Raw genomic sequence first — 257,893 nt, 5'->3', positions numbered from 1 at the left:
CGCCGGCAGCCACAGCCACTCGGTCTTGGAAGGGTTGAGTCGAAGCCTGTTTCTCCCCATCCAGACCCGCACGGCCTCCAGGCACTGGGACATCACTTCCAAGGCATCATTGGGATGGTCTGGGGTGGAAATGTACAGCTGAGTGTCATCAGCGTACTGATGGAACTCCACCCCAAAACCACGGATGATCTCACCCAGCGGCTTCACATAAATGTTGAACAGGAGGGGCGAGAGGACCGACCCTTGCGGCACCCCACAAACAAGGCGCCTTGGGGTCGACCGCTGCCCCCCTGTCAACACAGATTGCGACCGGTCGGAGAGATAGGAGGAGAACCACCGCAAAACAGTGCCCCCCACTCCCAGTCCCTCCAGCCGGCGCAACATGATACCATGGTCGATGGTATCAAAAGCCGCTGAGAGGTCTAATAGGACCAGGATAGAGGAATAACCCCTATCCCGGGCCCTCCAGAGATCATCCACCAACGCGACCAATGCCGTTTCCGTGCTGTACCCAGGTCTGAAGCCGGACTGGAGCGGATCCAGATAGACAGCTTCATCCAGGTACTGGGGAAGCTGTCGCGCCACCACACTCTCAACAACCTTCGCAATAAAGCGAAGGTTGGAGACTGGACGATAGTTAGCCAAAATAGCCGGATCCAGGGATGGCTTCTTGAGGAGAGGCCTCACCACCGCCTCTTTCAAGGCGGCCGGCAGGACACCCTCGCTCAAAGAAGCGTTAATAATCCCCTGGAGCCAGCCTCGTGTAACCTCCCGGGAAGCCAGCACCAACCAGGAGGGACACGGGTCCAATAAACATGTGGTTGCGTTCAGCCGTCCCAAGATCCTGTCCATGTCCTCGGGAGCCACAGGATCGAACTCCTCCCAGATAACATTCTCAAGGCCTGCCTCAGTCATCTCGTCTGAACTAACCCAGTCGGCGGCCAAGTCTTCCCGAATCTGAGTTATTTTATCATCCAGATACTGTACAAAATCCTCAGCTCGGCCCTGCAAGGGGTCCTCCCGCGCTCCCAGATGGAGGAGGGAGCGGGTCACCCTAAACAGGGTGGCTGGGCGGTTATCTGATGACGCGATAAGAGCGGCAAAATAGCTAGATTTCGCCGCTTTTATCGCCACTAGGTAGGTCTTAATATGAGACCTTGCCAGTGTCAAGTCAGACTCGGAACGACTGGCCCTCCAACTGCTCTCTAGGCGTCTTTTCCGGCGCTTCATCTCCCTCAGCTCCTCGGAAAACCAAGGAGCTAGGTGAGTTCGGTGCCGGGTCAGAGGCCGCAAAGGCACGACCCGGTCCAAAGCCCCGGCAGCCGCCCTATCCCAGGCGGCCACCAGGTCATCAGCCGAGTCATGAGCTAGAGTCTCAGGAAATGGCCCAAGCTCCATCTGGAACCTATCAGGGTCCATCAGGCGCCTGGGGCGGAACCACCTGGTCGGTTCCGCCTCCCTGCGACGGGGTACGGCGGTCAGAAAGTCAAGTCGAAGGAGCGAGTGGTCAGACCATGACAAGGGTTCGATATCTACATCCCCTATATCGAGGCCACTCAACCACTGACCAGAGATAAAAACTAGGTCCAGAGTGTGTCCCCCCATATGAGTAGGGCCGTGAATTACTTGGGTCAGGTCCATGGCCGTCATGGAAGCCATGAACTCCCGAGCTACCTCAGATGTTTCACCGATGGATGGCAGGTTGAAATCCCCCATGACCACAAGTCTGGGGGTATCAGCCGCCACCTCGGCTATAACATTGAGGAGCTCGGGCAGGGTCGTTGCCACGTGGCAGGGAGCCAGGTACGTGATCAACAGACCCATCTGCACCCCGCGACCCCACTTCACAAAAAGGGACTCACATCCGGCTATCTGAGGTACAGTGGTCTCCCTCGGATCAAGACCTTCTTTTAGAATGACCGCCACCCCCCCGCCCCTGCCCTGAGCTCTCGGCTGATGAAATGCCCGGAAGCCTGGTGGGCACATCTCCACGAGGGGAACTCCCCCCTCATGGCCCAACCAGGTCTCCGTGATACCTGCCAGGTCCGCTCCCCCCTCCTGAATAAGATCACAAATGAGGGGGGCTTTATTTACCACGGAGCCTGCAATACTGCATTCTAATCACTGCACCACCATGGCTCATGTCATGTTCTAGTCCAACAATCTGCCCAACCAATTTTCTTGGAGCTCACTCTTGCTGTTGATCTCCAGTTAGCTTCCAGTATTCATTCACAGAGTTTTATTTCTTCATGATTATGTTATTAATGCCATTTCAGGGTTCAATGTAGTATTTGGTTAATACCTAATTTATGGCAATGAATCCCAAAGAAAATTCCATGGCATGTAGTGATCAAGTGTATGATGATAAAAAAGAACGTCGACACAACTTCCATGGAAGCATAGAGGACCCAGACACTGAACTTCAGAACAGGAAGACCAAATTTAAACCTTATGATTTGCTACATAAATATAATAATACTAACACTAATAATACCAATACTACTACTAATACGACTTACCTATATCCAAAAAGTAATGGGAACATAAAGTAGAAAAAGTTGTCAAAAATGAGAAGGTGAAGATCTTGTGGGATTTTCAAATACAAATGGATCGTCATTTGTAACACAACATGCCAGATATCACAGTTGTCGAAAACTGAAGCATACAATTTATTGATATTGCTGTACCATGAGATGCCAGAGTTGAAGAAAAAGAACTGGAAAAAATCATGAAATATCGTAACCTGACCATCAAAACTGTGTGATTATGGATGAAACATGTAACAGTGATACCCATTGTCATCAGGTCAGTTGGTACTATGTTCAGGAATTTTACAAAATACATCAAGAAATTGCAGCTTCCTGCTCTAACACCAGTGGAACTGCAAAAAACCCCGCTACTCGGAACATCATACATTTTAAGAAGATACTTGGTTGATACCTAGGACGCTGGCAGCAACCCGTATCAACTATTAGCACCAGTCAATGGCATTTGTGACACATTTTTAAATGATCAGTTGGCTGAGATTCATGTTTAATGAATAAAAGAGATAATAATAATGGATATGAATAAAAGTTGGTAATAGATATTATTTTTGCAGTGCCTCCCTCTACCCAACTGCTGAAAATTGATGGCATGGTTCCCACCATTTAGAAGCAGGAAACACATGAATACTACACATTAAGCCCTAAAGTAAACTTAAACTAATTGCAATAAGAATGAGAGAAATTCTTAAAAACCCAGGATTGAATAGAAATGTTTGGTTTATGGTATCGTTGCCCTGCGCACAGTGGGTCTTTTCAGTGTAGCCCTGATACAAAAGGTTTTCCAGTCATTTTTTTATAGAATAATAAAAAGATTACACTAAATGATGCAAAACTCTTCAAATTCAAGGGACTTTGTAATGTGACAGATCTCCTAAACCCAGTAGATTTTTATCAGATGATAGAAATTATGGCCTTGCAATATGTGATGTTCTACAGGTAGTTTACTTCTGATTTAAACTACTCATTCCAGCACTGACCTCCTCTTCCAACCTCTCCTTTTTTTGGGGGGGATGAATTAATAGTAACCAAGAAGGGATGCGGTGGCTCAATGGCTAAGACGCTGAGCTTGTCGATCGAAAGGTCGGTAGTGCAGCGGTTCGAATCGCTGGTGCTGTGTAACAGGATGAGCTCCCGTTACTTGTCCCAGCTTCTGCCAACCTAGCAGTTCGAAAGCGTGTAAAAAATGCAAGTAGAAAAATAGGGACCACCTTTGGTGGGAAAGTAACAGTGTTCCATGCGCCTTTGGCATTTAGTCATGCCAGCCATATGACCACGGAAATGTCTTCGGACAGCGCTGGCTCTTTGGCTTTGAAACGAAGATGAGCACCGCTCCCTAGAGTCGAGAACGACTAGCACATATGTGCAAGGGGAACCTTTACCTTTTAATACTAACCAAGTGATATGATTCCATCAAATCAAATGTTCTTACATGGCTTTTTTTTTGTTTTGTTTTCCTCCTGGTATTTTTAAAATTTGCATATGCACTCTTTTCTTATTCTTGAAGGCAGAGGGAAATCCATGCCATTGTCCTCCTGTTAAGAGGGGACAGATTTCCAGAATTCCCTGCTGTTTGTCCCAGACATCTGGAAGGTATCAGCCTGGTAGAGATTGTCTTGCAGTCTCTCTTAATGATAATCAATAATTCTGTAAACCTTAATGACTATTAAAGCTCTAATTGCTACTGCTTAATTATATGTTCAGAACTAATTCAATTCTTGAGCATGTTCTTGGATATAATAAAGCTAAGTGTAGGGAAAGATTTATGGCTTGGTTTTTGGAGTTATGAAAATTAGAAAGAAGTCCAATGAATGGGATATGATGAAGAGCTAAACCTTTTCCCCCAGAGTATATTGACATAGTTGTGGGGTACAATTGTTTTATATTGATTTCTGCTGCATGGTAAAATATGACAGTGTTTACAGCAATTAGTCCTAAATTGGCTTTAGTAAACTTGCAACCCTTCCCTGATAAAATGACTTAGAGAAGAAGGATGAGTTTTGATATTGCAACATGATAAATACTGCTTCTTTTCTTAATACAAAAGGAGTCCAGTGCTTTGTACCCATATAAAACTACGGTATATAATGCCGAACATTCAGCAGCAGGCTTAGAGGAATAAAATGTAAATATATAATGTGAAGTGGTGGATCAGGAGAACATAGGAGCCATGAACTTGCCATGAACATAGGAGCCATAAGTGGTGGATCAGGAGAACATAGGAGCCATGAACTTGCCATGAACATAGGAGCCATGACAATTTGATTTTTTTTTGGTAAGAATGTAAAAGGTCATGACATCACACTTGAAACCCTAACATCAAAAGCAGATGTGTCTTCCCAAACTAGACAGAAATTTGGACAAGAGAACCTGAAGATTGGAGTGGCAAAAAAAGAAGGAGTAGCAAGAAGAGGGAAGATAAGGTAAAAATAAGTGTTCCATCTTATGGCTCTTTGCATTTTGCTTCTATTTTTCTTTCTGAAAGCAAAGTTGTTGTTTTTTCTACTCTCTCTCTCTCTTTCTACCTCTCTCTCACAAACAGAATTACAGCTCAGTCAAAATAATGAACAAAATAGATATGTGTGCCAAAATCAGAGGTGGGTTTCACAGTTTCTGACCAGTTCTGGAGAACCGGTAGCGGAAATTTTGAGTAGTTCTGAGAACCGGTAAATATCACCTCTGACTGGCCCCGCCCCCATCTATTCTCTGCCTCCTGAGTCCTAGCTGATCGGGAAGAAATGGGGACTTTGTAGTATCCTTACCCTGGTGCGAGGAAGGAATGGAGATTTTACAGTATCCTTCCCCTGCCACGCCCACCAAGCCACACCCACCAAGCCATGCCACGCCCAACAAGTCAACCTACAGAACCGGTAGTAAAAAATTTTGAAACCCACCACTGGCCAAAATGGTAGCTGAATACTGATCCTTCAGTACTACAATATTGGATAACGTTTAATCATTCTATGAAAATGAATTTTGGAATAATATAACCTCTTGCAAAATTAACTCAAATATAATATCAATTTTCAAATCTTTATTGGAGAAGAAACTTACAAATATCTAAAAAACACTTTGCAAAACAGGCAGAACTTTAATTAAAAGTAAATGGTATTAATTAATGAGGATTATATTAAATGGTGGGTTGCCCCCAGTTCGGACCGGTTCGCAAGAACTGGTAGTAAAACTGGTGGGAGGCTCCGCCCACTGACCCAGATGTCATCAGAAGTGATCTGTGCATGCACATGCGCGGGCACGATGCAAACCGGTAGTAAAGATAAGTAGAACCCACTCCTAATTATATTTCAAGGTGAGGTTTTTTTGCATTTAAGCATAACACCACAATCTATGTAAAATGTAAAAATACCTTGCGTTTAACAAACATGGAGCAAGGATTCACTTTCCTGAGATAATTATTAAATTAAATCTGTTTCCATACACGACTCTACATGAAAAACAACAACACATTTGCTTACCAGAGCTGATGAGTGCTTGAAAACTTTCAGATATTATTTATTATATATAGGTGATAGACAGATAGAAGACAGACAGATAGATAATAGCACTAGTTTGGTCATCTCTAACTTGAGCCTTGTTTGTTTTATACTTTACAAAAAGCTAGATTTCTTTGCAATTTTATTCAGCAAATATGAATTTTTTTCAAGTATGACTCATAGTCAAGAAGCTTGAAAATAATACCATTAAAGGATGGGTTTAGCCTTTTACTGGCTTATCTTCCACAACACCCAACCTTCCCTGTTTCAATCCCAACTTCAAATATCCCTCCGACAATGCACTTCCTATCTCTTTCCTCACCATCTGTTTCCTGCATGGTTTAAAACAAAGTTTGGTCATTATGGGAATTTTCAAACTCTCCCAAGGGTGGGCGGGATTAACAAGGGCAAATAATGAGGGTTGTTGGAAATCGTAGTTCAACAGCAAGTGAAAGGACACAAGTTTCTCAACTTTAATTTAGGTTCTGAGTACTTCAGCCTTTTAAGTTGTGTATTTATGAGGCAGTAGATCAGTGGTGGGTTTCAAATTTTTTTACTACCGGTTCTGTGGGCGTGGCTTGGTGGGCGTGGCATGGCTTGGTGGGTGTGGCTTGGTGGGCATGACAGAGGAAGGATACTGTAAAATCTCCATTCCCACCTCACTCCAGGGGAAGGATATTGTAAAATCTCCATTCCCTCCCCAATCCAGGGAAGGATACTGCAAAATCCCCATTTCCTCCCAATCAGCTGGGACTTGGGAGGCAGAGAATAGATGGGGGTGGGGCCACTCAGAATTTTTACTACCGGTTCTCCAAAATACTCAAAATTTCCACTACTGGTTCTCCAGAACTGGTCAGAACCTGCTGAAACCCACCTCTGCAGCAGATGTTCTGTCAGGCAACTTCAGAAAGCATATCCTGTAAGATCAGCCAAGATCTTTGCCTCCCTGAGGAATCTAAGTCAAGGTACACAGTAACTACAGTCAAGTTATTTGTCTTTCGTGATCTGTCCTTCTGGTCTTTCAATAGGACAACTCTACCCTCAATATATTTAATAGAAACACAGTATTTACATGGAGAAACTGTAGAAATTTACTGGTATCTCCACCAGTATCTATTTGTTTCTTAGAAAATAGAAATGTAATTTGTCAGTTAATTAGACACTGATTTCTTCATTATCATGCGATTGATTGGAATGGATTAAAAACTACTTAGCTCTAATTAAGCCCTTATGGCTTCCATTAGAACAAACAATACTTAAGGAAGAATCACCTTGATCCTATATGACCTTTGAAGACTTACATATTTCAGAAAAAAATTAACCAGAACCAATGTTCACACATTTTTCAATTGATATTAATAATAAAATAAGATGCTTCTATTGATTAAATCATTTGAAACAAGGACCAAAATACTTAAACTGATGATGTGCATGGGACCAGACTATAGATTCACCACTCCCACCATCAATTAAGAGTATCCCTGATGGCTGAAATTGGAAATTCTGCAGAGCAACATTTGACATAATTTAAATCCCACCAAAAAAAACCCCCAAAACAACCAAGCAGATCTGAAATGTTGGAAAAGTATTGTACAAAGATAGCTTTGATCCATATGTGGTTCTACTGTCTATTGATCAACCATTATAACTCTGTAGTTTTTCAAGGTATCTCACAGATGTTAAGGGAAAAATAGATCTATGAATTGAAATCTATGAAAATCTCTGAAAAATAAATCTAATTGCAACAGGGGCACCTTGTAGAGTTTCAGCTATTTCTGATGATTCCTTACCAAGAATATTTTTGTCAGATGTTGAAAACTCATTTTGCAAAGACTAGGGAATCCATCTTTATCAGTATTATCCGAGCTAGCTGATTACAACTATGTAGAGTTCAGAAAATTAATGTTGACCCCTTAATTCAAAGCTTTAAACTTATAAGGCCTGAATTACATTCCTCTTTGCAAGTGGATTTCAAATGTGCACTAGAGTAACAATCCAAGCTACTTGCTTTCTAGCTGCGATTTTTACTTTGATTGAATTATTATTAGGTGTCTGGGAGGCAGTTTCAAAAATTTTAGCAAGGGGTTCTCTGCCTGGTTGCTGGGTGGGTGTGGCCATGATGGGCGTGGCCTAGTCAGCCTCCTGCACCATGGCTGGGGCGGGGGGCATTTTTGCCCTCCCCGCACTCCGGAGGCTTTTCTTCCGGTAGACCCATTTTTCTCCCTCCCCTAGCCTCTGTGCATGCCATGCACTTACCTGCATCCAAAACAGGCCGTGTGGGGACTCCTGGAGGAGCGGGCAGGGCCAGTCAGGAGTGGGATTTGGGGGTTCTTCTTAGCTAGAGGTTCTCCCGAACCCCTGCAAACCCCCAGCAGCTCACCCCGGAGGCAAACCTGATTTTCCTTGATGAAGTGCTTCTCTCTGACTGCCTCTTCCAACAAGGCTAGTAGCAAGGGGTCCAAGCAGTCCTTTTTGATCTCAGAATTTGAAAACTATGCTTGGCTTTTGAGTAACATATTACAGACTATACTCCCATGAATAATTAAGTCTAGGCTTGGAAAAATAAGTCAGTCCAAGCTTTAAAGTATATTAAATTGAATTAAATTAATTACCTACAATAATTATGATTACCGCCCTCCCCATTTAAATGTAACTTTCTCTTTACCTCACATTAAAAATGGCAGTTTTAGTGATAACTTCAAAATAAGCTCTTGGGGCTTCTTCTGGAACTTCAGACGTATAATTCATCCCTCTGTCACCCCAAATTTATTCAGTTTATCAGGAATGAAAACATTGGCTGAAAGTTAAGAATAAAACAAAAAAGTAACCTGAGATTTTGTGAATATAAAAATAGGCCACCAGAGGGGACTAAATTTCCAGGCAGGAAAAAGAAAAATGGCAGAAATAGACCGATAAAGCTATGAGGTGTAAGACATTCCAAAGGATTTTTGAAGCATTGGGAAAGAAATGTATAACTAATTTGCCAGCAGTAATATCTGAACTTGTAAATATTTTTTTTGGAACAAGGTTATAAGGAAAAAAATGAAAGATGTGACCGGTAACATTATGGAAGAATTTATGGACAGGGTGAAGAGGGGATACACATTGTAGCTGATGGAGAAATAAAGTGAGGGTTATAACACAGAGATGACAGTCAGAGTGAAAATATAAATGACAAAACAAGTAATGAAAAAGGACTTGTGCAAGGACTTACTTTTTGATTTACAAAAGAGGCGTACCAGATTCTTGAGTATAGACTTGAATAAATTCTCTATGCTGCAACCTAACCTTGATTTTTGGTGCCTGACATTAATCTGATCAACTAAAGTTCAATACTAAAGTGGTGCCATATAAGGGTCAATGAAATTTAGGAGAGGTTGGACATGGAGAGCTTGTGGGAATGCGACTCTAAACTAATAACATATTTAAGTCTGCCTCCCCCATTATGCCTGCTCTTTTACAAGAAGCTTTCTAAACTTCAAAGAAATCATTGAGATGTGAGAAAGAATGTTTGAATTTCATGAATTAAATATTAAGGTTCTCAGAAGCAAAAGAAAGGAATATAAAGTTAACTTGTTTAGTGAGGGCTAAAATAAGAAATATGACAATAAAATTATGGATACTTTTTTGGATGTTTTTGCTGATATTAAGGCAGAAATGACAATGATTCGTGAATGGCTGGCTGGAGTGGGGGCTATGGGAAAAGTGAACCATTATATAATTTCATAGGAGGTGGAGAGATTGGGAGTCCTCTTCTCTTCTCTTCTCTTCTCTTCTCTTCTCTTCTCTTCTCTTCTCTTCTCTTCTCTTCTCTTCTCTTCTCTTCTCTTCTCCTTTCCTCTCCTCTCCTCCCCTCCCCTCCCCTCCCCTCCCTCCCCTCCCCTCCCCTCCCCTCCCTCCCCTCCCCTCCCCTCTTCTTTTCTTTCTATTCTTTTCTTTTTTCCTGTTTCTATTTGTATTTTTCCAGTTTGTATTATCTTTTAGTATTTAAAGCTCTTTAATAAAATAATTTTAAAAAAGAAATATAATAGATGGCACCAGATATAATCAGATAAAGGATAGCAAATCAGGTGGCATCACCATCTCACCATCTTGGATCAGTAGTTGATTACAAGCCAAACATAAGTCAGCGTATAAAAACTGTTCTGGAAATCTGCATCTTCTCTTAGCTTTCTCCTTCTCTTTTTTAATAAAGTGGATGTGCATAAGCAGTCTTTCTTCTCTTCCTGCTATTACTTCACACAAAATTTTCATCCCTTAATTGCCGCTTCTGGCAAAAAAGCAAGGTAATAAAATATATACATCTCAATGTTTACTTCGTGTTTCTTAGGGTTTCTTTTTTAATTTACAGCAATCATCACCATGGGGGTGATTACTATGCTCAGCAGTCTAAATTACATTTATCCTAAATCGTAAGACAAACCTGAAGATATTCCACTTCTCATAAATTGCTCATGAACTGTTGAGAGATAGTTGAAATCTCTTTTGTACTTCCACACAACCTAATTCTTTTAGATGGATGCCTGTGATAAATTAGATAACCCCTAACCTTTACTGGCTCCAGACACAGAGGGCAAAGTTAATGTTCAAGGCTCAAACACATTTACTGGGACAGCTGCTTCTGAAAAAGGCCGTAATTACAAAGTACCATCATTCCCCTAATGTCATGGTAATTATTGTAATTACTTTTATTTGCATACATTCAAATGCTAAGATAAACATTGTAATTAATCTGAGGGCCACCTTGTGGTTTGTGATGAATGAAAAGAGACGTGATTCATTGAGGGTTCACACTTCTACAACAACTCCCCATTTTTAAAGGCTGGCAAAACAGCTAGCTTGAGGCTAAATACCCTGCAAAACAACACCAGGAATTCATTTAAAGAAAGAAGGAATAGTTCTAGGGCAAGGTTTTTCAACATCTTAAGCCAACATCTTAAAACACTAGTCTAGGAGTTTCTCATTTGTGGAAGAGGAATGTACCCAATCTTGTGTTATGTTTATAGCATTTTTTTAAAATATTCCCTGGAATTGTCCATATTTTTCTTAGAAGAGCCATTCAACTATTCTAGGCGTAGTTTGTCAGAAATGAATCTTCCATAATACAAAGCATTGCATGGTAGTTTGGATGTTGTCTGGTCTTAAAACAAGAGTTTTAGCCAATGAATAGGTACACAGTGGCTAAAACTGGGTCAGTTTCAGTTATCATCTCTAAACCTAACCTACCTTAAAGAATTATTGTTTGCTGTAAGAGAAAACTGGAAGAGACAATACAATATAAAAACTATCTGATGTAAATTGGTTTTCATTTCCATTGTCCATGATCCACTTAACCAATCCTAGGCTTCAGTTGAGAAGCTTCCAAATGCAGTATTCCCACATCCAAATCAGTGGTGGGTTGCCCCCGGTTCGCACCGGTTCTATAGAACCGGTAGTAAAATTGGTTTTCATTTCCATTGTCCATGATCCACTTATCCAATCCTAGGCTTCAGTTGAGAAGCTTCCAAATGCAGTATTCCCACGTCCAAACCAGTGGTGGGTTGCCCCCGGTTCGCACCGGTTCTATAGAACCAGTAGTAAAACCAGTGGGAGGCTCTGCCCACCGACCCCGACGTCATCAGAATGCTTCTGCACATGTGCAGAAGAGCGCACACGTGGCCCCATTGCAAACCGGTAGTAAAGGTAAGTAGAACCCACCCCTGGTCCAAACCCATCTGTAGCACCGATCTAAATTTTTATTGAAACACGCTATAGGAGACAGGCTGTATTAGAACTTGGCTTCTCTTTTGCCAAGAGATCTCCATCTCCTTCTCTGTAAGAGAAAGTCCGAACTGATTCCTCAATGGTTGTGTTCGAAGTGTTTACACAGAGACACTTTCAATAAGTAATTTTGTATATGCATTATTAAGATTTAAAGTACTTGAAGGCTTTCACCAAATCATTCTTGCACAGTTTCAGGTTGTCATGCCAAACTATTTATAATGCAGCAAAAATTTATGATTGGATCTCAAAACATTCAGTCCAAGTTGAGTGTGTGCCATGGACTTGAGGTTTTGGATCTATTGCTGCTCCATTTTACATCTTCTAAATCTAGAACTGTTAGTAGCACCATAAATGGGAGAAAAGATACAGGTAACTTTTACAAGAAAACAAGAAAAAAAATGCATTTATTATTCTCAGCTAAAAAGCCAACAAGTGTAGTAATACTTTCCTCCTAATTACACAATTAATTTTATGTCTTGAATAAAAAATAGTTGACATTCAAAAACATCTATGACTGGATTTACTTTATCATTTTGACTGGCTCTGACATTTGTTTAAACCAGTGTTTCATTAAAACCTCAAGCAATTTGATGCATGCAGATCATTAAGGAAACGGGATAATTAGCAAAGGCTTTACTGCTATGACTTATTTAAGCATTCATCCTGCAAAACTTGTATTTTCAGTAGCTTACTACATGTTCTCAAGAGTAAAGTAGGGCTCAGCTCTTAATATTCCAAGTTCAAAGATGCACTGTGCAGTACATGGTGAATTCAGAAGAAGTTAGTGCAAATTAACAATTCACTGATAAAGTCATTCCCTACAGGTCCAGTGCAAGAAATAGTGATCTTAGTTTGAGATATGCTTCTATATGCGATAAAGAAATATCATACTCATTAGAACCAAGTATTTCTCCTAAGTAATAACATTGTGTCCTGTAAGCCTTGTATTCACATCACTATTCTATTGAAAAACATGACTTATTTTTAAGGATACTATCTTAATGTCCAATTTTATTTGACATAGGTATTTTTAATGGTTTGCACCAGTGGTGAAATCCACTATTGGATTTTACTACTGGTTCTGTGGGTGTGGCTTGGTGGGCATGGCAGGAGAAGGATACTGCAAAATCTCCATTCCCTCCCCACTCCTGGGGGAAGGCTATTGCAAAGTCTCCATTCCCATCCTACTCTGGGGCCAGCCAGAGGTAGTATTTGCCAGTTCTCCGAACTATTCAAAATTTCTGCTACCGATTCTCCGAACTACTCAAAATTTCCGCTATCGGTTCTCCGGAACCTGTCAGAACCTACTGGATTTCACCTCTAGTTTGCACCATTAAGTACACATTAAGTGGGTGCGTAGCTGATTGCATTTATTTTTTTTCCTTAAGTTTTCTTGGCTTTGGCAACTGGCCACCAATAGGTAAAGATAAAAAACCAGTCTCTCTCTCTCTCAACCCATCTAATCCCAAATGGTGGTTGTGGAGAAAAGAGGAAAAGGAAGGAATATTAGATACGTTTGCTGCCTTGAGTTACTTATTAAATATATATATATAAATGTGGGTTAACAATATTCTAAAAAGCAATTGGTTGAAGTGTAATGCTTCCTCAACAACAAAAGAATTTGGAAAAATTTTGTGGACAAGAGCTACCCTTTTAATTAAGGCATTAGGTTGACAGTGGTGACATCTTCAAAGTGAAGAAGTGCATGGATCTTCTGAAGTCCATTTCAGTTTATAAGTTCCATGTGAAGCTCAAGATCATGACTGGCAAAGGTTGGGAAATCGTCCAAATTCCAAGCTACCTGAAACTAGAGAGTATTTTATAAACTTTCTGTAGAAGAGTTAGAAATAGGTTATTGCTGTAGCTGAGTGGAGATCAGTGTTAGAATTAGATTACAATTAGAAAACCAATTATAATTAGACTAAGTCAATACAGCTTTGATTTTTACTGTCCTTTCTTGCCTGATCTTTTTAAAACCATTACACCTTGTTTGAGATTTATTCTTCATTTATATTTCCTGTTTTTATCTGGACAGCAGATCAAATCTAGAGGAAATCATTTTGGCTAAGAAAGTGCACTGTAACTTTCAGTCTTTATATTTTTTGGATCAGGAACCATATGGATCTCCAACCATAAATTACTAACAATTTCAAAACTTGGAAGACCAGCAAAGATATGAGACCCAATTTCCAAGCATACCAACCAATAATATAGTTTAGACTCTTCTGTGTGACCAGAATCTGTAAACAGTTGAGAAACTAACAATTTAGAAACCTATTCCATGAAAGATAGGAAATACAATGAATTTTTCACATATCCCGGTGGCCTCGTTGGCAGTAAACAAACAGAAACCATGAGTTGAGTTTCTGTTGTTAAATATAGTCTGTAATGTATAGATTTACAAAGTTACCAACCCCCTCATTGCAATAATAAAACCACTTTGCTGAAAAATAATTTTCAGGATAAATGACTGATGGTTTTTTCACAATTAAGCACACACTAAACATTCAGCATCCACCAAGACAATTATTCAAACTTTATACTACACATAAAAAGAAAAACCTAAGTTAATGGGCCATAACTATCCACAGACACCCCATTACTCAACTTTATTTCTTTTTTTATTTAATTTTCAAGTAAAATGGAACTATACAAAGTTAAACCACCAAAAGGATTCAGGAACTGAACAAAACCATGCTTGAGCCAAAAGCATCTTCACTTTCAATTTTCTCTCATTTACCTCAGCAGGTAATAAGGATAGTCTAGGAGGGAGAAATAATTATTAATGACCATATTAAGGGAAGGCCAGATTTTTACTGAATGGCAGTATTGTTAGCCTTTGAAGGCAGATCAGACTAGGAACCCAAAGTCATTTAGATCAATGCTACTTTTGTTATAAAGATATAGTAACCGAATAATGGAAGTCTGAATAATGAATAATGAAAATCTTCATACTTTACATAAATGACCTTTGCGATCATATTAAAAGCAACTGTGTTCTCTTCGCTGATGATGTTAAACTATTCAACACCACCGACAATGCAACTACCCTTCAAAAAGACTGTGTCGGATTGGTTTAACAAGTACCAACTTCAAATCTCAACCAACAAATGCTCTGTCTTGCACATTGGCAAAAAAAATCAAAACATAAAATACAAATTAGATGAACATGACTTCTAGATGACCCTCACTCTGTCAAGGACCTTGGAGTACTCATTTCTAAAGATCTAAGTGCCTGAGCCCACTGTAACAACATTGCCAAAAAGACATTAAGAGTTGTTAACTTAATCTTGCGTAGCTTCTTCTCTGGTAATGTTGTACTACTAACTAGAGCATACAAAACATTTGCTAGACCAATTCTTGAATACAGCTCATCTGTCTGGAACCCGCACTGCATATCGGACATAAATATAATCGAGAGAGTCCAGAGATATTTTACGAGAAGGATATTTTCCTCTAACTGCAATAAAATATCTTATGCCACCAGACTCCAAATTTTGGGCTTAGACAACTTAGAACTACACCGACTTCAGTCCGACCTAAGTATAGTACATAAAATTATCTGCCACAATATCCTTCCTGTCAACGACTACTTCAGCTTCAACCACAACAATACACGAGCAAATAATAGATACAAACTCAAGGTAAACTGCTCCAAACTCGATTGCAGAAAATATGACTTCAGTAACAGAGTGGTCAATGCCTGGAATGCACTACCTGACTCTGTAGTTTCTTTCCCAAACCCCCAAAACTTTAACCTTAAACTGTCTACTGTTGACCTCACCCCATTCCTAAGAGGTCTGTAAGGGGCGTGCATAAGTGCACCAGCATCCCTACTGTCTGTGTCCTAATATTTCTTTTTACTTACTCTTTTCATGTATTTAAATTATGTTTATACTTTTACCTGTTATCTTATATATGCTTGACAAATGATTATGATTATGATTATATGCTTCCTTCCTCCTTTCCTTTATCTTGCGATAATCAGGGAACACCTTGTCAGAGCTGTTTCTCAGGTTACATTTCTGCCCTTAACTCAGACTCTTTTATCCGACTGTTGTATTGGTAGTGGTTGTTCTTCCTGTCCCTCAAGGCCATTCTTACTATCCTTTACAACTATGAAGGACTAAGAGGCTCTTGCAATTGCCATTATATAAGTCTGGATATTTTTGCAAAGTCAGATTTTCTGAGCAATCAGGCAACCATGATTCAGTACTAAGTATAAATCTAGTTTTTCATCTGATAATCATGTTTATCTACCTCAAATAAATGGTTGTAAGAGTTGAGAAAACTATATATGAAGACCCTTTGGATAGATAATTTCCAATAAATGCCATTTTTCTAATATATCAGGTTTTTATGATGTCACAGAACACATTTGAGCAGATTAACATTACTTCTTTATTGGGAAGTACAGGTTTGTGATAGGTTCAGAGGTGGGCTGCTGCTGATTTGATCGGTTCGGGCGAACTGGTAGTTGTGACCAGCTGGTGGGCCTGCCCATCCACGCCGGCACTATCCTGTCCTATATTACCATGTTTTTGAAGCTGTGCACATGCACAGAGGGCCGCACACATGTGTGGAAGGCTTGCACACTCACATTTTTGGTGTTGGGCAAACCGGTTGTTAGAACTGGCAGAAGCCCACCACTAGATAGGTTGTTTGAATATATATGGAGAGATGCTTATAAATAATAAAGAGATTAGCTAGGCATGCATGATATAGAGAACAAGATTATTCCTTCTTCCCTCTTGTAAAAAATAAGTTTTTCATAAATACATATAAATAGGCCCAGGATTTGGCTTTACTAGTTGATTTACTAGTTTTCCAATTCCATTTTTACTAGTTCATACTCATCCGGTGTTATATTGAACAAATATTGAAAATTCTCCACACAGTACATCTTTTTCAGTGTTATAGGAGTCTTGTATGGACAGGGCCATGATTTAGAATTGGTTTAATGTCAAGGCTCCGACTAACGAACCCAAGCAAATCAGAACTCTGAGACTTGGTTCCTTCTCAGAGGTCCTCTTTATTGAGTACATCATATCGGCACAGCTTCAGTGGAAAACCAATTCTAAATCTTTCCCACGGTTTCAGCATAATTAAACCCGGAAAAGCCCCAAGATTGTTGCACCAAGTGGCTGAACTGTCACAACCCTGGGAGGAAATAACAATGGACTTTATTGTGGAACTCCCAGAAAGCGCTGGGGGGATTGCCTTTTGTCCCCAAGCATCCTGCAAGGAGTCTACCCATTCACTCAGGCTTACTGAGGAAGGGGGCTTCTGAGAGAACTCAGACATGGGACAAGCTAGAACACAGCTAGAAGGGACCTTGGAGGTCTTCTAGTCCAACCCCCTGCTTAGGCAGGACACCCTACATCACTTCAGTCATATGGTTATCCAACATCTTCTTAAAAACTTCCAGTGTTGGAGCATTCACAACTTCTGGAGGCAAGTTGTTCCAATGATTAATAGTTCTAACTGTCAGGAAATTTCTCCTTAGTTGTAAGTTGCTTCTCTCCTTGATTAGTTTCAACCCATTGCTTCTTGTCCTGCCCTCAGGTGCTTTGGAGAATAGTTCGACTCCCTCTTCTTTGTGGCAGCCCCTGAGATATTGGAACACTGCTATCATGTCTCCCCTAGTCCTTCTCTTCATTAAACTAGACATATCCAATTCCAGCAACTGTTCTTTATTTGTTTTAGCCTGCAGTCCCCTAATCATCTTTGTTGCTCCACCCTCTGGCCACCTTGAAAGGCGTGAAGCCTGTGCTGCTGATTTAGGAATCTTCCATTCATCTTGTTGCTGGCCAGGGATTGTCACTGGCTATGGCCGAGTGAAAAGAAGATGAGACACAATCATCTGAAAGTTACCTGCAAACCTCTACTATATTCAGTAGCATTTACTCACTTGTAACTATGTTTAGGTTGACAGCTTAAACTGAACTGTTGCAAACTGATTCAGGAAAGACTTGTTAAAGACATTAATGGCTAAAGTCACTTGCAGAACTAAATTGTTCAGTGTTGAGGTTCTTCACTCAATAGATATTAGTGTTTAAATTGAATAGTATTCCAAATTGTAAAATCAAAACTGAAAAATTAGGAGAAGAATTCATTATATCTGGAGGCAAATTGTTCCACGGTTTTTTTAGTCTTTTCAGTTTTGATTTTAAAATCCTTCATTGCAATCTCTCTGTAAAGCACAGTTTTGAAGTTTGCTGGGGTAAATGACAATATATCTTCAATATGCATTCAAGGGAAGAACAATCTAACCAGATTATGGTTGCTCTCACTTTTGTTATTGATGCTGTTTAGAGGATTGTCAATAGCAGATAATCACCTTGATTTTGTTTCTGTCATAGCACAAAACCTCTTCTTGACCATTTTCAAAAGTACTTACAGTATCTCTCAAGGTGTATAAGTCAATAATAAAATAGATGCAATGACTAGGACATAATTACTAGATTTATGTTGGCTGAACCATCAGCATTGCTTTAATACAGGCAAAATTTGGTTAGTTTCCAGATTAGATGGAAGAAAAACCTCTAGAATGCTCATCCGAAGAGCATCAAGTTAAAGAAAGCTGATTTAAGCCAATTTTATTCAATATCAAACTTTTTAAGAGCTATACAGCAGAAATGGCCAAGTGGAGACTGAAACAATTTCATTTTACAACACCAACTATGATTCACTGAACAACAGCCCATTAAATTTGAAGCATTGGCTGAGCAAAAATGACAAGTTTAATTTATCTTAATGCTTCCTTCTCAATAATATAAAGCTAGACTGTAATTGAAAATAGCTACATTTTTTTATCAGATTGGTGACTGTTTGTGTGAAGCACACAAATGATTACTTTGCTGATCTTACAGATACTTCCCCAAAAAGAAAAATACAATGACTGTGTTACAGATGAAAATACCTAACCTGATATCTGTAAATATGTGTGCTTGTTTATATGTCATTGTGTGATGTCATTGTGTCACTTACCATTGGTTAGTACTTACCATTAGCCCCGCCTTCTCTGTATATAAGTTCTTGCTCCTCCCAGATTAGTGCCTGTCTAATTGTGTTCCTGAGGAAGAAAAGAAATAAATATTACTATTACAAGAAAGCCTACAGTCTCTTATATATGGGCCTAACCAGGATAACCAAACTAGCAACAAATTGGTAGCAAGAGGATGGTTTGGTAGGCCCAACCGAACATAAAGATGCAAGACTCACATAACGACAAAAGAAGACCTGCCACCAGATACATAACGAAAAGAATGGCAGCTCAACTAACTCCTGACAAATATACACCACTTGAAAATATTAAGAAACAAACGCAATTACAAGAAAATGAACTGCTAACACCAAACAAAGAAGATGAGGTAAAAAGAAAAATACTAGAATTAATAGAAACAACTACAGCTGAATCAAATCTGCTTGTGAAAATCCGCAGCATAATAAACGACCACGGAACAGCAGCAGATAACGAAAATAACAAACAAGAAAACTGCAAGGTAAGAAATTCAACCCCTGACTTCAAAAATGACACCAAAGATGGCGACAGCTTCCCGCCTTTTTCATGGCAGCCATCTTACCCACCTAATACCTCTAAAATGCCTGACCAATTACTAAAAGAATTCCAAACCTCAAACTACGAAATAAAAAACAAAACCTACCAAGAAGATGATTACCCGAGTCCAAAAACAAATAAAAAACAATTATTTAAACAAAACAAAGCTCAACCTACTGAAGTAGAAATAGACAATGCTATACAGGTGCTAACTGCAGCACTCGGGACTAAACTAACAATACCAAACAAACAACCAGAAAATGAAATAGAAAATTCTAAACTACCATCTACCAAAGGCCAAAAAGAAATAGACTGTCTAAAGAAAGGCCTAGCCACCCGAAGAAAGACAAGCTGGCAATCATACTTACCTACTGAAGAGCAGCTCCCTGAACAACCCGGCTCCATTGGCAATGGCGGCCCGCCTCAAGCTCCACTTACTGACGACCTCAGAGAAGACTCCCCGATGAGCAGAGCAGCACCCCAGGCATTCTTCAGTCACCAGAGGCCCTCCGGAAACAAAGCAGAGCAACAGAAGGCCGTCTGGGACTTCACCCCAGGAGCTGCAGACACAGGAACCTCCCTCATCGACTGCTGGAGAAAAATGAGGACTGAGCATGCCCAGAACGAGCCTGCAAAGAAAGAAGAAGGAAACATAAATACAAGTCAGCGCAACATAGAGATAAGTAAATACAGACATACATCTACCATACCCAGGCCTTATTGTGAGTATGCTAAGGTCTTAAATCATGGACAGCTACTAAACATGAATAACACCTCACTACACTCAGGGACAATACCTCCAGACTTTATAAAATTGAAATTAGATGGAAGCAACTTAATGGAATGGGATCAGTGTTTACAGATTGTATATATGAAAGAAAATGTTTTATTTTTTATTGATAACCCACCAAATAAGCCTTGGACCTATGAAATAGACTGCCTCCACCACAAAGCATACTATATGTTAATTGTTTCTATTTCCCCAAGTATACTCCCCAGTATAGAGCATAATTTAACTGTATTTGAAGTATATCAAAAATTATTCAGACTGTTCTATAGCAAAAATGTAGCCACTACCACAAAAATCTCTAGGGAATTCTATTCTGCCAAACTAAAACATGATACATCCATGAGTGAGCATATCTTGAATTTAAACGCTGTAAGAGCAGACCTTATTCAAAGGGGAGAAACCATTTCTGACACCACCATGAAAAGCATTATAATTAACTCACTAGATCACAGCTGGAATAACTACATTACACTAATAGATAACCTAAGTATAGAGCAAATTACTTTAGAAAACCTTACCAATAAGCTTATTACTGAAGATAGACTTAGAAGAGAGCGATATACACAACAAAGAGAAGGTAGAAATCAAAGAAGGACTGATTTCAGGGCCAGAGACAGATACCCACATGAATGTCTCACATGTGGATCTGAAAGACATCAGAGTAGAGACTGTCCCAAGAATATAGGATACAGTGACTCATATAAACACAAGGATAGAAGAATACACTTTTTAGACAGAACCTCCCCAGATTACAGGTATAAGAGAAGAGAATCACCACACTCTAGAGAAAGACAAACATACAGAAATAACCCTAGAGAAAATAAGAAAGGATCACTATATGGAATAAGAAATAATAACACTTTGATATCTGATTCACTCAACACCTGGCTCATAGATTCAGGAGCCACATGCCATACAACTCATAATAGAGAAATATTAAGTAACTTCACTGAAAAGAAATATTATATTAAAGTAGCAAACCAAAATAGAGTCCTAGTGAGAGGAATAGGAGACACGCATATAAAAGGTATAGGAAAAATAGAGGGGGTACTATTTGTGCCCGAAATTCCAAATAACATATTGGCAACCCTAAAGTTAAGCTTAGACAATGCAATAGAAACCACTTTCAGAGGTGGAAAGGTATTCATGACTAAGAACAACAGAAACATAGGTAAACTATTTACAAATGATGGACTAACATACCTACTGCCACAAGATAACGAACTAGTCTATGCAAACTATCAATTAAGAAACAAAAAACCAAATTCAGATAGCCATGATGAAAATAATGATAAGAATGCATCAAACACTGATACTAATATGTCTGAAAATTTAAACAATGGAAAACCTATTCACGATAATTGTAGTCACTTACTCCACAGAAAGCTAGGACACGCGAGCTTTCCAGTCATACGAAAAATGTTAGAGTGTTCCGAAGATTTAAAAATAAAGAACTGTAAAAATTACTTAGAATGCTCTGTATGCAATTCTTCCAAAATTAAAAACAAGCCAAAACCCAAAAAAGCCACCCGCACCACACAATCAACCTTTCAACTAATTCATATGGATGTAGTAGGCCCATTAAAACCCTCAATTAAATACAAAAAAAGATACTTCCTGACCATAGTCGATGACTATAGTAGATTTGGTTTTGTATACACCCTTAACCACAAAAGTGAGGTTTTCAAAAAATTTAAGGAGTTCTTTAAAATGGTAGAAACACAATACAATACCAAAATCAAACAAATAATGACTGACAGGGGGTCGGAATTCCTATCCAACGAATTTTCAATTTGGCTAAAATCACAAGGAATATTGCACTTTAAATCTTGTCCATTTTCCCCATTCCAAAATGGAGTCTCTGAAAGGAAGAATGGTTTGCTACAAACCATGGTTAAATGTGTGTTAGATGATGCTGGTTTAAACCAGTCATTCTGGGCTGAAGCCCTTAATTATTCCAATTACACTATAAATCGCTTATGGTCCAGTACAATCAATAAGACCCCATACGAACTCATGTATGGAAGGAAACCAAAAATTGGGCATTTACACGTATTTGGTGTATCTGCTGATGTATATGTGCCCTCACAGTTAAGACGCAAAGGAGAGAAAGTATCCAAAAGACTGATATTTATGGGGTACGAATCAGGAACCAAGGGATATCGCTTCATTGATAAAAATAATCACTTCATTGTATCCAGATCTGCCGTGTTTCATGAACACATGAACTGGTCAAAATTACATCTCAATGAAATTTACCCAGAATCAAAAAATATTACACACACGCACGCAAAACATCACACATCAGATACGAACCCCAAATCCACATCTACTAACAGAATCAAATGCCCAGTAATAGTTAATGATGAATGGAAAAAAGGACACCCCACTTTGAAAGTAGATCAATTAACCGAAAAAGAAGCTAAGTATATGCATAGCGATGAACATCCCCAGAATAGGCCCATTAGATCCAATAGGGGCATAATTCCTAAAAGATTAGATGATTACGTACTGTCTATCCAAGCTAAACACCTGACTCCTAACACATATGATGACATACTTAAGCTACCCCTAGAAGAAAAAAGTAAGTGGGAGGAAGCAATGAAAAAAGAGATGGACAGTTTGAGAGAACTAAATGTATATACACCAACAGACCTGCCCACTGAGAAATCCCCTATTGGCACTAGGTGGATCTATAAAATCAAGGAGCTAGAGGATGGTAAATTCCTATACAAAGCCAGGTTGGTGGCTCAAGGCTTTGCCCAAAGATTTCCGGATGACTATGAAGACACTTATTCCCCAACCGTTAGATCAGAAAGCGTGAAAACAGCACTAGTGTTAGCTTCTATCTTAAATCTGGAAGTATATCAATTTGACGTGCAGACAGCCTATCTGCACGCTGATCTAGATAAAGAAATTTATGTGAAAGCACCCCCAGGAAAGGATACAAAAAAGGGAGAAATTTGGCTATTAAACAAGAGCCTTTATGGACTAAAACAGTCCGGTAAGCGGTGGTATGAGTGCTTATCAAAGATACTTAAAAATATGGGTTTTGTAGCTACTTCATCTGATTTTTGTTTTTTCACAAAAAAAAATAATGATTCTATTGAATATGTTTTGATTTATGTTGATGATATATTGTATTTTGGACACGACAAAATTAAATGTGATAATTTCGCTGAACAACTAGGCAAAAATTTCAACTTAAAAATATTAGGAAAGGTAAATAAGTATCTAGGAGTCCAAATTGACAAAACAGATAAGGGGTTCAAATTATCTCAGAAAGACAAGATTATGGAACTCATACAAAAATGTAATTTAATTAATTCAAAAATTTGTGATACTCCTATGTCAACTGATTTTTATAGGAATGTGTATAATGAGTACGAACCATTCAAGGATAACACGTTATATCGATCAATTATTGGGTCCTTATTATACATATCTAATTGGACCAGGCCTGATATCACCCTTGCTGTAAATTTGTTGTCAAGACATGTAAGCAATCCTAACTCATACCACTGGGAAGGAATTAAGAGGATTCTAAAATATCTAAAGTCTAGCATTGATATGTGCTTATTCTTAGAACCATTCATTTCTGAAAAACCAACTTTGACCTGCTACGCTGATGCTGATTGGGCTACTGATTCAAAAACCAGAAAAAGTACTTCTGGATATGTTTTTCTTATAAATGGCTGTGCGGTGCACTGGTACACAGGCAAACAGAATTTAATTGCCACTTCCACAGCGGAAGCCGAATATGTTTGTTTATCCAAAGCGGTCAACAATCTAACTTGGTTCGATGACTTGTTAACCAATGTGTGGGATGAACCTGTTTATCCAATTATTATCAATGAGGACAATAAGGCAGCAATTGATATATCAGCTTCCGAAGCAATAGGTCAACGATCTCGACATATCGATATAAAATATAAACATGTAAGACAACTGTCAAGTATAGGATTTATTAAAGCTATCCATTGCAATACTAGTGAACAAATTGCTGATATCCTCACTAAGCCATTGCCAACCAAACAACATATGTATTTGACTTCCAAACTTGATGTGCATATATAATCTTAATAACCCACCATTAGTTAGGTATTTTAGAGGGGGATTTGTTACAGATGAAAATACCTAACCTGATATCTGTAAATATGTGTGCTTGTTTATATGTCATTGTGTGATGTCATTGTGTCACTTACCATTGGTTAGTACTTACCATTAGCCCCGCCTTCTCTGTATATAAGTTCTTGCTCCTCCCAGATTAGTGCCTGTCTAATTGTGTTCCTGAGGAAGAAAAGAAATAAATATTACTATTACAAGAAAGCCTACAGTCTCTTATATATGGGCCTAACCAGGATAACCAAACTAGCAACAGACTGTAATATACAGAACTCTAATTAACTGAAGATAGTGGCTAAGTTACAGAAACTCATTAAATGATGGAGGTATTGCACCTGTAATTATGCAAGAGGGTTTAGTACTTGGCTAATGTGAACAGGTGATGTCTCTTCTAATGCAGTGCCCACCGTGGCAGTTTTAATGCTTACATTAAGGTAATTAATTTTCTTTAAAAATTGCACAATTAAATACAGGTCTATATTTTTGCTAATGAAGGTTTATTTTTTTTAAAACAGAGATCAAATCAAAGTCTATGTCCTTGATTTATAAATGTAAGAGATTCTTTCCATTTTACGTACACCACATTTCCATAAATAATAATAAATAATGATATTGAAAGTCAATGATCCACGTGGAAACTGAGGGGTAATAAATTTACATTGCTGGAACCTGGTATTTATTGATCATGTGTTCCACATGGCAGTTGTTGGTATTTGTCATCCAGTTAACAGATGCAAAACTATTCTGGCATTTAGGTAAGCAAAAATACAAATTCAGAATATTGAACCATTGACTGAATAGTTAAATGAGTTCTCTTTATAAAGAGCATGTTTACAATCAAGAGGTTTTCTTGTGTTAATGAAAAGCAATGGTTCAATTAAAACACAGTTTTGGGAGAAAAGTTAGGGAGTTCTTTTAAGCCAGTGTTTCTCAACCTTGGGAACTTTAAGATGTGTGGACTTCAACTCCCAGCATGGCTGGCTGGTGAATTCTGGGAGTTGAAGTCCACACATCTTAAAGTTCCCAAAGTTGAGAAACACTGGCTTAAGCCTTTTCTCAAAAAAGAGAATCTGCCTGCCCTACCCTCCAAATCAATGAACAATTTCCCAATGTATTCATTTTTGCAGTTGCAAAAGTTGCTTTTAAGCAACTTATAATTAGACTGAATTTTACTAAGTTATTTGTTTCTGTACATTTGAAATATACTTTCATGGAATCTTTAGCTAACTTAAAAGCTTGCAGAAGGATGTTTTAATATTAGAATAGGCATGTCCAACCCACGGCCTATGGGTCACGTATAATCCTGGAGACCTAATAATGTGGCCCCACAGATTGTTTTTTTTACAAAAGAAGTTTGTTGTTGATATACAGTACATTAACTAGGTTATATGTTTTATTTGCAGGCCAAGACAATTCCTCTTCACTCATTGCAGCCCAAACAAGCCGAAAGGTTGGACACCCATGTATCAGAGGTGGTATTCAGCAGGTTCTGACCAGTTCTGGAGAACTGGTAATGGAAATTTTGAGTAGTTCGAAGAACCCGTAAATACCACCTCTGACTGGCCCTGTCCCCATCTATTCTATGCCTCCCGAGTCCCAGCTGATCAGGAGGAAATGGGGATTTTGCAGTAACCTTCCCCTGGGATGGGAATGGAGATTTTACAATATCCTTCCCCTGCCACACCCACCAAGCCATGCCCACGAAGCCATGCCATTCCACGCCCACCAAGCCATGCCCACAGAACCAGTAGAATTTTTTTTTGAATCCCATCACAGCCATGTATTACAACATTAGGAACCAGTCAATGGTGACTGTGGGACAATGGAGTTTGGATTTTTTTTATTACCACTAACTTCTCTTTTGGGCATTTAAATGTTTTTTTTAGCACTCTTGTCAAGCTAGGTTTGAAACTGACTTCTCAAATGCCTTGGACCAATACCAAGACAGACACATTATGAAAAATTTAAATGTGAATTCCCATGACCCTGATGTTAGGTTGTTGTTATCTATTGTTGTGACAGTGACTAAATTAAATATATCAGGATTTATTAAAAGGTCCTTCATGAAGGCTCATCTAATTCTGAGCTGGCCTGCTTTACGTAATCACAAGATTTGTTGTTCTTGGTGATGCCATATGTCAATTTAGATCCCATTGAAGTCAGTAGAATTTATTCTGTTTTTGAATTTTTATGTTATTTGGAAAATTAAAGTAAAATACTAACTCAAATAAAATAAATTAAAATGAAATAAAATAAAATAAAATAAAATAATAACTAAACTAAACTAAATTAAACTAAACTAAAATAATAAATAAATAAACAACCTACAAAATATTTCTTCTTGAGATAGCTGGTGCTATCTTTGCTTTACTGGAACAAATAGCTCTTTAGCCATTTGCTATATATGGGAAAAATTGCAGATATTGCAGAAAAGACATTTTTTAGCTCAGTGTGTTCCATATTGGAAACAGACATCGATAGGTCTTGGAAAGGTTTAACTTTAGACTATGGATTGATTCTCCTTTAACAGGGATTGATTGGGTTTCCAAGGCTTCTGGGCAGTGGTGGAATTCAATTTTTTTTACTACCGGTTCTGTGGGCGTGGCTTGGTGGGCGTGGTGTAGCTTGGTGGGTGTGATTTGGTGGGCATGGCAGGGGAAGGATACTGCAAAATCCCCATGCCCTCCCCATTTCTGGGGAAAGGATATTGCAAAATCTCCATTCCCTCCCCACTCCTGGGGCCAGAGGTGGTATTTTCCGGTTCTCCGAACTACTCAAAATTTCCGCTACCGGTTCTCCAGAACCTGTCAGAACCTGATGAATAGCACCCCTGCTTCTGGGTAATATATACAAGATTTAAATGTTAATCCAGATACAGTACATCTTGTCTGGATTATGCTAATTGTCCCAAAGACCTGATTTGTGACCCAGGCTGCAGTTCTCTGTGTTAGAGATTGAATTTGGAATAAAAATGTATCAAAATGTGCCTTGCTTGCAGAATTTATCACCCTGTTAATTGTTTTTCCTGGATTCATGTTAAACAAATACCCAGATCTGAATGCTGTGTATAAACATTGTATTTTGTAATCATGCTAATAGGTGCTGATAATTAGTTCTGATTTGCATGCAAATATTCCACACAAACATAAAGTTGAATCCTTGGAAAAGGAGGTAGTATTGCTAAAATTAGGATATAATCATTCTTCTTGGTGAAAGGGAGACATTCCTATAACATGTCGTAAATTATAACTTTGAACAAACAAGAGAAAGCCTGCAATGTAAAATAATACAGTGTAGAGGAGTGGGAAGAAGGCTTTTACAGCTCCCTTTTTTAAGGCAAAGATTCTCGCCAGAGAGAGAGAAAAAAACCTCTCTGTACTTGTGGGATTAAAATTACAATTCAGTAAGACTTCTATTATAGGGATGCGGTGGCTCAGTGGCTAAGACCCTGAGCTTGTCGATTGAAAGGTCGGCAGTTCAGCGGTTCAAATCTCTAGTGCTGTGTAATGGGGTGAGCTCCCCTTACTTGTTCCAGCTTCTCCAACCTAGCAGTTTGAAAGCACATAAAAAATGCAAGTAGAAAAATAGGGACCACCTTTGGTGGGAAGGTAACAGCGTTGTGTTCGCCTTTGGCGTTTAGTCATGCCAGCCACATCACCACGGAGACGTCTTCAGACAGCGCTGGCTCTTTGGCTTTGAACAGAGATGAGCATTGCCCCCTAGAGTTGGGAACGACTAGCACATATGTGCGAGGGGAACCTTTACCTTTAACTTAAGACTTCTATTCACTTTAATGTGAACTTTCCTGTGTGCTGTTGATATGGGGATTTTTTAAACCTATACCGTGCTTGTTTTTTTTAAACTTCATATTATAGGGCTAAAAACAGTTTACAACTTATTTAATTACTGATATTTCTATGCAACTTTTCTCCAGATGATTCCATCCATCAGAAAGGAAAATGATAGGATGGAAGATGATGAGGTTGGAAGCCTTTGGCAGAAAAAACAAACAAACTGAGAAATCAGCTTTCAGAGACAAACCGTATGACAAAGATAAGAAAATTCTGATCTCAGGACTCCATGTAACCTTTGGGATCATTGCTGTTAATAATCAGTCCAGTTCCTCCATTCTTTCATTTGGATACAGGAAACAGATGAAAACTCTGCTGTAAACACTAAAGGAGGAGTCCTATCAGTTGGAAAAATGGTTGGAAAAACCAGTAGAAAATGCCTTCTGGAATTTGGAATGGCTTTGGGTTCAGAGCTCCTTGGTTTTAATTAATTAATTAATTTTATTTATTTAGTTTGTCTAACATGTACATGATAACAGGTATAAGTATAAACATAAATATGAACATAGTAAATGGGTACAAATAAATGCAGACAGTAGGACAGGGACCGTAGGCACGCTTGTGCGCTTATGCACACCCCTTACTGACCTCTTAGGAAAGGGGTGAGGTCAACAGTAGACACTTAAGGTTAAAGTTATGGGGAGTTGGGAATATAACAACAGAGTCCAGTAGTGCATTCCAGACATTGACCACTCTGTTACTAAAGTCGTATTTTCTGCAATCGAGTTTGGAGCAGTTTACCTATTGTGTGCTCGTGTATTATTGCAGTTGAAGCTGAAGTAATCATTTACAGGTAGTATGTTGTAGCGGATAATTTTGTGTACTATGTTTAGATCGGGCCGTAGGCGGCATAGTTTTAGGTTGCCCAAGCCCAAAATTTCAAGCCTGGTGGCATAAGGTATTTTATTGCGGGCAGAGGAGTGGAGTACTCTTCTCGTGAAATACCTCTGGACTTGCTCAATTATGATAATGTCTGATATACAGTGCGGATTCCAGGCAGATGAGCTGTATTCAAGAATTGGTCTAGCAAAGGTTTTGTATGCCCTAGTTTGCAGTACAATATTACCGGAGAAGAAGCTTCGCAAGATTAGGTTAACAACCCTTAATGCCTTTTTGGCAATGCTGTTATAGTGAGCTCTGGCGCTTAGATCATTTGTGATGAGTACTCCAAGGTCCTTGACAGAGTGAGGGTCATCTACAAGGTCATATCCACCCAGCCTGTATTTGGTGTTCTGACTTTTTTTTGCCAATGTGAAAGACAGAGCATTTGTTGGTTGAGATTTGGAGTTGCCAATTGTTTGACCATTCTGACACATAGTCAAGGTTGCTAGAGAATTATCATCTTTGGCCATGGATGGGGTTCACTTCCTCAGACAGACCTGGTGTGTAACCTGCGAGAATGCTTTTTATTATTTTTATTACTGGGATGTGGAGGGCTGCTGCTACTGCTGCCATTTTGCTGCTGCTACACTATTTAAATTAACCATGGGTTGCCTCAATTGCTGTTGCCATCACTTTTAGGACAGTGACTTCTTTGCAGAGCTTATCAGTAATTCTCTTCCATTTCCTTCCTCAGTTTTCCACCCAGTTTGTTACCCAGCAGATAGGTCTCTTGTATACTAGAGGAAAATGGGATGAAGAGGGAGAAGAATCCTGTGATGCATTGGGAAAACTGGGCATTTTAGAATGCTGTTCCTAGGTTTTGGAACTCTCCTCTTCAGAGATCCAGTTTTCCCTTTTCTTTCTGGTTATTAGATAGCAGAGGTCCATGCATTCCAGGAAGATGCTATGTTATGAATATGGTGATAAATGGGCAGACTCATGACTTAGTAATATTTTTCTTTGTCCTTTACAATGCTATTGGGATTTTTAAAATAATATTCCTGATTGTTAGATATTCAGAACTTTTGGGAACGAGTGGCATACAAATTAATTAAGCAAGTGAATGAACAAACACAGCCCCTCCACTTCAGTCCACAACCTTCTGCTACAGTTTTTAAATATAGGCTTAGTGTTTTTCAGAAAAGCATTAAACTTGTGTTCAGAAATAGCCCGACAGGGATATATGACAAAAAAAATTACAATATTTAATTATGCATATTACAACAGCGGCAAGCATAATATATGCACAAAATTGGAAAAATAACAATACCAACGGAAGAAAATTGGATTAGAAAAGTTTTGGAGTGTGCAGAGATGGACAAGCTCACAAAAGAAATACAAGAAAAGGAGGAAACAGAATAATACACGGTATAGGAGAAATGGTATGAATGGTTAGAGGAGAGGTATAAAGGGCAAGGAAAGAGTAAATGAGGAAGATATAAGAGTTGAAATGTAGTAACAAACAAGTGGAAATGGAACGGACACAGAAAGTATGAAATTGAGTACATTGTTATCTTTATTTATATAAATCAATATTAGAATCATATGTAAAAATGGCAAATTGAAGTAAGGGAGAAAAGTGGATATGTAAGAAATGTTTACTGATGTGAAAATGTTGAAAAGAAGAAAATTGTAAAAATTTCTTTTTTTGTTTTAAAAAGAACCTGTTTAATAAAAAAAATTTTTTTAAAAAGAAAGAAATAGCCCGACAGATTACCGGTATGGATATAAAGGAGGAGGTGGAGGAGGAGGAGGAGGAGGAGGAGGAAGAGGAAATGACTAGGCTAAGCATGGACAAAGTGACAGAAGAGAAGGGAAAACAAACAAGTAAAAGCCTAATGGAAAGAAAGATTTCTCTGCTCAGCAAGGACAGGATTAAAAAAAAGTACGGTTTCAGTAGCTCTGGAATGAGTTTCCATAATTATATCATCGTAGATGTTATTTTGAAAACAGATGACATATCAACCTAGTAATAAAGTCAAATATTGGTGTTCTGGTTAATGATGCAGAATTGAAACGGGTGCTTTGCAGTTCTGTTTTGCAAATAGCTCTGTTTTGCAGCAAAGGTTTCTTCATTTAATAAACATATGACTGATGGCACACTATGATACCCTTCATTTTCTTTCTCTTTGAAAAAAATAAGTTCTTAGGAACTTTTGCACCAATGCGCTGAAAAGCTTCCTGCTTATATCCTAAGGCTGATGAACTATGTCCTTGTGCGATTTCAGTCTGAGATCTCTAGAACAATGGCAGCCACAAGGAAGTTTAAATGCACCTTGGAACCATAACCATTACAAAAACTGGACCTCTGCAACTGTAAGGGACAGTTTGGGACTGGTTGGAAAAAAATGGTCTCCGATTGCAATTGTACCCTAAAGCTCCTGAGCAATTTTCCAAGTAAAATATGTATGAAAGGAACATTATTCCTCTTGCTCCTGTATGTAAAATGTTCTGGAAAAAAAAGGAGGAAAGGAGGAACTGATGAAAAGAAAGTCTTGTTTGATTGGGATGTTTGTTTATTAGACTTCACGGTTCAATGAGGTCCAGCTGAGTTGACAGAACCTGGGAGGCTTCCATCATGGATATACTGTTACTGTATGGTTGGGTAAGCAGGAAAGATTTAGAACCAGTGCCAAAAGTGACCCTACAGGGAACAATGAAAGAGATGTTTCAAAAAATGTATTTTAACCAGATCAGTAAATAGAGATTTTTTTTTTAAAAAAAATATTTACAGTACATAGCATATTCAGCATGGTTTATATTAGGGATGGCCAACAATTTGTGATGTGTGTGTTTGAATGGCTGCACTTGGCTTTTGAGTGACAGACTACTGTATGCCGTATTTTTAAAAAATGGACCAGGTTTGATTTGATTTTAATTATACTGAATTAAATTGAACAATGGCTAATGTGATTATTCTCAGTCTTACGTACTTCCATGGTTACATTTCAGTGACAACTTTTACAAGTGTGCAGGATTTCCAAGACTTTTGGGAGTCATTTGCAATGGGCCTGAGTTGCAAATAATGTAGCTTGATTTTAACTGAATAATTTAGTTTAGCAACTTCTCTCCAATGGTCAGCTTGCTAACACTTTGGTGCTGGCTCCCAACTTAGACTTCACATTCCAGTAATTTCCAATCTTTTCTCTCTCTCTCTCTCTCTCTCTCTCTCTCTCTCTCTCTCTCCCTCCCTCCCTCCCTCCCTCCCTCCCCCTCCCTCTCCCCCCTCTCCCTTCCTCTCATATCTATCTATCTATCTATCTATCTATCTATCTATCTATCTATCTATCTATCTATCATCTATCTATCTATCTATCTATCTATCTATCTATCATCTATCTATCTATCTATCTATCTATCTATCTATCTATCTATCTATCTATCATCTATCTCTATCTGACTTACGAATCACCCATCTCCCTCATAGAGGAGCTCTGGTGTACAATTTAATAAATACAATGAAGCATTAAAACTGAATAATTTAACATTAAGATTTTTAAAAAGTAAAACATTATATAATTGCAAGAGATGGAGAGATCCAAGATGGGCAGACTAAGTGTTGTTAATACAAGCGATGTGTAGGGGTTTCTCATGGGGTCACGGCCTCATGGCTGTGTAAGTCAGTGGTGGGTTGCTCCCGGTTCAGTCCAGTTCTATAGAACCGGTAGTAAAACTGGTGGGAGGCTCCACCTATCCACCACGATGTCATCATGGGTGATCTGTGCATGCGCAGAAGCTTCTGTGCGCGCGCTCCCATTGCGAACCGGTAGTAAAGGTAAGTGGAACCCACCCCTGGTGTAAGCCCTTGTGTCCCCCACGCAAAGCTGCACAGTGAGATTTGCAGAAGACTAGAATATTTGGGGCAACTTTTCCTCACCTCTGGGGCAAGATGTTCCACAAAGCAGGGCCTGTGGCAGAAAAGTCCCTCTTGCTAAACAAAACAAACAAAGAGAGAAACAACTCTGGCTTCTTTTAGACTTTGTCTTCTTAGCAATGGTAGAGACAGTCAATGTGGAAAGCATGGTGGCCCTTAAAAGATTTTGAGAGCAGCATAACAGAAGTCACCAACTAGAGATCTCAATTGTATTCAGGACAAATAACAAACCAATTTTACCCTATGGAATATTTTTTTACTCAAATATTCCTCTAATACAGGGGTGTCAAACTCGATTTCATTGAGGGCCGCATCAGAGTTGTGTTTGACCTTAGGGAGCCAGGAAAGGTGTGGCCAGCTCAGCGTCACTTGTGCTGGGGTACCTGTGGCGGCCTGAGCATTCTGCCAGTGAAAATGGGCACCCAAGCACCCTATGAGTGCTATATGAATTCACCCCAATATAATTTTAATTACTTACCTAAATATTGAAGGGATGAAAACCTTGTCCCGTGTGTTTCATATTAACATGTGAGTAAAAGTCATGCACCAAGTCACTTTGATGAATCATACCTCTGACACCTTCTACTTCAGGCAAAGCTATTAGTGATTAAATTGCTTATGCTCACTTTTAAGTGACATTTGGTGAATGCTGTTAATCAGTTTATGAATTAATTCCTCTCTTTCCCAACAAAGATACTTCAAACTTTGAAATTCTGAAGAATATCAGTTAAATTGTTTTGGGGCTCATGGAACAGCTTCTTAGGATCCATACAATGTTATTGTAACATTCTATGGCCCTGCAGCTTCACAATCAGAATTAGTTCTCATAATAATTAAACAATATTTTTTTCAAACAGATTTAACTCTATCCCGAAAGTTTTTGATGAAGGCAAAAAGAAACTGGATCCAGGAAGACACGCATTTGTTTTAATTAAAATAAATTACACTTTATTGCTACAAGTCACCATTAGGCTCAGCACATTTGCAAAATTCATTTAATGCTACTTAGATTTCTCTAATATTGTTAAAGAATCAGCTACCAACACTAAATTTAAAAAAAGTAATGGAGTTAAGTATCTAATAGGTTACCATATATATGGATATATGGTCTTAATATTGTGTATTCTGATATGGCCTTATGCCTAAACAAATTTAATTTTTATTACTACTACTAAAAGATACTGTGTTATTTGCTGCATCCTATTACTACATCCCTTAACAGGGTGTAAATATCAATCCTTTATGAAGTCCATCATTTTCAGTGCAGTGATAATGTTGCCTAGTTGGGTAATGAAACTTCTGCAAAGAAACAACTATGCTCAGAGAACACCAAGAACTCCTCAATTCAGTGCTGAGATACAGATATTATCTTAATAACATTTCAGAAGGTTTGATCACTTACACGGACACCTTAATGAGTAATGAGTTTTATGGATACTTGAATAAGTTTTATTGTTACGTTTTAGGTTTTGGCTTTGACTCTGTTTTTAATGCAGTGGCAAGAAGTTTCAGTAATGGTGGTTTATTAGTATGCTTTCATGGTATGCTTTTGTGAGTTTTATTGATATTATATTATGATATTTCCCAGCTATGACATTTATTGCTATAATGTGCCTAAGAGGGTTTAGAAATATTTAAATCACAAAAGCTATACAAATTTGAAAGCCCATTTTCCTTATGCTTCAAAGTAAAATCTATATTTAGAGCTATGCATTTTTGGCAGATGCTTCTGTCCATGTTTGGAAACATTGGAGAAGTAGGTTACCTAGAGAAAATGCTACCTTAATGCAGAATTCTTTTCTATTTACATTTTAAAACTTTATAGCCAACAAATATTTTGCAGGCTGAAAGTCACATCCATTCACAGGTAAGTTTTTTTTGGGGGGGGGAATTAGCTCTAAACAGGAGGAGGCACTCTGTAGACCCAAGGGCCCTCAGCAAGTTTAGGAGCTGACTCTGACCATGGATACTGAAAACCGATGGCACCATTTCTTGCCTTTTTAAGATGAGAAATATATGAAAGCTTTAGTGCAGGAGTATCAAACTGAATTTCATTGAGGGCTGCATCAGGGCTGTGGTTGACCTCATGGGCCCGGCCGGGCATGGCCGACTAGGTGGGTGTGGTCAACTGGGTGGGTGTGGCCATCTTGACACCACTCCCCAAACTGCTGGCATGTTTCTTCTTCACATTGGGTAGATTGGGCTGAAGCAACAGGGGCTAGCCCCTTACATTTTTCAGGATGGCCCCATGAGTCGGAGTCGACCACATCATGGCCCGGACGCGACCCTTGAGTTTGACACCCCTGCTTTAGTGGAAGTCTTAAGTGCACCACAGTGAAAACACAAAGCTCCTTCTAATTGCCCTCAAACCAAGATGATTTACGTTCTTTGTGACCTTTAACAACCCCCCTCCCCCCAAGTGCTTAATGCATCTTCTGTTGACAAAAGAGTGGCTTCTTTTAAATCTCAAATAATTTATTTCTAAACATATTGGAATAAATATTGCGCAAAGGCAACTCTAAAATTGTGTCAGCTACTTTTTCTAAGGCAGGGACAGCTATACGAGCTTTTCATGGAGAAACTCCACAGTAGGAGACATATATTTTTGTTTGAAATATTACCTTTTAAAAAAAAAAAAAATATTGGCCTAGGTTCAAAAATTAGCATTTCTAGTGTTTCATATGTAAAAACACACAAACTACAATTGTTTGGAAATATTGATACATACCTTATTTTCAAATAGTTTGATGCATATGGTATCTTTAGCACCTAAATTGTCTTGTTCTCTTCTTATATAATAAATGTTTTGTGTCAAAACTTCTTTGACAGCTTTGTTTTGAGAACTTTGTTTAATTCTGACAGTTCTGTCAGGAAAGAGCCATGGAATAAATAATCTTAGAACAGTTTATTTACCAGAAAAATAAAAATAATATATTTGTTGACTCCTGGTAACTGCCGGGAATAGTCCCTGCAGATTTTGAAATGGTGTCAAGAAAATGGAATACTTTGCCACTGTTTCATTCTTATATCTAAGAGGGAGTGACTGGCTCAAGATCACCTAAAGCAGGGGTGTCAAACTCAAGGCCCGCGGGCCACAGGGCCGCCTTGGAAACAGTGGAGGACCGGTCCGCATGCGCCCCCCCCCCAGTCTCCATTTTCACTGACAGAGGGCTAGCAAAACAAACTAAAAGCAAAGCAAAACAAAAGGAGAAATGTTTCCCCTTTTGCATTTGAGCATCCAAGAAGGGACAGAAAGGAGAAAGGGTAAAGAGAAAAGACAAAGAAAAAAAAAAAGGAAGGATGGGAAGAGAGCAAGGAATGTAAAATAAGGAAAGAGGGGAAGGAAGAAGAAAAGAGAATGAAGAGGGAAGGAAAAAGAAGAAAAGGAAGGAAGGAAGGAAGAGATTAAAGTGAGAGGGAGGGAGGGTCTGAGGGAAGTCCTGCCTTAGCATTTGGCCACTACAAGTGCTCCCGACACAAATGATGTCAAACTGGCCATGCCCCCCCTGGCCCCCCCAAGATCAAACATAACCCTGATGCAGTCCTCAATGAAATCGAGTTTGACACCCCTGACCTAAGGCAAGTTTTGTGCTTAAGGCAAGACTGGAACTCATGATCTCCCAGTTTCTACTCTCATGCCTTAACCTCTACACCAAACTGGTTCTCAGTATAATGCAGCCTCCAAAAATCTTTATTCTGAAGAAATGGACATATTCTGAAAAAGGTATTTTGCAAATTACCCTCCTTGTTTGAAGTTATCCCAAAGCTCTGTGTCTTTATTGGTGGCATCTTTCTGTTAAATTTCCAATAGTGGATATTTTCTCTCCATTTTTAAAGAAACACACATCAATTAGATACTACAGGCAGTGTTTTCATGAGATCAGCACCATTTTGCTTTTAACAATAGCCTCTGGAAGAGTTCTATGAAGCAATGCCTGCCATTCCAACACAGATGCTTTTGTTAGAGAAATTCTCATTTGTAATAAGATAAAACACATTTAAAAAAAAACCCAGGAAAAATAAAAGCTAGTGTTGTTAATTTTGGATAAGCCCCCTTCTCCCAATCCTGACAATTTCTAAGAATTTGCAGCATTCCAGAATTCACCAATTGCTTTATATGGGGAAGTGGCTCTTGAAACCATCCAAATTTAGTATCTATTTTGCCTTTCTAATCAAGTGTTCTGCATAGCCCTAAAGTAAAATAGGATCAAACTACAGGTAGTTCTTGATTCATGACTATTTATTTAAAAACCATTCAAAGTTACAACAGTACTGAAAAAAGTGACTTATACATGCACATTTGGGATAACCGTGACCTGGATGATTGAGAAGCTCCATAGACATTTGACTTGTAAATGGTTCTTGCACGTACAACTATCACAGTGTCTCTTTGGTCACACGATTATGATTCAGGGGCTTGGCAACCAGCTTGGGGAAGTTGGGTCCTAGTTGTGTTTGTAAGTGAAGGACTACCTGTAATATGACTTATCATCTTAATTGTGAATAAAAGTGATTCTGTTGGTCAGGAATGAAAAAAAAAATCCAACTGGTATGTGTGTGTGTGTGTGTGTGTGTGTGTGTGTGTGTGTGTTTCTGTATGTATGCATATGTATATACACTACCTTGTTGCTTTCAGATACCAATGCTGCTACAACATACAATGTTCAGTAACACTCAAAATTTATCAAATTACAACTTGCACTATAAATTAGATTTAATGAGTATTTAGTTTGCCACATACAATGTTCTAAAACTTGCTGGTCTTCCACATACTAACCTTTTATGCTCTTAGATTCTTTATGATTTTTAATGACTGTAACTCACCCTCCTTATGCTGATCTATTATTGCAATAATGATTTCATTTGATTTGATTTGAGTGATCTTTTCTGGTTTGGTAATCTGAGTGTATCTTTGGTAATTTGGACAGAAAGTGTTAGTATAAAAACATTTGCGTTTTATTATGCATAACAGAAACATTTTATAAGAGGCATATAGTTATAAGACATGCAGTTTTGCCACCAATTTTACCCTATGGAATATTTTTTTACTCAAATATTCCTCTAATACAGGGGTGTCAAACTCGATTTCATTGACGGCCGCATCAGAGTTGTGTTTGACCTCAGGGAGCCAGGAAAGGTGTGGCCAGCTCAGCGTCACTTGTGCTGGGGTACCTGTGGCGGCCTGAGCATTCTGCCAGTGAAAATGGGCACCCAAGCTCCGTTTTCGGCTGCGACAACCTCCTGCAACCCTCTGCCAGTGAAAAAGGACCTTGGGAGGACCTCACACAGCCCTCCTGGGCTCCGTTTTCACTGACAGAGGCACTGCGGGCCAGGCCTTTGCTGTTTCCAGGGCAGCCCTGTGGGCCAGATCTAAGCATCCTGCAGGCTGGATCTAGCCATGGGCATTGAGTTTGACATCCCTGCTCTAATATAAATATTTTGGGATTTTTTTTTCCTAACAGATACCTTTCCTTGTTCATTTGGATTTTGGTTCAGGATTACATTCCAATGTGCCAATAAGATACAAAAGGAATCAGCAGCCACTACTTTGTACTAACACTGTAGCCTCTTGGCTAATTGTAACATCACCATACGCTAAATAAATAATACAAAAGGAATCAGTTGCATAACTATGAAAAAGAATCAAGTCCAAAGAATTTCTCCTCCCTGTTTATTGGGGAATAGCCCCTATAGAGGTCTGCCAGGAAATTTTCTAGGTTCCTGCAACAGCTGTCAGAATGAATACTTGTCAGAATAAACCAAAGACTATCCAGATAAATTCTTATCAATAAATCAAGACATCAGTGCCAACAAAGTTCAGATATTTCCTTAACAACTTTCCCACAATTGATTGGAGGACTTGATTCACAGTTTGATGATCCTTGCTGTAAAGGAATTTACAGTCCAGTTTCTTCATCTGTTTTGAGCTGCTCCTTGAAATAATCCATCACCTAGAACGATAATAAGCAGGCAAAATTTGGCAGTTGCCTACAACATTCTAGAAAAATCTAGAGAAGTCTTTCCATGGACTTTACTAATTTAGCTCAAGCCACTTTCATAACACAGTTTCAATACTTGTAATTTGCCATACATCTTTTCCACCTCTGGTATTTTCTGAGAATAATCTCTGAGTTGGTGTATTTTTTTTTATGAGAAACAACACAGAGACAAGAGCAACAAAAAAATCATTAAGAGCAGTTGATTATTCAAAACAATCAAGATTAAAAGGAAACCCTTTTAAAAAGATTTTTGCTTCATTCAGTTCACTATTTGCTACCAAATGAATTGTGGAAAAATTACCCAAGGAAAAAAAAAAAGAAACCTTATCATTACCACTCTCCACCTCCCAAGGGCAAAAATAATTATTTTAAAGAGATCAGTCTTGATATTTTCTCTTTTAATCAATTCTGGTAGACTACAATTTACTTCATAATTCCCAGAAAGCAACCTAGATGGCAAAAATATTTCTTCCTTATTTTCCCAACCTTATTTATATATATGGAATATACTCATCAAAAAAAATTAAGAACTTTGGATGATTTGATTGGATTTAAATTCCTTTCAAGGGATTGGGGAAAGAAATATTGGCAAGGTACTAGTACCATAAGGTAATATAAATGTAGTACTTCAAATTAATATGGAGCAGACAGGACGTCTTGCATTTTTTTTTTATCACAGCTCATTCAATTGTTGGCAGATACTTTTTAAAGAAGCTCTTTCAAAAGAAAATAGAGTAGTTTTATTGCACTTATTTAGCGACAATATGGTTAAGGCATATTTCTGAATGCCAATCTTCCATTGTTTGGACAGCTGTCCAGTAGTTTATAATCTTTCTGTCTACCCATCTATCTATATAAAAATGGCTGTGTGTGTGTGTGTGTGTGTGTGTATGTTCCAGCATAACTCTGGAACGCCTTGAGCAATTTCAACCAAACTTGGTACACAGATGACTTACTCTCTAGAAAAAAATACTGTGGGGATAAGACACCCCTAACACCCCTCAGGGTGAATATAGTGGCTGTGCCACTCAGATGATTGATCCCGGCGGCCTTCTGCAGGGGCCACGCACCACCCACTGGGCCATTCCAGACGGTGAGGAGGACTGTTGCTGCCAGATGGGTGTCAGCCCAAGCAGTTACTATGGCGGCTGGCCACGCACAGCCCCAACACTGCTGGGTGCCGGATGGTGGTTACCGGTGGGAGGGGGTAGCCGGATGGACAGGGAGTGGGGCCCAAAGACTTATAGTGATTTTGTGTATGATTTTACTTTATAATGTGTATACTATACACATACTTTTAAAAGCCTGTAAGGATTGGGATACATAAATACCCGGGCAACGCTGGGTTATCAGCTAGTATATCAATACAATTCAAAGGGAAGATAACAAAAGCAAACTTCTTCCACTGGGGCTACTGCTCAGATGAAAGTCCTCTCCTTATGATTTATTTACATTTTCTTTCACCCCATTTTCCTGCCTGCAAATATGGTGAACACTGCTGTGGCCAAAAAACTTTTTGCTGAGCTCTCTCTGAGTATTTGAACAACTCAGTATAACATTTAATCGCAAAAATTATTCCAGAAGGAGGATTTTACATTTGACACTCATGGAATACAAATCCCATGTATTGGCAGTGGTCCAAATGTTATCCTCAAATGTTCAGAATAAATATTGGCAAGATCTATGGATAATTTACCTGCTGAGTGGTTTCCGTTTTACTTGTATGAATTTGCCAGAGCTTGAGTTTCTGCATATCATCCATGGAACTGTTTCCCTTTTTCAGTTGCTGTTGGAATAAGATGTGTTCTTCCTGCCTTGGTGGGATATTGGGCTTGACAGTGGTGTATGTGATCTTGTCTTCATAACTTCTATCTGTAGAAAGTGAGTGGAAATGATGAGGGAAAGTCATCATAAACATTCTTGGATTTCTTGGTAAGGAAGCGAGATAAATCTCAACACAGCATTGCTATTTCTGAACACATGGGATGGGCCACATTTAGGTGTCTACAAGCCCCATATAATACACGGAGAGCAAAAGATGAGAACTTTTGTGAATGGGCCAAACAGAAAGAACAAAACAAAACAAACAAACGAACAGAATAACAGAGTTGGAAGGGACCTTAGAGGTCTTCTAGTCCAACCTCCTGCTTAGGCAGGAAACCTTATTTTTGTCCCTGGGTTTTTGTTTTTGTTTTTGTTTTTTTTTTGCTTGTGTCTATATGTGTGTAATGCGTGTGTGTGTTTCCTAATCCCTTTCACAATGCTTTAAGGGCCACACTACAATTTTCTATGTTTTCTAACTAACATGTTGGGAAATTGTGCTACTCATTCTTAGCCATTTCACTAAGGACTATGAAAACAGATGTTTGGAGTCTCCAGATGGCTCTGAGATCTACTGGATATTTCCAGTAAGTCATAGTTCTCAGAGGCAAATTATTTTATTCTTCTTCAAAGTTACTTTTCAACAAAACATTTAGTCATATGCCTCATTATTCACTGATCAGCAGCAAACTACCTTCGCTCTGTACATACACAAATTTGTCCCAATGCTCAACATTTATTTTTATTTATTTATTTATTTCCAATTTATATACCGCCCTTCTCCCTGAGGACTCAGGGCGGTGTACAGCCAGAATTAAGAACATGAAATACAAATATTAAAAAACAATTAATATATATTTAAATTTGGCCCAAAAATTAAAAATCACAAACCAATTAAAACATTTAAAAATTTCTTCTTAAGCCAGCCCGGCTTGCTGGAAAAAGTGGGTTTTAAGGGCACGGCGGAAGGCACTGAGGTCTTGGATTCTCCTTATCTCTGGGGGCAACTGATTCCAGAGGATAGGTGCCCCCACAGAGAAGGCCCTCCCGCTGGGGGTCACCAGCCTACATTGTTTGGCTGATGGCACCCTGAGGAGGCCCTCTCTGTGGGAGCGCACGGGTCGATGGGAGGTTGTCGGTAGCAGCAGGCAGTCTCGAAGATAGCTAGGCCCTATGCCATGGAGCGCTTTAAAGGTGATGAACAACACCTTGAAGCGCACCCGGAAGACCACCGGAAGCCAGTGCAGCTCGCGCAGGAGCGGTGTTACATGGGAGCGCCATGCTGCTCCCGTCACTACCCGCGCTGCTGCGTTCTGGACCAGTTGGAGCCTCCGGGTGCTCTTCAAGGGGAGCCCCATGTAGAGAGCGTTGCAGAAGTCAAGTCAACATCTAGTTGAGATATTAGAATATATATTAAAATTCTATATTTAATTATGTTGATAAATGAACTTATTCATACTGCATTGAATTGTGAAAAAGTAATATCTAGTTGGTCCGTGTGTGTGTATGTGTGTGTGTGTGGGAGGGAGGGAGGGAGGGAGAGGAGGAGAGTGTGAGAGAGAGAGAGAATGAGAGAGAGAATGAGAGAGAAAGAGAATTCCGATTCATGGCCATTTCCTTGATTAATTCACTCTCATTAAATTTAGTACTCATTGGAGTTCCTGTTAAGAGATAGCACAATGCCATTAGCTAATTATGAAACACAAGTCAGGAAGTTCTGACACATTACATTAAGGGTAGGCAGCTTGGTTCAGAAAATAAAGGCAGAAAATGCAGCACTATCAAGATAATGTCCTGCAGCAATCAAATAATAAGTCTGTCACACATTTCCAAAGATAATCCTGTGTTCTTTTTCTTTTCTAAGCAAATTATATTCCACCTTATAGAGAAGATAAAATATTGTCTGTAAGTCTGCATGTTGCAAAAATGAGTCACAGCCAATAGTATAGGGCAGGGGTCAGCAACCCGCGGCTCTGGAGCCACATGTGGCTCTTTCATTTCTCTGCTGCAGCTCCCTGTTGCTGCCACAATTTTGAGAGGAGCTTCCAGTTGGGGGGAAAAGCTCGGTGCACCAAGAGGAGACTCTATGGCAAGGGGTGGGTTTTCTGGTCAGCTCCACAATTGATAGGGCTTTTGGTTAGGACAGGTAGAGGAAAAAGGACACCGTGCTAGGAGGAGACTCTATGGTGTGGGAACCGGACTTCCAGTTGGTTCCAGAATTGAACAAGGGGAGGGGGTCTTCCAGTTAGGATCTTTGTGGCTCTTTGAGTGTTTAAGGTTGCCGACCTGGTTCCCGACCTGGTTTATTCCCCTGGTTAGGGGAATAAACCAATATGCTGTCAGAGCTTTGGATGGTTTCAGTTCAGAGCAACTAAAGAGCAGTTGCTTCCTATACAAGCCTGCCTGCTTTTAAAGACCCAATTTGGAGGTTCTTCTGTGGTTGAGGTAGGAGTGGTTAGATACTTGTGAGGACATTAAAGGGGACAGGACTGATTTTATTGATACCATTACATGCCTACTCTGATCAACCTCTTCTAGTCAAGACATGTCCTTGTAACCATTTTTTAATATTATGCCTTCATCCACAGGCCATTGGTTTAAGTATTTTATTAATTTATCAAAATCTGAAATACAGAAATATAAAGAAAAATGAAAATAAAGGGACAACAGGAAAGGAAAAGGGGAACAGGAAAAATTATATGATAATGGGGAAAAGAAAAAGAAAAGCATTGACTTCTGACTCCTTTTCATGCAGTAGAATAAGGTAATAATATACAATCTCAGCTTTTTATTTTTACATAATAATATATACTAGCCATTTCTATAACAACAAACCTATCTAGTCAGCAAAAATCATTTTTTTCCCACCTTAAGCACCAAACCCAAAAGCGGTTTTCAAGTAGAAACAAAATTAATTGCATTCTTTTCTTTAATCAAAGCAGTCAGTTTAGTAATCTCTATGAACTCCATCAACTTTTGCAGGCATTCGTCCATTGTGGGAATCAAAATATCCTTCCATTTTTGCGCATAAAATATACTTGCTGCATCCATAGGCCATTGCTGAGACAGCGTAAAATTGTCTTTAGCTGTAATTTGAAAGAAGTGTTTTCCTCTTCTTCTGACACAATTTTGGCTATGGACATGATCTAGTACATTTTACTGATGATGTGGTTAAGACTTGCCAGGTATTGCATTGGCTTCTTATATACACTCGGCTAGGACTCTTTTGAATAAATTCTAGGCCACGCCTGTACTTTAACTGGAGGACTTGTGTATTCTTCAGAAAATTCTGGGTCAATAGAATAGGTTAATAGTTGGAAAGGACCTTGGAGGTCTCCTAGTCCAACCTCCTGCTTAGGCAGGAAACCCTACACCACTTCAGATAAATGGTTATCCAACATCTTCTTAAAAACTTCCATTGTTGGAGCATTCACAACTTCTGGCAAGTCATTCCACTGATTAATTGTTCTAACTGTCAGGAAATTTCTCCTTAGTTCTAAGGTGCTTCTCTCCTTGATTAGTTTCCACCCATTGCTTCTTGTCCTACCATCAGATGCTTTGGAGAAGTTTGACACCCTCTTCTTTGTGGCAACTCCTGAGATATCGGAACACTGCTATCATGTCTCCCCTAGTCCTTCTTTTCATTAAACTAGACATACCCAGTTCCTGCAACCGTTCTTCATATGTTTTAGCCTCCAGTCCCCTAATCATCTTTGTTGCTCTTCTCTGCACTCTTTTTAGAGTCTCAACATCTTTTTTTATATCATGGTGACCAAAACTGAATGCAGTATTCCAAGTGTGGCCTTACTAAGGCATTATAAAGTGGTATTAACACTTCGCGTGATTTTGATTCTATCCCTCTGTTTATGCAGCCTAGAACTGTGTTGGCTTTTTTGACAGCTGCTGCACATTGCTGGCTCATGTTTAAGTGGTTGTCCACTACGACTCCAAGATCCCTCTCACAGTTACTGCTATTGAGCAAGGTACGACATATACGGTACCTGTGCATTTTGTTTTTCTTGCCTACGTGTAGAACCTTACTTTTTTCACCATTGAATTTCATTTTGTTAGATAGCGTCCAATGTTCAAGTCTGCCAAGATCTTTCTGTATCTTGAGCCTATCTTCTGGAGTGTTGGTGCCCAAAGCACCAACTTAAACCGGAAAAGAGGGCTGCATTTTGCCTTGTGTGCATCAGTGGTGGGTTTCAAATTTTTTTACCACTGGTTCTGTGGGTGTGGCTTGGTGGGCATGGCAGGGGAAGGTTACTGCAAAATCCCCATTTCCTCCCAATCAGCTGGGACTTGGGAGGCCGAGAATAGATGGGGGTGGGGCCAGTCAGAATTTTTACTACCGGTTCTCTGAACTAGTCAAAATTTCCGCTACCGGTTCTCCAGAACTGGTCAGAACCTGCTGAAACCCACCTCTGGTGTGCATTATTGGTTCCCTCACTGAAGAGTATGCTATACATTTTCATTGCTTTAACTAATGAAAAGTTGTGCTGGCTTTTATGGCTTTTATTATAATTATGAAGACTGGAAGTGCCATTTTGTAGACTTTTACACAATTTTGCATACTATATGGGCTACCTCTGAATGCTAAAGCACACTGCCCTGCCATTGTGAGAGTGATCAGGGATAAGGCTGGCTCTTTATGGATGGCTTCCTCCCATTTCATGCCTTTCTTGTATGCTGACAACTGGGCTATTTTTGGACATTGGTTTAATGCTCTTTCAGAAGAATATTAGACCCATCATAGTCAGATGCTACACTTTCAGTGTAGGGAAAGTGGACATTTACCCTACTTGCTGATGGACAGGAGAAGGAATACTAACTACCAGGAGGCAATAATGACCAGTTTTATCGTTATTGGGACTCCTCAAAATGTCTATTACCATGTCTCATTCCATGAGCTTCTCATGGACCATTGTGCTTTACATGACTAGATACAGGGCATGAGGTTTAAGGGATATCCAGGCCCTGATGTTCAGTGGTACTGAAGGAAGAGATGCATAGAATCTATCATAATGATATATACAATCTATCTTCCCTGAAGCACATAAAGATGCTATATTATGTTATGCATCTGTATATGATACTTTACAGTACATGATATCAAACCTGACCCTTGGAGGGAGGAAAAAAATGTCTTTTAAGGATAGATACTAAAGCTAGTTCCCAGGGTATAGCTATCTAAAGGGCAATGGTCCATGAATTAAACATCTCTGTATGAAAATAATTTATATAGCCCCCTTTTTCAAGAGATATCAAGCCATACAGACTCTTCTTTTACAGATAAAGGCCTGTGAACCATCTGCACTTAGTTTTTTAAGATCTAACTGCAATATCACTCAGTTGGTAGAAGACTCAGAGGTACCCTGTTTCTCCTAAAACAAGACATCCCCTGATAATAAGCCCAATTGGGCTTTTGAGTGCATGTGCTAAAATAAGCCCCCCCTCCCGAAAATAAGCCCTCCCCAAAAATATTTAAACTCATGCGCAGCTGGTCCCCACCATTTCCTCTGGTTATGGTTAGGGAGACAGAGCTGGAAATCAGGTAAGACAGCAAGAGGAGCCCTATCTTGCTCCATGCACCCCAAAATAATAAGACATCCCTGAAAATAAGGCCATGCACTTATTTCGGGGTTCAAAAAATATAAGACAAGGTCTTATTTTCGGGGAAACACAGTATCTTCTGTTGCTTAACAAACCAACCAATGCCATTAGTCTAATAATCACTGATGAAATTACTCTGTGCTACAATCCAATGGTAAAATCCAGTTCAAAACATGAAGTTATTAGCAGTAAAAGGACAAGTAAGAGATAAACTTCCCATAGGTCAAATCAAGCGGACACTATAGTGCTTAAGTTGTAAACACAAAGTGTATTCTTGATTCTACAATTATGAAGAAGACCTCACATATCAAATCACAATTAAGTGGTGCTATTTCAGATAGTTTATCCATCATGGTTTCAAATATAACATGTTGGAATGCTCAAACTGTTGATAAGAATTTCTTAAACTTATTAAAATCGCATGGCATATTGTGTCTGCAAGAAACTAGGGTCCCAGAAAGCCAGATGGATGTAATTTATTTAGCAGAAATTAGATTAAGGGTTATTACAACATGGGAACCACGTTCTATGGAATATTCTTTTAGGCTATTTTGTTAACAGAAAGTGGAATCTGGAGGCATCTAAAAAAATGGACTACTCTCTCCTCTGCAGATAATGAGATTCATGATAATAAATGAGCTTACCCTAATAACTCTAAATGTCTATAAGCCTTCCAGAAGTGCCAAGTGTCTGTATGTCTCCTAGAAGTGCCAAATTTCAAAATTATTACTGGTGGGTTACCCAGGGAAATACAATAGATATATTAGAAGATAAATTTATAAATTTAGCAGATACTTTTTAGCCAATACTATTATATTAATATTTAATATAATGTATAAAAGAGCAAAATGGTTAAAATTATCTTCCTTTTTAACCAGAAGGATTCTATAGTAAACCAGCAGAATATAAATTCTTGAATTTACTTTATATATGGAACTATCTGTTACATGTATAAATAGCAAGTGAAGCCAGGGATGTAGGCTTCACTCAGGTCCGGGTTTAGCTGGACATTTGCATGCCCACCACTGATTGGTGGATTCAAACGGGGCCCGCCACTGATTGGTGGATTCAAACGGAGAGAAATGTAAAGCATTGTCAGTGGCTGAATCAGTGGGACTGCTCCCTTTAAAAGGGAGTGCTGCCGGCTAAGCCTTTGCAGAAATCACTCACTTAAATAAAGAGCTGAAGTTACTGTCTGTCCTCCTGCCTCTTTGCCTCCCACGATCTAACACTATCAAATCCTGACTGGTTCCCATTTCAGGGATTTCCCCAAGCAATTATACCTACTTATAAAATAGTAAAGAAGTATAATCAATTATGTATGTATCCCCTCTGCCAGGACAGGAAAATTTTAGGAGGTGGAGGTGATTTTAAGGATTTGGAGTAATCTACAAGCTATCTTTTTCCAATATTAGGCTAGGAGTCAGTAAGAAGTTGAAAGTTTACAGTGAGAAAATCACTGCAATTTTACTTTCAAGTCATCTGCACATATTCTAAATGGCTCTTGTTGCTTTCATCTGGCAATCACTTTGATTGGTATCAATGGTGGGATTCAACCGGATCGCACCACTTCGGCCGAACTGGTTGTTAAATTACTGGCTGGCCCCTCCCCTCCCTGCCTCTTCTAGAAGTCCCCATGTGTCCTGTTTTGGCTCCCAGGTAAGTGCAGAGAGGCCTACTAGGCCCAAAACGGGGCATGGGGGTATGTGGCGTGGCCCCCCATGACCTGTTTTTGCTCCCAGGGGGATGCAGGGAGGCCTACTAGGCCCAAAACAGGGTATGGGGGTGGGTGCAGCGTGGCCCCCCCATTTTTGCTCCCAGGAGGCTGCAGGGAGGCCTACTAGGCCGAGTGCTGGCTGTCACACTCCCCTGGCCATGCCCACAATGGCCACGCCCACCAAGCAGCTCATTTGGTCAGAGAACTGGTTGTTAAATTATTTGAATCCCACCACTGGTTGGTATGCATTGAAATTGTTGTCCACTAGATGATGATGATGATGATGATGATGATGATGATGCTAACAGTTTACATCCTGTGATAATACCATTAATATTATTAAACAACATCCGCCTATCACAGATCCTTGGTAGGTAAATAAAAATGCCAAATCCAGTCTAAACATCTGGTTGACTGTGTTACCAACCATAATGATAATTTATATGCTACCTGATTCCCAGCATATAAACTTTTTTTTGCCTTCAGTCTGCTTTTCCCGTCTAAGCAAATGCAGCAGCTGGTTACTAACTTTGATTTTTAGACAGAAGGACTTCTGTGTCTGCAAACCTCAAGGTGGCTATCCTGCCTGCCTTGTCTATATTTATATCCCAGGACTGTGCAATAATTTGCCTTGGTGAAACCAATCAATAACGAATCATTGTGTGGATAGTTGTGCTTTTAACTGTTGCATGCTATATTCCCACCTTATCCAACCTGGTTCTCTCCAGATGTGACGGGACTGCAAATTCCCAGAGTTCTCTTCCAGCATGTACATTAATCATATTGGCTTTGAATTCTGGCAGGTTCTAATATGGCTGAACATACCAGGCGGATTATACATAATAAGAGAAATGAATCCTGTATTGCCATTAAACTATATTTATATTACTTTAAAAAATAGCAAAATCGACAAAAGGATTTAATTCTGTACCTGGTTTCCTGACAGCATTCAACAGCTTCTCATTACCAGCATGAGTCCTAGTCACCTTTTGCTGAAAGACTGTAACAAAAAAAGCAAATTAAGAAGTTACTAGTAGCAGCAGGAAAACAAGAAAGCTGATTACCCATCACAATTCTAGCATCTTGATAGAACACCTAAGACTTAAAAACAGAGTATAAAAAGAAAGCCCACGGTGCAAATTGGTTTTATTTTTTAGAACTTTCTACAACTTTGTCCAGTTGAATTCCCTTTACACAATAGGGCTTTGGTTTCTACCCTTCCATGTAGACATTGGCCACAATGGGGGACACAGGTCAACCCATGGTGCTGCTGTGTTTTTGTCTGTAGAAACAGCTTCACTGTATTTAAAATAAGTAGTGGTCAGGCAGAGGTCCAGCATGGCACATATGTGGTCTGGGATTAGGTTGGTTTTGTCACCTAAGGTGCTGTCTTGTAGCAGTCATTTAGAATAGAATAACAGAGTTGGAAGGGTCCTTGGAGATCATCTAGTCCAACCCCCTGCTTAGGCAGGAAACCCTACACCACTTCAGACAAATGGTTATCCAACATCTTCTTAAAAACTTCCAGTGTTGGAGCATTCACAACTTCTGGAGGCAAGTTGTTCCACTGATTAATTGTTCTAACTGCCAGGAAATTTCTCCTTAGTTCTAAGTTGCTTCTCTCCTTGATTAGTTTCAACCCATTGCGTCTTGTCCTGCCCTCAGGTGCTTTGGAGAATAGCTTGACTCCCTCTTCTTTGTGGCAGCCCCTGAGATATTGGAACACTGCTATCATGTCTCCCCTAGGCCTTCTTTTCATTAAACAAGACATACCCAATTCCTGCAACCGTTTTTCATATGTTTTAGCCCCCAGTCCCCTAATCATCTTCGTTGCTCTTCTCTGCACTCTTTCTAGAGTCTCCACATCATTTGTTCACTACTGTGACAGCTTCAGTTATTGGAATGCAGGTCAAGAGGGAAGTCACATCAAAGGAAACCATGGTGTCATCTGCGTCAGTTTAGTTTCCAAACCTTGTTGGTGAAGTCCTGTGAATTGTTGATGTGATGGGTGGTGTTGCCAACTAGAGGAGCTAATAAATTGATTTAAGTACAAATGACCAGCTGTCTGCAAGGAGTATAAATCTTTCCATTCTCCACCATCCAGTCAGAGCTGAAAAAGCTTCTTGGATGAGAAGCGAAACATCTTCAAAGAAAAACAAGAAAGTCCAGTTGCTTCTTGAAAAAAGCATATTTGGGGCATCCAGTGTTTAGTTATTCAAATATTATTTTTAAATGGCTATACTTATTTCTTACTGTGTAGTTATTATAATTTTATTTTTGTTTTATAAATATATTTCCCTGATTAAACCTGGAATTGCACACACATGGAAGCAAGGTTCTGTAACGTGCATCCTTTGCTATATGATGTAGCTTCAAATGAAAATAGGAGGGTCTCTTGACTTAATTGCCATTATTGTATTAAGCTCATGAAATCAGGAAAAGAAAGAAAATACTCCCACTGTCACAAAGGTGCTTTTTTCAAGAGGCAATTGGACTTTCTTTTTTCTTTGAAGACGTTTCACTTCTCATCCAAGAAGCTTCTTCAGCTCTGACTCGATGGTGGAGAAATGGAAGGATTTATGTTCCTTGCAGACAGCTGGTCATTTGCATTCTTTTAGACACTTGTTGAGGCCACTTAGATTTTTCTGTGTATACCGGAGTATACACAGATGCACCTGAGTAGTGCAAATGGGTGTGGAACTTTCTCAGAACTGCTGGAAGGACCATATTGTAGACTGGAGATGTTGTAGATAATGTTGTATCCCCCCCGCACTCTTGAGAAAGGGCTGTTCAATTTTGACATAGATGGCCTCTTTGACCCCTCTTTAAAACCAACAGTCCTCTCTGTCCAAAATGTGGACTTTGCGGTCTTCCAAAAAGTGGCTACTGCACCACTTCCACTGCTAAAAGAGATTTGAGGAGTGACTGTTTTGAGGGAATGTAATAACTATAGGAATAACTATTTTTAAGTGGACAACTTAATATTTTTAAGTTTGTTATTTGTTCTTCTGCATTGCCTCAATATTTCTCAAATACAAGATTGACTTATGACTACCAAAAGAGAAAGAACAACATGAATAAGTTCAATTATCCACATCATTTCAATATTCCACAAATTCCTAGAGTTATGTGATATCACTATAAGCAGTGGTGAAATTCAGTTCTATCCAGATCGCATGATCCGATAGTGGTGGCGGCTACCCACTTGGATGTCATCATGACCCTCTGCACATGCGCAGAGGTTCTGCACATGCGTGGAGGAGATGTGCAGGCTCACATTTGCAAACTGGTAGCTAAGATAAGTGAATTCCACCCCTGACTATAAGGCAAGATAAGAACTTTCCCAAAATATATTGGGGAAACCATTTGGATCTACCAAATATCAAGGAAGAATAACTTTACTTAGTAGTGCTCAATGCTTTGAGATTTGTCTCTCCAGTTTCTGGCTAATTGGAGTGTAGTCTGTTCATGATTTTAAAAAATCCTATATAATTCCTCTAATTTAGATTGAAATATTAAATTCAACGGAATGAAATATTAAATTCAACGGAAGAATAACCTGCTGCATATGTAGACCTAAAAATTGGTCACCATAGCAGACATGAACAGTTGACCTACAAGTACCGTGACTTTAAGACTAAATCTTTTTGAAGTATTAATACCATTTTATGATGCTTTGATAAGGCCACACTTGGAATATTGCATTCAGTTATATTTGCCACAATATAAAATAGATGTTGAGACTCTAGAAAGAGTGCAGAGAAAAGCAACAAAGATGATTAGGGGACTGGAGGCTAAATCATATGAGGAACGGTTGCAGGAATTGGGTATGTCTAGTTTAATGAAAAGATAGACTAGGACAGCAGTGGTGAGCCTATGGTACGAGTGCCAGACGTGGCATGCAAAGCTCTCTCTGTGGGCATGCACCCTGTCTCCCCAGCTCTGTTTTGGGTCTCTGCGGTGCATGCGCGCTGGTCTCCCACCGGTCAGCTGGTCTTCGGGTCTGTGCTGCGCATGTGCGGGCTCGTGCATGCACGGGCTGGGCGCCCATGCGCCCACGCCTTGCAGTTTGGGCGCACACGCACACTTTGGGCCCTCGGTGCCTAAAGGTTCGCCATCACTGGACTAGGAGTGACATGATGGCAGTGTTCCAATATCTAAGGAGTTGCCATAAAGAGGGAGTCAACCTATTCTCCAAAGCACCTGAAGGCAGGACAAGCAGCAATGGATTGAAACTAATCAAGGAGACATCCCACCTAGAATTAAGGATAAATTTTTCAATTAGAAGAGTTAATCAGTGGAATGATCTGCCTCTACAAATTGTGAGTGCTTCAAAACTGGAGGTTTTAAAGAAGAGATTGGACAACTGTTTGTCTGAAAGGTTACAGGATTTCCTGCCTGAGCAGGGGGTTGGACTAGAGGATCTCTAATGTCCCTTCTAACTCTATTGTTCTGTTATTCTGTACAATAACTTGGTCATAAGCTCAGTGACCACATCAAGTCCATTTCTGAGGAAGTGAGTATGTATGTGACTTTGAATTGTAGATCACATGCCTATTGGAAAATGGGCTGGAACAGACATATAATTATAAGCATGAACTTCAGATGGCAGATTTTTCACACTATCAGCTATATCCAGGATGCCAATGAGTCACCCAAAACAGACACTGAAGCATCTCCCTCAGGCCTGAAACAGCTCTGAAAAGTCATAGCTAAGCTGTAAGCAAAATTGCACCTGTTTGTAGTTAAATGATACTAACTTTAGCTTCTAAGGATGATATGCCTGAGCCAATACGCAGCAACCTTTTGCAATGCATAAGGAAACAATATGCTTTCCCAAATATTTCCCTGACACCATAAAATTGGACTCAATATTGTAATGGTTTAATGCAGGGGCCTCCAACCTTGGCAACTTTAAGCCTGGAGGACTTCAACTCCCAGAATTGAAGCAAAGCTGGCTGGGGAATTCTGGGAACTAATGAATAATAAAAATTAAAAAAAAAATCCCAAGATCTTAAAAATGGAAAGGCGATAGATTGAACATGCATTGTAGTGGATGTAGAGCTGATTGGACCTTGATAAGATATTGCTATATCATACAATATAGGTCATCCTTGACTTACAACCATTCACTTAGTGACCATTCAAAGTTACAATGGCATTGAAAAAAGTGACTTATGACCGTTTTCCACACTTACGACCATTGCAGCATCCCCATGATCACATGATCAAAATTCATAAGCTTGGCAACTGGCTTATATTTATGACGGTTGCAGTGTCCTATGATCCTCCTTTTTGTGACCTTCTGAACAAGCAAAATCATTGGGAGAGCCAGATTTATTTAACAACTGGGTTACTAATTTAACAACTGCAATGTTTCACTTAACATCTGTGGCAAGAAAGGTCGTAAAATGGGGCAAAACTCACTTAATAAATGTGTCACTTAAATAACATAAATTTTGGGCTCAATAATTGTGTCGTAAGTCAAGGACTAATTGTATTTATCCTATAAAGATTATAGATAATAGCAAAAAGGGTAATGATATAGAGTCTATAGAAGGAACAGTTGTGGACTGTTCAATCTGGTGGACTGAAATAAAATAGGAATAAACCCTCTCTCTCCAAAATGGGTGTTTGTGCAGGTGTTAGTTGCATTTTTTCCCTTTCCTGAACTGGTCTTTAAATCTCCATGTGTTCTGCAAGTTAAATATGAGAAATAAGTCAGAGGATTGTCATCTTTCCTTCTTTCAACCCACAGATGAACAGTAGTTTCCTTACTAAAAAAAGAGAAAATGGTGGAATCACAGATTATCTCTAGGTGTTTATGCTCCAAGCAATTTTTTTTTCTTTTTCTCTAAAGAATTTTAGATTTTTAAGCAAGGTGGGAGTCCTCAACATTTTTTTCTCGGAAGCTCGTATTAGGCCCATGGGAAATCATGATAGATAAATGGGCATAATTATCCTCAAACATACATATAGCAATAGCACTTAGACTTATATACCACTTCACAGTGCTTTTACAGCTCTCTTGAAGCGGTTTACAGAGTCAGCATATTGACCCCAACATTCTGGGTCCTTATATAAATAAAGCTAACAGTATAACAGTCAAATCAAGGAATTATCAAACCAATATGCTGTCAGAGCTCTGGATGGCTTAAGTTTAGAGCAACTAAAGAGCAGTTGCTTCCTATACAAGCCTGCCTGCTTTTAAAGACCCAGTTTGGAGGTTCTTCTATGGCTAGTATATAAAATGAGAGCAAACCCCATTCCCTATTTGTATTGATGATGTTATCTAGTTTGGTAATGAAACATCTGCAAAAACCAAGGTCAGAAAGCACAAAGTACTCCACTTACTGTATAAATTAGCCTGATTCAATTTGCTTGTTTGCTCTCTGTGTTAATTGTTTTTCCATTCTAACTGGTTCAAGGGTTGGATTGCTAGTAAAGTTTATATACTTTGCATTTGTTCTAATATGTTTGATTCTCACTGTTGGCAACTTCCTTTAGCACAGGATTTAGAAAAACCTCATGGTCACTTGACTTAATGATCCAAAGATTGCTTCTACTATTTCTTACTATAAGCTTCACAATGTAGAGAGCTGGGATTCCCCTCTTCCATTTAAAGTAGGGAGGGAGAAGGTGATACAATCCAGATGTTTTGAATTACAATTCCTAGTTTTCCTTGCCATTGGTTACTTTAATGAGCCACGGTGGCGCAGTGGTTAGAGTACAGTACTGCAGGCTACTTCTGCTGACTGCCGGCTGTCTGCAATTTGGCAGTTCAATTCTCACCAAGCTCAAGGTTGACTCAGCCTTCTATCCTTCCGAGATGGGTAAAATGAGGACCCAGATTGTTGGGGGCAATATGCTGACTCTGTAAACCACTTAGAGAGGTAAGTGGTTTACAGTGCTGTAAAGTATTGTAAAGCGGTATATAAGTCTAAGTGCTATTGCTATTAGCATGAATTACTAAGAACTGAAGTTCAAAACATCTGGAGGGCACTGATTTGCCTACTTGTGGTGTAAATTTTGCTAGGTGTGGAAACCTTCTCTATACCTGTGAAACTGGATTTGATTTCTGTGCTTGGTAATAGGCAGGTTTTCTGCATACCTATATGACTTCCATTTTGTCTGCAAGAACATCTGGCTGTCTTGCGTCTGTGAGGTGCTCCTAGAAGCAAATTGCTGAATGTGGGCTGAAGTGTTTGGAAAGTCAAGATTTATTACTCTGCTTGAAATGAAGTCTGACAGATGGTCAGAAATAAACAAGTGGAAGTTTATTTCCAGCAAAAGTTCATCAAAACGTTTGAACACCGAATGCCAATGAGCGTTACCTTGAGCTATGTAAGAAGTGCCCTCCTCTTTCACAGCAGCAGACAAAGGACGTGGGGCAGGGGCAGGTGGCCGATTCATAATAAAGGATCTACCGTCTTTCCTTTGCTCTTGAAGCTTGTTCTCCATAATGGCATCATATACACCATCATTTACTTCAGCAGAAGTGTATGGATCTTCCTCATCTATTTCATCACAACAATCATTTATCTTAGGCTCCTCCTCTGTCCCCTTATTTTCCACTTGGCCTTCCACTTTTTTCAAGGCTGAAACCAACAGAATGACACTAACGTTATTAAACACATTGTCTGAATGAAAGTTCTGACATAAATCCACTCATGTGGATCTTTGTAATGACATGTAATCCTCATTTATTGACTACGTTGTTTAGTGAACAGTTTGCAGTTACAACAAACAATGAAAAAATAACTTTTTGACCAATCCTCACGTTTACAACCTTCACAGGTCTATAAAGCAAAGGAAAGGTGACATAAAATCATTTAACAACCACTTTGCCTAACAAATGGGTTGCTAATCCCAACTGCTAAATAAGAATGATTGGTATGCATGCAGTTCATGTCTATGTATTATCTATCTATCTATCTATCTATCTATCTATCTATCTATCTATCTATCTATTATCTATCTATCTGTCTGTCTGTCTGTCTGTCTGTCTGTCTATCATCTATCCATCCATCATCCATCCATCCATCATCTCTCTCTCTCCATCCATCTTCCCCATCATCTATCTATCTATCTATCTATCTATCTATCTATCTATCTATCTATCATCTATCCATCTATCCATCCATCCATCATCTCTCTCTCTCTCCATCCATCTTCCATTCATCATCTATCTATCTATTTATCTATCTATCTATCCATCCATCCATCCATCCATCCATCCATCCATCCATCATCCATCCATCCATCCATCATCTCTCTCTCTCTCCATCCATCATCTATCATCTATCTATCTATCTATCTATCTATCTATCTATCTATCTATCATCTATCTATCTATCTATCTATCTATCTATCTATCTATCTATCTCTTCTATGTCATAGAAAGATCCATAGCTAGCTTTGTAAATTCCTCATGTCAGAAATCATTTTCTTTAAGCTGCAACATCTGAGTTTCTACTGGAGTCCAAATGGGAATTATAAACTATGTTCTGAACATTTAAGGAATAATATAGAAAGCTCATTATTCTTCATCATTTTAATGGAAGTTTCAAAAGATCTACCCAGGAAGTAAAAGTCATAAAAAGAGTCAGTGGATGAGCAAGAGGTAGAGATTCTGCTGGCATGATATTAGATCCTCAAGAATAAAATGAAAGCAGGCATATTGTTCTGTTTGATTACTCCCTTTGGCCAACAGTCCCTGTTTGTTAACTACCTTTGGAGCTCCCTGAGGCTCATAGCTAGGCATGTTAGAGGTGGCAGAAGAAAAGGCTGAAATTCCTTTGTTATTCATGCTCTAAAGGTAAAGGTAAAGGTTCCCCTCGCACATATGTGCTAGTCATTCCTGACTCTAGGTGGCAGTGCTCATCTCTGTTTCAAAGCCGAAGAGCCAGTGTTGTCCGAAGAAGTGTCAGTGGTCATGTGACCAGAATGACTAAACGCCAAAGGCGCATGGAACACTGTTACCTTCCTACCAAAGGTGGTCCCTATTTTTCTACTTGCATTTTTTACGTGTTTTTGAACTGCTAGGTTGGCAGAAGCTGGGACAAGTAAGGGAAGCTCACCCCGTTACGCGGCACTAGGGATTCAAACCATTAAACTGCCGACCTTTTGATCGACAAGCTCAGTGTCTTAGCCACTGAGCCACCGCATCCCTCTTCATGCTCTACTAACACTGATAACTTGATCTCCGAACTCTTCTAGTGGGACTCACACCACTATTTCCTTCCCCTCCCCCCCGAAAGAGCAAGGGATTAATCCAGTTGATATTTCAGCTATTTTACAGAGCCTATTTGCAAACTGGTCTCCCCAAAAAGAAAGATGACTAATTACTTTCCCAAAGATGAAAGTTTCTAAAATGTTAAGTTTTACCAACTACCTTGATGTTTCATGGAAACTCTGCATAATTAGACTATTTTATTCAGAAGGAATTCAGAGGGATTTGCTTTCATCTTCGGGATGTAACTGCTTCAAGTTGTTTCATGACACCACAAATTTGTTGAAGCACAATGCAGCCATGTGCAAATCTGATATTATAGCAAACCATGGCAGTTTCTTTCCAATAGACTTTTAATTCCATCTTCCATCAGTGCAGACAAATTTATAGAAATAGTCAGGATTCTTTTAAGACTCTGAGAGAGGATTTGCTCTAGAGAGACCAAAGGGAGTCAGTTTGGTCTAGTAGTTAAGGCACCAGGCTTGAAAACAGGAGACCATGAGTTCAAAACCTGCCTTAGCCCTGAAAGCTGATTGGGTGACTTTATGCCAGTCACTCTCTTTTAGCCCAATCCACCTCACAGGGTTGTGAAAAATGTTTGCTTAATGATGGTGGCCTTCCTATGACTGCTGCAAAAAATGAGTAACAAAATTGGGCATAGTTACAGGGTGACCCGTTTAATGTCTATCATGTCATGCTTTTCCTCGATGCTTCGGTTCCCAGCATCACTATACATTGTGCATCAGTGCAATTCTTGTGAATATTTGAATGAATTCCTATAAATACAACAGCTAGCTATTTCCTATTCCAATGCAAGAGCATTCCCTTCAGCATCCTATAGGACATGGATGTCAAACTCGATTTCATTGAGGGCCGCATCAGGGTTGTGTTTGACCTCGGGGGTGGTGGTGAGTGGGCATAGCCAGGGTGGGCATGGCCAGCTCAACATCACTTGTGTCAGGGGCCTTTGTGGTGGCTTGAGAGCTTGTGGCCCTCCCAAGCTCAGTTTTCGCTGGTAGAGGGTTGCAGGAGGCCGTCACAGCCGAAAACAGAGCTCGGGAGGGCTGCATGCGGTGCTCCCGAGCTCCATTTTTGCTGGCAGAGGCACAGTGGGCTGGTCCTTTGCTGTTTCCAGGGCAACCCCTGGCCAGACCTAAGCACCCTGTAGGCCGGATCCAACCCCCGGACCTTCAGTTTGACACCCCTGCTATAGGACCTATCAATAAGTGTAATGGAGATAGGACAATGAATGGTACCGAATCAAACTCCAGAACACAAACACAGAATTGTTTAGGAATAATTAGGAAGCTGCATGGAATATGGTCTTCTTCCCGGCCTGCTAATTAATTTATTAGTTTGCTGGATCAGACTCTATGCAGCAGAGAATGAGGGAATACATATGGTTTTGATCTGATGTAGCCAGGATCTTGAATATTTTTCAAATTTTGCTATAAATCTTTTGTGTTATTCCGTGAGTCTATACCTGAATACAAGTAGAAAAATTCATTTTGTTTACTGGCAAGAAATTGATTTCGGGGTGGCAAGGGTGGTCCCTCAGAGAAACTGATGTTTTCACTCTTTACTTCTGGGACATCTCGAAGTATATTACTATACAAGCTATTTCTCAAGTGACATGCATTTTCTTCTAATTTATTTCCTTCTTCTTTTTCTACCATTCCTTCCTCATTATATTCTTCCAGTTCTGCATCAGCATTCATCCCTTTCTTCTTCTGGATTTCCAAACAGGCTCCAGGTGGTTCTTCTATGCTTGGGCTGCCTGTTAATGTTGGGAGAATACATTATTCTTTCATTTAAAATAACCATCTGGAAGCATTTTACATTTTCTTACAGATTTCTACAGAGAAACAGCCACAATGCTAATTAAACTTTCATGAATGAGTATAGTATAGTGGAAAGCTGTCACATCTATAACTTCAGTGAAGAAACATCTAAAATATTTATCAACGAATAGAAAAGGCTCTCATTAGTTTGTAATATTTCTAAACAACATAGACAAACATGTGACATTAAAGGACTCTGGAAATGCAACATTCTACCTCCTCCCTAACTTGTTCAATTTTGGATGCACAGTAGGACAAATGCAAGAGTATGGTAAGCTATAAGTTATGCAGCTGTGTCTGTTTATTTTTAACAGACTAGGTTGCCAACCTATCAATTTACTGTCTTTAACAGGGATCAATTTTGCCATTGGGAGAAAAATGTGAATTATTGAGAATTCTGGACTTTATGGACTGCATCACGGATTATTCAAATGCAAGAAGAAAAACATAAACTGAATGAGCTTAGTTAGGTATGGTGTCTTCCACAATCTTGAAGTCACTTAGGCTTTTCCTGAAATTTAAAACATTTGGAATGTCTATTAATACTGTGGAAAAATGGCTACCATATATACTCAACTTGACTCTATCTCTGGGAAAGTAATATATATATAAATTGTATTGATGTATACATTCAACAATATTATAGAAGAATTAAACTTTAAAAAATATAATAATAAATGAATAGCGGAATGCTCCATTTTAGAAACTTACCAAGTCCATTAGAATGAGAATCTGAGCTCATCATAAACACATAAATGTCATCCTCAGCATTTATTTCCTTCTCACCACTTGTGTTTTTGTCTTCACTTATCTGGATGGGGGATAGAAAAAGTCAAACAGCACTTGATGGTATCAGATAACAGTAACAGCTGGAGGTCATATAGCAGAAGACAATGCTGGAAGCTATCTCCAACTATTTATCCTTTTCTTCCAGCACCTAATATGATCATAGATGGATTTAATCCACACAATCCCTTCTTTAGAGTAGAGAGGTAGAAGAATTTTAGCAGCTGTTTAGCGATGCTCCTGGCCATGTTTTAAGAACACCTGTTCTGAATACAATTACATGGGATTTAACATGAGCTCACTGGATTTTTGAACAATATTGGTAGTTATTACCAATTAGGAGATGAGAAAATCTATGTGGTTTCTTAGATTACTTTTCTTCTTTATTTTTAAACTGATAAATGGCAGTTTGTTATCAGCCTGCAATTTTTCAATTAGGGTATGTTTGCTGAAGAATACCTGGTATTTATTTATTCAGTGTCTTTGAGTCAGTGTTTTGAACTGTCATAAAAATTATCTTATGTTTTTCTGCTGGTTTTATTTGATCTCTTGCTGCTGTAGTTATTCTTCTATTGCTGCTGGATTGAATTTTTCTAGCTGCCCTGGTCATTTATTTCAAATAGAAAAGCAGCATGAGCATTAAAATAAAATTCTAAACCTTTCTTTGCTGTCACCTGTCTATCTCCATAGGCTGAAATTCACAACCTATTGGGTATAGGTTGGGCTAGATCTAGGCTCAATATGCTAAGTTTAGATCCCACTAATTTCCTGGAGAAATACATTCAGGTTATCTAGTCTGTCTCTACCTTTATTTCCCATTATTTTATTCCAAATGCATGATTGGTAACAAAAACCAAATAATGGCAAAACATTGTTTAATGCAGGATTTTCTTTGATGAATCACGAAGCTCAAATAATAATTTTGTTTTTTTTATAAAAGTTTTTTATTTTTATTTCTCATAAACATACTTAAATGTACAATCTCTTATCCATTTTTATCATACATATGATCTTTTGACTTTCATATTAATTCATTCTTCATCCTAAAAAAATTAGGGTATATTCGGGGTTGCTCTTCTACCATTCCCACTCTCTTATTTTACAACAACCTTTTCTCTACTTCTTCCTTTCTTCTTCTATCCCTTTCTACTTTCTTCTTTCCTTGTCTCCTTCCCCTTCCCTTTCCCCACTCCTCCCCTCTTCCTCCCTTTCTAGCCTTCTCTCCTACTTTAATTTCCCCTCCCTTTCTTCCTCTCCTTGAAGCTCAGATAGCAATCTAAAGAGGATGGCATCAGGGCATTTCCCAAAATTTGTTTTTGCAGTCAGAGAAAATTAATTCTAGGAATGGTTGATAGTTTCCTCTCTCATTTGAGATGCTCAAAACATTTTTCAATGTTTCTAAAACCCATGTTCTTCCCCGTTTCTACAGCAGCTTCCTTCCTTCGACCTTACCAAGGAAAAATAGGCCTTTTTTTCCTCACAGCGTGGGGGGAGTTAGACTCATCGTATTTAGGTCTCAGAGTTGAATCACACAAAATTGTTGATAAAAGTTTGGGGGTTGTTTTTATATATATATATATTTCTTTTGAAGAGCTATTGCAAACCCAGTTTAGCTCCTTGGCAATTTTTAATGTCAATGCATGGATCCAATCTATGCTCCCATTGCCAAATGCTTGAAATGAGATATAGGTTTTCATCATATGTGGCCATCTGTTTTACTGCACAGGATTTCAAATAACTGCAGATGCTTTTGCACAATTGCTTTCAGAAATAATAAAAGGAAATATAACTTGATATTGGCAAAATGAATTTAAAGCTATATACCAAAATGCTTATATTGGGAGGAAATTTAAAATTAAATTAGAGAAAGGACAACAAATGTATTTAATGAGAATTTTTTTTTAAAAAAAGATTCATTTAGTATTTTTGTGGTATTTTTTTATTACAATTCTATACTTTTAACACACTTGAATTTTTTTTTAAATAAAAGTATTATATAGAAGGCTATATAATCATTGCAAAATTTTCAATATTTGATTGATAACAGCAGCAAGTTATTTTTCAGTTCAGATGGTGTAAGTCAAACTAAGGTCTGTGGGCCGGATCCAGCCTGCAGGGTGCTTAAATCTGGCCCTCAGGGCCGGCCTGGAAATAGCAAAGGATCAGACCGCAGTCCTTCTGGCAGCCAAAACAGGGTACCAGTGCGGGGCATACATGCCCCCCACCTCCCTTTTTGTCTGGCAAAGTGCTGGAGGAGGCTGTCCAGGCCAAAAACAGGGTGCCATGCCCCATTTTGGCAGGCAGGGTGCTTCAAGAGGTATCTGTCCCGTCTCCCCCACCCTGGCCAGACCACGGCGGAGAACTACAATGATGACCTGGCCCTTGAAGAAATCCAGTTTGACACCCTTGGTGTAAAATGTTCATATGTGACTTCTCATATAATGTTTTGTTTGGCAGAAGCGTAGCTATAACTTCAGTTTTTTTATCTTTTGAAAGGTCTGTTCTAAGTAAATTTATTTAAGCAAGATCATCAGTGCTAGGGAGCAAAAGTGAAAGAAGGTAGTCACTATTTTGTTAATGTTTAGGAATGTAAAGTAATCACATTATAGGACAGAATGCTGGTCCAGATAGGTCACTGATCTGTTCTTAGATTTGCATATTTTTGCTACTGGGGCCTCTTTGATATAATTGGCTCGTTCATATAGAAAATTGTCTTGATTCATCTAACAGCCTTTTGCATCATCCACCCAGGAATGTAACTCCCAGAATTCCCAAACAATGTAAACACTGGGAACTGTAACTAGGAAATCTGAGAATTTCAGTAACAATACATGTAGAAGGCAACATTTAGTGCAATACAGATCTAGTCCCTTAGTTTATTTCCCACAATGATTAATCAAGTATCTTCAGCAATGGCCTTTTCCCATTGTTGATTATTATTCTGCTTTGAAGTCAGACATTCTATATAGATCAATATTAGTAACTATTGATAGAACTATTGTCTATGAATGTGCTTAATTCTCTTCTTTGGTCATTCAAATTAGCTTACAATGTGGACTTGAAACCAGAGACGTTTTTACTGGGGATATTGAACAGAACCTACAGTAAAGAAATTAGATATTTGATTTTGCATATAATTACAGCGGCAAGGATAGTCTACGCACAGTCCTGGAAAAATTAAAAGGTACCAACAGAGGAAGAAACAAATAAGAAAATCCTGGACTGTGCGGAGATGGATAAATTAACGAAAGAAATAAAAGAAAAGGAAGATACAGAATATTATCAAGTATGGACTAAGTGGTACGATTGGCTAGATATTAGGGAAAGTAAAAGTGAATAAATGATGTGACAAATGTGTAAAATACTGTAAATGAATAAAACTGGAAATAAAGGGACGATAAAAATAAAGATAATAAAAGATGAGAAAAATGGCAAATGTAGAAAGTAGAAAGTAAGAGGAACAAAACTGATACGTAAAAAGAAACACATATTGTGTGTTTGTGTTTTGTATGTTGTGTTGTGTTGTTGTAAAATTAATAATTTTTTTAAAAAAATTAGCTTACAATTAGCATGCATTAGCATAAATTGCTATACAGGACTATGTAACTGCTGTACTATATATTATCTATATCTTGTTTGATGGTAAGGGAAAAAAGTAAATTAAAAATACTATTGACTACATTCTTTGATACACTTACAAGGGCCCAATGTAACACAAAAGGTACATTGTTTAATACAGTAAAATGATTATAAGAGCTCAGTTATGCATGGTCAGAAAATGACACATATTTGTAAAAATGTAAAAAGTCTTCCCAATGCTGTTTACTCAGACTCAGGATGCAGATTAAGTTGCATCCTCCTTTAATGCTGTTGAGTCATTTATCTGATTGTGTAGCTCCAATAACTTTAATTTTCTGGAGCTCAAAATACATTCAATCATAGCTGAAAACACCCCAGGATTGGCTCAAGGTATTTTGCTTTTTGAAATGGCTGTATACTACAATTAATAGCAATAGCACTTAGACTTATATACTATATTCATAGTGCTGTACAGTCCTCTCTAAACGGTTTACAGAGTCAGCATATTGCCTCCGACAATCTGGGTCCTCATTTTACTGACCTCGAAAGGATGGAAGGCTGAGTCAACTTTGAGCCTGGTGAGATTCGATCTGCCAAACTGCTGGCAGCCAGTGATCAGCAGAAGTAGCCTGCAGTACTGCATTCTAACCACGGGGCCACCACGGCTCATTAATTAAACAGTTATTATTCTCAATATCTTTCAGTGCAATTCTACTTCAGAGGATTGCTCCCCTCCCTTATTTCTATTGCATCGAGACCATTTTTTTCTGAAGGTCACATTTTCTTTCTGAAAACTATTTTGGTCCAAAGGGTTGAAAGATGTACGTTTTTTGAACCTTCTAAAGATGTTCTCTTCCACACTGAGAAGATGGGGATTGAAGGAATTGAACAAAAAGTCTTCTATCCTGTTATACTGTATTAAGACCCAACACTGATTGTGCACAACCATTCTTTACTGCCCCAACTCTCCAATCCTAGACAAGATTCAGATGCCAAGATATGGTTTTTGTCATACAAGAACAGTGATATCACTGGATCAAGAGCCAAATAGCAGAGACAAAAAAAATGGTCCTAGATCAGTGGTGAAATCCAATTTTTCTTCCTACCAGTTCTGTGGGCATGGCTTGGTGGGCGTGGTGTGGCTTGTTGGGCGTGGCAGGGGAAGGATATTGCAAAATCTGCATTCCCTCCCCACTCCAGGGGAAGGATACTGCAAAATCCCCATTCTGTCCCCACTCCTGGGGGAAGGATATTGCAAAATCTCCATTCCCACCCCACTCTGGGGCCAGCCAGTATTTGCCAGTTCTCTGGACTACTCAAAATTTCCGCTACCGGTTCTCTGAACTGCTCAAAATTTCTGCTTCCAGTTCTCCAGAACCTGCTGGATTTCACTCCTGTCCTAGACTCTATGAAAGAATGCCTCAGAAGTAGTAATCTACTACTTCATCTATAATGATGGATTTGCTCAATTTCTAAAAAATACATTTTAATTAGCACTAGTTCTTTACAGGTAAGAGACAGGAGATTTCAACATAAATATCTTTACTTGACATCAGTTAAATGTTAGAACATTTCTTTAGTCTGACTTGAAACCTTATTTCTTGAAAACTTTGATCTTTGCCAGAAATACAAACTTCAGGACCTTAAATGTCAATATTATCTCATTTCCTTGGAATATTGACAATGCTTTTGCTTAATGACTTTGCTGTAAGTACTTTCTGCTGCTTTTGATCCTGATCACTGACTGTTTCTCTTGCACTTGACATCTGAAACAGTGGACTAAATAGCCTTTCTGTACTCTAGTGTAGTCCTTTCAGTCAAAACTTCAGCTGTTGAGGGAGTGAGGCTGTGCTTATTTATTACCATCACAACGACTTGCTAATCACACTCGCTGAGTTTTCATACAACTACATACTCAGAAATATCGTGTGATATGAAGCCCCCAGGTGGATGAGTAATTGGGCATGTGCAAATACAATAAAGCTGCAAAACAAAGTATTGTATACCACATTAGGGGAACAATGATGGTCTGAAAAGCAGTGTAAGGAAACCCTGTATGAAATATTTAATTTAATTAATTATGAGTGTATGTACGGTGCTTCAAAAGACATTTTAACTTCCATCACTTTTATAGTGTAAAAACGTAATGAAAACTGAAAACCAAACCAATAAACAAAGAACCATGTAGAAAGAGGCATTTAAATCCAGTTAATTGTTTTAATAAAAGTTAGAGAATCTCCTTTAGGAAGTAGATCAGGGGTGTCAAACTCACGGCCTGGGGGCCGGATGCATCACGTACTGGCCCCGCCCCCACCTGGTTTAGCAAAGAGGAAAAAAGTCCCGATATGTCACATGATGACACCGTGATGATGCGAGTTAGACACCCTGAAGTAGATGATTTTACTCCATAGCAATTCATGGGACTAAACTCAAGAATTCTAGAATAGGCTTGGCAATCTCTTAAAAGAACCAAGAGGGGTGTGGCATGTAGTTTTCGAACCATCTACTTGAATAATTGTTTAATTAGATATCTATGCTGCTTATTCATCTAGAAGATTAAGGGAACTTTCATTGCATTCCTTCATCCATTTATTCCAACAACAAATTTTCAGACGTACTAAATAGCAATAGGAATTGATTTCAAATGCATTCCATGTTGCTGGCAATTCTATGCCTTCCCAGCTTTTTCACAATACTATAATGCCCAGTGTGGATGTTTTCAAACAGGGAAATATTACAAAGCATGATAAAGCAAAATGGCATTGATAGAGACCAAATCTCATTGTCTCGCATGACCCTGACTCACCTTTATATTAGGGGAACACTTGCTCGTCCCTAATGAAATATTCTAAATGGCATGCTAAGTGTACTTCAACAGCAGATATTTCAGCAAGTACTATATGTCAGAATGCCATTTGTAGTTACTAGGCTTTGAAGATAATTGAAGTGTGTAAAGGGCAGGAAGGATGTTACAGGCTAAATTATTTGGCATAGACTTATTAGTCCTGATAAGGTCTAGGGTTCTTATGTTGAACAGCCTATTTTTTTAAGCATAAAGCTCTGTAATAAGAAGAATGTAGAAATTGTTTGCAATGTAACCAGTTACAATGTTGTTTGCAAACATTCATATGTTTGCATGGCCATTTTTAAATCTGAGATTCCGCTTTTCTAGGAAAGGTACGATATTGCTACCAACCTGCCTTCCATTGAGGACCTGTATACTGCACGAGTCAAAAAGAGGGCTGTGAAAATATCTACAGACCCCTCACATCCTGGACATAAATTGTTTCAACTTCTACCCTCAAAATGATGCTATAGGGCAGTGCACACCAGAACAACTAGTCACAAGAACAGTTTTTTCCCAAATGCCATCACTCTGCTTAACAACTAATTCACACAACACTGTCAAATAATTTACTAAGACTGTATTACTATTATTCTTCTCTTCCTTACTAGTATCTATCTCTTCCCACTTATTACTATAACTATGTTGCTTGTATCTTTCAATTTGTATTGTTTTTACTTGTTTCCTAGTACGCTTTGATAGCTTATTAGTAACCTTGACTATCACTAAGTGTTGTATCTTTTTATTCTTCATGAATGTATTTTATTCTCCTTATGTACATTGAGAGCATATGCACCAAAGACAAATTTCTTGTGTGTCCAATCACACTTGGCCAATAAAGTATTCTATTCTATTCTATTCTATTCTATTCTATTCTATTCTATTCTATTCTATTCTATTCTATTCTATTCTATTCTATTCTATTCTATATTGTGTTGTATATTCTAAGTTAAAAAAACAAGGAGTTTGAGTTTACAGTACACAAAACATCTTTATGTTATTAGGAGCTTCATTGAACTTGTAGGAAGATGAAATATCTACTTTTGTTACTTGAGGTGCTCCCCATTCCTCTAAACTGTATTCCCAAGGTGGCCAAAGATTTGCACAATATAGTACTACCTCCAAATATGAGGTAGTACTATACTATTTAAGAAGTGAAGAACCTTATTGGCAGGAAACAATTCCCTTTTTAGCCAGAGACTGATACTATTATGCAGATGAAATTGGGTAGACATGACTAATTGGTAAATGCACCCCAAATGAAGGAAAAATGGACTATCTTCAATTTCCTGTCAAAGACACCCTGGGCACAACGATTCTGATAGTTACAAATGATATTAGAATACAAGGATGACCTTTCCAAACTAATATTGCAATGACATCTCCCCTTCTCAATAATTCCCACTTACATTGCCGATTATTGACTCTTGTAACACAGCAGCAGATATAGCAAAGGTGTATCTACTTACAGCAATTTGTCAGAGTCACAAATTCTTCTGGGATGGTCATTCTTTCAATCAGAAAATGAACATAATCTTGTCAATAACTCATCTCTTCTTCCTCAAACTGTCTTTGTTAACAAAAGGAATATGAAAATAATTCCTTCCTTCCTTCCTTCCTTCCTTCCTTCCTTCCTTCCTTCCTTCCTTCCTTCCTTCCTTCCTTCCTCCCTCCCTCCCTCCCTCCTTCTCTCCCTCCCTTCTTTTCTCCCCTCCCCTCCCCTCCCTTCCCTTCCCCTCCCCTCCCCCAATTTGTTCCCCAGATTAGTAATATTTCCATCACATGAGAGAAACTTCTTATAACATAAGAAGGAAAATCTCATCATGGCTTTTAATGCTTTACTGCTTGGAGCAGGAAAAGCTGATGCCTTCTGGCCAAATTTCAAATGTAAATGTAGAAGACTCAGAATTTTTGGGGGGGAAGGTTTTACTCTGTACAGTACAATCAGGAAGATCAACAATACAATTGAATGGAAGTTATGTTTATCAAGGAGGTAAAACTTAATCTTTTATATTTTTGGATTGAAACATGGTATTTATTTCCTTTTAGAACTCTTGTGCCAACATATCATGACATTTTTTTTCTCTGCACTTCTAAATTACTGTAACGTTGTTGCGCATATTTTGAGCATTGCTATTTAGCAGCCTTGCAAACATTTCTGCTGTTTTTTATTAACAAGATTCATAATTCATTCTTTATCCATAATTAATGTATATAAAATGCTATGATGGAGAGAATTTGAATCTGGCCTTGTCAGAAATGGGGAGTGCACAAGCCATACAAACCACAATAATGTTTCTAGGACTTCAAATCCCATTCATCACTAGCTTCTGATACGAGCTTCCAGAAAATCCTCAGCCAAATTAGAAATCAAAGCACTGTTGATTGTAATTATTATGCTACTCTATTACTGAGGCTGCCCACACTACTGCAGAATAAGATTTATAGCTAAAAACAGTCAATATGGGACACATATCGTCTTGCTTTGGTTAGATAATTAGACTTGCACCTCCTCCTTAGTGTTTCCAATCCCCTTCAATTATGAAATAGGATTGAAAAGTATGAAATAAGATTTGATTCCAAACAAAAGTTTTCTTTCCTAATTTATTTTGTTTTGCTGTGCTTTTTTGTGGTCTGAGTGCTTTGTGTGGTCAAAATGGACAAATGGAATGCAGTCATAATCGGGACCAAAGATTTTAGATAAATCAGGTTAAAAACCATAAGGTGGAGCTCTTGTATTTTACTTTTAGCTTTACTTTCTTGATGTGACCTTCAAAAAAGATGGTCTCGATACAATAGTTCATGGACTTGATCATCTTTTTGAAAGAAGCTGAAGGATCTTATGATCCATGCAGATATTTGTGCAATGCTTGGCCATATAAACAACCAAAGCTCATGATAATTAACAACTTGTGCATTGCAGCATTTTTTTATCTATATTATTATTATATACTGTATTTTTCGGAGTATAAGATGCACCTCCCCCCCCCAAAAAAGGGTGAAAATCTGGGTGCATCTTATACTCCGAATGTATCCCTGCCCAGCTTCTCAAACAGAGGTTTCAGAGGCTGAAAAAAGCATCAGAAATGAAGCTTCAGAAAAAAAGCCTCCAAACAGAGCTTCAGAGGCTTTTTTTCTGAAGCTCTGTTTCAGAGGCTTTCAGAGGCAGGAAAAACTTTTTTCTGAAACAGAGTTTCAGAGGCAGGGGAAAAAAAAAAGCAAGACACAGAGCTCACAACCAAGGAACCTGTTGCTAAAATTCACCTCTGGGAACAGCTGGATTGGGTGTATTCCGGAGGCCAATCCACCTGCCAATCATCTTTTTTCTTATTTTCCTCCCCAAAAACTAAGGTGCTTCTTATACTCTGGTGTGTCTTATTCTCAAAAAAATATGGTAAATAAACTGTGTACTGTTGGTAATGTTTTGATAACTAACAGCTTGAGTCCCAAATCTGAAACTGCATTTTCTATAGGGACTGTAAGATCTTCTGATAACAAGTTTAAAGTTGTGTTATGACCCAGGTGGTCAAGGCAAGGCAGGCTTCTACAGAGTCCTTTATTTATCTCAACAAATGGTCCAGCAAATGACCCTCCAACAACTGGTAAGCCTCTACCCCTGCACTACCCTGAAGGCAGCCACCTTCAATTCCCCAAACAACAGCCCCTATACTACAAATAAAGCCCACAGAGTAGGAGCTGCCTCACAGGGTAAGGTCCACGGTTCCAAGTCCAGTCCACAAGGCAGAGTCCAGGCACAGGACAATGGCAGTCCTCAGGGCAAAGAAAAGATCTAAGGCAAGAAATAGTTCCAAAGGCACAGTGAAGCAAAGGCCAAAAGCAGTCCACAAGACAAGGGCAAGACAAAAGGTGAAAAGCAATCTTTGAAGCAAGGCAACAGCAACAGGCATGAATCAAAGCCAAGAGAGTGTAAAGCAGGGGTGAAATCCAGCAGGTTCTGACAGGTTCTGGAGAACTGGTAGCAGAAATTTTGAGTGGTTCGGAGAACCGGCAAATACCACCTCTGGCTGGCCCCAGAGGGGGGTGGGGAATGGAGATTTGGCAATATTCTTCCCCCTGGAGTGGGGTGGGAATGGAGATTTTGCAGTATCCTTCCCCAGCCACGCCCACCAAGCCACACCATGCCCACCAAGCCACACCCACAGAACCAGTAGTAAAAAAATTTGGATTTTATCACTGGTGTAAAGCCAAAGCAAACAATTGTTCCTGGCAAAGACTAACTCCTCATGACTTAAGTTACTCCACTCCAGGTGTTCCTTGTGAGGAAGGGTGGGGTGACCTCTTCCTGAGTAGCCTTACAGCCCTTCTCTGGACTTGGCTATGCTCCACTCTCCTTGCCCTTGGATCGAGTAGAGGATGCAGTTATTCCTCATCAGAGGAAATGTTGCCTATTGGCACCGCTGCCTGTCAGCAGCTGATTCTCCTTTGTGTCTGTGCAGGCAGGCACCTCTCTATCTGGTCGGCCACCTGCCCCAATGCCTGAGGGGCCCAGGACGACATTGTCCTCAGCCCCTGGCCTCTCCAAACATGCCAAGGGAGACGTGCTCTCCTTGTCAGATGGTCCCAGTTCCAACTCCTCCTTCTCCTCCCAAATGGGCTCCGATGGGGCCATGACAAGTTGGTCGAGTGGAGCAAGATTTTTACTGGCTTGAAGTGCACTTTAACATTTTAGAATATGTGCCTGTTTTATGTGAAAAGATATGTCATCTATGTCTTTTTTTTATATAAACTGTCAAAGATGGTGCCACCCAGCTCTTCAAATTTGGAAACCTGGAGGCCAAAGGTAGGGAAATGTGTGTCCACATTATTGGCTTTTATTTTGCATTCCTATTGGCTTTTCCAATCAATTTCTGCATGCAGGTTCTTGATTATAAGGAACAGCCTATGTGTATGCTATTGCATGCAGGAATAGCCTTCAGATCTTCAGCATATTGAGTTGGTAGCATATAATGGATAATTTAACTCTCATATTGTTAACAAACATATAATTGGCATTTGATGATTTGGTTCCTGCTTAATATGAACACTGGCGAATTCTTCCTTATGCATAATGATTTGATTATAATATGTATTTCTACAATACCAGCGAGAGTACCTCTTCTGGCTACTAAACATCCAAACACTGCCATCTTGAATATTCTCAGAGTCCCTCATAATGAATTAGCTCAATTTTGGAAACCAGAAGATAATATCCACATATTATAATTTGTTTTTATTTTAAAAATAGCATAATAAATTCTGTTCAAATTACTTGGGTGTTTCAATTCTGAATAAACAATTTTGATTATTTCTTTTCTTCATTCATAAAGGACATACATGACTAAACAACCAAAATCTTACAACACCATCCTCAACCATGTGACTTTCTATTAAAAGTGTAAATACCAAAAACTAATACCCTCTGATTTGGAAACGGGCTGCAGAAGGGACTTCTCTGCATACCCCCTACAATTAAAGAACATGCCTATAATTGCTATGTCAGGTTTCGATGTCGTCTCAAATAAAATAAATTGCATTTCCAAACAAATAGTCGTTGAAGAAATCTTTCATTTTATTAAGCACGACAACCTGTCCCCGATTGTGGCGTAGCCAATACTGACTTCCTGATCCCAAAACCTTCCCTTTCCATTCCCCAATTCTCTGCGTCTCATTGGCCCTCTTCCCAAATCACTCTCCCCATATCTACTACTTCAGCTCCCAGGAATGTCCCCCCTCCCATCTCATCTCCTAGGGGATATTATCTTCAGGGAAAATAAGTAGGTGAGAAGTCAAGCGTCCTCTTGCCAGTTGCCCCCTCTTCTCCTTCTTATGTCAGCACTAGAGTAAATGCAGATTGAAGTGCTGACATGCTAGCTATTAGAATTATTTCATGACCCAAAACAACAGCAAGATTATTGTCAATATCCAATGACCAAAAACGAGTTATTTGACTGAGCAGATAAATAAATTGCAATCTCAAGCAAAGATTTAACAGAAGCAAAGAAGCGTCCATTTCTGTACAGTATCATCGGGCTATTACAAAATTGATACATGAATGTTATACAAACCGAACATTTCCCAAATGGCACATCAAAGGTTTTTGAACACTTGAAAAACCCAATTATTGTTATTAGCACAACTTAATTTTCTTAGTTTGAGAGTCTCCTTTTAAGATTTATATAAGCAAGAATTTTTCCTCATTGGGATTTGGTGCTCTCAACTAGGGTCTTATGTTAGCAACTGGATGGACCAATATGCTTCTAATTCTACAGCTCCAAATCCTGACAGCAAAACTTCTTATGAAGTTCTTTAGTGACAAACTAGTTTCCCATTGATATCAATGCCTGGCAATCCTGACTACTTTCAGCCCTTTCCTTCTCCGCAGCTGTCAAACTGCATAGTGTCTTCATACCTGCTTTGAGAACGGGAATCAAAGATAACTTGCTGTGACCAATTTGCAACGGCCAACTCACTGCAGGATAATTCAGCTCTGTATTAACTGTTTAATTCAGTTATTTTTATTGGTGGCTATGTTTTCATCAAAATTATTGTAACTCTTGTATTTCTGGATTGACTGTCTTTATTTTATTACTATTTGCCCTGGTTTGCTTGAAATTAATTTAACTATTATATTTGTTGATTTGTCCTGTGGCAAGTTGGCTGCGGTGAATTGTTTCATTCCATTGAGGAGTGGGTGTGTTCCCAGAGCCTTTAGTTAAAGTATGTCATCTTGTGAGATCCAGGAACCATGCCTACTCTGTGGCAATTCCTGTTCTCAGGAATGATCTCCCCCACCCATGAGATTCATTATTCTCCAGGTTTTGGGAGCAACATAATTCTGAAGATTGCTTTTGTCCTCCTAACTATTTTGAAGGATGGGTGACATAGTGAAATTGAATCTGATATTTTGGGGATTGACTGGGAAGTGGAAAACCTAAAATTGACCCTCATTCTGTCAAGGACCTTGGAATACTCATATCTAATGATCTAAGTGCCAGAGCCTACTGTAAACAACATTGCCAAAAAGCCTGTAAGAGTTGTTAACCTAATCTTGCGTAGCTTCTTCTCTGGTAATATTGTACTGCTAACTAGAGCATACAAAACATTTGCTAGACCAATTCTCGAATATAGCTTATCTGTCTGGAACCCACATTGCAAATCAGACATTAATACAATTGAGCGAGTCCAGAGATATTTCATGAGAAGAGTCCTCCACTCCTCTGCTCGAAACAGAATACCTTATGCCACCAGGCTTGAAATTTGGGGCTTAGACAACTTGGAACTTCGCCGTCTTTGGTCTGACCTAAGTGTAGTACATAAAATTATCTGCTACTATGTCCTACCTGTCAATGACTACTTCAACTTCAACCACAACAATACACAAGCACACAATAGATACAAACTCAAGGTAAACAGCTCCAAACTCGATTGCAGAAAATACAACTTCAGCAACAGAGTGGTCAATGCCTGGAATACACTACCTGACTCTGTGGTTTCTTCCCCAAACCCCCAAACCTTAGACTGTCTACTGTTGACCTCACCCCATTCCTAAGAGTCTGTAAGGGGCATGCATAAGCACACCAACGTGCCTACCGTCCCTGTCCTAATGTTCCCATTTATTCATATCCATTTCATATATTCATAATCATGTTTATACTTATATCTGTAATCTTATATATGCTTGACAAAATAAATAAATAAAATAAAACAAGGTCTGGGAGAGAAGCCCTGCTACGGATTTTGTCTCCAAAAGAACCCCATCTATGTAATAGTTCTTAGTGGTGTCCTCCTCCCGTCTTATGGAATAGCTTGATTTTGAATGTAACAACCACTTCCTTCCTGATGAGTTTCCATCAAGCAGTGAAAGTTGACTCTGGGAGAGAGCATTTGGGAATGTTAGATTTTAATATCTACCCCTGTTGAATAATGTCATTATTATACTGTTTATTAGTATATTGTTTTTAATTCTCCATTTTTTTCTCTGAGCGGAGAAAGTAGTAGAGTGGCATAGAAATGTTATCCATAAATTAATTAAACAGATACAGGCATGCAGCTGAAATAAACCAACAACCTAGCATCTTTCCAAACGAGAAAACTCATGAATGTCTGAATACATTCACTTTGGAAATATCACCAAATCACCACCCAAGGCTATTGTGACTCTCATTCACTGCAAAGTTCACATATTCTTCACAATATATTTTTAGCTCCTTGGCCAACAGAATCTCACACACAGAGGTGAATAATGGAAGGGCTCCCCTGATTTCGTTCAAGGCAAGTGAAAGCAATGTAGGGATAACACAGAAGATTTTCTGCCTTTTTTTCCTACTCAAGCGCTGTAGTCAAGCAATTAACATTTTGAAGCATGCAATCTGATTAGCACTAAATCACTGTCTCATAAACAACAGAAGTGTACAAGCTGTCTGTGGTTATAAAATGATCTCATGTGCGTTTGAAAATGCATCACAGCATTTTGCTTGTTCTGTTTTCCCAGAAAGTAATTTCAGATACCCTGAAGAGAATAACACGGCCCCACAGTCATTATGTGGCACTGAATTCTGGATTTAGAAGCAGGTAGATATCAAATCCCACTTCCCAGATTGGTTGGTTGGCTCTTCCTGGTAAGGAAATCCAGAAGGAAATCCAGAAGGCCAAACACAAAGAGTTTATTTTTGACATTCGTATTAGGGTTGGTAAAAATGCCTCTTCTTTGTCAGATCCTATCTGTGGAACAAAAAGATGTATGTGTGTGTGAGGGGAACCTAAAGCTGATTTTAAAGATCACAAAACTAAATCCACTGCAGTTGTTAAATTTGTAACACGGTTGTTAAGTGAATCTGGCTTTCCCATTGACTTTGCTTGTCAGAAGGTCGCAAAAGATGATCACATGAGCTGCGACACTGCAACCATCATAAATACCAGTTGCCACCATCTGAATTTTGATCACATGACTGTGGGGATGCTGCAAGTCATAAGTGTGAAAAATGGCCATAAGCCACTTTTTTCGGTGGTGTTATAACTTCAAATGGTCAATAAATGATTGGTTATAAGTTAAGCACTACATGTAATATTCTTTTAATAAAACAGTGCCACTCATTCTTCATAGATGAAGACCTAAATCTTAATCTTGTCGGGTGGGAACTAGAAGGGACATCCTTAAAGGACCCCTTCATGTAATGGGAAGATTAGGTACATTCATCTAGATTTGAGGAAACAACTGCATTTTCAATTTATAAAATATGTTTCTGCCTGAAAATCAATAATGAAAATAAAATCATTTAAATGTTAATAATATTATTTGTAATAAATACTACAGTTACTAATTCTAACAGTTCATCTTTTAAGTACTACCCTGTTTTCCCGGAAAATAAGACATCCCCTGATAATAAGCCCAATCGGGCTTTTGAGCGCATGGCAATAAGGCCAAGCACTTATTTCAGGGTTCAAAAAAATATAAGACAGGGTCTTATTTTCGGGGAAACACGGTAGTCACAGCCAACAACTCACTGCTAACTGATAGCTATGGCTCATAACACAAATCCACCCAAAAAAGTTAACGTCACATTTTTCAGTGTATGAAAGTTGGGGATGCAATGGGTGTATTAAACATGTGCAACTCTATCAGCCATGGATTCAATCAGATGCAATTCAATGAAATTCTAGTAGTAGGTATCATTATACGTAGTCCTCCACTAACAACAGTTCATTTAGCGACCATTTGAAGCAGAGCTGGGTTCTGATCAGTTCTGGAGAACCGGTAGCGGAAATTTTGAGTAGTTCGGAGAACCGGTAGTAAAAATTCTGACTGACCCTGCTCCCATTTAGTCTCTGCCTCCCAAGTCCCAGCTGGAAATGTGGATTTTGCAGTAACCTCCCCCTGGATTGGGGAGGGAATGGAGATTTTACAGTATCCTTCCCCTGGAGTGGGGTGGGAATGGAGATTTTACAGTATTCTTCCCCTGCCACGCCATTTCCCTCCCACTCCAGGGGAAGGATACTGCAAAATCCCCATTCCCTCCCCACTCCTGGGGGAAGAATATTGCAAAATCTCCATTCCCACCCTACTCTGGGACCAGCCAGAGGTGGTATTTGCCGGTTCTCTGAACTACTCAAAATTTCCGCTACCAGTTCTCCAGAACCTGTCAGAACCTGTTAGATTTCACCAGTGGTGGGTTTCCCCAGTTTGGACTGGTTCTATAGAACCGGTAGTAAAACCAGAGGGAGGCTCCGCCAACCAACCCTGATGTCATCAGAACATTTCTGCGCATGTGCAGAAGAGCGTGTGAGTGGCCCCGTTGCGAACCGGTAGTAAAGGTAAGTAGAACCTACCCCTGGATTTCACCTCTGGGTCTAGTGCTCCGAATATTAGAATCTACTCTTCAGTTAAATTGCTGCTATGATAACACACAGATCGGTTTGTACATTATGTACCGAATGCATCTGCCCGAGTCTCAGTTTCAAACTTTTAAAGTTTGGCATTTGCATCAGAAGGGCCCCCACTTCTTGTATTTTACAGAAACGTAATTAAAAAAATGAGTAAGCCAGAACTTGTTTGTTTCTAACACCTCAAACAAAACCCAAGAGTAAGATACCTCCTTAGAGTGACAACAGCCCAGTGGGAGGAGTTTCTTCATGAGATTTAATTAAAGCGTAGAAAACCCAAAGAAGCCTGCAGACATAAAAGGCAGCACTTTTAGACAGACAATTCTCCCGAAAGCTAAATAAGGGAAAGATGAACACCTCACTCCACCGAGTAGAATTTCAAAAGCTTATTTTATTTTATCAAACTGAGTAGGAAGTAATCGGTATGTGTAAAACTACAATAATTTTTCTTTCTGGGACTAACCGTTATCATTGGTGTCCTGTACTCTCTTTTCTTTGGTTCTTTATTTTTAATCTGTACCAAAGGATTTTTAATTTCAACCAAAGGATTATCTTCTGTAAATGAGGACACTTCAAGCCCCCATAGGAACAGTATAGCTGCGCATCAGGAAGTATCAAATGGCCTTTCATTACAAAACATTCTCTCGGGAAATGCTTTGGGGAAAGGACACGAAGAATTAAAAACATTGAACTGGTTCAGCCCTTTATTCGCCAGTACTGTAAAACTCTTAGGCCCATGTTCCTTTTTGAGATATTGAAGTAAGCATCTTTTAGTAGAAAGAAAAGCTATTTTTAAAGTTCATTTTTATTCTTCATTCATTCATTTCTAATGTGAGAAACATGCAACACAGGACATATCTAAAAACATGTAGTCTTCAGCTTCACTTAGTGACCATTGGAAGTTACAACGGCACTGAAAAAAATGACTTGTGACTGTTATTCACACCTACGCCCGTTGCAGCATCCCCACAGTCACGTGATCAAAATTCAGATGCTGAATTTTCATAGTTCATAGTTCAGAGTTCAGAGTTATGATCCCCTTCTGACAAGCAAATTCAATGGGGAAGCCAGATTCATTTACTAACCGTGTTACTGACTTAACAACTGCGGTGATTCACTTAACAACTATGGCAAGAAAGGTTGTAAATTGGCACAAAATTCACTTAACAACTGTCTCGTTTAGCAACAGAAATGTTGGGTTCTGTTGTGGTCTTAAGTTGACCTAAATTTATTTCAATTAACTAGTAATTGAAAGATTTATTGATTACTTGGAACCAGGGATGAAATCCAGCAGGTTCTGACAGGTTCTGGAGAACCAGTAGCGAAACTTTTGAGCAGTTTGGAGAACTGGCAGCAGAAATTTTGAGTAGTTCGGAGAACAGGCAAATACCACCTCTGGCTGGCTCCAGAGTGGGGTGGGAATGGAGATTTTGCAGTACCCTTCCCCTGCCATGCCCACCAAGCCACACCATAACATGCCCACCAAATCACGCCCAGAACCGGTAGTAAAAATTTTGGATTTCTCCACCGCTTGGATATACATTGTTTAACATCTGGGACTATAGACTCTGCAATAGTGGTGAATATCTGTAGCTCGGGTATAGGATGAGGGTGAAGATTTGTTCTCCAAGCATGTGGGTTGGTTTCTGAATGTTTCGTTACCAGGCTAGGTAACATCTTCAGTGGAGTTCAGGAGATGTAGTGTCAGTGTTCTTCTGTTTATAAGGGCTTCAGGTGTGGGGCCATCGAGTAATGGTCTTGTGATGAGTCTTGTGATGGGCCTTGTGATAGGGAGGTTACATCAGGTCAGGAGGTGAACAGCTGGTAGAGGGGGGGTTGCATGGGTTGGTTGAGGGTCGGTGCTGTCTCTGGTTGGCTGTGTGGTTGATTTGGATTCTGAGGGGTTCGTAGGCTGTATGTATGTGGCATACATGGTAGCGTGGCCAATGATTTTTGTGTTGCTCCAATTGAACTGGTGCTTTTCGGTGTTGATGTGGGTAGAGATTAAGGATTTGGGATCGTGGCGTTTAACTGCCAGCCGGTGTTCATGGATCCTGGTTTTTAATCGATGTGATGTTTGTCCCACATAGAATTGGTTGCAATGGTTACAGTTGATTTTATAGATTATATTGTTTCTTTCATCCTTCTGTACCTTGTCTTTGGTTCTGGATAATTCCTGGTGGAGTGTGGCTGTGGTTTGTGGGCTATTGCTATTCCTAGGCATTGGAGGATTCTGGCTGTCATTTCTGACACTATAGCCCAGGGGTCTGCAACCTTAAACACTCAAAGAACCATTTGGACCCGTTTCCCACAGAAAAGAAAACACCGGGAGCCACAGAACTCTTCCCGTGCCTGATTATTTCTAGCATATGTAGTTGAAATTAAATGTTCTGTTTTCTTCTGAAACTTTTCTTTTCTTGGATTTATCCATGGTTGGCCTACCAGGGGTTGAAAAGCTCAATAAATTGCGTGCCGGCGGGTGTTGCACATTGGTGGTTGTGATGCATATTTTGAATGACAGGGAGCTGCAGCAGAAGGGTGAAAGAGCCACATGCGGCTCCAGAGCCACAGGCTGACCCCTGCTATAGACTCTCCTTAAGCTTTTGTCCCTTAAAAGTTTCTCCAATTCATTGTTTTAAAAAATAAAGATCTTGGAATTCAAAAAGGATGCTTAAAGAGCCAGTTTTGCCCTTAATACATCATCTCATAATTAAATAATAAACTGGTTGAACATTTCAGCTATACTTTTCTGAAGTGTAAGTGGGTTTCGAGGTTAATATATTTTCTTGCCTTTTTGGATTTCAGGTTAAACTGAAATAATCTTGCAGGTCTTGCTCCTGAACTTGCCTTATGCTGAGTTACCTAATTACAATAATATATTTTGAGCAGGACCCAAACACTTTAGAAATAAGATTAGTCTGATTTCAGATTCTAGTCCATTTATTGTTTGTATAGTTGTGTAACGGGTGGCATAGAGAACATATAAATAAAGAAATCTATAGGGCCGTGATGGCGAACCTATGGCACGCGTGCCACAGGTTCACATGTAGCCATATCGGTGGGCACGCGAGCTCAGCTCTGGTGTGCATGCGTGCACTGGCCAGCTGATTTTTGGGCCTTCTGGGCCCATCGAAAGTAGGGAAACAGGCTGTTTCCTGCCTCTGGAGGATCTCCGGGGGATGGTGGGGAAGGCCCGTTTTTCGCTCTTCCCCAGGCTCCAGAGCCTTTCTAGGAGCTTCGGGAGGGCGAAAACAGCTTATCCCCCCCCCCAGAGGCCCTCCAGAGGCCAGAAGTGGCCTGTTTGCCAACTTCCTGTGGGACTGGCTGTTTTTGCTCCTAGAAAGGCTCTGGAGCCTGGGGAAGAGCGAAAAATGGGCCTACTGGGCCTATTGTGCCATCACGTGCCAGGAGTGGGGGGGGAGCAGGGGGGTCGCACACGCATGCATGGGGGCAGAGCACATAGAATTATGGGTGTGGGCACAGGTGCACGCGACCCCTCTCCCCCCCGGCATGCGATGGCCAAAAGGTTAGCCATCACTGCTATAGGGATACTACCAAATGCTGATTCTTGAGTAGTGATATTTGGAAGAAATATTAACTGAAGCCAGGAAACATGACATTCTTTGCATTCCATATCCCATTTCTAATATCACTACAAACCTTGAGTTCTCTCCCCCCCCGCCCCACCCAAACAGCTACTGGATTCTTGTACATCAAATTCCCAAAAATAATTATCATAGATATGGAATACAATATAAACAAAAGGCTAGTTACATTTTGAAAGACAATTTTCTTGATACTACCAATTTCGATTTTATGAGAACCAGTTCTATCGATCAGCTTGTACAAGCTCTACAAAATATGAAGAGAAACATATGGCTACTTTGTATTACAAGCTTCAATTGATTTTATATTTCTTTGCTCATCAATTTGGAAAAGCCTCTCTTTATTAGAGATATCTATAATTCTTTCTGTACCTTAGTTTCTAGGGATTCTGACAAAACAGAAGAACTTCTGGTAACGTGAGATAATTGTACAAACTAGATGGCAATGGAAGTATAGAAAATTTCCCTGTTAAGCAAGACAGTCGTTAAGTAAGTTGTACCCCATTTTATAACTTTTTTTTTGCCAAAGTTGTTAAGCGAATCATGTAGTTGTTAAGCAAATCTGGCTTCTCTCATTGACTTTGCTTGTTGGAAACCAGCTGGGATCATCCTTCACAAAGGATGATCCCATAACTGCAGCACAGTGCAATTGTCATCAATTCATCCCAGTGCCTGAATTTTGATTATTGTGACCATGGGGATGTTGCAACGGTCGTAAGTGTGAATAATGGTCATAAATCTCTTTTCCCAGTGCCATTGTAACTTTGAACGGTCAACTAAATGAATGGTTGTAAGTTGAGGACTATCTGTACTTCAATTATTTAAAAATATTGCATGGTTGATAATCCAGACATGTTTTATGTAGAATCTCTTTCTTCTGATTCTCTTCCATGTGATCCTGGACATTTGCTTCCAGATCCAATCTTTGTGACATAATTGCAAATTAAATGTTAAATCCATTTAGGTATAAAGAGTACATACGGTATACTCTGAGAATCCATGTAAAAAAATTACAGTAGCATTTCTCAATATGAAGGCGGCATGGTGGCTCAATAGTTAAGACACTGGACTTGTTGACAGTCCAGGTTTGAGACCTGAGCATCACGTGATGGGTGAGCTCCCATCCTCACCCCAGCTGCTGCCAATGAAAGCATGCAAATGCAAGTAGATAAATAGGTACCTTCGGTGGGAAGGTAACAACGCTCTGTATATCATCTGGTTACATGACTGCAGAAATGACTTTGGACAATGCTGGCTCAAAGGCCTTGAAACAGAGATGAGTACAGCTACCTATAGTCAGCTACAACTAGTGGAGTAAAATCCACAGGAACTCCTTTACCTTTACTTATTTCTCAGTATGAATCCTTTAGGCATATTAGATCATTATTCTCATTCCTCCAGCTATTCTGGTCCAAGCCATCCTAATAAGGCTAAAACAGTTCATAACCATTGTGCTGAAGAACAGGAAGTTTTACAAACAATTCTGCTAGAGAGAGTGAAGGAAGAAAAGGTAAGCGAATGAATGAATGCCACATTGTTCAAGAGACGATAGATTTACATTGTACTCAAATGAAAATAAAGATTTAAACTAAAAATGAGCAACAATAATTTCAGTTTTGGGCAAGCTGAATTGAAATAGCTCTGATGGAATATTGAATAGACAAATATTGCCCATATAGGCTGCAAAGTTATATTTTGTCTCCCTCATTTTATTGAAAAAGTCATTGCTTGACAAATCCGATTTTAATTAAGTTTATTGATTCCAAAACAACATTTGGTAAAATCCACAATATGGAGGTCTAAGAAGTTGGAAGACTGAGGACAAATTAATCAATGTGATAAAAAGTGAGAGAAAGAAGAAAAAAATGGATCCTAGAACAAAGGAACAGATTTAATATCCCTGAAGCAAATATCACTTTGTAAGCCAGCCTATTAAGTTTGCAAAAGATGGAATTGCAGCAAAAAGCACCAGATCACATAAAAACGTAGAACAGCTGCCATTTAATTTTGTGGTGATATTGTTCTAATAGATTTATCAAGGGATGGCATTATTACCGTTACGGTAAAGATAAATCACTGAATATAAATGATGATTTAAGACATAAAACCCCCCTGAAATTATAATAGTTGGACAAACATTTGAACTGGATGTGAATATTTTTGGATTTTAAACTATTCTAGTCCAAGAGGATATTTGGAAGCAAAGAGGCTTTTAGTGAGCAAAGGCTAATGAAATTACCCACCAATATGTAGGGGAAGACAGGAAATTGCCTAAAACAAATTGCCTCTAATCTTTGCTTTCTTTGCTGCCTTATGTCTGGATCTTCCATTAGGCTACTGTCGGGGATGGACTACCAAGTCCACATGTGAAGAATTCAATTAATTGATTTGTTGCTCAAGCCTATACACAATTCTCAGACTAACAGTTTGCACTTGGGTGAAACTAGATAAGGTTCAACAGCATTCAAAGAGATTGGACTTCTCCCTCTTGGGCTACATAGAGATTCTAACTGAGTTCCCATTTTAATCCTCCTCTTAGCTCAGCCAGTCTCTCTCCTACAACTAAGTAGTCTATGCATGCTCCATGGAAAGTTAACTCCCTCAGAATCAATAGGGTTCATGCACAACCATAACTGGGCCCAGAATCAGGCGTGCTATTCAGCAGGTTCTGGAGAACTGGTACTATGTTTCCCTGAAAATAGGACGTGTCCCGAAAATAAGGCCAAGCCTGATTTTTGGGATGGGCATAAATATACGCCCTCCTCCGAAAATAACCCCTAGTGAAGGGGTGGGTGTGGCCAGCATAGGAGACAGCCCTTCCCTTTCCCGGTCAGCTAATGGTAGCTGGGCCTCTTAATTGTGATCCATGGATCAGCTAAGCTGATTTGGAGCTGCCTCTCATTCTCTTTCTCCCCAGCGTTCTTGGTACTCGCCCACCTCCCATCCACTCACACATCCATCCCCCTTACCTGCAAACTCCTGCCCCGCTCGCAAGAGAGCAGCCACCTGGCACTTCTTGCCACATGGTGCCCACCCAGAATTGAGGATGGCTTTCCTTGCAGTTTCCAGACCCTGGCTGGAAGCCGCTGGAAATGGAGAAGATGCCGGTCGGGCCAGCTGCCTGCTGTCAAGTCTTCCAGGAGCCGGGGCAGAGAATCCTCTAGCAGTCGGGGCAGAGAGGTGGCGAAGGGCAAAGGGAGCACCATCCAAGCACTGAGGATGGCTTCCTCTGTGGCTTCCAAAACTCGGCTGGAAGCCAAGAAGAGGCCACTTGGGCCAGCCACCTGCTGTCAAGTCTTCCGGGAGCCAGGGCAGCCGCATGGAGTTGGAACCATAAAGTGGGCCGTTTCTAAGGGTCTCAGATGGGGTGAGAAAAGCCACAGAGAGAATTGGGTGGAATGATTGTGAGAATTATGGCATTTGCTAGGATTTTCACCAGATTATATGCCTATTTTTCCAGGGCATCAAGGAATCTGCCTTCCAGGAGAGGAATGGCACATTGGAGATATGAACTTGAATCTGGCAAAAATTTCTCCATCATTCTGGAAGACTCACTAGTGTTTTCTCCAGATTTGAGATTTGTTTCTCCAGGCCATGGGAAGATTCCCCTTCCTGCATGGAAAGGAGGAGAAATCCTTTAGTGCAATGTGGAAATCAATCTTAAATCCACATCTTATCATCTTGCAACTTCTCCTGCCGGCTTCCCCATTGATTTTCTGGGGAAGCCAGCAGAGAAGATTAGAAATGGCAATTACATGATCATAGGGTGCTTAGCAACTGTTTGTAAATGTGAACAGATTGCCAAATACCTGAAATGTGGTCATGTGACCAGGGGAGGGGGAAATGGCACAAAGTTTTATAATAGTTTTAAATTGAGGATTACCTTATTGTAGAGAAGACAAATCGGAAACATTGAAGTAAAATATAATATTATTTCAATTTAAGAAATCTGAGTATTGATCAAAGCTCCCTTCACCTTCGTTTCACTTGACCCTTTTGTTATCTTCTCACCGTTTGTTTTGTCTGGTGTTATCATTTAAACAGAAGAAGAACATTTTGCTTTCTACAAATATTTGACAACTAAACCCATGAGGAAATGATATACTCCTTATTGGAAGTTCTGTAGTTCAGGGCTATGTAGCACATAAACTAAATGCAAAAATTTCATCTCTGACTTTTCCAGTTGGATGGCGAATAGCTTCTTCCTGACCAGGTAGTATAGACAATACTTGGCAACTCTTTAAGTAACCTTCAGGGAACAACCAAGGTTGATATTAGACACCATCTCTCTTAGATCCCTTACAATACTAAAATAGGGGTTTTTCCAATGATGCTGGAATATTAAGCTGTTTTAATTAATTTCCTTGCTAACTTGCAGCTAAAGAGTGGAAGTTGATCACTTAAAGCTTTCCCACATTTGCCTCTAACTGCACACAAACATAACCACAAATATGGATCGGTGGGAACATACATGCTTAAAAGTGTTGAGATTTACATTAGGATATCAAAAGGAATTTTTTACAAAAAATTCCCTTTGTATTATTAGTATATACTGCCAGAGAAATTATTCAGAATATACAAAGGCATTTCAAATATATGTTGGAAATGTGTACAACATGAGGAAATATTTTATCATGCTTTGTGAACCTAAATAAACCTTTAAAAAATCGATTCAGATATATACTTTGTTGCATTGGAATATCTGCAAGAAATACCATTTCCCTGCAAACAAGAACTGGTGGGATCACAAAGTAGAAAATGAATAAACTGAAGTACTCTGGGGATTTACAATTCAAACAAACAAGCACCTGTCACATAATACTACAGATTTAAAAACTGTCAATAAGAAAGACAAAAATATCTGGATAGTGCATATTGCAATACCTGGAGAGCAGAATAGAGTAGAAAATCACAAAATACAGAGACCTGCAAATAGAATGACTGTGGCAAAAGAAATAAAAGATAGTACCAATAGTAATAGCCAGCTTGGGTTGAATTCCTGAACATCTGCACTTGAACACCATCTGCACTGACAAATTCACCATCACTCAGCTGCAAAAAGCAGCTTTACTTGGAACAGTTTACATCCTGAGACAACACCCTTAACACCATCAAAAAAACATCTGTCTATGTCAGATTCAGCAACATGCTGATGGCACAAGTTTCCTGCTTCTCCATTCTTTAGCAATAATCAGATGTTTCTAAAGCTGTAATGATAGGCCAGATACCTTTATTACTCAGTTAGGTGGCTTGTAATTCATTCATTGTGTGTGTGGGGGGATTTACGGTACAAATAAAACATGGATACTATAGGCTTGAATTAGAATCTGTGGAAATATATGTAATAAGATATGTAGGCTGTAGGTTCTGTTTGTATTACAGTTAAATGCTCACTTTACACCTACTTTTTACTCCATCCATTCTTGGCTACTTAAGCAAAGTTGGTGGCTGATCATGTCACCTGAATGAAAAAATGACTGCTATTTGAAGTTTCTGAAAGTGTGACTTACTGTATATCCAAGGTTTGTGAAAACTTAACAGTTCCTGGTTTTCAGAAATCGCAAATGGCTAGATTGAGTTTGGATTACATAGTGAACTATATCTTTTGAGCTTAATGTATCGCGTGAGTATAGCTCTAAAAATTCTGCAAAACTCTTTGGCCTATTTCCTGTAAGGTGATCTCTCTGGAAGGCACCTTATAATGCATTTTCAAGAGCTCTAGTTTTCTCTAGTTTTATTTCTTGTCTCACGTTTCAACTTCTTAATGTGTTGTGATTAATTTTTCTAAATACATTAAAAAGAGTGATAGGCTACCATGAATAGCTGATTTTTGGTAAAAAAACAGTTGTCCTTGCTTATATTATATATGTGTTTGTGTATTTCTCTCTGTGTGTATTGAGGTTAATGATAGCAATAGCAATAGCACTTAGACTTATATACCACTTTACTGCTTTACAGCCCTCTCTAAGCAGTTTACAGAGTCAACATATTGCCCCCAACAATCTGGGTCCTTATTTTACCCACCTTGGAAGGATGGAAGGTTGAGTCAACCTTGAGCCGGTGAGATTTGAACTGCCGAACTTCAGCTAGCAGTCAGCTGAAGTAGCCTGCAGTACTGCACTCTAACTACTGCACCACCTTGGCTCTATAAACCTTCTGATAAAGGGTTTGAATGTACTTCTGTGTATTAGGAAAGAGGGATCATACCAATTTTTTTTTTACGGTCAACTGGATGACCATATTTTGTCACCTATTCTATAGTAATGGACAATGAAGCTACAATAGCACACTTATGAAATGAATATTCTATCTTACTTCGTAAATTTAGAGGACGTGGTTTTATTTGTTCTCAATCATGTAAGGCCTCAGCCAGATCTTGTTGGTAGGGATCACAATGCACAATGGACATTTTTTAAAAAAAGAATGCCAGCATTGGCAATGATTGAGAGTGAACTCTCACAAAAAGATTTGAGATGAACTAGTCAGTACTTTGGTATCCAATATTGCATTCCCTACAAATTTGGATCAACCTTGTTGTTTTATCTATCATTACATTAATAAATGATACAAATCTTGAAACACTAGTTAGATTTGTTGTCACATGGTTTTTTGTTTTTTTTTGGTTTAAGATTGAAGTAATCAGCTAATGGATTTGCTATACAAGATTCTTTGAAGCCAAAACTCGGAACAACCCAATTTAAGGATTGAAAATATCATAATATAATACCTGGTGATCTAAAAACTGTTAAGTTCCTTGGAAAAAAACATATTTCCAATCACTAAATAGACAATAGGAGAAGGACTTAATCAGGAAAGAGATATGGCCATAAATTTATGTTTATCCTATCTCTTTTCAAAACAGAAGCAAAGTAAACTAAACAGAAGTAATGTTTTCTTGTTTCAGTTAATAATGCTATTTTCAAGAATAAGAATAAAGGAATTAAATGGGAAAAAATCCAAGTTTCTTAAATGAAAACCTTTTATGGTGATTGATGCTAATTCATTTTTCTGAGTACCTTATATCAATCTTCTATGTATATTGTTTTTCAAGAGTTCTGAAAAATGGATGATTCAGGCTAGAAGTAGATTGTTTTTTTGCAGTTACCATATAGGCTGCTTTATTGCTTAACTTGATTAATAAAACAAGAAAGGGATCAGCTTACCACTTACTTTCACTACTGGTACCTTTGCTACCGGTTTGGGAACAGGAGCGAGTGCACGCGCACCTCTTCTGCACATGCACAGATGGTAAAAATACGGGACGTAATGACGTCCCAGCGGGTGGGCGGAGCCTCCCACTGCCAGCGCTACTGGTTCGGCGAGCTGGATAGAACTGGGGGGATTTCACCGCTGGATCAGCGGCATAATGAATATGCATTGGGTAAGTTTATAGGAGCAAGAGGAACTTAGAAAACATGGGTCTTCAAAAAAGAAAGAAAAAAGAAAAGAAAAAAATCACGATTAAAGTTATTGGAAAAATAGACTTGATGAAAATACCAATCACAGTTCCTTTTTAAAATTTAGTGAATAAAACATATTGTAAAATATAGTGAATAAAAGATAGCATCCACTAATTCAACGTATTGTATATGTGACCATAAGATTGCTATTTTTCTTTTTGTCTCATGTAATTATTACTTTGGAAATGTCATGCCATTGTTATAGTTTCTACATTATATATTTTTCTCAAAGGTGAAATAGAGAAGAGAGAGAGGTTACTTTAGAGAGATTCCTGTAGATACATTTATCAATATATGTAAACAACACCATGCATCTTAAAGAAGCAAAAGTATCAATTATCAATCAATTTTATTTTGGTCATAGATCAGCATATAATACCAGTTGTCATGGTTCAGTGGTGAATCACCCCTTTTGATAGGAAAGGTCCTTGGTGTTAAGTAAGACATTTTTTCAAAACATAGAGTTTCCATTCCTGCGGGGAAATTATTTATTTAACTTTATTCTTTCCACTGTAGAAGTTTGGTTCTCATTTTATACTGTTCCTCGGATAAACTGGGTACCTGCCAACATATTATGCCAGATTTGCTGCAGGAATTTCAAAATTCCATGACCTTCTGACATAAACTCTTTTTTCCCAATTACATTGAGAAGCTGCAATCATTAGAAGATATTCTATTTAGGTTCCAATTGTAACGACAAGTATATTATTATTATTATTATTATTATTATTATTAATAATAATAATAATAATAATAATAATTTCAATTTCAACTGCTTTGGCAGACTTTTGTCTTAAATGGGTGCAATATTAGTCATTAACTGGATCTTCATCTATATATTTTAAAAATCTAAATGCCTTCCTCACTCCCATTTCACTTTAGCCAATCTAGCAGAACATTTGCATTTTGAGTAGTGAAATCTTGATGCTACTGAAAACTAATTTAAACAAAGTGTGGATGTTGTGATGATCCCTGTTGTCTGAAAACACATGGTGGGGGTAAACTAGTTAATATAATCTCCCTTCTACACATGTCCCACAAAAAGGAGAAATACTGTTTGCACTTATAAAGCTTATGCATAAATGCATTCCAACAGTATTTGCATACTATTAATCCTAAAAATCACATAAAATTTTATATCTATGAAGATTCTCAGTCATCTAGGTCATGGTTGTCCAAAAAGTGCTTTTTCAAAAGGCAATTGGACTTTCTGGTTTTTCTTTGAAGATGTTTTGCTTTTTCAAAGAAAAACCAGAAAGTCCAGTTGCCTCTTGAACGATCACCTTTGGGGAAATATTTTATAGTTGTTTTTTGTTCCATTCAATCGTGTCTAATTTTCAGAGACTTCCTGAACAAGACCCTGTATTTTTCTTGGCAAGGTTTTTCAGGAGTTTGCCATTGCCTCCTAGGGTTGAGGGAAAGTGGCTGGCCCAAAGTTAACCACCTGGCTTTATGACTAAAGCAAGACTACAGCTTGTCTATGGGGATTCTCAGTCATCCATGTCATGGTTGTCCCAAAAGTGCTTTTTCAAAAGGCAACTGGACTTTGTTTTTTCTTCAAGACGCTTTGCTTCTCATCCAAGAAGCAGAACTGAAAAAGCTTCTTGGATGAGAAGTGAAATGTCTTTAAGAAAAAGTTCAATTGCTTTTTGAAGAAGTACCTTTGGGACCAGAACTGTCTCCTGGTTTCTAGCCTGGTGCCTTCTTCACCACTACACTAAATTGCCTCTCTCAGAGTTAAAATAAAAGGTAACAAAGAAAGAAGAAGACTATAACCCTTATCCATTCAAATTCAGAAAGTAAACAAAAATGAAGTCTACTTCTAGAGACTCCATAGGCGTGTTCACATAGTTTTCTTTGTAATAATATAGAAATATCAATGACTTCTTTGGAATTTTTGTTTGACTTTCTAATCTGACCTAAATCCCAGGGACTTCTGGTATCATCACTTCTGGTTTGATACAGGGGTGAAATATACTTACCTTCCCTACCGGTTGGGAAGTGCATGGGCTGCAAGTGCTCTCTCCCTCTGCTCGCGCATGTGCATGCATCAGGTGCACGCACGGACACACTACACATGATCAAACCCTTCTGCGCATGCGCAGAGGGTAAAAAACAGGTTACTTCCTGGTTAAAACCAGGAAGTAACGATGACCGAGTGGGTGGCGGAGCCTTGCGCTGCCGTCGCTACCGGTTCTCCGAACCACCCACCGCCATGGCTACCAGTTTGGTCGAACCGATCCGAACCGGAAGCATTTCACCCCTGGTTTGATAGTGTCGTTATACCCTGTCTGATAGACAAAAATACAGTAGGTTATAGCTCAAGATAATGAATTCTTTGGTCTACCAATTACCAGGCACAATTATGACCAAATGTATGGAGATAAGACAATACCTCTGGGATGGCCAGAGCTTATGTAGTTTAAATCAGAGAGTCAAGGGGAAGCAACCATACTGTAACTTCTACAAGACATGTTCTATCACCAATAGAATGGTCACATTGGAAATTCATGTACGGACACAAATATAATTACATAGGAAAAGTGTATATAATCTAGATCAAGAGGCTTAATATAAATATCAGCTCTATAAAGGAGATGATAAATTGCTTTAATATTGGAGATTTTATATCAGCAGAAATATGTCAGCAGTTTTCGTAATTTTAAGAAAATTAAGATGAATATTTTTACAGGGTTGACCATAAAAGTAAGGGATAACACAAACTCCACAAATACAGGAAGCTTATAGCTGATTCCATGATTTGATCATGAAACCACCTCCATAGAGTTAACACCTTTTCAAACACCTTATCTTACGATAAGACAAACTGTTTGCTTAACAAATACACTGAGTTCACTGCATCAGAACTCAGATCTTTTTCCTGACAAGTTTTGTCAAAAACCTATCAGGCTCATTTACGATATTTTCAAGACCGTTCAAAAATTTTGAACAAAGTAGGATCTAGAGCAGCTCCTTGCCTAATCTATACAGGTAGTCCTCGACGTATGAGCACAATTAACCCCAAAATTTATGTTGCTAAGCGAGACATTTGTTAAGTGAGTTTTGCCTCATTTTATGACCTTTCTTACCACAGTTGTAAAGTGAATCACTGCAGATGTTAAGTTAGTAACATGGTTGTTAAGTGAATCTGGCTTCCCCACTGGCTTTGCTTGTCAGAAGGTCACAAAAGATGATCACATGACCTTGGGACACTGCAACCATCATAAATATGGACAGTTGCCAAAGATTCAAATTTTGATCACATGGCCATGGGGATGTTGCAACGGTCTTAAGTATTAAAAAAATGGTCATAAGTGACTTTTTTCAGTGCTGTTGTAATTTCAAATGGTCACTAAACTAATGAATCTAGGTTGAGAACTAGCTGTACAGCTATGGGGATATCTTCAATCATCTGTTTTGCATTACTTAGTGTTCTGTCCCCGTACCACACACGCACCCCCACAGACGGCCCGGAATTAATAAGCCACACGACAAAACTCTTTGAAGATAAAGCTGGCAGCAACCCAGTGGCTAGCTGCCAATTCAGACTTTACTCACACAAAACAAAGATTAGACTGCAAGCATTCTGATAAAACAGGCAGAGTTTCAACAATACAAGGATTAATCCAAATGTAGTCCGATAAAGCAGGCAAAGTCCAGTAACGCAGAGATCATGGATTATTTCTAGTTTTTGCTCGTCACAAACTGAACCGGCCACCACACCCACATTTATACCCTGTGGGGTGTGGTCCAGTGACTCAGCTAATCTCTGGCACGCCTTCCCCTCTGCTGCGCACGCTTCTCCCTGCGCCTCAGCCGAGGGTCCAGCCAGCACTTATCTTCTTCGTCACTGTCCACCTGTGGCTGCGGGGACGTGCTTGGCTCTGAGCCTATCGTTTGGCCTTTGGTGTCCTCTGGAGGCATTGCCAGAGAGGAGGGTCCTGGAGAGGGAGGCCTTGCCAACTCCTCTCCCTCACTCTCAGAGTCTGCATCTGTCGATAGCCCAGGGTCAGGCAACGGAGCCACAACACTTAGCTGCATCTTCTTAGTTGTTTTTAATGCACTTTTTCCAGTTAAATAACTAGCTATCAACAAATACAAAAAAATCAAGGTAAACTATTTAGAAAATTTTTCAAACCAGTTGAAAAAATTGACATCACTTTCATTACGAAGAGCAATTCCCACAGGGTGGGAAAGTTATCCCAGGCAGGATTGGGAAACTACTGATATATATTTCCCTTTCTCTGGAATTAAGCGTAGTGTGTCAAATTCTATAAAACAAATTGTGATGATCCGACTAATAATACTGTACCACCATATGACAGAGATATAAATGTATGGAAATGCTTTTGCAAGCCCAAATTTTTGTTCCCACAGTGACCATTCTTTGGGAACTGATGATGGAATGGTTACTGCCTAATATATTAGAGATATTATATAACTATTGTTACTGGTAGCTATTGATTTTCACCAGGTATGAGTTTAATTCCTTTAAATATGGCCATCTCTACTTCTTATGATAGTGAGTTGCACAACTTAATTAAAGAAAAGGAGATTCCTGAATTCCTCACTCTTAGTTAATTTCACTAGATGACTCTACGTCTGTGATGGCGAACCTATGGAATGCGTGGCACAGGTGGCACGTGGAGCCATTTCTGCGTGCACGCGAGCTGTCACCCTAGGTCAGGTCCACTGCACATGTGCGCATGTGCCTCTCACCGGCCAGCTGATTTTTGGGTCTCTGCCGTGCATGAGGGAGACACGTGTGCCCCTCCCCTCCCAGGAGTCTCCACGTGACCCGTTTTGGATGCCAGGTAATACAGGACTTGCGCGGAGGCTCTGGGAGGGCAAAAAACGGGCCTACCGGAAGTCTGGAAATGGGCTGTTTCTGGCTTGCAGAGGCTTCAGGGAGGCCTGCTAGGCCCAAAATAGGGCACAGGGTGTCACGTGCGCATGCGTGGGGAGGTGGGGCAATGGAGGGGGGATATTTGCACCTGTGCAGGGGGGGGCAGGACAGTATGGGGGGTCATGTGCACCTGCGCAGGGGGGCAGGCTGTGCGTGGGGGCATGGCATTATGGGTGTGGGCACGTGTGTGCATCCTATTGCGTGAGCATGCATGCTTTTGGCACCCAAGGAAAAAAAGGATAGCCATCTCTGCTCTAGGTTATACTCTAAGGAGACATGTACAAAAACATTTCTCTTTTCAACTTTTTCACACTATATAAACTTTGTCCATTCCTCTTATTTTCATTGTTTACCTTCCCTTCCCAACCTTATTGGTCCCCCAGGGAGTGGATCAAAAAAAGTCAAGCTTGTAGCCAGAATCATGTGATTGAAGCCCACCCCATTTTTGTGTGCACTGCACTCTAAGCCCTTATATGGTTAGTTTTTATCTTAGAAAATTATGTAAACTGAATTATTGTGGCTTGCCAGCCCAAGTTTATTATTGTGCTATAAGAACTGAGCCAGTTTTCACTTAGTCAACAAATCCTGGTCTACTATATAATACTTTAGTGTTATAAGTGAATTTAATAATTGAATTACCACTCTGCAATTTTTCTATATTAATGAAATTTTGTCTATTTGTTTTTTTTAATGGCCAACAGACTTTCTTCATTATAGCAATAGAACTTAGACTTAAGTATATACTGCTTCACAGTGCTTTGCATCACTCTCTAAGCAGTTTACAGAGCCATCATATTGCCCCCAACAATCTGGGTCCTTATTTTACCGACCTTGGAAGGGTAGAAGGCTGAGCCAACCGTGAGCTGGTCAGGATCGAAGGAATCAAACTCCTGGCACTGTGAGCAGAGTTAGCCTGCAATATTACATTCTAACCACTGCACCCTTAGTGGTTATACTTCCGCAAATATGTTTTAGATGAAATACGATGTTGCCATTGCAGTTCCTGAGTCAGAATTAGCAATGCTGGGCTCTGATGAGTTTGTCAGATGCCTGGGAAGGAATATGTGACCACAGTAGCAAAGCTTTTCAACTTTAGATTAATCTGAATCGATGTGGCTTTCATATTTCCACTGCAGTGTCTGAATTAATCAGGGACATCCTGAATAGGAGAAATACAGACAGTGGCCCACTTTCAGAGGAAGGCTAGAGGAATTAATTCTCCTCTGCTGAACGGCTAAAGTTCATTCATAAAATCCTGCATATGATAAAAAGAATGCAATCAAATACTGTATTACTGTGTTGTACCAGGTCAACATCATACATTAATTTATTGCTTCATTACCATAGCTATAAAGCACAGACTATTTTTTTTAAAAAAAATATTTCTATTTGTTTAAGACTCAGAGGAGCCATGCTTTTCTCTTGCATCCCAGAGGGAAATTGCTGGTCAAAATGTACATAACTGTGTTTCCCTGAAAATATGACCTACCCTGAAAGTAAGTCCTAGCTTGATTTTTACATGTGCGCCCAATATAAGCTCTACACCCAAAATAAGCCCTAATTAAGACCCCGCCCGCTCCAGGGTGCACGGGAAAAAAATTAAGCTAGGGTGCGGATGGGAGGTGGGGTGGAACTGCCCTACTATTTACTTTCAGAAAATTGCAGCCAGGCTTTGCACACCCCAACACTTGCCTTGCCGGCCCATTTCTTCTGCAGCCAGCAAGGCCAGCAATGCTTTCCTGAAGGCCTCTGCAGCTGATAACAGAGCTCTGGATTGATCCAGAGATCTGTTATCAGTTGCAGAGGCCTTCAGGAAAGCCTTGCCAGCACCAGCAGAAGTTCCTGAAGGCCTCTGACAGTGAAAAGGAGGCCAAAGGGGACATATGCAAATGAGGTAAGTCAGAGGATGACATACCCCCCAAAATAAGACCTGGTTTCTTTTTTGGTGGCAAAAAATATAAGACAGGATGTTTTTTTCAGGGAAACATGGGTACTACACAGTGGTGAAATCCAAATTTTTTTACTACCGGTTTTGTGGGCGTGGCTTGGTGGGCATGGTGTGACTTGGTGGGTGTGGCAGGGAAAGGATACTGCAAAATCTCCATTCCCACCCCACTCCAGGGGAAGAATACTGCAAAATCTCCATTCCCACCCCACTCCAGGGGAAGGATATTGCAAAATCTCCATTCCCACCCCACTCTGGGGCCAGCCAGAGGTGGTATTTGCCGATTCTCCAAACTACTCAAAATTTCTGCTACCAGTTCTCCAGAAGCTGTCAGAACCTGCTGGATTTCACCCCGGTACTACCAAATAAACATATTCTACTAGAAGTGTAGCCTACTACTTCTTCTTCCCAGTTTGCAGATCTATACAAGCCACACAGAAGAGTTCCTACTGAACCTTTTCTTTTTATTTCTGCAATACTGAAATTGCCCATATTTATTAAACTTTCTCCATATAAAACTATTGTGGATGTGTACATATAGTAATATTGTCCCTCCCTGTTTGCAAATTAATGTTTCCTTCAAGTTGCATGTGACTTCTGGTAACTTCATGATACTCCCTCATAGTTTCCTTGACAACTATATTGTAGTGATTTGCACTGCCTTCTTCTGGGATCTCTATTTCCTACACCTTATAGGCTTACAACATCATATGTTTGTTAAATCATATGGTTTCTATAAAGAATTAACAGAATTAGATAAGATATTAATAGGGATAGAAGAAAGATTGATAAAGAAATTGTACAGCTATTTATTGGGCATAAAACTGGAAGATGAACAAGTGATGGAGACAATGATAGTATGGGCAAAAAATGTTGGTCATACAATAGAATTAAATAAATGGCAGAAATTGTGGGACAGGAACTACAAATTAACGATGTCAACTGCATATAAAGAAAATATGTATAAGATGTTTTATAGATGGCACTTTGCACCAGCGAGGTTGGCAAAGATGGTCAAAGATGAGTCAGCCAAATGTTGGAAGTGCCACCAGATACCTGGGTCCTATTATCATATGTGGTGGACATGTGTAAAAGCAAAAAAATACTGAACAAAAATACATACATGGGTGGAAAAGATGATAAAGCAGTACATTGATTTAAAATCAGAAATATTTTTGTTGGGGATGTTACCTGAAACTTATAGTAAAGAGAATGCATATTTAATTATCCATGTATTAACTGCAGCTAGAATTGTATCTGCACAAAATTGGAAAAGTGAAGAGATCCGTACTGATGAGAATGTGATTAGGAAAATATTAGAATGTGCAGAAATGAGCAGATTAACGCTTGCAATTAAGGAGAAAGAACAAACTGAATATTATAAGATATGGGAATTATTTTATCAATGGTTAGAGAATAAAATGGAAGTTGGAAATAAAAGAAGGCGATTAAAGAAGAGAAGAAAATATGTTAAGATAGAGATGTAAATAATATGATGGTTGTTATTATTATGACAGTATGTAGTATCTAAGAGTTTTGGATTAAAATCCAAAAGGAAGAATGGTAATGCCACAATTTATGAGTCTTCTCAACTTCAGAATTTGAATATTCAGTAAACTAGGCTGGTTGGGGAATTCTGAAGCTGAATTCTGTCTATTTGGTTGGGGAAGTTCTGTCTCATAAGAAAATCCAAATTCAAGGTTTTATTCATACAAACATTTGATGGGTGGCAATTAACATACATTTCTTAATCATGTTGTTGCTAATGCTATCATCATTAATATTATTTTGCCATGTAGATTGAAGATTGCACCTTGACATTCACCAGTCACATGATGATCTGTCCCTGTCTCCACACGCACGCAAACACAGCCAGACGAGGGTTAAGAAAGTACTTGGCATGCACACAGGTCGTTATCTCAAACTTGGCAACAATATAAGCACCGTCTGCCAAGAGCTTTACTTCAACAGATAACATAAAATTACATACGCATTGTAAATAGTCCAGCAAAACAATATCCCTTCGGCAGCTTCAGGCATTGTTCAAGTGACTAGCCAGAGTTAGTTTTTGTTCGTCACAGAGTTTTACCAGCCACCACCCTCTCTTATATAGTCTCTGGGGTGTGGTCCAGTGACTCAGTTATAATCCCTAGCACGCCTCCTTAACTGCTGCAACCGTTTATCATGCCTTCGTTGGCGTGCATCCAGGAACGACGGCTCTCCTTCCTCGCTCTCATCAGAGACACCTGGCTCCTGGCTAATCTCCTCTTCCTCGGCCGGCACCTGAGACAGTGCCAGAGGGGAGGGGCCTGGAGAGGGAGGCCTGGCTGACTCCTCTCCCTCATGTTCGGAGCCTTCTTCCTCCGATGAGATAGGCTCAGAGGGCAGGGCCACAACACATGGATCACTGGTCAGTTTTCCCATGGTGGGAAAAACTTTAATGTCTACTTTGTTGGCTGTCTAGATACTAATATCTGATCGGCAAGGTTCTTGTTATATGTCTTTTGATCCACTGGCATTTTTAGAAGCGGATTATTCTCTAACTGTTCATCAAACAGAGAAAAAGTGAAAATTAAAGTCTCCTTTGATTAAGTCTTGTGTCCTTATAGTTCTTATAGCACCCAGCTGTTGTTCTTATTATTCCTGTGAACTGAGATGATCACAGATACGATTAAATCAGAAGCTTATTCCACTTTCTCTGTGATGCAGCCTAGATTTGCCTTTGGAACTGAGATATGTATATTTGATCTTAATGATTGTTTTTATTCTTTATCTCTCGCAATAGGTGGCAACACCTGCTCCACTTTGCTTAAGCTCAAAAATTAAGTAGGGCCAGCCTTGTATGGAGATTTAGAGCTAGAGACCATTAAGAAATCTATGGCTATTAGCTGGATAGGAAAGTAAAAACAACAACAACAAAAATTCCCTCTGACAAATCACTTCTGTTTTATTGGTGTTCATGGACCTATACACTAGCTGAGCTTGCTCACTCTCTGTCTTCAAATTTATTTATTAATTTAAAACATTTATATTGTTCCCCCGTCTTCTAACCAACTCTGGACAGCTCCAAATCAAGAGCCAAGCGCATGAATCTCATTAACCACCATATGGCATTTGAATGAATGCAAATAAGGCAAATTAACTGCCAGATTTTTTTATGTGTGCAAAAGTCTCTTTTTGTGTTGCTATTTTCAACTTAAATCCATTTCAGTCAATACCATCTTTGGTAGAGAAAGGGCATATTGAGTACAGTGTTTGTTAGTTGGAGATCAAGAAGGATGCAAGGTATTCTTATTGCTAGCTCTCTGTTCCTTGTTCACTGCCTGAAGATAAGTGTACTCTGCCAAGTTCACTGAAAATCAAAAATCTTTTGAGGATGCAGGAAAGTAAATTAAAGGCAAAAAACCTGGCAGTACTTAATCCCAGTGGTATCCCAGTGAAATGTAGCATATTAAATCTGACTCATGCATCATTTTTGAAACATTTCTTCCTTGTTTTATTAATGTTAGTTGCAATATGCTTAAGCACATTAGTCTAATCAGTACAAAGATTCATAAGATTCAAGGGAAATTGGCAGCAAAGTACCATTTCCTAACTGATATCTGGCCTAAGCATTATGATTGCCTATTTTCTATTGAAACAAAAAATGCAGCAAGCAGAAATTCAGTTTACTGTAGATCCCAGATTTAAAAGATTTTATTAATGGGAGGGAGGATTTGGGCATGGTAGATTTCTTAATTGGCTTCAGAACATATTAAGTTAATCCTGGTTTGAATGCTATTGGGAAGTCAATACATTCTTCTACCCAAAAGCAATAAGTTATAAGAACAGAGAGTCAGGATCACATAACATCATAACATCAGTTCTTTTCCCAAAATCAAATCCATCTTTATGGTAGATTCATCAAAATCTGTTTCAAGTAAATTCAGATGAATTTTTGAAATTATACCAGAAATTAAATTAACATAGAATATAATAGACCACAAAAATAATACACAAGGCCCTGCATGGACAGTATTCCATTGTTGTCATTCTGCAGTTGTTTCTGAAATAAATCAGTCATTTGAGAAAGTTTCCAAGGTTTGCAAATGTAGAAAAAATTGTTAGGAAATTCACTCCATTTGTTTGACAGAGTTCTGGAAACTCTGTGGTTCTGTCCTCACTGAAATGTGTACCAATAATAGTTATACAAAAAATGCCTGGAATAAATCTGTACAATCTCTCTACATTTAGCATATTGTTTGTCTGAAATGGTTGTTTGGTTCATTCAATTTATAAAAATCTATTTTGGAGAAAAAAAATTAAAACTTTCCATTGTAACCTATTGTTTTGTTATATTTTCCATAATGAAATAGACTAACAAGTCCTAATTGACTTGTTAATGAAATAAAAACCCTTATAGATTTTTTAAAAAAACAAATTAAATACCTTGCACTCCAGAGCAAGTTGAACAATATTTAGATTTTAAAGTGCCCTGCTTTGTTTGTTTTTGTGGTGTCAAATCCATTCAATATTAGAAAATTACAAAAAGCAATGGAAATGGAAATAGACATCTAATATTGAAAAAAAAATGTTAATTTTCTTTTATGGAGCCCATTGATATAATTTCAAAAAAATCATTTGATCTTTCTTGAAATGGATTTTGATGAATCTATCATAAACATGGATGTGATCTGGGGAATGAATTAAAAAATAATACCAGGCAGCCTGGAGAATGGAGGATTTTTACCAGCAGCTGTACTAGAAGTATGTCTTAAAGCATACAATTCAATGCAATCAATTCCATGAATTGTTGGTGAGGATATAAGACAGGGATGTCAAACTTGCAGCCCGCAGGCCAGATGCGTCAGGTGCTGTGCACGCCCAGTTTAGCGACGGGGAAAAAAAAGTCATGCTATCAAACCATGATGCCATGAGTTTGACACCCCTGCTATAAGATGAAAGAAACGTTGTTTCCTTTCACAATCTTTGGTTGGTTTGTGATAAATTTTCAGATTTGCAGAAGGAAATTTTTTAATGAAGTGTCCTGTATAACAAAACAGAAGATTTGAGTTTTCTCTAGATTAAGGTTCATGACACATATTTAATGATTAGAACCATAACAAAAAGGCAAAAGAACCCCAACCCTCACCATATTGGTACTTGTAGCAGCCAGATTATTGCTCTTGCTAAACAATTGAATTTTTTTTTCTTTTTACGACTCTGTAAAAAAGCTGAGTATTTACTGGCCGATGCCCTTCCTGACACCTGTGCAAAGTTCATAGCAGATATTTTTTCTTATGCCCTGATAAGAAACAACTGTCACTGCTTAGGATTGAACTCTCAACCTTCTGAATGGGAAGCGAGCACCTTCATCAGTGGTGGGTTTCAAATTTTTTTACTACTGGTTCTGTGGGTGTGGCTTGGTGGGCATGGCATGGCTTGGTGGGTGTGGTAGGGGAAGGATACTGTAAAATCTCCATTCCCACACCAATCCAGGGGAAGGTTATTGCAATATCCCCATTTCCTCCCGATCAACTGGGACTTGGGAGACAGAGAATAGATGGGGGTGGGGCCAGTCAGAATTTTTACTACCGGTTCTCCGAACTACTCAAAATTTCCACTACTGGTTCTCCAGAACTGGTCAGAACCTGCTGAAACCCACCTCTGATCTTCACCTGTAGGCCATTGGGCCGTTTTGCTAAACAATTGAAATATCTAGATAATATTTCTATGGATAGATGGAATGGAAAGATCTGGTCTACAGCATTGCTTGAGAAAGTTTCTGAAAAAAAACCTTCCATTGAGTGAAAATATAAATATCAACCACTATTCTATGAAGAATGGTAGAATTTTGTTTACATAAGAGCTAAATTTCTTTGCAATGGTCTGCATTAGAAATTATGGCAAAGTAGAAATGTACCAAGAGCCTGTAAATTTTAAACTTAATTAAAAATAATATTTTTTAAAAAAGAGGGTTCTGCAAATTACTTTCCCAGACACCCTGTATCTTGCTAACCTTTTAATTCCTCATTGAGAGCAGAGAGTGAAAGTAATCTACATAATTTATATTCAGAGGCAGCAGCTTTATTGATCAAATTGTGCTTACTGCATTTTCTACAGGTTTGCACTTTGTAATTTTGCTGACAATGGCTTAATAGCTTTTTTTTTAAAAAAATATTATTAACACCATAATCGGCAACTGGCAGTACTGTTGAAGAATTTCTATGGCATCTTTGCCACGAGTGCAGCCTTAAATCAGATTTCTTTTCACCTGTCTTTTTTAACCACTACAAATGTGTTCACATTTTCTGCCTTATTAAATACTAAATAAGTGGACATTCTAGGAGAAAAAATGTTTCTCCGAGGACATGAACAAGATGGTTTGGCAGCTATAGAGAAATGGGTATATGTGTGACAGAATGCATGTCTGTACACTCCTCAGCTAATTTCAGAATACAATCCTAACATGAACATCCCCATATTAACTCAGCAGAATTGTCAGCTGCTGCCTTCCCTAAAAAGACTTTATTCAGGGCCCATCGACTCTGCTACTCTTGGAATAGGCTAATCAATTTCCCTTCCCATTATTGTCATGGGCAAAATTAGCATATCACAAAAAAACCCGAAACCCTTGGGCTGAAAAGCAGTAAACACTTTCTCCATCTATTTTATGTGGTAGCCGAAGTTGCTAATGAGAACAGCCATCTTTATATCTCTAATTTATATCTCAAGCTTTCTCAAACCGATGGTGTTTTATATACAATCATATATAAAATGAGTCACTCTTTTGTAACCTCATCAATTTTGATTCAGTTTGGAACTTCGGGGACTGCCAGGGTTTCAAACTTCATTCCCCCCTTTCCCCACCAAAACTTCATAGCCAAAGAGAACATTCTGGTCCTCTCTGGCTATGCTTCCAAAACCTGTTTACTCCTATAAAAATCATGCCGGGTTTTCTTGCCATGCCCAACCGTAACTTGGTAACAAGATACAAATTTTCAGAAGTTGTGGGAGCTTCATCACTGGAAGCTTTCAAGAAGAAACTGGACTACCATCTGTCAAAAATGGTGTAGGGCCGTGATGGCAAACCTATGGCACACATGCCACAGGTGGCACTCAGAGCCATATCTGTGGGCACGTGAGCATTGTCCTAGCTCAGCTCCAGCATGCATGTGCATGCTGGCCAGCTAATTTTTGGGCCTTCTGGGCCCACCGGAAGTCAGGAAATGGGCCGTTTCCAGCCTCCAGAGGGCCTCTGGGGCGGGTGAGGAAGGCCATTTTTGCCCTCCCCAGGCTCCAAGAAAGCCTCTGGAGCCTGGGGAGGGTGAAAAATGGGCCTACTGGGCCCATTTAACTTTTTGCCATCGTGTGCCAAAAGCGGGGGAGCGGGGGGTCACACGCGCATGCGCAGGGTGCAGGGGGCATTGAATTTTGGGTGTGGGCATGCACGCATGTGACCCCCCCCGCGACCCCTGCTTTTGGCACAGCAAAAAGGTTAGCCATCACTGGTGTAGGGTCTGCTTGGGCAGAGGGTTGGACTAGGTGACCTACAAGGCCCCTTCCAACTCTGTTAATCAGTATCTGTATCTGTAAATATGAGAAATTCCTAATAATACGGGATTGACAAGAATCTATTATAATGTGCATTTTTCAACCAGCGGATGGATAATAGAAGTGGTTTATTGGGCTGCTTGCTGCATCTGCTCCACAGGTTCTCTCCTTAATTGGGAATCTCTTTCTGTTTTGTTAAGCTATGATTAATGTGCTTTTCCATCTATGAAGGTTTATACAATGATTTAAAGATTAACTTTTCCCCTTCCTATTTTTATAGTGAGCATGCTATGTGATGGGGTCATGCGCGTATGTGCGGGGACGGGGCACATTGAATTATGGGGGTGGGCATGCACGTGCATGAGCCCCCGTGCTCCTCCCGCTTTTGGCACGTGATGGCAAAAAGGTTAGCCATCACTGGCCTAGGATATGGGTTTATGATGATGGGATTAGATTACTGCAGCACACTCTACATGAGGCTGCCCTTGAAAAGCATTTGGAAGCTTCAGCTGGTACAAAATGTGGCTGCACAGGTAGTAAATGGTGTTGGATATTCAACACATATAACCGGCTACTGCGTGAGCTGCATTAGTTGCTTGTGTGATTCCAGGTACAATTCAAGGTGCAGGTTGTCACCTTTAAAAGCCTTAATAGCTTAGGACTGGGTTACCGGTGGCACCGTCTTCTCCCCAGTTGTTTTTACCCATCCAATTTGATCAAGCAGGATGTACATGTTACAGGTCCCATCAACCAAGGAATATCGCCTGGCAGGGATGTGCCTTCTCTGCTGTAACCTTGCCTTCTGGAACATTCTCCCTTCAGAGTTGAGGATAACTCCAATCCTGTTGGCCTTTTGTACTACAAAATGTATGATTATTCACCTCCCAGACTCAGATGTTCAAAATAGAAGAATACAGAAATGAAATAAATAAATAAAAATTATGGTTGCGTAGTCTTAAAATAGGGATCCCAATCAACACATTGATTTTTGAAGGCTGCAATCTCATATTCATTCACCTGACAATAAATCCTCTACAGCTCTGTGGGACTTTATTCACATGTAAAAGAATTACAGCATGAGCTCAGGAATGTTAACATTTTAAGAACCTTCCCTTTCCTTATGTCTTGCAGTTTAATCTATCTTTCTGAAAGCAGTTAAGATCAATACGCAATTAAAACATAATAAATATATGATAATAAATTAAAAAACCACAATAAAACAAACAAATGGATATTGAAAATACGGGATTTCACCCGAGAAGATTGCTCAACACTTTTTGGGACATTGCATTTTAGAACAGCTGTAATTTCTCAGTGGTTTTCAAGGGTACCTGCACATAGAATAAATGGCTGTAGGCCAATTGTGAGGTGACCTGATTGACCAAGAAGAGAGCCTATTAATCCAGGAAGGGGGTGTAATTGTCTCATCAACTGAACTTGAGCTAAGGCCTTCCTGGCCACAACTGAGCAGCAGGTGAGTGTTCTGTTCCTCGGCCTCACTCAGACAAATGCAATATCCAACACATCTGCCAATAATGTATTGTATAAACAGACCAGAATTCCTGGCAGACGAGAGTTCTGGCAGCTACTTGTAAAACGCCTGCCAAATCCAATTAGTACTCCCAAAAAGCAGGAGAGGCCTTATCTGCAGTCCGTTTCCAGAGCGACAAATTATCCACAAGAGTTTAGTCCAAAATATATCTGAGCCGAAGTGCAGGATTCATGATGTGACTCTTTAGAGTTTAAACGTTTGTCCGTCACAAAGCCTGCCGAGCAATCACGCCCCCTTTTATCCCTTGTGGGGTGTGGCTCAGTGACTCAGCTCAATCCATGGTCCTCCCATGCCTCTTCCTTTGCTACGCATGCTTCTCCCTCCGACGCTGCCTGAGATCAAGCCAGGATTCATCAGTATCACTCTCTATCAATGGGTGCTCCGAAATGCCTTCCTCCTGGCACATCCCAGGCTGTTCCTCCTGGCCTTCGGATGGAACCTGAGGCATTGCCAGAGAGGAAGGTCCTGGAGAGAGAGGCCTTGCCAGTTCCTCCCCCTCATCTTCTGAGTCCTCTTCCTCCATGAGGACAGGCTTGGGGGTCAGAGTCACAACAGTAAGAGTCCAGGAAGAGTCCCAAATTATGTACAGATCAGTGGTGGGTTTCAAAAATTTTTTACTACCGGTTCTGTGGGTGTGGCTTGGTAAGTGTGGCTTGGTGGGCGTGGCAGGGGAAGGACACTATAAAATCTCCATTCTGTCTCCAATCCAGGGGAAGGTTACTGCCAAATCCCCATTTCCTCCCGATCAGCTGGGACTCGGGAGGCAGAGAATGGATGGGGGCAGGGCCAGTCAAAGGTGGTATTTACTGATTCTCTGAACTACTTAAAACTTCTGCTACCAGTTCTCCATAACTGATCAGAACCTGCTGAAACCCACTTCTGATACAGATCCTTAGCTGTGTAGTCCAGTCTCATGAAGCATGAAAAGTTCTTAGAACTAGGAAGGCCAAACACCCAAAGCTTGTCAAGTATTTGGCCCACTTGCTAGCATTGAGCTTGAGCCATTGAGATATCAGCAGCCTCCAGGTTGATGGCATCACCATCAACCAGAATTTTATTTCATAAACAAATATCATCAATGCATTTTATTATTATTATTTATTTATTAGATTTCTATACCGCCCTACTCCCGAAGGACTCAGGGCGGTGCACAGCCAAACAATAAAAACACATACAATACAAAATTTAAAAAATAGAATAAAATCAAATTAAATAATTTTGGCCCCGACAAATTTAAAACCCCAAACTTTTAAAACCAATTTAAAATTGAATATATAAATACTAAAAAATATTTAAAATTTTAAAAATCTTTTATAAAAGAGGGGGAAAATTAGGCCAGGCCGGCCTGGTGAAATAGTAAGGTCTTTAAGGCGCGGCGGAAGGTGCGCAGATCTGGGATCCTCCGTATCTCTGGGGGGAGCTCGTTCCAGATAGTAGGTGCCCCCACAGAGAAGGCTCTCCCCCTGGGGGCCGCCAGTCGGCATTGTTTGGCTGACGGCACCCGGAGGAGCCCCTCTCTATGGGAGCGTACCGGCCGGTGGGAGGCTATTGGTGGTAGTAGGCGGTCCCGCAAGTACCCGGGTCCTAAGCCATGATAATTCATGACCCCAAATTGGTGGATGACTGTCCCAACAGTCTAATGTACTTGTTAAAGATGAATGATAGTCCAAATGTATTTGCAAACCTTGGTTCATCCTCTTCCCAAACTATTTACACTATATAATTTGCTTTCCAATACAAAGTATTACTGGTAGCCCTATAAACAAAATTCCTATATAATAAACAAACATAAGGCAATTTTAAAATGGTGATTTCTCTTGCCCTTGCTTATTATGACTAAATTCACAATTTTTTAAACCAGAACTCTCAAGTTTGGCCACCAGGGTGGGGTAAAAGAGAAGCCATGAGATTTCCTACAAATTTGTAATTTCAACAAAATTATCTAGATGATTTAACTAGTTAAGGCAACACACAAAGTTTTAAATGGAACCCAAGTAACAGAGAGAGACAGTGTGAAAAAGGAAGTACACAGATTAAGATTGGGATAATTAGGAGGCAGATGACACACAAAAAAGTATCATATTTGGGTGCCCATGGAGGAGTATGAGAATAATTTGTGGTCTTGTACCAGAAGCATGATAATTAATGGCATCAATGGCTAGGGACAGAATCAAAGCAGATGTTTAATACCGCATCTGTGCAGTCCATGAATTTCAGATTATTCACCTTTAGTGTATATGCTACCAAAGGAGAAAAGGGCAGAGAGCTTCATTCTTAACTAACTCTAGTAGAAGATAAAAATCTTTTTTAGGAATGTAGAAAGTTAGCATCTACCCCTCTCCTAGAAGAATGAAATATTTTAGGAAATATTAAAAAGACAGGATACTATATTTCCCCTAAAAGAGAAATAAAAAATCTTAACGGAGACAGAAACTCATAGCCCCAGTTCCCTGTCCCTCCCTGACAGATATTTTGTGCCCATTAAGAAAGACTGGGCCACCCTATCTACAAAACAAAAGACCTTCAGCTCCAGGGTAAAGGGGTTAAGACATGACCCTTCAGGACATAATAGTATTTACCCACTAAGACACAGAGCTCACTACATTGCACAATCTCCTAAGGACATTGCATCACCCTCCAAACTTCAACCAAACTTAACTCAGACAAACATGACCCCTACAGACTCCCCATGGGAGTCTGACAACAGCCAATAGAATACATTTTCTTGCACAGGAACAGGAAGCTCAAGTTCAAAGCCCAAGAGAAGGTATAAAAACCCCTCACTCTCAACTCCATGTGGTCAGCTACCCAGAATCACATGTGCTTGGTGGTTCTGCTTCATCAATAAATGGACCCTTTTTCCAATCAGCTCCAGCCTCCATTTTGTCTCTAGTGCCTTTCTCCTGGCTTGGAACTAGACCTGGATATTTTTTTCCCAACAGAAGTAGAGAGATGGCTGGGCAACAGACATAGAAATATCCCATTTCATTTGTTCCCTGAATTTCACCATAAAAGAGTTCAGGCACTGCTACTGAGATATATTGATTCCTCTGGTCTTTCTTCAAACAGTCTTTTCTTTTGATTGTTTGGGAACTAGTCAGTGGAATTTGTCATTGGCTAATCTCTTATGAACAAATTCCCATTCAAAGTCTCATTCTTCATTTTCTAAATGGCCATACAGTCATTAATATGTTGATCTGAAGTACAAAATGGGGTATTTTAAATACCTACAATCAATTGTGAATGATGTAATGCGAAACATTCTAAAAATCTATGCCTATATCTTTTGTGTGCAGGAAGGAAAACACAGTTTTATTCCTTTCTCACTTTTATTCACTCTGGGTTTTGCAAATTAAACTAAGAGAATTATGTGTTGCTTTAAAGTGATGCATCACGTTTTCCTGCAAGAGTTATTTATTGCTTAATTAGGCAGATCGTCCTTAAGCTTTGCAACAATAGATCATCCAGAAAGGAAATACATTTTGCAAAGCTACCGAGCCTAATAAGAAACTTAAAAGAATCATCCAGCATTGGAGCTGAAGTCCCAATTCATCTGAAAAAAGGGTATATTTTATGTACATGGATTTTATTTACTCACAGACCATATTTTGCTGGGTAAAACACAACTTGCTAAGCCCAAACATTGCACTAAACTGTGCTCTGTGGTTTACATACCATAGCATGGTTTGCACAATACATTAAATTGTGCAAACATTTTGTGCAAAAATTGCACGATAAATCATATCGTGCAGTGGTGGGATTCAATTTTTTTACTACCGGTTCTGTGGGTGTGGCTTGGTGGGCGTGGCAGGGGAAGGTTACTGTAAAATGCCCATTTCCTCCTGATCAGCTGAGACTCAGGAGGCAGAGAATAGATGGGTGCGGGGCCAGTCAGAGGTGGTATTTACTGGTTTTCCAAACTACTCAAAATTTCCACTACTGGTTCTCCGAACTACTCAAAATTTCTGCTACCGGTTCTCCAGAACTGGTCAGAACCTGCTGAAACCCACCTCTGATATCATGGCTTAGTAACTTGTGTGAATCAGAAAAATGATTTGATTTGTGGCCACTGAAAATATCATCATTATGATGAGAGGGAATACTTTTGGAGCTATAGCATATGCCCTTTTCACCTTGGGAGACATCCGACTCCTTATTAGTTAAAAAATACAATTGGGCAACAAATTAAAACTAATTTCATCTACTCAGAGTTTCCAGCTGTTGAAACTGATAGCGAGGATTGTAATCTCTTAACACTGTCTCAAATTGTAATTGGTCATCTGTGTCTCAAATGAAACAAACAAATACACGAACAAAAATATTGAAACAGTCTTCTTGTCCAATCAACAGAGTTTCATTCATTTGTCTAATGGTAACGAACCAATAGACCTATAGATCTGTTGAACTAAGTAGTAAACATCCCTTGCTAATGATAAAATTGTACTAGTGACTGGCTGCTTCTCTGCCTTAACACCAAAACCTACAAAATTATATTTGTATAATGTCTGCCAATCTTTTGAAAACAGATACTGTATTAACTTTGGCCTTGTTTGGAATAAGGATCTTACTTTCTGGAAAATTACTTTTGAGATTGTGGTTATGTATTCAGGAGTGGTGCGGTGGCCTAGAGGCAGAGCTCTTGCCTCACAATCAGGAGGTTGTGAGTTCAATCCTAGGTAGAGACAGATACTTCTCTCGCTGGGCACAATGAGAATATATCTGCTGAACAAAACTCCTCATTGGCAACAGGAAGGGCATCCGGCCATTAAACACACTGCTAGCTTCATTTTGTTGCCCAGACTCCATCTTGCAAGGGATTATGGGGTTGTTAAAAGATGATGATTATGGTTATGTGTTTAAACTTAAATATGCTACTAGAACAAACTAGAAAGAACTTAATTTCTCTCTCTGCCCCAAGGTGTTTTGGATACTCTTTAGCCATGGAGGCATAGCTAGGTGGACTCAGTCTTTATTTTCACAAATAAGGATTTCTTCCACTCAAGAAATCCTTCCGTCTAATTTCTGGGGAGTTACACAAAACTAATGATTATGGCAACTGGTTCCTTGAAAAATCCCAAGTTAAGGAGAGGACGGAAGATTTCCCATGTGTGCTCCAGATGGCTACTCCTTGCATGGAGGGTGCAGGACAGCAGTTTTCTGTGGGTTTTGAATGCTGAAAGATAACAGGATCAGCCATCTTGCTTGCAATATGAGAAACTAAGCTCACAAACCTCACTTTCTACTCACTTTCAGAAATTGCCTATTTCTTAGCTCTCCTTCTGCTTCCACTTATATACAAGAAAGGATAAATACATTTGCTTTGAATGGGAATGGCTAATTCTGTGATCTTATGTGGAAAAAAATTCTTTACTATTCAAGAGCCTGTTTACTTATCCATTTCTGTGGAGAAAACGTCTCTCTGTGGACCAGGGGTGAAATCTACTTACCTTCCCTACCGGTTTGGAAGTGCACGCATCACATGTGCGTACGGACCCTCTGCACATGCACAAACCCTTCTGCGCATGCACAGAGGGCAAAAAACAGGTTACTTCTTGGTTAAAACCAGGAAGTAACGACGACCGGGTGGGTGGGTGGAGCGCTGCCATTGCTACTGGTTTTCCGAACCACCTGCCGCCATCATTACCGGTTCAGTTGAACCGGTCCGAACCGGTAGCATTTCACCCCTGGTGTGGACTGAGCTGTAATGGCGCAGTGGTTAGAATGCAGTATCGCAGGTTAATTCATTGCTTTGAATTAAGAGCCTTGGTAGTACAGGGGTTTAAGGCACCCTGTTATTAAGCTGGTTATTAAAACCAGCTGCCTGCAATTACTGCAGGGTTCGAATCTCGCCAAGGCTCAAGGTTGACTCAGCCTTCCATCCTTTCTAAGGTAGGTAAATTGAGGACCCAGTTGTGGGGGCAATAAGCTGACTTTGTATAAATATACAAAAGGATGAAGGCTATTGCTGAGCACATTGTAAGCCGCCCTGAGTCTTCGGAGAAGGGCGGCATATAAATCAAATAAAAAAAAAATTGCTCACTCCTAGAGTTTGATTATGAGTGGCTCAAGGTTGATTCAGCTTTTCATCCGAGATTGATAGAATAAGGACCCAGATTGTTGGGGGCAATATGTTGACTCTGTAAACTGCTTAGAGAGGGCTGTAAAGCACTGTGAAGCGGTATATAAGTCTAAGTGCTATTGCTGTTGCTATATTCAGTTATGCTAGATCTGTAGCAGTGAGCCATGTGCAGATCTGTACATTGGGGAAACGAAGCAACCACTTCATAAACGCATGGCACCACATAGGAGAACAAACACATCAGGACCAGATTCAACAGTCCACCTGCATTTAAAAGACACAGGCCACTCTTTTGAAGACAACAAAGTCCATATTTTGGACAGAGATGATCACTGGTTTGAAAGACAGATCAAAGAGGCCATCTATGTCAAAATTGAACAGCCCTCTCTCAACAGAAGGGGAAGGATACAATATTATCTATCTCCAGACTATAACACAGTCCTTTCAACAGTTCCAAGAAGGCTCCACACCAATTTGCACCACTCAGGTGACCCTGAGGACACAGATAAACCTTCAAGTGCTTCAATGACCCGCTAAAAGAATGCAAATGACCAGCTGCCCGCAAGGAGTATAAATCCTTCCATTCCCCACCATCTACTCAGAGCTGGATGAGAAGTGAAACATCTTCAAAGAAAAACCAGAAAGTCCAGTTGCCTTTTGAAAAAAGCACCTTTGGGACAACCATGACCTGGATGACTGAGAATCTCCATAGACATTCAGTTATGATCTATCCTTTGCAACTAGTACAAGTGCTGAGATTCATTCTTGGCATATGTGCATTTAGCACTAGTATAAATAGGGTTCTGCAGCCTTAAGGCAGCTATCCCAAACATGGGGATTTTGGAAAAATGTTAGTCATGCTTTTCTAAACAGTTCATTTAGTCCAAAGTTTAGTTCAAAGTTACAACGGCACTGAAAAAAGTGACTTATGACAGTTCTTCACAGTTATGACCTTTGCAGCATCCCCTTGATCACGTGATCAAAATGCAGATGCTTGGCAAATGGTTCATACTTATGACCATTGCTGTATCCCGATGTCATGCGATCCCCTTTTGTGACCTTCTGACAAGCAAGGTCAATGGGGAAACCAGATTCACTTAACAACCAGATGACTAACATCAACTCACTTAGCAGCTGATTCACTTAGCAGCTGTGGCAAGAAAAGTTAACAACAGAAATTTTGGGCTCAATTGTTATCTTTAGTCAAGGACTACCTGTACCAGTAATTCTGTTACATATCTGCATTGCAGCCAATAAGACATATCATGGTGTGTGGACTGGAGACAGCCACATAGTCTTTTCCATTTGTAAAAACATTATATATAAGGGATCAGCGTCCATTTCCCTAAACTAGTTTGCAATAAACCTCAACATGAGTGCTAAAGTGAGGCCCTCAAAATGTTCTGATAAAAGAAGAAGTTGTTCTGGAATTTGTTCACAATCTGGATTCCCTAGGGCAGGGTATTAAACTCAAGGCCGGGGCCCGGATCCGGCCTGCAGGTTCTGACCCATGGAGCTGCCCTGGAAATAGTGAAGGCCCGGCCCATGGTACCTCTGCCAGCAAAAATGGCCATGGGCATCCCTCCTGTGCTCCGTTTCACTACCAGAGAGTTGCAGGAGGGTGCTGCAGCTGAAAACAGAGCTTGGGACCCGTTTTCGCTGGCAAAGCACTTGGGCACCCCAACATGAGTAATGTCACGCTGGCCACGCCCACCTTGCCCCCTCCCTGGAGGTCAAACACAACCCTGATGCAGCCCTCAATGAAATCAAATTTGACACCCCTGCCCTAGGGGAATGCACGTCTGAGCTTTAATGCAGTCAGTTGAAGAAACAATACTACTGCTACTAAGACAAATGAAGCCAATTAGTGATCCACACAAGGTCTGAGGCCTGTTACATGATTATGCTGTTTGGTGTACTATACTCTTGATGGCTATAAATCACTTAGTTCTTGTGGTAGTCAGCAAGCTTCGTAATTTATTGGTACCACACTAGGGCTTAAGGGACCCTAGATAATTATTACTTCATCTTTTGGAGTTGGATTCCCTTCCCATCAGAGAACTGAATTATGGATTGTTTTGGTTGGGAACCTGTTGGGAAACAGAGATAAAATATGGAAAGACATCAAGAAAATATATCTTGATGGAGACTTTCAAAATGTTTTTAAAATGAGAATTTTAGTCAGGAAATTAGAACATGAGAAAAAAAAACTATTTGCCCATTTATCCTGGTAGTGATTTTCAGCCTGATTTTAAGGTAAAGTAAGGCTGACCCTATTTAATACTATTTGGGTAAGAAGCAAGTTGGGTTGACTAGAAAGTTTTTTTTAAAAGAAAAGATTAGAAGAAGGCTATGGTTGGAAGCAATTTCTATGTAGTTACCAGCAGATCAACCTGTGCCCTAAGCTTTGCTAATCATGTTTGCTGCTCTTTTCTGTTATAGAGAGAGAAAAGGAGGGAGGGAGGGAGAGAGAGAGAAATTTCCTTTAACTGAACTGAAGATTGGAAAGAGGATACAGAATCAGAAATAACCAGCATCAAAACAGACTCAGATTGCTGGTTAGTACCGGAAGTAAAAATCTGGCAAGCTCTGAAATGCATATGTAATATTTATACCCATCCAATATAGACCCTAAAGTGGATCATGACAGACTGATATAACAATTGAATCTAACACTACAGAGCCAGAAATAAAATATTCAACAGCTAATTAAAATCCAATAGTTAAACACATAGCAGATGGCTCAGCATATTTAAAAAGAAGATTAACTGATGCTAAAGAAGGAAGGAAACAAATAAATGTTTGATTCTGTGCCTCGAAAGAGAGGTTTACGTATTGTGTGCCACCAGAGAAAAGGCCCTGTCTCCATTAATTTATCTTTCCATTTTAATTCTGAAATTTGGTTAGGCTGGCAATAGATTTTATCAATACAATTTTTTAGATGGAAGAGGTTCTCTGGTTTCCAAGGATTCCCCCCCCCCTTTATACAGTTACTATTATGCTGGATCAAGTTACCTGGGATGATTTTAGTCCAGCATTTCTATCAATGGCCTCAGACGCTTGAAACAGGATAAAAAGACATACCTTTCTTCCACCATTCTTCCCTAACAACTGATTTTTGGAAATATGTGGCTCCCAACCCAGAAGTAACATTGAGTTTCAAGTCAAATACCACATGCATTTCCCCATCCGTTTTTACCTTACAATCTCAGTATTTATAGATCTAGGGAATTGCTGCTTGGTTATAGTTCTGCCAGGAAGCCCAGTGGTAAATTGTGTAGCAAAAGGTAGAAATAAATTTCTATTGATCCTTAGCTTAAGAATCAGGTTAGGATTGTCCGTTGCTGATATGAGTTGTGGAAGTACGGTACCATCCAATACTTGAAATGACCTGCCAATTAAAATCAGTGTTAAAGTAATATGAGTTGTCCCTTTTCTTTACCAAAGAGTCATTCTCTCTGTCTTTCTTGGACTTTGAACATAAAAAATAGAATAATAGAGTTGGAAGGGACCTCGGATTTAATGTTTTCTTTCTTTTTCTTTATTTGTTTTTTCTTTAATGTTCTCTTTCTTTTTCAATAAGCAATTTTCACTGGCAGCTTTGGAAAACACAGATAGATGTTTATTGCCCACATACCAATCAGGGAACATTTGGGAAAGTCCTGAACTACATTCTAATTACTTTTTTTGTAATTAGAATGGATGTCACCACAACGCTAATGAATCACTATAAGGTCTTGTGGGACTGACACTAAGCTGAGGTGCAAAACTGCCAATAAGAAACAGGATGATTGAACAAAGCAGAGGTTATATAAGACAAATAAGATTCCTTTGAATAAGGGTCCTTTTGAACTCTCCGTATGCAACTAGTTTAGAAATACACACTGTAGAGGTAGTAAAGCATGGGGATGGTATAAAAATCTTGTTCAATTCATGTACAATCACAATAGGCAAGCTACTACTTCTGTCTTCTCTTCTGAAAAATTGGTGCTATTTGTATTATCCGTTGTTGCTAGGCATTGATTCTTCTTTATGCTTTCCTGCCAAGAAGATGCCAGAGTAACAATAGGAAGCATTGTTTCATCTTCTTGCACTCATCTGAATTTCCTCACAGTCTGATAAAATCAGGAGTCTGGTAGCATCTTTCCTGACTTATAATAAAATGTATTAGTCAGAAAAGAAGATACCAGTTCTGAGTTCTGATTTCTTGCCATAACAGAAGAATATAGCTCTCCTCCTATAGTATAATAATGGTTTATAATATGTTATTTAATTATTATCCCTAATGATATTGGGGCAGTGGTGAAATCCTACCGGTTTGCACCGGTTTGGGTGAACTGGTAGTGATAAAATCTACTGGTTCGGCGAACTGGTAGTAAAAAAAAGCTACCGGTTGGTCCCAACCGGTATTTCCGATGATTAGCTGTATTGCATGATTTATATTCTCTAGAAAGCAGGATTTCTAGTGAATCTAAATTGTGCAGCACAGCTGTATCCCTCTTGCTGTTCTACTTACCATCAAATGGCTCCTTTTTCCGCGCAAAGCATATGTTTGGTGTGTACTGCGCAAGCGTGTGCATGCAGCATGCATTGGGTGTGCAGTATGCATGTGCGCACAGCATGTGTTTGGTGCACACTGTGCATGTGTGCACGTACAATATGTGTCTGGGCAGTGAACCAGTGGTGACCAGCAGAGGATTTCACCACTATTTTGGGGGTTTATTTCCTTGAGTGAGGAAGTTAGGGGGACAAAAAAGGAGAGAGGTTTGTTCTGAGCTCAGGACATTAAAATATACTGGGAGAACATTTTGAGCGTTCCATGTTTCAGTGGAACAAAACTCAAAATGTCTTGAATCATCAGCCATGCAATTAAGGATAAGTATTTGCAGCCTTGTTATAATCCCTATTTATCAGGGCAGATATGGAAGTATGTGTGTTTTCTTTTTAAAAGATCAGACGGGGAGTGTGGAAAAAGTGTTTTTGCTCCTGCTTAACTGATACTTCTGTTGTTTACTATGAATGCTATTAAAGACTAATAATTGTTCCCATTGTTTCCTATACTACACCACTCAAAACATAATGGATTTTTAAAATGCTATTCTAAGCCATACAGAAATACCCACAATGGAGGGGTCGACCGTGAAGATGGATATTCTTGCTGAAGTGGCTAAATTGACTTGTCTGATTAATGAAGAGCATCAAAGACATAGAATCATAGGGCTGACTGGACCTTGGAGGACTTCTTGTCCAACAGTATAAGGCAGGAGACCTTATACAATCTTGGCCAAATGGTTGTCCAAGCTTTTTTTTGAAAACCTTCAGCAATCGAGCACCCACAGCACAGGACAAAAGCTGTACCCTTGGTTAATTGTTCTCACTGTCAGGAAATTTCTCTTAGCTCCCTCCCTCCCTCCCCCTTCTTTCTCTTTCTCTTTCTCTTTCTCTCTTCCTCCCTCCCTCCCTCCCTCCCTCTATTCCATCTTAGCCACAGAGTAATTCTGGGCAGCCTACAATATTTAAAAGGGCAAAACTATACAAAACCTATACACAATATGAATAGAATACCTTACAAATATAAATACTCAACCAGACTAGAGGATGGATAGGAAGGGAGTAGGGAGGGAGGTGGGATCTGTTATTCATCTATCAACTCCCCAATGTAAAGTCTTCTCCCATTGGAGCCCCAAGCCAACTGACACAGTCAGGTAAGCCTCTCCAATGAGCTTCTACCCATTGCTTCTTGTCCTCCCCTTGGGAGCATTGGAGAATAAATTGATCCCCTCTTCTCTGTGACAGCTCCTCAAGTACTAGAAGATAGCTATCATGTGACTCCTAATCATTCTCTTTGTTACGCTAGACCTACTTATTTGTTTATTGTAAGATTTGGCCTCCAAAGCCTTATCATCTTCGTTGCTCTTCTCTGCACTCTCTCCGGGGTCTCAAGATCTTTGTTTATATTGTGTTAGCCAGAACTGGACACATTATTCCAAGTGTGGCCTCACTAGTTCACTAGTAAAGCGGTACTATGACTTTTTGTGATCTTGAAACAATCCCTCTGTGGATGCAGCCTAGGACTGCATTGGCTTTCACTAGGACTTCAAGATCCCTCTCACAGTTACTACATTTACTTTGATAAAAATTGAAAACACTTCATGGACATTATGCTGAAAATGGACAAAAATAAATTGGCAATGTTAAGCTTTAATGACTAAAAAGTATTGTTTATGGGAAGAAGTAAGCCAAATATGTAATTTGAGAGGCTGGAAATTGGTCATAATCATGCTAGTAACTGCTGAAAAGAAACTCAAAAGCAGCTTCTTTTCCTTCTCTCTTTTTCTCTCTTTTTCTCTTATCCTTTTATATCTTTTTCTTCTTTCTACTTTTTTCTAAGTTTCTATTGTTTTTTTTCCAGTTCTGCGTAAAATTCTTTTCTAATAATAAACACACACAGAGAGACACACATGAAATGATGTTTTAAGCTGAGAAAGTTTTGAGTTTAGAATATGTTGCACATCTTTGGATGTTGCACATCTTTTATTGCACATCTTTGGAGAAAGTTACTTTTGAAGATCTCAAAGCATTGATCAGCTGGCTAGTCTGCTAGCCATACATTCTGGCATGCCATGTTTTTCAAAAAAAACGTAAAGTTTTTCTTTCCGAGGGAGATCTTCCTTTGAAAGAAAAAAATAATAATAATGCCTTTCTGTCCTCAAGAACAAGTACAATAGTAATGATTTCTGGAAAAAGAAGGAACCAAGAAGCATTGAAGAAGTAAGCAGCAATGTGAACAAAACTGTCACTGGACCATTCAAATAGAAGATGTGATAGAACTAATGAAGATGTTTCTCTTTCTCTCCATGCCTCAACTTCAAGTAAGAAAAGTTCTCAGAAAGATATTTGGCTTATATTCTTCAAGATTCAAGAGCATGTTGACCTACATTGTTATGGTCCAGCATGTATAAAATGCTCCTACAAGTATAATCCTATTACAAAAAACAAAAACAAAAAACCCACACTTCTGACAAAGTGGAATTTGTTGAAGGACCATTCAGTGTTTCATGATTTCATCCTTTGGTATGATATTCTGAAAATTTTCCCTAGTTGATGGATTCTGCTCATTTTCATTTAGAAGGCATTCTAAATCAAGCTACTCTTGATGTCTTTGTATTCAACTGATTGTAAATTAACTAGGACCCAGTTTGTGGGGGCAATAAGCTGACTTTGTATAAATATACAAAAGTATGAAGGCTATTGCTTAACGCATTGTAAGCCCCCCTGAGTCTCCGGAGAAGGGCGGCATATAAATCAAATTTAAAAAAACAAAAACAAAAACTAATGTATTGCTTGAGTGAATATTTAACTAGGCAGTTAAATTGCAAAAAAGTATATATTTTTAATATTTTTTCCTCACTGTTTATGTCTGCATTTACATCAATGTACATTTTGCAAAACTGAATAAAGTATTTTGGGTTTAGAAAACCAGATACTGTTGTTAAAATAAATTTCCCCTGTATACTCAGGTTGATGTGCAATTGGGTAAAACTGCTGTTTTAATTTGAAAATAAATAATATTTGGAGAATAATCTCATGGTCAATAGCCTACTCCAATGAACTGTGTAACAATATCCTTTGAAGATTAGACATTATAGTAGACAGCTGTGTTAGTCTATTGTAGCAAAAACCAGTCTGCTTGCACCTTTTCTGATTAACAATTTTATATTCACATTTGTAAATGTTGCTGATGTTATTATTGTGTGTCTGTTTATGTGTATTTGTCTGGCTAAACACACACACACCTTTCTTTCTCTTGAAACAGCCAAGAACTGTGCACAAAACACTATTAATGCATCTCTGAACTAAAATTAAAAATAATACACAAATTTGGATGTCATTTAGAATGCAATGACATCACTGTAAGGATCACTTCATTTTTAAAGCAATATTTTAAATTACCTTACAAATAGGTTTGTTGATGACAAAGCAACTTTGGGTTTTTGCAGAGTACGCCTGGGAAGGAATTTGAAAATTGGTATGCCACCACTGAAAAAAAATAAAAGCCTTCGATTCAGTGGAACATGACAAACTACTGTTAAAACTAAGTTCTTACGGCATTTCTAGATCCCTGCACAAGTGGATAACTGCGTTCCTGTCAAACAGGCAACAAGTAGCCAAAATAGGGAGCGTCCTATCAAACCTGGCACCAATAAAGAGTTGTGTCCCCCAAGGCAGCGTTCTAAGACCCACACTCTTTCTACTTTACATAAATGACCTTTGCGATCATATTATAAGCAGCTGTGTCCTCTTCGCTGATGACGTAAAACTATTTAACACCACCAGCAATGCTGCGATCCTACAAAGTGACCTTGACTATGTGTCAGAATGGTCGCACAATTGGCAACTCCAAATCTCAATCAACAAATGCTCTGCCTTAGACATTGGCAACAAATATCAGAACACCAAATACAAGCTGGGTGGATACGACCTCGTAGGCGACCCCCACTCTGTCAAGGACCTAGTGTTATCTCGTACATATTTGACAAACTAACTAACTAACTAACTAACTAACTAAATAAATAAATAAATAAATAAATAAATAAATAAAATAAAAAGCCCTGTTTTGAACCCTCACATGTGTGAGAGCTGAAATTGCCATGGCTAAAAGCAAAGAGTTCAAGTACAGATAGGACTCTCAACACTGGTGGAGCAGTGGACTAAAGCGCTGTTAAATAGCACTTAGCTGCCAGCTGCCTGCAATTACTGCAAGTTCAAATCTCACCAGGCTCAAGGTTGACTCAGCCTTCCATCCTTCCGAGGTAGGTAAAATGAGGACCCGGATTGTGGGGGCAATAAGCTGACTTCGTATAAAAAAGAACACCACTTAGGGAGGTCCAAAAGCCCTATTAAGCAGGTATATACAAAAGTATGAAGGCTATTGCTTAACACATTGTAAGCCACCCTGAGTCTCCGGAGAAGGGCGGCATATAAATCGAACCAATAAAAAAATAAAAAAATAAACAGAACATGGCTAGGTTCTCCCTACTTGGCTGAAAAACAAGCAAGAAGTCCATCGCCATGTAAGAGTGGTGAAGGGGATGTAAGATTTAAGCCCTGGAATTGTATAGTGGACTTGATTACTAGGCTTTGCAGTAGCTAATTTTCATTATTAGAGCTTCTTGCATCTACAGTAAAAACAACTTACCATATATATCTGAGTCTTATCCTTGACTAGTTCATGCTAGATCCTGAATGATGGTTTACATTTTCAGCAAGATGTAGTGCTGTGACCCTAATGAAGCTCTGACTTCATGAGTCATAATAACAAATGAAGCCACAAACAGAGTCTCCCCGATGAATCTCAATACCCAGGTCAACTTTAATTGAAGTAAGATTGATAGAGGTGGTTCCCCCCCCCACTGACAGAACAGATTCAAATGAATGGGAATAAGAATGTGATAATATGCACCACCAATCAAAATGAGGAAATACAATCCAACCATTATAGCAGCAAAAAAGTAATTCTGTCTATCTCTGGATCTTCCTCCCAAAAGGAAAGTCTGTATCAATGCAACAGTGGGACAAGATTCCCTGAAGCAAATTCCAGAATAAACTCATAACCACCAAATAGCCTCTACGTATCCTGCCAGATGAATTTTGATGATTACATCTAAATTCCATTGATGTTGCTAAGATAGATCCAGTATCAATCTGACTCTTTTCTACTGATGTATATGTTTTTGGAAGAAATAATGAGAACTCCAGTTATCCAGTTATTTGACTACAGTTTGTATTTTTTTTTTCTTTTGACTAGCTATATTTGTTACAGGCAATGAAAAATTCAAAGTACTACAAAAAGAGAAAAGAATGTGATAATATGTTATTATAGGTGTACATTGTTGTTTGAATTAAAGATAACAGCAAAAATAATCAATTTATTGAAGATATGTAGATACTACTATATATTATTAGCTGAAAAATTAAAATATTTGTAAAGCTTTGAGGAAAATATCAAACTGAAATAATTTTGTTCATATCAGGCAATGCAAAAGTCATCTACAGCAGAGGTCTCCAACCTTGGCAACTTTAAGCCTGGAGGACTTCAACTCCCAGAATTCCTCAGCCAGCAAAGCAAAGCAAAGCTGGCTGGGGAATTCTGGGAGTTGAAGTCTGCCAGCTTTAAAGTTGCCAAGGTTGGAGACCCCTGATCTACAGGATAGTCTGTATTATTTTTTAAAAAACAAACAAGCAAAGCTTTTCAGACTAAGTGTATGTATTTAATACTACTAAATAAACAAATTGTTTTGGTTGCACATCTACTTTTAAAATCTGTTCAGAAAATTTTTCTTTCTGCAGTGCTGCCCCTAATGCAGAGGTGAAATGCTCCCGGTTCGGACCGGATCGCCCGCTCTGGTAGCGATGGCGGTGGGTGGTTCGGAGAACCAGTAGCAAAAATCCCTGCGCCCCCCCTCATGCCCAGCTGAGCCGCACGATCATCAGAGGCTTTTTTTTTTTTACTTTTAAAAGCATTTTTTCTACAACCTCTTCCGATGAAAAAATGCTTTTAAAAGTAAAAAAAAAAAGCATCTGATGATCACGTGGCTCAGCTGGGATCATCAGAGGCTTTTCAAAGCATTTTTTTCTGCAACCTCTTGGCTGAAGAGGTGGTAAAAAAATGCTTTGAAAAGTCTCTGACGATCCCAGCTGAGTTGCCTGATCAGCAGAGAGGTATTTTTTATAAAATTTATCTGACGATCCCAGCTGAGTTGCCTGATCGGCAGAGGCTTTTCAAAGCATTAGAAAAAATGCTTTGAAAAGTTAAAAAAAAAAAAAAGTTGGCCACGCCCACCCAGTCACATTACCCTCCCCCACCAAGCCACACCCACAGAACCGGTAGTAACAAATTTTACATTTCACCCCTGCCCTAATGTGACAATTTGAAGGCAGGGAGAGCCCTCAGAACAGCACCTCAGTGTGGCATACATAATTCATAGTGACTTTCTTTTATCTCATTTTCATAAGAGAGAGACATTCAAAGCTGGAAGAAAGGTAGTTCTCCAATGAGCTTCATGACGGAATAGGAATTTTGTCACTGCGTTTTTGTATTTACCAGCAGAACTCATTATTTCTGGACTGTCAGACTTTCCGTAGCTTGCCAAAATTTCTTATCAGTAAGCTAATTACGTGTATCCGCATTCCTTTCTTTCACTTGCTTCTTCACTTTTCTTTGTTCTCTTGCCAAGAAGTCCGACCACAGAGAGGTGGCCGGTAGGAACTTTATCAAAATGTAACAATTTAATTTTTTTAGACTAGTAAGATGTTTTATTTTCTTCTTTACAATAAATATGAGTTTAATTAGAAGTTGTATTCCGGTCTTATTTTTTCAAAGGTATACACAAGGAAAATGCCATGATCCAAGCAATTACCCCAGGAAGATAACCGGGCTAATTGCCTCTGACAAATTTGAACCCAAGTCTCCTTGTTCTTTGATCAACAGTAACATCTTAATACTGTTCTGCTTCTTTTTGAGGTAGGCTTTCTACCTCTGCCAATTTCTTGCGCGGCTTTGGGGACCCTGAATATTTTGTGTATTCCTGAACTATTTCACAGTACAAAAAGTGAACCCTCATGTTCATTTTATGTAAGATCTATCTGAGGATCAGCTTTGAAATTCTAATGGAAAATTCTTGGAAGCAGATTAAGCTGAGCTGTTTGTTGGGCTCAAGGCCATATGGAAAGAAAAACTACTTCTCCATATCCCTGCCCATTATGTTAGCATAGCAAAAAGAAAGCATTTGGCAATCTTTAATGAACTAAGGAAGATGACAAGGATCAGCTATTTTTCCAGGTGGTGAATTCCAACCTAACGATTCATTTTAATTTCCAGTAGAGAAGGCTCTGCAGATCTAATTTGATCTTATATCCTGGAGTTATATATTTGAGTTTATTTATATATATTGATTTGGATCAGTGGTGAAATCCACTTACCTTTGCTACTGGTTTGGGAACGGGAGCACGTGGGAGTGTGCACGCAATATGCATGTGTATGCCTGTTTTGCGCATGCACAGAGAGTAAACCGCGAACTGCTGGTTCGCGCGAGCCGGATAGATCCAGCCAGATTTCACCGCTGATTTGGATATACTTTGCTCTGGTTATGAAGAACACGGGTAAGTGATCTATTTGTAGGGCAGTAGAAGACTCAGGTGCCACATGACAGATCAAACATTACTTTTTATTAGCATATTGTATATCAGTATCAGAGTTTTCCATTGTTTGGTGTATCTAAAGTAGTTTTCCACTTCTAAACCACTATGCTCAATAGCTATTTTCCATTAACCTATATCACAATCATTCTTGGCCCAACCCTTCTGCTTAAGGGTCTGTTTAAAGATCTGTTATGCTGTGTCTCTTGGCTTTGGAACTAAGAAATAGCCACATATATATTATGTTGTGCAATGATCTCTTCCAATTAATTTCCCATTGTAGAGAGATTGAAATAGAGACTATTTTTCTTTTGGAATAATGAATACAAGCAAAATGGAATTGCTGGGAGGTAATGAGATGGCAGCTGATCCCAGCAGGTACCATCTCCCACACAAGCAATCTCTTATTGCACTATGTCACAATGTATTAACTTTCTCAGATGACTTTTGGTTAAAAAAAATTGTTTACCAGAATTTTCACGTGTCCTGTAATGTAAAATTAGCAGTGATAGAAAAGTAAGAAAGAAAAGGAAGGGGGAACTATTATTTTCTTCTGTGGACCTTTTCCTACTTCCTCTTTTGAGAACATTGGTTCATGCTTCATACAAGAGCTCTCCTTGAAAAGGACTGGGTGAAAATGTCTAATGTAATGGTACAGTATTTAAAGTAAATACCACAAAAATGCTACAACATGATTTTTAAAAACTTCCAGATTTACTGAAAACCATTTGGCAGTTGCACATAATTCCACCTTTTAGTTTAATTATTCTGGCAAAAAGGTCCAAAGTTAAAAAAAAAACCCAAACTACTCCAGTTAGGATGGTGATCTGATTGGACCATGTGATGGACATGTGGGTGCAAGGGAAGGGGCTTTGACTTTCCTTTGGGAGGGGAAAACCTGGGAGACTTCAGAATATGACATATCTAATAAAATGGAACTTTGAGGAAATGCTTGCCTCGGAGTCTTACTTGGTTAGGGGTGTTACTTGGAACCCTGAGAGGAGGTTCAGCTGAAAACCTGCCCTTTACAAAGTTATTTTCAATCTCAGCTTTTAGAATCAGAATTCTCTGTCATTGCTACGCAGACACATCTAAGAAGCTTACCTTATATTCTATGTTGAACCATCTTCAAGATATAGTTTAATATGCACTGTAATATGTCAGCTTCTATTTCTCATTTCCTCCCCCTCCCCCTTCCCTCTCCTTTTTCCCTCCCCTCCCCCTCTTCCCTCCCCTCTTTCTCCTCCCCTCCCCTCCCTTCCCCTCTCGTCCCATCCCATCCCATCCCATCCCATCCCATCCCATCCCATCCCATCCCATCCCATCCCATCCTCCTTCCTCTTTTGAGGTTAATGCTGCAATGGCAGTTAATTTATTTGTATTAATTCCCATCGATATCTTTTCAAGAAAGAAACTACTGTATGTCTGCTTTACATTGCCTGATGCCAACCTTTAGAAATTTAGAAGATAAGCAGTTGCCTTCCTTCAATGATGCTTAGAATAAATTTGGTAATGTGAAACAAGACAACCCCTCTCTGATTATACTACATAATAAGTTAGAATATGCAATTCCTTTTAATAATACTAAATTGGCAAAATCAAACATGCAGTTGATGCAAAAAAAAAATATCTAAATAATAGTTGATCATATAATGTGTTTCATTCTCTATAATTATGCATTTTAGTCTTTTCATTCAAAAAGCAAAAATATCAAATTATTATGAAACAGTATAATGTATGTATCATTAGAATGAATGCCTATAGATTGTGTATGTAATTTTTTCATAAATCTGATTATAATATTCACAAATGTGTCTGTTCACAGATTTCTCTCCATGTTTTATCACAATGAAAATTCTCAACGTGTAACTAGTGTTCCCATTTATTTCATAACATATTATGAATGTAATGTCGATGTGTAGCAGCAGATACTTACTGGTAATTCTTTAAGGACCTTCCAAATTTCTTTCTGGCCATACTTTTTTGCAATGTGAGCTGGGTTTTCTCCATACTTGTTAGTAATGCTACACGCTTGAATGGCTTTGGGATCTTGGAGAAGAAGTCCAGCAAGTTTCTTTAATCCAAATTTAGCTGCACAATGGAAAAGAGTGGGAAGTTCCTCTAACTGTGAATCTGGATTGAAAAACAAAGATGTGCATATATATCACAAAATATCAGTCAATTCCTTTAGAACATGGGGAAATAAATATATACATTAAAGAGTCATATAGCATGGTAGACCTACTATTCAGTTGCTAACTATTGCTGATCCCTGCTCTCTTTATGATGTCTTATTTTTGAACTGAGTTTCCATTTAACAATCCTTCAAACACAAGTTGATTTTCTGTAAAGTTGGACACAGGACCACTTTATTGGACATATAAACAAATTATATATGTCCTTTTACATGCAGCTACCATTCCTTTCAAATTAATAATGATTTTTGAACAGTTATCATTATGCTTTTGGAACTCCACTTACAACTTAATACAACTGAATAATAATTGTAGTGTCTTAACCGAAATAAGGAAATAGTGCAAACACCACAAACAAGTCTAATATATATTTATGATCCATGAGTTTTAATTGCACACTAGTCTTTTTGTTGCTTAGCTGAACAAAATTCTGCAGAGATGTGCTGTGGTAATTGGAAAGATAATAGTTTCTTTCAATGGCATAGAGTAACAAATACAGCTAAAATGTGTTAAGAATATCAGCTTGCTAATCACATAGACCATTTAAAGGCTTCTGTAATAGGCACTATACATGTGAAGATGGGGCTGTTAAACAGTACCATGAAATAGGTCAAGAACTGAGACTGTTCATTTTATTTGTCACTTGAGTCCTTGTGAAAAAAGTAAACCAAAACCAAATGTTCATTACAAGGCACATATTGTTATCAGCTGGAATAACATTACTCAATAAAACACTCTGTTCTTATTCATCATCATTGGGATCATACCTTTTAAAAGACAAGGGATAAATTGCACAATGCAATAACAATAACATGGCAATAGGAAGAAATGAGAACTGTGCTATATTAAACCAAATCCTCTCTAGTATTGCATTCCTGCTCTTTCTCCAGAAGCTAACCAAGCATTCATATATGGTGTAGTGGTGGGTTCTATTCAGTTTTACCACCGGTTCGCATCGCGCATGTGCTTTGCGCGCGATCGCCGCTTTGCACAAGCGCATTGAGTAAAAAAACAGCTGAGGCATGGCAATCAACTCTGCCGCGCTTTACAGCTGACCAAAAAACAAAAGAAATAAAGGTAGGTATAGCGGTGGGGAGGACCCAACTGACATTCAAAGTGAACCGGTTCGCTCTCCTATGAAGATTTCTACTACCGGCTCTCCCGAATCGGGGTGAACCGGTAGCAACCCACCACTGAAATGGTACATCATGACAGCGGCACTTTCTTGCTCATGTTCTCCAGCAACTGATATTATAGCCTTCTCCGAACTTGAATAAAGTAATAATAAAGATTTGCAGAACTTTGATATATTCCTTCAATACCAGGAAAATCCAGCAGTTAACTGCTTCCCCTGTCTATCAAATGGCTGTTAGCAAGAGAATTAAGAGATCCCTATCCCAGCGAATTTAGACAAAAATATTTATTAAAGTGAAAGCATCCAGTTGTCAAGATTTCTGCTATCCATCCCTTTTTTCTTTCAATAAATCAGATTAAATAAGACTTTGTGAATATATTGCTTTCAGTTGCCAAGAGCTCCACAGTAAGCTAAACAAAAGGCTGCATGCCCATTTGGGCAGTGAGTGTCTCTAACTGGGAAATTAAAACTCTTTTAATTTTAGGATCCATAGCCGTTCTGTGGTGCTGACAGATCATAGAGTTTTCCTCAAAGTTGTAAATGAAACTGGTGTACTAAGTGTGGACCATGGATGTCTGTTGCTCTTTCCCATAATCTCTTTGATTCTGGATAGCCCTTCTCGTCTTGAGTCCAGAATTGCTTCTACTTCTGCTAGCCTTGTGAGATAGCCCAGACAAGAAGAACATCAAGAGATACTATCTCGATCCTTATTTCAAGATTATATTAACATTATCTTGCAAAATTGAAAGATCATGTCTCTCTCCTCGCTTTTACAGTCCAAGAAACTAGGGATCTTCCCAAGAAACTCTGAGAAGTTTGTTACACTGTCATTCCAACTTTCTCTTATCTGATCATTGCCCAGACTGTGGCTCTTCTTCCTGTTTCTCAAGATCAACCCCACATAACATTATAATTTCATACTTGTTACATTCCTATATTAGAAGGGCAGTTCTTTCCATGAAGTGTCTTCAGTGTTGGAATGCTGATTTTTATCACAAGAAAGTCCTTACTGAAGATGTTATAGTTCTGTTCTGCTAGTAAAAGCAACTTGAAATAAAATGCACATTGCAGAAGATATGCCCCCTTCTTTTCTTTCTTGGCTCCAATTGCCACATCAAAGCATTGGTCAGTACCATGAATTTGTGCATGGAGTCTTCATGCAGCTGCTGTGAAGTGGAAAGTTTTTCAGTTCCTGGAATGCTATCTGTTCTTGAGTAAACCATACACACTTGCAACTTTTCTTTTATGAGTTGAGACTGTGACCTGGTGCATTCTGCAAAATGAGGAATGAATTTTCTATAGAAATTGGCAAATCCCAGAAAATGCTGCAGATCCTTCACATTTTAGAGTGTTTGTCATGAAAGAATATATTATACATTTGCCAGGTTCCTCTGTATGCCTTCATTAGAAATTTTGAGATCAGATGGAGTAGATCGAATGCTAATTTTTCTAATTTAGCCAAAAAGTTTGTGTTTACAGAGTCTCATTGTTTCTGACATTTGCTGCATGCAAGGAAATATTTTCTGAAAAATCAGTATGTCATACAAATGCATCACTCCGAGGCTTCCGGTTGGCACCGCCGGCGTTGTGGACGGTCTTTTTGGACCACCAGCTCCACGATTCCGTTGGAGCCTTTCTGACAGCGCTAATCAGCTGTCAGATGGCTTAAAAACCTCTCCTTTGGGAGAAGAAGGAGAGGAGAGCCAGTGGGCGAGGGTAGAACTCCCCAGAAGCCCCTGGAGTAATTCCAGGGGCTTGGAGAGTGAGAGCTCCCCGCTCAGCCCACTGAAGCTCCGTATCCGTGGTGACTCCGTTTAAACGGAGCCAGACACCAGCGACCGACTCTGCTGTCAAGAAGAAGATTAACTGATTTCAAAAAGCAGACAGAACAAAAGCAGGAGAACAAGCTTTTGCAAGTATATGCTTAACTCCTGGGATACATTGTTTCTACTTGATTTTGCTGAGCTGGAGGTGGAAATGGTGTCTTCGTTGTGGGTGTGAAAGTGAAAGTTGGAAATAAAAGTGCTTGTTAACAGATTTGTGCTCAGAGACTGGATTTAAACTGCTGGGATTTGAGAGCTGGGTGTAGAAAAGACTATCTTGTTTGATAAATTACAAATAAATCTGAGAAAGCTGTTCAAGAGATTTTATGGTTGTGAAAAGAAAAATTCTTTTAAAATAATATGGCTTCCAAGCAAGGAGTTTCTGAAAGTGGTGGAGGTTCTCTAATGGCATCAGAAATGACACAGAGAACTGAATCACAGAGCCAGGAGGATTTTTTTAGAGACCTTACAGAATTTATAAAGGAAGCCATGAATAACCAAATTGTAATTATTAATAACCTAACAGCAATCATAGAACAAAAATTTATAGAACCGGTGGAGGATATAAAAGCAACTGAGGATGTGTTTGAAGGAAAGCACAATGACAATGTAGGAGACATTTTGACCAAAACAGAGAAGCTGGAACTGGCTGGCTCTCAAGAATCTTCAAACTTTCTTCCTGCCCTTTTGGAATTAACTGATAATTTGGAGCAGAAAGAAGAAGAAACTGACCAGCCCCACGAGGTTTCAGAGGATAAAGAAGATTTGGCAGAGGCTTTCACACAATTAATTGAAATGCAACAATTGGACTTTTCTTTGCAAACTGATCGAGTTAATTCTTCGTTCTATGAACTGACTGATTATATAAGCAAGAAGAGTCAATATGGGGGTTCTAAATCAGAGGAAATGGTTCCAAGAAAGGGACAAGTTTTAAAGATACATCAACCCCCAGTTAAAATTCAAAACCTCCTCAAAATAAAAGTAGGAGGGAGGAAGAAAGACTGGAAAAAATACAGAAAGAAAGGAAGAATGGAAGATTAACTTTCTCTGGTCTAACTATTGATGTATTAATGATTAATTATAATGATTAAGTAAATGAATTAAGAGTTCAATTAATGATTAATTAAGGTTTAATTATTGTTGTATTAAGATTTTTAAAAATATTTGAATATTGAGAACAAAAGTAGGAGGAAGAGTCAAATGATTAAGTAAATGAACTAAGAATATCTTAAAAACTCTTAGGGCTAAAGGATTATATGTTATTTTGAGTTTAAAGGGAGGTTGATGAATAATCTGTAGAAGGGGAGTTAAGGGGTCTAGGGAGTTTTAATGTCTTGCATTAACTTAGCATATTTTAGCGTATGTTTGGTAAAATTTATACCCTGTTTTTCTTCTGGGAAGTCGGGAGGAGGGGGGAGGGAAGGGGGGGTTGAAGGTTGGGTTTACAAATGTTTAAATAGATAAGTGAAAATATTATTTGGTTGAATTTTAAAAAATAATAAAACACTGTATTCAAAAAAACAAATGCATCACTCCATAATTGTCTAAAATGTTAAAAAAAAAAGTTTGTGAATTTAGAGGAGGCTACCCTGAAATTAATCAAACCAAAAGGCATCATTGTGTACAGATAGTCCTCATAAGTTGGGAATGGAAAAATCTATCACTAAGTGATGCAGTTGTTAAGCAAAAGATCAAGTGGCCATGCCTGACTTATGATGTCATTTCCATTGTTGTAGTTAAGTGAGACATCAAATGACAGTGACTTGAAATTTTATTCCCAGCTTCTCCATTGACTTTGCTTGTCCAAAGTTGAGTGTGACATATGCCAATGGTGATTATAGGACTGGGATGCTGCAGTGATCATATATCCGAGAAGCAATAAGTAATTTATTTTTTAGCACTGTTGCAACTTCTATACAACTTCTATAAGAATGGTCTACCTGAATTCAAATTTGTGTATCTGATGTCAAAGCAATCCTGTCCCACTTTCATTCTGATCAAATTGTAAGAACTTCTCAAGGCCAACTTTGTAAAATTGCATGGCTTTTGTAGGTGGTCCAGATAACCATTGCTGGTTATCTGAAATACCTTCTTACCTCTGGTTAAGAAGTCTATAGTTGTGAAATGTAAGAACAAAGTCATCATCTCCTTTAGGAACAAAAAATGTAAGTGCATACACTGGAGATTTGGAAGGATAAGTAAATCCTTTCTTTAAACTGTTTCCCAGAAATCCTTTCTAGATCATTAAGTCTCATGTAAGCATTGAGTGCTGTCTCTTCACAGACATTTGGGGTTTGGGCACACTGTTGTGGTCCACCAGCAGCCTGAGGAGCTGGTAGCAGAGTCGGATAGCGATGATGCTGAGGAAGAACATGGTCCAGTCCTGGAGGCTGCGGAAGGCCCAGATGAGAGCTCTGCGTCAGAGGCAGAGATGGGGCCAGGGCCATCGGGGAGTGAGGTGCGGACTCTGGAGCCTCCAGAGGCTGACAGTAGAGAGGCAGAGGAACAAGAGGAGCCTGTTCCTTGTGCACATATGAGAAGAGCTGCCAGAAGGCAAGAGCAGCTATAGCAAAGAGGAAGACTCGGGAGTAAGGCCAAGAGATGATTGGTCCCTCTCATAAGGCTTAAAAGATCAGCAATGGCTCTTGGGCTCTTTGTTGGAAAACAACATTGATAGACTTGTTCTTGTCTTGCTGCACTTATCTCTGGTCGGCGTCTTCTGCTTCTGAACTTTTGCCAAGAAAAGCCTTTGGCAGTTTGCCTAATTATACCAAGGTTGGTGATTAGACTGAAGAATTTGTGTTATGAAGAGTTTGTTTTGATTTAGTTTGGACTACGCTGAGAATGAGTTAATTCTCAGCTGTTCTAATAAAGTCTGTTTGTTTTAGAACTGTTTGCGTCGACTACTACCTACTTGGGCCTGGGTCATTGCCTCCTGTTTTTCCAATCACATGCACAAATTTCAAGCATTTCTCTAGCAAGGCAGGAGAGTGACAATATTGAACCAGTCTGAGGTAGGGCACACAGTACAAAACTTCTAACCAGTGCTGTTAATAGCTTGGTGTTGGAAAAGAAATGTTCCTTGCTCCCAGTACACATTTGGCTTATGCGACTGCTGTCAATTGCAGAGAGCAGAGAGAAGCCTTAAGGGACAGAAGGGAGAGTTGCCTAATCTAGAGCAGGAATGTAACATGATTAAAATGTCTCAAATAAGTCCCTTCCCAATTCTCAGAGTGCATTCAGACTTGCAAGATTCTGTTACCATAAAAGTAAGTACTGATCTAAATGTCTATGGAGAATCTTGGTCATCCAGGTTGTCTCAAAGGTATTTTTTTTCTTCTTCAAAAGGCAACTGGACTGTTTTTTCCTTGAGGAGGAAGAAGAAAACTTTTCACTTCTCATCCAAGAAGCTTCATCAATTTTGATGATGGGGGTGGCTGGAAGGATAGGTACTGGCAATTGAGACTGGAAGGTGGGGATGGAAAGATAGGTTCTAATAAGGTATGGGGATGGAAGGATTATATTTCTTTGCAGTCATCTGGTCACTAACTGGTCACTCTGAGAGCTGTTGAGGTCACATGGGGGTTTATCTGTGCATCAGGGTCACTTGAAACTGGGTGCAATTGATTCTGGAACATTCTTGGAACTGCTGTAAGGCCTGCATTATAAATTGGAGATAGGTGGCATTTTATCCCTCCCCCTCTGTTAAGGGAGAGGTGTTCAATTCTAACATAAATAGATTCTTTTACTTCTCTTCTAAACCAATCAGGGGTTCGCTGGTTGGGGTTCGCAGGGGTTTGGGAGAACCTCTAGCTAAGATTCTGTGCAGTTCAGAGAACCTCCAAATCCCACTCCTGGCTGGCCTCGCCCGCCCCGCCCCTACCAGGAGTCCCCACACAGCCCATTTTGGATGCAGGTAAATGCAGGGTGCGCGTGGAGGCTCGGGAAGGGTGAAAAATGGGCCTATTGGAAGTTCAGGAGGGCTGGAAACGGGCCCGTTTCCGGCCTCCAGAGGGCCTCCGGAGCCTGGGGAGGCCGTTTTCGTCCTCCCAGAGGCTCAAGGAAAGCCTACGGAGCCAGGGGAGGGCAAAAACAACCCCCCACCGTGTGCAGGAGGCCAACTAAGCCATGCCCACCATGGTCACACCCACCCAGCAACCGGGCAGAGAATCCCTTGCTAAAATTTTTGAAGCCCACCCTGAAACCAATGGTCCTCTCTATCCAAAATGTTTTCTTCTTCTTCCTCAAGGAAAAAAACCCCAGTCAAGTTGTCTTTTGAAGAAAAAAGCACCTTTGAGATAGTACTGATGTACATGACATTGGATTCCTAGTCTGAGCTACCTCAAAGAGATGGACACCAATCAGATTCCAGCATAATGGGAATCTGTAAAGAAGCAGTCACACAGATTTGCAAAAATTGTGTATGATCTTGTCTTGTCTTGTCAGTTGTGAGGAAATAATGGCTCATAATACTGGCTCAGCTCAAAGCAGCTGCCATCTATTGTTTCCACCAACATTGGGCTTTCTAGTATCCTAGTGGATAAACAAAGTTTTGAACTGCAGCTTCATCTGTGAAATTGGATGTTAGCCTGAGTCTATAAAGGCAGAGCAAGGTAACAGCATTCCATGCACCTTTGGCATTTAGTCATGCTGGCCACATGACCATGGAAACGTCTTCGGACAGCGCTGGCTCTTCGGCTTTGAAAGGAGATGAGCACCGCCCCCTAGAGTCAGGAACGACTAACACATATGTGCGAGGGAAAGCTTTATCTTTACCTTTATAAAGGCAGAGAGTTGTACTTCCTGGTCGGAGTCTAAACATAGGGTCACAAGCGCTTGCCTGCTGTAAGTAGTCTGAGCTCTCTTTACATGCCTGAAGCGCTCCTTGTGGAGGAGGGAACTGTTGTGTGAGGGGTACAGAAGCTTCCAGAAGCTATTGTCTTGAAGCAATTTGGACACTTGCTTCAATATTATATTTCATTGGGTCTGTGTATTATAGTTTATTATTGTGGATTATAATTTTCTTGGTGGCAGCCCCGGATTTCCTCAGATTTTTAAACTTTACTTACAAAGCCAGATATGTCCATTATTTTCTCTGTCAACTCAACAAGTATATTTTTCTTACTAAATTAGAGTCCCTTGGGAATTGGGTGGCATAGAAATGCAACTAAATAAATAAATAAATAAATAAATAAATAAATAAATAAATAAATAAATGGAAACGAACATTTTTCTGATAGGATTATTTCCTGAACAGATAGCCTTTTATTCCCTTTTATTCCATCATCACCTTGCTCAGAGCCCACTGTAATTACTGTTAATTACAACTTTTGACCTGTAAACCTACATTTTCAGTATCAATAGGGAAAATCTGAATGCACGAACAGCAATTATCTCAGGAAAAGCACAGTTCAACCACAGCATGAGGTGCATCGCACATCATAGTCTTTTTTTTAATCTAGATGAATTGGATAACAAGCTAGCAAGGAACATCTGTAAATAAAGTTTCAGAAAATATTGTTACTGCTTTACCTTTATTTATTCCTCCAAGATTATTGGCCCTACAGAAGAATTTATAGTCTGAATTTGTACTGAACTGCAGCACTGCTAAAATAGATTTTGGGCCAAGGAGGCTGGGTTAAAGGGAACACTAAGGTTGCTGCTGATTTCCATTGTTTATGTCTGAGGTGATTACTTGACATCATTTAATGGTAAGAGTAGCCTGAATTTATGGTAATAACTTCTCAAATTGTCGATATGGACTGTTAATTTTTGTGTTTGATACACACTGCTCCTCAATGTGATTTATTTAGGAATATTTGTACAGGTGGGATATAACTACAGAAGTGGCCAAAATTGTGGAAACCTTTTGGGAAAAGTGTATTTTCTAAAACTAGCTAATAACACCACTTTTTTTTTGAGTAGTACCATAAAATTACATATTAGTGGAAAGATAATTCAATCAAGAATGTAATGCAATAACTTTTATGAAGGATTTGCTATTAGAATACCAGTTACAGTATAAAGAAAAAAGTGAAACACGTAGAAAAAACAAGATATACAAAAATTATCACATCAGTTAATACTTGGTTGGGTAACCTTTAGCATGAATTACGGCCTTACAACGTCTTCCCATGGAGTGAACCAGGTCTTTTAGTTCTGCAACTGTTATAATGTGAAACCAAGATTGAATGATTGCTTCTATTAACTGGGTTTTATTTCTGGGTTGCTTCTGACTAACAAGTTTCTTTAGTCGGCTCCGTAGATTTTTAATTGAGTTAAGGTCTGGGCTATTCCCAAGCCATTCCAGTAGTGGAATATGATTATCTTGAAACTCCCCCCAAAAGTGGTGTTATTAGCCAGCAAACCTCAAAAATACACTTTTCCCAAAAGGTTTCCACAATTTTGGCCACTACTGTATGTATGTATGTATGTATGTATGTATGTATGTATGTATGTGCATGTGTCATCTACATGTACATGCACGGATTAACTACAGCACTTGAATGAAAACACTGATGAGGGCAAAGACCATGGAGAATCAACACATGGAGAGAATACTCACCCCTATGAAAACAGTGGTCCCAGATTATCCCTGCTATGAATATAAATGGAATGAAATGTAGAACAGTTGTTAGGATATGTTCAAATTATGTTTTAAACCTCTAAAAGTGACTGTGGTCACTTTTAGAAGTTTAAAACATTGAAGCATCCAGTTTCAGATGTAATTTTAGCAAGCAGTCTGGAAACCAAAGCATGTGATTCCATCTCCTCCTCCTATTTTTTTTAATAATAGAAAGCATTTTAGTTAGAATATTCTGGACATGTGATGCGACACCCAGAAAAATATGCCATACTTCACTTAATCCCCCCGGGAAAGATTGATGGCAAATGAGGTCCAGGCAGAAGAAGAACATCATGGCTTCAAAATCTAAGGGACTGGTTTGGACAAAACTCAACAGCACTTTTTGGTGAGGCTGTTGATAAAAATAGGATTGCCAACATGATTGCCAACGTCCGATGACGGATATGGCACAACAACAAGAAGAAAGTGTTTTGGAGAAAAAGTTTATGGCAGAGTAAGATAATCCGGCATAATCTGAAGGTTGCATTTTTTTTTCTTGTGTGCCAAAATCAGACTCACTGACATATAGAAGAAGGAGGTTATTTGAGATGCCTGGAATTGTTTTTGTATGATTTGTATTTTGTATGTTTTTGGAGATATATATCAAGGAACAGGTGGAGGAGGAATCTGCAGGTGGACACTTAGCAGGAACACCAAGGGGTAGATTTGCTGAGCAAGCTATTCAGAGGTGGACATCACATAATGTAACAACCGGTTCGTCGAGAACTGAAAATGTGAGTGCGTGCCTTCTGTGCATGCGTGCAGCATCAAACACACGGTGATTATATAGGATGGGATAGCGCTGAGGCGGGTGGCCAGGTCCAGCCGCTGGTCGGAACTACCAGTTCGCCTGAACTGGTCCGAACCGACAGCAGCCCACCTCTGAAGCTATTGGTGGAGCTTTTGGAAAACATTAGCAAAAAGAGCCTGTCAAAGTTATTAGAATCCAGCAAGCCCAGAAACTTTTTCCTTTCTTATTCCCCCCTTCTCTAGGCTGCCAGGGACCTCAGAACTAAAAATACCAATAGATATTGTGTGAGTCAGAGAAGGAGGTAGTGAAACAAATAAGAGACTTTCTGTGTAGTGCTGTACATTATGTATAGTTTATTTAGCCAAACGCCCAAAGCCACTTTGCCAACAGGTCAAAGCATGTTAGAAACACGCACAAATTATCTACCAAAAACTAGAACAGAATAGACTAGACTAGAATAGAATAGAATAGAATAGAATGGAATGGAATGGAATGGAATGGAATGGAACGGAACGGAAGGGAAGGGAAGGGAGGGGGAGGGAGGGAAGGGAAGGGAAGGGAAGGGAATGGAAGGGAAGGGAAGGGAAGGGAAGGGAGTGGGAGGGAAGGGAAGGGAAGGGAAGGGAAGGGAAGGGAAGGGAAGGGAAGGGAAGGGAAGGGAAGGGAAGGGAAGAGAAGAGAAGCTGGAAGGGACCTTGGAAGTCTTCTAGTCCAGCCCCATGCTCAGGCAGAAGAACCTATACCATTTCAGACAAGTGATTGTCTAGTCTCTTCTTAAAAACCTCCAGAGATGGATTACCCACAATTTCTGGAGGCAAGCTGTTTCACTGGTTAATTGTCCTCACTGTTAGGAAGTTTCTCCTTAATTCCAGGTTGCTTGTCTCTTTAATTAGTTTCCAACCATTATTTTTTGTTCTGCCCTCTGGTGTTTTGGAGAATAATTTGTCCCTCTCATCTTTTTGGCAGCCCCTCAAATACTGGAATACTGCTATCATGCCACCCTTCATTCTTCTTTTCTTTAGACTAGCCAGACCCAAAACCTGCAGCCATTCCTCATATGGTTTAGTCTCCAGGCCTTTGATCATCTTAGATGCTCTTCTCTGAACTTTTTCCAAAGTCTCAACATCTTTTTTGTAGAACGGTGGCCAAAACTGGTTGCAGTATTCCAGGTGTGGTCTTACTAAGGTTTTGTAAAGTGGCACTAATACGTCATATACTGATCTTGATTCTATGCCTCTGTTTATACAACCCAGGATTGTTTTAGCTTTTTTGGATGCTGTTGCACATTGCTGGCTCATGTTCAAATGATCGTCCACAACAATAAAGCCTAATTTGGATTAATTTGGAGAAGCACAGGGTGAATATCTTTGCAACATTACTGTCCTCTTTTTTCAGACTTTGAAAGAAGAGAAAAGGAATGGCAATTGGAGCTGGTATGCTACCTGATACCAACAAGGAAAACCTTTATTCTGCTATCCCAAAGGTGTTTTTTCAAGAGGCAACTGGATTTTCTGTTTTTTCTTTGAAGACATTTCGCTTTGCATCCAAGAAACTTCTTCAGCTCTGACTGGATGGTGGGGAATGGAAGGATTTATACTCTTTGCAGACAACTGGTCATTTGCATTCTTTTAGCAAGCCGTTAAGGCCACCTGGAAGTTTATCTGTGTCATCAGGGTCAGCTGACTAATGCAGAGGGGTGTGGAGCCTTTTTGGAACTATTGAAAGGACTCTGTTGTAGACTGGAGATAGATGTTGTTGTATCCCTCCCTCTCTGTTGAGAGATGGCTTTTCAATTTTGACATAGATGGCCTCTTTGACCCCTCTTTAAAACCAGTGGTCCTCTCTGTCCAAAATGTGGACTTTGCTATTTTCAAAATAGTGGCCTTGTCTTTTAAATGCAAATGGATTGCTGAATCTAGTCCTGATGGTTTTGTTCTCTTATGTTGGGACAATCATATTGGGACAACCATGACCTGGATGACTGAGAATTTTCATAGACATCTGTATTCTGCTATGGGCAAAAAATGCCAGGTGACATGATGCCATATTTGTCCATTACCTTCAAATGCAATTCAATGGAAAGAATCAAAAGTGATTCATGATGGCCTGCACGTACATCCACTTTCACCCAGATGCTAATGGGATCGAAGCTATTGTTGAGTAATTAGCAACGGGATCTTAGAGTCACGGGGAACAGCTCAATGTAAATGCCAGCTCAGAGTGCAACTGTTGTAAAAATGTATTCAATATTATTATCAGCATTAGAGCAGTTCCCCTCTGAAAAAAAGGCTAGAATATCTGCAGTATTTTAATTCGAAGTGAATAGAAAATAGGAAACATGATAAACCTACATCAAATAATGTATGGAATAAAAAATATGGACAAAAATGTTTTCCCTCTACCATAATGTAGTGTCGTTCTATAAAACTAAATATAGACAGATTCAAGAGCAATCAAAGTTAGCATTTCTTTAGATGACACAGTGTAGGTAGGTATGGGATTTCATGGCCATCAGATGTGATAGAACACAGAACCTCAGGGCTGAAAGGACTCTTATCCTCTAGCCCAGCCCTTTTTCAGACCTTATATCTGTGATGGCTAATCTATGGCACATGTGCTAAAGGTGGCACCCAGAGCCCTCTCTGTGGGCATGTGTGACGTCGCCAGCTGCTCTTCTGGTTTCTGGTGCCCACGGTCAGCTGGTCTTTGCGGGTGCCGGAGTGCAGAAAAACGCCCCCCCCAAAAAAGGCAAAATGACAGGAAAAAAACAGGCTTTTTTTGGGCCGTTTTCAGGCTTTTGTTCGGGCCGTTTTCAGGCTGTTTTTCAGGCCATTTTCTGAAAAATGGCCTGAAAAACAGTCCAAAATGGCAAAAAAACCCCACCCCAGGCCATTTTTGGGCTATTTTTCAGGCTATTTTCAGGCCATTTTTCAGGCCGTTTTCTGAAAAATGGCCTGAAAAACAGTCTGAAAACGGACCGAAAAACAGCCAAAAAACAGGCATGTGCGTGCCAGCCAGTTGGTCTTCGGGTTTCTGGCATGTGCACATTCATGCACATTCCAGTTTGGGCACTCGGTGCCGAAAAGGTTTGCCATCACTGCCTTATACCATTGCAGTTAAATGGTTGTCGAGTCTGTTTCTGAAAATCTCGAGTGACGGATTGGTGAAGTTACTGATTTAAATGATTTAAAAAAAGGGGACTGGACAAATTCATGGAAGATTACCTATTCATAGTTGCTAGTCTTGAAGGCAGTTTTAAATGATTTTCTATCATTCCTTAAATACAACATTGAAGATGTTAGTGGCTATAGTGGAAGAAAAGTGGATAGGCCATTAACTATTTTTAATCCTACTCTCATTGGTACATTAAGATTTTCTTTTTTCTGAATTTTCTGAATTTCTCCAGGGGCCACTGTTGTGGTAAGAAAAGATAAATTTGAATGCTAACTATAATTTCACTACCTTACTTGAAAACAACAAAGATTCATTTATTTTACCAGTGAAATCTTCAAAAAAATTATGAGGGGCTTCTGTTTAATGTTAAAAGCAGTCAGTCAGCCAACCAGCCAGCAAAACATATTTCTAATATACAAAATTAAACATAATTCTGCACTTCATTTCTCCTTTTATATTTTTTCCCCAATCTCTTGTGCCTGGGCAGTCTCAAGCTATTTATTTACTCCAGTTACATCTTTCCAACTCTTTCTAGGATTATGAATGTTTACAGTCACAAACCAACAATTAAGACATCCTTAGATAAAATAATCAATGAACAATTTAAAACATTCAGAGTAATAATGTAATAATAATCTATAAATTAATATTATAATCCAGCCAAATAATATTGATGAAAAAATTATTAGCCAATAATAAAAACAACAACAATAAATTATGAACATGGTCTTCTCCATATTTTTTGATGTGGGGGGGGGGAGAGTGTTGACACTTTTGTGAAACTTGAGGTTCTCACAAAGTGTGCCCTGTATTAACATATATGAAAAATGACCCTGATACGAACCTTCTCAGTAAACAAATCAGACAAAGGATAATATACGTACGTACCAGTTTCCTGGTCATGATCTGTGACTTCATTTGGAAAGCTGCTAAAACCATGAGAAATGATTGAACTTTTCAGCAAGAGTGTGAGAATGCTATCCATTTTCTCTGCTGATGAAAACTTGAAAGCCTATGGGGTTGAGATAGAGGCAAAGAAAACAAAGAATAACCTGAGGGCATACAGATTTGTACCATCATCCAAAAGCAAAAGAGCAAAAAGAGCAAACTCATGTGGGAATATTTTGCACCATTGAAGTTGGAAACAGCTATTAGTTTTTAAAAGAGTTGCTGGTGATCTGGTAAGAGAGATAATTTCTCAGATGGGTTTAAGGGCGAAGAAAATCACTGAAGATCAGTGGAAGTTTATCATGGCAGCTATTTCCTGGAGAAACACAAGTCCTAAAAAGTAATTAAAGTAATTAAAGGACAGCCTTACTATGCCAGAGACTGCAGCTGTGGTGTCCTGGGTGGACTTCTTATAATAGAACTTACAATGCTCACGGAAGTGGGCTATTTCTGCAGATCCTCCAGTAGTGAAGTAATGTGTTTCCAATTAATTACAAAGTAGGATACCATTTCTATTTTTCCCATTGGGAAGCTGGCTTATGTGCAGGGAGGAGGTTGAGAAAGTAAAGGTAGTAGCCATAACTGAATGAAATCAAAGACCCATCCCTTTGCAGATGATACAATACCTTGTGTGTCCAATCACACTTGGCCAATAAAGAATTCTATTCTATTCTATTCTATTCTGTTCTGTTCTGTTCTGTTCTGTTCTGTTCCATCCCGTCCCGTCCCATCCTGTCCCATCCCGCTCCATTCCACGCCATTCCATTCTTTGTTGTATGTAGCAGGATTTGGCTTCAATGGCAAAGTTGTGATTGACATCTTGTTTGTTTGATTTTTTTTTTTTTGAGGAAGGAAACATTTGAGAAGCTGCAAGCCAACATTTCAGGCTACTATTTGCTAGCCCTGCATTGCCTTAAGGTGTTTTTTGTTTTAGTAACTGCAAGGGTGCTCTCTTGCCTTTACATCTTATTAGCTCTCCATCCATCAAGAACAGGGTAATCTTATCACCAGGAAGACAAGCACCATGTCTGTTGTTCAAGACACATGTTGAGCTTTCACAATGCAAATTGCCTTCTGGTAACGGCGTATTAGAAAACAGGACAAGCCTGCGTTTTGTCTTCTGGCAAGTGCCAGGGTAATGTTTTCCTTGGGCTTGAGGCATGATTAGAGTTTTGATTCCAGCAAATTGAATGGCCCCATCTACTTCTTTGTATTCCTGACTAGAGGAAGCAGACATAAAGCAAACTGGTTGTTATGTAGCTTAATTTCTTTTCTTTAGAGTAGTGTTTCTCTACCTCCATGAGTTTAAAATGCATTTGACTTCATCATCCAGAATTCCCTAGTGGCTGGGGAATTCTGGGAGTTGAAGTCCAAACATCACAAAATCATGGAAGTTGAGGAACACCACTCAAGGGGATCTAGATAGTCCCCAGACACCATAGCATAGGTGCTTCTCTCTCATTGAGAGACTGTGCCACCAAATTGGCTGTATTTAGAATGGCTTGGAGATGATAGGTCAGTTGAAGTTCAGGAGCTTTGAATCTAATCCAGTAGGACACCCCATTCTCTTATGCATGTTCTTGTGATTCTCTTTCTCTTTCCTCATTGATTGTTGCTATTAGTGCCTTTTAGTTGTGACAGTCTATCATTTCTGGTTTGCGAGATTTTGTGCCTTTCAGCTTATTTACACACTTTTCCTTTCCATACTTTCTCTGAAGCACATTCATATGGGACTTAGTCATAGAATAAAGGGTTTTTTTAAAAAAACACACACACACACACACACACACACACACATTCACCTGAGCAATATGAATAATTTCAAAAACAGACATGAATAATCAGTAAGGCATGTTGAAACCCTGGCATGGCAAAATATAAGAGATTGAAGTATAAGGATAGGAGATCTTTATTCTGAATCTTCTGAATCATGAACTCCCTGGAAAATTTTAGGCATGCATTCTCTTGCAGCCTCAGTTATTCACCCAGGACTTTTGGGAAATGTGGGAAAGTTTTCAAATGCACTGTTAGAACAAAATGGGATCGGCTGTGTATGAACGTAATTTTCCAGTGTTTGCTCCCAATACTCCAAGCATTCCTCCGCTCAAAGATATACATGTTTTGTGAAGCTGCATAAAAATATCTATATATACAGTAAACAGATGAATAAGCGAATCAGTATCAGTTGTCAGTAGAGGCCCCATTTTGTAGTCCTGTTATAAGATGCAATTCCAGATGATCAGACTTTCTGTCTCCCAATTTTCTGAATCTAATAGAAAACATACTTCTCTATAAAGAGAGAGCCAGAGCAATTCTTATTAGGGATTCCAACAGGAAACTATACAAAAGAAATTCAATATTTAATATTACATATATTAACTGCAGCCTGCATAATATATGCGCAAAACTGGAAGAAGGAATATCCACCAACAGAAGAGGATTTAATCAAAAAAATCCTTGAATGCGCAGAGATGGACGAGCTTACAAAGGAACTTAAGGAAAGAGAGGACTCAGATTACTATAAAGTATGGTTTAGATGGTATGATTGGTGCAAGAAAAGAAAAAACGAAAAAAGGAATAAAGGGCAAAAAAAGGGGGAACGGAAATAATACTCTGTTGTTTATTTTTGTGATAATATGGATTGAATGTGCTGAAGATCAAAGTAAAGAGAAGTCGACACAAAGGAAATTAGATTATTTAAGTAGATTAAGATAAAGTTAGAATATATGTAAATAATAAGAAAGGATCACCTTAAACGAGCTGTTAACAACGGAAAAATGATTTGTATATATGTGTTGTTTGTTTTGTGTTTGTTTTTAATGTATTCAAAAATAAAAAACTTTTTATAAAAAAAAAGAAAACATACTTCTAGAGCTGAGCTGGGTTGTTTTGAGGATTTTCAGATTTTTGAAGATATTAGATGTTGTCTCTTTACATGGCTGTAACAGTACTGACATACTGAAATTAATTGCAGTTGAGGCCTACAGTTACCATGTGGTCATGGCCAAAACTGATCTGTGTGGTCTGTAAGAGTTGACACTGATTTGATAGCACATATAACCAATCAACCGGGGATGCGGTGGCTCAGTGGCTAAAACACTGAGCTTGTTGATTAAAAGGTCGGCAGTTCAGCGGTTCGAATCCCTAGTGCCGCATAATGGGGTGAGCTCCCATTACTTGTCCCAGCTTCTGCCAACCCAGCAGTTCAAAAGCACGTAAAAAATGCAAGTAGAAAAATAGGAACCACCTTTGGTAGGAAGGTAACTGTTCCGTGCGCTTTTGGCGTTTAGTCATGCCGGCCACATGACCATGGAGACATCTTCAGACAATGCTGGCTCTTCGGCTTTGAAATGGAGATGAGCACCGCCCCCTAGAGTCGGGAACGACTAGCACATATGTGCGAGGGAAACTTTACTTTAATCAATCAACCAATTAATGAACCAATTACCATGTAACAGTCTGATGAAAAAGATGTCCATCTTCCTCAAGCACTAGGATTATTCCATTATCAGATTATTTCTGAGATGAAGGAAATGGCCATCAGGAACATCACATCTGAGTGCCTTACATTTACATATCTTTTCGGTTTTCATTGTACACAGCTTCATTTATTTAGTGCTGGGTAAAAACAGTTTTATTTTGGCTTTTAGAATGTTAACAGTTTAATGGTTCCTGTGTGATTTTATTGTTATTCATAAAATGTTGTTATTTGCTGCCCTTCTATTTTTATATCACTTACACTTCATCATTCTGACATAAAGAACAGACTAGTAATATTATGGTAAATAAATAATACTAATTAGCTAATTGGTCTCACTGGAAATTGCTTTCTGAGAGCTTGCCATTACTTTTGTATTTATTCAGAAAATTATAACCTACTTTTGACTTTACACCAGAGAGGTCTACAAGAACATGAAAAAGAATATAATATAAAATCTTACGTTTAGCAAAAAAGAAGCAGCATTTATTCATTTTAATATCTTATAATCTGTCCTCATATTTTTTTTGGGGGGTGGGAATCCTTTAAGGTTCAAGCATCTGAAAGTCAATCATATTTTGAACATTACTTTATACCCCGAACAAACAGTGGTAATTCTTACTTGACTGAGCTCAGATGATTGTATTCCATGTGCCAAGGGATCTCAGGAATATATTTTTCCAGTATAATTAGGTTTGGCCTTATTAAATAGATTTAATTGTGTTAAGTTAGATCATTTTGGTATTTGTCTTTAATTACCATAGAAGGTGAGCCATTTATATGTTTTTTTTCTCTGAAGGAAAATAATAAAGTGGGAATCTAAAACTGTGTACAGGCATACAGGTAGAGCAGGGGAAGGATACTGTAAAATCTCCATTCCCACCCCACTCCGGGGGAAGTATACTGCAAAATCCCCATTCCCTCCCCACTCCTAGGGGAAGGATATTGCAAAATCTCCATTCCCACCCACTCTGGGGCCAGCCAGAGGTGGTATTTACTGGTCTCCGAACTACTCAAAATTTCCGCTACCGGTTCTCTGAACTGCTCAAAATTTTCACTACCGGAATCTGCTGGATTTCACCCCTGAGGTAGAGGCGAAAACATATTAAGAACGATTGCAGGAACTAGGCATGGCTAGTCTAGTGAAGAGAAGGACCAGGGGTGACATGATAGCAGTGTTCCACTATTTGAGGGGCTGCCACAGAGTGGAGGGGGTCAATCTATTTTCCAAAGCACCTGAAGGCCAGACAAGGAATAATGAATGGAAACTGAACAAGGAGAGATTCAACCTGGAAATAAGGAGAAATTTTCTGACAGTGAGAACAATCAACCAATGGAACAGTTTGCTTTCAGAAGTTGTGGGAGCTTCATCACTGGAAGTTTTCAAGAAGAGACTGGACTGCCCTTTGTCAGAAATGGTGTAGGGTCTCCTACTTGGGCAGGGGGTTGGACTAGATGACCTACAAGGTACCTTCCAACTCTGTTATCTGTATATATATTTTAAAAATGTAAAGAAAGAATTCCAGATTGCTATTTGAAGTATCTTTTGAGTAAGATGGCTTTGGCAATGTGGACCTCATTTAAACCCAGTTTTATAAAGTTGTACCAAGGCAGGACAGTCCAGAAAAGGAAATGATTATTTCTAAGCTCCTTGTAGCTGGGTTACACTTAACCATGCTAAACCTCACAATGGGTCTAAGTCATGGGCTATGATTTGAATGTAAGAAAATATTTGTGGAAAATTTGGTATGAGTTCTAAGAATTATGGGCTAGTTAGGTAGCTAGCTAGAAGATGTCAGACTTATTTTCTAGTCTGCTATAATTAACAGTATATCCAGAGTCACATAGGAGATACCCATGTTTGTTAACTGGAAATTTACAGTTGAATTTAAGATCTTCTGCATGAAAACTGTGTAACAATCTTTCCTGTGCAGACTCTGCATCAAGTCATAATTTGCCAACCTCGTTAATTAGTAGACTTTTAACCTCAAAGTTTTTCTCAAATGTACAGAAAGTACAACAGTGATGATGGTGATAATTGTAATGTCCTCAATTTAGATTTCATATTATTAAGACAGTAATTAGTCGATGAGATGAGCAAAGTGTGAAAGTTCCATCTTGCTTCTGCTTTATAACTGTGTGCTATTGAACAGACTCTTTGTACTCTTAAAAAATTATTTGGAAGGAATTTACTTCTGTTTTTAAACAAGCGCTAATAATGTAATGCATCATTTTTTTTATTAATCCTTTGTTATGAGCAGAATGCCTTAGGCTACAGACATGGTAGATTTGTCACATGAAAATGAGGCTGTCTGAATTATAAACACAACTATTATTTTTGTTCTTGAATTGCAATTACAATATAGACATGTCAAGTGCCCTCAGACTGCCCATTGTACAAACGATAGTTCAATTTCTTTACTTTTCTGAAACAGACTTTCCTTCCTCATTATATGGGGGGAAAAGAGGAAGCCGTTTTACTATAGATTTTGTCGTCTGTTGGGTTTCTAAAATATAGAATAAGAGATTTGCATGGAAATTGTGAACTCTGCAAAGATGGAATGGCTACATATGACAGATACATGTTAATTTAAAAACGCTATTGTTCATCTAATTTCATTACTTGTTTATTATTGATTTCATTTATGGATTCTTGGACAACAGATCTGCTTGCTAAGAATGGATTTACAGATGTGATAATATAGGTATAAATAATCTGATTCCATCTTCTTATTTATTTACAGAAGATAAAAAGCCCAATCGGGCTTTTGAGAGCATGCAGTAAGGTCAAGTGCTTATTTCAGGGTTCAAAAAAATAAAAGACAGGGTGTTATTTTCGGGGAAACACTGCATATATAATATATATATATATATATATATATATATATATATATATATATATATATATATATATATATAATAATAATAATTGTAAACTATACCTGAAGCATTTATTTTAATAAGTTGATAATTGGTTACTTATCCAATAAATAAGCAAAACTAGGAACATCATAATATGCCTTATATATCTGATCAAACATGTTTCCAACTGGTCAGGCCAAGAGTGAAATGATGGAATGGAATGATATAATTGTGCATTATGACATGAGGAAAACAAATGAAGCATCTCTGACATCCATAAATCCTATGGGCACCAAGCTATGACAATACTGAGTCTTTGTAAATCATATAGCAAAACTCTTATGGCAAAGGACTAACAAGATCAAAGTGGACAGTCGTAAACAGAAATCCTAAAAACTCTGACTATAATTTTAAAACTGAATAATATAACAAGAGACCTACTGAATTAGACAAAGACTTGTCTAGCCAACATTCTGACTCTAACAGAAAGCTCACAGACATCAGATCAATAGTCTTGTTTCTGTTTTCAAAACAAATGGATCCTTCATGAATGTGTTCATGAATGTTTCTGATCTTCCTTCTAAACAAGTAAATTGGTGGCAATTGCCATATCACACGGTAGCACATGTATAAAGGAACCTTCTTGCTTTCAGTCCCAATTTCCAAATCCTAAGAAGCTTCATGGAATATATATATATATATCTCCAAGTAAACAAATAGAAAAATATAAAGTATTGTAGTAACAGATTTGAGTAGAGTAGCAATCAAGTCTACTAGACTTCTAGGGTTCCATGTGGCTCTTTGGGATGGGTTGAGGATTGAATACACTTGCATTCCCTACCGTTTATAGGGGTACACACCTGTGCCTCTTGCTATGTTTTGGGTTTGTTCCAGGGGTGAAATCTACTTACCTTCCTTATTGGTTCGGAAGCGCACACATGCTTCATGTGTGTGCACATACCTTCTGCGCATGCACAGAAGGTAAAAAAGTATTACTTCCTGGTTACCCCAGTGGCAATCACTACCTGATCGCCGAACTACAGGGAAAAATTGCTACTGGATTGGGCGGTCCGGTCTGATCCGGGAGCATTTCACCCCTAGTTTGTTCCTCCTGTTTTAGTCAGTGGATTGCTTCTTGAAGCCTTTATACCATTCTGCTCTTCTTCCTATTCATGCCGTTTTTAGTAAAAAGGCCACAAGGAGTCTGCAATCTGCAACATGCCAGATGTTACTCACCTGTACCAATATTCCTACAGGATGTGATCAATATTTGGAATGCCACCTGTTGCCTATTCCTGCACTAAAATATTGACCATGTGTTTTAAATTAACTTTTTTTCATTGCTCCCTTATCTTCGGCATAGAAATTTTTACAAATGTTGAATAGTGGTGAAGAATTATACCAGTGACTTGACACTGCTGAGTTGGAATGATTAAAAGATATAGTAGCTTTAGAGTAACACAGTTTCTTATGGTCCATTTCTGCATCCCTAGTATGACTCTATTCTCACTATTACCCAATCAATCATTTTAGAAGACAATAGAGGTAGTCCTCAACTTATGACCACAACTGAGTCCAAAATTTCTGTTGCTTAAGTGAGACATTTGTTAAGGGAGTTTTGCTCCATTTTACAACCTTTCCTGCCAGAGTTGTCAAGTGAATCCCTGCAGCTAATTTAGTAACCCGGTTGTTAAGTGAATCTGGCTTCCCCGTTGGCTTTCCTTGTCAGAAGGTTGCAAAAGGTGATCACATGACCCCTGGACATTGCAACCGTCATAAATATGAGTCAGTTGCCAAGCGTCTGAATTTTGATCACTTGATCGTGGGGATGCTGCAATAATAGTAAGTGTGAAAAATATTCACGAGTCACTTTTTTCAGTGCTATTGTAACTTTGAATGGTCACTAAATGAACTTTGTAAGTTGAGCACTATTTATATACATTTCTACTTCATATTTGCACAGCTCTGAAATCAAGGGTAGGCTTCAAAAATTTTAGCAAGGGGTTCTCTGCCTGGTTGCTGGGTGGGCGTGGCCATGGTGGGCATGGCCTAGTCAACCTCCTGCACCATGGCAGGGGGGGGCATTTTTGCCCTTCCTGGGCTCCGGAGGCTTTTTTTGAGCCTCCGGGAGGGTAAAAACAGCCTCCCCAGGCTCCGGAGACCCTCTGGAGGCCGGAAACAGGCCTCCAGAACTTCCGGTAGGCCCGTTTTTCGGCCTCCCTGAGCCTTCGCATGAGTCCTGCACTTACCTGCATCCAAAACGGGCCGTATGGGGACTTCTGGAAGGGGCAGGACAGGGTGGGTGCGGCCAGCCAGGAGTGAAATTTGGGGGTTCTCCGAACTGCACGGAATCTTACCTAGAGATTCTACCAAACCCCTGCGAACCCCAGCAGCCCACCCCTGTCTGAAATACTAACCTTTTGGAATTGGTATTTTCATTATAGCATGCTGATACTCAACATTTGGAGGGGGAAATCTACTGCTTAGTATTATTTATTTCATTAGACATTATAACTAAAAATAAAATGTTTGGATAGGAAAAAACCTCTCGAACTATCAGCCCTTCTCATTTTATGAACTCCATTAACTTAGATAATAGTTTATTAACTTCTTTTTATTAAGTGTTTAATGTAGAGAACAGCTTACCTGACAGGCAAATGCAATTGGATCAGCCACTTTCTGAAGCATCTGTTCAAGCTCTCCCACTGTTGAATAGTATTCAATCTGCACTGTGGCTTTAATGTCCCCTCCACAGTAGATATTTACATTTACAAAGCCAGCAGGAAAATCTTATAAAACAGAACATTTGAAAAGCTCAGTGGAAAAAACGAAGGAAAAAAAAAAACAGAATTATTGCCAAAACCTTTCCACAGTGATTCACATTCAGAATGCTTCAGCGTTATCTATTCCAGATTGAGAAATCAACAGTTCACAGGGGAGCCGAATGTGCAAAAAAAAAAAAAAGCAGTGAGCAATGGAAGAAAAGAATCAGCAGCAGTGGAGCAAGAAGGTAGAATTAAAATATATTTGGAGGCCAGAGAACAAAGGAAAACAAAGAAAGCTTTAAAATATACAGCATACTTTGGAAACGTTTACAGACATTTCAATGTGCCTCGGGGTGGAGAAGAATTTCCAGCTTCACACAGGTGATAATCTATGTATTAATTCATGTCATGAAAAATAAGGTAAAGGTAAAGATTCCCCTCGCACATATGTGCTAGTTGTTCCCAACTCTAGGGGGCGGTGCTCATCTCCGTTTCAAAGCCCAAGAGCCAGCGCTGTCCGAAGACGTCTCCGTGGTCATGTGGCCAGCATGACTAAACACCAAAAGCACACGGAACACTGTTACCTTCCCACCAAAAGTGGTCCCTATTTTTCTACTTACATTTTTTATGTGCTTTCGAACTGCTAGGTTGGCAGAAGCTGGGACAAATAACAGGAGCTCACCCCGTTACGTGGCACTAGGGATTCAAACCACTGAACTTTGTGTGTCGACCTTTCGATCGACACACTCAGTGTCTTAGCCACTGAGCCACAATGTCCCTTTTGTAATGAAAAATATGATAAGCCAAATTTGCATGAATTTGTGTCCAGTCCCTGGACTTCCACACCACAATCCTATTTGATGGCACTTTTTTTTTTTTTTGGTGCCTTTAAGTGAGATTTTGATTCCTGACAACTACTCCATTTAGCCCCTGAAATTTTCTTGGTAATATTTCTGAAGTGGTTAGCAAGTCCACCGAGCTGGCTTTGTGCTCAGAACTCAGTTTTTTGTTTTCTTTCTAGCCTGTTGCCTTAACTGTTCCACCAAGTTGGTTCTCTTGGTAGCACCTATAAAAACATCTTTAAAAAGCAGTTGAGAGAAAATAGTCTTTAATAGGGCAGATTAATTTTTGATGGTTGCAAGTTTTGCGGCATGTAGTATTTTTTGGAGGGAGTTGAGTGCCGCAAAATGGCTATGGCTATATAATCACCATACAGGCAATTTTAGATTTGGGAAAAAATTCTTTTTTTAAAATTATAATAGGCACATGTTAGGGCTTATTTTTAATATGTTTTCCATCTCATAATAAAGATGCGATGTTAATTTTTTAGCAATGGTCCAAGACATGCAAGAGCCACAAAGTTTCACTTTCTACATTGGGCAATCCTTTGTTCAACTAAGCTGAAACCACTGATTTATTAAATATTACTTAATGTCACGATCGAAAAGAATAAGCAGAAGTCTGAGACACACTATAAAACATCAAAATATGGCCAAATATATCAGTGCAAATAAATGACAAAAGAACTTGAAAAATTCCCCGCATGGAACAAGACAATATCTTCATAAACGTCATGCAGTGATAATAATATGTGCTACAGATTTATGCTGTGTTGCTCTAAATAATATGTGCAGTGGGAACTGATTAAGTCTAGCAAACTATGACTAATGAATGACATTTTAAAGACTGTCAACTGCCATCTTATCATGGCTAAACAACCAAATGCCTCCAGTTTTTGATAAGTCAAAAACTTTTATGCTTCTGATTTAATAAAGTAGAATTTGATAAGTCAAAGCTCATGCATAAAAATAGTATTGAATTATAATGGGAAATACTGTATAACATTCCATTACATTATATTTGATGTCTTTATTTTCCTTGAACTAGTACCAACTCTTACCTAGAGCTTTGATGAACCTGACTTTCTGATTCCAAAAATCTGGTTCAATCCTGATCCATTCATTTTCCGTTATAAATTCAATGACTACTGAATCTCCAGGAACATCTTCTCTTAAAATAATGAAGATCTCTCCAGGACACTGTAAAGTATGAGTTGTGTCCAATTATTCCGTTGGGTCAATAAATTAAATCTATACAACGTGAACGACATATTTTCATGGAAGTTGTTTAAAACCTTAGCAGAAGAACGTATGTTATCCAGCTACATATTTTTTATAAAGCGATTATTTGGCCTGCATGGGAACATGGATTATTTCAACAAAACATTAGTTCTTTGTACTAGGATGCACCCTTGAACTGATTTTAGGGCAGTTTAGGACAGGGGCCAGCAACCTTAAACACTCAAAGAGCCACAAAGCCCCCCTTTCAATTTTGGAACTGACCAGAAGCCTGGTTTCTCCATCATAGAGTCTCCTCCTAGCACAGATATACTTATTTATTTATTTATTTATTTATTTATTTATTTATTTATTTATTTATTTATTTGTTCGATTTATATGCCACCCTTCTCCAGAGATTCAGGGCGGTTTACAATGTGTTAAGCAATAGCCTTCATACTTTTGTATATACCTGCTTAGTAGGGCTTTTGGCCCCCCCTAAGCAGTGTTCTTTTTTTATACATAGTCAGTTTATTGCCCCCACAATCCGGGTCCTCATTTTACCTACCTCGAAAGGATGGAAGGCTGAGTCAACCTTGAGCCTGGTGAGATTTGAACTCACAGTAATTGCAGGCAACTGGCAGCTAAGTGCTACTTTAACAGCACTTTAGTCCACTGCACCACCAAGGCTCTTTATTTTTTCCTTTGCTGATTGGAAGTCCGGTTCCAACACCATAGAGTCTCCTCCTAGCATGGCATCCTTTTTCCTCTACCTAGCCTAACCGAAAGCCCTATCAATTGAGGAGCTGACCGGCAACAGGGAGCCGCAGCTGAGGAATGAAAGAGCCACATGCAGCTCCAGAGCCATGGGTTGCCGACCCCTGGTTTAGGGCAATAGTGAACTCAGATTGTAGGACTTTGTCATAGTCAGATCACTTTCTTTGGAGAAGTAGATTTCTAGATGGCTATTTTATTCCCCCTCCCTTTTTTTCAGTAAATGGATTAGACATTGTGGCATATTACAGACTAATAACTGTTGTAACAACAACCCTAACCATAACCCTAAACATAACTGATTTCATGATGAAAAATTGAGAGAAATGAAGAATAATATAATGTTGGAATAAATATCCATCTGGTTCAGTTCCAAGCTGGGAGAAAGACACTGGAAACATGGAGGCTGATTGGAAAGATGGTTTAATGATGAAACAGAACCCCATGAATTCTGATGCAGCTGACCACATGGAATTGAGAGTGAGCGGTTTTTATACCTTCTCTTGGGTTTTGAACTTGAGCTTCCTGTTCCTGTGCAAGAACATGTATTCTATTGGCTGTTGTCAGACTCCCATAGGGCCATGTAGGGATCAAGTTAAATTTGTTTGAGGTTTGGGCTGCTGTGAGATGATGCAATAAAGAGGCTTATGTTCTTGAAAGGGTGTTGAGCAATTCCTATTGTGTCCTAATGGCTTTCCTCCTGTTTTGGATCTTTGGTGAGGGTATGTGCCTATGAATAGAGCTATCTATCTCTTTATCTCTTAAGTGCTGACAACTGCTGAGTGCTATTAAGAAAGGTGGGGGCTGCTTTCTCTCTCTAAAAAAACATGTTTCTCTATTTCTCATCCAGGGAAATATAATATTCTGCCTTTTTAATATTCCTCAAAATATTTCATTCTTCTAGGAGAGGGGTAGCTTCTCACAATAAGAATCATGATAGATTCTGAAACAGAATTCACTTGATCCAAATGATCCCTTCCACAGAATAAAATATTCCATAGAATAAGCTAAGAAGCAGAATAGACTATTTCTGCAGAAAGCAGCCCTAATATTTCCTCCAATAAAACAGCCTGCAGGCAAAGCTAAAGGAAACTAATTTTCATCCATAAAACAATATTTACATTTTAAAACCAGGCTTGGCTAAAGAGATCTCCAAATAGACAACATAATAGACCAGGAACTAAAACTAGCTATGCAGACAAGATTAAATCAGGAAAACAAAACTCTTGGGATTTACATTTTCCCTTTGCCCTTAAGGCCAGTCAAGACCTCACATGCCACAATAGAAAATCTCATGAAGACAATTAAAATATTATATCCAGTCTAAAGAGAAGGAACACATTTTCATACAAATATCAGCATACCAATAACAAAGAACATATAAAAACACTCTAACTCACAACTGTACTTTGCCAGCTGCTGCCCCCAGGAATGCCTGCTGTTGTCACTGTTGTTACTGGGCCAATAAACAGAAATCTCCTTTCCAGTTGCAGCCTGCCTCAAACTTATTTTTCCTTTGCGTGAATCCTTCTCCCAGTTTGGAATAAGACACAGACCAGATTTAACTTCTAGACAATTGTTTGAAGGCAGTCAATGCTTAAATTTAGAATGAGTTTCATGTACAATAATATGAGAGTATATAATTATTGGTAGTATAGGTTTATGTTATTGTGAGGACATATAAATAACAAGATATAGCTTCATGAAGTTTATCTTAATTTAGTATCATGGTTAAGATAAGGGTAAAATGGTAGACTGTTTAAATAACATAGGGAGTTAGAGACAGTGTTAGTATTTGTATGGGCATTTGGGTAAGACACAGGTAGAGTTAGGCTTCTTTGAGATTTATGGTAATATTTAATAGAGGGTTATATTTATGGCAGGGGTGAAATCCAGCAGGTTCTAACAGGTTCTGGAGAACCGGTAGCGGAAATTTTGAGTAGTTTGGAGAACTGGCAAATACCATCTCTGGCTGGCCCCAGAGTGGGGTGGGAATGGAGATTTTGCAATATCCTTCCCCCAGGAGTGGGGAGGGAATGGGGATTTTGCAATATCCTTCCCCCAGGAGTGGGGTGGGAATGGAGATTTTGCAATATCCTTCCCCCAGGAGTGGGGAGGGAATGGGGATTTTGCAGTATCCTTCCCCTGCCATGCCCACCAAGCCACGCCCACAGAACTGGTAGGGAAATTTTTTAGATTTCACCCCTGATTTATGGTGAGTTTTTACAATGTGTGTCAATTGTACATTTATATTAGAGTCAGAAGTAAGTGCTCAAAGCAGGATTAGCATTACTATTTGCATTGACGTATAGGTTTATATTTAAACTTCATTCCTGGCTAATGTAACAGTGCCATACAATAATATTAACATTCTTCTCCTTCTCCTTCTCCTTCTCCTTCTCCTTCTCCTTCTCCTTCTCCTTCTCCTTCTCCTTCTCCTTCTCCTTCTCCTTCTCCTTCTCCTTTTTATTATTTTAGTGTGATAGAATGAGTCTTTATAGGTAGTAGTACTGTTAGGTTTATGTTACTACAGGAGGTTAGGGTCCTAGAGTTGATTTTAGGGGTTAAGGTTGTGGCTCTGGTTAAGGTAAAATTAGGGTTAGTGTTAGGCATTGCAGAAGACTGCTGCAAAAAAAAAAAAAGATTCTTGTGAAAGTTGCAAAAAAAAAAAAAAGCGATTAAAGGTTTAAAATGTCTTTCTATCTCTTGATTTGCTGTTGCACCATGAGTTTTAGGGCTAAAATGAGTGCAGCAACAAATTTGCAAGCTTACTGATTTTGACAGGATCTCTCAAAGACAAGATCTCTTAAGAAGCAATGGATTGAAACTAAGATCAAGGAGAGAACCAACCTAGAACTAAGGAGAAATTTCCTGACAATTAGAACAATTAATCAGTAGAGTGACTTGCCTCCAGAAGTTGTGAGTGCTCCATTGGAGGTTTTTAAGAAGAGATTGGATAACTGTTTGTCTGAAATGGTATAGGGCTCTGATGGCGAGCCTATGGCATACATGCCACAGGTGGCACGCGGAGCCATATCGGTGGGCACGCGAGCTCAGCTCTGGCGCACTGATTTTCAGGTCTTCTGGGCCCACCAGTCAGCAAATGGGCCATTTTCAGCCTCTGGAGTGCCTCCGGGGGTGGGGGTGGGGTGGGGAAGGCTGTTTTTGCCCTCCCCAGGCTCCTAGAAAGGCTCTGGAGCCTGGGGAAGAGTGAAAAACGGGTCTACCAGGCCCACTGTACCATTACGTGCCAAAAGCGGGGGGAGCATGGTGTGTGTGTCATGTGTGCATACGCGGGGGGCGGGGCGCATAGAATTATGAGTGTGGGCACGCGTGTGTGTGACCCCCCTGTGCTCCACCCGCTTTTGGCATGCGATGGCAAAAAGGTTAGCCATCACTGGTATAGAGTTTCCTGCCTGAACAGGGGATTGGACTAGAAGACCTCTAAGATCCCTTTTCATTCTGTTATTCCCAAAAGATTTAAAAAGAATCACATTATCATATCTATTTAGCAGAGATTCAGTTGAAAAAATTGAGTCTTGCTCCCTTATCCTAAGCTAAAGTTTAACCCCCTCACCCAGCCAAGCAGAACTTTGGGGAGGCTTATTTATTTGTGTGCACTTTTCTTTCAAATGGAATAAAAAGAATGCATTTGTGGGGAGTGCATTTTCTTTAACTGAGCTTACCTCGCATGGGATCCTTTTTGGCAACACTAACACCTCTGGCCTTCCCACCATCTCGTTCACCTCCACAATTTCCACACTTCCATCATTTAGCCTCAAGCTCCTTTCTAGGTCCGAAGATAAGGGATCGTGTGCACCTGCCAAAGATATGATTTTAAGACATAGAGTCATATTTGGGTTAATGAGTGCCAAAGCCATCTCCCACCAGCTGAAGTATTCCTCAGTTGTGAAATTGCATATTAACTGGTGGTCTTTGAGCAGAATTATTTGTATGATGTGCTATACTTTGTCTTTGATTTATAATTAGGCATTTGTCATAAATGCCTCTTTTTCGGTTGACTTTTGTGGGTATTCCCTGTGCAGGCACCAAAATAAAACAGGTAAAGTCCCAGGAGATTGCAAAATCTAACACCTGAGGTGTTAGTGTCCTCATTAGAAATGACTAATTGGATTTAGGTGTCAACCAAAAAAAAAAGAGGGAAGTCACAATCTAAATGCATCATTGGAAGTTGGTAGGTGGTAGTTGAGTTACAACCTATTATGATTAAACAACAATGAATTTAATTTCAAGATCTCCTTTTGCACGATAGTGAACACATATAGCCGTTTACCAGCTATATCTGTAATGGCTTTCCAGAAATATTAAAACCTTTTTTCTACAAAACTCTCCAAGTTTATGTTCCAGCTGTCAGATTTGGAATCAAATGGATCATTAAGCCAGAGCATTATGGAGAAATGTTCAAAGAAAAGAAAACTATATCGGATGAGAAATTCAACATTGTCTAAATTTCTCCATAGCAAACTTCAGTTTTAGATTCAAGTCGTCGTGATTACATTTTCAAGCAAGAGTTGTACTTTGGGCCAAAAATATAGTTTAAAACAAAATAAATCCATAAGAATGGTAGCTTAGTTGAGATTATTTGGGCCTCTGCATACTTATACAGCATTATAGGGTAATAGAATTTTACCAGATAATCCACATCTTATTTACCATAAACAGGCTCATAAATCCCTATCAGCATAATTAGTATGCCATCACAGACTCTTTTTCATCATCCCCAGGTCTGAGCAAATCAATTGCTTTCACATCTGTCTTTTTCTTTTATTTCCCCAAAGAATTCCAATATCATATTGTTTTTCATTTTCCAACTTGCATACTAACCTTTTCCTTTCCTCCAGCTCTTGCACAATTCACATTAGTCAATCAATCCACATTGATTGCTGGCTCTGGAGCGTTCCCCATCTGTCTTTGCTTTATTGGATATACTGTTTACTTTCTTACCATTTGTCTTGTCAGGGATTTGCCCTATTCTCTTCAATATGGCCCTTTCTTTTTTTTTTCTTTTTTTCATTCAAGAGCTGTACTTCCTATCCAGTCAGCTTTCATTATTGATCTATTAAATTGATAATATGAAACCCTTCTTTTTTTAAAAAAAGTCTTATTTTAATAGCCACAATCTTCTTTTCCTGTTGCAAATCAATGATTTCCCCCCCCACAAAGTCTCCATCATAACATCTATCAGGTTGGCCCTGGTTAGTGCTTAGGTGAGAGACTACCTTGCAAGGTTAAACTGAAGGCTAGTTGAAAAGTTGAAAACTGAAGACAGTGGCAAGAGCCAGTTTAGTCAAAAAGTTAAAGAACGGTTGCTGGAATTGGGTATGTCCAGTTTAATGAAAAGAAGGACTAGGGGTGACATGATAGCAATGTTCCAATATCTCAGGGGTTGCCACAAAGAAGAGGGAGTCAAACTATTCTCCAAAGCACCTGAAGGCAGGACAAGAAGCAATGGGTTGAAACTAATCAAGGAGAGGAGCAATTTAGAACTAAAGAGAAATTTCCTGACAGAACAATTAATCAGTGGAACAACAATTTACGAGACCGCCTTCTGCCACTAGTAGCCTCTCACCGACCAGTACGCTCCCATAGAGAGGGGCTCCTCAGGATGCCATTGGCCAAACAATGTCGACTGGCGGCCCCCAGGGGAGAGCCTTCTCTGTGGGGGCACCCACCATCTGGAACGAGCTGCCCCCGGAGATACGGAGGATCCTGGACCTGCATGCTTTTCGCCGTGCCATCAAAACATTTCTTTTCCAGCCTGGCCTAACCCTTCTTTTAAACTTTTTAAAATTTTAAAATTCTTCAATTTTAAATTTGTCTTATGAATTTGGGGTGTTTTAAATTTTGTTTTCCGGGCCAATTATTTAATTGTATTTTAATGCTTTTTAAACATTTGTATTATATGTATTTTATCTGGCTGTTCACCGCCCTGAGTCCTTTGGGAGTAGGGCGGTATACAAATTCAATAAACAATAATAATAATAAATAATAACTTGCCTCCAGAAATTGTGAAGGCTCTAACACTGGAAATTTTAAAGAAGAGATTGGACAACCATTTGTCTGAAATGGTATAGGGTTTCCTGCCTAAGCAGGAGGTTGGACTAGAAGACCTCCAAGGTCCCTTTCAACTCTGTTATTCTATTATTTTACTAAAGCACCAGTTTAGAAACTAGGAGACTGTGAGTTCTAGTCCCACCTTAAGCATGAAAGCCAGCTGGGTAACTTTGGATCACTCATTCTCTCTCATACAGGGTTGTTGTATTGGAGAAAATAGGAGGGGGAAGGAGTATTATGTTCGCTACCTTATTTATAAAAATAATAAAGGCAGAATAAATATTAATAACATAACACCCCAGGCTTAACAATTGTTGATAAGAAAGACAAAAAAGTCTGGATAGTGGATGCGGCAGTGCCTGGAGACAACGGAATAGAAGAGAAATAACTGAAATAACTGAAAAAGATAACAGAATACAAAGACCTTCAAATAAAAATAGAATGATTGTGGCAAAAGAAAGCAAAGGTGGTGCCAATAGTAATAGTGCCTTGGAAGCAATCCCAAAACAATTGGAGCACCACTGGCATTGACAATTCCACTCTCAGTCAATTGCACAAGGCAACTTTAATTGGAACAGCTTACATCCTGCGACGATATTTGTAACATCCTCAAACATCCACATCTGCCTATCCTAGCTCCTTAGGATGGACTCGATTGGTGAACAAAAATGCTAAATCCAATCTGAACATCTGGCTGACTGTGCAACGAGACATAATAAAAATCACTTCCATATCATGCCACAAAAGCTGCACAGATGCACCTATATAAGTCACCAATGTCAATTGAAGGTTGACTTGGGTTTGCTCGTATTATTTCATAAATTAATAGCTAATCCAAATCTCAGACTCCTCCCCCAACTTCGTAAAACTTGCTATTTATTTATTTAATTGATTTATTTGCATCCTGCCTTTATTATTTCTACAAACAACTCAAGGTGGCAAACATACTCAACAAACCTTCGTCCTCCTATTTTCCCCACAGCAACCTTGTGAGGTGGATTGGGCTTACAGAGAGTGACCTGCTATGCCTTGGTCAACCATGATGTTCTATATATGAAGCATAAGGAACGGAAGGCTGTTTTTAATAATAATCTGGGAGGGATTGAATAAATTGAAGCAGTGATGAAATCCAAATTTTTTTACTACCGGTTCTGTGGACGTGGTTTGGTGGGCATGGTGTGGCTTGGTGGGCCTGGCTTGGTGGGCGTGGCAAGTGGAAAGATACTGCAAAATCCCCATTCCCTCCTCTCTCCTGGGGGAAGGATATTGCAAAATCTCCATTCCCACCCCACTCTGTGGCCAGCCAGAGGTGGTATTTGCCGGTTTTCCAAACTACTCAAAATTTCCGCTATCAGTTCTCCAAACTGCTCAAAATTTCCGCTACCGGTTCTCCAGAACCTGTCAGAACCTGCTGGATTTCACCCCTGGATTGAAGCAAGGGAGAATGTCGCCACGAACTCTGAAACTGGAGCAGAAATTTAACAGCTAAGCTAGAATCTTGCTCCCTGATAATTTAATTTTTAAGTGTATGTTGAAACGCTCCTCTCTGTTACTTTCTAATACTCTCAATTACTTGCTAACACTCTATTTAGTCTGAGTATTAAGCTGTTAAGTAGGACTCTCCCATTTAAATACTACAGCAAACATTTACTGTCTAGAGATTACTATCATAAAATTGTACTTTTAGAAAAACGGCTGTGCATTTGAACCGTAAATGTGACATCCTCTGAAGCCAACAGCAGGTAAATCAGGACAGGTAGCACAAATATTATAAAAACAAAGATGGCACATTTAACTACATGTTGAGTGCTATCATATAAAAAGGGATATGAGCCACTTCTCCATAGACTCACGTGTGTGTGTGTGTGTGTGTGTGTGTGTGTGTGTGTGTGTGTGTAGATAGACATAGATATAGATAATATAGATATAGATGCATACAAACAAGTCATCCTGTTAGGTGCCAGTTCATCAATACATTAGCCACCTTTTAAAGTAGGAAATCTTTTGGAAAGTAAGTAGTTTTAGAGATGGATATATTTAATAATTCATGATTTCTTGAAAACCATAAAATATTGAACAAAGACCTGGGGGATACAATAATGCATACCAATTAGTAGAAAAATAATTTACCTCTAATTTCGTAGGTTGAGAAAGTCTGCATTGAATGACATGTTTCTCTTGGGTTATGTAAGGAAATCTCCCAAGCATTAATAGCTGCATTATAGTACATGAACAGTGAAGCGGTCCACCACTAGATGGCGTAGCAGAGACATTTTTATTGCAAGAAGAATGTTCCCATTTATTCCCACCACCCCCGCCTCACATTTCTTTATAACGAGCTAGTTCTCTTAGCAGGATTAGTAAAAATCAGAAGCTCACATGCCAGGCAAAAGGAATACAGAGGACTAAAACACTATCATTTCTGTTCACTTGTAGAAGACAAAAACTCAGTTATTAGCCTATTCTATCTTTCCCATAGCCCAAGGAAGAATGTGTGGGTGGTAGAAATGTAGGTGGATAAATACAGGCACGTGTCCCATACTGTCCCATATTCAGAAAACATTCAGGATCAGCATTTTCATCCTGATATGAAGCAAATGAAAGAAATACAAATGCATGAAAACCTTCTTTGTCCTACATTACTGACATTGAAGAATTTGATATTGAAGATACCAGATCAGAGAATTTTTGGTAGATGGGAGACGATACCTTCTTTAGTTCCTTATTCTCCTGTCTTTAGAAAAGGAGAAATTGGGGCTGGTAAAAGAGTGAGTGTAGAGAATTCTCAGTAACGTTAGATAGAGATAGATAGATAGATAAATAGATAGATAGATAGATAGACAGACAGATGATAGATAGATGATAGATGTAGACAGATAGATAATATATAGATAATATCTACATCTTTGTATATCTATTATCTATCATCACTCCTCTCTAACATCTATCTCTATCTATTATCTATCTATCTATCTATCTATCTATCTATCTATCTATCTATCTATCTATCGCTATCTATCTGTCTATCTATCTATCATCTATCTATCTATCTATCTATCTATCTATCTATCTATCTATCTATCTATCTATCATCTGTCTATCTGTCTATCTATCTATCTATCTATCTATCTATCTATCTATCTACCTATCTATCAGTCTATCTATTGACAGATCAGTGGTAGGTTGCTACCAGTTCTACCCGGATCGGCAAACTGGTAGCAGCAGCAGCAGGAAGCTCCGCCCACCCAGGCTGGAAATTTCTGTGCATCTGCAGAAGCATCGCGCATGAGCGAACCGGTAGCGGCGGGTTTTGCAACCCACTACTGAGACAGATGATAGATAGATGTGTGTGTGTGTGTATGTGTGTGTGTGAGAGCGAGAGAGAGAGAGGGAGAGGGAATGAGAGAGAGAGAGAGAGAGATGTTAGATAGAGATAAGAGAAGGAAAAATGATAAATAATAGATATATAGAGATGTAGATATCTATATATTATCTATCTGTCTTTATGTATTCAATTCATGCTTATATATATTATCTAATATGTACTCGACAAATAAAATAAATGAATAAAATAAATAAAAATCTATCATCTATCTATCATCTGTTTGTCTGTCTGTCTGTCTGTCTGCCTATCTATCTATCTATCTATCTATCTATCTATCTATCTATCTATCATCTAATAATATATAGTGATTCTTCTAATATAAATAATATAATTTAACATTTTTACCTGAAATAAGACTATGCATAATCATGATTTGAAGAAAAGAGTAGAATTTCATTAAGATGTGAAGATAAAAAGCAGGAAACCGCTTGGTTCTGATGCAAAAGGAACATTTCTCTCTGCGTGGAGAAAGCATGCAATATTTGATTTGTCCCAAGGAATGTGAGATGGAATCATAGCTCTGAAATATGATCGTAAATACGATCTTACATTTTCTAATGGATACTGCCTGCTTGGGCAAATTTCTCCCTTTGCTGATATGGGTGATTTAGCATCTGGCATAATAATATCATTCCGTTTCATATTGTGCCAGCCTACCCATGAAATACAAAAACAAAACTGTTAGAGAATTGGGAAAAGTTGAAAGCAGCCCTGCTCCCAAACTCTTCTCATTGCTTTCTACAAATGTGACCTGAACAAGTAAAAGCTGGTAAGGATGGGGAACAAATTCATTTAGCTGTCATTTAAATATGTACCTTACCTAATGTTGCATTTTCAAACCAAATTACGTTAGTTTCATTGGCCAACAATTCTTTGGCAAAAAAGTAGACAGGTTATAAACAAATAATTACATAAACCTAACAATGTTTCTCAACAGACTTTTTCAAGTGTATGTGGCTTAATATGAATGCATGGTTTTATGAGCATGTTCATTGAATTCTAAGGCAAAAAAAGATAAACTTGAATGTTTCTGTAAAAAGTCCTTTTAAAAACATTTTTGGACATTTTTAGATATTATTTAGACATTATGACAGTATAGGATATGGATTTGCTTCTAAAATTAAAATCTAATTTTATTTACTTAGCTCAAATCTATTTTCTTATATTTTAGCACATTGGTTCTTATCATATTCTCAGTGAAATAGGTAACTTTTTGTTTTCCATTATCTTTCTGGCATCTGTTCAATATTTGAAAATTTCCAGCAAAAAATATATCCATTTACTTTCTTTCTCTAAGTAAGCATTCATGTTGTACTTTTAGAAAAATAGCTTTGCTTTATAGAGACTGTTTTTGTGTTAAAAGTTTATTTACATGGAAGGATATTAAATCAATGAGATTTACTGTGATTTAAGAATATTCAAACAGTGGTAGAAAAGAGTGTTGTATGCTTATCTGGAATTCCTTTCAACTGCTTAGCTTTCGTCAAGTAAATTGCAAACCTTTAAAAGTAACTTCCAATGCAAACACAAGCAACTTAATAGTGATAGTTTTTGAAAATATTACTGTCCATAATATAAATCTGGCTTTTATGCTGTTGTATTGCACGTGGTGGCTCAGAGGCTAAGACGCTGAGCTTGTTGATCGAAAGGTCGGCAGTTCAGCTGTTCAAATCCCTAGTGCTGCGTAATGGGGTGAGCTCCCATTATTTGTCCAAGCTAGCAGTTCGAAAGCACGTAAAAAATGCAAGTAGAAAAATAGGGACCACCTTTGGTGGGAAGGTAACAGCGTTCCATGCGCCTTTGACGTTTAGTCATGCCGGCCACATGACCACGGAGACGTCTTCAGACAGCACTGGCTCTTCAGCTTTGAAACGGAGATGAGCACCGCCCCCTAGAGTTAGGAACGATTAGCACATATGTGCGAGGAGAACCTTTATCTTTACCTTTATTGCATGTTTGGTTGACAGGTGTCAACTTTGTCTGATCTTGAAAAGTTAAACAAGGTAAAACTTGATTATTTTTCTTTATGGGAGTCTACCAGGAAATCCTAGAGCTATAATCAAGACTGCCAATATGTTTGAAAAAATATATTGTAAAAATGCAGTTGCAATCTTCTTCCATGTTGTAATGAAGTAAATTATATAGATAAATTCACATAATCACCAGGACTTAAATCTCATTATCAGTTGTAACTGTTTTTCTTAGAGCATCTTAATTATAGAATGGTCAATACAGGTGCAATTTAAATTGTAAACAATGTTTTGCATTCTTTCCCTCCCTTCCTCCCTTCTCCAATTCTAAATCCTCCCTTCCATCAATGATTGGAGTTTATCTTGATTTAGCGCTACATTGACAATAATAGTATCTTTCTTTGAATATGCAGCAGGGTTCCATTCTTTTCCAAGTTTTCAAGACTGCAAATTCCACTCTCTATATGGAAGCACAGTATTACTTGGCTTCCTTGTTTGATATATATATATATTGGCTTATAAATCAAGGCTTCAACCAAAAAAATAGAGTTTATTCAGGAAAACAAAGTTATCCAAACAGTAACCTAGTATGCTGTGAGCAGCTGATTTGTTTGTTTGACTTCTATAGCTGCCCATCTCAGTAAATGACTCAGTTTACAGTTTGCAGATCATTGTGAACGATCTGCAGATTATTGGTCCAAAATATTTTTCTCCATGTGAAAGGAACATGGTAGCCACATGCCGACACATGTGCACATAGTCTGTGCACAGGCTTTTGGGCTGGACTTCCACAGCATGGTAATCTAAAGTGTAATTGGCTACTTTTGTACTAACACAATCTTTTTTCTGTCAAAAAAAAAAAAAAGGCAGTTGGGCCAGTAAGCCATGTCTTCCATTACAGAAGCCAACTGAACTAACTCAAGAATCTTGTTTTTGTGCTGATGATGGAGAACACTCTCCACTGCTTTGAAGGATGCAGATTATATTAATACTAAACTGTTTTCCAACCCTACCCCTTGCTTCTCTTTCTGTACATTTTCTAATCGTAAATGTGTGGACAAAGTCTACAGATAATCCTTATGCAGCAGCCAACATGGTAAAAAGGTAAAGGTTCCCTTCACACATATGTGCTAGTCGTTCGTGACTCTAGGGGGCGGTGCTCATCTCCATTTCAAAGCCGAAGAGCCAGCGCTGTCCGAAGACGTCTCTGTGGTCATGTGGCCGGCATGACTAAATGCCAAAGGTGCATGAAGCACTGTTACCTTCCCACCAAAGGTGGTTTCTATTTTTCTTCTTGCATTTTTTATGTGCTTTCGAACTGCTAGTTGGCAGAAGCTGGGACAAGTAACGGGAGCTCACCCTGTTCCACGGCACTAGGGATTTGAACCGCTGAACTGCCGACCTTTCAATTGACAAGCTCAGCATCTTAGCCACTGAGCCACCACATCCCTTGCCAACATGGTAATAATTCCTAATAAACATAAGAGATTCCTAGGAATCGAGAGTTGGTGATAATTCCTATTAATCCAGAGATTAAACTCTTAATTATTTCTAGGACAGTGATTTCCATCCAATGGTCTGTGGCTGGCTTATGGTAGGAAGTATGGATGAAAATCATTAAAAACTTATTAGGACATTTTAGGCAATATGTGAGATTTGGCATCCCAAAGTATACAATGTATTAATGTTTTAAACTATTTTGGATGTTTTGGTCCTGTTTTTTTTTTTTTTTTTAATTTGATTTATATGCCACCCTTCTCTAGAGACTCAGGGCGGCTTACAATGCGTTAAGCAATAGCCTTCATACTTTTGCATATTTATACAAAGTCAGCTTATTGCCCCCACAAACTGGGTCCTCAATTTACCTACCTTAGAAAGGATGGAAGGCTGAGTCAACCTTGAGCCTGGGGAGATTCGAACTAGCAGTAATTGCAGGCAGCTGAATGATAATAACAGGCTATTAGTCTGCTGCGCCACCAGGCTCTTGAATCTATGTCCTTGTATGCAATGAAATTAACAGAAGGTTTGTCATTGACCTTGGTTTGCAGTGTTCTTCTCAAAAGCTTTAACATTAATATAATAATGTATATCATATATTTACGAGACCGCCTTCTGCCACCGATAGCCTCCCATCGACCGGTACGCTCCCACAGAGAGGGGCTCCTCCGGGTGCAGTCTATTAGACAATGTCGGCTGATGACCCCCTGGGGAAGAGCATTCTCTGTGGGGGGCCCTACCCTCTGGAATGAGCTGCCCCCGGAGATTCGTAGGCTTCCCGACCTGCATACCTTTCGTCGCGCCCTAAAAACATTATTATTCCAACAAGCAGGGCTGGCCTAAATAACAATAATATTTTACTATTTTAATGGGTTGTTTTATTAGAGTTTTCAGCCAATTTATTTAATTGTTTTAAATTGCTTTTAATTTTTATATTGTCATGGTTTTATTTCTGGCTGTACACTGCCCTGAGTCCTTCGGGAGAAGGGTGGTATAGAAATTTAATAAAATAAAATAAAATAAAATAATGGTTTGCAAAAAGGATTATGTTCTATGATTTAAAAAAAAACCACAACCCTCTTACCCCAGACTAGCAAGCATTACTTTTGCAATGTATATTTCATTTCATATATTTATATTTCCTATAAATCATGAACACATGTATATGCTTATAAATATTTTCAGGTACAAAGAAAATCATCTACATGGTTTTTTAAAAAAATGAAAATAAAGATGAATTGATCAGAATTCCTGCAGACCAGATCTTATCTTTTTATGCAAATAAGCTGCTGATACAGTTCTACAGAGGAATTATTGAGTTTGTCATCTACACCTCTATAACTGTCTGGTTTAGTTCTGCAACCCAGCAAGCCAGACACAGACTTTGGAGGATAATTAGAACTGCAGAAAAAACAATTGCTACCAACCTGCCGTGCATTGAAGACCTGTATATTGCATGAGTCAAAAAGAGGGCTGTGAAAATATTTACAAACCCCTCGCATCCTGGACATAAACTGTTTCAACTCCTACCCTCAAAACGACGCTGTAGAGCACTGCACACCAGAACAACTAGACACAAGAACAGTTTTTTCCCGAACACCATCACTCTGCTAAACAAATAATTCCCTCAACACTGTCAAACTATTTACTAAATCTGCACTACTATTAATCTTCTCATTGTTCCTATCACCCAACTCCTCCCACTTATGACTGTATGACTATAACCTTGTTGCTGGTATCCTTACGATTTATATTGACTGTTTCCTAATATGATTTGATTGCTTATTTGTTCCCTATGACTATCATTAAGGGTTGTACCTTATGATTCTTGACGAATATATCTTTCCTTTTTATGTACCCTGAGAGCATATGCACCAAAGTCAAATTCCTTGTGTGTCCAATCACACTTGGCCAATAAAGAATTCTATTCTATTCTATTCTGATTTAATCCAATACCAAGTTAGATTTTACTGAACTCCAATACAAAAGAAGCCACTCTATTAATTCTATCAATTTCAACTCATGTAAGTTGAATTTCAATTACATCAACTCATGTAAGCTGTTTTCATCCAATTAGTGCTGAAAAGAAGAATAAAATATCACATACTTGTATGTCTGCTTCATTAGCACAGAGTTCGCTGCCAATGGTTAAATAAGAATTTAGACTGTCAGAATGTTAAACAAGTCCAGCTTTTTAATTTTTTAATGCTATTTTTATTTTTAAAAATTCTAAGATATAAAAGATAAACACAAAGCAATATAAAAGAAAGTTAAGGAAATTGAAATGAAAAAGTGAAAAAGCATAAGAGAGAAAACAAATTGAAACAAGAAAAATATGTCAAGAAGCTACTTCTATTCACTTTTACAACAATTGCAAGCCAAGAAATCTTCACAACTCTTCACAACTTCACAACAATTAGATTAAATTTTCCTTCTTCACATTATCCAGTCCTTCTTATCCAGCTAATCCACAAATCACTGGATCTTTTTTTTTTCATTTTTAGCAAAACACAAGACAACCTGCAGATCATGCATTTACTAATTAAATTTGGGAAGATTTTCATTAAAAATGTTGAGTTGTTCTAGACAATCTGCTGATTACTACCAGGTTATTGATTGTATTTTTGTTCCTCCTGCCACTAAAATTATGCAAATGTTTGACTATTTGCTATCTTTAGGATCTGAATTTAACCTAAATGCATGAATAATTATTTGACCCAGTCATGGAAGGTTGGCATAGAAGAAAAGGGAATGATGTCTGTAAAAGATTGGAAAATATGAGATGCCACAGAATAGAATAGAATAGAATGGAATGGAATGGAGTGGAGTGGAGTGGAGTGGAGTGGAGTGGAATGGAATGGAATGGAATGGAATGGAACAGAACAGAACAGAACAGAACAGAACAGAACAGAATAGAATAGAATAGAATAACAGAGTTGGAAGGGACCTTGGAGGTCTTCTAGTCCAACCCCCTGCTTAGGCAGGAAATCCTACACCACTTCAGACAAATGGTTATCTAATCTCTTCTTAAAAACTTCCAGTGTTGGAGCATTTACAACTTCTGGAGGAAAGTTGTTCCATTGATTAATTGTTCTAACTGTCAGGAAATTTCTCCTTAGTTCTAAGTTATTTCTCTCATTGATTAGTTTCCACCCATTGCTTCTTGTTCTACTCTCAGGTGCTTTGGAGAATAGTTTGACTCCCTCTTCTTTGTGGTAACCCCTGAGATATCGGAATACTGCTATCATGTCACCCCTAGTCCTTCTTTTCATAAGACTAGACATATCTAGTTCCAGCAACCATTGTTTATATGTTTTATCCTCCAGTCCCCTAATCATCTTTGTTGCTCTTCTCTGCACTCTTTCTAGAATCTCAACATTTTTTTTTTACATCGTGGCAATCAAAACTGAATGCAGTGTTCCAAGTGTGGCCTTACCAAGGCATTATAAAGCGGTACTAATACTTCACATGATCTTGACTCTATCCCTCTGTTTATGCAGCCTAGAATTGTGTTGGCTTTTTTAGCAGCTGCAGCACACTGCTGGCTAATATATAAGTGATTGTTCACTAGGACTCCAAGATCCCTCTCACATCTGAAGTCTCAGTCAAGGTATTTATTTATTTATGCAACTGATCAGCCCACATGCAAAGCAGAAAACAGCTAAACATAAAGACTTCTGCTAGCTATATCATCTATTTTTTTCTCAAGGCATCCAAAGGCACTAATAGTAAATCTGATATGGGTTTACTCCATTTTGTGCTCACTATCTAAAGAACCAAATTGATTTGGTGTGGTGTTATCAAGATGCATATGAATAGGGTAGTGCTACCAAGAACACTTGGGTGAAAAATATCGACTAAAAGTATTTAAATATTCCAGTCTGGAATTATGAAGCAAGGTTAGATTGGCTAGGCTTCAATTATCAGCTTCCCTAATCACTGTTCAGGTTTGGGAGTGAGGCAACCTGCTGGTGAAAATACAAAGTAGTGGCTGAAATAAATTTTGCATCAAGGATAGGAATCTATCTTATCTTTCCACCCACAGGAGTGACTGAAATTTAAATATTAAATATTTCAGAGTGGAGTGGGGTGGAAGAGAGGAGGGGAGAAAGGTTGGGGGAAGAGGAGAAGGAAGTAGACAGAAGAAGAGGGAAGTTGAGAGGGAAAAGGAGAGAGGGAAGTGGATGGGAGGAGAGGAATAGGAGAAAGGGAAGGAGAGGGAAGTGGAGGAAAGAGAGAGGAGAAGGGAGAGGAGGAGAGAAAAAGGGAAGAGAGGGAAGGGAACCGTGGTGGGTTGCCCCCGGTTCGGACCAGTTTGCAAGAACTAGTATAAAACCAGTGGGAGGTCCTGTCCACCGCCCCGGATGTCGTCATCGGCAATCTGCGCATATGCAGAAGCAAGGCTTGCGCGCACGTGAAGCCCATTGTGCACACGCGCAATCCCATTGTGAACCAGGGGGGGAGGAGAAGAGAAGGAAAAAGGGAAGGAGAGACAAGTGGAGGGGACAAGGGAAGAGAGGGAAAAGGAAGGGAAGAGACAGAAAGAGATGGACCATCGTTGTAAAATTGGGTAGAATATGGTGTACATGAGAAAGGAAAACAGACGGGTAATATTTTTTTTTCTTACTTGATGGTTATATAATTGATATTACAATGGAAGATAATATATGTTATTATATGATGGATGTTATTATATATTTGTTTATCTGTTACTGTATATTTGTTTATATACATTTGATTACAATGACGATGGTAATGATGTTTGTTCGTATGTTAAAACCTTGGACATCTAGACAGCACACTCCTCAAAATATAAAAGAAATATATGATAATAAAAAATATTACAACAAGAAATTTAAGTACTTGGGAATCATTTTAAAGAAAGAAAATGATCACACCAGATTGAAAGAAGCCCATGTCTTTTTCACTCCCTCAAAAAGAAACAGAACATCTCAAGTTTCACTTAAGAAACTCACTTGTGAGCCTGGTTAGGTAAAGACAGCAACAAAATAAATGACAATACATATCCCACATCCCTGGTGAAATGTGCTGGAATGCATACTTTAGATAAAGATACCAGGGACAAACATTAATAAAACTTTCCCTGGGGATGATCAGGAACCAAATATTTTGTTGCTTACGATACAACAGCATTGGTTTGCTGTTGGTGTCATAAAGTGGACAGATATGAACAGAGCGACAGAATTGCCTTGGAATTTTCTATAATGTAAAAAATATAACCCTTTAGAGAAGGTTGCCGATCCTTGAATAAAAGATCAGGAAAATTCTGCTTTGCCCAGGGTCCTCTAAAGTTGCAGCCCAAACTCTCATAATGAGGTTGCATGTATTGTGCATGACCTCTGGGATGGCAGTAGAAACTGAGAGTGCAATGGCATCTTCAGCCTGGTCCTTCTTGATCTCTCAGTGATGATCTCTCATCTCTCTCTCTTCTGGACCTATTTAGAGAGATATAGAGTTATGGGGTTCTCCTTCTCCCTTTGATGTCCATTCAATTTAGTGTTTATAGTTGGTGAGAAATCTAACCCCAAACCTTTATTAAGTGGAGAACCTCAAGGCATTACCCTTAGCCCATTCTTATTTCATATCTATATGAGACTGTAGAAGGAGGTCATCCAATAATATGAGGTTATGTATCATCAATAGATAGCTCTATTTCCTGGGCCAACCAAAGGTTGATGTCAAAGTGCTTTTGCAGTATTTGGCACCCCTAGTTCTGGTGGGACTTATCATTTTTTACTCTGGATGGGGCTGCAGTTCCGTAAATAGTTTTGTGGAGTATGGGAGGTCGTTCTACTAGACCAGGGGTGTAAAACTGGTGGCCCATTGGCTGGATGCATCACGCACAGGCCACGCCCACCCCGACTCCGCAAAGGCAAAAAAAGTCATGATATGTCATGTGACATGATTGAGTCTGACACCCATGTTCTAGACTTTCAGCTCTTGCTAAAAGCAAATGGCAGCTCTGGCTAGGGGAGCCTTTATACAGGCCTACCTTTTGTGCCATTTATACTCATTATCCCTCATGCTTTAGTCACCTCCCATCTGTATTATTGAATTTTTCTATCCTTCAAAACTGCTCAGAAGTTACAGCTGATTCAGGGTGCATTACTGTAGCTAGTTATGGGTTGCCTTGCTATGCCTACATCGTGTGTCTAATCTGAAAGCTGCCCTGGCTTCTAGAATAAGATGAACTTCTTATTGCAAATAACAAAAGCAATAGCTGTCAGGGTTCCAAGTAACACTCCCAACGAAAGAAGACTCTGAGGCTCGAAGTTCCTCAAAGCAGTTCCAATGCAAAAGATGGCTTGACGGGCCTGACAATAGCATTTAGACTTATATACCGCTTCACAGTGCTTTACAGCCCTCTCTAAGCTGTTTACAGAGTCAGCATGTTGCCCCCAAACCATCTGGGTCCTCATTTTACCGACCTCAGAAGGATGGAAGGCTGAGTCAACCTTGAACCTGGTGAGATTCGAACTGCCAAATTGCAGGCAACCGGCAGTCAGCAGAAGTAGCCTGCAGTACTGCATTCTAACCACTGCGCCACCAATACAATTTGAAGTGCTGTGCATAAAGTTTTTTTTTTCATGGTATAGGACTGGATCATTTGCAGAACTTCCTGTTTCTAATCATTTCTGGCAGATTGGGCATGTTCTGGATCCCTTCCATTAAACAGTGCCATGTAATTGGACAGAGGAAATAGGCCTTTTTCTCTTGTGTGACAACCACCCTGTGAAATGCATACCTTCCATGACATTTGGATGACCCCAGTCTTGGCATACTTTTGCAAGGTGTTGTAGATCGGATTCTTCTTCCAGGCATCGGGCCAGGTTGTGATTTGAACCTGCCTTGCGACTTTGATTATAAATTGGTGAGTTGCTCTATGGGCATTGGGTCATTTTAAAATTTATTTTCCTATTTCTTTATGTTGTTCATTAGGCATTAGAGTTGTGTGTTAGCTACACAGTGATGTACATTTAAATAGTAAATAAATAAATAAATAAATAAATAGGAAAGTTTTGCATGATAGCTATTCAGAATGTGACTATCTTATTTTCTCATATTATAAATAGACTAGGTTTCACACATTATGTTACATGCTTGCTATCCATAATTTATCAAGTGACCTATGATTTGTAGAGTTTGCATAATGTACTAAGCAAAATATCATGGTGTACAAACCACAATGGCTGTGTTTGCTTATATTAAGTTAAGCGAATGCTATCAATGTATCCAGGAAGAATCTTTTCTCTAATCTTTATTAAGATTCTGAAGGTGAAGTAAGGTAATATTGATTTCAATGTCACAGTTAAAGCAGCAACAATAACAGAAATATACTCAGATATATGGTTTCTGAGTACTGCTTTTGACATTTTAAATATGGAACTGCAGAAGCAATTCAATTCCTTTTATCTCAATCAGTAGAAGTAAGACAACGTACAATAGAATAAAACTCTTTAGCTAAAGAGCAGAATCTTGTCACATGAACTGTTTTGAACCAAGCCACTTCAGATCAAGGACTGGATATCACATGTTTGCTGCTTGTATATAAGTGTGACTAAGATAAGCTTCCTTCTTATGCTCAAAATGCATGGATATATTTTCTCCTTGGCAAGTACAGAAGGAACCAAATAACAAAGGTTTTACAGGCAGGCTTCCCCCCCCCCCCACAAACTATTTTGCAGTGCTTAAACCTTGCAAAATCATTCCTGTTGTTCCGCTGAATTAGCAGCTCGGATCCTATTTATCATTGTTATCAAATTTGACTGTGAAATGATTCATCTGGCTTCATTCTCAAGCAGTTTATACTCAAGCTTAGTTTTGAAAATGCAGTTCAAAGGATTTCTGCTTCTTCTTCTTTTTTTTTATCCATGCCTATTCTTCTTAATCCTGATTTCCCATAACCTCTCACAGCTGTGTAATACTTATTAACCTGATACTTTGCTGGCAGCTAAGGGACAAAAGCATTCTTTCTTCTTACAAATTAATCTTCCAATTATTTACTCCCCAAGAAATGGGTATTCTGGCAAGAAATCCAACTCAGTGTCAGCAAAGCATTATACTGAAAAGTGGGATATGAGATGAATGCCCCCTAATTTTCAGGGACTGACTGCTATCCTCAAAACCTACCTGGGAAATACATCTTTATCCACATCTGGAGCAGGAAGATTAGGAACCAGACCTGCCTTTGCAAACTTGGATGTATAATCATGGCAAAGTAAACAATGGCCATCAGATCGTTAGAAAAAAGTGCTTCTTAAAAAATAAGTAGATTATCTTACTTCAGATTCATTGTGTGAAGACTAGCTCTCTTGAGAAAACCTAATGCTGGGAATGGTGGAATGAAAGAGAACAGGAGGGCAATCAGGAACAAGGTAGATGGACTCAGTTACAGTAGCAATGAATGCATCATTGAAAGACTAGGTCCATGATGGCGAACCTATGGCAGGTGTGCCACAGGTGGCACGTGGAGCCATATCTACGGGCACGCGACCATTGCCCTAGCTCAGCTCCAGCATGCATGCGTGCACCGGCCAGCTGATTTTCGGGCCTTCCAGGCCCACCGGAAGTTGGGAAACAGTGTTTCCGGCCTCCGGGGGGGGGGGGTGATGGGGAAGGCCATTTTCACCCTCCCCAGGCTCCTAGAAAGCCTCTGGAGCCTGGGGAGGGCGAAAAAATGGGCCTACTGGGCCCATCGCACTATCATGTGCCAAAAGTGGGGGGGAGCACGGGGGAGGGTCACGCACGCATGCAAGGGGGAAAGGGTGCATTGAATTATGGGTGTGAGCACACAACCCTCCCCCGTGCGCTCTCCCCATTTTTGGCACGTGACAGCAAAAAGGTTAGCCATCACTGGACTAAGTTATGGATAGATCATCATGGAGAAAATCTATGTGGTTGCTAGGAATCAAAAACAGTTTGACAGGACGTGATTGATTCATCGATCGATCGATCGATCAACCACACAATCTGCATTTGATTTAGTATTATTCCTTCCAAATGGTTCCATGCTTTGGAATACAAGCTTGCCAGAAGGCCCCAGTGATTAGTTCTGAGCTTCTAAGAAGAAGATGCTATTGACAAGCTCACCCACAGTTTCTATTTAGAATGCTTTTCTTCTGACACGGATCCTTTCTGTCTTTGAACGCTGCCTGATCAGCATTTCTATTCACTGTCTTTTCTGCCTTTAGTTTGTCCCAGATAATAATGTGTCAAAAGCAGCCTAGAAATGATCTTCCCTTGGGAAAGATGCTTCTAATTTTCAGAACGTTTCTTTTAGTGGTGGTTTTCAGTTTATTTATTTATTTTATTTCAGGTGGGCTGCAGGGGGGCAGAGAATGCTGATATTACGATTGTTTTCTGCTATACCCTTTTTACATTTTAATTTTAGTGACTTGTATATGTTCTATTTAAATCTGCCTTTTCCCCACAGAAGCTAAAGGTGTCATCTACACTCCCTTCACTACTTTTTCCCACCCACAAAAACAATCATATGCAGTAGATAGACTGATGTACAGCATCTAAAGTTACTCATGGATTTCTGTACCAAAAGTGAGTTCCCCTATTTAGTCCCATTTTATCACCTTGATTGCTGCATCTCATTTGGGTACCTGTCCAGATTTCCATGCATTCTGATCTGGGAAAACAAAAACCTACCAATGCACAACCATGAATGATATTGCTCAGGATGTTTTGCCTTGGAACTGAATTATGAAAAAAGGAAGTCAATGAGGCTGCAAAATTTAGGAAAACATTTCATACGAGACATTTGGATACCTCTGGTACATCATAATTTAACTAAGTGTCAGAATGCCTAGTTTGTTGGGAATTGTATCATATTTTTATCCTTCTATCAAATTTATTTTTATAAATTTATAAATGGAAGTGGTTAAAGCCTATAAAGCCTGTAAGAGCCTGTAGTACAGTGGACTAAAGCACTGTTATTAACATCTGCTGCTTGCAATTACTGCAAATTCAAATCTCACCAGGCTCAAAGTTGACTCAGCCTTCTATCCTTTCTAAGGTAGGTAAAATGAGGACCCAGATTGTGGGGGCAATAAGCTGACTTTGTATAAATATACAAAAGTATGAAGGCTATTGCTTAATGCATTGTAAGCCACCCTGAGTCTCCGGAGAAGGGCGGCATATAAATCAAATTTAAAAAAAAAAAAAAGGGTGACAAAGTAGATGTCAGACCTGAAGCCATCTTTTTCATTGGCTCTCCAGGCCTGCCACATTTACTACTGTGGGAAACTGGGAGGGGAATTGTAGGGTGATAAACAGTCATACAGGTGATATAACATTCCTTTCTCAGAAAGTCAAGGACATCTTGCCCTGCACCTGGATGGCTGGAAGTGGGAGGCATCTCCAGTTGGGAGGGTGCTTGGATTGGACCATGTGATGGACATGTGGGTGCTGGGCAGGGACTTGAACTTTCCTTTGGGTGGGGACAACCTGGAAGCTTTCAGATTCGGGTTTTCCCAGATGTGCCAATATGACATCTCTAATAAAATGGAACTTTGAGGAAACTCAAGCCTTGGAGTTTTCTTTTGTTGGGGATGTCATTTGGAACTCTGACAGTAGAATAGTTTGAGAAGTTTCTAGTCTTCTCCATCCCAGCTTATCCCTGACAAGGTGATATAGAAGATATGACTGCTGCTGTTTGATTTGTGTCAAGGGGAGTCAAGGGCCCCACAAAGTCCACACTGATCGTGTTAGATATCTTGCATGACCCAGAAACCTTTTGCTTCATGTGAGATTTCTCCCTAGTTATGAGGAACATCTCTAAGCAAATATATCTTTAGAAAAACAGATGAATTCTATTCAAAAAAAGAAAAAGCTATATATTTATGCCCCTATGAAATACAAAATAGTTTTATTCCTAGCTCTGTAATCAGATCCTTATAAAAGTTCTGCCCAGGAAGGAACCCACTCTGCTTCTAAGTTACTGAATTTACTATATATGTATAGTGGATATAGAATACTATTTTCTTGGCTATATATATTAGCAAACTACTTATTTTATTCATTGTGAAGATTTTTTTCCCCCTTCTTGAAAGATGACCGTGAGATCTAAAATGGGCAACAAGTGATCAACTCAATCATCCTCCTGTTTCAGGTGCAGTGGGAACTGAAAGATTAATCTGTTGGATGGGGTTGGAGTTGGCTTGCCCATCTTTTGTGAACTGAGCCATTAAAAAGAAAGCTTTTTTGTTTCTTGCCCAATTTTGCCCTTGACATCTTGATGCAGCATACTTGGATGTATCTCCTAATTATATCTGCACAACAGCTTCTGAGGCCAGTTGGATTGAGAGGCAATTACTGGCCCAAAATTACCTAGTGAGCTCTATAATCAACTGAGTTTTTGAATCTGGCTTCCCTGATACAAATCCAACATTTTTATCACTATATCACATTAGCTCTCAAACTCAGATAAGGAGCATGCCTTTCCAACCCCAACATTTCCAGATTTAATAAGGCTTCTACTTGACTTCAAGGGTTCCTCATCATATAGTTTTCTATTTTCATTCAAGTGGGCATGAACCATCTCTTTTCAAGAACTGCCATTCAGCTTTGTAAGCATAATGATTACGGAACGGAACCAGTCGTATTCAGTCTCATGTTCTCATTCAGATTTAATTCCAGGATGCAATTAGAATACATATCATTCTCTTTTTTTGTTATTTTTTTGTTCATGTTATTAGCTGCATTAATCAGTAGTGGGTTTCAATTTTGTTTGCTACCAGTTTGCTTGCACGCATGTGTGCTCGCACATGTGTGTGTACTCGCACGTGTGCAATGCTTCTGCGCATGCACAGAGACATCTGCGTGGGTGGGCGGAGCCTCCTACCGCCCCTGCTACCTGTCTGGGGCGAACCGGTAGCAACCCACCATTGGCATTAATGCAAGAACAGAGATGCACTATATATGTGACCATCATGTCACCTGCTGAACTTTATTGATGGGTTCATGCCACAAACTAAATCTTAAATCTGGTTTAATAAATGACATCCCCCGTGTTCACACGACATGGTATAATATATGCCCTGGTTCATATAACCTGGTAAGATTATGGCTTGTTTTCACAACAACAAACTATCAAATTCCATTTCAGCTTTGTCTGGCATGTTATACAATCTCATCCAATTGCGCCACTTGTGGTTTCAATGTAAATTACTTACCTTATTTTATGAGTTCATGATACTAAAACCAGTTTGACGCTGTCTTAGAACTTTATAGGCCTCTCTGCCTGCATTCTTTTGGTGCTTAAAATTTTTATTATGTACAATAATATCTTAACTGGTTTTTTTAATAGACATATACTTTATAGGACTTGACAAAGCTTTAAAGGACATGCTTTGCTTTGATGGAGATTTTTTTAAAAAAGCACTCTTCAAAACTCATTCACAGAGTAATGTGTGAATATGACCTTTTCAATAACCACAAGAGGATTTTGGGTATATGTAAAATTATACCAAAGCCTATTCCAATTCCAAATTCCTATTGCAGAAGAGGTTTTAGAAACAAAACACAAAAACATGATCTCTTTTCTTTGCTTTTGGTAGTGGAAAATTTTATAAAACAACTTCCAAAACAGCAAAACTCCCTTCCAAAGCTTTGCACTTGATTTATTTTGTCAAGTGAAATAGGTCTTTGGTCATTCCTATTGTAATAGTAAGTACAACTCAAAACTATGAAGTTTGTGTGTATTGTAGTTTGATCCTTGGTACAAGGTACAACTACAACTACAATGAGCATCCTTCAGTGCTCATATCTCAAGTCTTTAAAGATTGTAAGTCTATGACTAATTGTAAAATACTTCTGGCTGGATCAAAAACAGGACAAGATATGATCTATGCATTCTAGAAACTTGACGTATATGCAGAATTTTTCTGGCTTTTTATAAAGCAATGGATTCTAGTGCATGCATTTAATTAAAAGAAATCTAGTATTATTCCAGAACAATTGGCATAGCCTTCTTGTCTATGTAGTATGAATGGTTATTTAATGACTTAAGGGTTTCTTTGATATTCATAATGTTTTTCCAACAAGCTTTTAATAGTCAAGAAGCAATGTAATGACTTTAAACCTTGCTGAACAATATCTTCAAGAGACACTAGAGATAAAAATTGATTGAATGAATGAATGAATGAATGAATGAATGAATCAATCAATCAATCAATCAATCAATCAATCAATCAATGGCTCGAAGAGATTTTCTCTTACAATTTTTAATTAATGGTTCATAATATCTATCTATCTATCTATCTATCTATCTATCTATCTATCTATCTATCTATCTATCTATCACAGTGTACAATAACTCATGTCTGAAGCCTCTGAGTTGATGGAGTAAATTGATAAATCATATTGTTTCATCACAAGTAGGATAATTTTGTTAAGAGTTTGGACAGAACTTGGGGTCTGGTTAAAATGTTTCTTTAATTCATGAACCCACCATTGATATTGTTTTTGTCTGATTTTTGTATTATCCTCCCTACTCCAGTAGCGCCATTTTTATTATTCTTGCTGAATGATACTGCTTATTTTTAACCCTCTTTAAGCAACCCAGAGTTATGTGTGCATGGGTGGAAAGTAAGATTATCTCTGTAAATAGATAAATGGTTTGATTATTTTTTCAGGTAGCATTATGCACAATGACACATAATGGTGCAGCTGCAAAAGGATAAAGAATCATTCCATGATCCCACAAAAATGTCAATGTTTTAAACAATGTCACACTATATTATGTATCTTGGTAGCAGCTAGTTTAAATACATAGTCTGTTTCTTAAATGCCATCGATTTGAACAGCCTGATCCAAAGCAGCTTTTAAAACAAAGTAAGATTAAATAAGGGGACCATGTGTGCAACTTGGATCTTGAACTGCTCCCTCTGGTTTGGGAATAATCCATGCATTCATAATGTTCAGTTATTACATATATTAGCTCAGGATTTTTCAGTGGAACATGCCATTTCTCTCCCTTTGTTATTGTAGTCCAGTATATAATGATGTTGTACCAAATTTTTGAATCATGATTGCTTCAATAACATTCTTTCTTGGCATGATGGATATGTATGACCCTGTGCAAAGCTTTGGGGTGTGTGTGTACTTTGCTTCAACAAAAGCTCTAGCTAAGTGTTTTTCTCAAAGCTGTTTTACTGAAATATGAAATGAAAGAGATACCTAGTTTTGCTTCATTCTTCTCCACTGCTTCGCTGCAGCCTTCTCCAGTATAGCTGGTAGAGGCTTCCATATTTCTATCAGGTTGTACACATTTAATATTTCACCATAGTGACAAATTTTTTTTTCATCATAATTAAGTTGTCAACCCTGAAGCTGGCCTCGCTGAAGCCATCTTGGAGCTTCAGTGCTGCCACACTGAGAGATAGGGAGGGGGGGATTAGAGATAGCTGGGGTTGTGTAGTCAAAATAAAATACTTTCTTTTGGGAACCAAGGACATTCTCACACCTGGCCAGAGGAAGGAGGAGTGATGTCACCAGGTTATCAGACAGTGCCTTGATTGGACCACTTGACTGATTGTTTGGGGTTGATGGAAAACCTTTTATTTTTGATTAGGTGAAAACCACAGGAACATTCAGAGTCGGTTTTCACCAGATTCGTGACAATATGATATATCCAATAAAGCTATTCTTTGAGGAATTCATCTGCCTCGGAGTTTTGCTTGGTATGGGTCTATTACTTGGAACCCTGACATAAGTTATTTGAAGAAATAACATAATAACACAATCTCCGAGCTTGCATATTTTCCCTTAAAAAATAATAATAATATATATATATATATATATATATATATATATATATATATATATATATATATATATGTATGTTTTCTCAGGTTTCCACACTGATAATGAGCCACGACCAAGGACCAGAAGCCAGACCGCAGCTGCATCATTAGCCACTTTAAACCCCTCCAATCCATACATGAAGCAGACTGACACCCACCATGAAGAGCTCACAAGGCCACAAACACGAAGCCAAACAACAACAACGCAGCTCACCAGCTCAAATCCCCCTGCAACTCAGACTAAGCTGAGCACAACCAAGCCCCCACCTAAACAGAACACACACCCATCCAATCAGAGCACAGCCAAACCCCCATCCAATCAGAGCACAGCCAAGCTCCTAACCAATCAGAACACACCTCCACCCAATCAGAACACAGCCAAGTTCCCACCCAATCAGCTCACACCCCCACTAGCAGTTAAAAGGAAGAGACAGCTGCGATCTCACATTGCTCGAGGCAGAGGAAAGAAGGGAGGAAGGATAGTACCTTGTTGAATAATATCAGATATAACAGCGAGATAATCTTCCGGCCCTTGATCCGTGGTCATCAATTGGTTACATTTGTCTATATTCAGCAATTGATAGATAAGGTCTGAATCTTCTACCCCACAAAGCAAAACGGACACCCTTTCAGGTGGCTGAAGAATCTTGTTCAGAAAATATCTTTTTTTCACATTCAGGCCCTTTAAAAGACCGTTTGATATTATCAACAGTTTGCATCCGTAAGAGCAAAGAAATGGCACTTCTGAATGGTGAATCAATGCAGCTTCTAAGTCGTAAAGTAAGATATTGTCTTCTAATACAATGTGCTTGAAAATTGATTTTAAATACAGAGCCCATTCCTTGGCAGCTTCTTCATAGATAACAAGGATGCCCTGTGTATTTTCTGAGGGAATAGAGAAAAGAAAACATTTCAGAACAATTGTCACTTTACATTACTGTATAATAATATCAGAAGCTAATATTCTGAAGGGGTTCAATGTCTAGATTCCTGTATGCAGTTGTAAGGAAGAATTTAGCATCAAAAACAGATGTATATAGACACATTTAAGAAGTTGGCATACTTTCCCAGCTCCCAGTAAGCATACAAAAAAGACTGAAATTTCATATTTTACCATTACATTGTTAAAACCTAAGAAGATCTCATAAGATTTCAGCATTATCATCTGGAAGCTTGCAATTTGTAAGTAGAAGACCACCAAGGTCCCTTCCAACTTTGTTATTCTGTATTCTGTTAACTTTTGCTCAGAATCTCATGACCTTTTTGCAGTTTAGGGCAGTAGTGGGTTGCTCCCGGTTCGGGCCGGTTTGGGCGAGCTGGTAGTGGTAGTGGTGTGATGATGTGACATCACTGAACTGGTTCTCTTTGACTGGGAGCTGGGCCCTCCCGGCTGCCCCTGCATAAAACTTACCTTTATTTCTCATTTTTTAGCCCACCTGATAGGCACGGCAGAGTGGATTGCCGCACCTCAGCTGGGCAGATACCTAATGCACTTGCGCGAGCTTTGCTCGCACGCGCATGGTGATTGCACACAAAGCGCATGCGCGAAGAGAACCAGTGGTAACACCAGTTGGAACCCACCACTGGTTTAGGGATGCAGAGTAAGACTCTGTGGGGTACTTTGGTACTTACAAGCTTTGGTGCTTGTGGGCAATATTTCTTGGTCTCAGTGTTATGGTCTGACTGGCAGATCTCTAGAGCATGATGGATCTTATATTTGGCCAATTCATGCCATCTTTTGCCATGAACAGAATATTGTTTTTCAAAAATAAGGTGAGCTGCAGATCAGGCTACTGTCTAAATGTATAGCATGACACCAAGACTTTGTTTCTCCATAGTGAACAGTTTTCCCACCAATTTTTTGCATGTAGATCAGTGAACTGGCAATATAATGTGGCTTTGCAGGACCACTTCAGTACGCACTGAGAAAGTTTGTCATAAATAAAAAGAATAGAAGCAGTTTCAATACAGGGATAAAACTTAGCAGAGATCTGTAGAACATCAGCCATCCCGAGAAATTGGAGGTTTGCTTTGATCAAATCTCTTGCTCTTTTGACAACAGAAAAGCGGCTTCTAAATTCCTTAGGACATTACAGGCAAAATTCAGTAATATATACATTATTAATTAAATTCTAAAGCAAAATAAAGCAACGGGCCTGGTAGCTCAGCAGACTAAAAGCATTGTAATTAACACCAGCTGTCTGTAATTACTGTAAGTTCAAATCTCATCGGGCTCAAGGTTGACTCAGCCTTCCATCCTTTCTAAGGTAGGTTAAATGAGGACCCAGTTTGTGGGGGCAATAAGCTGACTTTGTATAAATATACAAACGTATGAAGGCTATTGCTTAACGCATTGTAAGCTGCCCTGAGTCTCTAGAGAAGGGCGGCATATAAATCAATTTTTTTAAAAAAATAGCTATAATAGATACTGTCCCAACAAAGCTGGAGTATCTTTAGATTTATAATTCTGGTGAGAGAAAGATTTTGGGGCTGGGAGGGAGACAACCACCCATATCAAAGGAAATGTTTGGCCCAAATGTTAAACATTATTAGATTGGATTTATTCATAGGGCAGCTGGAGATGATGAGGGGATTGAAAACTTCCCTTTCCATCAGTTGCTACCATGATGATTTCTAGAGCTTATCACACAAATATCTATTTTGGGGAAGCCCAAACTGTGATTGATAATAATTTGGTTGGCAAAATAAAGGAACTACAGCTTTCATCCTCGTTGCTGTGTCATTAATGCTAAATCAGGACATCCAAGATGCTGGCAAACATTTCTGAGAATCATAATTCCATGTTATCTGGAGAATGCTATGGTGGATGAGGCCCTTCCCGATAACAGGTGCACGATAAGCTGCCCAGAATATAAATGTTTTAAATACCTACGTACAGTATGTATATGCATACACACACACACACACACACACACACACACACACAAAATATTTGCTACTATCAATGATTCCTGGAGAGAAAGAGGGAAAATGTTATGGTTTTTTTCTAAAATGTTTTGTTTTGTGAAAAGAGCTCAACAGAAAAAGTTTTGCTTTTGGCAATCTCTGATAACATCATAGGATAACTGAATAAACAATTCCACATGTGACTTGACCCAAAGAACTCATTCTTATCCTTATCAAGAAATTGGCTTTTGTTAATCTTGGGAAAAATAATTCTCACTCTCACATCCAGTTGCTTTATGTAGAGAGTTTGATAGAGATGATAGTGAATGTAACTAATTTTCCAAATAGGTGGTTAAATTTCAATTAATTTCCATTTGGAAACTCTGCTATGGACTGTCTGGTTTTAGATGTGGATGCAGCTTCCAAAGTAAAATCATTCCCCTTAACAGCATTTCTTAAGCCTACGTGGTTTTATTGGATGCAGGTATTAGAAGCATAAAATATGAGATTAATGCTAATGAGACTTCTGAATCTTCATGAGATAGTCATGAAAAACACATTTTCCTTGTAAGCTTTTCCAACTTTCTATAAGTCAATCATCTCCTTAATCTGCTGACTATTGGAGTAGATATTCCCCCATATATTAAACTTATATAAAACTTTACAAGTTGACATGTGAACAGTTGCCCTATAATCCAACATTTCCTTGTAGATCTCTGTTTCATTAAGTCATTAGATTAGGGGTGTCAAACTCGTGTTGTCATGGGGTCGTCACATGATGTATTATGACTTTTTCCCCCTTTGCTAAACTGGGCATGGGCGTGGCCAGTGTGTGAAGCATCTGGCCCGTGGGCCACGAGTTTGACAGCCCTACATTAGATGAATAACAGACATAGCTGTTGTTGAAGTATACCATTAACTCAGGGGTGAAATGTAAAATTTGTTACTACCGGTTCTGTGGGCGTGGCTTGGTGGGGGGGTAATGTGATTGGGTGGGAGTGGCCAACTTTTTTTTTTTAACTTTTCAAAGCATTTTTTCTAATGCTTTGAAAAGCCTCTGACAATCAAGCAACTCAGCTGGGATCGTCAGAGAGGCTTTTTTAAAAATACCTCTCTGCAGATCAGGCAACTCAGCTGGATCGTCAGAGACTTTTCAAAGCATTTTTTAAACCACCTCTTCAGCCAAGAGGTTGCAGAAAAAAAATGCTTTGAAAAGCCTCTAAGGATACCAGCTGAGCCGTGCGATCATCAGAGGCTTTTTTTTTTTTACTTTTAAAAGCATTTTTTCATCGGAAGAAGTTGTAGAAAAAATGCTTTTAAAAGTTAAAAAAAAAAGCCTCTGATGATCGTGCGGCTCAGCTGGGCATGGTGGCGGGGAGGGCACAGGGATTTTTGCTACAGGTTCTCCGAACCATCTGCTGCCATCGCTACCGGATTGGGTGATCCGGTCAGAACTGGGAGCATTTCACCCCTGCATTAACTACCCTGATGACATAAGTTCCTTTAACCCACAGCATTCAATTCAAAATCATTCTTCGACACAGTGTATTTCTTTATATTTAAAGAGAATTCTCTTTATAAACTTTTACACAGTAACATTATTATTACAAGAGCATGGTTCATTTAAGATGACACAACATTCACACAATACCTAACACTTCTATGCCTCAAAATTTATAAGTTTTTAAGAGAAATGATTGAATCATATGTAAGAGAGAATGATATGAGCTACCAATTTCAGTACTTCTTTTGAATTCATCCAGACCTTACATTGAGTTAATCATTCATATCAATATTTATGGACAAATACTTGGGACAATGTCCATTTCTCTCCCAAACCATAAAACATTTCTGTATCAAATACTGTTTTTCACATAAATTTTCCTGAAATAAACCAACCAAGCCAAATCATACTTCCAAACTGTGGCATAGATTACAGAATACAAAATAAGAGTTGGAAATGCACCTTGGAGATCATTAGATGATCTAATGATTGGCTGTCTAATCTCTTCTTAAAAACATCCAGTGATGGAGCACCACAATTCCTGGAACCATGCCATTCCATTGGTTACCATATTTTTCAGAGTATAAGATACACTTCTCCCCCTAAAAGAGGGTGAAAATTTGGGTGTATCTTATACACCGAATGTAGCCCTGCCCACCCACCGGCCCCCACCCTTTGGCCTCTGCCTCCCAGCAATTTGCCTCCTTGCAGCAAACAGCAAACAGCCCATTTCAGTTTCAGCTTCAGCACAGCCTGATTAGCACAAGCAGCTGATGGTAAATTGGATTGGCTTCCCGACCATCAGCTGTTTCAGGCTGCAGGGGTTGCCATTGCCTATTTCTGCCTCACCCCATTTTCGGCCTCCACATCCCATTTTTAGTCTCTGCGTGCCCCGTTTTTGGCCTCCGTGCACCACATTTTCCACCCATTCTGATTCCCGCCACCCGGAATGGGCAGAAAATGGGGCACTTTTTTAAACCACTTCTTCAGCCAAGAGGTTGCAGAAAAAAAATGCTTTGAAAAGCCTCTAAGGATACCAGCTGAGCCGTGCGATCATCAGAGGCTTTTTTTTTTTTTACTTTTAAAAGCATTTTTTCATCGGAAGAGATTGTAGAAAAAATGCTTTTAAAAGTTAAAAAAAAAAGCCTCTGATGATCGTGCGGCTCAGCTGGGCATGGTGGGGGGGGGCAGGGATTTTTGCTACCGATTCTCCGAACCACCCGCCGCCATCCCTACCGGATCGGGTGATCCGATCCGAACCGGGAGCATTTCACCCCTGCGGTGACTTGTGGTTGGTTTTCACACTTACAACTGTTGCAGTATCCCTGTGATCACATGATCAAAATTCAGACACTTGGCAACTAGCATGTATTTATGGCTTCAGTGTCCTGGGGTCATGTATTACCTCTTGCAACCTTCTGACAAGCACACTCAACGAGGAAGCCAGATTCACTTAACAATCACGGTATTAACTTAAAAAGTGCAATATACATCTAACAGCGGTGGCAAGAAAGATTATAAAATGTGGCAAAACTCAGTGAACAACTGTCTTGCTTAGCAACAGAAATGTTGGGCTCAATTGTGGTTGTAAGTCGAGGACTACCTGGGCTAAGATCATCTGACTAAGAATTAATCTTGAATTCTTGTTACAGCTACCTTAGGATAATTTGCACTCATTTGTTAGATCTACTTTACAGATACATCTAAATTGGACAATAATTTGCAGACAAGCTAGGCGTGTGTTAATGTTTATTTTGGGTAAGAGATAAAATAAAAAGACAAATGAAGTGTAATTCTACCTGTGATATGCATACCATCGAGAATAAGATCCTGTTAATGGCACCAGGTGTACTGATCATCAACAAAATGACAAAGCACCATTTTATATAACAATCTATACTGGTAGCCTGACAGCTCAGGTTTATTTCTACAAGAAGCATAATAGACCTCTTTTCCAGACAGAATTGTCACATACTCTGGCAATTGTAGAGTGAAAAGAAATGAGCCCACAGACATGTTTTTAGATTTTTAAAAAGGTGGCATGAAATGCATCTTTGTTTTAACTGTAAAAGTGTTACGTGTTTGGGTAAGACTGCTTATCATATATGTGTGTGTTTCATACATGTAATGAACACTAACTGGAGTATATAGCTCAGTTTAATTTGATGGCTTATATTCCACCTTGACTACTCAGATCTCAATAATAAATGATTTCTCTCTCATAGCCCAACACACCTCATAGGGTTGTTGTGGAGAAATAGGAAGAGGAAGGTATGCTTTATATCAATGGTGGGATTCAAATTTTTTTACTACCGGTTCTGTGGGCGTGGCTTGGTGGGCGTGGCATGGCTTGGTGGGCGTGGCAGGGGAAGGATACTGCAAAATTCCCATTTTCTCCCGATCAGCTGGGAATTGGGAGGTAGAGAATAGATGGGGGTAGAGCCAGTCAGAGGTGGTATTTACTGGTTCTCTGAACTACTCTAAATTTCCGCTACCGGTTCTCCAGAACTGGTCAGAACCTGTTGAATACCACCTCTGTTTTATATGTTATATAAACTTATACATTATATGTTCGCTGCCTTGAATTATTTGTAAAAATAATAAAGTTGGGATATGAATGAATGAATAAATAAATCAATATGTTTCGTTTTCTCCCTAAGAGAAATAGCCCTAAGAAATTATTTTGTTAAAATTATTCCAAGCCATTTAAAAGCAATAATAAGCAAACCTACTAATTTGCTTTCTAGTCAACTTCTCATTTCCCTTTATTTGTTTCTGCCCATTTCTTTATCAGTGTGTGACCTTCTGATCATGGAAAATCAGTATATTGTAAGAACCCAAGCATATGTATCCTGTACATATTTCCCCATGGTGCTATATAGGCATTTCTCTGCATACCTTTCCTGATGTTTTAATTTTCCATAATACAATTTTCAGAACCAGATCTTTACTGAATGTTCTCCAGCCTAATCATTATCCAAATGAGAAAATAGACTTCTCCTTCAATTAAGATTTGTATAACAAGGTGTGGAGATACAGAACAAGTTGAAACCTGAGCATGGATTGCAACGAGTTTCATCGACAACTGAAATCCAGAGATATTAAAATTTGAAGCACTTCAATCACTTTGTTGTTTTATTGGTCATAGAATATGGAGTTAAAATGATATACTTAGGCTACTGAATTCAACTCCCGACATAATGCAAGACACCCAATGAAAGCAACCCTGTCAGAGAGCTGTTGAGTCAATTTCTGAACACATCCACTAAAAGGAAGCCCCTTACTTCCTTGCGTCATGGAGACAAATTGCTCTTATTTTTAGAACGTTATTAATAAAATTCAACTGAAATTTGCCTTCTCACAATGTAAATCTATTTTCTACTGTTCTACTGTTTGGAAGGATGAAGAATCTGTGTGGTATCCTTTCATACATAAAGAGTGCTATAATAACTTTTCTTCTATTTTCTCTTGAAAATACTCTCAGTTACTTCAATCTCTCATCATAGCACTTAAATTCTAATCTTTTTTTTTGAAAAACCTTTATTAACACTTAAAATCCAAAAATACAAGTTAAAATACCTCTATAACAAAAATAGATCTGTAATAATTATACAATTCAACATCTTTCTGACAGTACTTAATTCTTAACTTTCTTCATCTATTCCCACATATTCCTACTTAATCGACATATTTATATCTTATTTTGTTCTATACATTCCTTATTTTTAATTTCTATCCATTGATACCAATTATCCCAAGTTAAGTAATATTCCGAGTCTTCCTTATTATTTAATTCTAAAGTAAGTTTGTCCATTTCTGCACATTTGAAAATTTTCCAGATTATTGAAGTCTGTTGGAATAGTGGACATTTTCCAAGCTTGCACAAGTACGATTCTAGATGTTATGTGAATAATTAAATATTTTATCCTTTTAGGATAATTTTCTTTAATAATCCCCAGAAGAAACAGTTCACGTTTAAATTCTATTTTATAGTGTGTAATTTCTTTTAGCCATTTTTGTATTTTAATCCAGAATTTTTTAACTTCTGGGCAAATTCTAATCCTTATTATACTTGTTATCCTTCCCCAGTTTGTTGGCATCCTAATTAAAATGTAGTGTCCAGAATAGGACTCAAGACAGAATAGGACACTCAAGATGGGATCTGACCAGTGCAAAATAAAAGCTATTACATCCACTATTACTGTTATGAATTTGAAAATATACCTTTATTACTGCAACTTAAATTTATATTCGCCTTTTTTTTTGCAGCAGCCTCAAACTATTTTAATTATTATTTTAAGCCAACCATACATCATTCTATATCTATCCTTTTGGTTGCTGTCCTAAGAAAAGAACTTTGCATTGTTCTCTGTTACATTTCACTTTTATTTTTTCTAGCTATCAAAATAATTTTGAGCATCGTTTCTGTGTTCTAGAATGGAGGCACTTACTTGACTTAAGAAAAATCTTCGACCCCTCATCAAGAGGCCAAGATCTAGGGATAGAAAATTTGGTGCACTTTTGTTGTTGTTGTTCATAGCTTCTTACAGAAACCCATTTGAAAAATTGTGGTTAGAATATTAGTTATCTCACTCAGGTCCACATCATCTGCAAATTCAGTAAGCATTTCCTCCATTGCTTCATTGAGTAATTAATAAAAAATATCTAATAATTGAGGATCCAGCACTAAGCTTTATGATACCCTACTTGATGAAGATTAATAGATGAGCACTCATTGAATCCACTTAATTGTCATGCTATTGAACTCTCATTCTACCAGCCTGTTAATCAATTGTCAAGGGATACTTTGCTGAAATCAAGAAATCTACATAAATCAATGTTTGATGAAAGTTGCCTGAAGGATGAAAAGAGAAATTGTATGGCAGTTGTACACTTTTTTCTTGAGAAATCAATGCTGATTACTCATAATTACTCAATTGTTTCAAAGTGCTTACAGAAGAAACTCTTTATAATCTTTTCTAAAACCTTTGCCTTGTATTGATGTCAGACTGTCTACATTTCTTTGAATCCTTTTCATTTCCTCTTCTTTTGAAGGTAGAGACCACCTTTATTTGGCTGTTATTTCTTCAGAATCTCTCAAAGATAATTCATAAAAGTTTGATCAGGTCATCAGAATAGAATAGAATAGAATAGAATAGAATAGAATAGAATAGAATAGAGTAGAGTAGAGTAGAGTAGAGTAGAGTAGAGTAGAGTAGAATAGAATAGAATAGAATAGAATAGAATAGAATAGAATAGAATAGAATAGAATAGAATAGAATTCTTTATTGGCCAAGTGTGATTGGACACAAAAGGAATTTGTCCTTGGTGTATATGCTCTCAGTGTAGATAAGGAAAATAAAATACATTCATCAAGAATAAAAAGATACAACACTTTGTGATAGTCAAGGTTACTAATAAGCTATCAAATCATACTAGAAAACAAATAAAAACAATATAATTGAAAGATACAAGCAACATGGTTATAGTAATAAGTGGGAAGAGATAGATACTAGTAAGGAAGAGAAGAATAATAGTAATACAGTCTTAGTAAATTATTTGACTGTTGTGGGAATTAGTTGTTAAGCAGAGTGATGGATGGCATTCAGGAAAAAAAACCTGTCCTTGTGTCTAGTTGTTCTGGTGTGCAGTGCCCTATAGTGTCGTTTTGAGGGTAGGAGTTGAAACAGTTTATGTCCAGGATATGATGGGTCTGTAAATATTTTCACAGCCCTCTTTTTGACTCGTGCTGTATACAGGTCCTCAATGGAAGGCAGGTTGGTAGCAATTGTTTTTTCTGTAGATTGAATTTCAGCAACTTCAATCCTCATTTTAGCATCCTATTCAATTGACCTTGGAACTCTAAATAGGTATTCTGTCACCATATTTCTTTTAGTTTCAAGTTTTAGCCCATCTCCTTCATATAGACATTCCTAATTGGCTACTGAAATATGTTCTTTTCATAAGGAAGACTGGATCTAATATTTATATCAGTATTTACATCCGAGTAACCAACCCAGAGAAGTATGAGCCAAATGCATTTGCTATGGAAGACTGTCTCATGGCAACGATTGCACTATGCTTCCCAGAATTTATTGACTACCAATTCATTTCCAAGAAGCTTAATGGGTGAAAAAAAGAGCACACGCTGAAACAAATTTATTTCTTATTTTATTTTCAGGAGATATGTGCAATATACTTCATGGTCCTGGGAAGCCAAAAATCTATACACATAAACCATATTGTGGTTTTAGTATTGTTTGTTGATCTGAATGAGAGGACTGGCACTACTGAATTGAAGAAAGTGAAATCTGAGTTTCAGGCACTATTTTAAGTAGATTTGTTTGATATTAACATTTACTTTTCCTCTGAGTTGTGCTACTTTATCTGTGCTGATATTAATTTCTTATTATTTGCAGATAAGAGCAAGAGATCTATGTGATGCAATTCATCAAGACCTCATATATATTCCACTATGAGTTTTCAAGTTATTGCATTGTATTGTCGGAAGAAATATCCATCTGGGTTCAGCCCCAAGTAGGGAAAAAGACACTGGAAACATGGAGACTGCTTGGAAAGATGGTTTAATGGTGGACAGGATCACATGGTTTAAGTTCCTGAACAGAAAAAGGGCAGAGATGCTGCGAGTTCCCGGGTTTTATGCCCTCTCTGGGCTTTGAACTGAAGAGTATCCTGATTGGATGTCAGACTCCCAGGGGGTGGGGGTCTTAGTTAGCCTTGCTGGCTGATGTAATCTTCCCAGGTGCCGTGTGGTGAGTTTCTGTTGCTAGATGGGTCCTATTGTGTTGCAGATGATGGTCCATTGACAAAGGGGCGAGGGAATTGGGTTTCTGCCTCTGGCCCATTGGCAAAGTGTGGGGGAGGCAGGAAGGTGGGAGCTGCTTTGTCTTTAAAACATGTTTCTCCATTTTTCATCCAGGGAAATATATTCTGCCTTTTTAATATTTCCTAAAATATTTCATTCTTCTGGGAAAGGGGTGGGCGCTAACTTCCTACAGTATAATTCTCAGTTTTGCTTTAGCTGGTGTTTATGTACCTTACCTGGTACAGGAAGACCTGTAATATTGCATTATTACCACCAAGTTATACTATGTGTGTGTCAGTGGTGAAATGTAAAATTTGTTACTATCGGTTCTGTGGGCGTAGCTTGGTGGTGGTGGGGTAATGTGACTGGGTGGGCGTGGCCAACTTTTTTTTTTTTTACTTTTTTTACTTTTAAAAGCATTTTTTCTACAACCTCTTCAGCCGAAGAAAAATGCTTTTAAAAGCCTCTGATGATCCCAGCTGAGTTGCCTGATTGGCAGAGGCTTTTTTTCTTTTAAAAACATTTTTTCTACAACCTCTTCGGCCAAAGAGTTTGTTAAAAAAAATGCTTTTAAAAGCCTCGGCCAAAGAGGTTGTAGAAAAAATGCTCTTAAAAATAATTTAAAAAGCCTCTGATGATTGCGCGCCTTAGCTGGGCATAGGGGGGGGGGGGCAGAATTTTTGCTACCGGTTCTCCGAACCACCCGGCTCCATCGCTACCGGATTGAGCGTTCCGGTCCGAACCGGGAGCCTTTCATCCCTGGTGTGTGTGTGTGTATGTGTGTGTGTGTGTGTGTGTGTACTGTATGTAAAGACAAAGGTAAAAGTTTCCCGTGTCCTGCCTTGCCTGACTCTAGGCAGTGGTGCTCATCTCCATTTCTTGGCTGCGGAACCACCCGGCTCCATCGCTACCGGATTGAGCGTTCCGGTCCGAACCGGGAGCCTTTCATCCCTGGTGTGTGTGTGTGTATGTGTGTGTGTGTGTGTGTGTGTGTACTGTATGTAAAGACAAAGGTAAAAATTTCCCATGTCCTGCCTTGCCTGACTCTAGGCAGTGGTGCTCATCTCCATTTCTTGGCTGCGGAAACTAGCATTGTCCGAAAACACTTCTGGGGATACGTGACTGGCATGACTATATGCCGAAGGGCACAGAATACTGTTACCTTCCCACCAAAGTGGTATTTATTTACCTACCGACATGTGCATGCCTTCGAATCTCTAGGTTGGAGCTCAACCCATGCAAAAATACATGAGTAGACCAGTGCCTGCAAAAATAAATGGGTAGACCTGTGCCTGCAAAAATAAATGGATAGATCGGTACAGCTCTGCAAGCAGTTAAAAGCCTGGTAGACCAGTACCTCTGCTAAATCCTAAATAATTGTCACATGACCATCAAGCCACGCCCACAAAATAAGCCACACCCACAGAACCGGTAGTAAAAAATTTTAGAATCCCACCCCTGTGCCGTTTTGCTCTCAGTGTTTGCATTGCCCATCTGTTTTCCCGTCTTCTTTCTTGCTTGGCAGTGTATTGGGGAAAGCACTGATCATTCTTGCCAAACATATGAATAGATTTCTTTCTTACTTTTTGAAATTAAGCCAAAGGCATCATTGAATCTTAATGCAACTATGCAGTATGGCCATCCACCGCTTAGTTACTGATGTCTTTATAACATCAAAGTAAGAAATTTTCTCTGGAAAAACATTAACCCAGAAAAGCAGGCTTCTTCAGCACATTGCTAGTAAAGGAATGCACCCTGGCTTTTAATAAGCAAACCTTTATCATCCTTATTCCAGGGGTGCTATTCAGCAGGTTCTGAGAGGTTCTGGAGAACCGGTAGCGGAAATTTTGAGTAGTTCGGAGAACCGGCAAATACTACCTCTGGCTGGCCCCAGAATGGGATACTAATGGAGATTTTGCAATATCCTTCCTGCAGGAGGGAATGGGGATTTTGCAGTATCCTACCCCTGCCACCAGGGGTGGGTTCTAAATTTGTTTACTACCGGTGGCTTATTTTGTGGGTGTGGCTTAATGGTCATGTGACAATTCTTTAGGATTTAGGAGAGGTACTGGTCTACCAGGCTTTTAACTGCTTTAACTGCTTGCAGAGCTGTACCAGTCTACTCATTTATTTTTGCAGGCACCATCTACTCATTTGTTTTGGGAGGCACCGGTCTACCACCACACTGCCTTTTAACACTGATCAGCTGTAGGGCGGCCCTTTGAAGTCCTGCGGCAAGAGTTTAAACAGTTTTTTCCCTTCTAGCCGATCAGCTGGGACTCAGGAGGCAGCAATAGTTTGGGGTGGGGCCAAATAAAAGGTAAGAATACCGGGGGGGGGGCAGAACCGGTTGGGTGACATCATAGCGTCACCGCTACTGGCTTGGTGGAACCGGGCCAAACTGGGAGGAACCCACCACTGCCTGCCACACCCACCAAGCCACATCCACAGAACCGGTAGTAAAAAAAAAATTGAATTTCACCACTGCCTTATTCCCTTTAGTGGCAAAATTTCTTTGAGGTATATGTCTTCAATCCCAAATAACTTCCCATTAATTGAAAGCATTACTAAAATCCTTTGTTCTAGTCCAACCAAACATTAAATAATAAATATGAATAGTCCTTCTTACAGATTGTGGTGTAGTGATGCATTCTGGATAAATTCAGGTTTTGATTGAGAAAAAGACTGAATAGGAATAAGATTGGTTTCTCTGCTGAATGTGATTCATGGTCACACAAGTTCAATTACAAGGCAGCAAACGCCTATTTTAGAAATGTCAACATCACCACTCTATTGTACAGGAAGATTCAGACTGTGCTGTCTTTGGTGCAATGCTTGGCTTGTTCCTGGAATCTCATTGCAATTGATATAGAGCCCTGATATAGACCTGACTACAAGCCAACTTTATGAGTTTGGAAGTCAAGGTGATTTACCAAAATGTTGAGCACAGAAACCAGAAGGAACACTACCAATTTAGTTTTTATCTTTCTTACTAAAGGGAGGAAGAATATGAGCTTTGACATAGATCTGGGGGGGGGGAAGACATGAGGCAATCAATAGTGGGATAATTAGAAGCCATGATTGATAGAATATATTAACCACTAGCCACAAAGCCAAGTATTAGACTATGAGCTTTAAGAATACAAACATATTAGAAACAAACAAATTAGAACTACAGAAAAAACATTTGCTACCAATATGCCTTCCATTGAGGACCTGTATACTGCACGAGTCAAAAAGAGGGCTGTGAAAATATTTACAGACCCCACGCATCCTGGACATAAACTGTTTCAACTCCTACCCTCAAAAAAATGCTATAGAGCACTGCACACTAGAACAACTAGATACAAGAACAGTTTTTTCCCGAACGCCATCAAATAATTTGATGGTTTATATTCCACCTTGACTACTCAGATCTCAATCATAAATGATTTCTCTCTCGTAGCCCAACACACCTCATAGGGTTGTTGTGGAGAAATAGGAAGAGGAAGGTATGCTTTGTATCAAACAAATAATTCCCTCAACACTGTCAAACTATTTACTAAGTCTACACTACTATTAATCTTCTCATCATTCCCACCACCCATCTCCTTCCATTTATGACTGTATGACTGTAATTTTCTTGCTTGTATCCTTACGATTTATATTGATATTGTTTCCTGATTGCTTATTTGTCCCATATGACTATCATTAAGTGTTGTACCTTATGATTCTTGACAAATGTATCTTTTCTTTTTATGTACACTTAAAGCATATGAACCAAGACAAATTCCTTGTGTCCAATCACACTTGGCCAATAAAAAATTCTATTCTATTCTATTCTATTCTATTCTATTCTATTCTATTCTATTCTATTCTATTCTATTCTATTCTATTCTATTCTATTCTATTCTATTCTATTCTACATAAATATGCCTATATACAGTATATAGTGTCAGTCTGTACCTGTGAGTAGTCAAAATATCCAAGATTCATTTTAAGTTAGATTCTCAATGTTTGACCTGTTATCTGAAAGAGCTTAAATCTATAGAAAATGAGGGTAGTGACAGGTTGAAGATGTTTTTGTAAAGGATACCATAAGTTGAAGAAACTATAATATTTTACGGTGAACAGTTCTTTCTCTATAAGTGCTCTGGGTAAAATGCTACCTTGGAAAGTAATGACCCTGAAGATATATATACAAAGAAAGGGAAAAGAAAGAGAAAACTAGGAAGATCTCGCAATAAGAATTAATTTAAAAAGCATCCAAAATAGAACGTTGTAAAATAGTGATTTTCATCACCTTCATGTAAACTAAATCATTATGCCCTGAAAAAGTTTACCATAAAGCTAATGTGAGGAGGATAAAGGTTGGATTTAATCTTGAGCATTGCTCAGGAATTGATATTAGAGACATTGTACATAATATTATTAAGTATGTTTTAGATCCTAAAAGTTGGCTTGTATGTATCCAAATCTGCAATCTAAGTGTTGGAGATGTGATTGTGATGATGCCACTTATTATCATATATGGTGGACTTGTAAAAAAGTTAAAGCATTTTGGTTTAAAATATGGTGGATTATCCAAAATATTCTTTAAAAGAAGATAAAGTTTACTCCACAACTGTTTTTGCTGGGTATAATCACAGATTGTACCGTTAAAGAGACTAAATTGATTTTAAATTTAATAACTGCAGCTAGACTTTTGGTGGCGCAATACTGGAAGAAGGAAGATTTGCCTACTATTGAAGAATGGACATTAAAAGTAGCGAATTTGGCAGAAATGGTGAAAATTTCAGCATATTTGAAAGATCATTCACAAGAAAGATATATATCGGAATGGAGAAGATGGATTGATTATATTCAAAACAAATATCAGACTAAAAAGTATCAAATAGCTTATGAATGAATAGAAAAATTAAGAGTATTTATATTTAGTTAAGTAAAAGGGGAGTTAAAGTGTGAAGGGGGGGATAGGAATCCATAGTTAGTTAGCTTAGTTTAGTATATGATTGTTAATTGTTATACCCTGTATTTTGTTCTGGGAAGTTTGGGGGGGGTTGGGGGGTAAGGAAGGGAGGGGGAGATGGGGAAATATTTGTAAAACAATTTTTTTAATAAAACTCTTTAATAAAAAATATTATTAAGCATGTTTGAAAATAAAACTGTCAAGACTATACAAGAACAAGTATTGCTGAGGAATAATCAACATTGTGCCTGTAATAGAAAAAACCTTTGTTATTAAATTACTTTGTGTTTGAGTTTTGTTTTATAAATAAAGAATTTTGCCTTTACCTTTGGTAAATTTGATTTTATTATCTTCACTCTTTTTCTTTCTGTCTTTTCAAACTTGCTCTGAATTTAGGATATTTCTAGGGTGTTATTTATCACCTATTATGTCATTGCAAATTTCATATCCATTCCATCTATCTCTTCATCCAAGTCATTAATAAACTTACCAAAGACAAGAGGAACGAGAACTAATTCTTGTGGTACCCTATTCAATTCCTCTTTCCAATTTCATAAAGAATGACTGATGTGCAATCTGACTGGGGTGTCATTTCAGTGGTGGGTTGCTCCTGGTTCTGTCCGGTTCTTGAGAACCGGTAGTAAAAGCAGTGGGAGGCTCTGCCCACCTGCCTGGATATGCCATAAGGTACGATCTGCACATGTGCACGCATGCTCCCATTGCAAACCAGTAGTAAAGGTAAATAGAACTACCCCTGTGCCATTTGTATCTAAATGACGACTTCTGGCAATTATCATATTGTTTATAAGGTCCCAAGGATCAATTTATTTATTATAGATGGGCGGTTAAGAAATAGGACATCCTTATAAATGCCTCTTTTTAACTTCTTAAAATTCCTGGCAATAGGAATTAATTGTTATTATAAGAGACAAGTTAAAGTGTAACATATGATTTCTATTTAAAAATGCTCAATGCTCCAAAACACTTGTTCTATATTTCTCTGCTTCCAATTGTCCCCTTACTTACTCTTTTCCTCCTGAAAGTTCTTTCTCTTCCCCCCTCCCTCTGTCACACACACACTTTATTATGAATCTTTATAATTTGATTTTTCTTTGGAGGTAAGTTAAATAAAATGACTGTTAAATGAGTGGAAACCTTATCTTAAGTATATTTAAGAGAGAATTTCCTTGAAGTTGGGCTCCAGCATGAGTCTGAAAGCTCAGAAGACAAAACCTCTGGTCCAGTAGTGAAATCCAAACCTGTCAGAACCTGCTGGATTTCACCCCTGCTCTGGTCCTGGTAACTGACCCAGATTGGATCCTACAACATTATCCTGGGATACATATATTCTCCTTCATTCATAGGTATATTTAAATCTACGGTAATTTTCTTCTTCTTTTTCATTCTTCGTTGTACTTCCTCTTCCCTTTAACTGACATGGTATCTCTCCTGTCAGATATATTTCTTTATTCATTTTGTTCTTTAGTTTAATTTACTTTCAGGAAGATTAAATAACATTAAAAAAGAAAGATATTTTGCTTATAGCAAAGGTGATTTTCTACATATGTGGAAACTTTCCTTTCAATGTACATTAGCATTATAATTTAAACTATAAACTCATATAGGTTCACTTCATAGATAGAATACAATTATATTTTAACCATTACCTGCAATTTTTGCCTGAGCACAACCTGAAAGCCATGTTAAGGTGTATTCTGTATTTCAGGTTGTGGGAGGAAAGGACCATAATTAGGACTTCAGTGATGAGAGTAGTGGGGAAAATTTTCCAGACATCCAGCTCATACTGTCATAAAAGACTTTCAAGCATTGATTTAAACACAGTTAATTTAACCCCTTTCTCATGGAACATAATGGATGACAACAGAATATCTGATCATAGGAAATGCCCTTAATGAATAACTTCACTGACATCTGATCAGTTAGGTTCATGTTTAACCTAATTACTACAACTGTACATCTAATTTTCTTAACCTTGATAGCCTCCAACATATGGATTCACAATAATTGTTATATTGGCTGAGGAATCGCTAGAGAGATGCCAGTTAGAGAAGATTGCTTTATTTTAATTATGAAAGTCTTGTTTTCCTGAAATAACATTTTTGTTGGGAACCCAAAATATAATTCAGTCCATTCTCTACACACATTTAGTGGGGTATAGACAATTATTTGATTTTGAATGATTATTCTTCTTAGCTGGGAAACGTAGTAAATGTCCTTGAGCTAGTCAGAGATTTTGAATGCACTCTATCCTGATGTAAGGTATAATTCCATGTTAGAATACAAATTCTGATATAGGGTTTTTGTTTTGAGTCTACTATATAAAAGCAACTTTAAATTTCCATCCCAGGCTGAGCTAAAAGTATGGAAATCTTGACCAGGTGATTGCGGCTTCTTGAAGGTTAACAGCAGAAAAAAAAACTAAAAATTGAAATATACTTGGTAAGGCTAAAATTACAATTAAACAAAGTCCCTAAATATAAAATAAATTAACAATATTGTGCATTCTATCAGTTGCCACAACTCATCTTGAATAGCTTAATTTTCAAAAAAAAAATTGGAGCCAACTTGATTTCTCTCAGATTATTCTGAGGTATAAATGCTGCCACCAATAAATAATGATTATGGGTCTCTTCCAGTGTGGTATGGTGGTTAAGGCACTGGGTTTGAAACTGAAAAACTGTGAATTTTACTTCTGCCTTAGGCACAAAGCCAGTTGAGCCACCTTGTGCCAGTCATACTGCCTCAGCCCTAGGAAGTAGGGAATCACAAACCACTTCTGAAATCTTGCCACGAAACTGGCAAAAACTAGTCCAGGTAATAAATAAACTTCTACATCATAGATTTCATGGAAACAGGAAATCACCACCTCCATCTTAGATATTGTATTTCTTGCATTTATTAAGTGAAATAAGTACAGTAGTTTACTAAATATAGAGTAGGGCACCTAAATCTCAAAGGAGAAACTGCACTGCAATGGAATTAAGATGTCTTAGAAAAAAGCAACACAAATAATGGGCATGAAGTATAGTGATGTAAGTAACTCTGAAAACTTCTAGATATTGAAGTGTAAATTATAAGATTTTTACATGGCTATTCCTTTCGACTGTACTGTTACAAAATAATTTTGCCAATGAATAATATAAATTTGTTTTCTAGTGAAAAAAAGTTTAAGCATGGCAGACCTTTGTCTGATTTTCGTAGATTTTTAACATGAAGCATGGTTCTTATTTGGCTACTTCTTTTTGGTATGAATTCGATGATATCACTCAAGAAGGCCATGGGAAATTGTTAATTATGAATTTTCCTTTGTGGTGGGAAATCTTTCAAATAAAACAGACATCTTAGATTTTATATCAGCTTGATTGTGACAGTTTTTAATCTTGAGCAAAATCTAGTTTTAATAACATATATGCTTGCTATTGATGGAGCTCTTGGCCTAATTTTAATTTATAAATGTTTCACAGAAACTCCATTCATTCATAACTTGTTTAATTTGCAAATACAAAGCATGTTTTGTTCTAATAGGGGAATGCAGTGGCTTGGGCAACATGCTTAGGTTTTTACTACTTAAGGTTTTAGGGATTTATTCTAGAGGAAAATGTCAGAATGACCGTTTGGTATTTTCAAAATCAAAATAAGTAACTAAACACAAAAAAAAATGCAAATATGCCCAAATTTTGTTGTGTGCACAATTGGCTTACAGTAAAACAACACATATAACAGCTACAGTAAGCCAACAAATGTAACAGTTGACATATAACAACTTTTGTCCACTCAGTCTTTTAGGTATCACTAAATAAATTTATAAAAGAAGATGGTTTGGTGAGATGAGTGACTATATAAATTCAATTACTTTATGCTATTAATAATAATGGTGGCAACATTATTTTATTAATAGTAAAAAAAATTTTTTTCTACTTATAAATGATTGAAAGACTTCAGTTGCAATCTTATAGAATTACATAAACCAATAATAAATCTGGAGTTTTTCACTAAAGACTGTGGGAGAAAACTCTTGAAAAATCAGTGATTATTTCTTCTTAATAAAAAGATTGGCCAAATGTTTTTAATACTTTGAAAAGTTCAATGACTGGATTCTGACAGATAATATTAGTTTCCTTGTTTTGTTTTTTAACTAAAATCACTAGTTGATTTTTATTGCATAATTATTACATGGGATAGATTTGAAGGATTAAATCTGAATATCAAAACATAATTTCTCCATTAGTACAGAACATTAAGAGTTCAGTCAACCAAGAACTGCTCCTTGGCAACTACTGCAACAGTTAATTAAAATCCTGTTGAATTACAGAACTATTCTGGACTTAATTATTTATGCACTGAAACTCTTCTAGTTACTAGAATGAAAAAACACAAAGAAAGGGGTTATTTATCCATTCACTCAGATGAAATATTATGGATATTGGTAGAAATATATTTGTGTTTACCACTATGGATTCTATTCTTACAATGAATTCCATTTTTACCTCAAAGATATATTCTACCAAAGTTTAGATAGCAAATGTATAATTAATTTTTGAAAATAAACAAGAAAGCTCTCGTATCCTCTTACCAGTTAAAGCAAATATCCGAAATCATATTGGCCACTCCTTTTCAAATTTTCAGTCAGACATCCTTCTGAATGCCTGATAAACTTTTAATTGGAAATGTTAATGTCAGTGACTGAAACAGGCATGGTACTGAAGTATGCAGAATATGCAGAATGCATGCAAACACAGACACAGACATACAGATACACACACACAGAGCAATAATACTTAGACTTATACATCCACTCCATAATGCTTTAGAGCATTCTCTAAGTCAGGGATCAGCAACCTGCGGCTCTGGAGTCGCATGTGGCTCTTTCATCCCTCTGCTGTGGCTCCTTGTTGCTGGTTGGCTCCACAACTGATAGAGCTTTTGGTTAGGGCAGATAGAGGAAAAAGGACGCTGCGCTTGGAGGAGACTCTATAGTGGGGAACTGGACTTCTGGTCAGCAGAGGAAAAAAGATGCTGCACTAGGAAGAGTCTCTATGGTGGGGAAACTGGACTTCTAATCGGCAGAGGAAAAAGGATGCCACACTAGGAGGAGTCTCTATGGTGGGGGAACTGGACTTCCGGTAGGCTCCAGAATTGAATGGAGGGCTTTTGGTTAGGACCTTTGTGGCTTTTTTTTTTTTTAATTTGATTTATATGCCGCCCTTCTCCGGAGACTCAGGGCGGCTTACAATGCGTTAAGCAACAGCCTTCATTCTTTTGTATATTTTATACAAAGTCAGCTTATTGCCCCCACAAACTGGGTCCTCATTTCACCTACCTTAGAAAGGATGGAAGGCTGAGTCAACCTTGAGCCTTGGAGAGATTCGAACCAGCAGAAATTGCAGGCAGCTGTGTTAATAACAGGGTGCACTAAACCACTGTACTATCAAGGCTCTTTCTTTTTTTTGAGTGTTTAAGGTTGTCGACCCATGCGCTAAGTGGTTTACAGAGTCAGCATATTGCCCCCAACAATCTGGGTACTAATTTTACCGATCTGGTAAAGGTTGAATCAACCTTGACCCAGTCAAGATTAGTTAGTTAGTTAGTTAATTAGTTAGGATTAGGAAGTCAGTCAACTTCCTAATAGTGAAGATAATTAACCAGTGGAACCATTTGCCATTAGAATCTGTGGGTGGTTTATCATTGGAGGGTTTTAAGAAGAGACTGGTTTTCTCCAAAATCAAATCTTCCGCCGGCAGGTCTTTCCCCTTCCAATGTTGGGCAAAACATATTCTTGCTGACGTGGTGATAAATACACACAGACACCATATATTTGTGCCTATATTATCTGGCCTCATGTTCAGTAGATAGTACTCTGGTTTCAGAATTAGGTTATAACCTGTGATTTCCATAATCCATGCCTGTATGGTTTTCCAGAATTCCCTCGTCCTGGAACAGGTCCACCACATATGGAAATAGGTGCCGATCTCCCCCACTTCCAACAGTTTGGTGAGAGATTTGAATACATTTTAGAAAGACGGGCAGGTGGAAGGTGCCATCTATACAGCATCTTGTACACATTCTCTTTATATGATATTGCCCACAGGAGTTTCATATGTTTGAGCCAGATTTCTTCCCATTTGATCAGCCGACAGACTGACTAAAGCATTGTGAGATCAAAAGGACTCCGTATATTTCCAATGTTGGGACAAATAGTATGTTTGGTTGAACAACAGACACCCAAAAAGTCAAGTATAACCAGGACTATGCTTAATATTTGTTAAATTTGACTGAAGCCTACATACCGTAGAAAGTGTAAATATCATGTAAAGTTTCTGTCGCGATCGTTTGTTTGACTATTTCTTTTTTGTTTGATGTACTGTTTTAAATAAATAAATTAATTAATTAAAAAAAAAAAGAAGAGACTGGTCAGTCACTTGTCTGCAATGGTATAGGGCAGTGATGGCTAACCTTTTTGCCGTCGCGTGCCAAAAGCAGGGGAGCGCAGTGGGGGTCTCTCTCTCGCATGCCCACACCCATAATTCAATGCATCCCACCCCCCCGTGCATGTGTGTGTGACCCCGACCCCCTGCTCTTGGCACACAATGGCACGGTGGGCCAGGTAGGCCCATTTTCGCCCTCCCCAGGCTCCCCAGGCTTTCTAGGAGCCTGAGGAGGGTGAAAATGGCCTTCCCCACCCCTCTGGAGGCCAGAAATGGCCCATTTCCCAACTTCTGGTGGGCCCGCGTGCATGCACGCTGGAGCTGAGCTAGGGCAATGCTCGTGTGCCCACAGATATGGCTCCACATGCCACCTTTGGCACACGTGCCATAGGTTCACCATCACGGGTATAGGGTGTCCTGCTTGAGCAGGCTAGAAGACCTCCAGCATCATTTCCAGCTCTATTCTGTTTGATTGATTGATATGATCAAACTCCTGGCTTTGGGCAGAGTTAGCATGCAATACTGCATTCTAACCACTGCACCACCCACATACACATACACATATATATACACACACACAAATACATAATACATACACAAAAACACATGTACACAGGATATACATAGGATTTGAGAGCTTATATTGAGATACATTCCTAATTCCTATCTGATAAAGTCAGAAAAAAATTACAATTCAATACATCTTCTGTATAAGCAGGTGTGGAGATGAAGTATATCACTATATTAAGAGAGTAGGTGCATATTAGGAAAATTCAGCTGTACTCTGCAGTCTTCCAACATACCTTTCAAAGTCTCTCAGATTGTATTATTTTCCTAGACAAAGACTCCATCAGTCAAGCTGCTTCAATTCCACCAACATGACAATACTACATAGAAGCTCACTAATAACTTGGGCTGTTCACTTTCTCTTCAACATTTCCTGTATTGGAATTCTGACAGTCAAAAGCACTGGCTTTGTATGCTTCCACTGCTACCTACAGAATGGAACTCAAACCCTGAAATCAGACCTCTCCTTCTATTCTTCTTGATTGTCAAACATAATCTATAGCAGTGATGGCAAACGTTTTCCAGACTAAAAGCCCAAAGTGCGGCCAAACCCCCAAAATGCAATGCGTGTGTGCCCCCCCACATGCGCCCCCCCTGCGCAAGCATTGATGGCTCCTGCACACACCCAACATCCTGCATATGCATGCATATCCCTGCGCATGCGTTCATACCCCGCACATACGTGCACCCCCCCACATGCATGCGTGCTCCCCATGCATGCTTGGCAGAGATCCAAAGACCAGCGGGAGGCACACATGCATGCGTGGCAAAACTGAATTGGGGTGATGGCTTGCATGCCCACAGAGAGGACGCTGTGTGCCACCTCTGGCACATGTGCCAAAGGGTTGCCATCACAGATCTATAGTCTCTGAGATAACTTCCTGGGACTATTGGCTTGTATCTGAATTTAAGAACCTTTCCTAATTAGTTCTTTTGAAGCTCTTTAAGCTTCTCCTGAGCTTTGCATTACAATTCTCCTGACCTTCTATTACAATCCATATCGTATTCTGAGCAATCAGATATTCTTTGGGTTATCTGGCTTCATTAATTCTAGTTATGGCTATATGGGCTAATCAATAATGTATATCCTTTCAGAAACGTAATCCTTAGAGAAACTGTCCCACAGTATTTTAATGTTAGCTCAAACTACTAGACAAAAGAGGGAACAAGATCAATTTTATAGGATTGACCATTAATAGGTGTGGGTGAGTAGGGTGTATGCATGTGTAGGCAATAATGGGAATCATTATTTGAAACTCAGCCATATAATGAAAATAGCTATTCATTGCCTCAAGACTGATAATATACAGAAAAATCAAACTTGTATAGTAAATTGTAGTTACTAATGTAGATGAATATAATATTTCAGGCTGCATACAGCTGTCAGGCATGACATCTGATATGGGTGGGATTGTCTTCATATTCAGAAATGCAAGTTACAAACAATGTAAAAGTATTAAAAAATCCAACAAAATAATATATTATGTATATTAAGACTTGCATACCTGCACCCGTGAAAATCTACGAAAACAAATAATTTTATATACTGTATATTTTTATAAAAACTAAAAAACTAAAATAAAAATAAAACTGACTAAAATCTAAAAAGAGGTAAAAGGAATGTGAAAGGAGGGCTAGGAGCAGTGGTAGTGGGAGCAAACTAGTTCTTCCACAATACAAAACATTTTAAAACGACAAATAAGGTGTTCAGTAAAACTAGTTTATGGCACAGATCATCTTCTATCGCACAGAACCTGGCAACATTATATGTTGTAGCAGGGTTGGGTATCTGAAAACACAGGAAAATATCCAATTGTGCCACCTGCAGTAATGGTGAAATGAAGTAGTATCAGTGTCTCCGTATTGCAGACACTGGAGAAGTACATGTATTGGTGCTTCCAGAAGGTGTCCAGAGTCACAGGGATAGAGTGTCTCCATTATGTGATCTCCCTATATCAGCCTTCAGTGTTGTGGTCTGTCAGCAGCCTGCGGAGCTGGCAGCGGAGTTGGAAGTGAGGAGGCTGGGGAGGAACATTGGCAAGTCCTGGAGTCTGGGGAAAGCCTGGACGAGGACTCTGTGTCAGAGGCAGAGATGGGGCCAGGGCCATCTGGGAGTGATGCACAGACTCCGGAGCCTCCAGAGTCGGACAGCAGAGAGGCAGAGGAACAGGAAGAGCCTGTTCCTAGTGCGCGCATGCGCAGAGCTGCCAGAAGGCACAAACAGTGAAAACAAAAGGGACGACTTGGGAGTAAAGCCTGGAGATGATTGGCCCCTCCCATAAGGCTTAAAAAAGGAGCAAAGGCACGTGGGCACTTCGCAGGAAATCAACGTTGTTAATTCTGTTCCCAGTCGGCATCTCTGTTTGATTCTGGAATCCATGTGGCTTTGCCAAGTAGGTCTTTGGCAGAGTGTCAAGGGAGATAAAGGTTGGTGATTATCCCTAAGGACTTCTACCAAAGGACTTTTTGCAACTAATTGGGAGTCAGCTGTGAATGAACGTAATTCACAGCTGTTACAATAAAATATGTTTTTGGGACTACTTGTGTGTTTTAATAACTCAGGAAGCCTAGGTCACAACATTCAGGAACAGCTGAGGCAAGTGTATGACATTGTGCTCTCCAAAGATTAGGAGCTTCAAGATTAGTTGAAGGTGCCCTAAGGGAGGCAGAGGATCTGTTGGGTTGACTGGCAATAAAGCAGAGGTGAAATGCTCCCGGTTCGGACTGGCTCGCCCGATCTGGTAGCAATGCAGGCGGGTGGTTCGGAGAACCGGTAGCAAAAATCCCTGCCCCCCCGCCACAATCATCAGAGACTCTTTTTTTTACTTTTAAAAGCCTTTTTTCTACAAACTCTTTGGCCAAAAAAATGTTTTTAAAAGTAAAAAAAAAGCCTCTGATGATCGCACAGCTCAGTTGGGATCATCAAAGCTTTCAAAAGGCTCTGACGATCCCAGCTGAGTTGCCTGATCTGCAGAGGCTTTTTTTCTTTTAAATGCCTCTGATGATCAGGCAATTCAGCTTGGATCATCAGAGGCATTTAAAAGAAAAAAAGCCTCTGCTGATCAGGCAACTCAGCTTGGATCATCAGAGCCTTTTGAAAGCATTTTTTTAACAACCTCTTCGCTGAAGAGGTTGTAGAAAAAATGGTTTTAAAAGTAAAAAAAAAATGGCCCCGCCCACCCAGTCACATTACCCCCCCACCCCCACCCCCACCCCCACCAAGCCATGCCCACAGAACCAGTAGTAACAAATTTTAGATTTCACCACTGCAATAAAGATTAAAGATCTGAATGAATTTATGCATACCGTTGTATATATAGTCATATGTAACAGTAGCTTGTTTATGAAAGAGAACAGTTCGTGTATGACATTAATATTGTAAATAGGGTGTTTTAAAGCTAATCTATTTGAGTTAGTCATTAATAATTATTTTATATATGGATTTTTTTCTGACGGCTCTGACTTGTTTTGGAACATGACTTTGGGCACGTAGACATACAACGCATAAAACCACACATGCAGGTATGCATATATCTAGCAGTGAATCTGTCATACATGTAACACGTTGACACAGTTATCTCTAGTTGGTTTCAACTGGGGTTCAGTGAAACTTTAGTGCGTTTCAGTTAAACTTACAGATTAACATTGATACTGGAGATTACTCAGCATTTTTATCTGTCCTGTCCACACTTCCTTCAGGAGCTGCACTTACTGTAAATCTAAAGATCTTTATTTCACATTAAAATGATACAACATGCATAGACTTCTGTTTCAGGAGACAGTACTGATTTTTTCCCCCCAAATTTTATCTACTGGCCCTTTTTTGTAACTATGTTTCTAGGCTGAAAAACAATATAAAACAAGATAAGTTTGACGTGTATTATACTTGTGACATTTATCTTCATGAATGAAGGGAGAAACAGTAACTCAAGTGTGGCATAACCATTAGTGAAATATTCTGTCACTGCCTCTCCTGTGAACTGAAGATGGATGTCATAAAAGATGAGTCATAATGTGTAAAGCTGTACAGAAAAGAACAGAAGCTTTTTTTTTAAAAAGAAGAAGAAGCCAGAAGCAGCGACATTATTATTGTAAGAAAACCCAAAATCCATCACTGTGGGAGAACCAATTTGCATGTTGGGCGGAACTGCCAGTATATGCTTTGCTGTAAGTATTTGAATATGCTCGGGAACAAGTGAATATTTTGAGCATTTTGTTTTTTATTTATTCAATAAGTAAAATTTTGTAAAAATTTTAGTAAAATAATTTTAAGTAAAATAGATGACTTCACAGACTGCATGAAGAGAACAAAGGATAAGAGAACAAAGAATCTGATTATGAAGAAAATATGGAGATTATTAACATTATTCCCCTTCCCTCCCTCCCTCCCCAACTATGGACTGAACATTAATGGCTGATCTGATGCTGCTAGAGTGGCTGATGCAGTATCTGTCACTCAGCCGATAGTGAAATTAATTTATCTTGTAAGGTGAGACATTGCATATGAGGTTCTAGTTTTCAGCATATGTGCATTTCAGGACAAAGAACCCTTTAACAGAAATGGTTCAGGAGGTTTCCAACTTTTCACTTCATACTATCTTGAATCCAAAAATTGACAGTTTCCAAGATAATTGCAGCAACCAGGTTGTTTCCTGGCTAGACAAGTAAAATATTTCATTCAGTTCCAGCAGACAAATATTATTTTGCCATTTTGTCTAGATTGCTCTACAAGTTATTTCGGTTGCCTGAGTTGATGGTTTTAAGAAGATAATTGCTAACCTTTGGAATAAAGATCAAATACTCATATTAATTGAGTGTCCCAGAGCATGCTAGTCTAGTGGTGAAATCCAAATTTTTTTTACTACTGGTTCTGTGGGCATGGTTTGGTGGGGGTAGTGTGGCTTGGTGGGTGTGGCTTGGTGGGCGTAGCAGGGGAAGAATACTGCAAAATCTCCATTCCCTCTCCACTCCAGAGGAAGGATATTGCAAAATCTCCATTTCCCACTCTGGGGTCAGCAAGAGGTGGTATTTGCCAGTTCTCAGAATTACTCAAAATTTCTGAGACCAGTTCTCCAAACTGCTCAAAATTTCCACTACCAGTTCTCCAGAACCTGTCAGAACATGCTGGATTTCACTCCTGTGCTAGTCCCATTCAAATCCTTAACACTTCAACCCCACAAAACGGCCCCAAATTACAAATTGGGTGATAATTTGAACCTGCTGAAGTTTGAGAGCAGCTTCTGGATGCTCAACTTGTTCCACAAGATTGCTTTGCAAAGCCTCATTATTGTATTACATAACAATTCTTCACATGATTTCATCTGTCATAATCCATATTCTAAACTAGGAGATTTAAAGTAGAAACCCCATGGAGGGTTCCAATTAGGACAGCTTGTTAAGTGCACTCATAAATGGACACAAGGATAACACTCAATATTAACTTAGCAGAGTGGTGCATAAAATCACGCTGTTAGACTTCTTCAAAGAAAAGAAAGTTCAGTCACACTCACAAAAGTGGGAGAGGTATTTATTCCTGAAAATCTGATTTCAGCAAGAATGGAAAAAGTAAACAATGACAAATGTGAAAGTAAACAGCTCTAGAAAAAAAATAGTCACCACATAAATTAGTGATGAGAAACTTTTTCTGAGTTGTTGGGTTGCATTTCATTTCATACAGACCTCACTTAGCAACCACAATGGGGAGCGACAACTTCATCACTAAGCAGAAAAATTGCACAACCCTGACAGCCTTACAGTGTCACTTCCCATTCAGTCATTAAGCGAGACATCTTCTGACTGTCACTTGGTCTTTTACTTCTGCATTCTCCATGAATTCTATTTGTTGAAAGCCAGTTGCGAAGCATGCAAATGGCAATCATTTAATTTCAGGACACTGTGATGATTGTAAATGTGAAGATTGGTTGCAAAGCTGCTTTATTTCTTATACTGTTGTAATTCAAACAGTCCTGAAGTAAGGCAAGGACTGCCTGCAGCCTCTAAGTGTTGTGGGGGAGCATCTCTTGACATAGTGGTCCTTGACTGAATCCCAGGGCATGAATCATGGTTGTAGAGAGAGGGCTTAGCATGACTTGCAAAGAAAAGAATGAGATTATCTGCTGTGCTGCAATCAATTAAGCCCACACCAGCTCTATTTTTGTGGAATTGAAATTCAACAGTCCCACTTCCAAACTGCTGCCTGAGTAGGAGTTAACTAATCCTTATCTCTTCTGCAATCTAGATGACATTGTAGATAAACCCTGTGAAACCAAGATTTCCCTAGGACAGTGACGGCTAACCTTTTTGCCGTTGTGTGCCAAAAGCGGGGGGGGGGGGAGTGCGGGGAGTGGAGCGTGCATGTGCCCACACCCATAATTCAATGTGCCCTGCCCCCCCATGCATGCACACACGATCTCCCTCTGTGCTCCCACTGCTTTTGGCCCACGATGGCATGGTGGGCCTGGAAGGCCTGTTTTTTGCCCTCCCCAGGCTCCAGAGGCTTTCTAGGAGCCTGGGGAGGACAAAAACGGCCTTTTCCAACCCCCTGGAGGCCAGAAATTTCCCGATTTCCGGTGGGCCTGAAAGGCCCCAAAATCAGCTGGCTGGCATACGCATGCACGCTGGAGCTGAGCTAGGACAACGCTCGCGTGTCCACAGATATGGCTCTGCATACCACCTGTGGCACGCGTGCCATAGGTTCACCATAACGGCCCTAGGACCACTTTTATTGCAATTTTAATTTCTACCTTAGTACAGGTAGTTTTTTACTTACAACGGTTAGTTTAGTGACTGTTCGAAGGTGTAGGAACTTAGCACTCACCCCTCTCCTAGAAGAATGAAATATTTTAGGAAATATTAAAAATGTTTTAAAGACAAAGCAGCTTCATGCCTCCCCCCACCTTTGTAAATGGGCCATTAAGGTCTCAGCCAAGCTCACTCATTCCCCCCACCTTTGTCAATGGACCATCATCTGCAACACAAAGGACCCATCCAGCAACAGAAACTCACCACATGGCACCTGGGAACATTACATCAGCCAGGAAGGCTAGCTAAGACTCCCACCCCCTGGGAGTCTGACAACCAATCAGGATACTCTTCCTGTGCCCAGGAAGTTCAAAGCTCAGAGAGGGCATAAAACCAAGGCACGGTGAGCATCTCGGCCCTTTTCTGCTCAGGAACTCAAACCATGTGATCCTGTCCACCATTAAACCATCTTCCGAAGCAGTCTCCATGTTTCCAGTGTCTTTTTCCCCACTTGGAACTGAACCCAGAAGGATATTTCTTCCAACAAAGGTACAATGGCACTGAAAAAAATGACATGTTTTTCATACTTATGACCATTGTTGCAACATCCCCATGGTCACATTCAGAACCCTGGCAACTGCCCTATATTTACGACGGTTGCGGTGTTCGGGAGTCTTGTGATTCACCTTTTGCAATTTTCTGACAAGTAAAGTCAATAGGGCAGCCAGATTCACGTAACAACCGTGTTACTAAGTTAAAAACTGCAGTGATTCACTTAGCAAATGTGGCAAGAAAGCAGGGGTGGGTTCTAAATTTTTTTACTACCGGTTCTGTTGGTGTGGCTTATTTTGTGGGTGTGGTCTGATGGTCATGTGACAATTCTTTAAGATTTAGCAGAGGTATTGGTCTACCAGACTTTTAACTGCATGCAGAGCTGTACCAGTCTACTCATTTTGTAGGCACCGGTCTACCCATTTGTTTTTGGAGCATACTGGTCTACCACCACACTGCCTTTTAACAGTGATCAGCTGTAGGGCGGCCCTTTGAAGCCCCACAGCAAGAGTTTAAACAGTTTCTTTCCTTCTAGCCGATCAGCGGGGAATCGGGATGCAGAGAATAGGTTGGGGGCGGGGCCAAATAAAAGGTAAGAATAATGCAGGGGGGGCGGGAGGGCCCAGCTCCCGAACAATGAGAACCAGTTCGGTGACGTCATATCATCACTGCTACCGGATCGGCCGAAGCGGGCCAAACCGGGAGGAATCCACCACTGCAAGAAAGGTCTTAATTTCTGTTCCTGAGTGAGACATTTGTTAAGTGAACTGGGGCAAAATTGACTCACTTAGGAACGTAAATTTTGGCACAATTGTGGTCGTACGTCGAAGATTACTATATGTGTACACAGCAGAGGGAAAAGGAAATAGGCAGAGCTTTTCTAAACATGTGTGCTAGTCACACTAAAAATATTACTCTCAAGGGAGAAAAAAAGAAGAAAAGATAGATAGTAAAGCAGAAGTTGATAGCCTCTTCCCCTTCGCCCCCCAGTTGATCTTGGAGCTTCAAAATGAGAGTCCCTGGCTTCTTAAAACCTGTTGATTGTCTAGGCCTTATAAAATAAAAACATGAATAAATCAAATAAATTTTTCCTCCAGATTTATTTCCAAGATATAAAAGCATTCAGTTATATGATTTACTACTAAAAAGTAAAACGTAATTGGAATGAAAACTCTAGGATTCCCCTAGGTCAAATTCAGATGTGTGAACCATTATTGACCCGAGGTATAAAGTCCACCTGAGTGGTAATATATTTGTTTTTGTTTTGTTTTTGTTTTATTTTAGATATTTGAAAGTGTAACCAAGAAAAGAAAAGAAAAAAGAAAATGCAAACTATTTGAAATTGAGTAAAAATAGTTAATAGTTACACGATTAGATGCCATACAAAAATATATCAATTTTGATTTTTAAAACTCTTATAAATAACCAGTTTCTAGCAGAAGCAATGTCATAAAAATCTTCAGTTAGAATAATGAATTTAGAAGAAGAATTTAGGAATTTCTAGCTAAGCTGAAAAAAACTCTGTTCTTATTATCAGTCAGGCAAGATATATTTAGAGTAACAGAAAACAGAGTGGGAAGGAACCTTGGAGGTCTTCTAGCCCAATCCTCTATTCAAGCATGAGACCCTATACTATTTCACACAAACGGCTGTTCAATCTCTTCTTAAAATCCTCCAGTAATGGAGCACCTACAACTTCTGGAGACAAGCACTCTACTGGTTAATTGTTGTCACTGTTCTAAAGCTCTACATGTTTCACAAGAAGAGTCCTCCACTCCTCTGCACGCAACAGAATATCTTATGCCACCAGACTTGAAATTTTGGGCTTAGACAACTTAGAACTTCACCGTCTTCGGTCCGATCTAAGTGTAGTACATAAAATCATTTGCTACAATGTCCTATCAGCCAATGAATGCTTCAGCTTCAACCACAACAATACAAGAGCGCACAATAGATACAAACTTAAGGTAAACTGCTCCAAACTTGATTGCAGAAAATACGGTTTCAGTAACAGAGTGATCAATGCCTGGAATGCACTACCTGACTCTGTGGTTTCTTCCCCAAAACTTTAACCTTAGACTGTTTACTGTTGACCTCACCCCATTCTTAAGAGGTCTTTAAGGGGTGTGCATAAGCGCACTAGTGTACCTACCGTCCCTGTCCTAATGTTCCCTTTTATTCGTATCCATTTCATGTATTCATAATTATGTTTAAACTTATATCTGTTATCTGATACATGCTTGACTAAATAAATAAATAAATAAATAAATAAATAAATAAATACATACATACATACATACATACATACATACATACATACATACGATATGGTACAAATCCACATACAGAGTTACAGTCATTGTGATTTTAACCAAAAAAGAGGTAGCAAACCCCCCCCCCCGCTTCATTCTGTGGTGAATCATTTCCCACAATTAATGAGTTTTATGACTTTGCTACCCAGTACAAAAATATTATTATTTAAGTAAACATTAAATTTCTACAAGAATTTTTTGTTACCAAAATTTTGGTAACAAGAATTTTTAATTGAACTATATATTTTGGCAATCGATGTAGGCATAACAACAAATGAAAACATCTTGAACCAATTTTATTTGAATACATGTTTGCAGTAAATATAATATTCATCATCCATCAGTATTCTCATTGCATATCAGTTGACCTGTTTTATTTAACATACTGATTTTGACTTGTTTAGTTTCTGCAACATATTTATCATAAATTGGTGATAATTTAAATATAAGGCCCAACAAGTGTTTTGAATTTTATAAGCTTTTAAATTTCAGACAGGTGTCTCAGTTTCCCACTTTATTTTTCAATTCCCTTTGAACTATATTACTAATTTGAAGATATTGGAACATGGCAAAACAGACTGGCCCTGGATTGTCAATGAAGAGATAGTGCTATATGCTTATTATTTTTTTTCAGACTATATGCTGAATATATTTACACTGAGGGAGGCAAGATTGGAAGAAGATGACATTACTTTGATATTGATGACACTACCCTGATGCTATAGCTGACTATGCAAATGAGTTGTAAGTTCTGGTAATGAAAGGAGCCCAGTAAAACAATGGAACTAAAATTAAATACCAAGAAGAACAAACTAATGACAACAAGTACAGCTACCGGTGTTAGAACTGGCACACTGAAGTTATGAATAGCTTTTGCCCTTTTGAATGGACCTTCAACAGTAGAGTAGAGTAGAGTAGAGTAGAGTAGAGTAGAGTAGAGTAGAGTAGAGTAGAGTAGAGTAGAGTACCCAGCAGTTAAGAACCATATCAAATACTAGTACTTATTAAGGTTGCAATGAAGGCCTTGGAAAAGATGATGTCGTGAGGTGTTTATAACTACAAAAATAAGAACTGTGCAGGAAATGATTTTCCTAGTGATACTCTATGGAAGTGATACTCTATGGAAGTACCTTATTCTGAAGTGGCAGGTACCAAGAGTATTAGTGTGGCAAAGATGCTAATGATATCCTGGTTTGAACAGGTGGGACTTTACACAGCCCACATGAAAAACCATCATGAGGCCTTCCCTTGGATAGCTGGAAAAAGTCTCCCTCATGCCTCAAGATAACTACACTGCAGAAAAAGGAGCAGTTCACACTTTCACTATTGAGCAAAGCCAGTCACAAAAAAGATATGTTGGCAAAGGCCATTATAGGAGGAAAAAAAGGAAGAAAAAAGTCCTCAAAGGTGTTTGTGTGTGTAGTATACACATATACACATATATTATATGGAGAAAATAATGACATCCATATGAACATAAAAATTTGCAGCTGTTAATAATTGGGCCAAGAGCTAAAATTTAAAGTTGAGTTGAAATTCCTCAAAAGAAGGTTTCTCCACTTTCCCCAGGATATTTTTATTTTTATTCAGTCCCCTAAAAAACAGTATGCTAATTTTATTTCCAATAATATTATTCTTTCATGTTTTGGTGGGGGGTGAAACAAATAACATTTCTTCCCCAGATCACCACTGGAAATATGTGAGTGGTAAAATATATATTAAAAATAACACATTTTTTCTTTTAAAAGCAAGCAATGCTAGTGATGAATATATCTCTGGAAAAGTCCTACCCAATCTGGTACTCATCAGGTGTGTTGTATTTGATCTTCCATAATCCCCAGCCAGTATGACTTGAGGTTGTGTTCAATGGAAGATTACAAGAGTTAAAGTTAAACATACCTGCAGTACTCTAAACTGGAGCAAGTTATGATTATTTTTTTCCCTCTTTGGGGAGAATTGGAGAATTGGGGATGGAATTTCCCCTTCTTTCTCCTTTTTTGGGGGGGCTCTGAATAAATAAGATTTAATTAATTTAAGCAGCCATTTCTATATAGACTTGCTGAAATCTACAATCATTAGGAAAACTTGGCCTGATTAATGCTTTATTACAAAATCCAAAGACAAATAAAATTCATAGTAATATTGTCGCCTTATATTCATAATTAAAGGTCTTGCTAAATCTCCTGATTCAGAATATGTAACCTATCTATAATTGACAACTCTGCAGTACTTAATCAAATTCTAATTCATAAATGAATAACAGAGATGGTGGCGTTATGAAAAACCTGTTAAGTGTCAAAATCAGTCATGCAGATTATGCTGCTTTGTGATCCTTATTTTGTCTGTTAAATTAAGGCGCACTAAATAATTCTAAAACAACTCAGAGTAGTCAAAACAATATTTAGAAAGAAAAGATTAAAAAACATAGAATGATCACATACATTTAAATAAATAAAAATTAAGTCCCGAACTTGACTTTGGAAAATATATTGATAGAACGAACAAATTTCACTTTTCTAGTAGTGATGGGGCAGATAATATATGTTGGCATCAAGCCTGCCCTCCCCTACTCTTCACTTGCAGTTTCTTCTTTTTTTCCCCCTGCTCCTATAGTCTCAGTATATTACCCTTATTAACAATCTTTTTTTAAAAAAATGGACTGCCCTTAGAAGACTAGCAGACCCAATCTCTCTCTGACATCTCAGTTAAGTTAGGGAGAGTCAGGACATGTAAAAAAAAATTCCAAGGAATGTTTTGGTTGAATAGACCAGGAGTCTCTAACCTTGGCAACTTTAAGACTTGTGGACTTCAACTCCCAGAGTTCCTCAGCCAGCAAAGGAACTCTGGGAGTTGAAGTCCACAAGTCTTAAAGTTGCCAAGGTTGGAGACCCCTGCAACAGACCATTCTTTACCTCTAATGTGTGACCTATCTATCAAAAGACCACAGAGATTCAAATCTCTAAACATTCATTTACAATTCACTCCCATTGGACTAATTCAGAATTATGTCTTGGTAAACACTGATCTCCTCCTGGTGATAGCTACATCAACTGCATCACCCACCTGAACTGCCAGCCATGGTTATTCTTCTTAGTAGATGAGATCCTTTGCCACAGGGGCAAAGCAAGAGCTGGTCTGCCAAAGGAGAGCCTCCCCAACTTGTCTAACAGAAGGAGGATGCACAAGCCGAATAGATGCTGTTCATGTTATCACTTGGTGCGTTCAGTTCCTCACAGACTCCCTTCTAGCTAATGCTCAAGGGGAAGTTTGCCTTCCTGTTGTAATGAAGCTGCTGCCCCAGGAGCTTAGAGTGTTGTGATCTGGCCTGTGGTTTATTTGGTTTCCTCTCCCCAGGCTGAAAAAACCAAAATGTAACCTATGAAGAATATACAAATGTTTATGCACATTATAAAGGTAGCAGCATGATCACTGAGTGCACACTTTGGGCCAAATTCACATTGATGAATGGTATGAATCAGTACTGGGTTTCAATTTAGTTTGCTACCAGTTTGCTCATGTGCTCTCGTGCTCTCGCACACACACACAACACTTCTGCACATGCGCAAAAGCATCCGGGCAGGTGGGTGGAGCCTTCCGCCACCGCCGCTACTGGTTTGCCCGATCTGGGGCGAACTGGTAGCAACCAAAGGTGGGTTTCAGCAGGTTCTGACCAGTTCTGGAGAACCAGTAGCGGAAATTTTGAGTAGTTCTCAGCCATTATGTTGCCCCTACATATATAATATACAGGCATATATGATTACAAAGAAAAGCTCATAATGACAAATTCAGTAGTTTTTATTGAAGTCAGATCTATCCCACAGGAAACTGGACAACCTTTCCTTTAGAGAACATGATATTCTTCTTCAACTTCCTGCCTTGTCCACCACACTCATACTCCTCTTCCTCTTTCTTGTGTAAAAGGATTGAGATTTCCCAATACTCATCTATCATGAAGTACTTTATAGGTGATGGCTAGTACTTTGAACTGGAGCCAGAAGCCTATTAGAAACCAGTGCAATTCACAAAGTAGTGGTGTGAGATGAGAACTACCTGCCCCACTATATTCTGGATGATGATCAGTGGTGGGTTTCAGCAGGTTCTGACCAGTTCTGGAGTACCGGTAGCGGAAATTTTGAGTAGTTCGGAGAACCGGTAGTAAAAATTCTAACTGGCCCCGTCCCCATCTATTCTCTGCCTCCTGAGTCCCAGCTGATTAGGAGGAAATGGGGATTTTGCAGTAACCTTCCCCTGGAGTGGGGTGGGAATGAAGATTTTACAATATCCTTCCCCTGCCACACCCACCAAGCCACACCCACAGAACCGATATTAAAAATTTTGAAACCCACCACTGGGTAGCAACCCACCACTGGTATGAACGAGATCTTCACTTCAAAAGGACATTATTATGGATTTAGTATTTTTAGGGCAAGAACAGAAAGTTTGTGTTCTGCAGCACTCCTGAGATTCCTATTCCCACTCAACTAACTCTGCTTCATATACTGGTAGCACCTAGCATGAAATGTACCAGCTAGTCATTCTAATAATCATTTCTATTTTTAGTGTGCCTACCAGACCTTGTATTGAAGACAAAAAAGTTACTATTTTACTTCCCCCATCTCTCCCTTTGGAACAAATAAAAAATAATATATAATTTTTCATTGGCATAGTATTGTTGCAGGTGGAATGAGAAAGCATTACCTATTTCTGTCTGTTCTGTCATGCCTCCCACCCCCCCACCCCCACCCCATATACATAACCTGCAGTGGCTGAAACAGATGAAAACTGAGTAGGCCACAAAAGTGGAAAAGCAGAAGGGTTTGTCTTTTTGTTGGATTTTCTAGGAATTAATCTCAATCGTAGATGTTGGAAGAGATAGTTAACTTTCAAACAATTTGTTTGGAGGGTAATTATTTGGTTGAAGGAAAATTAGCCCCAAAGAAACCAGTTCTGTCTGATGTGTTAACCTGTTTAGGAATAACTGTTTGGATCCTTTATTTTGGGTTATTTTTTGAACAATTGTTATCTCCCCTCTATGGCCCATTGACAAGGTCAGATTGTTTTGGAAGGGGAACTTCCACTCTGACATTCCATTGCATCCTTTTTTTAAAAAAACAATCTAAGGATTCCCCCCACTCTACCTGTAGCTGCAATTCAACTCAATGCAACTACTACAAGGATGGGCTTCAAAAATTTTAGCAAGGGGTTCTCTGCCCAGTTGCTGGGCAAATTTTTGAAGCTTCCTGCACTATGGTGGTGGTGGGGTGTTTTCACTCTCCCTGGGCTCCGGAGGCTTTCCTTGAGCCTCTGGGAGAGTGAAAATGGCCTCCCCAGGCTCCAGAGGCCCTCCGGAGGCTGGAAACAGGCCCCTTTTTACCCTCCCTGAGCCTCCATGCGCACCCTGCACTTACCTGCATCCAAAACGGTCCATGTGGGGATTCCTGAGAGGGACAGGCAAGGCGGGGCCAGCCAGGAGTGGCATTTGGGGGTTCTCCAAACTGCACAGAATCTTAGCTAGAGGTTCTCCTGAAACCCTGCGAACCCACAGAAGCCCACGCCTGAACAACTGTATTCCAAAGTGGATATATGATGAATTAAAACAATTTACAATAAAACATTCCTACATTTTTTAGAAAAAAGCTAAACAAGCTAAAGATCAATAATGACTTTGAGCAGTCATCCAAAGTTAGCAAAGTTTTAAGATTCATCTTTCCTCAGTGCTGGATGCTTGCAATGTTTTACAATTAAAAGCTGACTCAAGATGGTACCAGTTTTGAATGCAATTGGGTCATGATGTAAATTGAGCATACTCTACACTTGTGTGAGATACTATCTAAATCTGCAAAGCAAGCACTTCAGTACAGTGAGATTGAACCTAACCCTCTCCTTGAATTAGCAGTTTATTGAAAGATGAAATCTCTCATTTATATTCTGAATATACAGTCTCAGGTGTTTTCCTGCTTATTATTTTTGGTGTGAATTCATAATTGGACTGAGATGAATTCAGCTGACATAGCAGAACATGGGGATACATCATCCTGCACGTAATTCTTTTTTTTTTTTAAAGTGAGTTTCTTTTTGGCTGCAAAAGACTACGAAGGATCTCCTCTATAGGAAAAAATGGCCTTCCTTTTCTTAGAAACTGCCTTTCATTTGTAGTAATAAAGTTTCCCCCTTTTCTTTTATACTATTCATAAAATAGACTTTACTGTCTGATGGTTTGGTTCTTCTATCAGCTATCTAGGTTTGTTCTAATCATTTCTTCTTCTTCAGCAATTTATTGCATGCCTTTAATATCTTTTCCTCATTTAGTGGAATGTGCCTGATGAAATCTATTCTTCATTTATAAACAAGATGTGCATTTAGTTTTATTCTACAAAGAGATAGAATTGATAAAAGAAGAAAACGTTCTTCCTATGGTTATGTATAAAAAATAGTTTCCTATTATCTATGGCAACCAACTGTGAGCTGTCTAACATAATACTTTGCAATTTTTCAATAAGATTGTGCAAATTCTATGCACGAATGCCAATGGACAGCAGAAATATCATTTGGGTTTCAGACAAGGCAGCATCTAAGATATACAATCTTTTCCAAATCTTGAAGATTACTTTTAATTGAGTGTACTGGTTTGCCTTCTTACAGTTCTGATTTATACCCAGGGAGACATGAATGTGTCCATTTTGAATTTATATTTTTAACAATACATAAAATTAATAATATTTTGTATACATTTTTCCAATTTCCATTCATGTTCTGGTATTCTTTTTTCTAAAACATATTTTTGGAAGCAATGTTCTCTCAATGTTCTATTTTTCTACTAATAATTCCAGTTACATAGGCTTAGCTCAACTGTATCATAGATTTAGATAAGTGTGAATATTGGGGTATAATCAACATTGATTTAATAAGTAGAGTTTGAATTAAGACTCCTTCTCCCTGCCCTACCCGTGGTTCTCTTTTTTAAAAACAAAGTCTACAACTCTCTTTAAAAATGCATCAAATTTGTCTGATTATCAATTATCAAACCTTATAAAACCAGAATACTGATATTTACAAAGATTTAGAGGATCCAACATGATTATCAGATTGTAGAGGTTGTAGAGTTGCTTTAGCTATACTTCAAAGAAAAAGAGAAAAAAAACCCTCAGAAATTTCAAGAAGACGCCCATTAATAATGTAATTTGGATTACCGTACTTTTCAAATTATTATGGATTTTATTAATCCAAAAATCAAGCAGAGAAGGATTGAAGATGCTTGTTCCATCTTATCCAAAAAAAAAATGTTTATCACAGCAATGCAGTTTAAATATGCTGCCCTATTTATAATATGTAGATATAGATGTAGGTGATGTAGATGTTGATGTATGTATATATATATATGGCTGCCCATCTAAAATATGAACTCTGGCAAGCAACAATCAATACAATTTATTTATTTGTCTGTCTGTCTATCTATCTATCTATCTATCTATCTATCTATCTATCTATCTATCTATCATCTATCTATCTATCATCTATCTATCATACTTCTTAACTACCCATCTCTCTCAGAAAAATATAATAAAGTTATATTATTAATAAAGTTATATTAATAAAGTTGTAGTATTGTACAGTATTGTACTCTATTGCATTGCATTGCATTGCATTGTATTATCTATAAACCAACCAGAATGCACAATTAAAATGACTGCAGTATAATAACAAAGGCATTGTATAACAAACTTACAACACCAATCACACCTACTTTGAATTTATTTAACATCTCAGTCAAGCACCTGAGGGAGAATTCAGAACATCATAGATTTCGAGAAAGCCAAAAGGGTTGGGACCTTCCAGATCTAAGGTGGAGATTTTTCATTGGGTAGGAATTGCAACCAAGAAGGTGCAACTTTTTTGTCTTGTAAGATATCATTGTTTAGTAGATAAAATTTGGAACACATCCACCCAGTTGGATTTGCTGGGACAAGCACAGACACCCCTGCAAGTAACCTGGCCCTGTATGTGCTTGAATATTAATTCATAGTAATAATCAAGCACATAAATATTAATTAATACATATTAATTCTGTACTGTGAAAAGAGGACTGGCATAATAGTAAAAAGCATTTAAAGTCACAAAGGTCCTCTTATTCATTCTGATTTTTTTTTTCTTTTTAGAGATAGTTCTTTGCTCACTAGTCTCTAGCATTTTTCTTTTGCTTTCTCACAAGTTTGCATGCATGCATGTTTTTACACTCCTTCCCACATAGCTCCTTTGGCACTAACACAGGCCCTTTCTTTTTTCCCTTATCATAGCCCTATTGTTATGATAATCAAAATAATAGGGAGCAGGTCATTCTTTACTCCTAGTTCCTCCATTGGTGCATGGAAGCTATGGAGCAAAGAGAAACTGATACTTGATTTTCCTAGAAATAAAGTAGTAAAGTTCCCACATTGCAACTTAATAATATTTTTAAAAATAAAGGCAGAGGAAAGAAACTTTTGCAAGGCTGCATGCAGGGATGTAAAGCAAATGGGGGAAGAATAAATAATGTTTATTCCACCTGGGCAAAAATGGAAAGGCTGCCCACTGGGAAGTGTAAATATTGAAAGGTTCATAAACTTCTACAGTAAAGGATAATTCATTGTCTTAATGGGCCCTTCTTAGATCACTCACCAGGTTATTTAAAAACCAAACCAAACTGCTAATAAGCAGAGAACATAGAAGTCTAGGATGAAATGTTCACAGTATCATATCCAGCAGGGGTGGGTTCTACTTACCTTTACTACCGGTTCGTAATGGGATTGTGCGCACACAGATCGCCTATGGCGACATCCGGGGTGGTGGGCAGAGCCTCCCGCCAATTTTACTACCGATTCTTGCAAACTGGTCCGAACCGGAGGCAACCCACCACTGATATCCAGGGAAATTTCAGTATGACATTTCCTTCTACATGGAACATGCCAACATTGAATAACCATAGCTGCTTCTAGGCTGTTTTGAGAAGAGAACAGTACTGAATATACACTACAAAGGGCATAAGATAGCCACTGGCTAGAAAGTAGCATTTTGAGTAGAAGCTGAAAAACATGGGTGCAAGATGCATGTGAAATGGGCGGAAAATGGCAGGTGACAGCATCTTGTTCTACATTTGGGCAGTGGAAAATAGCTTGCATTGGCAACGGGATAAACAGAAAGGACAGATTTGCCCTTATTTCATGTACTGTTTGTGGGCTTTAAAACTTGCCTTTCCTCAAGGAGTTTGTTTTGGCATACATAGTGCTCCTTCCTCCAACTCTGAGAGGTAATTTGAGCTGAACAGTGTGACTGAATCAAAGATATTAAGACTCCCAGTTATTCCAGCATTTTGAACCATTGCACAAGAGAGGATCTGCAATGTCTTCAATCTCACAGAGTTCTCTTACTCTCAGTAACTAAGCTTCTAGTTCAATGCCTCTCTGACTTTGTGAAGGACAACTCACCATCATCCAAGGCAATCCTTATCAGTAGGAAGTTTCTCCTAATATTTATCGGAAAGTTCACAACAATCATTTCTACCACATTCTTCCAATCTTTCTGCTTCCTGAAGCAACAGAGAACAATTTTGCTCCCTCAGGACTGTTTTTCATAGATTTAATGAAAGATCTGGTTTGCTGTTGGTTTCCTTTCAATTCTTTCTTATTGTACATGGACAGGATCTACACCTTTCTGTTTCTGAGATGATACTAAACTGTTGTTGTTGCTGTTTTCAAGGAGTAAAAATTATTCATGTAGCTACTATGTTTATAATGTGACAGTAATGAATAATACTCTAACAGCAGCACAAATAGACAAAGTTTGAAAGATCAAAAAAAAATTATAGCATGTCACATGCAATACTCTCATTATTGGGATGGGAGAGCACTATTGTTTTAAATTACATTTTAAAAACAACAACCATATTGTTTTAACATAAAGTAGTTACTACTACTACAACCAGTAACTACATGAAGTAGAGGAAGAAGGCAGATTGCTTTGTGCATATAACCCAGAATTCTGTAGAACCCTTTCTATTTTCCTCTCCAGGATTCCTGTTCTTAAAAATATGCATACCCTCTGCAACCAGATACAGGCTATCCATAGTTGTCTAAGTACATAGTAAATAATAGGCTTAATAATGATGGTAATGATGAAGATTTGCCTTCTAGACAATTATTTCTGGAAATTCTACTATATGTCTCATTACATGTATGTCCTTTATTATACACATATTTTTTTCAGATCACTTAATCTGAAAGCTGTTTAGGATTACCTTGCAATTGTTCCATCTGCTTCCATTTCTCTTTTTTTAAATACTTCCTTTTATATGGTAAGCGGTTTAGGGAGGAAACCGATGTGCCCATTTTTAAAATTACTTCAAGACACTTAATGTATCATCTTTATCTATAAATTAAGAATGTGTATAGCTCTAGCAAGAGTATGGAAGAGTAATGGAAGCCCATCATACACTGTTTGGCCATAACCCCTTAGGGAGCAAATCAATAAGCCTGGAAAAAGTTCAGAGAAACTAGGTGCAGTTAGCAAAAGCCAGAAAATGAAGAAGAACCTACCCACAAGCTACAGCACAAAACCATACTTTATTTCGTCATGTTAAATGGGAATCTGCATGAGGAAGTAATGCACTACTAATGTACTACTATATATTAGCAGAGGAAATTGTTTCACATATGCCACTGAGACATTGAAAAGGTCAAATTAAAGAAAAGTCATTATTGGAGACACTCTAATCACGTGATTGCTAACGAGTTGGTGATACTTACCAACCAATCAATCATAAATATAGGATAGATGATGCAATTGGAATTCTTGTTCTAAGATTGCCAGACAATATCTGTACCAGTGGTAGATTGCCCCCAGTTTGCACCGGTTCTATAGAACTGGTAGTAAAACCGGTGGGAGGCTCTGCCCACTGACCCTGATGTCATGAAAATGCTTCTGTGCATGCGCACGCATGGCCCCGTTGCGAACCGGTAGTAAAGGTAAGTAGAACCTACCCCTGATCTGTACCCTTTCTACCTGATAAAAAAACCCATCTGGATTCTTCTATATAATTACAGTGATACCTTGGTACTCAACTGCTTTGAAACTCATGAAATTTGGTACTCAACACATTTTGATGCAAACATTTTGTCCCAGTACTCATCATTTGTTTGGTACTCAATGCACAAGCTAGAACTTGTCGGTGTTGGCTGCATTGTAACTCACTACATTATTCCTTATGGAAAAAGTGCGTGTGTAAAATTTATTTTTGGTACTCATTGCACCCTCCTGGAACCAATTAACGATGAGTACCGAGGTAACATATGTCATTAGGAATTGCCTACTGCAGCATTAGCATCAATAAGAATGGCATACTAACAAATCCAAATATGGCCACAGATACATAGCAGCGAGAGAATAGTGTGCCAACATTTTTTCCCTTGTGATGAAAACTTCATAAATATTTTAGATCAATGAATACATTTAGGCACTCCTAATAAAGGTTATGGCTAGTTTTATATCTGAAATCTTCCAAGCAAACTTGCCATTGTTCAGGCATTACTTTGAAATCTCATAAAAGGTGAATTAGGATCATACCTACTTATACTTTCTACTGGGGGGGACCTATTGTGGAGTCCTTGGTGCCCTCTGAGCTTGGTTGTTCCATTACACAAATTTCTTAGTTGTGTAATGAAATGTCTGCAAACAAATCCCCAAGCTCAGAGAACACCAAGAACTCCACAGTTCAATCTTGAACTACATATATTCTCTTCTATTTAAAAAAAACTACTGCAACATCAGCTATATACAGGTAGTTCAGAATATAGGATAACAGACCTCCTACCATTTATATTAGTTTCCCAGCCAGTTTTGCTTTTAAAATCTAATCTTAAAACATTTGCTTTGGACTAGGTTCCATTGATATGTTTAACATTTTATGCAGTCGTAAGTTGTTTTAGCTTCAGCATTCCAACATCAGTTAACTAACAGAGAATATATATACTGAGGATAAAGTCTGAAATGACAGGAGGAAAATAACCATCTTTCAGTGTTATTAGTAAGAGACAAGGTAAGTGCATTTCAAAACCAGATCATATCAAACATAATTTATTCATTCAGCAGAATTATGATAGAGTTTGTAAATCACAGGAACCCACATAATTACAGGGCTGCATAAAAATATTCATCACAGAGCACAAAACCCTGCAGGCCAATTCTATATTTATTCTTGTGATGAAATTTCAGTTCCTCTCTTATAATCATGTGATTTATTCTCTTAATAGATAATTCAGTTATTTGTCTTATATTTTAAAACCTGGCACAGCGGAACTCTGCTTCTTAAATAGGGTAACCAAAAGCCTGAAAGATAAATTTGATAATTAAATCAGCATAAAGCTACAATGTTAGGGATGCTTTAATATATGTGCAAAGAGAAACATAGAATAAAAAAAATATAAGCCATTTATTTATTTATTTATTTTACAAATAATTCAAGGCAGTGTACATATACAACACCTCTTTCTACTCCTATTTTTTCCATAAGAACAATCCTGTGAGGTTTATGGTGGGCAACCTTTTAGTAGCCACAAGCTGCACATTGGGGGGCTCTATAAGGTGGATGAGATCAAACATGTAGTTAAAGGTGCTTAGAAAAGACATGGTTCCTTTAAGATGCTACAGCTAGATATATCAATTAAGATATCACATGGAACCCCATTATGGATGTCTACTTAAATAGGTCTTTTATGGTTCCCAAGATCCATATAATATGAATAAAAAGGGGTGGCATTTTATATAGCCATGACGACCAGGTTGAGTTTTTGACCGGTTCCCCGGGGACATCACTGCTTGGAATTTTTGCCTTATGCTATTTGAATGTTTTAAGGTATCCACATAGGTATTGTGTATTACTTTCATGTGCAGAATGTTTTAAATAGATGGGAATAACCATCTACCAAAAAGTTATTAGTAGATTTGAAAACTGTTAAATGTACAGAGGTTTGAATTTATGTGGAAGAAATTCCAAAAAGAAGTCACTGTGTGCTTCATTCGTTACAAAAAGGCCTTTGATTGCATTGAGGGCAGAAAACTGTGGAATGTACTGACAAAAATGAAAATCCCAGAACATCTCATTGTCTTCATGTGAATCTTATATACAGGTCAGAAAGCCACTGTATGAACACAGCTTGGTGAAGCAGATTGGGTCCATGTTGGCAAAGGAATATGACAAGGCTATATACCCTCCCCTTATTTAGTCAACCTATGTGCTGAATATATATTAATGGAAACTAGATTGGAACCTGCATTATGTTGTACCATTTTACCTACACTAACCTGGTAGCTAAAAATGCAAGGGATCTGCAAAAATTAGTAACAAAAGTAAAAGGGGGCAGTGAAAAAAATGGGACTAAAAATAAATATAAAGAAGCCCAAACTAATGATAATAATGGAAAAATCAGTCTGATATGTGAAAATGAAGATATCAATGTAATGATAGTATCTACATTTCTATCAATAAATATTGATAATTTACTTGAAATATGAAACAAAAAAGTGTCAAGGTTTCACACGTTAGTTGACTGAGTCTCACAAAGGATTGGCGTTATGCCATATTACTATAATACAGGGAGTCAAACTAGCAGCCTGCGGGCCGAATGCGTCATGCGCAGGCTACGTCCACCCCAGGGGAAAACATCATGATACATCATGTGATGCCAACGTGACGCTGCAAGTTTGACACCTGTGCTGTAATATATACAATTTGGGCATGAAATCTCAATTGAATTCAGATTTATCTGTTTATAAGAACTCAGGGTATATTTCACTTGGATAATTGAGAGCACTAGAATTGGTTTTCTGTCTATAAAACAGGCATATGGTTCTTGAGAGTTAAGGGTTATTTTGATCTTTATTTTATTTTATTTTATTTTATTTTATATTGGATTTCTATACCGCCCTTCTCCCTAAGGACTCAGGGCGGTGTACAGCCAGATTAAAAAAACATGCAGAACAAATATTAAAAACAATTAAAAGATATATAAATTTGGCCCAATTAAAACTCATTTACCAATTAAAAACGTTTAAAACATTTAAAAACAGTTAAAAATTAACTGTTTTAACTTTAAAAATTGAGTTCATGTTTTTTTTTAATTCTTCCCTGTTTTTATTTGTATTTCGGTATTTTATAAATGTGTTCTTTATTTGTTGTGTTTTAAAAAATAATACATTGTGAGGGGTTATATTTTTTCAACTGTATTGTGGCTGAAACATTTAAAACTGCATGCCATGAAGACACATATCCAATAAACTTGGGCAAAGCACAGGGACCAGACAATCCATAGCTGTTTCGGTTTTTATTGTCTAATCAATCTATTTTGAATCATCAGTTTGATTACCAAAAATTAATCTGACTTGATTCAGAATCTCAAATGAAGTAGTTTGACATTGGGCTGCTTTGATTTAAATTGATCTGGATCTTAAAAGCTTGTGTTTCAATAAATGAAAAGCATTCAGACTGACTAGATTTAAAGGTGTCAGGTTCTATACAATGATTCATGCTGAACTGACACTTCCCTCAGTGGAAACTTGATCAATCTCTTTTGAACTGAATCTTCAAACTGAACACTCATATAGCCTGGCTCCCGGTGGTCTTCTGGGTGCGCTTCAAGGTGTTGGTGACCACCTTGGCTTAGGGCCGGGGTACTTACGAGACCGCCTTCTGCCACCAATAGCCTCCCACCGGCCAGTACGTTCACACAGAGTGGGTCTCCTCAGGGTGCCGTCTGCCAGACAATGTCGGCTGACGACTCCCAGGGGGAGAGCCTTCTCTGTGTTCGTCGGGCCCTGAAAACCCATTTATTTCAACTAGCTGGGCTGGCTTGAGTTAAATTTTAAATTGATTTTAAATTGGGTTGTTTTAATTTACGGCCAAAATAATATTTAATTATTTTAAACTGCTTTTAAATTTTGTATGTATTGTTTTTTACTTTGGCTGTTCACCGCCCTGAGTCCTATTTGGAGAAGGGCGGTATAGAAACAAGAACAAATAAATAAATAAATAAATAAATAAATAAATAAATAAATAAATAAACAAACAAACAAACAATACGCTCTCCCTCCCCTTATTATACCCATTATGTTTCTGTGTATTTGTTCACTGTCTGAACAGTCCAGTGGTGGGTTTCAAAAATTTTTACTACTGGTTCTGTGGGTGTGGCTTGGTAGGTATGGCATGGTTTGGTGGGCGTGGCAGGGGAAGGATACCATAAAATCTCCATTCTCATCCCACTCCAGGGGAAGGATACTGTAAAATCCCCATTTCTTCCCCACTCCAGGGAAAGGATACTGTAAAATCCCCATTCCTTCCCCACTCCAGGGGAAGGATACTATAAAATCCCCATTCCCTCCCCAATCCAGGGGAAGGTACTGCAAAATCCACATTTCCTCCCAATCAGCTGGGATTTGGGAGGCAGAGAATAGATGGGGGCGGGGCCAGTCAGAATTTTTACTACCGGTTCTCCGAACTACTCAAAATTTCCACTACCGGTTCTCCAGAACTGGTCAGAACCTGCTGAAACCCACCTCTGGACCAGCCGTGAGTGTTGCTTACTGACTCATTAGTTTGGTGGAGATTCTCATGACAAAACATCAGTGTCCCACTTCTAGGACTGTGCCTCACTATTATGATTATTTGATTTGAAAACAGATAGTTCTTCAGAAGAAAAAGGAACTGAAAGGTTATGATAGTCAAATCCATCCACTTCTTCTTTTGTAACCTTGATACTGCTTTCCGTAATACTAAGAAAACACATGAGTACTTACAAATTTCTTCAGTTACTGTACAGACTGAAAGGTTATGACTGAAACTGAGACCATAAGCTGCAAGGATGCAATGTAGATGATGGAATGGGGGATATCATATCTGTGTCAGCTTATGGATTACATCATCATTGTTTAATGGCCAATGATGTCTACTACTTTTACATTATCTTGTCTGTTTGGATGGGGTCTGAAGGAAGCAACTTGGATGTAGATAATGAAAGATAAAATAAAGAGGCAACCTTGAATATTGGAGGAAGGGGAGGTAGATGAAGACTGCTTGAAGATGATCAAGACAAGTGTTTCTCAACACTTGTCTTGATTTTGAACACTTAAAATTCCCCTGTGAAATCCACACACCTTAAAGAACTTAAATCTATATCAGGTTGAGAAATACCAGTACAGACAATATAACTGGCTCAGGATGCAGCTGTTGTGGTCCGCCAGCAGCCTGCAGAGCTGGCAGCAGAGTTGGACAGTGAGGAGGCTGGGGAGGACCATGGGCCAGTCCTGAAGTCTGGGGAAGGCTCGGATGAGGGCTCTGCATTGGAGGCAGAGAAAGGGCCATCTGGGAGGTACGTGCTGCCTCCGGAGCCTCCAGAGTTGGACCTCAGTGAGGCAGAGGAACAAGGGGAGCCTGTTCCCACTGCACGCATGCACAGAGCTGCCAGAAGGCAAGAACAGCTAAAACAAAAGAGATGACTCGGGAATAGGGCTGGGAGATGATTGGCCCCTCCTATAAGACTTAAAAGAGGAGCAAAGGCACGTGGGCCTTTGCAGAAAGCAATGTTTGTTCATTTGGTTCAGCTTAAAGCCTGAAGCTCTGTTTGATTCTGGACTCCGTGTGGCTTTGCCAAGAAGGTCTTTGGCAGCGTGTCAAGGGAGATAAAGGTGGGTGATTATCCCAAAGGACTTCTCCCGAAGGACTCTTTACAACTAATTGGGACTCATCTGTGAATGAACACAATTCACAGCTGTTGCAATAAAAGAGGTTTTTGGGACTACTCATGTGTTTTAATGACTCAGGAAGCCTAGGTCAGAACAACAGCAGTGTTGATTATTATAAAGTTATCATGGATGTTCACATTTGATCAAAAAGTTAAGATGGTGGCCACAATCATGTGGTAAAACTCCACATACAGTATATATAAAAGAGAGTAGGGTTTTAATTGCTTGCTTGTGGCACTTTCTTGATTTTTTTTATCCCTTCCAGGTAGACACCCTGAAAATCCCGCAGATCCATTTATTGAAAAAATTGCACACATAATCTGTTGCTATTTAGACACAATACAATGTGTTCATTATAGTGTATAAAACAAATGTACCATATAGCATTCAGTTTATATGACTACCTATTCTGAAAGCTTCCATGCTTTGCAAAGATCTTTAAATGGGCAACTTTGCCATCCGCAGCATAAGTATATTTAACATTGATCAGTCTCTTTTTTCACGACACAACCTATGCTATACAAACAATACTGGCATTGATTGTTGTAAACAGTAATAGAAATAAATATTCCTACTTTGGAATAGATGATTCTGTCCAATTAACTACTGTGACTATGCAATATTGACAACTGTAATATCTAAAAAATGTTGTAGTGGGAAGTACACACTTATTCATATTACTCTATTCCATTCTTTTTTCCATCTGATTTTTGGCCCCTTCTATTATCAGCAACCAATTATTACTATGTTGTCTTCTAAAAATATTGTATTTTATTTTTTGCAAAATGTGGAATTCTTCTGAGTTTGCTAATAGCTTCCTCTTTCATGCACACTAAATTCTTTAAGGAACTGCAGAAAGTTGATTAATAGAAAATATCTCCATGAATTTTACTAATCTTTTTATAAACCTATGTAGAGCCATCAGTATAAATTTCATTAGGTGCCAGTGAATTCTGCAAACTAGTTATCATAATTGGAATAATTATTTTATTTTGTCCTTCATCAGTCACTAACTTTTAGTTCTAATAAGTATAAGAATTAAAATGACTAAAGTGTGAACTAATGATTCCCAGGCAGAAATGGCTGTTATATGAACATAAAACAACCATTCAGATTCAAGATTGCCTCATCTAGTATCTGTTATTTATTTTTTATTTAGTTATTTAGTTTGTCAAGCAGGTATGAGAAAACAAGTATAAGTATGAACATAACATATAAACATATAAGTATAAACAGGTATAAGTATAAACATAAGAAATGCGTACGAATAAATGGGAACAGTAGGACAGGGACGGAAGGCACACTGGTGCGCTTATGCATGCCCCTTACAGACCTCTTAGGAATGGGGTGAGGTCCACGGTAGACAGACTAAGGTTAAAGTTTTGGGGGTTTGAGGATGTAACAACAGTCAGGTAGTGCATTCCAGGCATTGACTACTCTGTTGTTGAAGTCGTATTTTCTGCAATCGAGTTTGGAGTGGTTTACTTTGAGTTTGTATCTATTGTTTGCCCGTGTATTATTGCGGTTGAAGCTGAAGTAGTCATTGACAGGTAGGACATTGTAGCAGATGATTTTATGAGGTAGGCTTAGGTCAGACCATAGGCGGCATAGTTCTAGGTTGTCCAGGCCAAAATTTCAAGCCTGGTGGCATAATGTATTCTATTGCAAGCAGAGTTTGTTATTTGTTATTATTTGTTATTTATTTGTTTTTATTTGTTAATTCAGAAGATGGAAAAAATAACCCTTAAGTTTAAACTCTTGGGAATGTTTATCTATCTTTACATTAAAGTAGACAATTAATGGCTTCTGGGGGAGATCTGGTGAACTGAAAATGATTCTGTGAAAGTGAAGGCAATTGCCATGGCAAAGATCAAGAAACTGGTAAATAGACCCGTTCCTTGAAATCTGAGAGAAGATGCTAGATCACCCATATGTGCTCTTGACAACTGTGTTTTGCAAGCAGACTGCAGTAGTTTTCCATGTATATAAGTGCTGAAACATAATGGGTTAGCCATCTTGTTCATAACTGTGTTGGAGATGTTTAAAGGACACTAAGTTCTCAAACCTTACTTTCTAATCTCTTGCAGAAATTGCTCATTAACTAGTTCTAAGCCATTCAATATCTTTGGAATGACAAGTTTGCATATGCTGGGTGAGTATACCTTCAATTCTGAATGAAAGAAAAAAATAATAATAATCAAAGAATTTAAAGAATCTGAAATAAAGAGCAAAAAAAATAAGATTTTTATTTTAGAAAGTTATAACTGGACTAAGGGCACAGATAAAAGTGCAATATTGAAACTTTTACAAGATTTTGGAATCAATTATAAAGAACAATCAGCTTCTCATGGGAAATACATCCTGTTTTGTTTTTTCCAAGACATCATAAAGATAAGATGATTTAAAAAACTGGACACTAGAAGGGACTAAAGATTTTAGACAGAAGAAAGATCTACAGGCCTGTAAAACGATGCAAACCATTTTGACAACAAAAATACTGAAGGAGACTTTTGAAGAATGGAATCAGAAAACAATTGCCACAATATCAAGAATTTCAGTAAAGATGTCTGCTTTTATGATAGATTATATCCAAAAGATAACATTGAAGAAATGACAGATATAGAATATATTTTATCTGACAGTATGTTATTATTTCTGACAACTTTTTATGTACTTTTAGTTGACACTAGGACTGAAAAGATGGCATTGTGTGGATCTTATCTTATCTTATCTTATTTATAGATAAGAAATGGGATAGGGAATGAAGAGAGAATTGTTTGTAATTTTAGAGACGATGAAGAATCACTAAATTTATTTATATTTTATTTATATCTGATGAAGGTTGAAAGTCAGTTCTTCATTCCGCCCCCCCGTTTATTATTCTTGCTTTTCTTTATTTTTTTTCTTTTTCCTTCTCTCTCTTTTCTTTTCTTATGTTTAGTTTGTATTAGATTTTGGTATTAAAATAAAAATTCTTAATACAAATTATTAAATAATGAATAAGCCTAATACAAATTGAATTAAGGAAGCCTAATAAAAAGCAGAAACATCACCCTGCCAACAAAAGTGCATATAGTCAAGGCTATGGTTTTCCCAATGTATGGCTGTGAAAGTTGGACCATAAGAAAGGCTGAGCGCCAAACAAATCGAGCCCTTTGAACTATGGTGCTGGAGAAGACTCCTGTGAGTCTCTTGGACTGCAAGGCAATCAGACCAGCCAGTCTTAGATGACAGAAGATGAGGTGGATGGATGGAGTCACTGAAGCAGTCAGCATGAGCTTAAATGGACTCCAGAGGATGTAGAGGACAGGAAGGCCTGGAGGAACGTTGTCCATGGGGTCGCGATGGGTCAGACACGACTTTGCAACTAACAAAAAAAAAATGCAGATTGAGGCTTCATTATTTGAGGATGCAAATTATTTTACAAGCATTCTAGCTATCTCTTTTCTCCACACTAAACGCTATAAAAGTTTCCTGGAAGAACTGGAAGAAGCTTCTTGAATGAGAAGCGAAACATCTTCCAGGAAAAACTAAGGAAGTCCACTTGCCTTTTGAGAAAGCACCTTTGGGATTCCCTTGCACAGGTTTCTTCACACAAAATATACACAGACACATAGTCCAATTTGCTGTGTGAATCTGCCGGGAGCTCTTATGTCAAAAATTAGAGAAAGATATTCTGGTAGAATATTGTAATCCACACCACCATCTTCCATGCTGTGCCTAGTTCCGACTCTTTCAAAGAAAGACTCATTATACTGTATGATTCCTGCTTAAAAGCATTTAAGTGAGCTCCATTGCTCAATTGTTCATAGCACCGCATTATTATTTTATGTTCAACATCTCTATCCATATCTTCTGTGCTGTTTTCTATCCATTTGATCTGGGTTGCTTGAAACTCATTCAGAATTTTTTTTTTAAAGAAAATCAGTGAAGAAATGGGGTTATTATTTTCTACAGTACTTTTTAAAGAACTGTTCATAATAAACGATGATATAATTCCTATGCAAATGTGACTGAAATCAGGGTAGGTACATGTGTTCTTAATATAGTGGGGACTGAGATAAATGATCAGGAGCTTCTTATTCAAGTCAAGAAAAAAAAATACCCTTATAACAGAGAGGATTTCCCGATCCTATTTCAATACATATTACATGAACAACAATTTCTGATTATGAATTGTAAATAGCTTTTCAGATTCTTAATCTGGACTGAGAGTAATCCAGACAGTTAAGCCTGTACAGGATATAGTATCCTAGTAAGAATGGAATTTAAAAAAAAAAAACAAGCTAAGTTTTTAATTTTAAAAGTTGCTACAGATCACATTTTAAGCATTTAAGATACACTGATACCTTTTAAAAACCCATGGGCATTAATTTATGGTATGTCAAGAAAAGAAGCTCTTTTTAAAATTTCAATTGTTATATAAATTATTCTGCTCTTACATACTATTTTTCTAAATGATTTCACTTCCCAAATTTGCATATGCTGCGTTAAGCAAACTTCTTCCTTTTCCTCCCCCAAACAGATGTAGTTTAATGAAATCTGTGGGTGCCTGTTAGATGATTTCTCATTTTGGAACCTACTGGCAAAGGCATTTCAATTATCCCACTGTTTAAGTTTTGGAAAAGAAATAGAGAACAGTAGAATAAGGCAAACAATCTGAACACAATCCCAACATCTTGTCTTGTCTTGTCTTGTCTTGTCTTGTCTTGTCTTGTCTTGTCTTGTCTTGTCTTGTCCTTCTCAGGTTTAACCAATGTTGTGTATCTGGATTAGATGTTGGTAAATCATTGACGCACAGTGACAGCAGTGTGTATGTGTGTGTGTGTGTGTACTAGGGAAAGGGTCATTTTTATTAAAAAGAAATGGGAACAGCATGGGACAAAATCACAAGACAATACAAAGTGAATATTCCAGAAAATAACTGGACATCTTTGGCCATATAGTTTGTCCTGTATTAAACCTTGGAATGAACCAGCGGTGAAATCCAGCTGGAACTATCCGGCTCGCTTGAGCCGGTAGGGCGGGTGGCGGGACGCTCCGCCCACCCACTGGGACGTTATTACATCCCGTTTTTGACCCTCCATGCATGCACCGAAGAGGCACATGCACTCACATTTCTGATCTGGTAGCGAACGTAAGTGCCTTTCACTGCTGGAATGAACGCGATTGTACCTTTTTGTTCTGTGCTTCTTCTTGAATTTCTTTAAAAGGGGTTATTAGTTGTCCAGTGGCAATATCTGACTTGGGGGGAAAGTGTTGATATGTGAGATGTCTCCATAGACCTTTCAAAACCTAGCAGATGGAAGATAGCAGTTGATTCACATTTCACACCCTGCTTTCCCATCAATCAAGAAAAGATTAAAAGGAATGCATAAGTTTGTATAAGTGAAAGAAATCAGAGCTTGGGACAAATGCATTTCCTGCAATTGTCAATTAAATATGCAAGTATTGTGGGTATGTGTATCTTCAGCTCCTTCAGTGGAAGAAGACATTTTCTCGTAGTTCTTTCAAGGACAGTTATAAAGGTAGAGATACCTCTTGAGGAAGAAACCTTGGGAAGCAAGAGGGGGGCACAAAACTGGAGAGACTAATTGAACAGGGGCAGATGAGAAACAGGAATTCACAATCGCACACCTTTGACACTCAATGGTTAGAGAATACCATCTCCAACCCATTCAAATTTCTTCCAGATTCTCTTTTCATCTGAAAAAATTCCAGAAGCAAATTGTCTTTCATCAACCTCAATAAGTACTAAGCAGGGGTGAAATCCAAATTTCCGTGCCATGCCCATTCGATGGGCATGGCTTGGTAGGCGAGGCAGGGGAAGGATATTGCAAAATCTCCAATCCCACCCCACTCCAGGGGAAGGATACTGCAAAATCTCTATTCCCTCCCCTTCTGGGGGAGGATATTGCAAAATCCCCATTCCCACCCCACTATGGGCCCAACCAGAGGTGGTATTTGCCGGTTCTCCAAACTACTCAAAATTCCTGCTATCGGTTCTCCAGAACCTGTTAGAACCTGCTGGATTTCTCCCCTGGTACTAAGTAGCCTTTCTCTGCTTGGACTAAAAGAAGTAACAAAATGCAATTCTAAGTGAAACCTAGAGCTGAAGTAGAGGATATGCAAATTGCTGGCATCCTGCTCCAGTTTCTAATTTTACTAATTTTACTTATTTACCGGTATTTATTTAACTTTCAGTACATAATGGTCGGTGGTGGACTGTGGCTATGATGCAAAAACAGCGTAAAACTCCCATCCTTGCCTTCCTTTTAACCTATGTTAGTGTTATTTTTTTTATACTCAGTTAGTGCCAGTCATTTAAAGACATATAGACACACAAATCTGGGAAAGATGACTTTAAAACAAAGATGAAAGAAAATGGTTAGTTTTCTTCATTGTGACCCTAATTTTGTGCCCGAAAGTATCTTTGTGGGTCTCAGCATTTTATAGACAAGAAATAATAGGCTAAATAACTAGTAGCCAACATACCACAAGAAACTAAAATTCTCTCGAGGAACTCCATGAAATCAACTTGATGGCAGATGGACATAATGGTCAATTGGCTTTCTATTTAAAATTATGGTATCAAATATAGACTAATTCTGAAGTGGAATTGTGTACAAGAGATGAACATGTGACTGCTGAAATGTATACCATATTTTTCGGAGTATAAGACGCACCTTAGTTTTTGGGGAGGAAAATAAGAAAAAAGCTGATTGGCGGGTGGATCGCCCTCCCGGAATACCCCCAATCAGCTATTCCCAGAGGTGAATTTTAGCAACAGGTTCGTTGGTTGTGAGCTCTGTGCCTTGCTTTTTTTTTCAGCTTTTGAAACCTCTGTTTCAGAGGCTTTTTTTTCTGCCTCTGAAACTTCTGAAACTCTGTTTCAGAAAAAACTTTTTTTTCTGCCTCTGAAAGCCTCTGAAACAGAGCTTCAGAAAAAGCTCTGTTTTTTTTTTAAAAAAGCCTCTGTTTCAGAAGCTTTTTTTCTGAAGCTTCTTTCAGAGGCTTTTTTTTCTGAAGCTCTGTTTGGAGACTTTTTTCTGAAGCTTCGTTTCTGAGGCTTTTTTCTAAAACTTCATTTCTGAGGCTTTTTTCTAAAACTTCGTTTCTGAGGCTTTTTTCTGAAGCTTCGTTTCTGAGGCTTTTTTCTGAAGCTTCTTTCAGAGGCTTTTTTCAGCTTCTGAAATCTCTGTTTGAGAGGCTGGGCGGGGCTACATATTAGAGTATAAAACACACCCAGATTTTCATCCTCTTTTTGGGGGGAAAAAGGTGTGTCTTTGACATTTGAAACAGAAGAAGAAAAAGTGAAAGAACCTAGGATAAAGGGGACTAAAATTTTGGTTATAATATACAGATGGAACAATGGGAAAATACATGATTGAAACAATTAAAATTTACCCTACATTATAATTTCAAAAAGAACATTTATAAAATGATGCACTTTTGATTCATGACAACAGAAAAATGTTATCTAGAATATATTAAGATACTTCAAAACTATTTTGGAAATGTGAACAACAAGAAGAGATTATTTCACCAAGCTTAACGGACTTGCAAAAAAAGCTAGATTTAAAAAACTAATCTACAAGTGAAATCAGAATTTTTCCTCTTGGCACTGATGGATAAACAGCCAGGAAACTGTTTTTATACATGATGTCCATAGTGAGATTATTGTACATGGAAAGATTTGCAATACTATAATAGAGGAATGGTTGGTGAACTTGCTAAGATGGTCTGCTTACAGTAACAGTAACAGAGTTGGAAGGGACCTTTGGAGGTCATCTAGTACAATCCCCTGCTCACACAGGAGACCTGTACTAGGGATTTGAACTGCCGAACTGCCAACCTTTCTGATCGACAAGCTCAGTGTCTTAGCCACTGAGCCACCTAGCTTGATGACAGCAAATATAATATCTACTTTTATGCTGATTTAGAATCCTCTATGGACTTTTTGGTAAAAACGGGGAAAAAAGTAATTTAGATCTAAGGTTTTGACAATCAGGATTACAGAAAAAAGAGATTCCAATGTCCTTTAGAAAGATAATTCTATAACTGTACTTATAACTGCTGTAAAGGTGACAAGCCACTTTATATCTATTTTATTTTCTATTTTTCTTCTACCTTTTTTTGTTTTTGCACTTTAGCTTTCTCTTTTACTTCTTCATTTCTCCTTTTATGTTAGTTGGCATTGATTTTTATTTTCGTTTTTAAAACTTTAAGCAAAAGTATATTTAAAAAAATGTGTGTACCATATATAATGACCAGGTAAAATCTCAAATGCGTAGAGAATAGTTAAAATGCAGTGAAAAATCCAATGCCTTTCTCACCTCTCTATTGATGCACTAGTGCAGTGTTTCTCAACCCTTGGCGACTTTTAAGAGGTGTGGACTTCAGTTTTCAGAATTCTCTAGACAGAACGCATACTGGCTGGGGAATTCTGGGAATTGAAGTCCATGCACTTTAAAGTTGCAATGTTGAGAAACACTGCATTAGTGGAATGACTACCGTGCTGATGGAAACAGTTGGGAAGAAAAGAGCCTAAAAGCCTAACAGCTTCTTTTTCTAACCGGTCTGATGGAGAAAGCACTGTGGTCCCCCCACGTTTTCGAGAGAAAACATTTGTGACTGTAAAAATCTCCACTACTGAGTTTGAAGGTTTGGGCTTGAACAACAGATACCAAATAAAATAAATTTTAAAAGAGAACTGTATACCATATTTTTGGCAGTTTAAGATGCACCTTTTTCCCCTCTAAAAGGGGGGGGGAAATTTGGGTGCATCTTATACACCGAATGTAGCCCCGTCCACCCACTGGCTCCCACCCTTTGGCCTGTGCTTCCCAGCAATTTACCTCCTTGCAGCAAGCAGCAAGAAGAAACAGCCCGTTTCAGCTTCATCACAGCCTCATTAGCACAAGTTGATTGTCGGTTGGATCGGTCTCCTGATTCCTGCAGCTGTTTCAGGCTGCAGGGATTGCCACTGCCTATTGCTGCGCGGGCCTCTGCTGCTTGCTGCAAGGAGGTAAATTGTTGGGAGCAGATTTTTTTTCTTGTGCTAATCAAGCTATGCTGAAAACGAAAATGAAAGTAAAATAGACTAATTGCTGTTTGCTGCAATGAGGCAAAATTGCTGGGAAGCAGACGCAGAGGCAGATTTCTTTTTCTTCTTTTCCTCACCAAAAAAGGTAGGTGCGTCTTATAGTCCGGAGTGTCTTATACTCAAAAAAAATACAGTAAGTATGTTTTTTTTCTTTTTGAAACAAGTAATCAAGATTGTTTGTTATAGCAAAGAATGAGAGGTCTTTAATATTGGGAGCCCTTTTAAATTGGCCTCTTTTTTTAACAATTGGTTTTAAATTATTAAAATAAACATGTTTATTTTGAAAACATCGGTTGAAATATTTACCATCTGTTCAGCAGAGTGTCAGGTAACAGTTTTTTTTAAAAAAAAGAAAAAATATGGAGTTGATATATAAGACATAGAATTAAAAATAGAATGAAATTATCAGAAATTATTGTTTGTGTGTGTGCATGTGTTTAGAAGTTGCTCTCTGAACTGGAAGCAGATGTTTCTTGGAACTACATACTTAAATTTACATGGGTGGTTATTTGCTCTTTTGTGGTATGTTGGTTGATGAACCATACTTAAATATGTAAATTAAACAAAAATGTCAGCATTCAAAATTATTGTAGCGGAATCAATTCATTTGTTTATTTTAAGGAAAAAAATGTTATAGGAGACCTGCTACAACTAGTATGTCACTTTCATGGCCATTAGAATAATCTACCATATGGAAGTGTTGTATGCTTTCCACTCTGTACATTTCCTGGGTTTGCAGTTAGATAATGGTAGACTACAGATCAGGGGTGTCAAACTCACGGCCCACGGGCCAGATTACTACACCTGTGTATGGTTTGCTAATTGCACAGTGGCAGATAGGACAGCATGCCAGAGGGTTAATATCATTGTCCAGAGGAACATTGGTTGCCCTCTCCCCTCCTTAGAAGAGCTTTATGGCTCCCGCTGCATTAAGAAAGTTCAAAAAATTCTTAAAGATCCATCTCATCCTGGGCACCCTTTTTTTTAAAACTATTACCATCTGGTAGATGGTACAGGACAATAAAACCAAGGACAAATAGGCTGAAAAACAGCTTTTATCCCAGGGCAGTAACTATACTGAATTCTACTGTATAGTGCCGTGATGGTGAACCTATGGCACAGGTGCCACAGGTGGCACGCGGAGCCATCTCTCAGGGCACGCCAGCCGTTGCCCTAGGTCAGCTCCATTGCACATGCGCACATGCCACATGCGTGCAAGGGGGGTCATGCGCGCATGCACGGGGGGCAGGGGGGATGTGGCGTACCCCCATACCCCATTTTGGGCCTAGCAGGCCTCCCTGAAGCCTTCTGGGACCAAAAATGGGCTGGGGGGCACAGGGGTGTGTGTGCACATGTGTGGAGAGGCAGGGGGAGCACGGGGGGTGGCGGAGTGGGGGGTGGCGGAGTCACGCATGCATGCCTGGGGGGAGGGAAAACACAAGAGGTGCACATGCATGCGCAGGGGGGCAGGGCACACGGAGGCATTGCATTATGGGTGTGGGCATGCACATGCGCACTGTCACACACACACGCATGCCCTCTTGGCACCCGAGGAAAAAAAGGTTAGCCATCACTGGTATAGTGCAATATTGGGTTTTCAGTTCAATTAATGTTCAGTTCAGTTCAGTTGGTTGGTTGTTGTTGTTGGTTGTATTAGATTTTTATACCGTCCCCTCTCCCGAAGGACTCGGGGCGGTGAACAGCCAAAGTTAAAAACATACAATATAAACAATTAAAATACGTTTAAAACAGAATTAAATCTAAAATGGCTCCCCAATTTAAAATGCCTTACCCATACCCCTATAAAAAGACGAGTTTAAAATTTAAAAATTTAAAATTTCCACATTTAAAAAGGGGGAAGATTTAGGCCAGGCCAGCTTGATAAAATAGAAAGGTCTTAAGCGCGCGGCGGAAGGTGCGCAGATCCGGGATCCTACGTATCTCCGGGGGGAGCTCGTTCCAAATCGTAGGTGCCCCCACAGAGAAGGCTCTCCCCCTAGGGGCCGACAGCCGACATTGTTTGGCCGACGGCACCCGAAGGAGCCCCTCTCTATGGGAGCGTACTGGCCGGTGGGAGGCTATTGGTGGTAGCAGGCGGTCCCGTAAATAACCAGGTCCTAAGCCATGGAGCGCTTTGAAGGTGATAACCAGAACCTTGAAGCGCACTCGGAAGACCACCGGGAGCCAGTGCAGCTCGCGCAGGAGAGGTGTCACATGGGAACTCCATGTCGCTCCCATCACCACCCGCGCGGCCGCACTCTGCGCCAGTTGGAGCCTCCGAGTGCACCTCAAGGGGAGCCCCATGTAGAGAGCGTTGCAGTAATCCAGACGAGAAGTAACGAGGGCATGAGTGACTGTGTGTAGGGAGTCCCGATCTAGATAGGGACGCAACTGGCGGATCAGGCAAACCTGATGAAAAATCCTCCCGGACACGGCCGTCACATGCTCTTCTAACGACAGCCGTGAATCCAGGAGGACACCCAAGTTGCGAGCCCTATCCGTGGGGGCCAATGATTCGCCCCCAATAGGGGGCGATGGCATTAGCTGACTATATCGGGACGTCGGAAACCACAGCCACTCGGTCTTGGATGGGTTGAGCCTGAGCCTGTTCCTCCCCATCAGTTAATGCTATTGTTAAAAGTAGTATTTAGCTTCCAGCTGCCTGCAATTACTGCGAATTCAATTCTCACCAGGCTCAAGGTTGACTCAGCCTTCCATCCTTTCTAAGGTAGGTAAAATGAGGACCCGGTTTGTGGGGGCAATAAGCTGACTTTGTATAAAATATACAATAGTATGAAGGCTATTGCTTAACGCATTGTAAGCCGCCCTGAGTCTCCGGAGAAGGGCGGCATATAAATCAAAAAATAAATAAATAAATTGTATAAAATGTGAAGGATGTGTGTTTGTGTTTTATTTGTTATAGTTTTCTTATGTATGCTGTACACTGAAGATGGCACTTAATTTCATTGTACGAGGTGCAATGACAATAAAGTAAACTAAAAATGTGGTATGTGCTGGCCACGCCCATGGCCGGTATAGCAAAGGGGGGGGGGAGTTGTGATACGTCACATGATGATGCCATGATGAAGTGAGTTTGACACCCCTGCCTTAGATGAAAGATTAAAAACTCAAGGGACAAACTGGACATTGAGTGGAAGCCATGCCTTCAATTGGGAATAGCAATGGCAATAGCACTTAGACTTATATACCACTTCACAACCCTCTCTAAGTGGTTTGCACAGTCAGCATATTGCCCCCAACAATCTAAGCCCCCCCTTTTTTTTGGTAGGATAGAAGGCTGAGTTAACCTTGAGCCGATAAGGATCGAACTCCTGGCAGTGAGCTGAATTAGCCTGCAATACTACATTTTAACCACTGCACCAAGGGAAGGGCTCTTATACAAACTAACTATAACGGCAGCATTTATGTGGACATGGCTGAAATTTCTAATAGTTAATTTTCTCTTGGGCTTTCGGAGAGGGTTATTTTAAAATTATTCTATACCGTCCTTAGTGTGCACAATCTCCTATCTTAGAGTATACAGTTTCTTTCTTTCTTTCTTTCTTTCTTTCTTTCTTTCTTTCTTTCTTTCTTTCTTTCTTTCTTTCTTTCTTTCTTTCTTTCTTTCTTTCTTTCTTTCTTTCTTTCTTTCTTCTCCAAGACCCTAGATACAGAATGCAAAATATGCCACCCAGTTCAGCCTACGGCACCGCTCCCCTTCAAATTGTCTTTATTGTCAAAATCAAAACAAAGTTCCTGCCTCTGTTTATATTTCACTTGATCTTTTTTCTGACTTTCTCCGTGGTCCTTCCCATTTTGATTTTGGGCCTCTTAAATGGATAGTCGTGGCCCTACTCATTATTATTATTTTTAAAAAAATTATAGCCACCCAGCCAAAAAATCTCCCTAAGGGAGACGGGAAGTTAGGAAATATGAAATATAAATAAATAAACAAACAAACAAACATGAAACATACAATTAAAAACAATTAAAAACTAACAAGGCATAGCAGCCTGGCTCCACTAAAGCTTTAATCCTAGGCTGGGAAGAGAGCCAAACCTTAAGTGCTTTCCGGAATCCTAGAAGAGTGGGTGCCATACGTATTGCAGGGGGCACACCTTCCAAAGAGCAGTGTTTGAAGCAGAGAAGACACATTTCCTACATCCCATAACAGTGGTGGGTTTCACTTACCTTTGCTACCGGTTCGCTCACATGCGCGCCACTTCTGCACATGTGCAGATTGTATTTGACGACGTCTGGGCGGGTGGGCGGAGCCTCCTGCCGCGGCTGCTACCAGTTCTCTTGATCCAGGGCGAACCGGTAGCAACCCAGTAGCAGTGGTAGCAACCCACCACTGTCCCATAATATTACCTGAGAAGACTTGGCATATACCCACTTTTTGTGGACCTCTGCTTAAAGCTCCAATTTAGCTGTCAGAGAAATTTAGCACGTCATATGTTAAGCAATGTTGTTCTAGGACAGGAGTTCTTAAAATATTTGGTTCAATTATTCCTTTTCCCAATCTTGAATAAGGTCATTACCCCTCTCTCCCAATACAAAATAAACCATGTTGTTTTACATACTTTTGCACAAGCATTTCAGTACAGGAAATCCCTCACTGGATGTTCAATTCAAAAGTAAGTAATTACAGATTGTTCTGGTGCCCTGGGGATAGCCATTTAGGGGTAATAAACATTTGTTCAAGAACTGCTACTCTAGTGTGGCTGTTCACTGGATATTATGCTTACGAGTATGAAGAAAATACCTATATTTAGTTACTGGTGATTATATCACAACTTGCAGATAAACCAAAGGCCTTAAATGGTCTGTTGCTGACACTTACTGTCATCCTTGACACTTGCCATCTGTCTATTAATTTATAGGGGTGTTTATGAAAAAGAAAATCAATAAAGTTTATCTGAGCGCTTGCAGTTTTACTGACATTTCTGAAGAGCCATCCTAGCATGTTATTTATACAAACAATTGATAGGAGCACCGTTCATGGTCAGCGTTCATTTGGAGGGAAAAAAAAAAGTTAAACCAATATCCAAATAGTAGTCATAGAAAAAAGACCATCCAAATCATGATAGCAATAGCACTTAGACTTATATACTGCTTTATGGTGCTTTACAGCCCTCTGTAAGTGGTTTACAGAGTCAGCATTTTGCCCCCAACAATCTGGGTCCTCATTTTACCCACCTCGGAAGGATGGAAAGCTGATGGAGGCATATTGAAAGTGAAGTAATCTAAGAAATAATGATCCCTGCAGATGAATAAAAAGTATGTGGTGAGTGTTTTACCAGAACAGACATATGTATTTCCAGAAATGTGAGAAAAAATAGGCAGTCTCCATTCTTTCTTACAGAGACATCCACCCTCAATTTTGATTCAGAACTAGCCAGCTTCAGCTATTCAGGATTCGCAATTGGTTTGAAAGATGGCTAAAAGAAGCCATTTATTTTAACATTGAGCCAGCCCTCTCTCAACTGGAGGAAGGGATCAGACACCATCTATCTTCTGTCTACAACAGAATATTTTCAGCAGTTCCAAGAAGATACGATCCCCATTTACACTCTGATACAAGTGATCCTGAGGGCACAGTTAAACCCCCGAACAACCTGAAGAGCTCTCAGTAAGAATACTAATGACCAGATGACTGCAAAGAAATATGATCCTTCCACCACCTCCACCACCCATCCTGTGTGAGATCTAATCCTTCCATTGCCGCTCCCATCCTGCCAGAAGCGATGAAGCTTCTTGGATGAGAAGTGAAATGTCTTCCTCAAGGGAAAAAAAAACAGTTACTACTTTTTATTAAGTTAATTTCTCACATTCACATCCAACAAAGTCTTTCAAGAGAGCATTTACAGTCACAGACTTTATCTCAGGGGTTCCACTTACCTTTACTACCAGTTCACATTGTGATATGATAATTGCTGCTGCTTCTATATCAGGGGTGAAATCCAGCAGGTTCTGACAGGTTCTGGAGAACCGGTAGCTGACATTTTGAGCAGTTCGGAAAACTGGTAGTGGAAATTTTGAGTAGTTCAGAAAACTAGCATATACCACCTCTAGCTGGCCATAGAGCGGGGTGTGAATGGCAATTTTGCAATATCCTTCCCCCAGGAGTGGGGAGGGAATGGGGATTTTGCAGTATCCTTCCCCTGGAGTGGGGAGGGAATGGAGATTTTGCAGCATCCTTCCCTGCAACGCCCACCAAGCCACGCCCACCAAGCCACACCACGTCCACCAAGCCACGCCCACAGAAACAGTAGTAAAAAAATTCAGATTTCACCACTGATCTATATCTTCATTTTATTTCTTCTCAACAGAAACATTGGAATTATTACATTCTTAAATAAAATATTTTCCCAAGTATAATAGATTTTAAATGTAAGTACTGAATTAAAGCACTGTGATCTCATATAACAGAAGCAGCACATTTTAATAGGGTAAATAAGAATGAGACAGTAATTGAAAAACTTATTAACTTAGGGTTTTAGCTTAATATTCTTTGGAAATTACCATGCTTATATAATCAGATTATTACACAGGACTTCTAGAATCTGCACACATTACCAATTTTATTTGTAGTTAGAGGCTCATAGTCATGGCATTTAACTCTTTAGGAATCATAGATTGTACTACATCAGACACATCTATCTGAATCAGAATATATAGATGCCAATCATGTTCTAAAAGATGCTCTTTTAATTAGTTTAAGTTTTGGTGCTTTTGAGTCAATGTTGACTCCTGGCAACTGCCTGGAGAAATCTCTGCAGTTCTCTTGGCAAGATTTCAGAAATAGTTTGCCATTATTTCCTTTCTAGGGCTGATATAGAGTGACTGGCCCAAGGTCACCCTATTGACTCCATATCTTAAGGCAGGATTACATCTCACAGTATCCTTTTTTGCAGGGGTGGGTTCTACTTACCTTTACTACTGGTTCGCAACAGGGCCGCACTTCGCTCTTGCGCATGCACAGAAGCGTTCTGATGATGTAGGGGTCGGTGGGCGGAGCCTCCCTCTGGTTTTACTACCAGTTCTATAGAACCAGTCCAAACCAGGGGCAATCCACCACTGTTTTTTGCCTTAAACTACTATACCAAAAGAGGGACGCGGTGGCTCAGTGGCTAAGACACTGAGCTTGTTGATCGAAAGATTGGCAGTTCAGCAGTTCGAATCCCTAGTGCTGCGTAATGGGGTGAGCTCCCGTTACTTGTCCCAGCTTCTGCCAACCTAGCAGTTCAAAAGCATGTAAAAAATACAAGTAGAAAAATAAGGACCACCTTTGGTGGGAAGGTAACAGCATTCTGTGCGCCTTTGCCATTTAGTCATGTCGGTCACATGACCATGGAGGCCAAAAATGGGGCACACGGAGACTAAAAATGGGATGTGTGGAGGCCAAAAATGGGGCGCATGGAGGCAGCGGTGCTGATTGGTGCCGGAAATCCCGCAACCTGGAACAGCTGATAGAGGTATTCTTGGAGATCCAACCGCCAATCAGCTGCTTGTGCTAAATCCGGCTATGCTGAAGCTGACCAGGCTGTTTGCTGTTTGCTGCAAAGAGGCAAATTGCTGGGAGGCAGAGGCCGAAGGGTGGGGGCTGGTGGGTGGGCGGGGCTTCGGCAACATTTGCTATATAAGATGCACAGACATTTCCACCCACTTTTTATGGGGGGGAAGTGCATCTTATACTCCAAAAAATACGGTATGTGGGCTGTTTATAATTTAGATCATTACGTTATTCATCAGCCAAAGATTTTTTTAAAAAATCCATAGCTATGAAGTTCACTGGTTAAGACTGAACAGGCTAGCATTTTTAAAGACTATATTGCTTCCTTCTTTATCATAAAGATCAATCAGAGAGATAAAAAACATAAAGCATCTGCATATTTTTATATGGTACACGCCTTTCCATTGGTGTCCTCGGGCACAGGGAGACCAGCACTGAGGTGTAAATCACAATTTTGCAGATGTTTTGCCCTGCATTCCGGAAGGCTTCCTCCCAAAAGGCTCTTGAATGGAGCATTACACTGCAGTATAGTATTTACATTCTGTATGGAGTTTGAATTCTGTGAGGTTGTTTGGTGAATAGATGCTTCATCGGAAGTACCTGTTAATTGGTTTCCAAGAAGCATCCAGTCACTAACCACCCCGACATTCAAATTCTAGAAGGTCTAGAGGTGGAGAAAAATTGTTTGGTTTGCATTTAAATAAGCACCAATCCAATTTGCATGTTTCAAACTCCTGCTAAAAGAAATACAATTATCCTTGAATTTCCATGCTTTTCTGAAATAGGCCATGCAGATCCTAATCAAAAATGGCTGTGAAAATTAGTATATACATGGAAATTGTGCACAATAATATGTATATTAGGAAAAAACAATGTCAGAGTGGCATATATTAAGAGCAAGTGTGTGTGTGTATTGGACTAAAATATGCATACATTTTGTGCATGCAGACTTTCAATATAGGTGACTCTTTAAAGATTTTGTGCAGTAGTTTATGAGCACTCAGGAAGACAAGCGTAAAATTTCTCCTTTCAGAACTGCCAATTTAGTGTAGAAAACCTATAGGTAATGGCCTAAAGTATAGGTAATACTCAAAAGACAACTGGGCATGATCAATATGCATCGATGCTGCTCTGGGCATTTAGTATTAGTTTCTATTAAATAATTCCCAGTGGTGAAATCCAAATTTTTTTACTACCGGTTCTGTGGGTGTGGCTTGGTGGGCGTGGTGTGGCTTAGTGGGCGTGGCTTGGTGGGCATGGCAGGGGAAGGATACTGCAAAATCTCCATTCCTACCTTACTCCAGGGGAAGGATAATGCAAAATCTCCATTCCCAACCTCACTCTGGGGCCAGCCAGAGGTAGTATTTGCCGGTTCTCTGAACTGCTCAAAATTTCTGCTACCGGTTCTCCAGAACCTGTTAGAACCTGCTGGATTTCACCCCTGATAATTCCTCAATATGGCATCTATAGCTCCTACAATGCCAATAAATACCTCCCTAGTGTTCCTTTGCTCCCAGTTCCACCTAGGTTCTACGTAGCCTTTTTATTTTAGAAGATTAAATTAGAACAAGGATCTCCAAACTTGGCAACTCTAAGACTTGTGGACTTCAACCCCCAGAATTCCCCAGCCATTCCTCATAGCTGGCTGAAGAATTCTGGGACGTGAACTCCACAAGTCTTAAAGCTGCCAAATTTGGAGACCCCAAGATTAGAAGATAGCATACTTTGATTTACAAGAATGCTTCTACACCTGTCTATGTCCCGTTGTCCCAAGGCATAAAACGATAGGTGGCTTCCATGCAGTGCTTTGTTTGGAAGTAGGTCCATTTGCCCGAAAACAACAACAACAACACTACGGGAAACTGACATAATGCTGGAGAGCAACATCCCCAGTTCCATCAATACTTTGGATGATTTTGACTGTCTACATTTTTCATCAATGCCAAAGTTTAGGGATTTCTGTTCTATCAGAAGATATTCCGTCTTGAAAATAGATGGCTTGACTAGTTTATGTTGACCAGATATCTATGTAGTTGCTTTTCTGGTTTTAATTAAGACTTTATTGTACATACTGTAGTTTTTTAAAACTATATTTAATTTTGACTGCCTTAGTTTAAAGTGTTTAGCTCCATGGAATGCTATCATTTGCTAACAAATGTTCGGATTTTCAAGCCCACCTTTGAGCTGAAAAGGAGTTAAGAATATATTGAATAATAAAACATGCACACACAGAGACACAAAATCGTGACTAACTAAAGAAATAAGATTTTTTTTCTTCTTTCCTAAAGAGAAGTCATTACTGAGAAATACTTTGTTGGTTTCATATTATCTCTGTGACCCCTGTCTTATAAAGATGCAATGAACCCATTTTATTTCATTCTGACCTAATCAAATTCCAGCTGAAATCTCCAGGTATTCAAAGTTAATTCTTTCTTTACAGCCTTATAAATACTTGGTAATAAAAAAAACCCACACATAATTTAAGGAAAGGACATTTTCTTTTCCCTGGGTTATTAGGGAAAACAGATTCCAAGAAAGCTTGCTGTGTGATCATAGTTATACATGTTGCCAAAAGGCAAGTGATAAGAATAAGATATGATTTTCTTCTCCTCGTCCCACACACACACACAATCAAAAGACAGCATCAAAGATATCAGGAACAGCAGGAGGACTGAGAAATGTTGAAAGTGCTTGCGTGCAATTATTTATTTTTTAATTGTTTGATCTTCTGAAGAGAGACTGGGTTGTCAGCTCAGCTGCCTAAGGAAAGCAGCTATGAAACTCAATGTATTTTGAGCTCAAAAATATAATATTCTAAGTCTCCGTGAAATGTTTTTATTGAGATTCTTTAAAGTTGCTGTTTTTAATCAATGAAAAGTGATAAGTGTTTGTAAAGGTAGTCCTCGACTTATGACCACAATTGAGCCAACGAAGTGGCTCAACAAATGAGACATTTGTTAAGTGAGTTTTGTTCCATTTTACGACCTTTCTTGCCACAGTTAGGATTACCTCTCATGGACTATATATGCACAGTTACCTCTCATGGACAATGAATGCTAACATGCTTGTAAAGAAGGCACAGAAGAGGCTGTACTTCCTGAGAATGCTCAGGAAGATAAATCTATCTCAGCATCTACTTCTGTCCTACTATCGCAGCACCATTGAGAGTGTCCTGACATCAGGGCCGGATTTAGATGAAAAGAGGCCCTAGGCTATTCCACTTATGAGGCCCTTTCACCTATAGTGAAAGTGTAATTTTAATTTTGCTAACAATTTGAATGTAGGCCCCTCTTGATCTTGAGGCCCTAGGCTGAAGCCTAGTTAGCCTATAGGAAAATCCGGCCCTGCCTGACATACGGCATTCTTGCATGGTATGGGAGCAGGTCTGCAGCGTACATAAAAGCTCTACAGAGAATTATTAAAACTGCCCAGAATATCATCGGGCTCCAGCCCTGGATGAGATTTTCGCATCTCGCTGTTTGTGGAAGTTGCACAACATTCTCAGAGACTCTTCCCATCCTGCTTACAATCTTTTTGGACTGTTGCCTTCTGGCAGAAGATACAGAACAATTAAAACTTGGACCACACGTTTTCTGAATAGTTTTTATCCCAGAGCTCTAATTGCACTCAACAATGAACTAAAGGGCCCCCATCAGTGAGCTGTTGGACAGCATTACTTGGTCTGCTGTGTGGATGCTTGGGTGGTTGAGGGGTGGGGAAGCATTATGGTTGTAAGTGTGAAAAACAGTCCTAAGTCACTTTTTTCAATGCTGTTGTAGCTTTGAATGGTCACCAAATGAATTGTAAATTGAGGACTACCTGTACTGAAAAGTACATATGGAAAATTATTTTAAAAAAATGAGAGTTTCTGAAAAGCTATGTGTTAAATTGTAATAATGAGTTAATTATGCAAAGTTTCAATTTAGTTGTTTAAGTACAATTCAAAGGGCAACAAAGATGATTAGGGGACTGGAGGCTAAAACATATGAAGAATGGTTGCTGGAATTGGGCATGTCTATTTTGATGAAAAGAAGGACTAGGGGAGACATGATAGCAGTGTTCCAATATCTCAGGGGCCGCCACAAAGAAGAAGGAGCAAAGCTATTCTCCAAAGCACCTGAGGGTAGGACAAGAAGCAATGAGTGGAAACTAATCAAGGAGAGAAGCAACTTAGAACTAAGGAGAAATTTCCTGACAGTTAGAACAATTAATCAGTGGCACAACTTGCCTCCAGAAGCTGTGAATGCTCCAACACTGAAAGTTTTTAAGAAGATGTTGGATAACCATTTGTCTGAAATGCGTTTCCTGCCTAAACAGGGGGTTGGACTAGAAGACCTCCAAAGTTCCTTCCAACTCTATTATTCTGTTCTGTTCTGTTCTGTTCTGTTCTGTTCTGTTCTGTTCTGTTCTGTTCTGAGATATAGCATAGGAGTGATTTAAATAGTAAGATAGTTTGCTCATTATATCTGCTTTAGGTCTGGTGATCCAGAGAAGAAAGCTTCTGTCTTTCAATTCTGGAAGGAAATCATACAGAAATGCTGAGTAACTTAAGAAATAAGAAAATTTTGCCACAGTATTTTGCTTTTCGTCTTCTTGTGACCCTCTGCAGTCATTTCTCTTCAGCGGCTGTGTGGTATTTACTTCTGACTCAATATTGGCACATGAAGCATTACTCTGAAGCTGTTTGTAGCTGGAAGCCCTGCAGCTTTGTAGAGTTTCGAAACAAGGCACAATCTCCGATGGAAGATAAATTTTTCCTCTTCTCTCCTTGAGCCTAGGTTTTATCCCTTACAAAGTCAGATTTTGTAAGGGAAACATTGGGTTGACAATGTTGAGTTTGTTTCTTAATAACCGAGGCAAGACAATGAGTGAAATGTTTTAAGTAACGTTCACCCTTCTCCTTGATCTAATGGGGATATCTGTAAAGATCCCTGGGTTTTATTTTTTTCTCCTCTTTTTCTATGAAGTGAGGGTGAGATTTTGTGGCTATAAGACATGCAGAACTGAGGGAGGTGCAGGGAACATTGTACTTAGTTTGCCGCATTTCTGCAAACATTTGGCAGAAGTGAAAATGATAGTGAGCAGCTTACCAGCTGGTTTTGAGGGATTGGAAAATGGAAATGGAAACAGGGTGGAAATGTCCTTAACAGGAAAGAGGCTTAAAAGATTCAAAACAAAAGAATAGTTTCATACAATGTTTTCTTGTTAAAAGCTCTCCAAGTGGAGCAGATCCTCTATAAGCAAGAAACCTAGTTTCTTTAGTTTCTGTCGGATTGCTAGCTCTGAATCTGATTTTCAACCTGAATAACCTTGCTGATATTTATATAAAAACTTTCATCGAGTTTTGATATAAAACTTCAAACTTCATACTTGCTAAGTTGGCTGATTTTTTTTCTGTCTTTTCTATTTTTTCTATTCTAAGTAGTTCCTATTTTTTCCCCCATCTACCAACCTTTGATTTAAGAAACTCACAGCAGCCTCACAGTACATCAGCAAACATGTACGAGGATGAGTCATCATTCAGCTGCAATAAATACTGCAGTGTTACACCTTTAGGCTATCAGTACATTTCCCAGGTGATCAAAAGTCTAAGCCTTCAGATCTTTACAAACATATATTACGAATGTAATAACAGTCTGTCAGCAAACAGCCCTGTTTGTTGAAGACAACGCAGGTCAGTAGGTGTGTGAGTGATCTCTCAGCTTTCTAAAATGAGGACCCGGATTGTGGGGGCAATAAGCTGACTTTGTATAAAAAAGAACACCGCTTAGGGGGTGCCGAAAGCCCTATTAAGCAGGTATATACAAAAGTATGAAGGCTATTGCTTAACGCATTGTAAGCCACCCTGAGTCTCCGGAGAAAGGGCGGCATATAAATCGAATCAATCAATCAATCAATCAATCAATCAATCAATCAATATCTCCAAAAATGTAGAGCTATTTATAACAGTTGGAATGAAAATTTAACTAGACTGCAGAATATAGAATAATAGAGTTGAAAGGGATCTTGGAGGTCTTCTAGTCCATCATCCCCAACCTTTCAGCTACCAGGGACTGGTTCTGTGGAGAGAGGTTTTCTGTAGACTGGAGGGGGCATGGTTTCGTGTGCTGCCTGCATTTTGCACATTGGGCTTCACTTTTTTGCGCAGTCCAGTTTCTGGCATGCTGTGGCCCAGTGCCAGTCCATGGACCGGGAATTGGAGATCCCTGTTGTAGTCCAACCCCCTGCTCAAGCAGAAGACCCAATATTCAAGTAATGCTTAGTAGAAGGAACATTCAGGCACAGTAACTAATTAGAAATAGAATAGAAATAAATAAAAGAGTTGGAAGGGACCTTGGAGGTCTTCTAATCCAACCCCCCTGGTTTCCCTGCTTAGGCAGGAAACCCTACACCACTTCAGACAAATGGTTATCCAACATCTTCTTAAAACCTTCCAGTGTTAGAGCATTCACAACTTCTGGAGGCAAGTTGTTCCACTGATTAATTGTGCTAACTGTCAGGAAATTTCTCCTTAGTTCTAAGTTGCTTCTCTCCTTGATTAGTTTCCACCCATTGCTTCTTACCCAACCTTTGTTTTTTTAGAGATTAGCTTGACTCCCTCTTCTTTGTGGCAGCCCCTGTGATATCAGAACACTGAAATCATGTCTCCCCTAGTCCTTCTTTTCATTACACTAGACATACCCAGTTCCGGCAACTGTTCTCCATATGTTTTAGCCTCCAGTCCCTTAATCATATTTGTTGCTCTTCTCTGCACTCTTTCTAGAGTCTCCACAGCTTTTTTACATCGCGGCGACCAAAACTTGATGCAGTATTCCAAAGGTGGTCTTACCAAGGCATTATAAAGTGGTATTAACATTTCATGTGATCTTGATTCTATCCTTCTGTTTACACAGCCTAGAACTGTGTTGTTGTTTTTTTGGCAGCTGCAGTACAGTGCTGGCTCATATTTAAATGTTTGTCCACTAGGACTCCAAGATCCCTCTCACAGTTACTACTATTGAGTGATATAGCACATTATACTACAATTAGAAATAATTTATTGTATTCTCTGAAACAAAATAAACTAAACTGGTAACATTTTTCATTAACCGAGTTGGATAAGATTAAGAAATCTCTGATTTCAGACTGATGAAATACATTATTATTATTATTATTAGTTCAATTTATATGCCGCCTTTCTCCGGAGACTCAGGGCGGCTTACAATGCATTTAAAAAAAAAAACCATTATAAAACATCTAAAAATTAAAACATTAAATCCATTCACACCATTCATGGCCGGATCTCACAAGATCACAACAGCGAGATCAACGGCCCCAGGCCTGCCGGAAAAGCCAGGTCTTCACCGCTTTTCGGAAGGCCAATGGGGTGGGGGTGGTCCGGATATATAAGCCTTTCTTACAGTGGTGAAATGTAAAATTTGTTACTACCGGTTCTGTGGGCGTGGCTTGATGGGGGAGGGGTTAATGTGACTGGGTAGGCATCACCAACTTTTTTTTTTTTTTACTTTTAAAAGCATTTTTTCGGCCGAAGAGGTTGTAGAAGAAATGCTTTTAAAAGTAAAAAAACAGTCTCTGATGATCACGTGGCTCAGCTGGGCATGGGGGCAGGATTTTTGCTACCAGTTCTCTGAACCACCTGCCGCCATCGCTACCGGATCAGGTGATCCAGTCCGAACCGGGAGCATTTCACCCCTGCTTTCTTAACCTGGCCAAGATGCATTCGGAATTCAACTCCCCAAATCCCCAACTAAGTGTGGTCTTTGATTGAAGAATGCTGGCTGAAAATGCAGAGGTTGGGGATAAGTTAACGTATGGTAATTTATTTTCTATTACTGGATAAGGAATCAGTTTTTATAATAAGCCTTTAAAAAGTCCTACTGGAGTTTTGCTAATATTTAAAATTGCAACCTTGTCATATATTTGGGTCATAGATGACTTATTTTGTAGAACAGGAAAAAAAATATGTGTTGTATTAGCCTCGCCAGTGATGAGCACTGCAGTGCTGTAGCCATGCTCTATAAAAACAGGAAGTAACAACAGCACCCATTATTTTCCTAAATGAAATTATTTTAGATTGCATGTTTTTACTATTTGCCCTTGCCATGTCATTTGTTTTACCTTGAAAATGATATTGACCTTGGACAGAGGGATAAATTGAGGGTTCAGAGCAGAGAGCAGAGAGCAGAGAGAGGCATGGGAAGATTTGTTATTGGTTTCTTTTTCTCCATTTCTGTCTAAAGTGTGGGCCCCCTTACCAGTATCATGTGGATTTGACATCAGTGCAGCATGGAGGTTTGTAAACACATTGTTTCCTCATCTGTACTATCTCATCCTTTTTAAAGTACAGCTCTGTAGTTGTTTTCACCAAGAACCTTTCTTAATCCAACAAGTCAGTTTGGCACCCCCTCCCAACCGGTTAAAATCTGGCTTGGTTTTCTCTGCTTATGCAAGCAAAGTGTTTGTGAAACACTTGTCATATTAGCATATGGGCTTTGGGACTCAAGTAAACTATTACAGGGGTGGGATTCAGCCAGTTCACACCGGTTAGGGCGAACCAGATGTTAATTTTAATCTGGTTTGCCGGACTGGTTGTTCCAAAGACTGGCTGACCCCGCCCACCCCACCTTGCCCCTCCCAGGAGTCTTCACACGACCCCTTTTGGATGCCAGGTAAGTGCAGGGTGCATGCAGAGGCTCTGGGAGGACAAAAAATGGGCCAACTGGAAGTCCGGAGATGGAGGGCCTCAAGTGCCTGGGGGAGGCCATTTTCGCCCTTCTGGAGGCTTAACGAAAGCCTCCGGAGCCTGGGGAGGGTGAAAAATGGGCCTACCAGAAGTACCAGAAGTCCGGAGAACAGGCCTGTTTCCTGCCTCCAGAGGGCCTCTGGTGCCTGGGGGAGGCCGTTTTCACCCTCCAGGAAAACCTCTGGAGCCTGGGGAGGACAAAAAACAGACCTACTGGAAATACTGTAAATCCGAAAACAGGCCCATTTCTGGCCTCAGGAGGGGGGAGGCACAGGTTGTTACAACCGGTGAATCCCACCAGTGATTATGCCCCTTCCCCCATGTAAATACAGGTTCAACTCTATAAGCATGATTGCAATTACTGGAAAAAAATGTTGGCTGAAAAAATTTGGCTGCAAAATTCCAAGATTATGTCATCGCCTCTAATTTCAATAGGGATTTCTATGCAAATAGCAGAGATTTATTACCAAACAGTTAAACACAACTCTGAAAACATAGATGAAGAAAGTTGCCATTTATCTTTCTCAAAGTATCAGGATGTTCTAGAACCTGTTGTAGCTCTGAAGATGTGGAGCAGTTTTTTTAATGTTAATATGTAGTCCTGGCACTGCTGAAAGTATTCTAGCTATGACCAAATCAAAGATTTCCCCCAACTTTTGGATTACTTGCTAATGCCCATGTGGCCAATTCTGCGACAAGAACATGACTCAAAATAAAGATCATGCTGAAAAATCAAACTTTGCAGTGGGCGGTTTAGATATTATTTAGTATAAGAAATAAAGGTAAGAGGTCTGGAGGGGATGAAGGAAGCTCTACACAGGTATATTGGTGCCGCAATCCAAGGATCAGTTAATAGATTGAAGAAAGGCATTATAGCAGTGATGGCTAACCTTTTTGCCATCATGTGCCAGGAACGGGGAGTGGGGTTCGTGCAAACAGAAGTTGGCAAACGGGCCGTTTCTGGCCTCCAGAGGGTCTCCAGGGGGGGTGGGAAAGGCCATTTCTGCCCTCCCCAGACTCCTAGAAAGGCTCTGGAGCCTGGGGAGGCCTTCCCCAACACACCCCAAGGCCCTCCCGAGGCAGGAAACAGCCTGTTTCCCTACTTCTGGTGGGGCTAGAAGGCCTGAAAATCAGCTGGCCCCCATGCGCATGTGCACCGGAGCTGAGCTCGCATGCCCACCAATATGGCTACGTGTGCCACCTGTGGCATGCGTGCCATAGGTTTGCCATCATGGCATTATAGTGTTGGCAGTTTTATTTTCAAACACTTTCCTAATAATCCCCAGCAATTTTCTTCCCCTTTTCACAGTAACCACGTCATATTAAATGTTTTCACTGACTGATGATTCCACTCACCAAAGATCTGTTTCTTATATAAATATAATTATCTGTAGTATTTAGAGGTGTTAAAAAAATAAAACCTGATCTCCCTTTTGGATTTGAGGTCTGCCTTAAATGATTGTTCTGCATTTTGTACTCTGATTAGCCTTTTTCGTGTGGGGGAAAAAGAGATATCATTGATCTCTCTGCCAAAATTATATAGCAGGCTGAATATGGCCCAATAAGAGTTGATAAGAATGAATATCAGTCCTAAGATGTAGATGTGGCATCAGAAGAATTTATCTTAAACTAACACCTGCTTTAACATAATACAGATTTTTAAAGTGTCCTATTACAGCTTTTGTTCTTTTTTAGTTTTTATCCTATCTGGATGCAGACTTTGCTTTTTTTCCTCTCACTGCACTCACCTAGTTCTTACAGTGAAGCTCTCAATGCATAATGCAATGAAGAATTTTTTTTCAGCCAATTTGTTGCAGTTCCTCAACCTGATTTGGGCTGAGAGAGAGTGATTAGCCCGAGATCAAGAGTTGTGGTTGCGCAATGGTTAGATGCAGTTTTGCAGGCTATCACTAACTCCAACTCCAACTCCAACTCCAACTCCAACTCCAACTCTAACTCTATCTCTGTTATGTGACAGATGAATGCAAACCCGTCTTAAATCTAAGATTTACAAGACAACCATCCTCCTTGTTGCACTGTATGGCACTGAATGCTGGGCAGCAACAACAGGGACCGAAAGGTATCTCCATGCCATGGAAATGCAAATTCTCTGTTGGATATTGGGCATCTCCCTTCTTGACCACATCACAAATGACACTATTCGACAACATTTTGGTGGGGCATTAATTATAGAGATGATGAGAGAAGGCCAGCTCTGCTGGTATGGACATATCCAGAGAGCAGCACTTTCCACCATGGCCAAGACTTCCTAACAACTAGAAGTCAATGGCCGGTGACCTCGTGGGCATCCAAAACAGAGATGGCAAGACACCATCAACAAAGATATGCAAGCCGCGGCAGAGGTGAGTTTCAGCAGGTTCTGACCAGTTTTGGAGAACCGGTAGCGGAAATTTTGAGTAGTTTGGAGAACTGGTAGTAAAAATTCTGACTGGCTCCACCCCCATTGCCTCCCAAGTCCCAGCTGATTGGGAGGAAATGGGGATTTTGCAGTAACCTTCCCCTGGATTGGGGAGGGAATGGAGATTTTACAGTATCCTTCCCCTGAAGTAGGCAGGGAATGGAGATTTTACAGTACCCTTCCCCTGCCATGCCAACCAAGCCAAGCCCACCAAGCCATGCCATGCCCACCAAGCCACACCCTGCACCTGCAGGAATATGCTAGGAAGAAGAAGAAGAATTGCATCTAACTCTACTCACATTGCCAGGAGTTCAATTCCTTCAATCCTGACCAGCTCAAAGTTGACTCAGCCGTCCATCCTTCCAAGGTTGGTAAAATGAGGACCCAGATTATTGGGGGCAATATGCTGACTGTGTAAACCACTTAAAGAGGCCTGTAAAGCACTGTGAAGCAGTGTATAAATCTAAGTGCTATTGCTATTGCTATCACATAGTCACATTTTATGCATAAGGACGTGTTAGCCTTTCATGTAGTCCAGACAAGAAGCCCAACAATGAAGCCTAGTTCCATATTTATTGTAAGATTAACAGAATTTTGCAAGAAAGCAAGTATTTCTCTCCTCCTTTCTTTTTAGTTTTGGGAAAACTAGAGTCCTTTCTTAAATGCATCTCAACATTCCACTCCTTTGAGAATCGTTTATGTGCTCGTTGTCCAATATCCTGCTTTTTTCCCCCCATCTCCAAAGCCATTCCCACATACCATTACAGAGAGCACTAAATCTTGTATCTCTTTGCTTCTAGTTCAACATCTTAACTGCTATACCTATTTTTGAACTTTTCCCAATCCTTGTAGTCTAAGTACAGCAAAATAAGACTTTAAAAAAAAAACCCCATCAAAATAAAGATTCTCCCAGGGTGATATGCCACTAAATAATTTGTCTCAGACTAAATCCAGTAAAGTAGGGTTGTTTTAATGGCTTTGTTGAAGGACAGAAATGTTTCAAAGCTTTGGGATAGGGCATTTTAAATTTTATTGTGGAGACCACAATTAAAAAAGCCTACCACCTAGTTATGTTGCTCCAAATCGCCTGTAGAGTTCCCAGAAAATCTTCCTACAAAGTTCTCACTGGAAAAGTAGCTTGAACTGTACTAAGGTGGTGCCTGGTGAGTCCTGATACTATGACATATAAGGTGTCAGGGTTCCGACAGATGCATGAGCCTCGAGCCAAGCTTCAAAACACGTTCCCAAGTGAAGCCAGCTCTGACCCTACGTAATTTACGCCCCAATCATGACCCTGTTTCCCCTTTCCCCCCCAGGGTGTGTCATCAATCACATTCACCAATGGAGCAATTTTGCGGGTTGTAGAGATCACTCGCCTCCAGCCAGTGGTGAAATCCAATTTTTTTTACTACTGGTTCTGTGAGCGTGGCTTGGTGGTGTGGTGTGGCTTGGTGGGCATGGCAGGGGAAGGATACTGCAAAATCTCCATTGCCACCCCACTCCAGGGGAAGGATACTGCAAAATCCTCATTCCCTCCCCCCTCCTGGGGGAAGGATATTGCAAAATCTCCATTCCCACCCCACTCTGGGGCCAGCCAGAGGTGGTATTTGCCGGTTCTGCTCAAAATTTCCACTACCGGTTCTCCAGAACCTGTCAGAACCTGCTGGATTTCACCCCTGCCTCTGGCCTCTGGGTAGCTCTGGGATACATCCTTGAGAGAGATAAGTCTGGAATGTGCATCTGTCTTTGGCTGCCATGCCGTTTTGCCTGTTTCCCATCTCCCTTGCCTATGGCAACTCGAGAGCAGGCCAGGGATGCTTTGCAAGTTGACATAAGGCTTTGTAGGCAATGACCAGTATTATAACTGGGTGCCAAAGCCTACTTAATAACCAGTGTAGGACATTAAAAGTGGTGTTGCCTTGTACTGATGGGGATGGTAAATCAGCAGTCAGTTTCCTGTAATGTGGAGCTGCAAGTTCTTGTTGTCTCCAAAGGTGGCCCAAAATAAGGACCCTTACAAGGTGGTGATGAAGGATACCAAGTTATCTTAGTTCAGGTAGTCATAAATGATACACCATCTAAAGCTGGATGAAGACACCCCAGCCACAGTCTTCACCTCTTGTTTAAGCAGTGGCCATGAACCAGGGAGGACCTCCAGATCACAAACAAATGCGTACAAGAAGTTTAAAATGCAATATAGCCAACAATAACTGTAAATATACA

The 257,893-nt window shown here is 39.1% G+C and overlaps 1 protein-coding gene across 1 annotated transcript; it reads right to left on the bottom strand.

Moving 5' to 3' along the window:
* Positions 1–37,102: 37,102 nt before the first annotated feature.
* BANK1 (B cell scaffold protein with ankyrin repeats 1) lies at positions 37,103–214,296 on the bottom strand. Its single transcript, XM_034442209.3, has 13 exons — positions 214,186–214,296; positions 178,806–179,204; positions 154,245–154,378; positions 149,628–149,766; positions 147,609–147,751; positions 138,563–138,686; positions 123,908–124,104; positions 59,815–59,914; positions 58,746–59,039; positions 55,365–55,628; positions 48,962–49,030; positions 40,576–40,751; positions 37,103–38,831 (listed from the first exon to the last, which is right to left on the bottom strand). The coding sequence occupies exons 1-13, from the start codon at positions 214,199–214,201 to the stop codon at positions 38,778–38,780; spliced, it is 2,109 nt and encodes a 702-aa protein (XP_034298100.1). The 5' UTR covers positions 214,202–214,296; the 3' UTR covers positions 37,103–38,777.
* Positions 214,297–257,893: the final 43,597 nt, after the last annotated feature.

Source organism: Pantherophis guttatus, chromosome 8, assembly GCF_059756535.1.
Source record: "Pantherophis guttatus breed Tessera chromosome 8, ASM5975653v1, whole genome shotgun sequence".
Taxonomy (NCBI): domain Eukaryota; kingdom Metazoa; phylum Chordata; class Lepidosauria; order Squamata; family Colubridae; genus Pantherophis; species Pantherophis guttatus.
The sequence above is the reverse complement of the archived record's forward strand: the minus strand, read 5'-3'. Positions and strand labels throughout refer to the sequence as shown.

Bases quoted from the DNA above. Each gene is read 5' to 3' on its own strand.
- BANK1 (XM_034442209.3), bottom strand. The intron at 138,687-147,608 runs GTAAGCTGTTCT...TCAACCCCATAG, and splicing joins CAATTGCATTTGCCTGTCAG to GCTTTCAAGTTTTCATCAGC. The intron at 59,915-123,907 runs GTAAGTATCTGC...TCCCCCATCCAG, and splicing joins AGGTCCTTAAAGAATTACCA to ATAAGTGAAGACAAAAACAC.